Genomic DNA, 288358 nt, shown 5'->3' with positions numbered 1-288358 from the left:
CTTGACCCAAACTTGAATCGCATCCCTCGTTTTGGACAATCAACATCTTACTTGACACATTGCATGGGAGTTTAGCAAATTATCTTGAATACTGTACCTGTGTGGTATAAATTCTGGGGTATGATGGGGGCACCCATTAGAACCAAGGATGCTGCTTGGAAAAGTATCAAAATGTCTTCAACATTACAAAACAAGTCTAACTGAATGTGATCAATAGGGATGAGCCGAACACTGCCGATCCGGTTCGCATTCAGAACATGCGAACAGACCGAAAGTTTGCGCAAACTCTCAAACACTGTTAAAGTCTATGGGACGTGAACGTGAGAAATCAAAAAAGTGAGAATTTTAAAGGCTAATATGCAAGTTATTGTCCTAAAAAAGGTTTGAGGACCCGGGTCCTGCCCCAGGAGACATGTATCAATGCAAAAAAAAGTTTTAAAAACGGCAGTTTTTTCGGGAGCAGTGATTTTAATGATGCTTAAAGTGAACAAAATAAAAGTGAAATATTCCTTTAAATTTCATACCTGGGGGGTGTCTATAGTAAAGTGGCACGTGTTTCCCGTGTTTAGACATTTTGAGCAGGGATTGTTCTAAAGGAATAAAAGTAATTTAAAGTCATTTAAAACTGCTTGCGGCTGTAATGTAATGTCGGGTCCCAGCAATATGGAAGAAAATTGAGAAAAACTGCATGGGTAACCCCCCAGCCCATTACCAAGCCATTTGGGTCTTGTATGGATATTAAGGGGAACCCCACACCCAAATAAAAAAAAGAAAAGGCATGGGGCCCCCAGGCCCTATATACTCTGAACAGCAGGATACAGGTGGTGCAAACAAGACAGGGACTGTGTAGGTTTGTTGTTAAGTTGAAGCTGTTTGCAATTTGGAACAGGTAAATTTTGTAAGTGTAGCTCCAGACAAAAAATCTATTTTTAAGCTTTTTGGAAAACATAGGGAAGGGTTATCATCACCCTTGTAACATTTTTTTTGCTGTCTGTGCCCCATTCAGAAGATTTCACCTCACTTTCTGTCCCAATGACAATTGGATTTTGAAAATTTGGGTTTTTTAGGGAAACAAGGATTGGTGATAAAGCATCATTGGAGGAGACACGTTTTTTCCCATATCAACTCTTACAGGAGAGAATTTCCCTTCCTAGGGGTAGATTTCCTCTCACTTCCTATTGTCTCCCTCAATTTGTAAGTAGGAGTCATTTGTAAGTAAGATATTTGAAAGTAGGGGTCTGCCCTATATAATCAGAAGAAATTTGGGCCTTAGGTCTTGGTGGTACCAGAAAACTGTAACCACCTCACAGTTAATATTGGTGGGCGCTGAAATGGGCCTTGCTGTGAAATATTATATCAATAATTGTAATTATATGTCCCTGTTGAACAGGGTCAAAAAAATTGGGCCTTTGGTGGTGGTGTGGTGGTGTTGCCACAACAATGTAAGCCCTCACAATTACTCTTGGTGGGCACAGGAACGGGCTCTACTGTGAAATATTAGATCAAAAATTGTAATTACACACCCCTGTTGAACAGGGATAGAAAAATTGGGCTTTAGGCACTTTAGCCACTGGTGCTGGTGCCACAACACTGCAACCCCTTACAGATACTCTAGTTGAGCACAGGAATGGGCTCTGCTGTGAAATATTAGATCAAAAATTGTAATTACATGTCCCTGTTAAACAGGGGCAGAAAAATTGGGCCTTAGCCACTGGTGGTGGTGCCCAAAACCAAAAATGTTCTTACAAGCTATCAACATGAACATTGAGGAGGAATAGGATAGTCACTCAGCATAACAGGATAGTCACTTAGCATTAGCATAGGCAGTCTTGAAGGGATCTCACATTCATAAAAAAAAATTTCGGTTACATACAGGTGCTTGGTAGCTGGTGATCCAAGACTGATTCATTTTTATGAAGGTGAGCTGAGCAACCGAGTCTGTGGTCAGGCGCACTGAAAGAACGCTGGATGCAGGACAGGCCAGTAGCTCAATTGCATACTGTGCAAGCTCTGGCCATCCAGATCTATCCTCAAGACTGAGTAACCCAGAAGACTTTTGGTTGGAAAGATCTCCAAGTCTGATCTTGCCCCTAAAGTATTCCTGCACCATGTAAATCAGACACTGGTGATGGTTGCTGGAACCGATTAGAACTTGGGGCTGCGGATTAAAAAATTGTCTGAACGCATCTGTCAGACAGCCGCCTTCTTCACTGCTCCTTCTGGGACTGACCGAAGCCTCAGCAACACCTTGTCCACAACCAGGAATTTGTAACCTCCCAGGCTCTGGAAACGCATTGCACAAACCTTTCTGCAAGGCCTCCCGAAGATGTTTCATCCTCTGCTCCCTCTGCGACGGCTGGATACGTTCTGTTAAAACCTCCTTCCGAGCTTGACAATAGCTGGCAATGCCTCGGAGCGGTGACATCACCTATAGGCTTCTATGGCCCATCTGTTATCCATGCCCTCTCCTCTCCCTTGCAGCCACCACTGGCTGGCATAGGGGAGCCAGATCATGTGCCCAGACTAGCCAGAAAAATTGGAAGTATACAGATCTTTTTTACACAAATTGGTCAGCATAGGTATTAGGAGGGGGAGGGAGAATTTTTTAAGATTAGTTATAATATAATCCAGGTATAGTCTGGAATTCCAATTTAAGTCTATTTACTGTGAATACAATTCGCAAATCCAACACAAACTGACTTCTTGAAGGTTGGTGGGAAAGTTGACTTTTATTGGAAGGGGGCTGGCACATTTACAAACCCCAATTATTGGACATAAAAGGTCACCTGACCAGTAATTAGTGTTGGGTGCACAAGCAAATTAACTAAATAGTTTGCTGTTCTTCTGAACACAGGACATGCAAACGTTTAAAGGGATTGTAAAGTAAATTAAAAAAAATAACAAACATGTAATACTTACCTCCACTGTGCAGCTCGTTTTGCACAGAGTGGCCCCGAAACCTGCTCTTCTGGGGTCCCTCGGTGGCTGTCTCTGCTTCCTCCCGCAGGCACTTCTCACGTTCATGCGAGCTCCCTCGCATGGTGAGAAGCACCTGCGGGCGCGCTCCCGTGATACAGCCGATGGCTATAGCCACTCGCTGTATCACACGGCCCCGCCCGGCGTGCTGCGTCATTGGATGTGATTGACAGCAGTGCGAGCCAATGGCTGCGCTGCTTTCAATGCATTCACTCCAGCCAATCAGCGGCCAGGCTGAGAGGCGAAGAGGATGGCGGGGCAAGCGCGGCACTTTCGAGGGGTCAGGTAAGTAATATGGGGGGACTGGGGGTGCCGGCAGTGTGAGATGTTTTTTCACCTTAATGCATAGAATGCATTAAGGTGAAAAAACATTTACCTTTACAACCCCTTTAAATCTACTTTGACCCAAACTTGAATCGCATCCCTCGTTTTGGACAATCAACATCTTACTTGACACATTCCATGGGGGTTTAGCAAATTATGGTGAATAGGATACCTGTGTGGTATAAATTTTGGGGTATGATGAGAGCACCCATTAGAACCAAAGACGCTGCTTGGAAAAGTAGCCAAATGTCTTCAACATTTCAAAACAAGTCTAGCTGAATGTGATCAACTATTACAATCAATAATGGATAGCATCTGTACATGAATAGGTTTTGTGTCATCCTAGTTATATGAATGAAAAGAGGGAAGAAATGAAAAAAAATGTTCACTAATCCCTTTTGTACTGTAGCATCCTATTCCTCAGGTCATGTGGGGCCTATCTTGGCTGTATTGGCTACAATGCATTATGGTGACCATATTGAAACATACATTGCAAGCCAGAAGGGACTTAAGACTCATCTTGGCGTCCCATAATACTTTGTGCAGGCTTCTTGGCCACACGGTAGAATACAATTCTGTATCTAAGGGTCTGACCCTCTCTGCCCTCAAGACATCTGTTGACATCATGAAAGACAATGGCACTATCATCACCCACAGAAGCTGCAGATCCAAATCTGATCCAAATCCATCATCTTACCCTAAATGTACCTAAAGTCAGACTGGATTAGATTTACTTGTAAATTTGAATATTTTTTTTCTTTTACTTTATCATTTAATTCACAAATGCATCATTATTTCCAATAATTTTTATTTTGTACCGTAATCCCACTGAGGTGCCATCTATGTCCTCCCTTAGGCCTCAGATGCTCTTTATATATCTCATCACCACATAAGCAGACATTTGTGATCCTCTAAGTGAGTGTCATGCTGTCAGGTAACATTTGCTGCCCATAACAAAATAAAAGGTTTACAAGAAAACTTTCTAGCTATAACCCTTATGTGCACAGCGTTCTTTTTTTGTTTATTGAGACCTACTTAAAAATATGATTGAGATATCGGTTTAACTATGAACCTTTGATGGTTCATGAATGTACTGAAATAAAGCGGGTGGAAACGGATCTGCATCTAAAAACCCAAATTATTTCTGCTATTTGATAATTGAAATACTTAGGTGTATTTTTATATATTTCTAGTGTAGGTATATGAAATAATTTTTGTTTAATTTCCTGCATACATGAACCAAAACTGAGATAGAAAGGTCATCACTATGGTGTTGCATTGTACAGTATTGTCAGTCTGGAGCTTGGAGTTTGCTTCCAGGAGTGGAAAGCAGAGGGATGTCCTCACTAGTATCCAATCAACAGTCTAGTGGATGGGGAGATGATTAAGTTAGCAAAACCTCAGCAGTCATTTTATCCTATAGTCACTTGTCATGGGGTTGAGTAACATGATGATGATTTTGGGGAAGGGGATGTGCAAAATGTGGACATGCAGAATTCTTGCTGCCAATAAGTTTAATTAATGGAGCATAACATTTATATTCTTATATTATACATTTTCCAAATTTTTGCTTAAACATTCCTTTCTAATAGATCTTTGGCATTTCGTTTTCTATTTTTACCTTCTTTGAAAAATGGTAAGTGAAAGGATAGTATAAAAAAAAAAATCAAGCCATGGTATATTTTGCTTTTCTGTAGCTCATTTCTGCATTCTGCTTTATACAAACACCATCTGATCACCTACATTTCACCCTAAATGTGGACTTCAAGACAGCAGGGAAAGAGGATAGGCATATCGTTTACAAGGCTTGGGGGACCAAGAATGGAAAATGGTGAATAGATGTTTCAAAATGAACATTTATCACATGTGATTAAAAATGTCTAACAAGAACTTACAAGACATATTAATAATATAAAAAAATATATGTATTTTGTGCTCACCCAAAATACGTGAAAAGTAAAATAAGTCATTGAAAAACGGAAACAGTGCTGCTACTTATGTAAGTCTTACACGACTAATTCATATATGTAAAATATAAGTATGAAACCTTATAATCATATATTCATATAATATAATATAATCATATATTCACAAATTACATTAAATAGCAAAATATCAACTGGAAAAGCAAAAGATCAATTAAAATATATCCATTTCACAGTGAAAAAAAATATATAATTGAAAAAGTAGTCCAATAATCAGTGCTCAATCATTGAAAAGTGATTCACAATACAGAGTTAAATATAAGTGCACTGCACCTATGATGCAAAATATCAGATATTAGTGCTGCTATTTAAATCACAAAAAAATAACATAAGGTGAAAACATATATATATATATATATATATATATATATATATATATATATATATATATATATATATATATATATATATATATATGTATATATATATATATATATATGTATATATATATATATATGTATATATATATATATACATATATATATATATATATATATATATATATATATATATATATATATATATATATATATATTTATGTTTTCACCTTATGTTATTTTTTTGTGATTATGATATATATATATATATATATATATTCCACAGTAGCACTCATAAATTTAAACAATAAACATGTTAAAAAAGACAAATAAAATAAATGTCTTCAAATAAAGAGTAAAAGAAATCTTGTAAATGCACACACAAAAAACAGTAATTTTGAAGAGTGCAAAAAATATATATATGTGTATATATGATGACACCAATTCCTCCACCACAGTGATAAATGGGAGATCAACCCCCGTTAAGAAACAAGCTCACCAGATGATATTGCCATTCACTCTCATGTTTGGCAAAAAAGCTCAAGGATTAGATTGAACAGCTATTGTAAAACGCCACACTCCGTTTACATGCTGGGTTTGACTGGACATGTAATAGAGGGAGAAACAGAGCATCCAATAGAATAAAATCTTTTGAGATATTGATATACGTAAAATATATATTACACATACATCAATTATAGTTAAGAACAACCTTTTTGTCCAATTCTATTTTTATTTTCAATTATTGTAAAGCATTTCACATAATTAAACAATTTTCAAACATATATATTACATACATAATAATCACATTTATTATTTTATTTCCTCTTCCCTCCCTCCCAAAAAAAAAAAAAAAAACAGAGAGGAGGAAAGGGGGAAAATGTACATCTAACCTCTCCCCCTCCCCCACTTCTCTCTCCTCTCTCCTCCACAGATCCCTCCCTCTCCTTTTTTCCCTTCTAGTTCCTTAATTTTTTACCAATTTCCTATGTTGTCTCCAGGGAGTCCAGACCAGGAGGCACCTTTCATATGTATCTGATTCTTGTGCTAAGAGTATCTCCATTCTCTCTATATTATCCATTTCTAAAGCCCATTCATTTATCGTAGGAGACTGGGTTGATCGCCAGTGCCGTGGTATCACAGTTCTTGCCGCCGTCAACCAGTATCCTAAAAGATTCTTTTTAAATTTTTTATAAGTTCTTGGTAACATAGAGAGAAGGGTGATTTGTGGTGTATTTGGGATTACCTCCCCAGTGACTGTTGTGTATAATTGCATAAGCTTTTCCCAAAATCTAAAAATTAGGGGGCATTCCCACCAGATGTGGAGCAATGTGCCCTTATTTCTATGGCACCGCCAGCATATATCTGATTTTTCTGGGTATATGCGGTGGAGTGTCACTGGACTCCAGTACCATCTTGAGAGCAATTTGTAATTCGTCTCTTGTGCTTTGATCGACGGTGATAAACAGTGAGAGAAATTAAATGCCTTCTCCCATTCCCCAACCTCAATTTGAGCGTTGATTTCATTAGCCCATTTATTTATATATTCTGGGGGCTCCGGATGATTTTTAATAATAAACATCTTATACAGTACTGATATAACATGATTTGGTTTTTGATCTTGTGTCAGAATAGTTTCAAGTTGTGTTAAATCTCTACCCAGAGACTTACTTGAATGAATTGTACACCAAAATGACCGCAACTGCCAAAACTCCAACATTTGCATAAGTGATGGGCGCTGTGTAGGGAATATATTTAGTAAAGACGGAATTGTCCCCTGGCATAAAATATTACTCAGTCTATAATGGGATTCCCTATTCCATATAAGAAAACTTGTCCTATTTAGTGCCGGTGGAAATAAAGGGTTGCCAAATAAAGGTGTCATAGCTCCTTCATAGGAAGAAAGTTCCAATTTTATAGCTGTTTTGCCCCATATATTCAATACATGAGATGTGAGAGAAGGCATAGATTCTAACAACTCTCGATTTAAATTACTACCAGACAGATCTAACCATGGCAACACCTTTAAGTCCAATTGATTCAACCCTTGCTCTATTTTTACCCATTGTTTGGTTTCCGAACAATAGAACCAGTCCACCAGTCTAGTCAAAACAGCCGAGACGTATTAATAATATAGATCAGGTGCTCCTGCACCTCCTTTCGTTTTTGGTAATGATAATAATTTCTTTTGTAGTCTTGGTTTTTTATGTCCCCAAATAAATTTTGTAAAAGCCGATTGTAAAGTGGAAAAAAATTATCTAGGGACACCAATTGGGATAGTTTGAAAAAAATACAAAAACCGCGATATTATATCCATTTTTAATATATGAATCCTCCCAAACCATGAGTATTGCTTAATATCATATTTTTTTAGATCTTGTAGGGTACGTTGCAGAAGAGGTTCATTGAGTATAAATAATTTGAATCCGGGGTGATTTTAACACCTAAGTATTTTACAGCTGCAGAGCAAATCCTAAACTTAAAATTAGCTCTCAACATTGCAACCTGTTTGGGTATGAGCGTCACATTAAGGATTTCTGATTTTGATACATTTACTTTAAAATTACTTAGTTTCCCAAACCGCTGGAATTCAGATAACACAGAGGGAATTGCAATGTGTGGATTAGTGATATAAAGCTATAGATCATCAGCAAACAAAGCCATTTTTATTTCCCTCTGTTTTATCTGTATACCAGAAATAGAAGAATTCCGTCTAATAGCCGTCGCTAAATATTCCATTACTATAACATAGAGTAAAGGGGATAACGGGCATCCCTGACGGGTACCATTTTGTATATTAAAACTTGTTGTCAATGAACCATTAATTTTTATTCTAGCTACCGGTTTAGTATATAGTGCCATGATCTTATGGAATATGTTTGACCCCAGTCCTATTTGCCTTAAAGAATGTTTAAGGAAAGGCCATCCCACCCGATCAAATGCCTTTTCTGCATCGACTGAAAGAAGGCATACTGGAATTTTAGCCCTTTGTGCATAATTCATCAACAAGAAAGTTTTAATTGTGTTGTCGCGTGCTTCTCTACTTTGAATAAATCCTACCTGATCTGTATGTATTAAGCTTGGAAGAAGTGGTTGAAGACGAAGTGCAATCAGTTTAGCATATATCTTTAAATCTATCCCAATCAACGATATGGGTCGATAACTAGAGCAAAGTGTTAAATCCTTTTCAGGTTTGGGAATTAAAGTGATATGAGATTCCAAAGTCTGTGATGGAAATTGGTTCGTAGAAGAGATAGAATTAAACACTTGAAGCATAAACGGGGCTATATGTTCTTTGAACGTCTTATAAAATTTTGATGTAAACCGGTCGGGACCTGGACTCTTATTTGTTGGAGTATTGGCAATTACTTCTAGTAGTTCTTCAAGCGAAAATGGAGAATCCAAAGATTCCCCAGTAAAACTATCTATTGTCGGAATAGCATTTTCCCCTACATATTCCCCAATAATATTGTCTCCAACTCCCTCATCCTCCAATAATGATGATGGAGTCAAATTATAGAGAGCTGAGAAATATTCCCTAAAAGTTTGTTGAAGCTCACGTGGATCAGATGTCAATTCTCCTGATGATTTTTTTATACTTGGTATAAAAGTCTGTGATTGACGTGGGTGTAACATATCAGCCAACATTTTCCCACACTTATTCTCAAATCTATATCTCCCCACTGCTCGTCTTTGTCGATATGAGCTCTGAGATGATTTGAATAACTGTAATAAAGATATCCTTGTAGAGAAAATATTGGCTGATATATCTGGAGAACAGTGGGCTTTATGTCGAGTTTCCAAAGAATGAAGTTTTAATAACGTATTTTCGATAATTTTTGATTTTTCTTTTTTAAGACGAGAACCATGTTGAATAAACACCCCTCATATTACTGCCTTTAAGGCCTCCCATTTCAAGGGTAAAGCAGTTTCATCCTGTTCATGGTCGGAGATAAAATTATCAATCGCCTCCGCAATTGCTTTATGACAGATTTGATCTTGCATAAGTGTGTCATTCAAACGCCACGACCAATTGGTACCCTGAGTCTGGGGGGGTGCTATTGTTAAGAATACTGGTGAATGGTCGGACCAAATGAATGATCCGATTTCTATAGAAGGGTTCCATTCCAGTAACTTAGGACCAGTTAAGAAAAAGTCTATTCTGCTATATGTTTTATGTGCTAAAGAAAAGTATGTATAGTTACGATCTTTAGGGTTTAGGGTCCGCCAGAGATCCATCAACCTATGTTCAAAAAGTTTATTTTTGAGTGCCCTCAAACGAGAATATGAAATATTTGATCGTTGAGCTGACGTATCTAGTGAAGGGTCCAAAACTAGGTTAAAATCTCCTCCCACGATAACCGTACCTTCTGCAAAATCCGCTAGAAGGCCAAGATAACTCACGATTGTCTTAGTTTGATCATAATTTGGAATATAAAAGTTTGCAATTGTGAAAATTTTATCCCACAGTCGGATTTTAAGAAACAGATATCTTCCATTTAAATCGGCTCTATATTCCAAATTCTGAACTGGTAAGCGCTTGTGAAAAGCAATAGAAACCCCTCTTGATTTTGAGCTCGACATAGTACTATGGAACCATTGCAAATAGTGTTTACGAGAACACACAGGAATATTATCACTTCGAAAGTGGGTCTCTTGAAAGAGTATAATATCTACCTTAGCTTTATGTAGACTATATAAAATCTGACCTCTTTTTAATTTATTATTAAGACCTTTAATATTGTAGGTACATAATTTCAGTGACACTAGCAAGGAAAAAATCGCTGCCATATCAATTTATAAGTGAACTAAAGAAAACGGAAGAGAGAGGGAAAAAGAAACAGGAGAGGAAAAAAAAAAACCACACCCCGGCACAACAATTACAGAGTTGTGCTCTCTAAAATTGGAGAAGTTCCTTCTCCCCGATCCCCAAGTTACCCAGGGAAACGTTAACTAATTACCCAGGAAAAAAAAAAAAAAAAGGGGGAGAAAAAAAAAAAAAAGAAGGGAAACCCCCACCCAATATGGAATCTATCCCCAAAAAAACACCAAACCCTACCCGAGGGACAGTGATTCCTATAAGGGGAAAGAGTTGAGGAGCACTTAGGAAGGCTCTATGCAGTGACAATGGGCATCCATAAACAAACATAATAATAATAATCCGAGAAAAGGTCATTCTTAATTCATTATTAAATTAAATAACTACTACTCCAATTACTCTTGAAATCGCCAGCTGTTTTACTCTGCCTGATTAAATTTTGGATTTTCTGATTGATTGTTTCTATTGTCCTCCCGAGGTTCCGATCTTCTAAACTGTGTATAAGTCTTGGGCCAAGTTATTAATGGAAGATTGTGCAAACCTAGGGCAGATTGTATAGCGGGAATATCAGAGGGATCACGTCAATTTAGCCACCTGCCATCTTTCTTAATCTGCAGCTGGAAAGGGAAATTCCACCTATATACAATGTTACGATCTTGCAGCATTTTTAATAAAGGCCTTAACGCCTTCCTCTTCTCCAGAGTAAATTGACATAGATCTTGTAACAATTGTATATTTGCTCCATTAACCTTAAGTCGTCCCCTCTCTCTTGCCCTTCTCATAATCTCCTCCTTATCCTTATAGAAATGTACTCGACATATTATGTCTCTTGGTTTATCTGGATCTAATTTACGTGGTCCCACTGTCCGATGTACTCTATCAAGTTCCAAATTTAATTCCTCAGGTTTCCCCAACAGTGGGGTAAAAATTTGGTTAACTGTTATAACAAGCTCTTCATTTCTAACTGATTCTGACAGTCCCCTAATCCTAATATTATTTCTTCTATTACGGTTGTCTTGGTCCTCCCATAATTGAAATAATGTATGAATATGAGACTCTTGAGCGTCTATACGCTGTTCCTGAGATTGTACACGATCCCCTAATATGTCTACAGAACGTTCGACTTCTGATTTTCTTCCCAGTTGCCTGTAGTTCTTTATGTACAGATTGGATCTCCTTGTGGAAACCATGTTCTAGACGCTGAATAAAAGCTTCCATTTCGTGGCGAGTAGGCAATGCTCTTAAATAAGTCTGTACATCCCCCACTTCTGGTCCCAACTCTTCACCCGTTGTGTCACCTTTTGAGTTCCCATCTATATTCTCGCTATCCATTATATTCACTGGATTATATCCCCCTAACAACGGGGGAGATGGGGTTGAGTATTGAGGGCCATCCTCGAGTCCTCCCACATTCATATGCATATCTAGTGCGCCTATATCTGATGTATTAGACACTTCGTTTATAACTACGGACTCTACAAACTCAATCGGTTCTTGTAACTCCAAAGCCGATTCCCACATGTTTTTTATGGCATCTGCACTATCCATTTTTGCTATCTGTGCGTCTTTTACTGCCCCAATGCCTAAAGAGCCCAACGGCCTTGCAGATGGCACTGATGGTTTTATCATTGATCATTGATACTACTGGTGTTAATATAGTTTTTTCTGCTTGTAATGATTGTATATGTGTATCCTGCATAACAACAGAAGCTGACATTCCCCTGTTGCTATCTAATGTTGTCTTCGATGTACGTGATCGTGTCCGACCGCCTACCGGAAAAAACTCTGCTATCTCTTGTTGAGCGTTAGAGGAGACTATTAATGGACGATTAGATGTATTACCTAATGTCCCTTTGTTGCACAACACCGGACTCGCCGGTTTACATACTGTACTATACTCTCCTCTCCTCTTCCTCCGTCCCATGGGTATTCCCAGTGGTCACTGCTTTAAAGTCCTATTAAAAGATAGCTTATCCACGCAATCTACCTTCTAGTACAACCAGTTTTATCCAGTGTAATCCTCCCAGTGTTAATAACTTATAATCACTTCTATTGTCAAAACAGGAATATCAATAGTTTCGACATTACCCGCTAAATCTATGATATTCTTATTATCTGAAATGTCAACAATATCAACAGTTGTAGCGATATGAGCAGTTTGGCACCAACAAAAAATTAGTAATATCTAAATTTCAGTGATAACAGCACCTGTCAATATCAACAATATCGATAATTTAGCAGCATAAATTGTTTTCATCCATAGCACTTCAGCAGCATCACTAATTAAACAGCGTCAACAGTTAGCAACGTCAACAAGTTAGCATCATCAACGATTTAACGATAGCCACTAGTGCTATCAGTAATTTAGCGGTATCAGCAATTGAGCAAAGACAGCAGTTGAACTATATCGACAGTTTGAACAATGTCAGCAGTTGAGTGTTATCAACAGTAAAACGATGTCTGCCATTAAACGATTTCAACAGTTGAGCAACGTCAGCCGTTTGAGCAACGTCAGCAGTTAAACACTGTCAGCAGTTGAGCACCATCAGCAGTTGAGCACCATCAGCAGTTGAGCACCGTCAGCAGTTGAGCACTGTCAACAGTTGAGCACCGTCAGCAGTTGAGCACTGTCAGCAGTTGAGCACTGTCAGCAATTGGACACTGTCAGAAATTGAACACTGTCCGCAATTGGACACTGTCCGCAATTGGACACTGTCCGCAATTGGACACTGTCAGCAGTTGAGCACTGTCAGCAGTTGAGCACTGTCAGCAGTTGAACACTGTCAGCAGTTGAACACCGTCAGAAGTTGAACTCTGTCAGCAATTAAGCACCGTCAGCAGCTGAACACTGTCAGCAGTTGAGCACTGTTAGTAGTTGTGCACTGTCAGTAGTTGAGCACTGACAGCAATAAAATACTGTCAGCAGTTAAACGCTGTCAGCAGTTGAACACTGTCAGCAGTCAAACACCACCATCAGTTTACAAAGTTCAGTGGTTGAGCACTGTCAGCAGTTGAACACTGTCAACAGTTGGACACTGTCAGCAGTTGGACACTGTCAACAGTTGGACACTGTCAGCAGTTGGACACTGTCAGCGGTTGAACCCTGTCAGCGGTTGAACCCTGTCAACAGTTGGACACTGTCAGCAGTTGGACACTGTCAGCAGTTGGACACTGTCAACAGTTGGACACTGTCAGCAGTTGGACACTGTCAGCGGTTGAACCCTGTCAGCGGTTGAACCCTGTCAACAGTTGGACACCGTCAGCAGTTGGACACCGTCAGCAGTTGGACACCGTCAGCAGTTGGACACTGTCAGCAGTTGAGCACTGTCAGCAACTAAGCAAGTGATGTCAGCAATTAAGCTATTTCACTAATTGAACGATGTCTATAATTGAACAATTTCAGTAGTTTGAGCAATGTCTGTAGTTCACCGATTTCAAAAGTTAAACAATTTTTAACAATTAAGCTATTTCAACAATTAAACAATTTCAACGGTTAAGCGATTTCAGCAATTAAGCAATTTTAGCAGTCGACCAGTTTCAGCAATTGAGCGATTCCTACAGTCAAGTGATTTCAGCAATTGAGCAATTTCAGCAATTATGTGGTTTCAGCAATTAAGCGATTTCAGCAATTATGCTATTTCAGCAATTATGCGATTTCAGCAATAATGCGATTTCAGCAATTAAGCGATTTCAGCAGTTGAGTGATTTCAGCTGTTGAGCGATTTCAGCAGTTGAGCGATTTCAACAATTGAACAATTTCAACAATTAAATGATTTCAGCAACTGAGTGATTTCAGCAATTGAATGATTTCAGGAGTTGAGTGATTTCAACAATTAAGTGATTTCAGCAATTAAGTGATTTCAGCAATTGAGTGATTTCAGCAATTGAGTGATTTCAGCAATTGAGTAATTTCAGCAATTGAATGCTTTCAGCAATTGAATGATTTCAGCAATTAAGCAATTTCAACAATTTAGGCGATTTCAGCAATTAAGCGATTTCAGCAATTTAAACGGCTGTTGAGCGATTGCAGCAATTAAGCAATTTCAGCAGTTAAGCGATTTCAACAGTTAAGTGATTTCAGCAATAAAACGATTTCAGCAATAAAACGATTTCAGCAATAAAGCGATTTCAGCAATTAAGCGATTTCAGCAATTTAAGCGATTTCAGCAATTGGGTGATTTCAGCAATTGAGCAATTTCAACAATTAAGCAATGTCAGCGTTTGTGCCATATCAACAGTTGAACCATATCGGTGGATTGAACCTCATCCGCAGTTGAGCCAGGTCAGCAGTTGAGCCAGTTCAGCAGTTGAGCCAGGTCAGCAATTAGACAATGTCAGCAGCTGAATAATGACAGTAGTTGAGCCAATAACACTATCAGCCCAGCAACACTGTCAGTGTACTTTCTTGGAGTATCTAAATCATCAGCAGGGATCACTTCCAGTATCTACAGCAACTCCAGTCTCACCAGTTTAATAGCTCAAGTCCGAAAAAAAGAGAAAAAAAAAAAAAAATACCACAAGGCCATCCACACCAACAGAGCTTACAAGCCCGACAGACCAGGCAGCCTTCACTCACCACCCGCCGAACGTCCAGCGTTCTCAGACCATGCACTCCCTGCCGAATCTCCACAGGACCTCCAGAGGGTCCCTCAGCCACCTCAGCCACCGCATCTGGAAATCACGAAAGTCTTCAACTCCGATAGTGTCAAGGGCCAACAGGGGCCGACGAGGGCCGGCAGGGGGCCAGCGGTAGCCGGCCGGCAACGGTGAGGCAGCAGCAGTGAGGCAGCGGCAGTAGCGCCGTATCGGCAGTAGCGGTAATAATACCGGTAATAGCGGCAGCAGCGGCGGTAGTGGTGGTAGCAGTATCAATAGGCTACAACAGCGGCAGTGGTATCGGTATGGATATCGGTAGCACTAACAGCGGTGGCAGTGACGGGGATGGCCCCAGTAGCAGCAGCGATATCAATAAGTCCAGCCCAGGTCACTGCAAGAGCTCGGAGCACGTCTAGCACGCTAGCACGCTCCCTCCTCCTCCATGCTCAGCCAACTATCACCTATTATTTTCTTTACCTTTTTGTAACATGTTACAATACATGACAGGCAGCTCTGTGTTGCGATCTCACCACTGCTTGCTTCGCTAAACATCAGATCACAGTCCCAGCCTCAACATACAGTCACAGTGTAATCAATGCCCCGACTGGTTTCATCACTTTCGACTTTGTCACATGGGGTCTGTATAAATAAAAAGTGCTTCAGCAAGGTGCCTGCCCCACATAAACACACACCTCTTACCAGAAGGATTGGATCTCAAGTTATAGAGATCAAATGCATAGTCATAGGTTGCAGCCACCAGAGATATCCCACTTTTCAGCTCTATTAGAGACACTTCTTCTGTCTAAAGCTCCTTCCTGCTCCACCTGTGTGTCTCGTCTGTCTGCCAGATCCATATAACTGTGTCACTGCAGATTCTCTCACATATTGAGGGCAATAAAGTGAAGAGGCTTCATGGTGCAGTAAGTTAAAACAACAATTATAAAAAAAAAATTGCTGCACTTACATGTATAAAAAACAATAAGAAGCAATACTAACAAATAGCAAATATACTAGCTAATAGCAAAACTAGCAAATATTCCACACAGACCACAGACCTCGCCTGCAGGCTGACTTCACACAAATCAGCTCCACCCGATGCATTTCCCCGTAACAGGCCTTCGTTCCCAGTCAATGCCTCTTATGGGGAAACGCATCCGGTGGAGCCGATTTGTGTAACGTCACTACGCACCAGCCTGCAGACAAGGTCTGAGGCTGTGTGGAATATTTGCTAGTATTGCTGGTATCTATATAATATCCAGGTAGTGTACCACACTAAAGTAAAATAAAAAAAAGGAAAAAATAACAGCACCAACTAACTATGTGATATAATCATATCATAACATGTAATAACCCAAAAAAGGTTGTGCTATACAATATGAACCAGAAAAGTATGAAGTATAAAAGGACACAGTGTGAATCAATATCAATGATTATACACAACAGTGATTCTACACAACTATAAACTATGCTATATTCAAATGTCCATATAACATCCATAAGTGACCAATTCTAAAATGTGTAGAAATTTGTTCCACGTTGTATGTGAAAAAAATGAAAGGTACTTCAACTAAATTCCAACAGCAAAGATCAAAAAGAACCCCTTGTGACACCCATCACTTTGCTAATGTGGACGCTTACCAGAAACGATGGACCATCTATCTCTAGAATGATCAAAAATGCTTGCAGATGAACCTCTGCAGGGTATGGTAGGTGATGAGGCTCTCTATGGATCACTGGAGCTCTCTCATGGTGCTGCAGTCAAAGACAGACAAGAAGTTTAAGGAGAAACTTCTGGAGATATTGGTCTTTCCTTCTACATAGCTACTATATTTTTCTCCTATGGGAGTGTGATATTATTGGATGTATTCCCTTAACACCAGCATGCTCCAGTGATCCATAGAAGGCCTCATCACCTACCATACCATGCAGAGGTGCATCTGCAAGCATGTTTGACCATTCTAGAGATAGATGGATAGATGGTCCATCGTTTCTGCATCCCCATTAACAAGTTGATGGGCATCACATGAGGCCCTTTTTGATCTTTGGTGGTGAAATTCCGTTGAAGTACCTTTCCTTTTTTTCATATACCACATGGAAAAAAATTCTACACATTTTAGAACTGATCACTTATGGATGTGATATGGACATTTGAATATAAGATTATTGTTGTGTATAATCACTGTTGTGTATAATTATTGATATTGATTCACACTGTGTCACTTTATACTTCATACCGTTCTGGTACATATTGTATAGCACAACTTTTTTGGGTTATTACATGGTATCTATATGCCTTTTTACTCTATGTAACGCAAGATTAATCCTTTTAATAAAATACTATGCTATATAGTCCTTAGGTGGCTACGCATCGTGAGCTTTTTTTTCACCCAGCTCTGTTCAACTGTGGATGGCTTTCTGAAGAAGAGGTTCATTCTGCTCCTACACCTGTAACTGAGGAAGTCCTACAGAGCTTGTTGGCTTTATGCTTTACATGTGTTGTTTGCTGCTTACCTACATGCAGGGAGTCGGTAAGTGTGCATTGATGGTGGATGGTGGCTGGATAACACAGTGCTGTCATTATCCTTTATTTGGTGGAAAAAAATACACAGACATGGATTGTATTAGGAGACTTTATTATATTATAATATATGATATTTGCTCTTAAAGGGACACTTTCTTACACATTCACTTGAGTTTCATGGTGAATGACTTTTTTGGGGATTTCTCTTTTCTTCTCACTTGTTGATTGTTTTCATATTAAATTTTGGCACTGCAACCTATAAAAGTATAAAATCAGCACTTTGTCAGCTGCTGCTTTATAATTTTGCCTTTCATCCTCTTTGAGCCGGTTCAAACATCACTGCCCTAGGTTTCCTCTTCTTTGGTGGCTCAATTACCTTGCAGATTGGAGCCACCCTTTCGTGTATGCTCTGGTTGAGAACTACAACTCGATGTTAAGATGCTGCCTGCATGTGCATAGAAAGAGGATAATGTGTTAAAGTTCAAGGCATGGAGGGACCAAGAGTGGAAACTGGTGAGTGTCTGCTTTCAAATACACACCTCAGGGCAAGAAATTGATAACAGCTAAAAGGACGGAGCATGAATGTACTTTGCACGCTGCCAGTGATGATGCAATATAGTTTTGAGGGGGACAGTCAGGTAACTTGTAGTGAAGTACTTCCTGACAGGCAGTTCAGGGAAACCTTTACACATGATAATGCATTGGGCAAGGCCAAACAAGTGGAGAGCTGGACAGTAAACTTTTTAAACAATCACACACCTGCAACCATGGCTGTCATTCTATCAATCTGCCTTCTGATACCTTTCAAATATCTCTCCATCTTAGAAGCTTTTTCCCATTGAAATAGCATGCAGCAACAACCTTGAAGAAGGGGTCCTCTCCCCTGAAACACGTTGGATTTGATTTACTAAATGTACTTGTGGATTTTACCAACAAATACCTTTTTTGCCTATTTTCAAATCAACATTTTTTTGGACATTGGGCGCTCCTCCCTTCCTACTTTTCCAAGTCTACATGTGGAATCGACTATAAGGCCGCACCAAAAAGACAGCAGCCCATACCCCAAGAGGTTTTATTACCATGACTTAAGACATAACCTACAGGGGGGATTCCTTCTTACTTGCCTACACAACCACCCATCCACGACCAGTGACTGATTCAGTCAGTCCTGAGTGGTCTCCAGCACAAACGGGAAACAATGACACAGGAAGTCTCCTTATTGGAAAAATAGGGGAAAGAAGACCTGGGGTTTAAAAACAGAAAATACAGGTACCAGACCTCTTGTGGCACCAGTGTTTGCTCTTTACAAGCTACAGTGCCCAGAAAATCCTCTTTATCTGACACATTTCCAGGAGTGTCAGATTTCTGGTCTTCTGCCAAGCGCTCTAGCTCCTTCTGCCAGGCACCTACATCATTACTATGTTCGCTGGGGAATCCAGCCCCTGATACTACCAGACGTGTGTTAGATAAAGAGGATTTTTCTGCAGCAGTAGCTCTTGAAGATGATATTGAATTTAGTGTCAGTGTTTTAAAAGATAAAGCTATTGACTGATTTGGCTAAGGTAGTTATCCAGGTGAAATGACAGGATTAGACCAACCTGTTCAATCGTACTTTTGGTCGATCATGTACAGGATTCCTTCTTAGCTGTTCATATGTAAAATTCAAAGCATATTTTATTAACAAATACTTTTCATTTTAAATATATTCAAAAAGTAACAATTATATTTTCTTTTTATTTTATGAAAGGAAGATGGAGGAATGCACGAACAGCACACAAAACATGTTCTTCATTTCAGCATTTTCCATCTCTGAAACTGGAAAATGTCTTCTTTTCACTGCAGTTCTATTGATGTATCTGATGACTGTTCTTGGAAACACGACCATTGCTCTATTGGTGTGTCTGGTTCCCCAGCTCCATAATCCAATGTATTTCTTTTTGAGTAATCTTGCTATTAGTGATGTTATATATGTTTCAGTTACTCTTCCAAAACTTCTCTCCATACTGCTAACCCATGACAACCGGATGTCTTTCTCTGCCTGTATGGCTCAGGTGTACTTTTTCTCATTGTCAGGTGTTTGTGATTTGCTTCTACTGGCCTCCATGTCCTATGACCGATATGTAGCAATCTGTAAGCCATTACAATACTCTTTACTCATGAGTAAAGATGTATGCATTTTATTGGCTATGTCCCCTTGGCTCATATCTGTGACTTATGCAGCAATCAATGTGTTATCCACCTCTCTGTTATCCTTCTGCCTCACACAAAAAGTTGACCATTTCTTTTGTGATCAGAAAACACTGAATGCGATAACTTCTAGTGATGCTACAAGTAGAAACATGCTTATGTTATGTGAGGATGTACTGTTGGCATCTTTTCCTTTTCTGCTTATTATGACCTCCTACATATTCATCATCTCCGCCATACTGAAAATTCATTCCTCAGAGGGACGATTGAAAGCTTGTTCCAGTTGTACCTCCCACCTCACCACAGTAATATTATTCTATGGTCCAATCATTATATTGTATGGCAAACCAGAATCTGAAGGATCCAAGGAACTGGACAAGCTGCTGACCTTGCTTTATACGGCAGTGGTTCCATTGTTCAATCCATTTGTCTACACTTTGAGAAACAAAAATATTTTAAATGCTGTAAAAAATCTAAAAAGGAAATGGAACATGATTCATGAATAATAATTTGCCATATATTGTAAAAAATCTACTGTATTAGAGCCATGTGCATAAAGGAACAGACCATTTTAACACCGATTTGGCACAGTGTTAAAAATCCCTCATCAGCACTGCTGGATCACCAAATATTATTATTATTATAATTATTATACAGGATTTATATAGCTCCAACAGTTTACACAGCACTTTACAACTTGAGAGTAGACAGTGCAAATACAATACATTTTCAATACAGGAGGAATCAGAGGGTCCCGCTCATTAGAGCTTACAATCTAAGAGGGAAGGTCAAGAGGTACAAGAGTTAATTAATAACTGTGGGGGATGAGCTGATGGAGAAAATAAATGTACAGTTGTTAGGAGGGGTCCAGATAGGCTTCTCTTAAGAGAAGGATTTTCAGGGATCATCTGAAAGTAGACAAAGTAGGAGATAGTCAAACAGATTGGGTTAAAGCATTCCAGAGGATGGGAGAGGCTGGGGAGAAGTCCTGGAGGCAAGCATGGAATGAGATAACAAGAGAGCTAAAGAGCAGTAGGTCTTGGGAGGAGTGAAGAGGATGATTTAGTTGGTATTTTAAGACCAGGTTAGTGATGTAGCTGGGGGTCAGGTTGTGGATGGCTTTGTAAGTTACTGTTCATCTTTCTTTTCATTTTCTTTCAGCTGTCAATTTGTAAAAAAATTTGGTGCAACCTAAGTACGTGTAATGTACAATAGTGATTGTCATCTCCATCTAGCAGCTGATGTGCACACTACTACAGCACAATGTTATCCCACTAGAGCACACACAAGAAATCTCAAGAAACCTGTGAGGGGGCCTAAAGATCTAGACTGTTTAGGGCAGCCTTTCTCAACCTTTTCAACACAGAGGAACCCTTGAAATAGTTCTCCAGTCTCGGGGAACCCCTGCTAAAAATTTGAAATCTACAACTCATGATACATTAGTGTGATGGTCAGTGGAAAGAATGGTCCTTACACTTATGGTCATTGGGAAGAAATACCTCCTTACAGATAGCTAAAAAGATGAACGGTGTTGGTGGGAACTTATCCGAGAGGCAGAAATGGCCCAATGCTGAAGGAACCCCTAGCAACCTCTGGAGGAACCCTACAGTTTCACGGAACCCTGGTTGAGAATCACTGGTCTAGGGGCTTCCACAGAGTTGAATCCCGCACTGCTCTTCAGGGGTTGCTTTGTCCATGCTTTCTTGATAGCATTATGGGGAATCTGTAGCTCTGTTGGCCGTACTTTATTATGGATCTCCTAATCCACCTAAGTCTACAAGATTCTGAATCTGATACAGCTATCTGTATGAGTAATATTTCTCAGACTGGTTATCCAGGTTTAGTGACCTTGTGCCCGTATGGCATCAATTTCCTGTTCTTGGCTGGCACAAGTGGAGTCCAGGCTGTCCAGGCTGTCCTTCTGCTGTTACAACCTGATCATTTGAAGTTTTCTATTTTTACTACACTATCCTTACTTGCAAAGATGTCTCACACCGTTTCTAATGAAAGGCAAAACAAGATGGGAGAATGGAAAGGACAAAGGGATGACTATTAACTAAAGGAGATAGAAGGGGTCTCAACTGCATGATAGGTGTGTATATCATAAAAGATGCCATTGTGGATGCCTGATATGCAGGTAATAGGTTAAGTTAAAGATAATATTCAAATTAAAGTGGAGCCTGAGTTGTTCTGAGTTGTTAGAGAGTACATCTCTTGTCCAAGAGCCAACATTCCCAATTCAACTGGAACGTATGAGCTGAGCAGTGTATATAGGCAAACATATTTTTAAAAGATGCCTGAGTGTTAGGAGTACAAATGACTGAGTATAGCCTCAGGGCTTCTGTTTGTTTCCAGGCTCTCGCCAACTCAAGTCTGGCAGCTATGAGTGTGTGAGTCACAAAATGTCTTGTGCGAGGGAGAAAATTATCAATGGAGATCCCCAAAAGCACAAGAATCAAAGTTGGGTTCTGAGAAATATGGGTGACCAATGAAATAATGCCACCATTTGTATACTAAAGAGCCTCCTTGACTACATTTTCTCCAGCAAAGCAAAGAGGGGTGTGAGGGGAAACTAGTTGGTAAAATTGAAGGGGTAGAATACCATTTGTGAAATATATTCTAAACCAGGGGTAGGGAACCTATGGCTCTCGAGACAGATGTGGCCCTTTTGATGGCTGCATCTGACTCTCACCTCTCAATCCGCGGATTGCGTGGTGTGCCGATCCGTGGATTGAGCCCATAGGAAAGGCCGCAGCTTCGACCGAGCTCCGGAGCTGCGGCCATCTTGGTACACCCGGCGGCGGCCTAGGTGAGCGGCGCACTGACGTCATCATCACTAGCCTCAACTGATCATGGATCTGCCTGCCTGTGTAGTGGTAAGCAAGCAGACAATCGTAGGGGAGATGTGGATATTACAGTGGGGGAGATGACATGGATATTACAGTTATAATTGAAATTAGTTGATTTTGCTTGATCGATAAAAAAAAAAACTAGTTTTAAACATATTGTATTGCTCTCGCAGAATTACATTTTAAAATATGTGGCGTTCATGGCTCTCTCAGCCAAAAAGGTTCACTACCCCTGTTCTAAACTGTTTCCCAATCTGAGAGACATTAGGATACTTTTCTGGACCGTCATAGGGCATAGTACCTTCGTTATATAGATACCTGGAAGTTAAAATCTTATTCCCATCTCAAGCATCACCGGCAGATTGTCCGGCTGTGAATTTTTAGAGAGGAGGTCATATACAAGAGAAATTCCACCTTGAGATGTTTGATTAGGTAAAGAATGAATGAAAAAAAAATCCATGAATTGATCGACTGCCAGTAATTTCGAATTTGAAGGTGTTTACAGAAGTCCTTCTCAGAAATGGAATAAGTGGAGAAAGGTCCTCGAAGCACTGAAGTGTCCCTTGCGAGTAGAGTTTTATGACATGGTTAATGCCCACTATTTCCAAAGACTTCACATTGAGGTTTGGAATAGTTAGCTATAGGCATGAAATATGAACAAAGCTGTTTTTTGTAGAATGTCCCCGAGGTGACCCATATAGGAAGGCTAGCATTAATAGTGTCCAGACAGAATCGCTTTGTCCTTTGGGTTAATGTGGTGGCCGTTAGCAGGGTTTTTAGATTCATGGAGGAAGCAAGCTGTTTGATTTGTACCCATTGTTTTCCTGAGGAAGGGTGCCACCAATATTGTTGTTGGTTCAGAATTGTTGTTTTGTAATTTTAAGGCAAGTCAGGGTCTCCAATTCCAACCTGAGATTTAAGAGCATAAAGTAATGATTTATTTACTCTGATCTTTTTATTCCCCCAATAAAAATGTCTACACGTCTTTGTAGATTCTTGAGATAGGAGTTTATCATTAGAATAAATAGCATGCTAAATAAGTATACTATATGCGGTAATATACAAATTGTTTTCAAGAGAAATCCTACCTGCCCAAAGCAATCATAGTGGATACAGTTTTTATACAGATCTCTGAGATCCTGTGAAGAAGGGCAGGATAGTTAGCCTTAAAGATTTAAGTGTCCAGTGAAGCAAGCATAGTTACATACCGTGTTTTCCCGAAAACAAGCCAGGGTCTTATGTTCATTTTGTCAGTAAAAGACACAGTAGGGCTTATTTTCGGGGTAGGTCTTGCCATGTAATATGCTGTCTTCTCTCCCCCTCTCTCTCCCTACCCGATAGGAATCCCCAGTGTGAACCAAGTTACAATGCTTGTAAAATCCTATCATCCACTCTATTACAGTAGTATATAATGTACAATGTGTGCGTTTCTGTAAAATAATTGTGCCAAAAACCTTCATTATAGCACCACTCTGCGCTTCTGTGACCCCCCCGGAACTCTCTTCCCCACAATTATATTACAGAAACACACACATTGTACATTATATTCTACTGTAATAGAGTAGATTGTAGGATTTTACAAGTATTTTAAACTAGGGCTTATTTTTGAGGTAGGGCTTATAGTCCAGCCCTGCTGAAAAATAACATTAGGTCTTAGTTTCGGGGACATACGGTAGTTACATAGTAGGTGAGGCTGAAAAAGTCCAGCCTATGTGTGTGATTATATGTCAGTATTACATTGTAAATCCCTGTATGTTGCGGTCGTTCAGGTGCATATCTAATAGTTTCTTGAAACTATCGATGCTCCCCGCTGAGACCACCACTGTGGAAGGGAATTCCACATCCTTGCCGCTCTTACAGTAAAGAACCCTCTACGTAGTTTAAGGTTAAACCTCTTTTCTTCTAATTTTAATGAGTGGCCTCAAGTCTTGTTAAACTCCCTTTTGCAAAAAAAGTTTTATCCCTATTGTGGGGTCACCAGTACAGTATTTGTACATTAAAATCATATCCCCTCTCAAGCGTCTCTTCTCCAGAGAAAATAAGTTCAGTGCTCGCAACCTTTCCTCATAACTAATATCCTCCAGACCCTTTATTAGCTTTGTTGCCCTTCTTTGTACTCCATTTCCAGTACATCCTTCCTGAGGACTGGTGCCCAGAACTGGACAGCATACGCTAGGTGCATCCAGACCAGAGTCTTGTAGAGCGGGAGAATTTTCGTTTTATCTCTGGAGTTGACCACCTTTTTAATGTCAATATTCTATTTGCTTTACTAGCAGCAGCTTGGTATTGCATGCCATTGCTGAGCCTATCATCTACTAGGACCCCCGGGTCCTTTTCCATGCTATATTCACCCAGAGGTTCTCCCCCCAGTGTATAGATTGCATTCATATTTTTGCCACCCAAATGCATTAATTTACATTTTTCTACATTGAACCTAATTTGCCATGCAGTTGCCCACCCCATTAATTTCTTCAGATCTTTTTGCAAGGTTTACACATCATGCGGAGAAGTTATTGCCCTGCTTAGCTTAGTATTGTCCACAAATACAGAGATTTAACTGTTTACTTAATCCTCTAGGTCGTTTATGAACAAATTAAATGGAATTGGTCCCAGCACAGAACTCTGGGGGACCCCGCTACCCATCTCTGATCATTCAGAGTACTCCCCATTGATCACCAACCTCTGAATTTACCATTGTAGCCAGTTTTCAGTCCATGTACTCACCCTATGGTCTATGCCTATGGACCTTATTTAGTGCAGTAAACGTTTATGGGGAACCGTGTCAACGTCTATGGGCCTTCCTTTATCTAGATGGCAACTCACCTCCTCGTAGAAGGTTAGTAGATTGGTTTGGCAAGAACGATTCTTCATGAATCCATGCTGATTACTGCTAATGATACCGTTCTCATTACTAAAATCTTGTATCTAGTCCCTTATCATCCCCTCCAAGAGTTTACATACTATTGATGTTAGGCTAACTGGTCTGTAATTCCCAGGGATGTATTTTGGACCCTTTTTAAATATTGGTGCTACATTGACTTTTCTCCAATCAACTGGTACCATTCCAGTCAGTAGACTGTCAGTAAAAATTAGGAACAATGGTCTGGAAATTACTTGACTGAGTTCCCCAAGTACCCTCGAGTGCAAGCCATCTGGTCCCAGTGATTTATTAATGTTAATTTTCTCAAGTCTAATTTTAATTCTGTCCTCTGTTAACCATAAAGGTTCTACCTGTGATGTGTCATGAGGATAAACACTGCAGTTTTGTTTACTGAAGCCCTTGATTCCCTCGTGAAGACAGAGGAGAAGAATAAATTCAATACGTTTGCTATCTCCCCATCCTTTGTAACCAGATGTCCTTCCTCATTCTTTATGGTGCCAGTATGGTCTGTCCTCCTTTTTTACTGTTTATATACTTAAAGAATTTCTTGGGATTTTTTTTCATGTTCTATCTAAGCCATCCTGATTGTACCCTTACATTTCTTGTTGCATTCTTTATAAAGTCTGAATGCTGATGATGATCCCTCAACCTTGTATTTTTTGAAGGCCTTCTCCTTTGCTTTTATATGCATTTTTACATGGAAGTTAAGCCATCCAGGACTTTTGTTTGCTCTTTTAAATTTGTTATCCAAAGGGATGCATTGGCTAATGCCCTTATTTAATAAAGCAAACCCATCTTTCCTCCGTGTTCTTTGTTCCTAAGATTTTATCCCAATATATGTTTTCTAGCAATGTTTATAGTTTAGGGAAGTTTGCTCTTTTGAATTTCAGTGTCTTTGTATTCCCCTTATGTTTCCAATTTGTGTGATTTATACTGTAGCCAATTGACCTGTGATCGCTGTTACCTAAATTGCCCTGTATTTCCACATCCGTGATCAGGTCTGTATTGTTGGTAATCAGTAGATCCAGTAACGCTTTATTTTTACTTGGTGCGTCTATCATCTGACTCATAAAATTGTCCTGAAAGATATTAAGGAACTGGCGAGCTTTAGATGAATGCACGGTTCCCTCTACCCAGTCTATGTCTGGATAATTAAAATCCCCCATTATGATAACACTCCCCATCCTTGCTGCTAATCCAAATTGTGATAGAAGATCGGTCTCCCCTTCCTCCTTCAGGTTGGGGGGCCTATAGCATACTTCCAGTAATACTTTCCCCTTAGCTTCATCCCTTTGGAGCTCTACCCATAAGGATTCCACCTCCTCCCTAGTTCCCTTAATGATATCATCTCTCACATTCACTTGTACATTATTCTTGATATTTAGGCATACCCCTCCCCCTTTTTTACCCTCTCTATCCTTGCAATAAAGGGTATACCCTTGAATGTTTGCCAGCCAATCATGAGAGCTGTTGAACCAGATCCCCGAAATTCTCACAAAATCCAAATCCTCCTCGTATAACAGTATCTCTAGTTCACCCATCTTGTCTGCCAGGCTCCTGGCATTGGTGAACATGCCACGTAATTTAGACCGGTTGCATATTATCCTCTTATTGTGTTTTCCGAGATTGCAACTAGGACTTGCTACTATACTTATCTTGGGTTTATGTGCTTTGGTCAACCTACCACTAATGCCCCCCATACTACCCTTTGTAATATGTTGTGTGCCGACTATCTCTACCTCTGGACCCCCCCCCCCATCGCCTAGTTTAAAAACCCCTCTAAATTTTTGGCCATCTTCATTCCCAGCTGATCTGCACCCTCCTCATTTAGGTGCAGTCCATTCCTTCTATAGTACTGGTGATCGCATGAGAAGTTGGCCCAGTCCGCCAGAAATCCAAACCCCTTCTTACTACATCAGCTCTTCAGCCACTTGATTACTTCCCTAATCTCCCTCTGCCTTTCTGGTGTGGCTCGATGTACCAGTAGTATTTCAGAGAAAACTACCTTGGAGGTCCCTTTCCTCAATTTAGCTCTCAAGTCCCTAAAATCATTCTTTAGGACACTCTTCATGATTTCTTGATATCTGTCCTACAGGATGGGAAAACTGTTAGTAGAAAAAAAAGACGTTCTTTAGCAACTAACCTGATTAACCACTTGCCAACCAGCCGCCGTCATTATACGGCGGCAGGTCGGCGCGTTCCCACAAATCCCTGTAGGTGTACATCGGCTCCTTTAAGAAACCATAGCAGGTGCGCACATGCACCCGCTGTACGGCGGGGGAACCCGATGTTCGCGATATCCGCTGGGCCACCCACTATCACAGGAACGAGAGCCAGAACAGGGATCTGTCAATGTAACAGATCCCCTTTCTGAAAGGGGAGTTAGCGATCTGTTGTTCCTAGTGATTAGGAACAGAGATCTCTCTCCTCTTCAAGTCAGCCCAGCCCCCATACAGTTAGAAACACTCCCAGGGAACACATTTAACCCCTTGATCGCCCCCTAGTGTCAACCCCCTTCCCTGTCAGTGACATTTATACAGTAATCAGTGGCTATTTTTAGCTCTGATTGCTCTATAAATTTCACTGGTCCCAAAAAAGTGTCAAATGTGTCTCCGATCTGTCTGCCGCAATATCATAGTCCCTCTAAAAATCTCAGATCGCCATCATTACTAGTAAAAAAAAAAAAAAAATGCCATAAATCTATCGCCTATTTTGTACTATAACTTTTGCGCAAACTAATCAATATATTATTGCGATTTCTTTATCAAAAATATGTAGAAGAATACATATTGGCCTAAACTGATGAAAACATTTTTATTTTTCTATCTTTTTGGATATTTATTATAGCCAATTGTAAAAAATATAGTTTTTTTCAAAATGTATGCTTTTTTTTGTAAAAAACTGCAGAGGTGATCAAATACCACCAAAAGAAAGCTCTATTTGTGGGAGAAAAAGAACAATTCATCCAGACGATTGCACAATTGTCAGTTAAAGCGATGCAGTGCCGTATCCCAAAAAATGGCCTGGCCATTAAGGGGGCAAATCCTTCCGATCCTTAAGTGGTTAAGGTGCGTAACGTACTTGTGTGATATAAATGCTGGAGTTTGAGGCTGGTCTCCCATTAGACCTGAAAAAGCTGCTGGGATAAGTAGCCAAATGCCTTCAATATTACAAAACAAGTCAAGCTAAATGTGACTAACTATTACAATTAATAATGGATAACATCTGTACATGAGCAAAAAGGGTGTCATCATCTTATTTGTATGCATGAAAAGGGGGCGAAATGAAAAAATGTTCACTAATCCCTTTCATACTGTAGCATCATATTCTTTGGGTCAAACGGGGCCTAACATCTCTATCTTGGCTACACAATGCATTATGGTGACCCTACTAAAACATACTTTACAAGCCAGGAGGGACATAAGACCCATCATGGCATTATGGTGTACATTGTACTGGCTTCTTGGCCACAAGGTAAAATACTATTCTGTCTAAGGATCTGATGCTCTGTACCAGGGCAACTGTTGGTTAGTGTTGGCCTGAACACCCCCCCCCCCCCCCCGTTATGTTTGCAAGCACTCCCGAACAGGGGAAATGCTCTAACCTGTCACGTGACCTCAGAAGGGCAGAAGGGGAAGGTGCCACCAGGTGATGTAATCAAATGGCCCCACCCCTTGCATATATAAGGAATGTCAATGCACGGAGCGGGCATAAGGCGGGAGGGTAGAGCATTTTTCATTTTTCCTAGTCCTCGGGTTGGCGGCCAGCATGATTGACGATTGATTTACATTGAGTGACACTATTTTTTTTGTTTAATAAAGGATTTATCAAAAATTGTCTTGTGTGGTTATTATTTTTGTACACATTTTGGTGAATGGGTAGGGGTACTATTTACCCAATACACAATCACATGTGGGGGGCAGGATCTGGAGGCCCCCTTGTTAAAGGGAGCTTCCAGATTTCGATAAGCCCCCCTGCCTGCAGAAGAGATCCTTGTCCCCAGATTTGGTATGACCATCTGATTATGAGATTATACTTATTTTTTAGATGACAATGATTGACTCCTCCTGAGGAAGTGTCCAAAGCTGCGAAACATGTAGAGGACTGTGTCAAGATCTACATTTCAATGCTCCCCATGATCTCTGGGGTTCATCAAACTTCATCAAACTTTTGAAACCTTCTGTATGGACAATGTACGGTTGCAACTTTTGATTGTACATAGTGTCTTTTGTAAAATGATTTTAATCATGTCCCTCTTTGAATAAAATGTTATTTTAATTAAAATTTTTGACTAATCCTTGGGTATCGAGATAGTCCTAATTTCTCAGTTTCTCCAAGGGCATGTTTTGGGGCAGTCCCAGGTATTTTGTCCTATTAAATATGGGAACAATGTGCTTTGGGGTGGGATGGCAAAGCCCCCCCTGGCTCAAATCACCCACCCCCCCATGTTAAGGGCATGTGGCCTGGTATGGTTCAGGAAGGGGGGTGCTAGCTCATTCCCCCTTTCCTGACTTTGCAGGCTGCATGCCCAGATAAGGGTCTGGATGAATTATGGGGGGGAACCCTACACAGTTTTTTTCTTTATTTCTTTTACCGGAATTTTTTTTTTTTATTCAGCTGTCAGTAGTGAAACCCGAGTTCCCGGCCCCACTCCTTAACAACTAGCTCACACTGCAGCCTTCTTGGGAAAAGCTTTGCCTTATCAGGGCACAGAATGCACTGTGCAGTGCTCAGTGTATTGCAGGGTGTTCGTCAGGGTGAACACCCGGTGAACACCCTGCAAATTTGGTACTACTAAACACCCTGCAAAGAAAACAGTACTACGGGCACCCACAGCTACAGATGACCCAAATCCAGGTCATCTTACCATAAGTTCACCTTAAAGTATATCTAAAGGCAGCCCTTTTCTCTCGTTTTGGACGGAGTGGAGAGGGATTAGAACGCTTGTCGGTTCTTTTGCTGTCTGTGCCCCGTTAGGGAGATTCACCCTCTCTATTTGTCCTGTTTACCATTATCATTGAAATTAAAAGTAAAAGAAAGTCCCACATTTTGGGTTGTCCCCAGAAAAGTAAATCTTCCCATGGGGACACTAGTTCCAGTGACCTGGGGGTCCCCAAGGAATTTGCAGGGATTACCTCTCACTTCCTGTTTTGGCTATGTTACAGGAAGTGAAGGGAAATCTCTGCAAAGGGCCACAGCTAGCGGGAAATTTTTTTTGACAGGGGTTATAACCCTTACTTACTGTATCCAAAATGAAAAAAAAAAAGTTTTGCCTATAGTTCCACTTTAAAGTGGATGTAAACCCTTTCCTATACCCAGTGAAGTGAACAGCCTCAGATGATACACAGAGGTGAAACAAATCTCCCTACATAAGTTTTATATGTATAACGGCTGTCTTCAGCTTTATATATTCTTTAGAATTGGGTTAGAATTTTCACTTTCTCATTCAGCTGTAGCAGTGTAGTCTTGGCTTACACTGGGAGACAGCTGAGGAAAGGCACACCCTCCTACATTGGCAGAAGAATGAAGATCCTTTCAGAGCTGTGCCCTGACAAGTCAAGCTCTCTGCTAATCTATTTATAGAAACCTCCCTCAACATACATTTTCAGCTGCTTTTATCTCGCATCTAGGAGAACTTGTCAGAAGTTATCATGCTGATAACAGAGAAACGGAGCAGCAGAAAGACACGGGACTTTGGAGAGAGATAAGAAAACACTTCAGATATATGTGCCTGGGTCAAATTTCATGAATCGGCTTACATCCACTTTAAGGCCGGCTGGATTAGATTTGTTTCTAAGTTCGGATTTTTATTTTTTTTCACTGTATTGTTTAATTCTCAAATCATTATTTCAAATAAGGTTTACTTTGTATCTAAATCCCACTGAGGTGTCTTCTATGTCCTCCCTTAGGCCACAGTTGTTCTTTATATATCTCATCACCGCATAAGCAGATATGTGTGATCCTCTACCGTCAGGTAATATTTGCTGTGCATAACAAAATAAAATGTTTACAAGAAACGTTTCTAGTTATAATCCTGATAAGCAAAGCAATTTGTACTTTATTTTCTATTTTTTTATACTTAGACATACTTAAAATTATGATTGAGAGATAGGTTTAGCTATGAACCTTTGGGAGTTCATTAATGTACTGAAATTGTTCCGGTGGAAGCAGAAGTGCATAAAATAACTCAATTTATTTCTGTTGTTTAATAATTGAATAAATTAAGTGCATTTTTAAATATCTATCTAGTTCAGGTATATGCCTGTTTATGCTTGTTGTTTAATCCCCTGAATACCTGGACTGAAACTGACAGAGGACGGCCATCAAGATGGTGTTGCATTCTGTATTTAGAGTGGTACTAGGACATTTTTTTAACCTTAATGCAGGGAAAGCATTAAGGTAAAAAATTGCTAGATTTGAGAATCACTTCAAAATAACGAGGTAATACAAATTGTTTATTTAAGGACAAACAAGACTCTCGTTTTGCGATATTTCCTTGCAACAATGATTTATTAATTTTTTTTAATCCTAAGACAATAAAATGTAACACACCATTTTTTCTTTTGATCAGTGTTAGTTTAAAAATAAATAGTGCTACTATAAAAGAATTTTATTTTGTAATTTGAAATGTAAGTATCTGCCTCGCTTGTATCCACAAATTGAAATGTATAAATAAGTACACAGCAGCTAGCACAATATTGACAAAATTACAAAAATTGGCAGAGGCGGTGCAGCGCTCAAAAAATCAATAAGTCCATAAGAAATAAATCCAAAGACGGTGTTCAGCACACTTCATATCAAAGGTGGTTAACAGAAGATGAGAAAGAAGGAAACCACCACCGGTACCCGATAACACAGCCGCTTACCCTCCTTAATGGACCCTCATCACAAAGGTCATATAAGGATTGGTTAATAGGGAGAGCTCTCCAATCTCCATGTGTCTCCATTAGGACCAGCAAACAGGAACACAGATATACTAACCCCAGTCTCGGCTTTCCTTGTCCAGATACATATTTGCATGTCCTGAGCACATGTGCTGAGTAGGCCGTCAGGTGTGGAACCATAAGAACTCAGTGAGCTGCATGAGCACAAGACATTTGTTGGAGATGCTCCACTTCAGTGCCTAATATCCAACATTGATCAGACTAGGTGATGTGCTGGAGTTCAGTGCATCTATGTTAATATCTGGAAGCCTGAGCACAGCGCTTCCCGGGACTGTGCTCTCTGCTCCGCCCAATACTGGTCCCCACTCAGCTGATAGTCGGGATGAGAGAATCGGGAAAAACAAGGACACACTCGGTTGGCAAAACCGGTACCTGCGTCGAGCAGGGATCAGTATTGGACAGAGTGGATCGCACAGTCCGGGGACGTGCTGTGATCCGGGGGGATCAGGTGCGGCATGTTTGGGCAAGTCTGATCAATGTTGGGTATTAGGCACTGAAGTGGACCATCTCCAATGAATGTTTTGTGCTCATGCAGCTCACTGAGTTCTTATGGTCCCACGCCTGACAGCCTACTCAGCACATGTGCTCAGGCATCTAGATATTAAGACAGATGCACTGAACTCCAGCACTCACCTAGACCCGGCTCCTACCACTGGCCATTGCTGGAGTATCTGGAGAAGGAAAGCCGAGACCAGGGTTGGTACATTTGTGTTCCTGTTGGCTGGTCCTGATTGAGATGCATGGAGATTGGAGAGCTCTCCCTATTAACCAATGCTTATATGACCTTTGTGATGAGGGTTCATTAAGGAGGGTAAGCGGCTGTGTTATAGGGTGCTGGTGGGGGTTTCCTTCTTTCTCATCTTCTGTTAACCACCTTTGATATTTTGTAATTTGACCTGTTTAACCCCTTCCCGCCGAGCGTACGCAGATCTGCGTACTCGGCTTCCGGGGGGTATACCGGGATGATGCCCGCACCTGCAGGCATCATCCCAGTACCGTTTTGTTCAGCGGGCGATTGGCTATCCAGCCATAACAACCGATGCGGCTAAAAGCCGCTCGGCTGTTATGCCGGAGGAGCGGGAGGAGACGTCCCCCCCTCCCGCCGCTGTCACCGGTGCTCCCGTTCGATCGGGAGCACCGATTCAACTTGCGCTGCCTCCGGCCGCTGGGGAGGAACTGGAACGAAGCCGTAATAGGCTTCGTTCCAGTCTCCTCATAGTAAACACGGAAGCGACGTCATGACGTCACTTCCCGTTTACTCGGCTGCCAATGGCGCCGGTTTTAAAAAAATATCCCGTATTCAGAATCGCCGTTTTCGGCGATCTGAATACACTGAAGTGTAAAGGAGGGGTGGGGGGTCTTTTAGACCCCCGATCCCTCCATAAAGAGTACCTGTCACCGCCTATTACTGTCACAAGGGATGTTTACATTCCTTGTGACAGCAATAAAAGTGATCAAATTTTTTTTTTTTATTTTAAACAATTTAGTCATTTTAAAATAAGTAAAATAAATAAAAAAATAAAAAAAAATTTTTTAAAGCGCCCGCCGTCCCCGCGAGCTCGCAAAGCAAAGAAAACGCATACGGAAGTCGCGCCCGCGTATGTAAACGGTGTTCAAATCACACATGTGAGGTATCGCTGCGATCGTCAGAGCGAGAGCAATAATTCTAGCACTAGACCTCCTCTGTAACACTAACCTGGTAACCGTAAAAAATGTTTAAAGCGTCGCCTATTGAGATTTTTAGGTACCGTACTTTGTCGTCAATCCACAAGTGCGCGCAATTATAAAGTGTGACATGTTTGGTATCTATTTACTCGGCGTAACATTATCTTTCACATTATGCAAAAAAAATGGGATCATTTTACTGTTTTTTTTTTTTTTAATTCATAAAAGTGTCCCTTTTCCCAAAAAGTTGCATTTAAAACACCGCTGCGCAAATACCGTGTGACATAAAATATTGCAACAATCGCCGTTTTATTCTCTAGAGTCCCTGTTAAAAATATATATATAATGTTTGGGGGTTCCAAGTAATTTTCTAGTAGAAAATATGGATTTTAACTTGTAAACACCAAATTCCAAAAATAGGCTTAGTCATGAAAGGGTTAAAATTATACTAAACATATGATGCTTAACCACTTTCAGACCGGACCAATTTGCTGGTCAAAGACCAGACCACTTTTTGCGATACGGCACTGCGTCGCTTTAACTGACAATTGCGCAGTCGTGCGACGTGGCTCCCAAACAAAATTGACGTCCTTTTTTTCCCACAAATAGAGCTTTCTTTTGGTGGTATTTGATCACCTCTGCGGTTTTTATTTTTTGCGCTATAAAGAAAAATAGAGCGACAATTTTGAAAAAAACACATTATTTTTTACTTTTTGTTATAATAAATATCCCCCAAAAATATATAAAAAAACATTTTTTTCCCTCAGTTTAGGCCGATACGTATTCTTCTACATATTTTTGGTAAAAAAAAATCGCAATAAGCGATTATTGATTGGTTTGCGCAAAAGTTATAGCGTTTACAAAATAGGGATAGTTTTATAGCATTTTTATTAATAATTTTTTATTATTTTTTTTTACTAGTAACGGCGGCGATCAGCGATTTTTATTGTGACTGTGACATTATGGCGGACACATCGGACATTTTTGACACATTTTTGGGACCATTGTCATTTATACAGTATTGCTATATATATGTATATATGTATTATATATATATATATTGCTATATAAATGCAGTGATTTCTGTGTAGATGACACTGGCAGTGAAGGGGTTAACCAGTGGGTGGCAGTGTAGGGGTTAAGTGTTCCTAGGGGTGTGTTACTAACTGTGGGGGGGCTTTCATTTAGTGAACACTGATCTCTGCTCCAATCACATGGAGCAGAGATCAGCGTCACTAGTTGCTAGGCAGAATGGAGAAATGCTGTTTACTCTGCGGCAATCGAGTCCACGGGTCCCGCGACCGGACTCACGGGGGTCCCGACCAGCGCGGGAGCGCGCCGCCGGCGGCGCGCTCCCGATGACAGGGCGGCATTGAATATTGGACGTACCTGTACACCAATATGCCTGCCCGTGCCATTCTGTCGACGTACATCGTCGTGCGCTGGTCGGGAAGTGGTTAAGTTATTTACAAATAAAATAAAGTTTTTTTTTTCAATTTTGAGTTTTTAAAACATGAAATGTGTAAATATATGTTAAATGTGTAAAAATATTAATGAACAAAGCAAATGAAACAATAAAAAAGTTTAACTGTAATGGTTAAAGTAGAAGTCCAGCCTAAGATCATTTGGCTGGGCTTCTCCTATGGATCACAGGAGTGTAATTGGTTTTTCACTCCTGTGACCCGTTTTCAGCAGAGAGTGGACTGAAGTCTGCTCTCTGCTGACATCACAGGAATCAGTCCAGGCACGTGTCATCCCGACAATAAAGTCTGGATCCGCCAGGTGCCTGGACTGATACCCATCTCAGGCTCTCAGTAAGCCGCTGAGAGTCTGAGATGGCCACTCCCCGCCCCTCCACAGCTCAGCGCTCCAGTGAGCATGGAGGGGTAGAACAGAGAGCTGCTGATTGACAGTCACCACCTAAATAAAAATGATTCTGGAAAAAAACAAACAAAAAAACACATACTTCTCTTTTAATAATATAGAAATGAAATAAAAAATAAAAGGAAAAAAAAAAAATCAGCAGGAAAAAATAATTTTATGGAGATGGAGAATAAAAAGCTAATTAGAACTAAGGATGAGCCGAGCACCAGAACATCCAAACAGGCAAAAAATTTGGAAGAACACACAAACACAGTTAAAGTATATGGGACATGAACATGAAAAATCAAAAGTGCTCACTTTAAATGCTTATATGCAAGTTATTGTCATAAAAAGTTGTTGGGGACCCTGGTCCTGCCCCAGGGGACATATATCAATGCAAAAAAATGTTTATAAAAACTGACATTTTTTCAGGAGCAGTGATTTTTTTTAATGCTTAAAGTGAAACAATAAAAATGAAATATTCCTTTAAATATTGTGCCTGGAGGGTTTCTATAGCAATGACTGTAAAGTGGCGCAGTTTTCCCATGTTTAGAACAGTACCACAGCAAAATTACATTTTTAAAGGAAAAAAACGGAAAATTCTATACTCACCTTTCCGTAATTTTCCTTTCCTGACGCATCTTCATGGCACCACACACTGGGTTGTGACTCCGCCCCCACAACCTGACAGGATTGGTTAACTATAAATTTGAAGGGGAGACCTCCCGCTGCATTCTCTGTAAATATCATCATAAATTAAACAAACGGGAGGGATTTGTGTGGTGCCATGAAGATGCGTCAGGAAAGGAAAATTACGGAAAGGTGAGTATAGAATTTTCCGTTTTCCTGACGCCTTCATGGCAGCACACACTGGGAAATAACTCGCCAGACGGGTGGGTAAATGCAAAATATATTTAATTCCTATAATGCCGAAGAGTTGGCTCTAATAACAGATCTACCAAACTCTGCCAAGGACAAAAGGGCAGAGTTCACTCTATAGTGAGAAATGAAAGTATGTTCAGAAGACCATGTAGCTGCCCTACAAATCGTCTCCGGAGAAACTCTGCAATATGCCGCCCAGGAAGTAGCCACTGCCCTAGTAGAATGAGCCCTGACGTCTTCTGGAATCGTCAAATGTTGCGTAGAATATGCCTTTTTAATGGCCCTCACCAACCAGGTCGCAATAGTGCGTGAGGAAGCTGGCATTCCGCGTCTAGTTCCATGAGGAATAACAAAGAGAGAGTCCGTTTTCCTAACAGAGGTTGTAGCTGACAGGTAGTTGGTGATGGTGGATTTAATGTCCAGCGGGTGAGGATATCCCTGATCATCAGTGAAGGATGGAAGGACAATATCTTGGCTATAGTGAAAGGAAGAAGCCACTTTGGGTATAAAACGATCTGAGGGTCTAAGAACTACCCTGTCTGGAAAGAAAACCAGATAAGGCTCCGAAATAACCAAGGCTTGAATTTCCGACACTCTTTTGGCCGATGTTATGGCAATCAGAAAGGCAAGCTTCAAGGTCAGGTCCCATAGTGAAATAGATTCCACAGGAATAAATGGTGGACTAGAAAAAGCGTGGAGAACTACCGATAGATCCCATGCCGGAAACATAGGCTTCCTAGGAGGCTTTATCTTCAGACTAGCCTTAAGAAATTGGATGACCAGGGGATGAAAAGCCCATTTTGTGCCTGTTTTAGCCGAGAGAGCCGAAACCTGCACCTTGAGGGTGCTTGAACTGATGCCTTTGTTAATTCCTGACTGAAGAAACTCCAGGATTTGAGGTGGTCCCGGAGCAAGAGGGTTCCAACCTCTTTCTTGGGCCATAAGGCAGAACTTTTCCCAAATTCTAGTATAGATGGAATTCGTGGAAACTTTCCTAGCCTGCATTAAAGTAGAAATGACCTCCTGGGAGCAGCCTTGCGCCTTCAACCTAGACCTTTCAACTTCCAGGCCATCAAATGTAACCTCTCGGGAGCAGGATGAAGAAACTGCCCCTGTGAGAGGAGGTTTGGTTCTAGTGGCAGAGCAATTGGTGGCTGGACACTGAGTTGTAGAAGAGTCGTAAACCACGGCCTCCTCGGCCAGAACGGAATTATTGCGAATACTGTTACTGAAGACCTCCGAAGTCTGGACAGGAACCTCGCAATTAGAGGAGTAGGCGGGAATATATACCCCAACTTGAAACTCCATTGATGTGTCAGGCAGTCTATTCCCTCGGCTGACGGAAACGGATTCCTCGACAGGAACCTGCGACATTTGGTGTTCAAGGGAGTAGCTGCTAGATCTATCTCCGGTGTCCCCCAGGTTCCCGTCAGGAAAGAAAAAATTTGAGGACTCAAAGACCACTCGTTGTTGGACAACGGCTTCCGACTCAGATAGTCGGCCAATGTATTCTGTGTTGCTGGAACATATACTGCTCTCAAGTCTGCTAGGTGAACTTGGGCCCATTCCAAAATGGGACGAACTTCCTCCATCAAGGTGACACTTCTTGTACCTCCCTGTCTCTGCACATAAGATACTGCCACCTTGTTGTCCATCCTGATAAGCACGCTCTTCCCCGAGAGCAGAGATGTGAATGCCGTTAGGGCATGGAAGGCTGCTCTGAGTTCCAGAACATTGGAAACTACCCCTAGGGCTTGGAACTGCCACTGGCCCTGGACTGCTAGATCCTGGTAGTGTCCTCCCCAGCCGCTCTGGCAGGCGTCCGAAGTCACCACTTCTGGGTCTGGAGGGACTATTGGCTTGAATTTCTCTAAATTGTTCTGGTGTGTCCACCACCATACTGACCGTTTCACCGGCTTGGAAATGACAATGGTCTGATGCATGGACACTCCATTCCACTGCCTGAGAAAGGAGATTTGTAGGATCCTCATGTGCCATTGGGACCATTGCACCATGGGTATGGTGGCCGACATGGATCCCAGCACGCTCAGACAGACCCTGGCTGAAAGATGACTTGCTGACAGCAGTCTCCGCATCTTTTGAATTAGGAGCTGAATCTTTGCCTGTGGTAACTGAACTCTGTTCTGTTTGGTGTCCAGATGTGCCCCTAGAAACACCATCTTCTGTGTAGGTTGTAAACTGCTTTTTTCGAAGTTGACGATCCACCCGAAGTTGTGGAGAGTTGAAAGAAGAATTTCCCGATGCTGAAGTAATAACTCTCGACTTTTTGCTAACAGCAGGATGTCGTCTAAATAATGGTGAATTCGAAGACCTTTCCCCCTCAGGAACGCTACTAACGGTAGAAGAGTTTTGGTAAAAGTCCTGGGAGCCGACGAAATGCCGAATGGAAGGCATCGAAACTGGAAATGGGAATGATTGATGGAGAACCGAAGAAATTTCTGAAAGGCCGGATGAATTGGGATGTGAAGATAGGCGTCCGACAAATCTACGGACAGCATCCAATCGCCCAGATTTATTGCCAGGAGTATGGACTGGAGACTCTCCATTTTGAAGGCTTCTATTTTGATGTTCTTGTTGAGCTTCTTGAGATCCAGTACTGGACGAAAATCTCCTGTTTTCTTCCTTACCAAAAATAACGGGGAGTAGAAACCTCTCCCTCTTTGAGTTGATGGAACCTCCACAATAGCCCCCTTCTGTTTTAAATCCGCTACATATTCTATCAGGAGGCTTTTCCTGAATAGTGTGGAAGGCAGTCTGGTAGGCTGAAAGTGGTTGCCTGGAAACCCGTTGATGAATTCCCACTTGTGCCCATACCTGATTGTGGACAGTGCCCAATTGTCCTGTATATGTCTTGTCCAGATCTGAATAAACCCTCTTAGCCTGGCGCCCACCTGGGCTGGGTGAGCGGGCAAACTTTCAAAAGGATTTTGGATGCTCCCCTGCGGGTGTAGCCTTGGTCTTTTGCATTCTCAGAAAAGAAGGCTTGGTATTCTTCCAATCCCTCCTGAATTCTCTGCCGGGACGATAGGATCTGGACTCTCTATACTTGTCCGGAAGATTTCGCCTGAAAGAAGGCCCTTTGTGAGCTTTGGGTCTTTTGTCGGAGGGAATCAGACCAGATTTCCCTCCTGTGACTTTGGAAATAGCCGAATCCAGTTTGGCCCCAAAGAGATTAGAACCATCGTAAGGGATCTTGCACCAATTTATTTTAGAGGCTGTATCGGCCATCCATGGCTTCAGCCATAGGGCCCTTCTAGCTGTTACCGATGCCAACATTGTTCTGGCCGAGGATCTTATGATGTCCACTGAGGCCTCTGCTACAAAGTCGCCTGCCAATCTAATCTCTTGCAAGGAAGAGACTAATTTCTCCATCTCTGCACCTTCTAGCAGATCCTTCTCCAATTTAGTAGCCCATCCAGAAATAGCTCTTGCCACTGCCGCCGTAGTAATAGCCGGTCTGCAGGAGCCCCCTGCCATGGAATACGCTTTCTTTAACTCCAAGTCCATTTTACGGTCCAATACGTCTTTAAAAGAGACCGCATCTTCAATGGGTAAAGTGACATGACGGGCCAGGCGCATCAGGGAGGAATCCACTATGGGAGCAATCATCAGAGGTTTAACCTTTGATTCGTCCAGAGGATACATCTTCGCTAATCTGTTCGCTATGCTGGGTCGTTTGTCTGATTCCCACTCATCTTTAATAAGATCTCCGAGTTCCTCAATAAATGGGAAGGACTCTGGTCGTCTTTTTAAATTGGGAAAGTACTTGCGGGTCTTCTGAGGTTCAGGAATAATATCCTCCCAGCCGATAGCCTCCTTGACCGATTTTGCAAATGGTTCCACCAAAGAAAAATCAAATCCTGCAGACATTTCCTGGCCGTCATTATCTGAGGATGATTCTGAAGCTTGGGAATGATATGTGTGCGCAGTGGATGTGCTAGGGCCTGCCACCTCCATAGCAGGTGCTGTTGCCAAAATAGATTCACGCACTGATTCCCTTATGAGGTCAGTCGCAATTTTGGCATCTGCTTCCTTCTCTTTAGTTGCTTCATTGAAGCAAGAGCGACAGGCAAGCTTCTCCGGAAGGGCCGGTGCGCCACATATCCAGCAGGCGTTAGCTGCGGGTCTGGTGCGATGGCTGTGATGAGAGGAAGGAGACCTGTGGTCCGAGCGGCTATGCCGAGTGCGACCGTGGTGGGAGCGACCATGTCTCTGACGAGATGAGGACCTGGAGCGACTTCTGTGCGATCTCCTACTGGAAGTGCGACTTGAGCCTCTTCCATGCCTGGAACTTGCTCCCCTTGATCTGGTAGGGCTGCAAGAAAAGCAGCATCTTTAGCAGTCGGCACTCTTTTTCCAGACAAACGAACAGGATACATAAAAAGGGAGCCCACTGCATAATAAAGGCTTATTTAAAGCCTATAAAAAATCCATGAGAAGTCCCCTGAGACCACCAGAACGGGGATTCCCTCCATAGAGCTCATTTAGAGACTGTACAGGAGGGACTTCCAAACAGGAGAGGCTTGAACCTGCTGGGGTGAGGCGGTAAGAGGCTTATTCATCTGTAGGTATCTTTGAAACTCGAACGCTCCAACCTGTCAGGTGAGGATAAAAAAGAGAATGCAGCGGGAGGTCTCCCCTTCAAATTTATAGTTAACCAATCCTGTCAGGTTGTGGGGGCGGAGTCACAACCCAGTGTGTGCTGCCATGAAGGCGTCAGGAAAGTCATTTAAAACTGATCGCGGCTGTAATGAATTGTCGGGTCTCAGCAATATAGATAAAACTCATTGAAAAAAACAGTATTGGGGTCCCCCCCAGTCCATTACAAGGCTCTATGGGTCTGGTGTGAATATTAAGGGGAACCCCAAACCCAAAAAAATTGCGTGGGGTCCCCCCAAAAGAATGGCGTAGGGGTCCCCCCAAAATCTATACCAGACCCTTATCCGAGCATGCAAACCTGGCAGGCCGCAGTAAAATAGGGGGGATGAGAGTGCACCTACCTCCTGAACCATACCAGGCCACATGCCCTCAACATGGGGAGGGTGCTTTGGGGTCTGACCCCAAAGCCTCTTGTCCCCATGTTGATGGGGACAAGGGCCCTTAACAAGGGGACCCAAAGATCCCACCCCCCCATGTGAATTGGTAACGGGGTCCATTGTACCCCTACCATTTCACAAATAAAGTGGTAAAAAAAACAAGAGACAGCTTGGGACAAGTCCTTTATTAAAAGATAAAAAAATAAAAATGTCCAACGATGTCCATTCATCATCAATCATGCCCCAGACAAGTCGAAAAAAATAAAAATAAAACCACAACACCTTCGCCTCCATGGGAGGCTCCCACCAAGTGACGCTTCCAATTGGTGACAATCCTTGTATAGCTGAGGGCGGGGCCACCTGGTGACATAGACGGGTGACCCTGACGCCATGGAGAAGCCAAATTGTAATTACTGCAAATAGCAGATCTGTCTCCTTCTTCTTCTCCCCTGTCAGAATGAGAATTTGTGTTTACACACACAAATCCCCATTCTGGCTCTCGTGCCCATGATTGCGGGTGGCCAGCGGCGATCGCACCCGCCGGCCATGCGCATTAGGTCCCCTGTGCGTGCCTGCTGTGGCTTTTAAGGGAGCCGACGTACCCATACAGCAATTTGCGGGAAAGTGCCACTTCGCCGACTTATATCGGCGTGAGCCGGTCGGCAAGTGGCTAACATGGAACCTTTCTAATTTAGTCTGACTTTTTTGCTGCACTGCACAACTGTTAGTACAATTACTTTTTAAATGAATATTTCAGTGACTTTAGTTGGAACTTAAATAAATAAAAACAGAAGGTAGAAGGTTAGCAAAAACGCAAACAACCCAATCAACAAAAAATTGTTTGGTAATAGTTTGGTCTCATTGTCATAGAAAATAGACCCGGGAGGGGGGCGTGGCTTAGCAATGGCCGAGTGAGGACGTGTGTTGTGAGAGCTCCGGTCCTCCTTACCTCGCCCAGCTATCATAGACAGCTACTACAGCCGTTCCGAGAGGTATGTGCCCCGCCAAACGACACCGATCCAGACCCTCTACCGGCGGATCCCGCTCGAGAGCTCCGCAGCGGTCTATCCACCAATACCTGCAGGACCCGCACAGCAACCCGCCTGGCGCCATTGCTGGGTCGCCACGTGCGTCCCGCACCGACGAGACACCCTCACCTGCTGAGCCGGTCTCCCCTACCCTGCCCACGGACGGGGACCCTGATCTGGCACCACCGAACCCCCCGCACGCTGCAATGGCTGACCTGCCGCGTCCATTACCCGCTCTGCCCGACGAACTGCGGAAGATCTTGCAGGCTTGCCTACCAGGGCGGACTTCGAGGCCCTCCCCTCTAAAGCGGACATTGAATCCCTTATCTTGCGGGTGGAGGAGGCCCATGCCCGCGACATTCAGGAAGTAAGGGGGGACATCCAGGCTTTGTCGGGCAGAGTCGAGTCCGGAGAAGCGACACTGCAATCCCTTACGCAGCGGGTGGTAGAGTTGGAGCAGGCGCGGACCAGGCAACAGGCCGCGACCATAGACCTTCAACTCCACGTGGAAGATTTGGAAGACCGCAGCCGCCGCAACAATCTGCGGCTGCGGGGGTTACCAGAAGCCACGGGAGCGGAGGATCTGGAGGCGACGGTGGTGGCGATATTCCATAAGATCCTTGCTATTACCCCTGCCCCGCCGGTAGAACTGGATAGAGTACACCGCACCCTGGGACCCAAATCAACAGACCCGGAGAGACCAAGGGATGTGCTTTGCAGGCTCCATAGGTACTCCCAGAAGGAATTGATTCTCAGAAAGGCCTGGGAGCATGGAGAAGTGAGTTTCGACAGGGCGCGGTTAAAGTGCTGCCAGACCTCTCCAGAGCTACGCTGCAGAGGAGGGCATTGCTGCGACCTGCATTGGAATTGGCCAGAAGACGGGGGTGCACTTATCGCTGGGGCTACCCCCTGGCGGTTACGTTTCGGAGGGACAATGGCTCCTTTACTCTGCGCTCCACTGCGGACTTGCCAGCGTTCTTTGCCTTTGTGGGGGTCGATCCGGTACCTGTCCCTGACTGGCTGGAGGCCATCCCACACCGAATATCTTGCCAAGGCTCCGCTCCCCAACGTGTTCATCTACCCCAGCGCCAGTACCAGGCAAGGAGGCGATCTGCCATGTCTACACTGGATCTTGAGCCGGACTGTTCGGTGCTGATGTATCCCTGAACCCCACTCCCCCCCCCCCCCCATGATATGATGCTGTTTTTTTTTTACCATTTTTGCTCCCCCCTCCCGCCATCTTCCTCACGGAACTCGCCCCTACCTGCTAACTGTCTTGTACCCTTACCACCGGTGCACTTGGCCACATGGGGATCTCTCACTGTTGCAGTAACTTGGGGGGTGGAATTCATAGGGGGGTTTGCCCGGGCTGCCTGGTGCTCCCCCCTCCCCGTTGAAGGGATGCCCCCCACACAGAGGAAAGAAGACTCTTCTGCTTATTTGACTCAGAAGGGGGTTTGTTTGTCGCTGTATGGGTGAATGGGGAAGCTCTAGTCATGTCTCCTACTCCAAGGACATGGTTTGCACCTGAACTGGCCTTTCTGCATGGTTGGACTGGAGGATGGGGTCTGATACCTCCTGGGGCCCGGGAGGTCTCTCCCTTGGGGGAGGCCTTCTGGAAGAAAGGTAGGGGAGGCTGGGGAGGTGGTTGGTTACAGCTCCCATTTTTTGGAGGGCCTCCTAGGAAACACCCTGCATGGCTGAGTCCGGAGCTCAGAGGTCGGGGCATATTTGAACTGGACGGAGTGTCAGTTCTGAATGGGGGGTTGGCAAAAACATTTTTATTTTATTTTTCTTGTTTTATATTTTTACCTCTGGGGGGATGGGGATGGGGGGATGATTACCTGCTCCATTTTTTTTTTTTAAGTATGGGAGTGTTTTCAGGGTGATGGGGTCACTTTGGTTCTCTTAGCGGCATTTGGCCCAGTGTTTGTAAACAATGTTGTAATGCACTCTGTTGTCTGTTATCTGTTAGGAACTTGCATTGCCTTCATGTTGTATATTTATGTTATTATAGCTGTCGATACAGCCAATTTATCATTATTCATCACAGTTTGGGCAGGGGGAGGACGGGTTGCCTCCCCGCTGGTCATTGCTTTCCCCAACCCCACATAGGACTGCGCCCGATTATCGGTTTTATGCTGGTGGGCGCACTAGCACTATTGTGCTGTAAATTTAGTACCGCGCTGTTCTCCATCTGAGAATCAGCTAATTACCGTTCTCTCACTCCATCTTTTCTCAGTCTATCCCTTCGTTTCTCTTCTCTTCTTTCCTTCCCTACTTTCCCTGTAACCCCCCCCACCCCTTTCCCAGCCCCTCCCCCAGCCCTTCCCCTTGGACCCTTTCCCGGGGGCCATGGAAGCAGTGAAGATCCTCTCCCTGAATGCGAGGGGTTTAAATGTCCCGGAAAAGAGGCGCATGCTTCTGCAGGATCTACGCCGGCTTAAAGTAGATCTGGTTTTGATCCAAGAGACCCATTTTCGAAGTGGGAGCCTGCCCTTCTTGCAGAGCAATTTGTACCCGACTGTGTATCACTCCACCAATGGGACTTCTAAGTCCAGAGGTGTCTCTATTCTAATTGCTCGACATGTCCCCTGGAAATGCTCAGAAGTAAAAATGGATCAGGAAGGTAGATTCCTGTTCCTTAAGGGCACAATTGGGGGAGTAGCTGTTACGTTTGCGAACATATACGCACCTAATTCCAGCCAAGACCATTTTATTTCCAAGACGCTGACTACTCTACAGACGTTTGTTTCAGGCCAATTGATAGTAGGAGGGGATTTTAATATACCGTTGATACCTACGAAGGATACATCCTCCGGACACTCCTCCATTACCCCAAGTGTCAGACATCGCATTGCACGTTCCATACACAGAGCACAGCTGATCGATGCGTGGAGGTTACTCCACCCGTCAGAGAGAGATTATACATTCTATTCTACGCCCCATAGACATTATTCCAGAATTGATTACTTCTTCATCCCTCACGACCAATTGCATGCCCTTAGAGACGCCTCTATTGAACCAATAACGTGGTCAGACCATGCCCCCATTTTAATCTCCTATTCCCTGACGGACGGCGACACCGCCAAGACACGGACGTGGAAGTTGAATGAAAGCCTGTTGCAGGACAAGGAGGTGCTTCAGGATGTGGTCCGGGAATTAGAGCATTATTTTGTTGTTAATGACACCCCTGACAGCAGCCCAAGAATAGTGTGGGAGGCACATAAGGCGGTCATCCGTGGGGTACTGATCAAGCATGGGGCGCGCATCAAGAAGAGACGCGCGGCACAGGTGACAGCATTACTTAGTGACCTGCATCTAGCTGAGGCTAGGCATAAGCACATCCAGACTACAGCAGGCGAAACGGAAATCAGGCTTCTTCGGAATAAAATTACCGACTTAATGCAATTCCAAGCCAAGGCAGCCTTACAAAAGTGCAGACGAATCTCATACGAGTCTGGCAATAAGTGCGGTAGAATTCTAGCTCAAACGTTAAAAGACCAGGCGCTTGCGAGTTACGTCCCCCATATTAAGACCCCCCACAACCGGAAAGCTACCCTCCCGCGGGAGATAGCGGGGGAATTTAAAGAATTTTATGGGTCTCTGTATAACTTAGGGACTCCCTCCCTCTCCCACACCCATATTGATGATTATCTGTCCGCTTCCGATATGCCCAAGCTTCCAGAGGAGGTAGGTAGGGCACTAGATGAACCTATTACCCAGCAGGAGTTGCAGGCGGCGGTAGGGGCGGCGAAGACCGGAAAGGCCCCGGGACCAGATGGGTTCACGACCCAATACTATAAAATGTTGCTACCGTCATTGGGGAACTTTATGCTTAAATTCTTCAACTTGTTGGGGATCACACAGACATTTCCAAGGGAATTCCTGCTAGCCCACATCACGGTAATCCCTAAGGAGGGAAAGGACCCCTCACAATGTAGCAGTTATAGGCCAATCTCACTACTCAACACGGACCTTAAGATATTTACGAAATTACTGGCATCCAGAATACAAGGCCTTCTCCCGTCACTGATCCACCTGGACCAGGTGGGCTTCGTGCCCACCAGGGAAGCACGAGACAATACGGTCAGGATTCTTAACCTTTTACATATAGCCAATGACACCAAGACCCCCTGTGTCTTTCTGGGGAGGGACGCGGAGAAGGCCTTCGACAGGGTGAACTGGAGATTCATGACTTCTGTTTTGTGTCATGTGGGTTTTGGCGAGAGGCTACTGCATTGGATTGGCTCTATTTACTCTAACCCGACAGCCCGGGTCCGGGTTAATGGGGTTCTGTCCGATCCCTTTGAGATACACAATGGCACTCGCCAGGGGTGCCCGTTGTCTCCCTCCTTTTTGCCCTGTCGCTGGAACCTTTTCTGCGTAAGGTGCGAGCCAATCCGAACATTACGGGGATTCCAGTGGGAGACAAGCAATACAAAATTGCTGCATATGCAGATGATATGCTATTTTCCCTGACCAACCCAACGATTTCTCTCCCCAATTTGATGCAGGAATTCAGGGAGTATGGTGACATCTCCAATATGAAGATTAATTTTCATAAGTCTGAGGCAATGGGAATAGGTCTTCCCCAGGGTCTTATAGCAATGCTCCATCAGGATTTTAAATTCAAATGGACCCCTACGGCCCTGAAATATTTGGGAAAGTATATCCCACCAACTATATCCCAAGTCTATGTTTTAAACTTCCCCCCATTACTGTCGACAATTCGTGCCCTGCTTGCCAAATGGAACAAAGGTCTGCACTCTTGGCTGGGCAGATGCAACATCGTCAAGATGTGCATCCTACCTAAGTTTCTCTATCTTCTGCAAGCTTTGCCGGTCAATATCCCCTCTCACTATTTTTTACAGACCAGGGCGTTATTATCCGACTTTATTTGGGCTCACAAACGACCGAGACTTAACTACCGACAACTGACCTGACCGAAACAGCAGGGAGGATTAGCGATACCAGATCTCCGTAGCTACTATCAGGCCGCCCATCTGACCAGACTGATAGACTGGAACAGACATCACGATACCAAACTGTGGACCCAGCTGGAAGAAGCCCAAACAGGGGGTGGCACTGAACAGGGCCCCTTGGTGCCACAGCAGATTACCAAACAATGTGAAAAGCCATCCTCTCATAGGAATAACCTCACGCATTTGCGCGTCTCTTTTTGTGAGCGCCGGGCTTGTATCGCAGACTTCCCCACTCCGCCCGATTCTAGGGACCCCGGAGTTTTCCCCCGGGGTCACGGACCCAGCGTTCCGTTCCCTTAGGAAGTCTGGGATCTACCAGGCGTCCCACTTTTTTAAGGGGGGCAAATGGGCAACTACCACTGATCTAATGGACCCGGAGGGCCCGTATAAATTAGATTTTTGGAAAGCAACCCAGCTGAACCATTTTTTGAGGTCCCTGGCTCCCCCTGACAGTTTCAACCGAAGTTTGACCTCCTATGAAGCTTATTGCTCAGAGGGAGGTGCCATGCCCCATGCCCTATCTGCCACATATCAAATACTGATTGCGTCACCGGATGACAGTGGTCCGAGTTGTCTGGGGGCCTGGGAGAGAGATATGCGGTGCAGATTTTCGACACGCCAAAAACAAAATATCTTACATTTCACACACAAATCTTCCATCTGCTCAAGAACACAGGAGACTAACTTTAAAATTGTAACCAGATGGTATAATACCCCGGCGAAGCTGCACCGGGTTTTTCCGACGTCATCAGACAGATGTTGGAGATGTCGGAGGGAAGAGGGTACGATTCTTCACGTCTTCTGGTCCTGCCCTCTTTTGGAGCGGTTCTGGAAGACGGTTGGGGAAGCGATTTCAAAGTTTACTGATATTCCTGTTCCGGATGACCCTGCCTTTTTTCTCCTTCATGCCACGAATATTTCCCGCAAAAAATATAAGACTTCCTTGCTTCGGCATCTACTGGATGCCGCCAAAGCGTGCATCCCACTGAGATGGAAGAACACGCACCCACCAACAATTGGTATGTGGCTGAGAAGGGTAGAGGACATCAAGAAAATGGAAGATTTAATCCTGACGAACAGGGGACAGAACGAGAAATTCACTAAGACATGGTCAGGGTGGAACATATTTATATTCTCAAGGGAGGGCAGGGCCCTTCAGGATGGGGATGCCTCGAGTAGTTGAGGATATTCCCCAGGTATGAATCACTGACAGAACGCACATACCACCACAGAGAGCTAGGAGCCCGGCACTTGGTGATCGATACAGGGGGGCTGTCCTGCCTCCGTGGACCCCACCCCCCACCCTACCCCCCCTTTTCGCTACCCCCCTTTTCTTCCCACCCCCCCTCCCCCCTCTCTCAATTTCACACCCTTCATCCCCCATCTTCCTGTGTCTAATTTCCTCGCTAATTCTTGTCTCCCTTTCTAACATTTCTCTCTGTTATTTTTTAAGGGTTTGGGCTTGGAGAGAACGATAGAGTGTCCTCCACGCCCAAACTATCCTCTCTATATATAAGTTTGAAAATCGGGGTGGGATTTATGGTGCTGACTAGTGCTTCTGGAATAATCTTGGTAAGGGCCTTTGGTCTTTACGGTACGGAACTGGAGACGCCATGACGGGACAGGCTCTTTACTGTGGAGCTATGGAGGGAATTGCTTAGACGGGGCCGAGATGTTGGATGTTCCTATTTCTCTGCTCCGTAGGTTAAAGTACCACATGTGCATGTTGTATAGCTCACCCGTTACTGCGTTGATCTATTTGTATGCTTATTGGTTCACTGTACCATTTACATGTTTTGCTCCATGTTTCCCTGCCCTTTGAATAAAGTATAAATTTGAAAAAAAAAAAAAGAAAAATAGACCCGGGGCATGCAAAGTAGAAAATACACATTTACCAGCCCAATCAACGCCACTGGTCTACACTCTCTACAGAGCTACAGAGCTTGGAAAATCCTCTTTATCTGACACCCATCTGAAATTGGATTTCCGGTTCTCTGCAGAGTGCTTTAGTTCCTTCTACCAGGCCTCTGTGTTAATACCATGATCAGGGAAGGACCAGGCATTTGACACATCCACAAGTGTGCCGAATGAACCAGAGTTTTCTGCAGTGAGGTGGATTTTGAATTGCTAGTATGGCATTGTAAAGCATATTTTATGGAAAGAATATATTTCACATTAAATAAATTCCAAAAGTAATTATATTTTCATTTTTGTTCTCATGCAAGGAAAATGAAGGAATGCCCTAACACTACGAAAAACATGTTCTTCATTTCAGCAATTTCTGTCTCTGAAACTGGACAATATCTTCTTCTCAATGTAGTTCTATTGATGTATCTGATGACTGTACTTGGAAATATAATCATTGCTCTACTTGTGTGTCTGGTTTCCAACCTCCATACTCCAATGTATTTCTTCTTGAGTAATCTTGCTATTAGCGATATTATATTTGTTTCAGCCACTCTTCCAAAACTGCTCTCCATACTCCTAACACAGGACAACTGGATGTCTTTCTCTGCCTGTATGACTCAGGTGTACTTCTTCTCATTGTCAGGTTCTTGTGATATATTTCTACTGACCTCCATGTCCTATGATCGTTATGTAGCAATCTGTAAACCATTACAATATTCCTTACTCATGAGTAAAGATACATACATTTCATTGGCTCTGTCTTCTTGGCTTATATCTGTTTCTAATGCAACCATCAATGCGTTATCTGCATCTCTCTTATCCTACTGTCTCACACAAAATGTTGACCATTTCTTCTGTGATCAGAAAGCACTGTATGCAATAACCTCTAGTGATGTTAGAAGCAGATACATTCTTATGTTATGTCAGGATGTACTGTTGGCATCTTTTCCTTTTTTGCTCATTATGACCTCCTACGTTTTCATCATCTCCACCATACTGAAAATCCATTCCTCAGAGGGACGACTGAAAGCTTGTTCCAGTTGTACCTCCCACCTCACTACAGTAATATTATTCTATGGTCCAGTCATTATATTGTACGGCAAACCAGAATCTGAAGGTTCTAAGGAACTGGACAAGCAGCTGACCTTGCTTTACATGGCTGTGGTTCCAATGCTCAACCCATTTGTATACAGTTTGAGGAACAAAGATATTTTGAATGCTATAAGGAATATAAAACGAAAGTGGAACCTGATTTTAATTAAATCATTTTTCAGCAGATGATGTCCTTTTTTATTAGAGCCATATGTACTCAAGGCCAGAATATTTTAACATAAGTTGACACAGTGTTGGAAACCCTCTTTAGGTATTTTGTTCCACCATGTCTTGACAGCATCAAGTGGCTTCTGCAGCTCTGTCGGCCATACACTTTTTCCATTTCCACAATCCAAAATATTCAGATTATGACATAGCCACCTGTTTGTGAGAGCAGACACTGAATTTAAACAGACCAGAAATGTTTTTTTATTATTTTTATTTTTTTAACAGTTTAGTTGTCCAGATTTCCTGACCCTGTGTAATAATGGCCTCAATGTCCTGTTCTTGACAGGCACAAGTGGAGCCCAGTGTGTCCTTTTGCTGCTGTAGCTTGATCTTTTCACGTTTCCATGTGCTTTGGTAAAGAATGGTTATTTGGGGCAGCTGTCGGATTCCTGCGCACTTGAACAAGTGTAGTTATACTTTTCAGACCTTTCTCATAAATAAGGTATGTCCTTCCAAAGAACTGCACCTTTCCGGATGCCCTTTCCTCATTCTCTGTAAACTCTCGAGACTGCAGTGCGTAAAGACCAAATCGTACCTACCTAGGTAAAGTTGCCAATATTAGGGATATTCCTAATGCCCCCTTATGAATCTTTATATTCAGCCAACTACCTTGTGCTTTATAAAAAGGTGACGTAGTTGTCATGATATGTAAAGTATATAACCTGTCATGGTTGGGTATAGCAGCTATTAAGATGATGCTGCTATGTCCCTTTTCCCCACAAATAGAGCTTTCTTTTGGTGGTATTTGATCACCTCTGCGTTTTTTATTTTTTGCGCTATAAACAACAAAAAAAGAGCGACAATTTAGAAAAAAACTAGACAATATTTCGTACTTTTTACTATAATAAAATTACCAAAAAAAATTTAAAAACAAAAATAAATGTCTTCATCAGTTTAGGCTGATATGTATTCTTCTACATATTGTTGGTAAAAAAAAAACTACAATAAGTGTATATTGATTGGTTTGCGCAAAAGTTATAGCGTCTACAAAATTGGAGATAGATTTATGGCATTTTTATTATTATTTTTTTTTTTTTACTAGTAATGGAGGCGATCTACAATTTTTATTGGGGCCAGTGACATTTATACAGCAATACAGAGCTAAAAATAGCCACTGATTACTGTATAAATGTCACTGGCATGGAAGGGGTTAATACTAGGGGGATATCAAGGGGTTAACTGTGTTCCCTATGTGTGTTTCTAACTGTGGGGGGGGGGGTGGCTGATTGAGGAGGAGAGAGATTGTTGTTCCTACTTAGTAGGAACACACAACCACTCTCCTCTCCCCTGACAGAACCGGGATCCCGGTTCTCGCTCTGTCACGAGTGATCAAGGGTGCCTGGCAGTCGCGCCCGCTGGGCACTCGCATCGGGTCCAGGTGCGCGCCACGGGCATGCAAATGTGCCTGCTACAGCATCTTAAAGTGCTGAAGTACAGCTACGATGGCTTGCCCAGGGGAGCAAAATCCTGCCTCAGTATAACTGTGGCGGCTGGTCAGGAAGCGGTTTATCACCACTGGGTTTTTTATCTTTTGCTAAAGAAACAAAAAAAGATTGAAAATTTTGAAAAAATAAATGATTTTTTTCAAAGTCTGTTATAAAATTTTGCAAATCTTGATGTGCACTGATGAGGTGCACTGATGGGCAATGATGGGCACTGATAGGTGGCACTGATAAGGCGGTACTGGTGGGAACTGATGAGGCAGCACTGGTGGGCACTGATGGGGCAGCACTGATAGGTGGAACTGATGGGCACTGATAGGTGGCAATGATGGGCACTGGTGGGTGGCACTGATAAGCAGCACTGATAGATGACACTGATAATTGGCACTAAAGGGCACTGATTAACAGCACTGGTGGGCTCTGATGGGTGGCACTGGTGGGCAATGATTAGCAGCACAGATTGGGACTGATGTCCCTGTAACAGGAGCCGGTTACTGGCTTTCTTCTTCTCTCCTCACGCTGATCCTGAGGAGAAAAAAAATCTGATGACCAGCTTCTGTTTACTTCCGTTTATTTCTGTGATCAGCTGTCATTGGCTGACAGCTTATTACGTGGTAAGGGCTGCTGGGATTGGCCCTTTACCCTCTTGACCTGCTCTGTGATCAGCCGAGTCCAAAGAACACAAATGATCACAGAGTGAACTGCCCGCGTGTTGAAAAGGGCATGCAAGCAGCGCAATCATATGAGGATGTCTGTAGATGCCCTCCTGGCACTGGAAGCCAGTGCTGTATCCATCTTTCAGCTATAGCATTGGTGGAAAGTGGTTAACGGTTGGTAAGTAAATGGTGGGTGCCAGCACCTGTAATTTTCTGAGTGTATATTCTTAAAAATGCAGATTTTAATCTGAACCACATTGAAGTCGATTTGATATCGGGGAACTGGAGAAAGTTCAGAGAAGGGCAACCAAACCGAGGCATGGATGAGCTTAGCTATGAGGAAAGATTAGAGGAACTGAATTTATTCTCTTTTGAGAAGAGGAAATTATATAATCCATATAGTAATCTTGGTGTTGATTTATTCACTTTGGAATCATTACAGAGGATCTTAACATCCTTTACATCTGGAGGAAAAGAGATTTACATATATATATATATATATAGATAGATAGATAGATAGATAGATAGATAGATAGATAGATAGATAGATAGATAGATAGATAGATAGATAGATAGATATAGTTACATAGTAGGTGAGGTAGAAAAAAAGAAAAAAGTCAATCAAGTCCAACCTAGGTGTGTGATTATATGTCAGTATTACATTGTTTATCCCTATATATTGTGGTCGTTCAGGTGCTTATCTAATAGTTTTTTTAAACTATCGATGCCCCCCGCTGAAGCCATCACTTGTGAAAGGGAGTTGCACATCCTTGCCACTCTTACAGTAAAGAACCCTCTACGTAGTTTAAGGTTTTTTCTTCTAATTTTAATAAGTGGCCAGGTGTCTTGTTAAACTCCCCTTCGCAGAAAAGTTGTATACCTATTGTGGGGTCACCAGTACGGTATTTGTAAATTGATATCATATCCCCTCTCAAGCGTCCAGAGATAATAAGTTCAGTGCTCGTAACCTTTCTTCATAACTAATGTCCTCCAGACCCTTTATTAGCTTTGTTGCCCTTCTTTGTACTCGCTCCATTTCCAATACATCCTTCCTGAGGACTGGTGCCCAGAACTGGACAGCATACTCTAGGTGCGGCCGGACCAGAGTCTTGTAGAGCGGGAGAATTATAATTTTATCTCTGGACTTAATCTCCTTTTTAATGCATGCCAATATTCTGTTTGCTTTGTTAGCAGCAGCATGCCATTGCTGAGCCTATCATCTTTTAGGACCCCCAGGTCCTTTTCCATCCTAGATTCCTCCAGAGTAAGGATGAGCCAAACACCCCCTGGTTTGGTTTGTGGCAGAACATGCAAACTGACAAAAAGTTTGTGCGAACACACAAACATCGTTAAAGTCTATGGGACACGATCATGAAAAATCAAAAGTGCTAATTTTAAAGGCTTATAAGCAAATTTTTATTATCATAAAAAGGGTTTGGGGACCTGGGTCCTGCCCCAGAGGACATGTATCAATGCAAAAAAGTTTTAAAAACGTCAGTTTTAGTAGTGATTTTAATAATGCTTAAAGTGAAACAATAAAATTTTTATATTTCTTTAAATATCGTGCCTGCGGGTGTCTATAGTATGCCTGTGAAGTGGCACAGTTTTCCAGTTTTCAGAACAATACCACAGCAAAATTACATTTCTAAAGGAAAAAAAGTCATTTAAAACTGATCACGGCTGTAATGAATGGTCGGGTCTTGGCAATATAGATAAAACTCATTGAAAAAAAATGGCAGGGGTCCCCCCCCCAAGTCCATTACCAGGCCCTTCAGGTCTGGTATGGATTTTAAGGGGAACCCTGCGCCAAAATAGAAATAAAAATGGCGTAGGGCCCCCCAAACTCCATACCAGACCCTTATCCGAGCATGCAACCTGGCAAGCCGCAGGAAAATAGGGGGGAATGAGAGAGCGCCCCCTGAACAGTACCAGGCCACATGCCCTCAACATTGGGAGGATGTTTGGGGTTCCCAAAGCACCTTGTCCCCATGTTGATGGGGACAAGGGCCTCATCCCAAAACCCTTCCCATTGGTTGTGGGGGTCTGCAGGCAGGGGGCTTATGGGAATCTGGAAGCCCCCTTTAACAAGAGGACCCCCAGATCCTGCCCCATCCCCGTTGCAGCATTCAATGGGCACAGTGGCTGCATTCGATGGGCACAGCGGTAGCATTTGATGGGCACAGTGGCAGCATTTGATGGGCACAGTGCCTGCATTTGGAATTCCCTTCCACAGATGGTGGTCTCAACGGGGAGCATGGATGGTTTCAAGAAACTATTAGAAAAGTACCTGAACGACCGCAATATACAGGGATATACAATGTAATACTGACATATAATCACACACATGGGTTGGACTTGATGGACTTGTGTCTTTTTTTAACCTCACCATGTATGTAACTATGTAACTATGATGGGAACAGTGGCGGCAATTGATGGGCACAGTGACGGCAATTGATGGGCACTAGGGATGAGCCGAACACCCCCCTTTTCGGTTCGCACCAGAACCTGCGAACAGACCTAAACTTCGTGTGTACTTTAGAACCCTATTAAAGTCTATGGAACTCGAACGTTCACAATCTAAAGTGCTCATTTTAAAGGGTAATATGCAAGTTACTGTCCTAAAAAGTGTTTGGGGACCCGGGTCCTACCCCAGGGGACATGGATCAATGCAAAAAAAAGTTTTAAAAACGGCTGTTTTTTCAGGAGCAGTGATTTTAATAATGATTAAAGTGAAACAATAAAAGTGTAATATTCCTTTAAATTTTGTAGGGGGGGGGGGGGTGTCTATAGTATGCCTGTGAAGGGGCTCATGTTTCTGGTGCTTAGAACTGTCCCTGCACAAAGTGTCATTTGTGCAGGAAAAAAAGTCTTTTAAAATCACTTGCGGCTAAATTGTCGGCTCCCGTAATACAGAGAACACTCAATGAGTGTTCTCTGTATTAGCCGACAATTCATTAATTCATTGATAAAAAAAAAAAAGCGTGGGGGTTCCCCTAAATTCAATTACCAGGCCCTTCAGGTCTGACATGGATATTAAGGGGAACCCCGTGTCAAATAAAAAAAAAAAATTGACGTGGGGGGGTCCCCCTAAATATCCATAACCAGACCCTTCAGGTCTGATATGGATATTAAGGGGAACCCCGCATCAAATTAAAAAAAAAAATTGACGTGGGGGTCCCCCTAAAAATCCATACCAGACCCTTTATCCGAGCACGCAACCTGGCAGGCCGCAGGAAAAGAGGGGGGGACAAGAGAGCGACCCCCCTCCCTCCTGAACCGTACCAGGCCACATACCCTCAACATTGGGAGGATGCTTTGGGGGTCTGTGACCCCTCAAAGCACCTTGTCCCCATGTTGATGAGGACAAGGGCCTCATCCTCACAACCCTGGCCGGTGGTTGTGAGGGTCTGCGAGCGGGGGGGCTTATCAGAATCTGGAAGCCCCCTTTAACAAGGGGACCCCCAGATCCCGGCCCCCCCCTGTTTGAAATGGTAAGGAGGTACAAAAGTACCCCTACTATTTCACAAAGAAAGTGTCAAAATGGTTAAATAAGACAAACACACTTTTGAAAAATTCCTTTATTAAAAATAAAAAAATAAAAAAAAGATTCCAGCGGTGCTAATCCACTCTTGCTATCCAGCGACGAATCTCTGGGGTCCAGCGATGGATGATCATATCCAGCGACGAGGGATCTCTCAGTCCAGCGCTGTCCATACATCCGTCTTCTGTCTCCATTGCGGAGACACTGCGGAGATCCCAGCGCTGACGTTTCTTATATTAGGAGGGCGGGGCCACTCGTCACTTGACCCCGCCCCCTCTGACGCTGGTGAAGGGAGCCAGGGGTTCCCCAGTGACGTATGGGTGACCCCGCCCCCTCTGATGTAACGGAAACCTGCGTTACATCAGAGGGGGCGGGGTCACCCACACGTCACTGGGGAACCCCTGGCTTCCCTCTCCAGTGTCAGAGGGGCGGGGTCAGGTGACGGGTGGCCATGCCCTCCTAATATAAGAAATGTCAGCGCTGGGATCTCCGCAGTGTCTCCACAGTGGAGACAGAAGAAGGATGTATGGACAGCGCTGGACTGAGAGATCCCCCGTCGTTGGATATGATCATCCATCGCTGGACTCCGGAGATCCGTCGCTGGATAGCAAGAGTGGATTAGCACCGCTGGAATCTTTTTTTTATTTTTTTTATTTTTAATAAAGGAATTTTTCAAAAGTGTGTTTGTCTTATTTAACCATTTTGACACTTTCTTTGTGAAATGGTAGGGGTACCCCTTACCATTTCAAACAGGGGGGCGGGATCTGGGGGTCCCCTTGTTAAAGGGGGCTTCCAGATACTGATAAGCCCCCCGCCCGCAGACCCTCACAACCACCGGCCAGCGTTGTGAGGATGAGGCCCTTGTCTTTATCAACATGGGGACAAGGTGCTTTGAGGGGTCACAGACCCCCAAAGCATCCTCCCAATGTTGAGGGTATGTGGCCTGGTACGGTTCAGGAGGGAGCTCTCTCGTCCCCCCTCTTTTCCTGCGGCCTGCCAGGTTGCATGCTCGGATAAAGGGTCTGGTATGGATTTTTAGGGGGACCCCCACGTCACTTTTTTTTTAAATTTGATGCGGGGTTCCCCTTAATATCCATATCAGACCTGAAGGGTCTGGTATGGATATTTAGGGGGACCCCCACGTCAATTTTTTTTTTTAATTTGACACGGGGTTCCCCTTAATATCCATGTCAGACCTGACCTGAAGGGCCAGGTAATTGAATTTAGGGGAACCCCCACGCTTTTTTTTTTTTTTTTTTTTTTTTTTATCAATGAATGAATGAATTGTCGGCTAATACAGAGAACACTCATTGAGTGTTCTCTGTATTACGGGGAGCCGACAATTTAGGCCGCGTACACACGGGCGGACTGTTCGCCCAACCTTGTCCGCTGAACAGTGTTTGGGCGGACAGTCCGCTCGTGTGTGGGCTTTCAGCGGACAGTTTCAGCGGACAGTTGGACGGACAAAGTCTTTCGGAAATTCCGAAAAACTGTCCGCTGAAACTGTGTTTGAGCGAACAGTCCGCCCGTGTGTGGGCCTGTCCGCTGTACTTTCGAAATGAGCGGACTGTTCCCGCTCGGAAAGTCCGCCCATTTCGAGCGCGTGTACAGGTAGGCGGGGCCCGCGAAGGAGACGTCGCGGGCTCCGCCGCCTGGAATGGGCTTAAAGGGGAACCCCAACGCCGAAAAAAAATCGGCGTGGGGGTTCCCCCCAAGTCCACACCAGACCCTTGTCCGAGCACGCTACCTGGCCGGCCAGGAAAGGGGGGCGAGCGAGCGCGCCCCCCCTCCTGAGCCGTACCAGGCCGCGTGCCCTCAACATGGGGGGTGCCTTGGGGAAGGGGGGGCCGCGCGGCCCCCCCACCCCAAAGCACCTTGTCCCCATGTTGATGAGGACAAGGGCCTCTTCCCGACAACCCTGGCCATTGGTTGTCGGGGTCTGCGGGCGGGGGGCTTATCGGAATCCGGGAGCCCCCTTTAAGAAGGGGGCCCCCGGATACCGGCCCCCCACCCTATGTGAATGAGTATGGGGTACAATGTACCCCTACCCATTCACCTGTGAAATAAAGTACAAAAAAAAACACAACACATGGAAAAAGTATTTTATTGCACAGCTCCGGGGGTCTTCCGTCTTCGGGGGTCTTCTCGCCGGACTCCTCCGCTATGTGTGTGTAGCTCTTTTACTAGCGGAGGAGTCCGGCTTTCTTCCTCCCCGCCGCCGGCCTCTTCTCCCGACTTCGGGGGTCTTGTCCCCCTCTTCGGTTCTTCTGCCGGGCCACCGCGCCTGGTCCGGTGGCCCGGTCTTCTGTCGCCGTCTTCCGTTCTTCTGTCGCCGCCTTCGGTTCTTCTGCCGGGCCACCGCGCCTTCTTGTAGCTCTTTTACAGGCGGTGGCCCGGTCTTCTGTCGCCGCTGTCGTCGTCGCCGCCGCCGCCGCCGCCTTCCGTTCTTGTTCTTCTTCTTGTTCTTGTTCTTCTTCTCCTGGAGATGTTGACTCGACGAGCTCTCCGGCCGGAATGCCAGGGACACGCTCCGCTGCCACTTATATAGTGACAATGGGGCGGTGTCACATGGTATATGTCACATGGGTTGGTCACATGGGTTGATGTCACATGGGGACTATGACATCGTAAGGGGGCGGGGTCACCATGTGACCAACCCATGTGACATATACCATGTGACACCGCCCCATTGTCACTATATAAGTGACCGCACAGCGCGGCTCTGGCATTCCGGCCGGAGAGCTCGTCGAGTCAACATCTCCAGGAGAAGAAGAAGAAGAACAAGAAGAAGAACAAGAACGGAAGGCGGCGGCGGCGGCGGCGGCGACGACGACAGCGGCGACAGAAGACCGGGCCACCGCCTGTAAAAGAGCTACAAGAAGGCGCGGTGGCCCGGCAGAAGAACCGAAGGCGGCGACAGAAGAACGGAAGACGGCGACAGAAGACCGGGCCACCGGACCAGGCGCGGTGGCCCGGCAGAAGAACTGAAGGCGGCGACAGAAGAACGGAAGACGGCGACAGAAGACCGGGCCACCGGACCAGGCGCGGTGGCCCAGCAGAAGAACCGAAGAGGGGGACAAGACCCCCGAAGTCGGGAGAAGAGGCCGGCGGCGGGGAGGAAGAAAGCCGGACTCCTCCGCTAGTAAAAGAGCTACACACACATAGCGGAGGAGTCCGGCGAGAAGACCCCCGAAGACGGAAGACCCCCGGAGCTGTGCAATAAAATACTTTTTCCATGTGTTGTGTTTTTTTTTGTACTTTATTTCACAGGTGAATGGGTAGGGGTACATTGTACCCCATACTTATTCACATAGGGTGGGGGGCCGGTATCCGGGGGCCCCCTTCTTAAAGGGGGCTCCCGGATTCCGATAAGCCCCCCGCCCGCAGACCCCGACAACCAACGGCCAGGGTTGTCGGGAAGAGGCCCTTGTCCTCATCAACATGGGGACAAGGTGCTTTGGGGTGGGGGGGGCCGCGCGGCCCCCCCTTCCCCAAGGCACCCCCCATGTTGAGGGCACGCGGCCTGGTACGGCTCAGGAGGGGGGGCGCGCTCGCTCGCCCCCCTTTCCTGGCCGGCCGGATAGCGTGCTCGGACAAGGGTCTGGTGTGGACTTGGGGGGAACCCCCACGCCGATTTTTTTCGGCGTTGGGGTTCCCCTTTAAGCCCATTCCAGGCGGCGGAGCCCGCGACGTCTCCTTCGCGGGCCCCGCCTACCTGTACACGCGCTCGAAATGGGCTGATTTGCCTCCTCCTTACGTGGGCAAGTCCGTTCATTTCAAAAGTTGAGCGAACTGTTTGCCCAACCTTGTTCGTCAAACAGTCCGCTCGTGTGTGGGCAAGTCCGCTCATGCAAATTTTGAGCGGACTGTTTGCCGAAACTGTTTGACGAACAAGGTTGGGCAAACAGTCCGCGCGTGTGTACGCGGCCTTAGACTTTTTTTCCTGCACAAATGACACTTTGTGCAGGGACAGTTCTAAGCACCAGAAACATGCGCCCCTTCACAGGCATACTATAGATACCCCCCAGCTACGAAATTTAAAGGAATATTACACTTTTATTGTTTCACTTTAATCATTATTAAAATCACTGCTCCTGAAAAAACGGCCGTTTTTAAAACTTTTTTTTGCATTGATCCATGTCCCCTGGGGCAGGATCCGGGTCCCCAAACACTTTTTAGGACAGTAACCTGCATATTACCCTTTAAAATGAGCACTTTAGATTTCTCCCATAGACTTGTATAGGGTGTTCCGGCTTTTCGAATTTGCTGCGAACAGCCCAAATTGTTCACTGTTCGCTGAACAGGCGAACAGGCAATGTTCGAGTCGAACATGAGTTCGACTCGAACTCGAAGCTCATCCCTAATGGGCACAGTAGCGGCAATTGATGGGCACAGTAGCAGCAATTGATGGGCACAGTGGCTGTGTTTGATGGGCATAGTGGCTGTGTATTATGGGCACAGTGCCGGCAATTGATGGGCACAATGGTGGCATTTGATGGGCACAGTGGCTGCGTTTAATGGCACAGTGGCTGCGTTTGATGGGCACAGTGAGACTGCAATAAAAAAAAAATTCAGAATTTTTCAGTTTGTTTGCGCCCCCAAAATTTTGAGCCACAGGCTCTGCTCCTTCATGCTGACATTCAGCCTCTCCAGCCAATGCAACGACATCCTCTGCCCTACAGACAGAAGGAGAACACTCGGGCCACCCGCCAGACTATGTCCCGCAAGAGATTCCAGGCTAAGGAATCTCGTTGACTGCTGTGCTTCTTCATGCAGCCCCTGCAGCACACTGACCAAGATGCCCGACCAGCCAGCAGCATCGTAATAGAGGAACCAGAAACCCCTCTCCAAGAGCGATAGGTAAGCGCTCTGCTGACTCTCCAGACCTGTCTCCTACTAAACAGCCCCCAGTGAAGAAGCACACTGGAGCTGGGACCTGTAGTCCCACAGCATGCTCACAAATACAGTGTCACTGGCTGCATTTCCCACTACGAAAAAAAACAGTGAGCACTCCCTCAAAGCTATGTTGCTCACCCTGCAGGCTGTTCTCCAACGTGGGCTTAACATATCTATTACCAAAGTCACTTCCCTGGAAGAATGCACTGATTACATCCGAAGACACCTCTGTGACGCTACCAAAGCCCACAACGCCATAGCGGACACACAGGATGATCAAGCTGTGACCATAAACATGCTCTGCCTAAAGTTGCAGATTTGGAGGACCGCTCCAGGCAGACTAACGTTAAAGTACGGAGGGTTCCCAAATCTCTTCACACCTGTGAGATAGTAGCCGACCTACACCATTTGTTCTACAAACTAATCCCATTGCTAACCACAAATGATATGCTCATTGATCGAGCACACAGGATCCACAAACCACAACAACTACCAGCATCTCTCCCCAGAGATATCTGGGCACAGGTCCACTTTTTCCGCACTAAAGATAACATCATGCGAGTGGCAAGATCTCTACCTATCAGCACCTTTCGCCAAGATTTCACTGTATAATGACATCTCGGCAGCCACATCCCAAGCCCGCAAGTCTTTTGCTCCATTCACTCTCTCCTAAACGAGCATAAAATCATCTATAGATGGGGCTACCAAACCAAGCTACTGGTGACTCACCAGAATCAATAAATTCCCATTATGACCCCGAAAGATGGACTCAAGAAGCTACATAATACGGGCATTATCTCACACATGCCTCCACCCACTATGAAACCCAACCCTTCCTCCAAAATCTCCAACCCCTGGGAATCTTGAACCCCACTGTGTTGTCAGCAGGCCCTACTACTCATTACCCCTCCTGTAGGAGGCACACGCCTCAGGCTGGTACTGACTTTTGCATATTCTCATAGCAGTGGAGGAGTAGTTGCTTTGTTATTTCTCTTTCTGTGCTCCTTTGTTATCAACATCAACAGTTATCATTGACCTTTTTTGCATTAAATTGTTATCGCTATTCCCCCATATTTATGGTACCGTGCATTTCATTCCTCATCTAGGTTCTCCAGAAACATTAGCCATTGGGAAACTTCAATGAACATTTCTATCGTCAGTACTATACCCCTATAAAACTGGCCCACATATTCCCAAACCAATCCAGAAAATGCTGGAGACAATGCTCTAAGGACAGTCACATTTTCCACATATGGTGGGAATGCCCTCTTATTCTGGAGGGTTATCTCCAACCATATTCAGGATCGTACTAATGTGTCTAATGTGTTGTCCAGATAGATGGCTCTATTCGGACTAGGACTTTCAATCTGGCCTTCAAAGGACCACCCTGTGGTCACCCATATCCTAATTGCTGCTCATCTCTCCAGCACCAGCCTCTGGAAATAATCATCTGCACCCACTCTAGGTATGACTATAGACATACTTAATGACCACATGTGTATGGAATACCTCTTTGCTAAAACTTCTTAAACTAAGCAAATTTCAGGACCAATGGCAATATTGGCAATCAAACCCCAGAGCAGCATCTTGCTCTTAACTCTCATATAGTCAATGGCACATGTCAGGTCCTTCCATTCAACATTGACTCTCTCTTAAAATATACATCTTATCCTCTCCTCCCCTGGACCGAGTCCAGCCATCTGGGAATGATTCATCCAATATAACATCATATTAATACACGCTCCTCCATTTGAACATGCTTGCCACCTGCTCTCCTCCTCCCCCCCATGCCCCCCCATGACAATCCCTTCCCCCCTCCTTCAAAACGTGTAATTCTGCATTGTATACTCATTCATCCGGAATTCACATTGCTCTGTTTACTACTCGGTTGTTTTCATTTCTGTAACGATATTGGAATGGGCCTTCCCCACTCTAGATGACAATATGTCTTCTCTTTGTGAATTCGATAGAATAGCTCAATTCTGGCCACACATTCATCTGGGACCTGTCACGTGTCCCAGATGACTGACAGGAGGGAGGAGGCAGAGCTGAGCCCTTCCTACGCCAAGGGGAAGTGACGTCAGGAGCCCAGGCACTGAAGGCGGCAGACTACGAGGGACCCCATACCAATAGGCATTTAGAGGTGAGTTAATTATTTATTTTTTTCCAATTTTTTTTTATTTTTTTTTTAGGAATTTTATTCATTTTTTTGTGTGGAACATCACTTTAAGTTGAATCTGTTTGTAAGTCGGAACAGGTACATTTTTTAAGTGTAGTTCCAGCCAAAAAAAGCTTTTTAAGCTTTTTTGGATAGCATAGGGAAGGGTTAACACCCCTGTAATGCTTGTTTTGCAGTCTGTGCCCCTGTTCAGAAGCTATCAACCCACTTTCTGTCACAATGACAATTTAATTTAGAAAATTTAGGGTTGTTTTGGAAACAAGCCTTAGTGATAAAGCATCAGTGGAGGTACCTTTTACCCATAATAACTCTTAAGGGAGATAATTTCCCTTCCTAGGAGTAGATTTCCTCTCACTTCCTGTTGTCTCCCTCCGTTTGTAAGTAGGAGTCGTTTGTACGGCGGCTGTTTGTAACTAGGGGACCGCCTGTATATTTTCAATTTTCTACTGACGCAGAAACCTAGGTCTTTTACTTTCATTATTTTTGGTCCTGTTGGCACAGTTCCAGTTGCCCATTTATGGACCACTCTTAAGCCCCATACACACGATAGGACATTGTGCAAACTGTAAGTTTGTATTGCATACACACGATCAGACTTTTTAGGCAACAAACACAAACGTAGTGACGTTTCAACGTACTGACGACACTTCAAAAGAGGACGTTCAATTACTCCAGCTCCACCTTTGGTCAACTTCTGTATTGTTGTCTGATCTTTTGCATTGGTTCTGAGTATGCGTGTTTGTACTTTGTACAAAAGTCCGATGGTTTTGTGTACACACAATCGGACTTTGCTCCATCGGATTTATATTGTCAAAAAGTTTGTCCATTTGCACAGCCAACAAAAGTCCGATGAAAACCGAAAAAGTTTGTCTGATGGAGCGTACACACTGTCAGATGTTGCTCCAAAACAGCTAGTTTGCATGTTTGTTGTCAAAAAGTCCAATCGTGTGTACGCTCCGGCCTTTATATTTATTTCTTGGGGACATTCAACAGGGTTTCAATAAGATGTCTGTGGTCTGTATTGTACTGTAGGGATGAGCCCAATGTTCGAGTCGAATGTAAGTTCGACTCGAACATCGGGTGTTTGCCTGTTCGCTGAATAGCAAACAATTTGGGGTGTTCGTGGGAAATTCGAAAGCCGCGGAACACCCTTTAAAAGTCTAAGTCTAAAAGTCTAAGTCTGGGAGAAATCAAAAGTGCTCATTTTAAAGTCTTATATGTATGGTATTGTCATAAAAAGTATTTGGGGACCTGGGTATCATTGCAAAAAAAAGTTTTAAAATTGTCAGTTTTTTCGGGAGCAGTGATTTTAATAATGCTTGAAGTGAAACAATAAAAGTGAAATATTCCTTTAAATTTCATACCTGGGGGGTGTCTATAGTATGCCTATAAAGTGACATGTTTGCCATGTTTAGAACAGTACCACAGCAAAATGACATTTCTAAAGGAAAAAAAGTCATTTAAAAGTACTTGCAGCTATAATGAATTGTCAGTCTGCACCAAAATGTAAAAAAAAAAAACGTGGTGGTCCCCCCAAAAATCCATAACAGACCCTTATCCGATCACGCAACCTGGCATGCCACAGGAAAAGAGGGGGGACGAGAGAGCACCCCCCTCCTGAATCATACCAGGCCACATGCCCTCTACATGGGGAGGGTGCTTTGGGGTAGCCCCCCAAAGCACCTTGTCCTCATGTTGATGGGCCTCATCCCCACAACCCTTGCCTGGTGGTTGTGGGGGTCTGCGGGTGGGGGCTCATCTCCTTTAACAAGGGGAACCCCCAGATCTGGTGGGGAATTGGGGAAATCACCCCCATCAATAATAAAGCATAAAGATAGCAAAACAAGAACCCTCTGGTAGGACTTTAAAAGGCGATGACTCAAAACATTGCGTATGCAAACAATAGATGTATAAAATTTATATACGTTTAATAATACAAATTTCTAAAAAGATAGATACAAAGGAGAGTTTGTATTACAGGTTTACAGGTTTGATATTGTGTAACCACATGAGATCATAAAAAACACTTTGTTTACATCACTCTTGTGCAAATTTACAGAGTGAAACTCTACGCGTTTCAAGATTATGCATCATTCCTCTTCATCAGAAGCAAGTGGTATAAGGGTTTATGATATCTCACTTTAGAATAATTGATGTGCTGGACTTGAAGTATTCAGATTGGAGGAAGGGAGGGAAAGAGGAGAGAGGGGAACCCAAAGGGGGGCTCTAGGCCAATTAAAGGTGGTATGATGATTGATTTGAGCATTTATAACTTAATGTTGCAAAAGTGCAACATCCAGTGGGATAAACACTAAAGAAAAGGGGGGGGAGTCACCCAAATGGATAAATGTAGCGACTTTAAGATGAATGCATAAACCAAGTGTCTTGCTTGGGTGAATAAAAGTCATCAATATAAAGCCTGATGAAGAGAAATTACGCATAATCTTGAAACGCGTGGAGTTTCACTCTGTACATTTGCACAAGAGTGATGTAAACCAAGTGTTTTTTTTACGCTCTCATGTGGTTACAATATATCAAACCTGTAAGCATTTGATACAAAGTCTCCTATCTATCTATCTTTTTGAGATATTTGTATTAGTAAACTTATATAAATTTTATGCATCTATTGTTTGCATATGCAATTTTTGGAGTCATCACCTTTTAAATTCCCACCAGAGGGTTCTTGTTTTGCTATATCTTTGTGAATTGTTCACCATTTTCTCATATAATTCAATAAAAATATTGGAAAAAAAAACTTGTAAGAGGAGTTTTCATTCGCTGCCAGTCCTATGAAGCTGCATGACCGTCGGTCTGGACATTGCTGATTGGCCCTGTGCCGATCACAGGCACTCTTCCAAGAAAAATCCCCAAAAACTCTCTAGCAATACACACCAAACTGAGCATGTCCTCAGGCTCTGGGCTATCAGGAGATAGATTGGGGACTGTGGAAGAAGGGGAGGATCAGAGACGACAGGATCAAACAGCCTTTTTACACAATGCACAGGATTAATGCCTTAGATTCGACAGTGAGTATAACAAGCATGCTTTATTGGATATACAGACTGATTTTACTGTTGTGGGTTTAGTAACACTTTAAAATGCCGGTCTTCAATTGGTTAATATGAAAAATATTCCATAAAACATGCTTTCCATTAACATACTAACAATTAAGAATAAATCTTGCACACGACTGGCCAATAGTACATGTTTAAAGGGCGGTTTTAACAGGTTGGTCCAATCCTGGCAGCTCATCTAAATGACTTCCAAAACCAAAACAGTCAAAACTTCTGTCTTTTAAAACATTGATGTTAAATACAAAATCCTCTTAAAAAGCTAAAAATCTTCTAGGTAAGTAATGCAACGCTGTACCCAAACAAAATTTTTAAAAATTTTTAGAGAAAGAGCTTTAATTTTGGTCATATTTAATCACCACAGTTTTTTTTGGCTAAAAACAATTAAAAAAAGGCTGACATTTTTTTTTCTTCGTTTCTGTTATAAAATGTTGTAAACAAGTAATTTTTCACCTTCACCGGTGTACACTGATGAGGCTGCACTGATAGGCACTGATGACACAGCACTGAAGGGAACTGATGAGGAGGCACTAATATGCAGCACTGATGGGCACTGATATGCAGCACTAATAGGTGGCGCTGGTGGGCACTGACTGGCATCACTGTTGGGCACTGTTGGGGCTGCACGGATAATCAGGGCACTGAAAATCAGTGCCCTGTTAGCAGTATCTGTGCAGATCTCCCCTGTGAGGAAATGCCACTGATTGGCTCTCTTCTTCTCACACGCTGTCAGTGTGAAGAAAGGAATGCCGATAACTGGCATTTCCTTGTTCACATGTGGACAGCTGTGATTGGACACAGATGATCACATGGGTAAAGAGACTCATCGTCTGCTCTTTACCGAGATCAGTGATGCACTGTGTACCAGGGACAGAGCACGAGAGTGGGATGATGTTATATAACATCATCCCAGAATGAGAGGGAGATGCCCATCTGTCAATTTACAATATGGCAGGCGGGAGGTGGTTAAGCATTTCCAGGTGAAAATCAGTTGTGCAAGATTATAAATAAGCAAATAATGATACTTAAAGTGGTTGTAAACCCTTCCAACACACTTTCACCTACAGGTAAGCCTCGATTAAGGCTTACTTGTAGGTGCTGTAAATATCTCCTAAACCTACACAGTTTAGGAGATATTTACAGTTCCCCGTACAAGGATTCCTTCGGCGCATGCACACTTTAGAAGGGTCACCGCGGGCCGTTTTCATTAAAGGACATGCCGTGACTGGCGACTCCCATGCACACGCGACTCCGGCTAGTCACAGAGCTGGAGTCCTTGACCCCGGAAGGAAGATGGACGCTTCCATCCGGTGAGGAAATCGGGGACATCGCTGGCTCCTGTGTCAGGTAAGTGACACATAATGGGCTACTATCTGATGCATAGTAGCCCATTATGCTTTACCTTTGCAGGGAAACAAAGAGGAAGTAAAAACCCATCAGGGTTTACTTTCTCTTTAATGTGGTGTTTAAATTGCTGTTATTTAACAAAATATACAAATTGAATAAGTGGATTACATATTATATCTTATTGGCGTACCCCCCAAAAAAGTTAAACTAAAAATATATCAATATTTAGTCAAGCAGCAAGAGTTGGAATATATTCATATGTACTGTATATTAATATTTTATATTAATAAAGCACCCATTAGCATATATTCAAGCATAATTATGATTATTCATTTAAAAGTCAATTTTAATCCATATGTAAATTGCAGAGTCGTGGAAAGCAATATTTAAAATATATAAATTTAAGAAATACAATGCTATTTTTATGTTCCTAAAAATGCGCAAAACTATAGCAAACATGCAAAGCAGATAAAACCCTAGGGATTGTACGATCAAGTAAGATAAATGTTCACAAACAATTATTATTCTTATAATTACATGGGATTTACATATAGCGCCAACAGTTTACGCAGTACTTTACAACATGAAGCTAGACAGTGCAGTTACAATACAATTCAATACAGGAGGAATCCGAGGGCCCTGTTCTTTAGAATGTACAGGGACTGGAGGCTTTTTGCCAAGAGGAATGGGCAGCTTTACCATTTGAGAAGATAAAGAGCCTCATCCACAAATACCACAAAAGACTTCAAGCTGTCATTGATGTCAAAGGGGGCAACGCACGGTATTAAGAACTGGGGTATGTAAACTTTTGATCAGAGTCATTTGGGTAGTTTCTGTTCTGATAATGATTTAAAAAGAGTAAACACAGTTGATTGATAATAAATGGCTTTAGCCAAACACTGACCATGAGTGAAAGAAAAGTTTGTGTGTTACCATTCATATTCACTGAAAAATGGCCAAGAAATCAACATTTTTGGATATTTTATAGATAGGCAACTCCTATCCTCATATTGATTACTGGTTCCAAATTAATAACTACTGCAGTAGGGAACAGACACAAAAGATACGCTCAGCATCTTTCCAAATAACTGTTCTCCTTTATTATGACGCATGTGAAGGTTTTTATACACATGATTACGTAGGTATCACATTAATATTACAATTGTACGTTTATGGTAACAAGGGGCGTTACATAGGCAGGCTAATTCTAATCAGGACTCGAAAGAATGCAAAACATGTACTGAAAACATTATTAGTGCCGTGTGCACAGTGAAGGCATTGTACAATACATATAAAATAGAATACAATTATATACAGAACCTACAAATTTCCTTTACAGTATGTAAACTTATGAGCACAACTGTAATTATGACCATTCATTTAGAAGTCATGTTTTATGTGAGTTTTCATATGTAAATTGTTATCACCCCTGTATAATTTGTTTTGTCGTCCATCTTTTTTCATCTCACTTGCTGCTGTCTCCTTGCATTTGCAAGTAGGAGATGTTTGTAAGTTGGATGTTTGAAAGTAGGGGCCTGCCCTATATTATAGCGGTATGTACTGGGTATCTCCTAACACTACTGACTGCAAGCTCTATTATTAACCACTTGTTAGCCCAATGTTTGCATAAAGTGAAAGATGAAGTTATGCTGAGTAAATAGATATCAAACATGTCACTCTTCAAAATTGCACATGCCCGTGGAATGGCGCCAAACGTCGCTACTTAAAAAATCCCCATAGGCGACGCTTTAATTTTTTTTTTACTGGTTACATGTTTTGAGTTGCAGAGGAGGTCTAGGACTAGAATTATTGCTCTCGCTCTAACATTCTCGGCGATACCTCACATGTGTGGCACATGCGAGCACATGGGGACATGGGCACTTTAATTTTTATTTTATTTTTTTATTGTTCATTTTACTTTATTTATTTTAGTTTGACATTTTTTTCCCCAAAAATATATTTTTGATCACTTTTATTCCTATTACAAGAAATGTAAACATCCCTTGTAATAGGAATATGGGGTGACAGGTCCTCTTTACAGTGAAATCTGGGGGGTCAATATGACCCCACATCTCACCTCTAGGCTGGGAAGCCTGAAATAAAAAAAAAAAAAAAAAGATTCTGGCTTTGATCGTACTGGCGAGTTGGTAGAAGCACCGGAGGGCGGTGAGGGGTGGGGGGCGTCTATGGCTGGGTATTTCAGGGTATCACCGAGTATGGCTGGGTATCTCTGAGTATGGCTGGGTATGGCAATTTATGGCAGGGTATTACAGAGTATTGGCGGGGTATTGGCGGGGTACTACAGAGTAATAGCAGGGTACTGCAGAGTATTGGGGGGTACTACAGAGTAATGGCAGGGTACTGCAGAGTATTGGGGGTACTGCAGAGTAATGGCGGGTACTGCAGAGTATTGGGGGTACTGCAGAGTATTGGGGGGTACTGCAGAGTAATGGGGGTTACTGCAGAGTAATGGGGGGTACTGCAGAGTAATGGCAGGGTACTGCACTGCAGAGTAATGGCAGGGTACTGCACTGCAGAGTAATGGTGGGGTACTGCAGAGCAATAGCAGGGTACTGCAGAGTATTGGGGGGTACTACAGAGTAATGGCAGGGTACTGCAGAGTATTGGGGGTACTGCAGAGTAATGGCGGGTACTGCAGAGTATTGGGGGGTACTGCAGAGTAATGGGGGTTACTGCAGAGTAATGGGGGGTACTGCAGAGTAATGGCAGGGTACTGCACTGCAGAGTAATGGCAGGGTACTGCACTGCAGAGTAATGGCGGGGTACTGCAGAGTAATGGCAGGGTACTGCAGAGTATGCACTGGTATTGCAGAGTATTGGCAGGGAATTGAGGGGTTAAATTCGGTGAGCAGCGATGTGGGCACTGCAGATGCAGCCCACATCGCTGCTGACACCGATCTCTTTCCCCTCCGCTGTACCGATCGGTACAGAGAGGGGAGGGAGGAACAGGCGTCATAACATGACGCCGGTTTGTTTCCAAGTGATCACTCCGTCATTTGACGGAGCAATCACGTGGTAAACGGCCGCTATGAGCGCCCGTTTACCGTGATCCGTGATGCGACCCGGCGGTCACGGATGCTCTCGAGTACGCACACCTCGGGGCACGCGAGAGCAGAATTCTGGGAGGCCGTTAATTAACGGCCTCTCAGAGTTAAACAACCCCCCTGAAGCCGTTAATCGGCAATGGGCAGTTGTTAAGTGGTTAAAGCTAGATCACTAGCTATATAGGTGAGGTGAATATAGTGGTGTATACTGCAGTCAGGGCACAGACAACAACCACTACACAGCAGCAAGATAGGAAATCAGCCCAAAACGATTGGTGTGTACTGTGTTGAAGGTACACAGAACACCCACTGCTTCAGATGCTAAGTAACACACTACACGAGGCCGCCTCAAAGGCGGCCTTATATAGTGTGGGGCGTGCACTACACAGCCTGAGCTATGATTGGCCACAGGCAGGATGCCTGTGGCCAATCATGGCTCTCCTCGCTGCCGGCGCTGCGATTGGCCAAGCATGCGGGGTCACAGTGCATGCTTGGCCAATCATGGGGCAGCAATGCACTGCGCCACCGCAGTGCATTGTGGTCCGCGCGCGCGTCACTCGAATTTTGACGCGAACGGCCCAAACGTTCGGAATTCGCCGAACGGCCGAACAGCCAATGTTCGAGTCGAACGTACGTTCGACTCGAACACGAAGCTCATCTCTACTTGGGGACATTCCACAAGGTTTCAATAAGATGTCTGTGGTCTGTACTGTACTGTAGGGATGAGCCCAATGTTCGAGTCGAATGTAAGTTCGACTCGAACATTGGGTGTTTGCCTGTTCGCTGAATAGCAAACAATTTGGGGTGTTTGTGGGAAATTCGAAAGCCGCGGAACACCCTTTAAAAGTCTAAGTCTAAAAGTCTAAGTCTGGGAGAAATCAAAAGTGCTCATTTTAAAGTCTTATATGTATGGTATTGTCATAAAAAGTATTTGGGGACCTGGGTATCATTGCAAAAAAAAGTTTTAAAATTGTCAGTTTTTTCGGGAGCAGTGATATTAATAATGCTTGAAGTGAAACAATAAAAGTGAAATATTCCTTTAAATTTCATACCTGGGGGGTGTCTATAGTATGCCTGTAAAGTGGCATGTTTGCCATGTTTAGAACAGTACCACAGCAAAATGAAATTTCTAAAGGAAAAAAAGTCATTTAAAAGTACTTGCAGCTATAATGAATTGTCGGTCTGCACCAAAATGTAAAAAAAAAAAACGTGGTGGTCCCCCCAAAAATCCATAACAGACCCTTATCCGATCACGCAACCTGGCATGCCACAGGAAAAGAGGGGGGACGAGAGAGCACCCCCCTCCTGAATCATACCAGGCCACATGCCCTCTACATGGGGAGGGTGCTTTGGGGTAGCCCCCCAAAGCACCTTGTCCTCATGTTGATGGGCCTCATCCCCACAACCCTTGCCTGGTGGTTGTGGTGGTCTGCGGGTGGGGGCTCATCTCCTTTAACAAGGGGAACCTCCAGATCCCGCCCCCTGTGTGAAATGGTAACGGGGTACATTTTTTATTTCAGTCCATCTGCGGAGCAAGAGAAGAAGAAGAAGAAGACTTCATGGGACAGTTTTATTTTTATTTTTTTTAATAAAGGACTTGTCCCCAAGCTCCTCAGTAGAGCAGGGGATGATTGTTTAGGGCTGATCTGTCTCACACAAGCTGCTGCTCTAATTGCTTTCCCCTTTATTCTAAAGAATTCTAGAATAATAGTGGGAGGAAGAACAGAGTAGGCAGCCTGAAGATTTATGGGACAATCCATGGAAAGGTGTGCCCAGTGGGTGGTTGGATAGCCCATAAATAATCATCAGGGGCCTCAGACAGAGAGTTACGTTGTCCAGTCCTGCTAGAGGAGATCCCTGTGCAGGAGCTCTGCCCCAGGGTCAGAAGTGCTAAAAGTGTCACTAGGAAGATATCGAGATCCCAGCTAAGCTTTATCTGGGAGGCCTATTGGAATCAGTTTGGATCTGGAGAATGTCACAGAGGAGAACCAGGAGGAAGTTGGGAGAAAGGGCCCACCTGTCCTATGGTAGTGTGAGCCTGCATCTCCTTCACTGAGAAGAGCCTCGTGGATATATAGCTTTGTGACAAGGCAGACATAGGCCTACTCTTTCCCTACTCCTCCGGAACCACTCCCTACTACTAGTGCTGTCCCGGACAGATGGTTATGCTGTCCCAGCACTAGCCCCTCGCAAAATGAGCTCCAAAACATGAGGGTAGGGGCTTAAAAAGACTCTGTATAACTCAGTATGGCTGCCAGGGTCACCTGGATCCAGTGCATCCAACTGGATCACTGATACAGGGAACCAAGGAAGCCATAGAGAAACACGGTTCAGTTGTAATGCTGCTATGGACAAGTGGTGCCTGCAGTGGAGAGCGTGATCTGCACCTTCCTACAGATCCATGGCAAAAAGGTATGGCCAACAGAGCTGCTGAAGCCACATAATGTAATGAAGAAAGCATGGATCAAATCCTGAAGAGGATTTACTCTTTGTTGAATTCATGTTAGCCCTTTAATGTTCTGCTCCACCGTTCGGTAGAGCACATTTTGAGTCGTGCTAACTCATTGAAAAATGTGGACTTTAAAGGGTTAAAATATATTGACCATGATACAATAGATTAGCTAAACTAACTACTGGAAAATGATTTAACTTTTTGTGGTTAAATATATTTTTATTGTGTTGACAGCGGGTGTTGATAGTTGGTAGCTACCAATAGGCGCATAAACATGAAGACGTACAGGATTAACAAACCATTAGTAGAAATGGTAATTAGTGATATTCGAAAACAATATTGCAAATATTTACAGGCTGATCAGGAACATACAGAAGTGTGTTGACTTTCCTTTTATACTTCTTAAAGCATTCAAAATATCTTTGTTCCTCAAAGTGTAGACAAATGGGTTGAGCATTGGAACCACTGCTGTATAAAGCAAGGTCAGCAAATTGTCCATTTGCTTAAACCCTTCAGATTCTGGTTTGCCATAAATTATGATGACTGGAGCATAGAATAATATTACTGTGGTGAGGTGGGAGGTGCAACTGGAATAAGCTTTCAGTCGTCCCTCCGAGGAACGTATTTTTAGTATGGTGGAGATGATAAATACGTAGGAGGTTATAATGAGCAAAAAAGGAAAAGATACCAACAGTACATCCTCACATAACATAAGAATGTTTCTGCTTGTAACATCACTAGAGGTTATTGCATACAGTTCTTTCAGATCACAAAAGAAATGGTCAATCTTTTGTGTGAGACAGAAGGATAACAGAGATGTGGTTAACAAATTGATTATTGCATTAGTCACAGATATAAGCCAAGTGGACAGAGCCAATGAAAGGCATACATCTTTATTCATGAGTAAGGAATATTGTAACGGCTTACAGATTGCCACATATCGGTCATATGACATAAAAGTCAGTAGAAATACATCAGAAGCAGCTGACAATGAGAAGAAGTACACCTGAGTCATACATGCATAGAAAGACATCCAATGGTCATGTGTTAGAAGTATGGAGAGCAATTTTGGAAGAGTAGCTGAAACATATATAACATCACTAATAGCAAGATTACTCAAGAAGAAATACATTGGAGTATGGAGCTGAGGAACCAAACACACCAGTAGAACAATGGTCATATTTCCAAGAATAGTCATCAAATACATCAATAGAACTGCAGTGAGAAGGAGACATTGTCCAATTTTAGAGATGTGAAAAGCTGAAATATAGAACATATTTTTGGTATTGTTCGAGCATTCCTCCATCTTCCATGCATGGAAAAAAAAAAAATGATAGTTTATACTTTTTCCATTTTTTTAACCACTTACCATCTGGTTGTTGTACATAAATGTCCGGACCACTTCTTCCTAAGGGCAGGAGGTAATTTCATAATGGCCTCCTGTTGTGGTGCTTGTGCATGCCCTTTAGCATGTGCATAAGCACTCTGTAATCACTATATCCAATAGACACAGCAGATCACAAAACGTAGGTACAGAGTCAATGACATAGGCCCTGCACCATGTAAATACTATGATCAATTACAGCAATCACACATGTAAACCTAGTCTGCATTTTGCAGCCAGCTCTCTGTTTCTCCTCACACATGAACGGGCTATAAGTCCCCTTTCACACTGAGGCATTTTACAGGCATTTTTGCGCTAAAAAATGCCTGTAAACTGCCTCTTCTGCATCCCCAGTGTGAAAGCCCAGGACAAGAAGAAAAGGTCCTGCAATCAGCATCTTTGGGGCGGTACACACCACTCCTCCACCGCCCCTGCCCATTGAAATGAATAGGCACTGCTGCCAAAGCGTCTGCAAAGCGCTTCGGCATCGGCGCTTTTCAGGCATTATTAACCCTTTTCTCAGCCACTAGCGGGGGTAAAAGAACCCCACTGGTGGCCGAATAGCTCCTCTAAGACAACGGCAAAGTGCCGCTAAACCTACCCCCCCCCCCCCACCCCAGTGCGAAAGGGGTCTAAAAGAAACAGAGTGTTACCAACATTGATTAGCAGCAAAATTTTATGCAGTGCACCCAAGCCAGCTAGAGTGTCCCTGATTGTTAGATAAACCTTATACATTTTGACTAGATCAGTGCAGCCAGCCAAAGTGTCTCTGAATATTAGCCACAACAGCCCCAGTATTATCCAGCAATACAGTCCCTGAAAAATACCAGGTCAGTTTCTGTGTCACCAGACCAGTGCAGCCAGCAACAGTGTTGCTTATTTGAATGAAGACAACCCAATGCTCCAGGTGAGGCAAAGAAGCCTAATGGAAACTGCATGTGGGTGCACAGTGTTGCTTATTACTGTCACATCATTGCCAGTTTCACCAGACCAATGTAAGCTTGCAACAGTTTTTTCTGATCGCTGTCAAACCAGCTACCACTGGTCATATTCAGCATCCCTGATTGCCGCCACACTAGTGGCTAGTTTTGCCAGGCTAGTGAAGCCAGCAACTGTGTTCCTGATTGCTGGCCAAACCAGTTACACTGTTATCAGAGCCAGTATAGGTCAGCAACAGTGTTCCTGAATGCTGTCCATACAAGTCCCAGCATCGGTGGACCAGTGCAGCCAACAACAATGTTCTTGAGTCCCAATGCCGCCAGACCAGTGTAAGCCATTAACAGCATTACTGATTGCAGCCACACCAGTGCCAGTGTAAGTCATCAGCAGTGTTCTGATTATTGCAACATAAGTACCCACAGTCAAATTCATATTTAGAGTATGAACCTAAGAAAGGCATTGGCTCAATTACTGCTACCTCTGGTCCAGGAATGAAGAGGTCCCTGCTAAATGCATATTATGTAACCAAGAACTGAGCATCCTACTGAATTGCAGCAGGCAAACACCAGTAGTGTGGTACACCCTGGTGAAAAATGTGATGGGTAGTCAGGAAACTAGATGCATAATTTATGCCCCTTGAAAGCCTGAAGGTTTTGGATTTTGGCCCCTTAATGCGGCTAAGCTGCAAAAATGTCTCACACATATGAGATCCCCATAATTAGGAGGAGTAGCAAAATGTGTTTTGGGGTGTAATTCTAAATATTCCCACACTGTGTGTTCGAAATATTCAAATAATTTACATCTTTGCATTAAAAAACGCATTTTGTCCCTGATGTGGGGCTAGCAGGTGACCCTTCTCCGTCGATTCTGGACATGCAATGTTATTCAGGACTATTGGGATCAAATTACACACTACATCATTGGAATCACCAACCTGAGATTACCCAAGGATCCCCTACTCTGCCTATTCAGCTACACATCACCTCCTGATACTGCCTCTCTGACTAGGGTAAAACTGTTCTCCTTGACCCCATGAATGCATTTCTGTCTTCTAACGGCCAGGAGGGTCATACTCCTGGTCTGGAAATCTCCTCATGGCTCATCACTTTCTACTGTTAAGAAGGAATTAAAAATGCTTCTATACCTGGAAAAAATGGACGCTATACTACAGAACTTTGGACCCACCAAACACTTCTTTACTTGTGGGAAAACCTTTATTGAAAATACCTTCTCCTTGACTGAAATTCAACAACTCATGACCACCTTTCAGTTTTCAACCTGGTACGCCAAGGCGAATCTCACCAATGCCCTGGGCAAACTCAAACTACCAGATCCTGCTCTCACCTTGGGCAATGAACCCTTTCACCTTGGTGGGGTGTTGACCACACCTAGCCTTTGACAGATATCATTACACCATGTGATCAATTCTGAGCCATCTACTCTCCTATCCACTCAATTGCCTATGAGAAACCTCCGTAGGACAACTGTTATTTTTCTTTTAGTTTCGTTTTGTTAATTATTCCTGTTTTGGACCTGCTATCTTACTTTGCTTGCTCTCTCTTACCGTGGAGTGGTAGGAGACAGAGACACCCATACCATCCATGCTTCTCAGTTCTTACTCTAGGTATGTGTCTATTTCTGCTTTTGTGGGATACATGTGATCCTATTGGTTAACCGCCATGTAATTTAATTGGTTATGTTTTTCATTCTGACATACGACTCCTGCTTACTAGATCAGTACTTGTATATCTGTGGTTATCTGCTATGTATATACTACCTTTCTGTGTTTTCTGTTGATAATGTTGATGTACCAAGTAAACTCTGATTAAAAATATTTCCAAAAAAACAAAACAAAAAATAAAGCACATTTTCATTTTCTTTCCTCATTTACCAAAAACCTGTGGCATTAAAATGAAGCCTTCAAAGACCCACGTGCCTCTTAAAAATACTTTGCAGTGTTTACTGTCAAATATGAAGTTATTTTGTGGGTGCTTCTACTGTCCTGGTGCTTCAGGGCCTCCAAACATATGATAGTTAGAACATTAGATGTAATTTATGACCCTTAAAATCCTGAAGTTGTTCCTTTGGGTTTCCTTGGGTGGCTTGGCTGCAACAGTCTCTCACATGTGGTATCCCTATATTCGGGGGGCTTAGCAGAATGTGTTTTTGGGTGTCATTCTATGTATGCCCATTTGTGTTAGAAATATCTTAATTGACAACTTTTGTGTAAAAAAGTGTAAAATAATATAATACATTTCATACTAGGGAGGAAGTGGAAGAAGTGGAAGAATGGGTTTTTGGGTGTAATTGGAAATATGCTCATGCGGTTTATGAGAAAACACTTGCTAATATTAAAACTTAAAAAAATAAATAAAAAATTGTGTAAAATATTACAACTTCACAAAATTCTTACTAAAAACCTTGGAGTGTTTCCAAAAAGTGGATCATTATAGGAGTGTTTATATTGTCCCTTTTAGGTTAGATAATTTTCAGATATAAAATATCATTGTTTGTAGATTGTATAACTTTCACACAGAGAAAATATATATATTTTTTTTACCAAGTAATATATTTTATTTAACATTTTATACCAGAAACTAAAGGAAACATTTTTTTAAATGTATTTAAAATTTTTTTTCCTTTATAAACAATTTGTAAACAAATAAAAACCCCATTGGTGATTATATACCACCAAAAGTAAGTTTTATCTGCCCCCCAAAAAATTATATAGCAATTAATTTGAGTACAATGTAGTATGACCAAATACTTGCCAAAGTATCACAGTGCCGTCGGGTTAGAGAACAGAACATTTCAAATAGAACAGCCAACACCATCACAATGGCCACTTCTCATTAAATGTACTGATTTTTTTTAAAAAACTATACTTTAGGCATTTCCGAGTGAAATAAACAAATCGTAACATACAGCAGTGCAGGATTATAAATAAGCAAAACAATCGTGAGACTTCATTTGGCCTTTAAATTGTTATTTTTTAATAAAATATACAAATGAACAAATTAAGTTAATTGAGCAATATATATTATAATTTGACCCCCCTTAAAAAAACAGTAAAACTAAAATATACAGTATATTAATAATATAAATTAATAAAGCACCAGTTAGAATATATTCAGGCATAATTATGATTATTCATTTAGAATTACATTTTAATCCATATGTAAATTGCAGAGTCGGGGAAAGCAATATTTAAAATATAAAAAATACAACTTTATTTTTATGTTCCTAAAAATGCGCAAAACTATTGCAAACATGGAAAGCAGATAAAATCCTAGGGATTGTACCATCAAAATAAGATAAATGTTCACAAACAATTATTAAAATTATAATTACACAGGATTTACATATAGAGCCAACAGTTTGTGCAGCACTTTACAAGAAGAAGACAATACAGTTACAATACAATTCAGTACAGGAGGAATCAGAGGGCCCTGTTCTTTAGAGTTTACAATCTAAAAAGGAAGGTCAAGTGATACAAAAAGGTAATGACTGTGGGGGTCAGATACCAAAATCAATACCACATAAATATGAAGAAAGAAGATCTGTCTGTATTTTAACAATATAGCTCCATGTTATTTTTGTAAAGCTTGACTAAACTATGAATACAGTTAAAACAAAGTCTATACATTATTTCACATATCAGTTTATTCTCTAAAGTCTCATGTTGGCTGGGACTGACTCTTTGACTCGCAATTTTTTTAAATGATACTGCATTCCTATATATGTCAGAAAAAATCCCAACGATGACAATCTGGAATGAATTCAAATCAAATTAATATGTCTTGCACGTTCTTCTTAGAAATCCTTTAATAATAGGTGATGAACGCAAAACAGCTATTAATGAACTTCCACTCTTGGTCCCCCCAACAAACTTTTAGCATGGCTTTATGTATTTTAATAACATCATGTCACTAATCATTTTTTCGATAAGGTAATAGGATGAAAAAGGATAGCCAGACACACATTAATAAGAAATGTTACCTTTTATTTCGGTATGGACAGCAAATGTTACCTGACAGCATGTAATATATACAGTAGATCACAAATATCTGGTGACAATATATAAAGAGCATATGTGGCCTAAGGGAGGACATAAATGGCACCTCATTGGGATTAAGATACAAAATAAAAATGAATACAAATAATGAATGCATTTGAGAATTTAACGATGAAGTTAAAAAACAAAAAAAACAAACACACAACAGGTTTAGAACCAAGTACTCCGTCTAAGTAGATGTCTCTTGTGTAAGATGACCTGGATTTAGATTTGCAGTCAGGGCCGTCTTTAATATAGATTGGACCCTGGGCAATTTTTTTCTTGGCCCCCCCCCAAGCAATTTCCCTCTCCACCTACTTTATTTATTTTTTATTATTAAAATGTATTCTGTGAACAGTGGCCAGGTAGAGACCAAAATGCATTATGTAGCTAAACTGAGATAGGCCTTATGACCCACATGACCTGAAGAATACGATACTACTACGACCCATAGAGCAGATGCAGCCATTTTTCTCTGCCCATTTGGTCATCATTACTCCCATGGACATCAATGATGTGGCACAATTCCTCCTACTGACCCCAACAATGAGGAACTATTCCTTCTACCGACACCAACAATAGTGCACCATTCTTTCCATGGAACCAACAATGAGGAACCATTCCTACCACTGACACCAACAATGGTGCACTATTCTTTTAATGGAGAACAACAATGGGGCACTATTCATTCCATCAACACCAACAATGGTGGCACCAAGGATCAGGCCCTATTCTTCCCACTGACAACAGTGTGGCACTATTCCTCCCACTGATACCAACAATTGGTACTATTTCTTCCACCAATACTAGTGATGGGTCACTATTCTCTTACTGACCACAGGCACTATGTATTTTCTTACTCCCACTGACGTGTAATCCTGGATTCATTGGTTACTTCTATTGATGACAGGGAACTTTCTATACCCACTCTGTTCCCCTTAATGTCTGAAGGACAGAAATCTGGCCCTTTGTTCAGAAAGTTTGAAAACCTCTGTATTACAGCATGAAAGGGATTGCAAACATTTTAATTTCCACTTCCTGATGCATCTTATGAAGATTAAGCATTTCACTCACAGAGCCAATTGAGGAACAGCCCCAGTTTTGAGATAATACCACCTCTACCGTTACAGTACATGATTACTACATCCTTACTATGATTATATCATTTGTTTGGTACAAGCTTTCTGGCATTTTGATTTATACTCTAAGATGTATTTATTTATTCCTTCAAGATCATTTTGAGAGCTCTGTGGGTTTTGAAAGGTATACCATTGTTTTTAACCTGTATTTTGTGTCTTTAGAATCTTCTAACTTTGAAACAAAATGTTTGTTAAATGTTAACTGCATGAGAGTCAGATACATTTTTCTTTTCTCTTCTTTAAATACATTTTTTAACCTATGTGGAAGCAGTATGACAGCAGATATTCATACACTAGTGTTGTATTGAAGTTTTCTACCTTGGGCTCTGGATTTGTTACCACTTTTTGGTAAATTTTGTAAGGTATAGGGTTTTGAAGTCTATTCACAAGTTTGTCTGCTAAATTCAAAATCCTCTTCAAGAACTACTGCTGATGCAAAAAATTAAAAAAAATCCTCCGATACACTTGTGAGCGCAGTAGGGGCCTGGCAGAAGGTAGAGGACCAGAAGTCCAACACTCCCAGTGTGTTAGATAAAAAGATAACAAAAGACGATCAGTGCTAGTGGAGTTTCTAGCAACTGTCTGGGGGGTGGGAGTGTTTTTTTTCCACCCCCCCAAAAAAAAGCCACTGCCCCTCAGGCTGCGGGAGTCTCTCCCTTTTTAACCTTGGGCAGGAGCTGGGCTGTTTGCCTTAGCCATAGAGCCACTTGCAGCTCATATTAGGGTGTCTGGTGCTATAGTGGGTTTCAAATATGGTGGTCTGGATGAAAAAGTCATGCTGTATGCTGATGATATGTTGCTATTACTGGGGAACACTGATTATGCTTTGAGAGCTACTATATTGGTTATAACAGATTTTGGCATCTATTCTGCATTAACCATTAACTGGGCTAAATCTATAATATTGCCACTAGATGGTGGAGTCAATCCTCAGTTATCCTCCTTTTGTCCAGTTCCTGTGGTTACATTTTATAGTATATAGTTTTTTTTTTTTTTCTAATAAATGTTTATTAGAGACAAACAACAATCAAACATTAACAATAAAGTCTGCACGTAGGCAGCGCCCAGTCCCCTCAGCAAGGTAACATGCATACCCAAAACCGTCTAGGCTTCCAAAAATTATTGTATGTTGGCATTTAATACAAAGAAGGGAACACATAAGAGCCTGCAAAACAAACAATCTGGAGAGTGTGGGTATATTGCTCAGCACTATTTTAAGGACTGGGCTTCCAGTCATCTGTCTCAGAAACAGAGGATAGAACAGAAAAAGAGGAGAGTTTGTAAAGGGAGGAGCTAAGGAGATGGAGGAAAGACAATAAGGGAGGTAGGGGAGGGGGGCGGGGGGGTTTGCTTGCGTGGTCACATGTAGAGAATCAGTATACCAGATCTTACACTATACTACTACAAGGTCTAAAATAAGGGAAAACCCCAGTCCTCCTGAGGAAAGGAGGGGGGTGATTCCGCTGATAAGCGTGGCTGACTCGAACGGGTTGTGAGGTTGAGCCTCAGTCATTGGGACTGTGTGTAAGGAGATCCTTGTAGAATGAGGTGGTGGTGAATTCCCTCCAACTAGACCACGTCTGAAGAACTCTTTGGGAAGTCTGCTTATTAGTGTGGGTCATGTCCTCCATGAGGTGAACCGCTGCAAATAGTATATAGTTTTATAGTGTACTTATTTCTTTGGGGATAATGCAATATTCTCCGTTGAATTTATCTCCACTGCTCGCTAGGTTTCGAGACAAAATTACAATTTGGCAAAGATTATGGCTAAATCTAAAAGCTTGGGTGAGCCAACTTGGTAAAAATTATACTGATGTCTCAGCTTCTTTATTTTCTACACAATGAAATACCACTTAAATTGTTTTGTACATTAAATTACCTATTTCATAAGCTACTATGGAGGCACTGCCCACCCAGCATCTGTGTAGAACAATCACAACAACCAAAAAGTGATGGGGCATAGGCTTCCCGAAACCCCTAGATATATTATCTGGCTGCCCAATTACAATATTTGGAGGGTGGTATGGCACAAAATGAAGGGAATCACTCTACCTTGTCATGAGTACTACATTTTATCCACTCACCTTTCCTCCTGGAGTGTTTGGAATCTCAGAATTTTGCTAAACCTAGTCAGCATTTTTCTACTTACAGATTAATTCATGAAATTTGGAAGAAGACTAAACAGATGCAATTGATTCCTGGTTTTACACATTATATCCCTATTTGGAATAATTTAACATATCCGGCATTGACTAAAATCCCATATGTGAGGAAATGGTGGGTAGTGATGGACGAACTTCCGACGGGACGTTTCGCGAACGCGAAACGCGAACGGACACAAACGTTCGCGAAAACGACCGTTCGCCGCGGGCTCCATTGACTTCAATGGGAGGCGAATTTCGCAAACCTTTAGGTCGAATTTGCGGCCACGGGGTAATTATTAGGGGGTAGCACGTAGTCCCACCACCTGGACAATAGCATAATACATGTATGAGGTGAATTTGGGATCGATAACTACAAGCATTTTTTTTTTATTTGGGAAATTGTTCTGACAATTCAGGACTATGGAGCTAATGAAGGCAATGGAGGAGAGGGAAGGTCAGGGACCAGGGTAGGCAAACAAGAGGGTGCAGGAGATACAGAGCACTGACAGCAGCACCGTAATACAGAGCACTGACATCAGCACCGTGACATACAGCGCTGACAGCAGCTCCGTGACATACAGCGCTGACAGCAGCTCCGTGACATACAGCGCTGACAGCAGCTCCGTGACATACAGCGCTGACAGCAGCTCCGTGACATACAGCGCTGACAGCAGCTCCGTGACATACAGCGCTGACAGCAGCACCGTGACATACAGCGCTGACAGCAGCTCCGTGACATACAGCGCTGACAGCAGCTCCGTGACATACAGCGCTGACAGCAGCTCCGTGACATACAGCACTGACAGCAGCTCCGTGACATACAGCGCTGACAGCAGCTCCGTGACATACAGCGCTGACAGCAGCACCGTGACATACAGCGCTGACAGCAGCTCCGTGACATACAGCGCTGACAGCAGCTCCGTGACATACAGCGCTGACAGCAGCTCCGTGACATACAGCGCTGACAGCAGCTCCGTGACATACAGCGCTGACAGCAGCTCCGTGACATACAGCGCTGACAGCAGCTCCGTGACATACAGCGCTGACAGCAGCTCCGTGACATACAGCGCTGACAGCAGCTCCGTGACATACAGCGCTGACAGCAGCTCCGTGACATACAGCGCTGACAGCAGCTCCGTGACATACAGCGCTGACAGCAGCACCGTAAGCAGCCCCAGGAGGAAGTCAGCACAGCACAGGGATGGTGTGATCCCCTCATAATAAGAACCCCCAGGAGGAAGTCAGCACAGCACAGGGATGGTGGGAGCCCCTCATAATAAGAACACCCAGGAGGAAGTCAGCACAGCACAGGGATGGTGGGAACCCCTCATAATAAGCAGCCCCAGTAGAAATATGACACCGCTCAACCTCTTCAAAGAGGAGGGTAGGGGCATATAGTACGGTGTGCTTTTTTGGGTCAGGGAAGTGAGCCAAATGAATTAAGAAGGTCTGTGTGCTTGATTCCAAAAATTGTTTATAGACATATACATGGTCTACTGATCACATGTGTTGAATTCCTCCGAGATCCATGCCTCATTCATTTTTAGAAATGTGAGGTAGTTAACACTGTGGTGAGCTAGGCGAGTACGCTTATCGGTCACAATCCCCCCTGCTGCGCTGAACGTCCTTTCGGACAGGACACTGGATGAGGGGCAAGCCAACAGTTCGATTGCAAATTGGGCAAGCTCTGGCCAGAGGTCAAGCCTGCCCACCCAGTAGTCTAGGGGTTCATCACTCCTCAGAGCGTCCACATCGGCCGTTAACCCAATGTAGTCGGACACCTGACGGTCTAGGCGTTCCCTGATGCTGGATCCGGATGACACCTGTCGATGGGTCGGCTGAAAGAATGACCTCATATCCGAAGTCACCAACACATCTTCAAACCGGCCTCTTCTTGCAGGCGCTGTTGGATTGGTACCCGCAAATCCTTCTCTGGGAGTGGGAATTGCTCCTCTGCCAGCGCACGCAAAAGCAGAATGCAGCATTTCTCGAAGCAAGGCCTGGAAGTGCTGCATTCTGACAGCCCTCTGCGACGGCGGTAACATTTCCGCCATTTTGTGTTTGTACCGGGGGTCTAAGTACGTTGCCACCCAGTACTGGTCCTTGACCCTCATGCTTTTTATACGGGGGTCCCTATTAAAACACTGGAGCATGAAGGCCCCCATTTGCACTAAAGTGGAAGCGGTGTGGTGGCCTGGCTCCTGCTCATCATCCAGGATAATGTCGTCCTCTTCATTCTCCTCTCCCCATCCTCGCACAACAGGGATCCCAGAAAGGTTTAAAGCATGCTCTTCTTGCTCCTGCTCATCCGCCCCGGCACCATCCTCCTCTGACTCCTCATCAGACTCCTGTTGTTGACTTGTCTCAGATAGAGTAGCCCCCCCTGGGAATTCATCCAGCATTGCGACTTCCTCATCTTCCCGCTCCTGCTCCTCCACAGCCTGATCAATGACACGACGCAATGCACGCTCCAGAAAGAAGGCATAAGGTACCATGTCACTGATGGCGCCATGGCTGCGACTGACCAGTTTGGTGATCTCCTCAAATGGCCGCAGAAGTCTGCATGTGTCGCGCATGAGCAGCCACTGGCGCGGTGAAAAAAAACCCAGCTCCCCAGAACCGTTTCTTTCGCAGAGTTCATACAGGTAGACGTTAACTGCACGTTTCTGCTGGAGCAGCCTATCAAGCATATAGAAGGTTGAGTTCCATCGCGTCGGGCAATCGCAAATAAGACGTCTGACCGGCAGATGGTGTCGCCGCTGAATGTCAGCAAGGCGAGCCATGGCCGTGTAAGATCTTCTGAAATGGGCCGAGATTTTCCTTGCCTGCCGCAAGATGTCCTGGACCCCAGGGTATTTGACAAGGAATCGCTGCACGACCAAGTTTAAGACGTGTGCCATGCACGGCACGTGCGTGATTTTGCCCTGTTTCAATGCGCTAAGCAGATTGGCACCGTTGTCACACACCACTTTACCAACTGTCAAATTGAGCGGTGTTAGCCACTCATCTGCCTGTGAACGCAAAGCTGAAAGGAGTGCCGGGCCAGTGTGGCTCTTTGCTTCCAGGCACAACAGACGCAGCACGGCATGGCAACGTCTCACCTGGCATGTGGAATAGGTTCTGGGGAGCTTGGGCGGTGCAGTGGAAGAGACGCTAGCAGCGGAAAAGGAGGAGGCAGCTGAGGAGGAGAGGGAGGAGGATGGAGTAGGAGGAGGAGAAGAAGAGTCAGGCCTGCATGCAATCCGTGGCGGTAAAACCAAATCTACACGGGTGCCACGGGTTACATGCTTGACGGCCGTCAGAAGGTTCACCCAGTGGGCAGTAAAACTGATATACCTTCCCTGCCCGTGTTTGCTAGACCACGTGTCTGTGGTCAGATGTATCTTGGCACCGACACTGTGTGCCAGAGATACATTCACTTGCCGCTGAACATGGCCATATAGCTCTGGGATGCCCTTCTCTGAGAAATACTTCCTTCCTGGGACCTTCCATTGTGGTGTTCCAATGGCCACAAATTTGCGAAAGGCCTCCGAGTCCACCAGTTTATATGGCAGTAGTTGGCGGGCTATGAGTTCTGACAAGCCAGCCGCCAACCGTTGGGCAAGAGGGTTATCCGGCGTCATCATTTTTTTACGCTCAAACATTAGGCCCACGGAAGCCTGCCTTTTTGCAGAAAAATGTGAGCTTGGCGTGATGGAAGGTGGAGTGGAGGACAATTGTGAGGAGAGAGGAGAAGGAGAAGTAGAAGACGAGGCTGGACGGTGAGAGCCTGCAGTGTGGCTTTGTGTGTTCCGTTGCTCCCACTGGGCTCGGTGATGGCTGCTCATGTGCCTTCTTAAGGCGGTCGTCCCTAGGTGAGTATTGGGCTTACCGCGACTAACGCGTTGACTGCAAAGATTGCAGATGGCAACGCTATTGTCAGCAGCGGACACGTTAAAAAAAGCCCACACTGCGGAGCCATGTGCCGGTGTCCTGGGAGCGCCAGATGTGACCGTACATGGTCGATGACTCGCTCCTGATACATTTGCAGTCTGCTTTGTCCCTGCTGTGCAATGTAAGTCATTGCTGCTTCTCCTCCCTATCTGCTGGTCCATATCTCCCTCTGAACTCCCCTCCTCTTCCTCTCTTGTGGGCACCCACGTGACATCACTAGACACGTCATCATCAACGTCACCTTCCCCACCGCTATAAGTAGAGTAGGCAGCAACACCGGGGACCAACCTCCTCCTTGGGCTGATCTGGGTACTGGCGTCAGACTGCTGAGTAGCGCTTGTTGCTACCTCCTCTTCCTGATCCAATACCAAGAGTGGCTGCGCATCAGAAATGTCCTCTTGATATGGATCGGAAAATAATTCCAGTGACTCAAGCGGAAGGTATGTGGTGGTGGTGGTGGTGGTCGTGTTGTTGGTGGTAGTGTCTTTGGGGGTGCACATAGCAGAGAGTGAAGAAGAGGGTGCAGATCGAGAGGATGAGGAGGGTGCAGAAGAGTAAGGCTGAGCGAGCCACTCAACCAAGTCTGGTGCATCCTTTAAAGTAATTGAACGCACCTTCTGCAACTTCCCACTTTGGCTCAAGCCTGTTGCTCCTGCCCTACCCCTACCACCCCTGCGGAAGGGCCTGCCTCTTCCTCTGCATGTCATTTTTTAAATGACCCTGTGACAAAACTCTTAGTCCCTATACCGCTGAAGGACTGCTGCAGTATAGGTGAGCGGTCAGCAGTGGTGCACGTCAACCCTATCTATTGTGGACCGATAGCGGTCCTTACAGAACAGCAGACTGTACCGCACTCAAGCCTATGTACCGTAGCACCCTATACCAAGTTACCAGTCCTTATAAGAACTTTTGTGGACCAAGCAGGTTGTGTATTAGTGTTTAGCAGACTGTACGTCAGTCCCTATACCGCTGAAGGACTGCTGCAGTATAGGGCAGCGGTCAGCAGTGGTGCACGTCAACCCTATCTATTGTGGACCGATAGCGGTCCTTACAGAACAGCAGACTGTACCGCACTCAAGCCTATGTACCGTAGCACCCTATACCAAGTTACCAGTCCTTATAAGAACTTTTGTGGAACAAGCAGGTTGTGTGTTAGTGATTAGCAGACTGTACGTCAGTCCCTATACCGCTGAAGGACTGCTGCAGTATAGGTGAGCGGTCAGCAGTGGTGCACGTCAACCCTATCTATTGTGGACCGATAGCGGTCCTTACAGAACAGCAGACTGTACCGCACTCAAGCCTATGTACCGTAGCACCCTATACCAAGTTACCAGTCCTTATAAGAACTTTTGTGGACCAAGCAGGTTGTGTATTAGTGTTTAGCAGACTGTACGTCAGTCCCTATACCGCTGAAGGACTGCTGCAGTATAGGGCAGCGGTCAGCAGTGGTGCACGTCAACCCTATCTATTGTGGACCGATAGCGGTCCTTACAGAACAGCAGACTGTACCGCACTCAAGCCTATGTACCGTAGCACCCTATACCAAGTTACCAGTCCTTATAAGAACTTTTGTGGACCAAGCAGGTTGTGTATTAGTGTTTAGCAGACTGTACGTCAGTCCCTATACCGCTGAAGGACTGCTGCAGTATAGGGCAGCGGTCAGCAGTGGTGCACGTCAACCCTATCTATTGTGGACCGATAGCGGTCCTTACAGAACAGCAGACTGTACCGCACTCAAGCCTATGTACCGTAGCACCCTATACCAAGTTACCAGTCCTTATAAGAACTTTTGTGGAACAAGCAGGTTGTGTGTTAGTGATTAGCAGACTGTACGTCAGTCCCTATAACGCTGAAGGACTGCTGCAGTATAGGTGAGCGGTCAGCAGTGGTGCACGTCAACCCTATCTATTGTGGACCGATAGCGGTCCTTACAGAACAGCAGACTGTACCGCACTCAAGCCTATGTACCGTAGCACCCTATACCAAGTTACCAGTCCTTATAAGAACTTTTGTGGACCAAGCAGGTTGTGTATTAGTGTTTAGCAGACTGTACGTCAGTCCCTATACCGCTGAAGGACTGCTGCAGTATAGGGCAGCGGTCAGCAGTGGTGCACGTCAACCCTATCTATTGTGGACCGATAGCGGTCCTTACAGAACAGCAGACTGTACCGCACTCAAGCCTATGTACCGTAGCACCCTATACCAAGTTACCAGTCCTTATAAGAACTTTTGTGGACCAAGCAGGTTGTGTGTTAGTGTTTAGCAGACTGTACGTCAGTCCCTATACCGCTGAAGGACTGCTGCAGTATAGGGCAGCGGTCAGCAGTGGTGCACGTCAACCCTATCTATTGTGGACCGATAGCGGTCCTTACAGAACAGCAGACTGTACCGCACTCAAGCCTATGTACCGTAGCACCCTATACCAAGTTACCAGTCCTTATAAGAACTTTTGTGGAACAAGCAGGTTGTGTGTTAGTGATTAGCAGACTGTACGTCAGTCCCTATACCGCTGAAGGACTGCTGCAGTATAGGTGAGCGGTCAGCAGTGGTGCACGTCAACCCTATCTATTGTGGACCGATAGCGGTCCTTACAGAACAGCAGACTGTACCGCACTCAAGCCTATGTACCGTAGCACCCTATACCAAGTTACCAGTCCTTATAAGAACTTTTGTGGACCAAGCAGGTTGTGTATTAGTGTTTAGCAGACTGTACGTCAGTCCCTATACCGCTGAAGGACTGCTGCAGTATAGGGCAGCGGTCAGCAGTGGTGCACGTCAACCCTATCTATTGTGGACCGATAGCGGTCCTTACAGAACAGCAGACTGTACCGCACTCAAGCCTATGTACCGTAGCACCCTATACCAAGTTACCAGTCCTTATAAGAACTTTTGTGGAACAAGCAGGTTGTGTGTTAGTGATTAGCAGACTGTACGTCAGTCCCTATACCGCTGAAGGACTGCTGCAGTATAGGTGAGCGGTCAGCAGTGGTGCACGTCAACCCTATCTATTGTGGACCGATAGCGGTCCTTACAGAACAGCAGACTGTACCGCACTCAAGCCTATGTACCGTAGCACCCTATACCAAGTTACCAGTCCTTATAAGAACTTTTGTGGACCAAGCAGGTTGTGTATTAGTGTTTAGCAGACTGTACGTCAGTCCCTATACCGCTGAAGGACTGCTGCAGTATAGGGCAGCGGTCAGCAGTGGTGCACGTCAACCCTATCTATTGTGGACCGATAGCGGTCCTTACAGAACAGCAGACTGTACCGCACTCAAGCCTATGTACCGTAGCACCCTATACCAAGTTACCAGTCCTTATAAGAACTTTTGTGGACCAAGCAGGTTGTGTATTAGTGTTTAGCAGACTGTACGTCAGTCCCTATACCGCTGAAGGACTGCTGCAGTATAGGGCAGCGGTCAGCAGTGGTGCACGTCAACCCTATCTATTGTGGACCGATAGCGGTCCTTACAGAACAGCAGACTGTACCGCACTCAAGCCTATGTACCGTAGCACCCTATACCAAGTTACCAGTCCTTATAAGAACTTTTGTGGAACAAGCAGGTTGTGTGTTAGTGATTAGCAGACTGTACGTCAGTCCCTATACCGCTGAAGGACTGCTGCAGTATAGGTGAGCGGTCAGCAGTGGTGCACGTCAACCCTATCTATTGTGGACCGATAGCGGTCCTTACAGAACAGCAGACTGTACCGCACTCAAGCCTATGTACCGTAGCACCCTATACCAAGTTACCAGTCCTTATAAGAACTTTTGTGGACCAAGCAGGTTGTGTATTAGTGTTTAGCAGACTGTACGTCAGTCCCTATACCGCTGAAGGACTGCTGCAGTATAGGGCAGCGGTCAGCAGTGGTGCACGTCAACCCTATCTATTGTGGACCGATAGCGGTCCTTACAGAACAGCAGACTGTACCGCACTCAAGCCTATGTACCGTAGCACCCTATACCAAGTTACCAGTCCTTATAAGAACTTTTGTGGACCAAGCAGGTTGTGTGTTAGTGTTTAGCAGACTGTACGTCAGTCCCTATACCGCTGAAGGACTGCTGCAGTATAGGGCAGCGGTCAGCAGTGGTGCACGTCAACCCTATCTATTGTGGACCGATAGCGGTCCTTACAGAACAGCAGACTGTACCGCACTCAAGCCTATGTACCGTAGCACCCTATACCAAGTTACCAGTCCTTATAAGAACTTTTGTGGAACAAGCAGGTTGTGTGTTAGTGATTAGCAGACTGTACGTCAGTCCCTATACCGCTGAAGGACTGCTGCAGTATAGGTGAGCGGTCAGCAGTGGTGCACGTCAACCCTATCTATTGTGGACCGATAGCGGTCCTTACAGAACAGCAGACTGTACCGCACTCAAGCCTATGTACCGTAGCACCCTATACCAAGTTACCAGTCCTTATAAGAACTTTTGTGGACCAAGCAGGTTGTGTATTAGTGTTTAGCAGACTGTACGTCAGTCCCTATACCGCTGAAGGACTGCTGCAGTATAGGGCAGCGGTCAGCAGTGGTGCACGTCAACCCTATCTATTGTGGACCGATAGCGGTCCTTACAGAACAGCAGACTGTACCGCACTCAAGCCTATGTACCGTAGCACCCTATACCAAGTTACCAGTCCTTATAAGAACTTTTGTGGACCAAGCAGGTTGTGTATTAGTGTTTAGCAGACTGTACGTCAGTCCCTATACCGCTGAAGGACTGCTGCAGTATAGGGCAGCGGTCAGCAGTGGTGCACGTCAACCCTATCTATTGTGGACCGATAGCGGTCCTTACAGAACAGCAGACTGTACCGCACTCAAGCCTATGTACCGTAGCACCCTATACCAAGTTACCAGTCCTTATAAGAACTTTTGTGGAACAAGCAGGTTGTGTGTTAGTGATTAGCAGACTGTACGTCAGTCCCTATACCGCTGAAGGACTGCTGCAGTATAGGGCAGCGGTCAGCAGTGGTGCACGTCAACCCTATCTATTGTGGACCGATAGCGGTCCTTACAGAACAGCAGACTGTACCGCACTCAAGCCTATGTACCGTAGCACCCTATACCAAGTTACCAGTCCTTATAAGAACTTTTGTGGAACAAGCAGGTTGTGTGTTAGTGATTAGCAGACTGTACGTCAGTCCCTATACCGCTGAAGGACTGCTGCAGTATAGGTGAGCGGTCAGCAGTGGTGCACGTCAACCCTATCTATTGTGGACCGATAGCGGTCCTTACAGAACAGCAGACTGTACCGCACTCAAGCCTATGTACCGTAGCACCCTATACCAAGTTACCAGTCCTTATAAGAACTTTTGTGGACCAAGCAGGTTGTGTATTAGTGTTTAGCAGACTGTACGTCAGTCCCTATACCGCTGAAGGACTGCTGCAGTATAGGGCAGCGGTCAGCAGTGGTGCACGTCAACCCTATCTATTGTGGACCGATAGCGGTCCTTACAGAACAGCAGACTGTACCGCACTCAAGCCTATGTACCGTAGCACCCTATACCAAGTTACCAGTCCTTATAAGAACTTTTGTGGACCAAGCAGGTTGTGTATTAGTGTTTAGCAGACTGTACGTCAGTCCCTATACCGCTGAAGGACTGCTGCAGTATAGGGCAGCGGTCAGCAGTGGTGCACGTCAACCCTATCTATTGTGGACCGATAGCGGTCCTTACAGAACAGCAGACTGTACCGCACTCAAGCCTATGTACCGTAGCACCCTATACCAAGTTACCAGTCCTTATAAGAACTTTTGTGGAACAAGCAGGTTGTGTGTTAGTGATTAGCAGACTGTACGTCAGTCCCTATACCGCTGAAGGACTGCTGCAGTATAGGTGAGCGGTCAGCAGTGGTGCACGTCAACCCTATCTATTGTGGACCGATAGCGGTCCTTACAGAACAGCAGACTGTACCGCACTCAAGCCTATGTACCGTAGCACCCTATACCAAGTTACCAGTCCTTATAAGAACTTTTGTGGACCAAGCAGGTTGTGTATTAGTGTTTAGCAGACTGTACGTCAGTCCCTATACCGCTGAAGGACTGCTGCAGTATAGGGCAGCGGTCAGCAGTGGTGCACGTCAACCCTATCTATTGTGGACCGATAGCGGTCCTTACAGAACAGCAGACTGTACCGCACTCAAGCCTATGTACCGTAGCACCCTATACCAAGTTACCAGTCCTTATAAGAACTTTTGTGGACCAAGCAGGTTGTGTGTTAGTGTTTAGCAGACTGTACGTCAGTCCCTATACCGCTGAAGGACTGCTGCAGTATAGGGCAGCGGTCAGCAGTGGTGCACGTCAACCCTATCTATTGTGGACCGATAGCGGTCCTTACAGAACAGCAGACTGTACCGCACTCAAGCCTATGTACCGTAGCACCCTATACCAAGTTACCAGTCCTTATAAGAACTTTTGTGGAACAAGCAGGTTGTGTGTTAGTGATTAGCAGACTGTACGTCAGTCCCTATACCGCTGAAGGACTGCTGCAGTATAGGTGAGCGGTCAGCAGTGGTGCACGTCAACCCTATCTATTGTGGACCGATAGCGGTCCTTACAGAACAGCAGACTGTACCGCACTCAAGCCTATGTACCGTAGCACCCTATACCAAGTTACCAGTCCTTATAAGAACTTTTGTGGACCAAGCAGGTTGTGTATTAGTGTTTAGCAGACTGTACGTCAGTCCCTATACCGCTGAAGGACTGCTGCAGTATAGGGCAGCGGTCAGCAGTGGTGCACGTCAACCCTATCTATTGTGGACCGATAGCGGTCCTTACAGAACAGCAGACTGTACCGCACTCAAGCCTATGTACCGTAGCACCCTATACCAAGTTACCAGTCCTTATAAGAACTTTTGTGGACCAAGCAGGTTGTGTATTAGTGTTTAGCAGACTGTACGTCAGTCCCTATACCGCTGAAGGACTGCTGCAGTATAGGGCAGCGGTCAGCAGTGGTGCACGTCAACCCTATCTATTGTGGACCGATAGCGGTCCTTACAGAACAGCAGACTGTACCGCACTCAAGCCTATGTACCGTAGCACCCTATACCAAGTTACCAGTCCTTATAAGAACTTTTGTGGAACAAGCAGGTTGTGTGTTAGTGATTAGCAGACTGTACGTCAGTCCCTATACCGCTGAAGGACTGCTGCAGTATAGGGCAGCGGTCAGCAGTGGTGCACGTCAACCCTATCTATTGTGGACCGATAGCGGTCCTTACAGAACAGCAGACTGTACCGCACTCAAGCCTATGTACCGTAGCACCCTATACCAAGTTACCAGTCCTTATAAGAACTTTTGTGGAACAAGTGAGTTGTGAATGTTTAGCAGACTGCAGCAGAAGGGCAGCAGTCAAGTATAATATCCTTTCTATATTTGGAAGAAAGAATATTATACATGTACAAGCCTATTACTGTACCACTGATACCAGTCCTGAAAAGAACCTTTGTGGAACTAATAATAACAGCAAGTCTTTAAAATTACCCTCACTGCCTGACAACACTGCTTCCTTCCTGTCCCTATACAAATTGGCAAAAAAAGAGAACGATTAGTGGTTACTGGAACAGCTCTTTTGTGGACCTTGATAGTAACAGCTAATGATGATGATGATGATGATGATGATGAAAGACTAATCTGGCTGTCCCTGTAGCATACACCGTCCTTTCCCTTTCTCTAAACTAACAAAAGACACTCAGGCTGCTGCAAGAATCAGCAGCACAGCAAACCTATCAACACCTAACACCTATACCAGTCCTGAAAAGAACTTTTGTGTACCAAATAGCTAGTGGTTTATCTCTCCCTACTCCACACAGGAACCTGTCCCTATCTTAACAGAAGAAAGAATGTAAAATGGCCACCGGATCGGGTGTATTTATAGGTTAGGGGGAATGTACAAGTGTCCATGTGCTGTCATGTCTCAATTGGCTGTCCTGTATCACATGATAAACGTGTCACCAAAGGTTAAAGTTCTTGTATACATTAAACACGTAAGTCCGCCGCGGCGAACGACGGAAAAAGGCGTTCGAACGTGCGGACCGCGAATGTCGGAAATTCGCCGCGAAACGACCGCCGGGCGAACCGTTCGGCCATCACTAATGGTGGGCACATGCCAACTCGCACATATGACATATGTCATGGGGGGGGGGGGATTGTTACAGTTTTCTTCACTGCAATTCCAATATGGTTTAGCACAGATCATGCAGTTTTATTATTTACAGATACAACACGCGGTTATGGCTCAAAACCTACCCCTTGACTTCTTTCTCTCCCTGACCCTTAGTTTTAGTATGACGCAACAAAAGCCCGTACAGAAAGGTTTCATATCAGATGGTTGTACAATGCTACTATCAACCTATCTGACAGTGTATCCCAGCAGGGTTTCAGAGCAATGGATAGCGGATGTGGGGGATGTCTCTGGTAAACAATGGGAGATGGCCATTGAAGCTATGCATGCCAGCTCTTTGAACACAGCAACTTTCTCAATTGTATATACTACTGAGAATGCATTACACCCCTCTCAAATCTTTTAAAATGGGTCTACCTCCGGGACCGATATGTCTGAAATGCAGTAGGGTTCATGGAGATCTGCTACATATGTTGAGGCGATGCCCGAAACTTCAGATACTGGGAATCTTTTCCTATTACTTTAAACCGGGCATTTCAAACTACTCTTACTCTTGATTCAAAGTGCTGCATATTGGACATTATTGACGATTCCTGACCTATTGACCTGATCATGGATCAATTGACCTTTTTTCTTATTTTTATTAGTATATATTCTTTGTACGGCTCTGCTGATGGGGGTCATGATATGTATACATGTATGTAATCGTGGACAGCGGTTGGATGGTGGGACTTATGTGGCCCTGCGAGCTGGTATAGGCTTGGGATGGCATTCAACTATACTGTTTTATTGCACTATTTGTATCTTTCTAACTTAAATATTGCAGCCTACATTTTTGTCATACTATATCTTTGGAATCTATATGTCTGTAAGTTTGGCATTGCTTAATAAATCGTTCTTTTGACAAAATAAAAAAAAATTTAAAAAAATAAAAAGGCTGACCTGCTTTAACAACCCTCTTTGATGTGAAGATTAAATGAAATTCAAAACAGGAACTCCTGAACAGGAGTATAGTGCTGAATAAACTGTAATAAGCTATCCCGAACGTGGCAAGGAAAGTCTCTAGAGTCATAAAGGCTATAACTCACTGTGCCCTCGATACTGTAAAAGACTCCTACTAGTGCCAGCCAGTCTCTGTACTCAATGCCTGCAGCCTGCATCCACTGTAGAGCTTTAGGCACTACCTCGTGATGATCTGGGTGGTGGCTCCCATGCCCTAACTGGGTCTGGGACCCCAAAAAGGATTTCTTCAGTGCTGTAGCTGGCCTCCCATGGGTGCCTTAGCATTCAGCCTGGGGACTTACTTCCCCTTGAACAAGAGAAAGCTGTTATAGGTCCCAGATTTTTGGACCCCTATCAGTCCACTGCTGGTTACTTACTTTCCTGACCAGGGATTGGCTGAAAGGGCATGAATATGCAGGCCAGGGTCAAACTCTCCTGGCCGCTATATCCCAACATTCAGTGGGATGCAGGGGAAAGTAGCTGAGCCTGCACCAGCAGAACCCAAAAAAGACACAAGCAACCACTGCACTCCCTGGCTACAAGGAGGCAAAAATTAAATTCACTGTACTTAAACACTAGCAGCCTAGGACAATTATTATGTGACTGTTCTATTTGTACCTGCTTTATTTCAATGAATTAATCAACCTTTAAATGTTTATTGTGACACTTATACCTTAAAGAGTATCTGCGGCCTAAGGGAGGACATAGCTGACACCCCAGTGAGATTATGGTACAAAATAAAAAATTACTGGAAATAATTAATGCATTTGAAATAAAAAAAAAAAAAACTAAAACATTTTAGAAGGAAGTCTAATCCAGTTGGTTTTATGTGCATTCAAGATAAGATGACCTTGATTTTTAGGTCTACAGTAGCTGCATTGTATTTCATGATGCAAAAAGATTCCTTGCATCCTTAGATATGGAAAATTGTTCTGCTTTGAGGATAAGAAGCCAGAACTTTGCATTCTGGGATGTCATGATGGGCGTTATGTCCCTTCTGAATGGTAAATATGTTACAATATCCAATATTATGAAAAACAAAACAAACTTTCAGAAACTGGTTTTAAAATGACTTATAAGCTGTGGCCAGGTGGTCACCATAATGCATTGCGTAGCCGAAATAGGCCTTATTCTTCCCTAGACCGGGATTAGGGAATTCAAGAAAAACCTGGTGCCATAGGCACGGTTGGGACCCCTATGGGTCTATTATAGACAGACCAAATGAGTAAATTTTATTATGAGTTTAACAACGTCTGTAAACAAAGGTTATAGGGTTAAAAACAAGGTATGTGGTACCCAATTATACAAATGTATGAAGAAACCACTGTCCTGAAACTAGACGGACTAGTGATTATCCATACAGGCATAGACACCTTACATGTTGCTGCCAAAACAGTCCTTCTTCAGAGGTTATTTAAGTCAGATGGGTACAGAATTTCTACAATGCAAAGAAATGCAGATAGTACACTATTAGTATTAAATCAATAATGTAAACATAATTGCAAATAAAGTAAAGATTACAATACATGTGTTACATACAGAACTACTCAAGTGAGTCCCGGAGCTAGCAGCTGCAAGCAGTGGGCACAGGGATGGCATGACATGTGCTGGACTGCACAGTCGCCATCTTAAGGGTCATTTGGGAGGTGCCACTTTAAGGGAGGAGTAGGCGGAGCTAGGGGGCAGGGGCACGGCGTAAGTCCGGGAAGCCGGGGGGGGGGGGGCTGTGACACATTCCTAGAGCGGAGGAGGAAGCGATCCCCACCCACCCTCCCTGGTTGTATTAGGGATTAGGGTTAAGGTCATTGGGGCTTGGTTGAGACAGTTTTTGGATCGATAGAAGAGGTGAAGAGAAGTACAGGTAGTACAGGTAGGAAACATGTAGTACCCATCCATGAGATGGGGGTGGTTTGATGGTACTTCCAGGTTATGAGGGGTTAACTTGGAAGGGTTAAAAGGGGTAGGTCACTGCGAAGGTTTGGGTACAGCCTCGGACACAGGGGATTCCGTCTTGAGGTCAAAAAGGTCAGAGTTGTTCGCAGTGACCAGTATGTTTGTTATGCTATTTATCCATGACCCATTACAAATGTTTGGAAGTATACAGTTATTAAAGTTATTTATGGTAATTTAATTAGTTATATTTTGTTAATAAAATAAGGCCGGTTGGCCATTTACTCCAAATCTAGTCAAGTAGTTTGTTAATGTTGTGGGGTTTAGAAAGAGCGTTTGAGTATGGGGGGAGGTTATGGGACAGATGTCATGTATAGTATGCAAGATCTAAGACTACGTACAAGGTCACACATCCACAATGGGTGTGTCTGAGGCAGGAGTTAAGAATTGGTAGCCAGTCCCATACATGGAAAGCATGCACAATCTAATCAGGGGCCCGAGAGGATCCAGAGTTGCGGGCACCCCGCTGCTTCACTGCAAGGCCTCTAAGCTGTGGAGCGTTTAGCTCCTGCTTGGAATGGGCCAGTGTCACTATATCAATAAATATGAAACATACAAAGGGGTCACTACAGGTGATCTATGTATCTAAGTTAGGTGAACAAAAAACTATGCTGCGCCAATGGGGCTGCGTATACCTTCAACATTTACATTCGCCCACTCCTTCAAATCATCAGATGCTCAGATCTCTGCTTCCACTCTTACGCTGACGACACGCAACTTTATTTCCGGATCAATGGAAAAAAAGATCACCAACAACAACTTGAAAACTGCCTCAAATCAATAGAGGACTGGATGACCACCAACTCCCTCCAGCTGAACCAATCAAAGACAGAGCTTCTTATCTTACACCCAAATCATAAGCCCGCAACCAAAACCTCCTGGTCTCCACCAACCGTCTTTGGGCAGACTATCTCCCCAAAGATCAAAGCGAAGAGTCTCGGGGTTATTTTAGACGCACAAATGTCAATGGATGCGCAAATAGGATCTGTAGTCAGTCGATCTCACCATCTGCTGCGTATGCTTCGCAGACTCATCCCTTTTATCCCAAAGAATGACAAAGCAGTGGTAGTTGGAACAATCATTAATTCACGACTGGACTACGCAAACTCGCTTTACATAGGATTACCACAATATCAACTTGCGCGATTACAACTGATCCAAAACACGGCGGCAAGGCTGATAACAGGAAAAAAACCCTGGGAATCCATTTCTCCTTCACTGAGGAGCTTACATTGGCTAACCGTAAAAAATCGGATCATGTTCAAGACCCTTTGCCTCACCCACAAATGCGTGCATAGAGAAGCTCCGCAATACCTAATGGAGAAAATAAATCATTACACACCAAACCGCAGTCTTCGATCAGCCAACAAAAACCTCCTCCTCGTGCCCAAAGCCCGGTATAAATCCAAGGGTGTTCGGAGATTCGCTGTCCAAGGGCCTCGGCTATGGAATGCTCTACCAATCAACATCCGCCTGGAAGAAAATCACCTGGCTTTTAGGAAAAAACTCAAGACCTTCCTCTTTTAGCAGATGATCAAAGCTCGCCACAGCACCTAGAGGCAATTCAGTTCGCATTGTGCGCTATATAAGTATTTCATTCATTCATACCAGTTTATGTCCCAAAACAGAATAAGTTAGTCAGCATACCTTTAATACTGTAGGTCTGGAGCTGTGACGCCTATTCACCATGTACTTCCTCAGCATATCACTTGGATGCAGGTATAAAAGGGCATGTCTGAAAGTATCTGGCCAATACCAACCTTGATTGTGATGGCCATCAACTGGTCCGTGTGTGTGTGGGGGCAGTGGTGTATGGCTGAGAGGCTGCCAAGGTCCGCCCCAGAGTCCGTCATTGAGATGACGCGCGGCACAAGCTCGTCCAAAGGAGCAGAGTCATGTCCCACATCGTTATGCCGCCAATGCGTGAGCGGCTGCCATCTGCGTTCCAGAATGGAATGCAGAATGGAGGAACGGATGCTCATGGAATCCAAAGCCAGAAGGTGACCAAAGCCACCACCCACATTGGGGGGGTAAAACAGAGGACCCCCGCGTGCTGGGAGTGAAGCAGGAAGTGCCTGCAAAGGATCATCAAGCCCGATAAGGAAGGGCCAATGCAATTTCCAGTGTTGGGAAAATTAATACAGTGGCATCATGCAGATGATAAAAAGCAAACAGTGAATGAACAAAAAATGGCAGCATGACATCTAGTGGAGACATAAAGGAATAAGTACAGATCAGTTTTGAATCTCATAACATATACAGTTTGGTTTCACATGTAATAAAAGAATGCAAAGCTCACTGTTAGAAAGCTCAATCTGGTACCTGGCGGTCATAACTAGTGTAAACCGTTCGGCCCGAGCATAATTTCGGGCCAAACTTTGGTTGTTCGGATAACAACGAACAATGTGCTGTGTTCGCTGCAAATTTCTAAAGCTATGGAACCCCCGCTATAGTCTATGAAACACTAACATGAAAAACCAAAAGTGCTAATTTTAAAGACTTATATGCAAGATATTGTCATAAAAAGTGTTTGGGGACCCAGGTCCCGCCCCAGGTATCAATGCAAAAAAGTTTTAAAAAATAGCCTTTTTTTTTCGGGAGCAGTGATTTTATTAATGCTTAAAGTGAAACAATAAAAATGAAATATTCCTTTAAATATCGTGCCTGAGGGGTGTCTATAGTATGCATGTAAAGTGGTGCATTTTTCCCGTGTTTAGAACAGTACCACAGCAAAATGACACTTATAAAGGAAAAAAAGTCATTTAAAACTGATTACGGCTGTAATGAATTGTCGGGTCTCGGCAATATAGATAAAACTCATTTTAAAAAAAAAAGGCATGGGTTCCCCCCAGTCCATTACTAGGCCCTTTGGGTCTGGTATTTATATTAAGGGGAACCCCCGAACCAAAATGAAAAAAAAATTGCTTCGGGCCCCCCCAAAATCCATACCAGGCTCCTCAGATCTGGTAGGGATTTTAAGGGGAGTCCTGCACCAAAATAATAAAAAAAAAGGCATAGGGGTCCCCCAAAAGCATACCAGACCCTTATCCGAGCACACAACCTGGCAGGCCGCAGGAAAAGAGGGGGGGGATGAGAGAGCACCAAAAAATTGATTATATGAAAGCATAACTCCAATTTTGTTGAGGAAAAAAAAACACAACTCCCTACCCCCTCCACCCCCCCCCCAACTTTGTTGCAGATTCTTATCTGTTGCTATCCTGAAGCAATCCCTGTGTGTTTTTCTGTATCCATGTGTGGGAAACTGAGCCTAATGGGAGTGGTTTTATAATTATCAATCAGCTGTGCACCTGCAGGACTCTAATGAGCAAAGCTGCAGGGTCTTCATCCCTTTTAGACGTGATTTTCTATTGGGAGTATTTCACCAAAAATGACATTCTTGTTGCAGGAGATGTCAGAAATCTGACTTGTGTCTTGGTGCAGACTTCTGGGGAAAAAAAAAAATCAGTGAGCCAATCAAGCACAAGGAAATGATGTTCATGGGGGGCGTTCTGTACACATTCCAGGTGGCCATATTGCATTTTCAGAAAATTATTGCGGCTGCAGATTAAAAAGGAAAGGTCATTTTTAATAACATTCAATTCAATATGACTTGTCTCGCAATTGTATACGCTATATCATTTTTTCTTTATTTGCCATTTATTTCCCCCCCAGGTAAGTGGAGTTACCCTTTAAATATTAACCGCTTAACCCCTTCCCGACCAGCAGCCGTCATTATACTGCGGCAGGTTAGCACATTCCCATGTGCCGTCATAGCTATACGTGGAGGGATAGCAGGCGTGCACGCACATGCATGTTGCACTGCGGGGGTGCCGTTGTTCGTGGCCAACGGTCGTGATGACCACCAGCCACGAGAGGCAGAACAGAGACATGTGTGTGTGTAAACACACAAATCCCTGTTCTGTGAGGAGAGGCGAATTGTGAGTTCCTAATAGCTAAGAATCCCGATCTATCATCGCCTCTAGTCAGTTCCCTCCCCCCTACAGTAAGAACACACGGTCAGGGAACACAGTTAAACCCGTGATCATCCCTAGAGTCAACCCCTTCCCTGCCAGTGACATTTATACAGTAATCAGTGCATTTTTATAGCACTGATCACTGTATAATTGTCAATCGTCCCAAAAATGTGTCGAAAGTGTCCGCCATAATGTTGCACTCACAAAAAAAAAAACGCAGATCGCCGCCATTAATAGTAAAAACATTTTTTTAACAATAATAATAATAATAATGGCATAAATCTATCCCCTATTTTGTAGATGCTATAAAATCAATATATGCTTATTGCGTTTTCTATTCCCAAAAATATGTAGAAGAATACATATCGGCCTAAACTGTGCTTTTTAAAAAAAAAAAAAAGGGGGGGAATATTTATAATAGCAAAAAGTACAAAATATTAGTTTTTTTCAAAATTGTTGCTCTTTTTTTTGTTTATAGTGCAAAAAATAAAAACCACAGAGATGATCCAATACCACCAAAAGAAAGCTCTATTTGTGGGGGAAAAAAAGGACGTCAATTTTGTTTGGGTACAGCGTCGCACATCTGCACAATTGTCAGTTAAAATAACGGAAAAAAATGGCCTGTCAGGGAGGGGGGTAAAAAAACCTTCTGGGGCTGAAGTGGTTGGAAGTAGAAAACGTCTTTTTTTTATTTTTTTATTTCTACGTTTTTGGTTTATTTGAAATAAAAATAAAAAAAACGCAGAGGTGATCAAATTGGGGGGGGGGGGGGTAGAACCTTCCAGAGGGCAAGTGGTTAAACACTTTTCATATATTTTTTATCAAGTCCGGTCCTCAAATCCAAATGACCTTCTTACCTAATGATCTGTAAAGCAGGAGCGCTGAATGGAGCCTATTACTGACATACGAGGAAAATACATTCCAGTATATTTGCATATCTTCATCTTAGCCGGTCTTGGCTGAAGAGGATGAGGAAGTCCCCGCCCACTTCTCAGGTGTATATAGACAGGTGAGTGATGAGGATCTGGGACAGGGGTGAGGTGTACCTGGTGATATGGAGAGGAGAAGTCTGCTGGCCCTGTGCCTCCTGTGTGTCATCCCTGCAGGCAATGCTGAGCCGTAAGTTACTTTTCTTTGTAGTTCCCGTGTACCTGTTGGCTCCGTCATATCTATTCATCTGTGTTTATATAAATGTGGTATATGTCTATTTAAAAAAAAAGTATTATTTTTTATTAACCAGATTTTATATAAAATATCTGAGACCAATTCATGCCACATGCAGTCCAGTGCGTTTTTTTTTCTCTGCATAAAAATGCATGAAAAGTAGGTTCTATGGTTTCCAATGACATAGTTCACACCAGTGCTTGCAGTTCCAGTGAGGTCTATTCCAGAAAAAAAGTAAAACATGCTGAATTTTTCCTGCCCTGGACTGAACTGGAACACTGAAAAAAAGCATCAAAAACACCCTGGAACGCACATGTCCTTATTTAAGGTTAAGGAACATGAGGGGGAAAAAATGCACTGGAACACATCAAAAAGTGCTTGCAGAAAAGCATCTGGAACGCATCTGAACTGCGTTTCTATGGTGTGATCTAGCCCTGAATAAAATTCTAATAGTTATTTTATAAATTATTATTATTATTATTATTATTATTATTTTAATAAAAAATAAAAAATACTAAGGCTTGGTTCACATAGGCTCACAGCAGGGGTCTGGTGTGTCCTGGTTCACCGTTTTCAGGCCTGAATTTTGGGCTCAAATGGACCAAAAGACGCACGGTGTCCATAGAGAGCCAGTCAAAATCTCCTACTATTGCAACTTGGATGCAGGGATCCTCCATTCAATTCAAAATGGTGTGAACCCAGCCTAAAAGAATATTTTTAATAAATGGGGACTAACCCCGCTCTTTTTTTTTTTTTTTTTTCTCCACCCAACCCTCATACTTCCTCAGGAGTGAGGTTCCATGCTATGGGGCATTAGGGTTACTTCCTGACAATGATGAACCCCTACCTCCTCCATGTACTTGGATATGAGTGCTCTACAATTTATTTATTTATTTTTTGAACTGTCTCTTCACGATTTTATAATGTGCGTTGTGGTGTGTTTTGGGCTTTTTTTTTGTTTTTGCCTGTTTTTTTCATATCGAAAGTGAAGAGGTTACTCGCCATACAAAAACTCTCGTACAAATTAGACATGTGCACACTGAAATATTTCCTTTTCGGAATTTCCTTTTCGTCTGGAAAAATACATTTATTTAGTTACTCCCGAAATTCGTTTTTATTTATTTTGTTTTTCGTTAAAAATTGCATTTGTCCGCAAATCCAAATGAATTAAGTTTGAATCTGTCATTGAAGGCTTATGGTGTCTGTCGAATGTTCAAAGAAGATTTGACAGAGCAGCTAAACTGTATGACTCCGTATAGTTTAGCTGCTCCGTCAAATCTTCTTAGAACTTTCGACACACACCATAAGACAGCGACGATTGTATGTTTTTCGCTGCTTTGTCAAATTTTTATCGTTCATGTAGAACAGGGGTGCCCAACCTTTTTAAGAGCAAGGGCCACTTAAGCAACTTGGTAACCAGTCGCAGGCCACAATGAGCGGAGCGGGCGGATGACAAGTCACGGCTACTCTATAGGCCCTCCGATCCGATCCACCCAGATGGAAGGGGGCGAAATCCCTTCTATTTTTTTTATCAGATTTTTAGAACCGGATTGGAGGTAGGTGAGAGTAATCGGACAAAAATCTGTTTACATCTGCTGCTCTGTAGAGGTGAATTGAGGTTCCGATTGGGTAAGGCCAATCATGTGAAAAGGGCCTAAACTGCTTTCACACTGATGATTACCCATACCATGGGTGCAGCTTAGTGCATCTGTGTCTATCCTGTGGGTTAACTGAACTTTGTCATAGACTCTGCCTGGGGCAAAATCCGGCACTGTACAGGAAGCATCGGCTTATGGGCTCTGCACTGCAGCCGTTTTCTTCCTCTACCACCAGCTTCATTCACAACACCAATGCTGTGGTATGACGGGTCGGCAACCTGCAATCTGGGCTTGATAACCTGCCATTCCAGAGCAGGAGGTAGCGGGCCACATCAAAGGGCTTTGTGGGCCACATGTGGCCCCCGGGCCACTGGTTGGCCACCCCTGATGTAGAATGTATATAGTTCAAACATTAACTGGACTAGTGATAGTGATCACTGATCAGACAGGTAACAAGATGGGGTTCCAAACCTATTAGCTGCGCTGAAAAAAACTTTTACACAAATTACCACCAAAAACAAATGAACTTAGTGGGACATTAAAGTGATGAATCAAAACAATCAATGAAATTATATAATCCAAAAACGAAGCAAATGATTGATTAAAGCAATGAATAAATAGTATAGTCCCGGAAAAACTGGTCCAAAAATAAAATATGCTTGAATCCTTAGTAATCTGTTAATCGTGACATCACACAAAGAAAACACCTGGGAAGCAGTGACAAGTTCCAAAGGAAAGATCCTCCACCACTGTTCACGCTGTCGCTTACCAGATTCTGGGATCTCTTTTTTTAGGGAGATCTACAAGAGCTTGTGATTCCTTTCACAGACAAGGGTTCACTTTAAGAGTCAGGAGGATGGTCCCCACAACTGTGTCCCAGGTGGAAACAGGGTATTCTAGGCAGTATTCCTCCCCCATATAGAAAACAGAAAAGCCTCCATAGTGTAACTCTTCACACAAAATATTTCTTAAATAAAAAATTATCGCACTTACAAACGTTCTTTCATAAACGTTCTTTCATAAAGCGCTTCAATTAAAATCATCAAGCCGGCCGGCTCATAGACGCTGCCCGTGTCTTCCGGGTACAGTGCGGTATGCGGTGATGTCAGCACGTCGCTCCTCCCTACGCCGTTTCGTCACAGATGACGTCTTCCAGGGGCACTGAGATGGGGTATATAGAATCTATAATAACCCCCCCACAACACGGGCAGCCTCTGAGGCTATCACAACACTAACACAATAGCAGAAGATTATTATGAAAAAGTTAAGTTGAACTGTAGCTTGCTTCACTATTGTTCTGCTGCTGTGCTTATGTTTGATTGCTAAATAATTCAGGTTCTCTGACAAACGGACCAGCTGAAGCCGCGTACACACGGGCAGACTGTCTGGCCAACTTAGTCCGTCAGACAATCCGACGGACAGTCCGTCACACTTTCGAATGAACGGACTTGACCACACACACCACTTTTTGAGCGGACTAATACGGCGTACTAAGTCCGCCATACTATCCACCCTACTTTTGAAATGAACGGACTCGCCCACACACACGGAGGAAAGTCCGCTCATTTCGAGCGCGTCTCCAGGTAGGCGGGGCCCGCGAAGGAGACGTCGCTGACCCCGCCACCTGGTATGGACTTAAAGGGGAACCCCAACGCCGAAAAAAATCGGCGTGGGGGTCCCCCCCAAGTCCACAACAGACCCTTGTCCGAGCACGCTACCCGGCCGGCCAGGAAAGGGGGGCGAGCGAGCGCCCCCCCCCCCTCCTAAACCGTACCAGGCCGCGTGCCCTCAACATGGGGGGGTGCCTTGGGGAAGGGGGGGCCGCGCGCCCCCCCCACCCCAAAGCACCTTGTCCCTATGTTGATGAGGACAAGGGCCTCTTCCCGACAACCCTGGCCGTTGGTTCCGAAGAACGGAAGGCGGCGGCGACGGCGACAGAAGACCGGGCCACCGCCTGTAAAAGAGCTATAAGAAGGCGCGGTGGCCCGGCAGAAGAACCGAAGAGGGGGACAAGACCCCGAAGTCTGGAGAAGAGGCCGGCGGCGAGGAAGAAAGCCGAACTCCTTCGCTAGCAAAAGAGCTACAAGAAGATAGCGGAGGAGTCCGGCGAGAAGACCCCCGAAGACGGAAGACCCCCGGAGCTGTGCAATAAAGTATTTTATCTCGTGTGTTGTGGTTTTTTTTTGTACTTTTATTTTACAGGTGAATGGGTAGGGGTACATTGTACCTCATACTCATTCACATAGGGTGGGGGGCCGGTATCCGGGGGCCCCCTTATTAAAGGGGGCTCCCGGATTCCGATAAGCCCCCCGCCCGCAGACCCCGACAACCAACGGCCAGGGTTGTCGGGAAGAGGCCCTTGTCCTCATCAACATGGGGACAAGGTGCTTTGGGGTGGGGGGGCCCCCCACGCCGATTTTTTTCGACGTTGGGGTTCCCCTTTAAGTCCATACCAGGCGGCGGGGCCAGCGACATCTCCTTCGTGGGCCCCGCCTACCTGGATACCCGCTCGAAATGAGCAGACTTTTCTCCGGGCGGGAAAAGTCCGCTCATTTCAAAAGTACGGCAGACTGGCATACACACGGGCGTATTGTCCGCCGAAATGCGAGTACGGCGGACAGTATTTCGAACATTCCGAAATACTTAGTCCGCCGTACTGCACGCTGAAAAAGTCAGCTGAAGCCCACACACGAGCGGACTGTCCGCTGAAATGTGTTTCGGCGGACTAAGTAGGCCATACAGTCCGCCCGTGTGTACGTGGCATAAGATTGACTGTCTTCTGAAATGATTCAGTGTCTGTGTCTCTCTCTGCTAGCAATCATAAGTGAAAGCAAGTTGGCTGTACATGTGTACTTAGTTCTAGCTATTTTACTGCTCCTCCTCTTTGGTTACAATCAGCCAATAACATTCATCATCATCATCCCCCACCCAATTCCAGCAGCAATCTTTTCTCTCTGTGTCGAATCTTTTCTCTCTGTGTCGAATCTTTTCTCTCTGTGTCAAATCTTTTCTCTCTGTGTCGAATCTTTTCTCTCTGTGTCGAATCTTTTCGCTTTCTCTGTATGTCGAATAGACATGTGCAGACTGAAATATTTCATTTTCGTCCGAAAAATAAATGTATTTAGTTACTCCCGAAATTCGTTTTTATTTATTTAGTTTTTCGTAAAAAAAAAATCCAAATGAATTACGGTCGAATCTGTCATTGAAGGCTTATGGTGTCTGTCGGAATGTTTAAAGAATATTCGACAGAGTAGCGAAACTCGCTTATGATGCTGCAATCCTACATTCCTGGGTCGAATATTTCGACTACAAGCTATAGTAGGTTTCTAATGTTGTACGTCTTCTATGGGTTTTTTTTAAGGCTATTTGCATTGCACACAGGTCATTAGCATTCCATACCAGGCCCTTCGGGTCTGGTATGGATATTAAGGGGAACCCTGTGCCAAAAATAAAAAATGGTGTGGGGGTCCCCCTCAAAATTCATACCAGACCTTTATGCGAGCACGCAACCTGGCAGGCTGCAGGAAAAGAGGGGGGAAGAGAGAGTGCCCCCCTGAACCGTACCAGACCACATGCCCTCAACATTGGGAGGGTGCTTTGAGGTAGCCCCTTGTCCCCATGTTGATGAGGACAAGGGCCTCATCCCCACAACCCTGGCCGGGGTTGGGGCGGGGGGGCTTATCGGAATCTGGAAGCCCCCTTTAACAAGGGGGCCCCCAGATCCCCGCCTCCCTCCCTGTGTGCAATGGTAAGGGGGTACAAAAGTACCCCTACCATTTCACCAAAAAAGTGACAAAAAGTGTTAAAAATGACAGGAAACGGTCTTTGACAATTCCTTTATTAAAGTCTTCTTTCATCTTCTTTCTTCTGGTTTCTTCCTCCCACCTTCTTCTTCCTCCGAACCGCTTCTTCTTGGTCCGGTGTTCTCGGCATCTTCCTCCACGGCGTCTCTTCTTGGTTCTCGGGCCGCTCCGCGCAATGGGAGGCTCCCGCTGTGTGACACTTCTCTTCTTCTGACAGTTCTTTTATAACGGAGGGCGGGGCCACCCAGTGACTCTGCACAAGCGCAAGCACCATAGTAACGATCTGAAAATCGTCAGATCGTCCATCCGACGAAATTTTACTTCTGACTTTCTTAACGTGTGTGCGTACGGGGCTTAAGATCTATGATTGCTGTATTAGGTGGAGCCTGAACGTTCGGCCACATTCTTCTTGATTTAGCCGTTCAGTTACCACGTTATGGCATGTGATTGTACTGGAGGAAGCTTTGGCTCGTTGACAATAATATTTTTTATTTTCTCATTAAAAATACTCAGACTATTTATGTTCTATATAACATATGAATATTTAGTATTTTATATATAAATACAATTTGTAATAGAATATTTTAAATATAATATTAATGTTAATATTAATTTTTTCTTAGAAAAAATATTACATTTTTAAAAACTATTATACTGTAATAAAAATAAAAAATTGTATTATTCAGGCTGTTACTATATAAAATTTTGCCCACTGAATTGATTGGGACCTTAAAAGTGTTTTGAAAGCAGTGCTAAGCGGGTGCTTTTAAACCCTTCTGAGGGGGTTAAAAACATTGCTAAAACTAGCGCTTTACCGCTAACGCCCCCCAATCTAAACAAAAAGAACAACAATTTTGAAGAAAATTTTATTTTTTTACTTTGCTATAATATCCAAATATCCAAATAAAAAAAAAAACATTTGTTCATCAGTTTAGTTGATGTAATCTACATATTTTTGGTAAAAAATCACAATAAGCCTATATTAATTGGTTTGTGCAAAAGTTATAGTGCCTACAAAATAGGGGATAAAGGTTTTTTTTTTTTCTTAACATCGGCTAATACTGTTCGAGACGTATTCAACTTTACGTTCATTAACTGTCTCCTTTTTGGTTTTGCATCATTGTGGTATTTTTGCCAAAATGTATTTTTAATTCCTTCTATACTATGCTTTTCCAAAATTTTAAATATTAAAATCGTGTTCACTAACATTACTTTTTTATCGATCTTCCTAAAAAATGTCCTTTCACTACCCAATACTCAATCTTCTATCCCATCCGCCCATGTTTTTCCATATTGTTTATTTGAAGTTTTTGATTCATAAAATAGACACGTCTGCAAGGTATTGATCTTTTCTCCAGTTTATCTGTAATTATATATTCCAAGATTTCCTGCCAATATTGCTTGATTTTTGGGCATTCCCACCACATATGTGACATCATGGCCCTCTGTCCACATTCTCTCCAGCACTGTGGAGATTTGTCCAATTAATAATTGTGGATTTTTTTAAATCCGGGGTCAAGTACCATCTTGCCAGCAATTTATAGGTCATTTCTATTGTGTTTGTTGCATACCTCTATACTGATCCTATCATTCTCTCCACTTGTTGGTCCTCTAAATTCATTCCTTTTTCTTCTTCCCATTTCCCTGTGTTGGAAGTTGTCCCAAATTCTTCCAGTTCTGTCAATATTCCATATACTTTGGATATTCCATGTTTCAATGGGGCTTGTACTCCAGAGTTTTTCCAGTGGCTCTAAGTTCTTTCCATCTCTAACTGGTTGTGGTAGTGTGTTTACCAAGTGTTTTTTAATTGAAGGTATTCGCAATCGTTTATCTTCCATCTATTTATTTTCTTTAATTCCAATAGTGTTCTCATCTTCCCATGTGTAGTGATATCTCTTAATTGTGTGTCCCCCGTTCTTACACCTAAACGTGTTCCATTCCCTGGGCAAAAAAAAATTGTTCCGGTGTGTGCAATTAATGGTGAATTGTATGTGGTGTGTGTGTTTTTTTTTTTTTAAGGGAGAATCCCAATTTTAAACATATATTTATCCTTCCTATCCATGGGATTGTAGTGAGCCAGTCTTAAGGTTCCTCTTTAATCTCATTCAGTAATGGGATATTATTTGCCAGGTATAGCTTCTCGACAGATGTTAATTTAATTCCTAGGTATGGTATCTTTATTTTTATTTTTTTCCCATGTAAATGGAAATTCCCTTTGTAGTGAAAGTACTTAATTTTTCCCTACTCCTATGTCTAATATTTGTTTTAATTGGGTTTATTTTAAAATTCAAAAGTTCACCATATTTTTTTATCTCTTAAATTATATTTGGGAGCGTCACTCTTGGGTTGGTCGCATACATCAGGACATCATCTGCATTTGCCGCAATTTTATATTACTCTCACCCCTCCTATATTCTGACTATTTCATAAGGTAACTAAGGAATGGTTCCATTGACAATTCATATAGGAGTGGCGAGAGCGGGTACCCCTGTCTCGTTCCATTATACATTTTGAACAATGGTGACAACTTCCCATTCATTTTAACCATTGCCGTTGGGCGATTGTACAGATTTTTAATCCATCGCATTTATTTTAGGTCCAAGTCCCATATGTTGGAGGGTATCCATCATGTATCCTCAAGTCTACCCTGTCAAATGCTTTTTTCCACATCTATGGAAAGGAGTAGAACTGGAGATTCATGATGGATACCCTCCAACATATGGGACTTGGACCTAAAATAATACAATACTGTTTTTATGCTATTGTCTCTGCCAGGTTCACCCACATTGGTATAAATTTTTCAATCTTGCCAGGATTTTTGCATATATCTTTGTGTCGGCATTCAATAAGGCTATAGGCCTATAACTGGAGCAGATATTTTTATCTTTTCCCTCTTTAGGTATTATTATGATATGCGCTAGTAGTGACTCTCATCTGTTTCTTCATCTTCCCCTAACTTATTCTGCCAGTCGCACAGCTTTGGGATCAATTGATTTTGACTTTTTAAATTTTTTTTATAGTATTTGATCGTAAAACCCGCCTAGGGGTTTCTTTCAATGCCATTTTGATTTAGTCTTGCAATAGGTTTTTCCAACTCTGACAATTCTTCTGCATGTATTTTTGGCAATTTGGACTTCATTAAATAATCTTGTGTATTTATTTTCCTTATTTCTCTTTCTCCCTGTGTCTCTTGATTTCTTATTGCATAGAGTGCACTATAATATGATTGGAAGGCCAATGCGATATCTGTTGTCTTATTTACCATTTCTCCTTTCGTTTTTAATCATTTCAACATGATTTAAGGTGTTTTTCATTAAGCTTTTTGCAAGGTGCTTCCCTGGCTTATTACCCCATTTGTATCTCTCTTGTGCCACTCTGTTGCACTACTTCTTGGTTTCCTGTTCCATCAGGTTTTGGTTTTCTACTTCCGCTTGTATTTTTTTTTTTATGCCTTTGTTCCAGGTGGTATATCTCTTTTATAGTTTTCTTCATGGTGTTTTCTCTCCTTTATTATTGAAGCAAAAAAAAAACAAAACATATCAATTGCCCCCTTATGACCTAGAGTTGCTGTTATTCTTGGCATCTAATTTTTCAGAACATATTGGTCGATTTCTTCTTATATTCCGTTTCCTTATCTATTAGGTCCTCATTTAAGCTTTCCCATAGATTTCTCCCTGTAATTTCATCTTCATGGCAACTGGGGCGTGATCCGACACTGTTTTTTTTCCTATTCCATTACATCCTCCAGTGCTCTGTGCTCAACCAAGATGTAGTCCAGCCTAGAATATGTGCTGTGTAAAGCCAAATGAAATGTATAGTCTTTCATACTTGGATGTTGGATTTTCCAGATGTCTACTAATTGGTGGGTGTATGTATTCTGGCAGAGCATTGCCCTGCCAGGGTCTAGGAGGATGTGACCCAGAATTCTCAACCAAACTGGCTGAGGGGCTCCAGAGCTTGTAACATGAAGAGGAAACTGGCTTTTCAGTTTCCTCCTTTCTAAGCCCTTGTACACACGGTTGGAGATTCTGACGGAATGTGTCCTATCGGACCGTTTTGTCGGATATTCCGACTGTGTGTGGTCTCCTGTGCAACTGATGTACTATCTAGTTTTTGCTCCATGGAGGAATTAAAGTCGCCAGCTAATATTAATTTGCCTTGTTTGAATTCCATCAGGTCATTTAATATTTCTGCCAATTTTTTTGGGGGGGGAGGGGGGGTTCCTATTGTGGCAGTCTACATTTGCAAGCATGTATTTCATATCATGTAGGGTCCCGCTCAGAAAAGGGAAGCAAACATTTTCCCCAAAGCCAATTGCTACTCCTTTTGCCTGATTGGGGAGTCTCTATAATACCATATTGGAATATTCCTTGAGTATAACTTGACATTTGTATCTTGTGCAATATTTGTCTCTTGCAGAAACATTTCTGTGGCATTTCTTTTTATTTCTCTTAATACCATGTGTCTTTTCTCTGGGGAATGTAATCCTCGAACATTATATGTTAATTTTTATTTTACTCATGTTTCCCCCACGCGGGGGAGGGGGGGGTGGGGTGGGCCGCAGGTTCCTTTATTAAAAAAAATGTTCCACGAAGTAAGTTCATGCAGCCCGAAAAAAAGAAGAAAAAAACCCACGACCTACCCTTCTTGGGAGGCTCCCGCCGCCTAACGCGTCTTCGCTTTGACAGCTCTTGTATAACTGAGGTCAGGGCCACCTGGTGATGTGGCCAGGTGGCCCCCACCCAAGTTATATAAGCAAAGACGTATCAGGCAGAGGCAGGTTGGTCATGGCTTTTTTCTTTTTCGGTCTGTCGGGTGGTGGGAACCTACTTTGTGGGACTGCAGACCCCCACAACCGGGGCAAGGGTTGTAGGGATGAGACCTTTGTCCCATCAAGGTGCTTTGGGGTGCTACCCCAAAACACCCTCCCCATGTTGAGGCCATGTGGCCTGGTACAGTCCGGGGGGGGGGGGGTGCTCTCTTGTCCTCCACTTTTTTCCTGCAGCCTGCCAGATTGCGTGTTTGGCTAAGGGTTCGGTATAGATTTTGGGGGAACCCTCATGCAATTTAAAAAAAATTTACTTTTTTTTTTATTCAGGAGTTCCCCTTAATTTTCATACCAGACCCAAAGGGCCTGGTAATGGATTGGGGGATCCCATGCTCTTCTCTTTTTTTTTTCTCTTTCTTCAATTATCTGTATCTATATTGCTGAGACCCGACAATTTATTATAGCCGCGATCGTTTTTAAATGACAATTTTTCCTTTAGAAAAGTAATTTTGCTGTGGTACTGTTCTTCTAAACACAGGGAAAAAATTTGCCACTTTACAGGCATGCTATAGACACCCCCCCCCCCCCCCCCCGGCACAATATTTAAAGGAATATTTCATTTCTATTTCACTTTAAGCATTAAAAAAACACTGCTCCCGAAAAAATGACCGTTTTTGAAAAAAAAAAATGTTTGTACTGATGCATGTTCCCTGGGGCAGGACCCGGGTAAGCTCTTCCATCCTCCTTCACGATGACCCCGCAATGAGGTCCCGATTCTAGCCAGCTCTCGTAAGGCCAGGGCAGGGGGTCAGGGGGGACAGGAGCAAGCTAACAGCACTCCATTAGAGGGGATTTGGAGAATGGGAGCTCCTACGGCGTGTGCCTAATCGGTGCCATTACTAGACTCCTCCCTCCACGTCCCATCAAGATACTAACCAGGCTCAACCCTGCTTAGGCTCTGAGATCGGGTGCTTTCAGGGTGATGTGGCCATAGCTAGGGGATAGATTTATGGCATTTTTATTTTTACTAGTAATGGCAGTGATCTGTTTGTGGGATGTTTTATTTTTTATAAATTTTTTTGGGGGGGGTTATGGGAAGTCCCTCAAGCAGCATCATTGGAGCGATGTATACATCGCTGGCAGTGTGAAAGGGATCTTATACAGTGATCAGTGCTATAAAAATGCACTGATTGCTGTATAAATGACACTGGCATGGAAGGGGTTAACACTAGGGGGTGATCAAGGGGTTAAATGTGTTCCCTGTTGGGTGTTTCAAGCTCTGGAGGAGGAGAGATATCAATGTTCCTAATCACTAGGAACAGACGATCTCTCTGTACTCCCCTGACAGAATAGGGATCTGTTTTGTTTACATTGTCAAATCCCCCGTTCTGGCTCTCTGTGGAGCGATTAGCTCCCCCACCATGCAGCGGGCGCACGCTCCTGCTATAGCTGTAAAATGTACTGACTTGCAGCTACGGTGATTCACGGGAACGAGCCAACCCGCCCTGGTATGATGGCGGCTGGTCAGCAAGTGGTTAAATTCTGCCCTTGTTGACTTTTGAAACCAATAGTTGTCGTCTGCCCTTTCTGGCTTCACTGCTTTCAGTCACGAAGGCCCCCGTACACACCTGAGCGAGCTCATTGTTCATTGTTCATTGTTCATTTGTTCATTGTTCCTGTTTCGGTCACTTTTTTTTGTTATAGCTTTTTGCAGTTTATACTTCAGAAAGCTGTGCGTTCATTCTGTTTAGTGATAGATTGCTATGCTTAAAACAGTAAATCACCCAAAAGCAAACATTTTATTATATTGCAGATTATTAACTCTTAGATGTGATGACTGCATTAGTTTTCAGAGCACAATAGCACTGCAGGAGTCACCCCCGCCCTATCAGCACTGACTGTTGATGAAGGCAGAGCTGTCCTTTGCTGAAGGTTGCAGCACATCTCCCCACTGCCTGCCCATCATGGACTGGGTAAGGTGAGGTGACCCACCAATAGACAGAAAACTCCTAGAACTTGCTATTGGCAATGAGTAGAGTACACACCACTATAAAGGTTAATTGAGTACAGGTAGGTACAGAGTCCAATGTGAGCAGTATCACCGAGGACAGACTCCCAGCAACAAATGACTAGTCATGCGGCCGTCAGAGTAGGGTTGAGAGGTGAGCTACGTACAGAGTGCAGGGTTGAGGGGTGTGTTGTATACATCCAAGTCGTCCCCCCCCCCCCAAATACAAAGCTTCTCTCCCCCCAGATTCCAGTTTAACCCACCCTCCAATATATGGTAGTCCTCCTGCACCATTCCGCCTCCTCCTTCAATACACAGCATTCCTCGGCACCAATACCACCCACCCCTGCCTCCAGACTCCATTACCTAAAAACAATCGGAGCAAGGCTGCAGAAGAGAAGCTGCAACATGCGTGCCGGTGAAGGGGCTTCTTATCCTTCCTCCTCCTGCTCTCATATACAGCTCAATGTGTAGAGCAGAGAGGGATGTGAATGGCAGCCAGGAGAGGAGCACTGTCACTTGTAAATAGGAAAGGGACGCTTCTGTATTACCAAGTGACAGTAGCGAGAAGCTAGCAAGTGACAAGCACCGGAGGGGAACTCCGGCTGAAAAAAAAAATGTCAGGCAGCGCGGGCTCTAGGGGCAGCTCAGCTACAATGGTTGGGCCCTGGGAAGATGACCCTGCTGTGTATAGCTGCAAATGGTGGGCCAACTCAATACTGAACCCTACGGACTAAGACTGTGATGCCATTAAAGTTCAGGTGCATGTAAAGACAGGTGTCTCAATACTTTTGACAATATAGTGTATCTTGTGTGGCGTGGGGTGCGGGTGTATGGTTGTGTGTGTGTTTTAGTTTTTTCCTGTGCACATTCTATGGTTTGGGTGTACTTTCACCTGAGTTCCTTGACCCTACAATATTGTATGATCAAATAAAGCTTTGGTTAAAAATCCAACTATCCAAGTACATGTAATGAAAAACCATATAGTGTCTTGTGCTCCTCCAAGCCCCATAATCCCATTAATGCAAATTCTACTCGCATAGTGCTGAAATCAATCACACTTTATTATATTATTCTGTGAAGAACCTTTAGTGACCGTGCCACCTTCACTGGATGTGCCCTCACCTGTGCAATAAGGCTCCATTCACACCATGGCGTTCCGGATCGCAGAGGAAATCGGTGCTATTCTGCCCATGATTCATGGGACTCCCATGCGATCCGTATGCCGCGTACACACGAGCGGACTGTATGGCGTACTTAGTCCGTCATACAATCCGACGGACAGTCCGTCATACTTTCGACTGAACGGACTTGACCACACACGGATGCACAAACAGTCCGTCGAAAGCTTGCGCGATGACGTGTACAGCACGTACGACGGGACTAGAAATAGGAAGTCCAATACACAGCAAAGCACCCTTCCGCCGTGTAAATCCTTTCTGGGCATGTGCCATTCTTAGTCCGTCGAACTAGCCTACTGACGAGCGGATTGTCTGCTGAAACCAAAGTACGACGGACAGAATTTTGAAAAATCCGAAATACTTAGTACGCCAGACTGCACGCTGAAAAAGTCTGCTGAAGCCCACACACGAGCGGACTGTCCGCTGAAATGTGTTTCGATGGACTAAGTACGCCATACAGTCCGCCCGTGTGTACGCGGCATTACTTTCAATGGCACCCAAATCGAGATTTTGCAGAGTTTGTCGCCCGACTAATCGTAGTGAAATCGTGCAAACAGAATCGGACGGCTGTCACCCAAAAATACTACTTTTGGGTGATAGCCATCTTGCGGTTTTGTTTGTGCAATTTTACCGTGATTCATCAGGCGATCATTGCAGCAAAATCTCACCACGGTTTGGGTGCCATTAAAAATAACGGGCATCGCAAGGGCGCCCTGCAATTTGGAATTGTGGTGATTTCGCACACGATCCAGAATGCAATGGTGTCAATGGACCCTACTATAAATGAACTTGACGGATTCATAATGATGATCCTCCCGATTATATCGTTAGAAAGCATTTGCAGACTAGGATTATGGTGCCTAAAGCATAATGCACTATGGGGTTTATTAAGGGGAAATAGATTGTGCTGTTGCTCCAGAGCTTAGTAAATGAAGGGAAGCTCTGCTGACTTCCATCATCCAACCGTGTGCAAGCAAAAATGCTGTGGGTCTTGTTTTTGTTTATGCATTATTGCATAAACATTCAGTGCTGCGCCATATATTAGATATTTGGTAATTAGAACACTAAGTGTCTACAGGTGGTACATGGCAGCTCCCAAGGCACTTACCTTTTTTACAGCAGTGTGAATGACCTCAAATTTATCAACTGTTGTTGTGTAGCCTATTATGTCCCTCCGCAGTATAGTACATTCCTACAGACTACCAAAATGTCTCCTTACAAAGAGCTCCATTTTCCTTCCCGGACACGCTTTCACTCTGATGGTCCGCTCTTAGAGCTCATCAACTTTCTGTGACCACGTAGTACTCCAAAAACGTGATTCTAGAGGACAGATTGGGGTTTTGCGATGATGGAAATCTCTTGTAATGTTCAGTGAACACAGATGGAATATGTGATAAAATAAATGAGACATCTTCTCAGGGAGCCCTCAAAAGGTCTATTCTTCTGGAGCACTTGACACGGCTTGCTCTCTCAAGCTTGCCAAAGCCTATATTTTTCAAGCCAGCCAGAACCTCTTGGGGAATTTAGATGTTTTTTGTATTGTCCAAATGCTATTTGTCATCCTTTTGACAGATAATACATTTTAATTTGGCACACTGCACATGAAGAACAAGTAGTCAGAATTCCCTTCAACACTTGGTAACATCAAAGGACACAAATCTTGGAAATAATTTCCCATTATTGACCAGGCCTCTTCATATGTTCTTCCTTGATTGGCCAGGAGTCCTTCATACACTATATTACCAAAAGTAATGGGTCGTCTGCCTTTGCACCAGGGGTCTCAAACTGGTGGCCCTCCAGCTGTTGCAAAACTACAAGTCCCATGAGGCATTGCAAGGCTGACAGTTACAAGCATGACTCCCAACAGCTGGAGGGCCATTTGTTTGAGACCCCTGCTGCACATGCACTTTAATGGCATCCCAGTCTTAGTCTGTAGGGTTCAATATTCAATTGGCCCACCCTTTGCAGCTATAATAGCTTCTGCTCTTCTGGGAAGGCCATGCACAAGGTTTAGGAGTGTTTGTGGGAATGTTTGACCATTCATCCAGAAGTGCATTTGTGAGGTCAGGCACTGATGTTGGATGAGAAGACCTGGCTTGCAGTCTCCACTCGATATTGACTCCTACGGACTAAGACTGGGATGCCGTTAAAGTTTGTGTGTAAAGGCAGACGTCCCAATACTTTTGGTAATATAGTGTATATTATATTGTATAAGCAGGCAGGTTATTCAGTTAGTCACAGTGTATTTGTGTGTGTGTGTGTGTGTGTGTGTATGTGTGTGTGTATATATATATATATATATATATATATATATATATATATATATATATATATATATATTATATATAAATTATTCTGTTTGCCCTGGTGCCGCACATTAGGCCAAGCTGTGGCTGCAGCGCCCGCTTCCCCCACCCCCTCCACTTGGTAATACAGTCTGCGGGCATCTCCCTCTGTGTGTCTCCAAGCTGAGTGTGAAAACTTTGGTGGCAATGTGAGAAAAGTCCCGCCCTCTTCCTAGATCAGCTTGTGTGATAGATGCAGTGTTCTGGCACAGGCACTGACTACAGTGAGGCTGAGTTTATGACATGTGACGTCCTAGCCGTGCCCGGCTATGGCCGTTGTCATTAACAACCGTGCTAAATCAGCTAATAGTTGGATCTGTGCATTTATAAATAATTGAAATTAGTGGATTTAAAAAAAAAAAATCGATTAATCGAACACGAAAATTTTAATCATTAACATTCCTAATATATACATAATGTATATATTATATATAATATATACATATAAATAAATATATATTATGCACAGCAGCTTCCAGTGTAGCCTGTATCTACAGTGCATTCCGTGGTGTACTGTTTCTACTACTTTTCTGTTGGTGTACAGAATACACAATACAGTTTGGTGTTGCAAAGAAAAATATACATCATGTCCGGAAGGGCACCAAGGAGAGATAGACGCTCACAGGCCACTAAAAAGAGGTCAACAGTGCTGATCATGAACATGGTGCATCCTCTGCAGGTGGCCATGGGGCACGCATAGTTGCCAAAAGTCCTGAATTTCTTGGGATTTTTTCCAGATTTTGATGTTTCCCGGGAAATCCCTTTTTATTTTTTCAGAAGACCAGAACATCCATGCACTCTGTGTTTGAGCAGAGCTCAGCAATGGGCAGTGGTGGGTGTCCTGTGACGAGTAGGTCATATGCGGGACGAACGGAGGACATGATTCGCCTGGAGGAGCGGTTCGTGAGCAGGTACCCAGGCTTTCAAGATCTCCTGAGGCAGGCCAGAAAAGTCTGGTCATCTCCAACGGTGAAACAATACCAGTGCGTGGCTGGCTGACATTCAAAGGGAATGTAACCTGCCCACCAACCGCCTCATTTGTGACATGTCCACCAGGTGGAATTCAACATTGGCAATGCTGCAGTGGCTGTACATGCAGCAGAGGGCCATCAATGAGTACCTGTGTGAGTTTGGCACCAGGACAGGGTCAGGGGAGCTTGGCTTCTTTTCGCCACACCAGTGACTACTGATCAAGGATGCATGCACTGTCCTGTCTCCATTTGAGGCCATGAGGATGGTGAGCAGTGACAATGCATGCATCAGTGATACTGTCCCTCTTGCCTTCCTGTTGGAGCACACGCTTCATGGAATAATGGACAGGGCACTTGAGGCAGAACAGTGTGAAGAAGAGGAGGACTTCCTTGCCTCCCAAGGCCCCCTTTATCCAGATACTCTTCCTGCAGGCCCGCCAAACACACAGTAAGAGGTTGAGGATTGTGTCAGCATGTACATGGAGGGTAAGACTTTGCAGCAGCCTTCAAGGGATGGTTTTCAGTTCCCAGAAACCCAAGGAGTTGTACGTGGCTGGAAGGAGGTTGTTACGGATCATGTGATCCTTGGTGACCCAGAGGCTTTGCAGAATAAGGGAGGCCATGCAGCGTAAGGACCCTAGGATTTGTGGTATCAAAGAGAAGGAACCATTACTGGCTGACAACCCTTTTAGATCCACGTTACAAGGGTAAGGTTGCATAACTCATCCTGCCTTCGCAGAGGGAGCAGAGGATGAAACATCTTCAGGAGGCCTTGAAGAAGCGTTTGTGCAATGCATTTACAAATGATTGCAATTTCCTGGTGCTGGACAATGTGTTTCTGAGGCTTCTGTCAGGTCACCTGAGACCAGGTGACATATGCACACTGTTGGGGTCAGGAGTCCCCCGCAAAGGCAGTGTACCCTACTGCTGAGGATGGGAGTCTAGGTGGTTAAGGAAGGCAGGTCTGCTGGAACACCAACACGGATCCCACAGGGGCTAGAGCATAAGATTCTCCAGGGTGTGGAGTCTAAGAGCCATCAGGTGTTCACCAGTGCCTCCAGTGGTGAGGATGGACTGGGATGCAACTGGCTCCAGGTTGCGACCCCCAGGGTCTCCCAGCTCATGCCCAGAGTAGGCTACAGGAGGACAGAGAAGGTAAGGGAATAAGCCAAAGGTCGGGGCAACTAGCAGACAAAAATTAAACATAGAACACGCCAAAGGTCAGGGTCATAAGCAGGCTGGGATAGTCAAGAACGAGCCAACATCGGTAACTGGAATCGGACGTAGAAGACACAGCAAGATGCACGAAGAAGCTAAACAAAGGTTGATCAGCAAGGCAGGCTTGCAGTACACAGGTTAAAATTGAGTTCCCTGATAGGGGCTGGGGTGGAGCCATGCTTTGAGGTGAGATTAGTTAAGTAGCCAGGTGAGAGTGGCTGGCCTCTAAAGGTGAACACATGGAGGAGAGGTTAGCTGACAGACAAAGATTACTGCATAACCATGACAGCTTTGTTCCTTCAAAGGAAGAGCAGTGAAGAAGGTGACCAATGCCTTTAGAAAAATGTTCAGTCCTCAGGACCAAGGTCTAATCAGTTCAAGTAACCATCGCAAGCGTCTGCATTACATGGTGCAGGAATATCTAGGGGCAAAAGCAGACTTGGAGAGTTTCCAACAGACCATCCACTGGGTTACTGGGTCTTGAGGATGGACCACTGGCCAGAACTTGCTCACTGTGTTATTTCTGAATGCACAGTCAGTGCTGCTGGAGGGTTTGTAACGGATCATAGTGTGTCCACAGACTCCATTGATGGGCTCACATTCATGAAAATGAATTGGTCTTGGATCAGCAGCTATCAAACACCTGATGCTGATGTAACTGATTGATTTTTCTATGGATGTGGGATCCTTTGAAGACTGCCTGTGCTGAGTGACTATCCTATTCCTCCTCAATCTTGATGATGCTAGCTTCCAACAATATTTTTGGTTTAGGACACCACCACCACTGCCTAAGGCCCCACTTTTCTGCCCCTGTTTAACAGGGGCATGTAATTACAATTTTTGATATAGTATTTCACAGCAGGGCACAGCACATAACACCAAAACATCATTGAACCTCCACCATATTTCAGTGTAGGTACTGTGTTCTTTTCTTTGCAGGCCTCATTCTGTTTTTTCGGTGGGGTCCTCCCGGGTCTCCTGCCATAGCATTTCATTTAAATGTTGATGGATAGTTCGTGCTGACACTGATGCTCCCTGAGCCTGCAGGACAATTTGAATTTCTTTGGAACTTGTTTGGGGCTGCTTATCCCCCATCCAGACCATCCTGCATTGCAACTTTTCATACATTTTTCTCTTCCGTCCACACCCAGAGAGATTAGTTACAGTGCCAGTGGTTGCAAACTTCTTGATAATGTTGCGCACTGTGGAAAAAGGCAAATCTAGATCTCTGGAGATGGACTTGTAACCTTGAGATTGTTGATATTTTTCCACAATTTTGGTTCTCAAGTCCTCAAACAGTTATCTTCTCTTTCTATTGTCCATGCTTAGTGTGGCACACAGACACACAATGCAAAGACTAAGTGAACTTCTCTCCTTTTTTATGTGCTTTCAGGTGTGATATATATATATATATATATATATATATATATATATATATATATATATATATATATATATATATATATATATATATATATATATATATATATATATATATATATATATTATATACTTTTTTTTATATTGCTCACACCTGTTGATTGCCACAGGTGAGTTTGAAGGAACATCACATGCTTGAAACAATCTTATTTATCCACAATTTTGAAAGGGTGCCAAGAATTTTGACCACCCCATTTTTGGAGTTTTGTTTGACATTATGTCCAATTTGCGTTTTTTTTTTTTTGTTTTGATCCAATACACACAAAGGGAATAAGCATGTATAGCAAAACATGTGTTGCTGCAATAATTTTCTGTGAGAAATACTCGATTTTCTTGAAAAATTTCTGGGGTGCCAACAATTTCGGCCATGACTGTAATACTTTCTGTTCAGAGTATATAGTGCCTAGGGGCCCCCCCAAATTTGGATGCGGGGTTCCCCTTAATATCCATAACAGACCCAAAGGGTGTGGTAATGGGCGGGGAACCCATGCCATTTTTCTCAATGATTTTCATCTATATTGCCAGGACCCGGCAATACATTACAGGTAGTATTTAAATTACTTTTTTCCTTTAGAAATGTAATTTTTCTGTGGTATTCTAAACACGGGAAGACTGCGCCACTTTACAGGCATACTATAGATACCCCACAGGCATGATATTAAAAGGAATATTTCACTTTTTTATTGTTTCACTTTAAGCATTCTTAAAATCACTACTCCCAAAAACAGACTTTTTTTTTTTGCATTGATACATGTCCCCTGGGGCAGGACCCGGGTCCCCAAATACTTTTTATGAAAATAACTTGCATATAAGCGTTTAAAAATAGCACTTTCATTTTTTCACGTTCGTGTCCCATGGACTTTAATGGTGTTCGAACAAATTTTTTGCATGTCCTGCTGCAAACCGAACCAGGGGGTGTTTGGCTCATCCCTATTCATAATGCATATCTCCCAACTGTCTTTCTCAGTTCAAGGGGCAACCCCTGATTTGGATAGTGCATAGTCCCTCTGTCCCTATTTCCTCCTCATTTTGGTCTGATCTATATAATTGTACATAATAATGTATCTGATCAGATTGATCATCCTGTAGTTTGAAGGCCAATCTAAACAGAGATCAGACAGGATGATGACGGTTCACACTTTATTTCTGCTCTACAACAGGAGGCACTAGTGATGCCAAATGTCGCTGTCTTAACCTTTTTCTCTGCTTCCCTTAGTTATTGCCCATCATCCTGAGACCTGAGACATAGAATGTTCACGCCATTGAGTCCATTTCAAATTTTTATATTGAAACTCATGCTCTCTGGGACAAATTTTAAATCTAAACTTTTATATCTGAAAATGTTCATGGCGCCCCTATATCCTGTGTAAAGATTTGTGGTTATGGCTCTCCAATCTAAACCGTCAGTGAAGGACATGTGAACGGCATCCAATTTTATTATGTTCTGCTTTCTTTTAGCACATTCCAAGATTTTATTACAGAGTAATTACATGTTCCCTGCTATTCCACCATTCCATTCCATTGTATAATTTTATTAGCTTTGTAGGATCCATGTCTTTGTGGTTTCATAGGTTTGTTTGTGGTTTCTGAAAGTCGGCCAAGAATTTTTTATTTTTTTTGAGTCTTATAAATTTATCTGTTAGTCACGTGATGGCCTGTAGGCTAATGGTTACATCAGACTGCAGTTTGGATTTTAGTGCCAAGCTACAACTCAAAGCTGCTCTTTGTCATGTCTTCACCATTTTTCGTAGATCCCAGGAAGTCTATTATAAAAATACCCAAAAAAGCAGATGATGCATGGTAACTTTTATATATTTTTTTTATAGTAAATTCTTCCAATCTGGTGTGTGACCTGACATGCTGAACCGATAAAAATAAATCAGGTTCTGGTGGATCTACTGTAAAGCAAATCCATGATTTAAAGTCTAGTATGGCTGGTCCTAGGCTGTTTCTTCTCTGATAGCGACACAAGGAAACATTTGCCAGATGGTAGGTTCATGAATATGAACAGGGGAGAACTTGGTACAAATGTTCATCTTCATGAAGACTAGTCTCCTGACAGCACTGTAGGCAGCCATCTGTTTAGAGTGCCTTCAGGAGCTGATGGTCTTCATCAAGCCTTAACGCAGGTTCCCTATGTGCATTCTGTGTGTGTGTGGTTTTTGGAGATTACTCAAGCCCTGAAGGATGAGACTTCTGTTGGCTGTATCTGATGCCCTTAACTATTAAAGACTTCAAAAAGTCATCAGTCAAAGTCAGATGAACCTTTGTACCAGGTGCTTGTCCAAAAGCATTCAAGAACCAGATATCTGATCTAGTGGACAGACTGGATTGGTCTGGTGGTTTGATCCCAGGTTCCATTCTCTGATTGGCACTTGGCAACCAGACACACAATGTTTTCCACAGTCAGTAAATGGGCTATGCAGCTCTTTTTATTTTTGGGTAGAGTGATGGTGAGCCTAGGGATACTCCAGTATCTGTAAACCTGAAAATGAGGACACTAAAGGAGGTGTCTTCAACCTGAAGTGTTAAAGTATATAGATGAACAGTACAAAACAGAAGCTCTTTAACAGGCATACAGTCCAGAGTGTACAAATAGTAACTGCTGATCTCCCAGAAAGTCTTTAGATCCAGAAGGCTGGCACTTGCTATTTCCTGATCACTTGGCAGCCACATGCAATGTCAGTCAACTTCTACACTCCATTTGCTTGTGTCCTGCGTCCTTAGGAGGCTTTCTGTAAATGCTCCAGGAGGATGGAACAGAGGTCCCCCAGCCAACCCAAAGCTGGGTTCCCACAAAAGATGTTTGCATTCCAGGCAGATGTCCCAGGGATGCGGGTGTAGTTCATAGCCCCCAGGCTTGGCCTTAATCCCTCAGGAACAAGAGGTCTTTATACCTCCCTCAGCCCTCCGCTGGTCATCTGCTATATTGACCAGGGATTGGCTGGAGAACTATTAACATGTAGGCTGAGGTCCAGGGTCTCTTGGGGAAATGTGGAGCGTTATTGAACTCATAACTACAGAGCCAAGAACAGTCCTAACAAAGCAATGCTCTCCATGACTACAGGGAGGCCAAAATGCTATAATAGCATAGCATTATAATAGCACTATGGGGTTCTACATGATAGCGCTAGACCGAAATAAATGAGAATTGGTTCTGATATACAGTGAAATGTTGTTCTTCAAAGAAGCAGACCTATGATGAAAGTATAGTGTGGGTAGACTTTGTTCTGGTTCTAGGCAAGTCTCATCATGACAAAGGGATCCTTCAACAGATAATAAAATTCTGGGACAGGTACTGAGTACCTATTTATAATTTCTCTTTTATTTTTTTTATTTTATTTTTATTATTTTTTTTATTTTTTTTCTCTTAACAAAACCCCAAAAAAAGAAATCCCCCCCCATCTCCTCTCTAAATTAAGTTAATTAATTAATTTTTTCCTTCCTCTGAAGAAATGTAGAGATTCCGTGGTGACCAGATTTCTAAGTAGTTTCTTCTTCTTCTTTTTTTTTTTTCCTAGCTGTCCATACTAGGTCTTCCATCCTGTTTACATTCTCTACTTTCTTGAGCCACATGCTCATGGTAAGCGGTTGTGTCTGCTTCCATTTAAGTGTTATGCATGCCTTAGCTGCATTCACTAAATTACATGGGATAGAATTCCTAAATGTTTTTCTCGGGATCCTTGACAGATGTAATCTCTCGTACCTCCTTCCAGTATTTCTCAACTCCTGGGCATGACCAAAATATATGTAAAAAAAGTTCCCTGCGCCCTCTGACATCTCCAACATTCACTTGATGTATCTGGGAAATATTTTTGAAGTTTTTCTGGAGTGCTTTACCATTGTGAAATAATTTTATAATTAGTTTCCTGTAATTTTGTACATGTCACTGTTTTAAATATGGATTGTATCATATTCTTTTTCTGATCCTCCTAAAAGGTCCTCCCCAGATCTATTTCCCATTTTCGAAAGAAAGGCAACTGAAAGTTCTCCGGTGGTTTAACCCCCTGACATCTGTGCTATGGCCGAATGACGGCCACAGCGTGGATGCGAATTCCCAGGAGGCCGTCATGACAGCCTCCCCTGTGCATGCTTACCGATCTGAGTAAGGGGCCGGTCCCGGGCCCCTTACCATGTGATCAGCTGTCAGCCAATGACAGCTGATCACATGATGTAAACAAAAGCTCAGTGATTGGGGTTTTTTTTTCTTCTCACGCTGACAGCGGAGGAGAAAAAAAGCCAATCACCGGCTTATCTTAAAGGGACATCATCCCGAAGAAGAAGAGGTAATTATGCCTCATTTATACCAACCAACAGTGCCCACAAGTGCAACCTATTGATGCCCACCAGTGGTGCCAATCAGTGCTGCCTATCAGTGTAATTCATCACTGCATACCATCAGTGCCACCTATCGGTGCCCATCAGTGCAGCCTCATCAGCGTACATCAATGACATACAAAAACCCATTATAAAATTTTAAAACAAATAAAAGTAAAAAAAAATCAATCGCACTGGTGATCAAATACCACCAAAAGAGAGCTTTATTTGGGAGAAAAAAAATGATAAAAATTTAATTTGAGTACAATATTGTATGACCACAATTGTCATTCAAAGTGAGACAGCGCTGAAAGCTGAAAATTGGTCTGGATAGTGCCCAGTAAGCAAGTGGTTAATCAGTAACGCGTACATCTTAGAAACTACGCGTGTAATTGGCTCCCTTTCCATACAGAATTTCTCAAATGGCATAAAACCTCAATCTAAAAGACTACCAAAAATCTAGTTGAAAAGGGCCTTTTCTATCCATCAACTCCTGCATTGTTGGCCATTTACCTGATCTTATAAAATGCGAGGCTTGGTATATTCCTCGTTTAATCAAAAAGGTCCTTTCTGTGTGCCCAGTATAAATTGCGGGTTTCCTAGTATAGGGACTAAGGGTGAGTTCTGTGTGTATAACCTATTCTTGACCAAAACATTGTAACATACCTGTAGTGTAGGTCCTATTATGGGATGCAACTTGGTGTCAGATGTCAAATTTCTATAGCCCCAAGGTGTTCTGTGTAATAGCTCCCTACACTGCGCTTGCTCTAAATTGGGCCAAATTTTCAAATCTCCATGTCGACACCAGTCCAACAGTTGGCCCAGATGTACAGCCTGATGATAATACTTGTACATGTCCGGTATTGCCAGCCCCCCATATTGTTTAGGTAATGTCCTCCTTATCTTTGGCTGTTTATGCGCCCAAATTTTGTAAATGTTTGGATGTTTCTGAAAAATGTCCTCAGTATTGAAATTGGGACTGCCTGGAGGAGGTACAGGAGTTTTGGTAAGATCATCTTAACTATATTACTACTTCCAAACCAGGAATATATTCCCTTGTGCCATCCCTCCAGTAGTCCACGTACCCATACTTATGCCGCATACACACGACCAGACTTTTCAACATCAAAAGTCAGACGGAACAATTCCGGCAGACCATTCGATCGTGTGTGGGCTGCAGCGGACTTTTGATTTGCAAAAGGCTGACAGACTTTAGAAATGGAACATGTTTCAAATTTTGTCCGCCAGAACTCCGCCGGACCCAGTTCCTACCGAGAAATCCGCTCGTGTGTATGCTAGTCCGACGGACAAAAACCGACGCGAGGGCAGCTATTGGCTACTGGCTATGAACTTCCTTATTCTTGTCCATTCGTACGTCATCACGTTCAAATCCGTCGGACTTTGGTGTGATTGTGTGTGGCCAAGTCCGTTCATTCGGAAAGTCTGTCAGAACTCTGTCAGAACTCCATCAGAACTCAGTCGAAAGTCTGTCAGACCTAAGTCCGGTCGTGAGTATGCGGCATCACAGGCAAACAGGCAAATTATATGTAGAAGGACAGCGAACATTAACCCCGAACCCACCCGACCAAAAGCCTTCTCTGCATCTGTTCCTATGAACTGAACACACAGGGGGTCTCAGTTGAGTTGGCTATAAATTAAATTCAAGGCGTTAATGGTATTGCCTCTTGATTCTCTTGTTGGTACGAATCCCACTTGGTCTTGATGGATCAAGGAGGGTAATTGCTGTTGTATCCTCAATGCAATTATCTTACTGAATATTTTCAAATCAGCATTCAGCAAAGATATTGGCCTATAACTTCCACATTGCTTTGGGTCTTTACCCTCTTTTTGTATCACTGAAATCGTAGCTTTCACTGTCTCTGAATGAAAAAGAGGTTGTGTCTCCTAATTCATACCTATTTATCTTATATATTTTTTTGGCAGACGAATTTCAGTTTTCATCCCTAGCCTCCTGAAGAGTGGAGAGACAGGAAAGGCATGTCTGACAGTCAAACGACACACCGTTCCCATGTATGTTCAGGCCATCCTTGAAGTTGATAAAACAAACTACACTGTTATCGCTGAGCAAGTCCCACCTGGTGACATCTTTAAAACCTATGAATTTCAGGTTAGTGTTGAGATATTTTACTTCTAGCTGTGGTGTAACGGGGGTAAGAAGTAGTGCCCTTGGCAGTCAACATTAGCTGAAGGACTCTTCCAGTGGATTGAACTTGTGGCTGATGAGAAGATATGCTTGTATTTATTCCACCTGTTTCCAGGGCATAAATGTTTATGCACACAATAACAAGTTTATGAAGTAACTAGTATGGCAGCCAGCCAAGGGAATATACCAAGCTGGGTAAGGAGAATGCACACCTCTCCTCCATAACGGGGACTGGTTGGTGTTAGTGTCATTATAGTACATCTCAAGGCTAAACTTGCTGATCTATAGGGATGGAGAAGCTGCACCATGCTGGTCTTCCCAGTGAATGGTTGCACGGGGTTGGGTCATTGGAAGAGCAGGATGCGTTCTCGGCACAGCTAGATAACTGACCAAGCTGTGCTCTCATGCCTGGTCTGGTCAGTTTTTATTAGGAAAGCAGAGTGACTGGAAAGAACTCCATGGTCTTCACATAAAGAAAGCAATACAAAGGATAACAGGATACATTTTCATACAAGTACATAGTACAGCAGGCATTTATCAAGAATGTGAAATGTTAGGTTTGCATTCTTTAACTTACAGTGCCTTGCGAAAGTATTTGGCCCCCTTGAATATGCCATTCAATGCATTAACCATTTTTTCTCTAATCGCCCTCCATATGTACAGGTGCAAAAGGTGACAGAACCAACTCCAGTGTTCCTCCTTGTCAGAGCTGTCAGTGGGAGCTACAACTACACAGCTCGCAGGTCTGTGGTCCTCGCTCCAACTGGCAATATTGCCTTCATCCGGACAGACAAGGAACTGTACAAGGGTGGCCAGAAAGGTACTATTTTATTTATTTTTTTCTCACATTTTTATAAATATTTTATTATATCTTTATGTGACAACACTGAAGAAATGACACTTTGCTACAATGTAAAGTAGTGAGTGTACAGCTTGTTCCCAGCTTTATCCAAAACTACCACTTGTGCCTAGATGTAAATCTTACTTTTGTAGCCATCCCTGACTTTAGAAAGGTCTTCCCCGTATTGTATTATGTGTACAATGCCAATCAGAAAGACTGGTTCATTCCTGGAGGGTACAAGTGGCTTTCCTAGTCACATATAGGGATGAGCCGAACACCCCCCGGTTCGGTTTGCACCAGAACTTTTGAACGGACCGAAAATTCGTGCGAAATTTAGAACCCCATTGAAGTCTATGGGACTTGAACGTTCGAAATAAAAAGTGCTAATTTTAACGGCTAATATTTAAGATATAGTCCTAAAAGGGTTATGGGGGACCTGGCTCCTTCCCCAGGGGACATGGATCAATGCCAATTTTTTTTTTTTAAATGGCTGTTTTTTCGGGGGCACTGATTTTAATGACGATTAAAGTGAATAAAAAGTGAAATATTCCTTTAAATATAATGCCGGGGGGGGGGGGGGGTGTCTATAGTATGCCTGTGAAGTGGCATGTGTTTCCCGTGTATAGAACAGTCCCTGCACAAAATGACATTTAACGGAAAAAAAGTCATTTAAAACTGCTTGCGGTTTTAATGTAATATCTGGTTCCGGCAATACAGGTGAAAATTATTGAGAAAAAAAATGGCATGGGTAGCCCCCCCCCTGCCCATTACCAGCCCCTTTGGGTCTTGTATGGATATTAAGGGGAACCCCGTAACCAAATTAAAAAAGGAAAAGCGTTGGGCCCCCAGGCCCTATATACTCAGAACAGCAGTATACAGGCGGTGCAAACAAGACAGGGACTGTGTAGGTTTGTTGTGTTAAGTAGAATCTGTTTGTAATTTTGAACTGGTACATTTTTAAAGTGTAGCTCCAGTCAAAAAAACTATTTTTAAGCTTTTTGGAAAACATAGGGAAGGGTTATCACCCCTGTATAATTTGTTTTGTCGTCCATCTTTTTCATCTCACTTGCTGTTGTCTCCTTCCGTTTGCAAGTAGGAGATGTTTGTAAGTTGGATGTTTGAAAGTAGGGGCCTGCCCTATATGCTCTGCAGAAATGTGGGCCTAAGATGTTGGCGTTGCCACAACACTGTAAGCCCTAAAAGTGACTCTTGGTGGGCGCTGGAGCTCCCTCCTGTGATGATATGAATGAATGAATGAATGAATGAATGACTTATATAGCGCTACCTATACGAACTGAATCGCCTCTGGGCGCTTTTTCTTGCCACCGGTGTCCATCTGCAGCTATTTATGCGGTCCTTAACCTGTAGAGTCCCGACACACTTACAACATTGACATACACATACACATACACATACACATATTATGGCCAATTCTTTTTTTTTGGACAGGGTCTAATTAACCTACCAGCATGTCTTTGGAGTGTGGGAGGAAACCGGAGTACCCGGAGGAAACCCACGCAGGCACAGGGAGAACATGCAAACTCCAGGCAGATAGTGTTGTGGTCGGGATTTGAACCAGCAACCCTATTGCTGCTCGGTGAAAGTGCTAACCACTACACCACTGTGCTGCCCCTCAATATCAAGAATTGTAGAATGAAGAAAAGAGTAGATAGTGGCGCTATACCTAAATGTTACCCACAGTGTGGTGAAACACCCAAAATAACCCAATCAGGGTGAAATCCTTTCCGTGTGCAGTGCTATGCGAAAGGGGTATTCTAAACCCCCAGAATGACCCAACTGGGGTGAATTCCTTTACATGTGCAATACTATGGGAAGAGAATTTTTAAACGTAGTAGCATTAATGAATTCATGTTAAAATTATACATAAAGTGCCAAGTGCCAACTTAATAGTGATTAGATGCCTTCTCATAAAAGTGTAAAGTGTAATAAATAATAAATAATAAATAATTCTTAATGTGGCATGTAATTAGCATTGCAGAAAAAAAAACTAAATGGAACTGCGCAATTACCTAGATAAACAGATATAATATATAATATAATTAATCTTTATGAAATATATACCTGTGCAAAAACCTAAATAGACACCTAGATGTCTATATAAAATGAATGAGTGCAAAATAGTAAGCAAACTGTGACAATCCGTGAAAAATGACAATATAAGAAAAGTCCCACATAAAGATGAAGCAAAGTGACTGGTGCAGGAATGCTTGGTTTTCACTGTGAAACAAAACTTCTCCTGGTGCGCTTCTCAGTGCTTAATAATGTAGTTGCCCTCATCAGAAATCTTACCCCAGTTGGGGTGGATAAACCTCCACAGTATGAGCCACTGTGCTGCTCTCTGGCGTTGGTTGGTGTTATCCCAGGAGATGTTCACTTCCCAATGTTGTTGTATCAGAAGCCAGGCCAAGGGATTGCAACTCATCTTCAACATCCCCAGGGTGAGGCTCAGGCTCTTTTTTTTTGGCTTTTTTTTGGCTTAGTCCATAGCGCAATCTCTCCTTTTTTCTTTTCCTATCAAGAATTGTAATTACATGACATTGTTGAACAGTGGTAGAAAGATTGGGCCTTTGGTGGTTGTGGTGGTGGTGCTGGTGCCACAACACTATAAGTCCTCACAATTACTCTTGGTGGGCACAGGAACAGGCCCTGCTGTGAAATATTATATCAATAATTGTAATTACATGCCCCTGTTAAACAGGGACTGAAAAATTGGGCCTTAGGCACTGGTGCTAGTGCCACGACACTGCAACCTATCCCAGATCCTCCAGTTGGAGTGCAGGAATGAGCCCTGCTGCAAAGCATTGCATCAAAAATTGTAGTTGTATGCCCCTGTTAACAGGGGCTGAAAAATTGGGCCTTAGCCCCTGGGGGCGTCACCCAGAACTAAAAATGTTCTTCCAAGCTATCAGCAGGATCATTGAGGAGGAAGAGGATAGTCAGTCAACATAACAGGATAGTCACTCAGCATCAGCATAGGCAGTCTTGAAGGGATGTGACATTTCAAAAAAAATTATTCGGTTACAGCAGCTTCAGGTGCTTGGTAGCTGGTGGTGATCCAAGACTGATTCATCTTTATGAAGGTCAGTCGATCAACCAAGTCGGTGGACATGCGCACCCTGTGATCGGTTACAAAGCCTCCAGCAGCACTGAAGGTGCCTTCCGAAAAAAACGCTGGATGCAGGACAGGCCAGTAGCTCAATTGCATACTGTGCAAGCTCTGGCCAGTGATCCATCCTCAAGACCCAGTAAGCCAGAGGATTTTCGGTGGGAAAGGTGTCCAAGTCTGACCTTGCCCCTAGGTATTCCTGCACCATGTAAATCAGACGCTGGCGATGGTTGCTGGAACCGATCATACCTTGGGACTGCGGACTAAAAAAATTGTCTGAACGCATCGGTCAGATGGCCACCTTCTCCACCGCTCCTTCTGTGACTGACCGATGCCTCAGCAACACGTTGTCCAGGACCAGGAGTTTGTAACCTCCCATTGCACAGACCTTTCTGTAAGGCCTCCCGGAGATGTCTCATCCTCTGCTCCCTCTGCGACGGCAAGATAAGGTCTGCAACCTTACCCTTGTACCGTGGATCAAGGAGAGTGGCCATCCAGTAATGGTCCCTCTCCTTGCTCCAAAGAATACGAGCATCTTTCCGCAGGCTTTGCAGGATCAGGCAGGCCATGCAGCATAGGTAGCTGAGGCATTCGGTCCGGAGTCCTCTGGGTCACTAAGAACAACATGATCCGCAGCCACCTCCTCCCAGCTATGTACAAGTCTACGGGTTTCTTGGGACTGTAAATCATCCCTAAGAGACTGCTGCTGCTGATGCCGAGTGCCAGGCTCCACCTCCATGCTGAAACAAGCCTCCTCCTCATGTGGGACAGCATGAACACTGTCTGGATAAAGGGGGCCTTCAGAGGCAAGGAAGTCCTCCTCTTCCTGCCTCTGTTCTGCCTCAAGTGCCCTGTCCATTATTCCATGCAGCATACAAGAGGTACAGTGTCACTCATGCATGCACTGTCACTGCTGACCATCCTCGTGGCCTACTCAAATGGTGACAGGACAGTGCATGCATCCCTGATCATGCCCCACTGGCGTGGTGAACAAAAAACGAGCTCCCCTGACCCTGTCCTGGTGCTGTAGTCGCACAGGTACTCATTGATGGCCCTCTGCTGCGTGTGCAGCCGCTGCAGCATGGCCAACGTTGAGTTCCACCTCGTGAGCATGTCACATATAAGGCGGTTCTTGGGCAGGTTCAACTCCTTTTTGGAGCTCAGCCAGCCGAGCACTGGCATTAAATGATCAGCAGAAATGCACACCGACTCTCCTGGCCTGCCTCAGGACATCCTGTAGGCCTGGGTACCTGCTCAAGAACTGCTGCACCACCAGGCTAAGGATGTGAGCCACACAGGGCACATGGATCAGTTGTCCCTGTCGGAGGGCGGAGAGGAGGTTGGTGCCATTGTCGCAAACCGCCATTCCTGGCTTAAGCTGGCGTGGCGTCAACCACCTCTCGGCCTTCCCCTGCAGAGCTGACAAAATATCTGTCCCAGTGTGGCTCCTGTCCCCCAAACAAACCAGTGCAAGCATGGCATCTTTTTGCCTGCGTACTTGCATAGCCCCTTGAACGCCTATGGAGCACCGCTGGTTCCGAGGACAAAGCACTGGAAGAGGCCATGGAGGAAGAAGAGGGGGTGGAGGAGAGAGGTGTGTCACAACCAGTAGTAGCATTTTGGAGGTGTGGTGGCGGAACAACCTACAACACTACTGCACCTTGTCTTGCATCCTTCCCAGCTGCCAGAAGAGTGATCCAATGGGCCGTGAAAGATAGGTTACGTCCCTGTCCATGCCTGCTGGACCATGCAGATTAGCGCTGACCGCCCTGTCCAGCAAGGCATGGACATTGCCTTCCACATGCCAGTAGCATGGAATCGCCTTCCGTGAGAAAAAGTGGTATTTGGGGACATGCCACTGAGGAACCACACATTGCACAAACACTCTTTAATGTGGGTCATACCTTTGCCAATGAGCTGCATGGCAGGTCAACATATGTCTGGTCAAGCATGTGGTGCCCAAGTGGCTGAGATACGCTTGAGACATATGTTGCAGATGGCAGTAGTGCGATCTGATGCACTTGTCTCAAACAAGGCCAACACCAAAGAACTTTCGGAATAACGCACAGAGGCAGCGCCCTGCAGAGGCAGCGCCCTGCACAGGCGGAGCTCTGCGTTGTGATTCAGTCGGTGTGCTGCCCCTAAGCTGGCCCCCGGAGGGCATCCTGCCTTGTTGGAGATCCCACTCTCCCCTCTCTACTCTCTCCTATCAGGCATCCATGTGAAGTCAGTGACCTCGTCATCCCCTCCCTCTTCATCACTGGAGCAAACATGGCAGTATGCTGCAGCTGGTGGAACATGACTGCCAGATTGCTGTCCTTCTTGAGCATCTCCTCTCTCTGCGCTCACGCTACTGCCTTCCTCTAGCTGGGTATCATCATCAGAACTTTCAAAATGCTGGCTATCCTCCTGGAGCATATACCTAACACTGTGCTCAAACAGTTCGGGGGACTCCTCAGGAGGACATGGTGGGTCTAGGGAAGGAGTGACTGATGACATTGAGACGAGGGAAGAGGATGTGTTGGCAACTGCTTTGCTAGTACCCTGAGTCTGGGTGAGGGAGGATGAGGAGGGCTTGGTCATCCACTCTACCAAGTCGTCTTCATTATGCGGCTTAATAGCTGCTGAAAATAAGGACAAGCGTGTCCCATGGCCACGTGCTGATGACGATGCACCGCGTCCATGACCAGCAGTGTTGTCTCTAGACACAGAGCCTGCTTGCCCTCTTTTATTGGATTATGACTGTCTGCCTCTCCTTGTTGGCCTTCCAGACATAGTAATGGCCTGCAGAGAGATGGGAAAACCAGCAATTGGGTAGCTTTAGGTGCACACTGAGCAGATGACACAGTACACTGACTGTAATTACTGCAGCTGCCTGCCTGTGTTACAGAAACAGAACAACACCAGCAATAAGGGGTATCTTCAGGTGTATACTGTGCTGGAGGCACACAACACCCACTTTAACAGCGCTAGGTTCACAAGAAAAGAACACCCTGTCCCTGCCTATCCTGCTCTCTCCCTGAATGCCGCAACACACTACACAAGGCCGCCGCGCTGGCGGCCTTAAATAGTGTGGGGCGTGTACTAAACCCCCTGAGCTATAATCCTGTCTGTGGCCAATTATGGCTCTTCTCGCTGCCGGCACTGTGATTGGCCAAGCATGCGGGGGTCACAGTGCATGCTTGGCCAATCATGAGCCAACAATGCACTGCGATGGCATAGTGCATTGTGGGCCGTTCGCGCCACACGAATATGGTGCGAACGGTCCACAAAGTTCTGATTTTGACGAACGGCCAATGTTTGAGTCGAGCATGCGTTCGACTTGAACACCAAGCTCATCCCTAGTCACATACTTGGTGCATGTGCCTGAGAACTATGATACACTCTGGCAGGTAAATTGGGAACCCTTTATGCCGCGCACACACAATTGGTCATTCCAAAAAATCCTGGATTTATTTCCGGATGTGGATGTTGGCTCAAACTTGTCTTGCATACACACGGTCACACAAATGTCGGAAATTCCAAACATCAAGAACGTGGTGACATACAACAGGTTCGACAAGCCGAGAAAAATGAAGTTCAATAGCCAGTGCGGCTCTTCTTGATTCCGAGCATGAGTGGAATTTTGTGCATCGGAATTGTCTACACGTGCTCGGAATTTACAACAATGGATTTTGTTGTCGGAAAATTTGAGAACCAGCTCTCAAACTTTGTTTGTCGGAAATTCCGTCAAAAAAATGTCTGATGGAGCATACACACAGTCGGAATTTCCGACAGAAAGCTCACATCGAACATTTGTGGTCAGAAATTCCGACCGCGTGTATGCGGCATTAGAGTTATGAGGTGCAGCAACCAAGCCTCTAGTTTATGGAGATTCATCTCATATAGCTGACCACAACCAAAAAACGATGGCTTTTATGTTAAACTTTATTTCTGTCTGGATACTTGATTGTGTTTGGCAATAACTTGGTGCACATCTTGTCTTTGTCTACAGTACAGATGTACGTGATGTCAATGGACAATAAGTTACGCCCGGTGGAGGAAACAGTGAGTAGGGTTTAGATCTCGGATTTAGATAAAAATCCAATCCCTAAAATTGAATAAGCTAAAAGATGGTATAGTGGGCGGATATACTGCTTGTTTAGCCTTGGAAAGAAGAGGGTGCTCCCCCTTGTCTTGTAGGATTCCTCTTCTCCAGAGAACTGATTCCTTTTTGCCAGTTGTGTGGTTGTCCACATAGCCACACAACTGGCCATGGGTAGAAGTACTACATATTTTTGCCAAAGTTTGCAAAGTTTGCTTTTTAAATCTGCAGCTTTCATTAAAATGTCTATTCGCCCATGGTGGTTCTTTTTGGGCACAACTGCAGTGCTTTAGAAAACCAATTGTCATTCAGTTATCTGATGGCACTGATGCCATTTATTGTGTAAGACAGCTGAATTGTTTGCTTAGTGCTTAACTGTGCCATTAAAGGGGGGTATGCTCAATATCCTTTCGTTTTGTGATTGCCATCCATTCTGGGTAGCTGGCAAAGCGAATTCTAACTTACTGGAAAACCTATACATTTCTTTGAATACAGAATGGACAGGCTGTATGTTCATTATTAAACCATTTTATCACAAGCCTAAAGAGGGACCCTTAAAATGTAATGTATATCCAATTTACTCCGTATGTTGATGTACCCAGTTTGTGGCTTTCACTTTACTGTAGCTAACTATATATATATATATATATATATATATATATATATATATATATATATATATATATATATATATATATATATATATATATATATATTTATATATGTTGACCAAATTGCTTTATACTATCAGACTGCCTGGAATGTTTGGGGTCAGCAGCAATAAGGGGGTTGCTATTTAGGTAGTTATCTCCACTATACAGCTCACTTTACAGGGCAGCACTTTGTACACACTTGGCATTTTTTTTTTTTAAAGTGTGTCAAAATATTCAAATATGTAAAATGAATTTCATCTGCACTTCTGCTTTGAGACTTAAAGTCTCTTTGGCAAAAACATCTGTATCTCACACTGCATCTGTTAACAACATCACGGAAGTAAATTGAGCATATTTGAAGATGCGTTGCCAACCCTGGGGTGGGGGGGAACCTGCTTCTCCACTGAGGATGCTTGGGATCTGTTGTGTACTGAGGCCCCAAATGCTGAGGGCTTGACTTTAAGTCTCCACTTGCACCATTGAGTCATTACTGCACCTCTGAAAAGGGATTTGTGGTGGATTGCTCTTTTGAGGCCAGTAAAGTAGCAATTTCCAGGCGCACGGGAGGTGATACTGCTGCCTCCTGAACATCTGTGGAGTTTCTTGGGTTTTGGTGATGACCGCAAGCCAAACACTTGGCTCATGGTTGGAGTGCAGTCCTGTTGACTTCGATGGGCGATGTAGACTGCCAAACGCAACATGGCGCTTTAAATTTTCCATGGCTGATAAGCAAAAAGTTCTTAAATTATCCATTATCTGTTTGTGTCCAAATCTCTGCAACAGTATATTAAAAATCTATGTGACTAACTTCATTAGTCTAACTTTTTTATTTTATCTTTTTCCTTTTTTAGTTCCCTGAAATCTTTGTAATGGTAAGAAGAAAAAAAAAATGGAATTCAGTTTTGTGAGCACAATCCAATGCAATCTTTATACACACACTTTGTAGTTAACTTAAGGTTAATCAGAGAATGCTGCTCTTCCTAGCATTGAAACAGAAGATGATCAACTTCTGCCGGGGAGGCAAAGGAAGACTGCAATATAAAGACGAAAGTGATTTACCAGGTCCCTATATGGTAGCGAACCTGTTGTCAAAGAAAGACATGGACCTATTCGCTAATAAGTAAATGGGGGTTAAAGGCTAGAAGCATATAGTGGTTTACTCATGGAGGCCAGATAATGGTAAATGTGTTCAGTTTATCCTTCTGAAGGACAGTCAACCAAATATTTATTTCAACCACATTTGGAAACACAGAAAAGGCTTGTCCCATGACACGATCACAAAATGTGTTTCTGGGCGCCTTGAATGTATCTGCTGTTGATGCTCCCAACATCCTTTTAATCTTGCCTATTAACTGATAATGTTATCTATGGTCTTTGGTAGAGTAAATCAGTTGCTGTGTCTCTCGTTCAGTCCTTACAGAATTTGTATAACTGCCTGAATTTGGCATTTTAGGATCCAGCTGGGAATCGGATACATCAATGGCTGGATCAGAGTACGATGGGATCCTTCCTCTACCAAAGTTTCACCATGCTTGATGATCCAGATCTTGGATATTATCAGATCACAGCTAAAAGACAGTCTGGTGCCGTAGTTACTAAATTTATCAAAGCTGAGCAGTATGGTATGTATGACTGGTGATTTCTTCTTTGAGCAGTGCTGTTGGAAATCCCGTGGCAGCTTTTTCCATTGCACATCATGGCAGACTTGCCTCGGGGTTTGCCTCCTCCTCCCCCAGCACTGACAGCTCTGTGCTCTCCTTCAGCCTTTCGTTACTTTCTGCAATCTTTTTTACTTGTTCAACTCTAGCTTCTTATTTTCATCTAGCCTTTGGGTTGCCACGGATGCGTGAATTCCCCCTGAAATTATCAGACCCCAAAGTTTAAAGATAAATAACTATTTGTGGTGTGTTTTTTTTTGTTCCAGCTTTGCCCAAGTTTAGCCTAATGCTGAAAGCTCCCAATAGTGTAACCATCCTGGATAAGAATGTTTCTATAGAGGTGAATGCCAGGTAGGTAAAAAATTGTAGTTTAAAAGGATTTTTTATTTTCCCTTTCTTTGAATGTGCATTTGTTTAGCTCTTGACACTTGTTGGTGTAGCGGTGTCCCATGGGGTCACTGCGTGTTCTAGTTTCACACGTCACCCTGCCAGGCCAGACATTCATTTCAGACACATTTTGCCAGTCGAACAGTCTTTAGCTTGGGGTTTTTTTTATTTTTTGTTTGTTATTTAAGGGATTAAACTTGGATGGGGAAAGGGACATGGCCAGACGATGAATCTTACTTGGTTGAATCTAACTTTACAGTCTCCCACACTTCACCCCCCCCCCCCCCACACAGCATACTACTTACATATATATATATTCATTTTATATGAATGAGGCCTGCCAATCCTAGTTTGGGGGGGGGGATTGGTCAGGGCTCCTCTGCCCTGCCTCTTTTCCAGAACCCTCTGGAAACAAAGGAGGCACCAGAGAGATAAAGTACGTCAGTCACCTACTGCTACACTAAACCACTCCCCAGCCCCAGATCAAAATCAGGCCTAGCTCACAGCTAGTCCTGCCTAAATTTACCTGCACTGGCTCTACAAATACTACTCTAGCTACTTGCCTACCTAAGGATGAGGGTGCTACACTGGCCATTGCATCCTAATCCATGCTTAATTGCCTATCAATGTCATCATGGATAAAAGAGGCAATCAGAGGGCAGCAGTAAACTGTTGAGGATCAAATTGCATGAATTCTGTTCATTTTCAGTTTATCTCATATTAGACACTTGGATAGATGTTCCTTTTGAGGTCCCCATTGTCTTAAAGCGGGAGTCCGCCGGGAGTCCGCCGGGACTCCGCGTTTTTTTTTTTTTTAAAAGCCAGCAGCTACAAATACTGCAGCTAGAACAATTTAACAACCGGGGTAATTGGCGCTACCTCTTTGGCACGAACAGAAGTAAGTACTCAATACTGGGAAAGATGTATGTTTAAAAGAAACAATCAGAAAGATGCCAGCAGATCCAGTAAGACTGGCCTATTTCACACCTAATAGTCTTCAATTACAATCAAAAAAATAGAGATAATTACTCCTTTCGGAAGACAATAAATCCTTTAGAACCCACTCATTTCAGTCCAAACTAAAAAAAGAGAAAAAACACAGAAACAGCTTCTGCCAAAATCATATGCAGTCGCACAGATTACCTAATGCGACTCAGACATAGCCATGGTAAGTGTAATTATTAATGACCTTAATTTAAAAACTCAATATAATCCCAAAAAAAACTTTACATATATCCTGTAGAATAAAAATTAAATAACAAAAATTTTTTTAGTATTGCTTAGTGCGACTATACCTTAAAGTCGCATCGGTGCTGACCGTGTACTAATACCAACATGCTATAGGATAATATTTGTGAAAATACAGCTCAATTAATATATGTGAAAATGAATCTAAAAATACAAATTCTATTAAAGGAATCTATATATATAAAAGTGCATCAAAAAAGTGCAAGTGAGAAAACAAAAAATCACAAGGCCTAAACACTGTATATATACTAAAAAATCACCTGTGAAAAAAAACACATATACATGTATATATAAATAAAAATATATAATATATAATATTGACCCTAGAAAAAGGAATTAATAAAAAATACAAAAATAAAAATAATAATAAAAGTGAAAGTATAGTGTCCAATTATCCAAAAAAATCTTCAGTGGTGCACATCCAATATAAAATGTTCATAAAGTGACTTTAGTGCTTCTTGTGCAATCTCCAAGGTGACTTCTGTGCTCCCCCACAAGGTACCCCACTCACCAGAAGAATACACCCCTGCAGGGGTAATTCGCCTTTGAAACAAATCTGACGGTATCCAGCTCCTTAGACCGTGTATGTTGTGATCATCTGTATCCAGAAGGAAATTCCACTTATATCCTCATAGGAAAGAAATTATAGTCTCCATAGTGTAATCCGTATCAAAACCATTTATTTCCACAAAATTACAAAAACAAAAAACAAATAATAAAAAACAAATAATAAAAAAATATAAATAATAAAAAGTGTGGAAACACAGTCCACCACAAGATCTACTACATAGATTGTTAATCCAATTCTCCAGTCGCAGTCCAGAAAAAACAAGATAAAAAATAAGATAAAAAATGATTGAAATAAAATCAGACACTAGAAAACACGTTAGTGACTCTCTGTCCCAGGTAAAACCAAAAAAACAGTCTCAAATATCACACTCACTCCAGGGAGATGTCCCGGGATTGATCCTGTTTAGTAAAAAACGAATATTTGTAAGTCCCCCAGGGATAGAGCCCTTATAGCGCGAGTTCCAAGTTAACCACGGGTACCGTTCGGTGGATCCGCAGCGTGCGCTCCAACTGCGTTATTCTAACAACAAATACTGCAGCTGCTGACTTTTAAAATAGTGACACTTACCTGATAAGCGCGCCCGCGATGTCGGCACCCGAAGCCGATCTCTCGATCGTCTCTCGGGTGCTGCCGCCACCATCTTGGGTATGGGAATCATTAAGTGGAGCCTTTCGGTTTCATTTCCCGGTTCCCTACTGCGCATGCGCGAGTCACGCTGCGCAATGAGGTTGGACCCGCTGCCTCTGGGATCTGTGTGTTTCCTAGCAGGCAGCGGGGGACTTTCGGAAAGGGGTGTAATCTACGCCCCTTTCCGCAGAGAGCTATCCCGGAAGTGGGTGCAGATACCTGTACTGTACACGTACCTGCACCCCCCTCCCCCCTGAAAGGGTTCCGATGAGTGGAAGGTCCACTTTAGGGTGGACCTCCGCTTTAATTTCTTCTTTTCCCAACTTTATTTATCTTGGGTGCAGTAGATGTTAAAACCATAGTAAATCTAAAAACAAACGTTTAAAATTGCAGCCCAGCAATTCTTAGATGTGTGGCTGCCATAAGGTGTGCGCACCCCAAACACGCATGCCTTTCTCTGCAGCCTCAGCCCCCCGATCACCATTCTCTCCCCAGCCATCGCCCTTTTCACTGAAATTGCAAAGATCTGTGGCTGAACTCCACATTGCCAATCTCCAGACCATCTGCACCAGACGGACCTAGAGAGTGGGATGGGAAGCTTATTAGTTCCCCCTAAGTTTGTGTTTAGAAATATTTGAACACAGGTTGGTTTTAAACTGTCAACAGACAACCTTTCAAAATCGGTGTGCAGAACTAAGTCTAATATGTGTGTGTGTTTTTTTTTTCCCCTAGGTACACATATGATCAGGGGGTCCCAGGGAAAATATCGGGCAGACTGTGCAGACCGCCATCTAATTATTACCTGGGAAACACCTGCAATAGGAGTCCTGATGGTATCTGTGTGCCATTCACTGGAACGGTGAGACCCGACTGCAATCACCATCATCATCATCATCATCATCATCATACTCGCAAATGTTAAACCTTTTTCCATTCGCCTACATTTCTCTCCTTTACTTTCCAAAATAGTTACACTTTTTTATGGTTCTGATCCATTAGGATCATGTGCCACATCAACATTTAACAATTGTTCACACTGTACCTTGTAATGACACAAATTGGGGTAGATGTACAACGTCATTCAAAGTTGCACATCTTCAGTATGCTGCAATGGTCCTGTGTTGTAGCCCACCACAGAGAATACATGTGCAATGTGTGTGTGTGTGTGTGTGGGGGGGGGGGGGGGGGGAAATCATGCAACAACTGTTTGTGTAAGAAAACGCATTAAAAATGAATGGCTGCCTAACACAACTTCTTTATGCAGAACATGTGTGCTGCATTATGGTCTGAATGGTAAACTGTGATTCTTGCGACTGTGTGTTTTTATATAAGCAGTGATGTACAGCAAGCTGTTGTAAAACCTCCCATCTGCTTCAATGCATTAAGTTAAAAAGAAAAAAAAACTTCTGTGCTGCAGCTTCCCCCTCCCCCCCCCTTTTTTTTTTTTTGAGCATGATTCAATCCAGCGATATGCATGAGCCCAGCAGCGCCAGCCGCTGTCTCTCTCCTCATTGGACAGATTGATAACAGCAGGAGCCGACTCCTGCTGTCTGTGTCAATGAACGCAGGAATGAGTCTGCACAGGTGCCCCCATGGAAAGCGGCACACCAGAAGAGGCGGATCGGGGCTGCTCTGTGCAAAGCCCTAAGTATAACCTGTTCGTAAAGGTTTGATTGTTATTTTTATTTAGAAAAATAAAAAAAAATGTATTACATTTTTTTTTTTTTTTTTTACATTTTATTTTGAATATCATATTTAACATTTTAAACAATCAGGATCGGTTTCCATGGGACCAATCTCTGTTGGATGTTTACTTGTTTTAAAGTGGCTGTAAACCCATTCTGTAGGCTTGTACCTACAGGTACTGTAAGCCTAGAATAAGGCTTACCTCTAGGTACTATGAATATCTCCTAAACATTCACACATGCTCTCTGAAGGGACAGTAGTATACCCATGCCATCCCTTCAGAGCTCCGTGCGGTGGTCCGTGACTCCCATGCGCATGCACAGAAGTGATGTCACTGTGTCGTGGCCAATCAGACGACCGGAGGACACAAACCTGGAAGGAAGACCGGGTAAAGGCGTCTGTCGGAGCTCGCAGTGCAAGGGTTTTATTCTAAGGAAAGTGTTTCATAATGTCCTAGTATGTGATGTATACTAGCACATTATGCCTTTATTTTGCAGTTTTTTTTTGAATTGTCACGGTTTATTATGATAATTTGATCACATTTTATTAACCAGATCACCGTTAGTCCCACTCTTGCTCAGCTGTGACCAGCCAAAAAAGCTCTGAACCAATGTTGCAGCCTTTACTATACAGTATCGAGGTCTTTGGAGCCATCTCTAGAATTGTGAAACAAGAACTGTGGAAAATTCTAAACGAACCTACCATGGAAGCGACTAGTAGTGCAATAAACATTTTTATTAAGCAAAGATAAAATTACACATAACACCCGCACATGCTTCTGGAATTACACCAAGCTAATCAGAATCGACCTTCGGAACCCTTGTATGGATGGCACTAGATGTAATCCACTCTGCTAAAGGATCCTCTCCCCATGTCTGTGCAAAGAAAGCAGGGATCCGGCCGCAACAGCCACTGGGATTATGGAGTAGACCGGTGTGCACACGTAGGAGGCTTTGTGGCTTGTAATGGGTTTCAGGTTTTGGGGCCAAATCAGATGGGCTATGGGTGGAGCATGCCTACTTTTTAAAGAACCCTCAGTTTGGGACTGTCGCGTAACTGGTCGGAGGCCAAAGTGCTGAGAGGGCTTCTCTTGCGGAAGAGTGCAGATCGCCCTGAAGGTGACAACGGGGAGTGCTATGCTCAAAGAAGCAGGGGTTGCCAACTGCGACAGGCTGGAGTGATGAGATGTCCGCTGGATGATGGCTGACTGGCACGATGCGAGAATTGGCAGAAGGGAGAGCCGGGCCAGTAGTCATGCATGGAATATCAGCTAGGAGTAAAGCAGCAAGCAGAGTCAGGAGTCAGCAAGGGTCATGCACCTGGAATCTGGCAACAGCGGAGTAAGAAGAGCAAGCAAGAGGTCAAACACGGATCAGCAGGCAGAAGCAAAGTCAATGTAGCAAGTTGAGGGTCAAAGCCAGGAATGGAGAAAAGACAGGTCAAAGGAAAGCCAAGTCGATAATGGGGAATCCAATAATGGCAGAAACAGGAACACACAGGGGGCACTAAAGATCATCCAGCAACTAGGGGATCATGCTGCTGGCTTTAAATAGGCCACTGGGCATCAGAATCAGTTGCTCATGCTTTGCGCAATTGCACATTAGCCCTTGCAACCGTACGCATTCATATTTGCGTTGGTGAATGCCTATATGCCAATCAGCGCTTCCGTTGCATCCGCAGATCAGCCAGTTCTTTTGCAACCATTCTTGGACATGGACATTGGTCCTGGCCATGTAAGGTGATGTCAGACTTCAGGTGGTGGTTCAGCTAGTCTGACCTTCTCCCCTTTTTTTTTTTTTAATGCTTATCAGACAATGTGCCTACCGTTTTTTCTTTTCATTCAATGCCCATTCATTGCCTCTGCTAGGTGTCCCTCTGATCCTAGTTTCCATTTTATTTATGGCACAACTTTGGTGCTGACTTTTTTTTACTTCTTTTTTTCTTCTCTTCCCAATAGACTGATTCTGAAGGTACATTTAATAGAAGCATTGATCTCTCCATATTCCAGCTTGACCGCACAGGATACCAGATGTCATTTAATATTCAGGCCACTCTTACAGAACAGGGGACAAGTAAGTGAATGGTTTGCCAGAAGTGTTAATGTTTTAGCTGCATAATTGGGTTAAAGCCTTTTTACAAATTAAAAAAGTCTCATGGCAGAATACACAAGCAGTGGTGGTCACTCTGCAAATGGCACAGACAACCTTTGCTACAAAGGACGTACTTGGGTACTGTTCTGATAAAACCTTGCATTAAAGATATGTATATGGTATTGGCGTGTAGCTCAACATGGGTAAGCCTTTACAGCAGGGGTCTCAAACTGGTGGCCCTCCAGCTGTTGCAAAACTACAAGTCCCATCGTGCCTGCCTGCAGGAGTCATGGTTGTAACTATCAGCCTTGCAATGCCTCATGGGACTTGTAGTTTTGCAACAGCTGGAGGGCCACCATTTTGAGACCCCTGCTTTACAGCCAATGCATATTCATTCACTTCTATGGGCTGGCTGCCTGCAACTCGAAGTTGTTACAGAAAGATAAACAAATGGCTCTTCACATCGTACAGAGCGGCGTGCCCATGTGAATGAGCCCTAAAAATAAAAAGCTCATAATGGTAAGCACACTTATTAATTTCCATTGTAACTGGCCATATGACCTTTGCTTTGGGACAGAACTTCAAGTGGAGCCAGCGAATACTTTGACACTGATTTTTCACTTAGCCAAAATCCGTTCTCTAAATGCCTAGGCATATAGTGAATTTATTGGCATCACATGCAACTTTCTTCCTTCTTTTTATTTTTCTTTCTTCTCTTTTTTTTTTTTTCCTTTTCTTTCTTCATTTTTCTTTTATTTCTTCTTTTTTTCTTTTCTTCTTCGTAAGGTGACCAACATACCAACCTACAATATATTGCAAAAATTATTGGGATGCCTGCCTTTACACACAAATGAACTTTAATGACATCCCAGCCTTAGTTCATAGGGTTAATTGAGTTGGCCCACCCTTTGCAGCTATAAGAGCTTCAACTCTTCTGGGAAGGCCGTCCACAAGGTTTAGGAGTGTGTCTATGGGAATGTTTGATCATTCTTCCAGAAGCACATTTGTGAGGTCAGGCACTGCTGTTGGACAAGAGTCTGGTTTGCAGCCGCCGCATTAATTCATCCCAAAGATGTTTTATTGGGTTGCGATCAGGATTGCAGGCCAGTCAAGTTCCATCACCTCAAATCCGCTCATCCATATCTTTATGGACCTTGCTTTGTGCACTGGTGAGAAATCATGTTGGGACAGGAAATTGGCCAAAATGTCAAAACGCCTTAAGAGTTCCCTTCACTGGAACTAAGGGCCCAAGCCCAACCCCTGAAAATAACCCCACCATAATCACCCCACATCCCCCCCCCCATGAGCGGAGACTGTAAGCCAGGTCTTCTCGTCCAAATCGGTGCCTGACCTCACAATAGTGCTTCTAGAAAAATGGTCAACCATTCCTATAGACACACTCCTAAACCTTGTGGACAGCCTTCCCAGAAAAGTTTAAGCTGTTATAGCTACAAAGGGTGGGCCATCTCAATATTGAACCCTACGCACTAAGGCTGGGATGCCACTAAAGTTCATGTGCGTGTAAAGGCAGGTGTCCCAATACTTTTGGTAATTTCATGTATATTTTATATCGTCTTCCTTTTCCAACTCAAAAGTAAAAAAAAAGAATCTTCGATCTATCAAACGATGTAAACGAATACGTTAAAAGTTTATGGGGGACATTGAAAATTGTGCAATTATTCACTCATAGTTTATCATTTTAAACTTGGACTTTTTCACAATTACAAGGGTGTCTGGAATTGGGGCCAGATGTGTGGCTACAGGAAACTGAGACCAGACCATATTATAATAAAGAACTTCTTAATCATAAAATAAGACATCCAAACACCAGCAAACATAAATGAATATATTAATCAGGGTTTCTCAACCAAGGTTCCGTGGAACCCTTGGGTTCCTCTAGAAGTTGCTAGGGGTTCCCTGAGCAATGGTCAATTTCTGCCTCTCAGGTAAGTTCTCAAGGACACCATTGGGTTTTTTTTTTTTTTATATGTAAGGTGGTAATTCTTCCCAATAACCACAAGTGTAAGAAGCATTCTTCTCATTGACCATCACACTAATGTATGATGAGTTGTAGATTTTTCATTTTTAGCAGGGAGCTCCCCAAGACCGAAGAATTATTTCCAGGGTTCCTCTGTGTTGAAAAGGTTGAGAAAGGCTGGTGTATAAGTGAACCAAATACCCAGTGACCAGATACTTAACTAAATAACCAAAATCCTAAATATTGAAAAACGAGATAGATAGTTTTTTGCGTGTATGCAAATGGAGAACACAGGGAACACAGGGAACATGTTGAAAGGAGAAACCAAAACCGGGATCAGGAACAAGGGGGAGAAGGAACAAGGCAGCAGGGTTCAGGGTAAAGGTACAAAACAGAGAGCATGATTAACCGGTTCCCGACCAGCGCACGCCGATGTACGTCGACAGAATGGCACGGGCAGGCATATTAGCGTACAGGTATGTCCAATCTTCAATGCCGCCCTGCCATCGCGAGCGTGCCGCCGGCAGTGCGCTCTCGTGCCGCCGGCGGTGCGCTCTCGTGCCAGTCGGGACCCCCGTGAGTCCGGCAGACTCGAACGCCGCGGGCATACCCACGATCATCTCACGGGACGGCTGAATGGAGGAAATGCCGTGTAAACAGCATTTCTCCATTCTGCCTAGCAACTAGTGACGCTGATCTCTGCTCCATGTGATTGGAGCAGAGATCAGTGTTCACTAAATGAAAGCCCAACCCCCCCACAGTTAGCAACACACCCCTAGGAACACTTAAACCCTACACTGCCACCCACTGGTTAACCCCTTCACTGCCAGTGTCATTTACACAGGAATCACTGTATTTATATAGCAGTGATTACTGTAGAAATGACAATGGTCCCAAAAATGTGTCAAAAATGTCCGATGTGTCCGCCATAATGTCACAGTCACAATAATCACCGCCATTACTAGTAAATAAATAAATAATAAAAAAATATTAATAAAAATGCCATAAAACTATCCCTATTTTGTAAACGCTATAACTTTTGCGCAAAGCAATCAATAATCGCTTATTGCAATTTTTTTTACCAAAAATATGTAGAAGAATACGTATCGGCCTAAACTGAGGGAAAAAAAATGTTTTTTTATATATTTTTGGGGGATATTTATTATAACAAAAAGTATAAAATAATGCGTTTTTTTCAAAATTGTCGCTCTATTTTTGTTTATAGCGCAAAAAATAAAAACCGCAGAGGTGATCAAATACCACCAAAAGAAATCTCTATTTGTGGGAAAAAAAGGACGTCAATTTTGTTTGGGAGCCACGTCGCACGACCGTGCAATTGTCAGTTAAAGCGACGCAGTGCCGAATCGCTAAAAGGGGTCTGGTCTTTGACCAGCAAAATGGTCCGGTCTGTAAGTGGTTAAAGAGCAGGAACAAGATAACGGCTAGCAGTATCTGACAGCAAGCAAAGCAAAACACTGGAGCAAGCTGTGTCAGCGGAAGAGGGACTAAATACCCTCCCAGCATCCAGCATTAGGTGGAGACTGATTACTGGAATCTGCTGGCTGCTGGGAGACACCTGCCGATGGACACTGGAACGACAACCTTCTGAACCGGGAAGCACAGTGCCACCAGCAGGCAGGTGATCCAGGTCCTGACGACATAGGGCAAGCAAGGGAAAAATTGGTGCAAAATCACCCAAAAATAGTTTCATTTAGTTTGTTTAGAATTGATATTTCAGGGGGTTGGTGCTGAAGATGCCATCCATGTGTAGATTTACTTTTATGGCTTCAATTTCTGTTCAGGAAGGGTTGCTTCCAATCCTTATGAACGCAAGTACTGATGTCAGGGGAGGAATTAAGGAAATAAACATCTCATCCACAACCCTGTCGATTAAACAGTGCAGTAAGTGGCACTCCCCACTCTTATCTTCTAGGGGCTTCTGCCCTTTGTGGCTGGTCAGTAGGGAAAACCAGTCAATTTCACTATAACTTAATTGGGCTGCATCAGATGTATGACTGTACTCCTAATCCTTCCTGGTGTGTATATACATGAACATGAGTATTTGTATTGTGTTCTGTGACAGATATCCAAGCAACTGAAACCAAATACATCTGGATCACCAGCCAGCTAGGCCGCGCCCGTTTTGACTATGAAGTTATGCTTCCATATTTCAAAAAAGGAATTCCTTATACTGTGGGGGTGAGTTGACTTGGAACCTTTTTAAAAATTTTACATTTTATTGTGCATTGTCATGGCTGATTTGGGCTACTAGTGGCCAATGGTCTGTTTGTGTGTTTTTTTTTTTTTGTTTTTTATTAAACTCCTAGAACGTCTCAATTGTATGACTGTAAAACTCTAGCCGAAACGTTCTGCTCATCACCATGACCAGGGCCGTCTTTAATATAGATTGGACCCTGGGCAAAATTTTTCTTGGGCCCCCCCATGCAATTTCCCTCTCCACTGCCAGCAGCAGTTACAGCATATCATTACTGCTTACTGACTAATTGCTAGAAGTTACAGCACACATTACGGCTCACTGATTAGTTGCTACAGGTTACAGTACATCCCCTCCTCACAGCAGGGGAGCATGATATACATAGGAATGCCACCTTTATTTACATATCAATGCCGCCGGCCGCAGCTATTTACTTAGTATTGTCGCTGCTATTTACATACGAATTCCAGTTATTTACTTGTAAACACAGGGTCTGCAGGTGAGTCATCTGCACACAACAATAAGGCAGAGCTGGGCAGCATTAGTATCAGTACTTCACACTGAGATATTGGGACACAGCACAGGAATAAAACTTCAAGGGACAAGGGAATTTAAACCTGGATAGTTGGCAAGTATGAGGCAGCTGTTTTGGGGCCCCCCCAACAATGACAGGGTCCAGGGCAGCTGCCCCTTTTGCCCTGCCTTAAAGACGGCCCTGACCATGACTCAGATCTGCATACTCTGACATGACCCTCAGACAGTCTGACCCACAGTCTACCCATCAGTCCTAGCTGCTCCTCTTGAAAGGAGGGATGAATATAGGAGATTGGGTTTCTAGGTTATACATGATGTGAGAACGCACGGCAAAGCAGAGAAGCTTGAAAAAAAGATGCTAGACCATTTTTTAATCTCATTGTTTGCTGGAACATGTAGAGGAAGCATTAAATAGGTATCGCAGGTATTGTGATAAATGCATGTGAAACTGAAACATATGCTGAAAATTTTCCTCTACATGCAACAGATTGTTGTTGAGAATGCACAGGAGCAGCCTGAGGGTGGCCAGGTGGTGGAACTCCAAATGGACGGAAGGGTTCTTCAGAACCTGACATCTGATGAGCATGGCAAAGCACAATATGAAGTTGATACCTCAACACTTACCACTTCATATGTCAACTTTCAGGTGAGTGGATATTGCACTGTACAGCCACTTTAGGATGGATATCTTTCTCTAAGTTGCTTAGTTCATGTATTTATAGCCACATATTTCTGCAGCAGTTCAGGGTTATTCTATGTAACTCTGTTCAGTTCTAACATTCTATTGTAAGTATACAGACGAGCATTGCACCTAGTTGGTCAGAAGCCAATTAACCACCCAGCGTGTCTTCAGCTCTATAGGAAACCTTGGCATCTAAAGGACCCTACATTAATGCAGACAGCACATACAAGCTCCATTCAGTTAGGGCCGGTTCACACAGCGAGGCGAGGCGAGGCGACACGGCTCGCCTCGCCTCGCTCCCGCAAGTCGCCCCCATTCAGTACTATGGAACCGTTCTGAGAGGAGCGACTCGAGTCGCTCCGACTCAGAAAAAAGGTTCCTGTACTACTTCGGGGCGACTTCGGGGGCGACTTGCATTGACTTCTATACAGAAGTCCTCTGCAAGTCGCCGCTGAGCTCCCCGCAGGTCGCGGCAAGGTAAGTCGGAGACGCCTCGCCGCGCCTCGCTGTGTGAACCGGCCCTTAGGGTCCCTAATAGGAACTCAATAACCCCAGCAATGTGAGGGAAAATCTAAGCCTCTCCCTATAAGCATATAATTTCTTTGCACTTAAAAGCACAAAAAGCTCTTGTATAATGCCGGAAAAGAGCGCTCTTCTTTCTCTCCAAGTAACACAAACAGTTGTTGGTATCACCTGGAGCTCAGTAACAATCCTGAACCAGGTAGCCAAGTGGCTTTTATTTATACTAAACACATCAATGACAAAAGAGGCTGTTGACTTCAGAATCAGCCAATCAGACACTTGTATTCATTCAAAAGAACCAATGACACAAATGCATATATTCAAATAGAAATACAGTAGTGACGTGTGCAGACGGTGGTATGCATAAACAACCTTAAAAGAGCAAACAGATCCGCTGTGTCCAAGGGAAGTTTTCCGCATCCAATGTTCTTCCACCAATGTCTGTATGGGCAAATACTCACACTTGAGCATATTGCAGAAAAACTTTGGGGGAGCATCTGACAACATACATAACATGATAACATTTTCCACAACTGTAAGACCATAGTGACACTAGTATGCAGTAAGCCCTTGTACACACGGTCGGAGATTCCGACGGAATGTGTCCTATCGGACCATTTTGTCGGATATTCCGACTGTGTGTGGTCTGCATCGGACTGTTTCCGTCGGAATATCCGACGAACCAACTTGTCCAACTTGCCGGTAAAATTTTCCGACAAAATGCTCCTATCGGACATACTCCGATCATGTGTAGCCTACTCCGATGGACAAAGTGCCACGCATGCTCAGATCAAATTCCTAGACCAAAGCTATTGGCTACTAGCCTGAACGTAGTCCCGTTTAACGAAATAACGTCATCACGTTATGTACAATCGGATTTTCCGACAACTTAGTCCGACCGTGTGTATGCAACATCACTTCCAGACCTCTTCCGTAATTAATCCGTTAGAATTACTCCGATGGATTTGGTTGTCGGAATCTCTGACCGTGTGTACAAGGGCTAAGACTTGCTTGCAGAGTGACACTAGTGTTTTTGATTTCTCTCCCCCTCCAAAACAAAAAAAAAAACACTTTGAATGCAAAAAGTGAGCTCATGATGTGAAATCATCAAAGCTATCTTGGGAGAACACATGGTTAGGGTCTGAAGCTAGGCAGTTATATAATTTTTTGTAGAAAGCACCAAATACTTTAGACATCGTCAAGGGGCAGTAAGTCGGAGTGCCGTCTGACTGCAGCAGGAGGTCAGGATAGGAGTGAAATGATCGGGGCTTTAGCTTGTTCACCAACATCCTATGAGGCTTGTTGGCAAATTCATAGAACCTCTGTTTAGCCCAAAGCAGAGCTTTAGAGCACTTATGCATATCTAAAGATTTTAACCGTTCACGGAGAGAGGTCACTGTGCGAAGACGTGGCACCGATGGGGAGGACAAAAGCAGAGCTTCAGCTTTTTGCAGTTGCGAAAGGAGGTCCAGTCTCTGCGCAGCCGAGTCTCGTTTAAGGCGGGAGCCAGCCGAAATACACAATCCTCTAAAAACGGCCTTGTGGGCCTCCCAAAGAGTGGACACGTCCCGCACCGACCCTTCGTTAAGTTGAAAAAATTCGGCTAAACCGGGGGATAAATGTGTTTCGGTAACTGGATCACGGAGGAGAAACTCGTTGAATCTCCAGTGGCAGGTCTTAGGTGTAGAGAGGGTGAGGGCGAGGTCAAGCTGGACCGATGCATGATCAGACCACGTTATGGGATTTAACTCCGAGGCCACTGCCGACGTTAGAAGAGGCGCCGTAACAAAGATGTAGTCCAATCTGGAATGCATCTTGTGTGGGGGAGAGTAGAAGGAGAATTGCCGATGCGTAGGGTGTTTAATCCTCCAGATGTCTAAGAAGTTATGGGATCTAATGAGCTTGCGAAACGCAGTAGATTGACATTCCGTTTTTAAGGAGGGATTGTCTGAAAACAGGGTCTGCCTATCTTTCCTAGCAGACATGGCCATATTGAAGTCCCCGCCAAGGATCATGAATGGCTGAGCATAGATGCCCAGGTTATCCAAGACCTCAGTAAGGAAGTGAATCTGGCCCGAGTTGGGGGCATAGACATTAATAACAGTAAGAGAACAAGATAAGTAATCACAGTCCAGGAGGATGTATCTACCCTGTGGATCAATAAATGAGGACTTAACCCGTAGCGGGCAGGTCTTTTTAATCAGTATTGCCACCCCTGCTTTACCAGAGGGGTCAGAGGCCATAAAAGAGACCGGAAAATGTTTGGCTGCAAATTTAAGAGATCCCCATGGGCGAAAGTGGGTCTCCTAGACTAGGACCACATCTGCGTTTGAGGACTTGAACTCCTTCAAAGCTAACCAGCGCTTATGGATTGAGTTCAGGCCCTTAACATTGTAAGTAAGTACCCTCAAAGCCATCGTGTAGAAAACAGTGAAAGCTTAAGATACCCATAGTATACATACAAAAAACGGATATAACCATACCAACCAGGAAGATACTGGGACCCGTGGTGTGTCCTAGAAGTGAAAGGCAGATGAAGGCATATAATAACAACATTGTGATTATAAAGCGTAGAAAAGTGCATCCAAATTGAACAAAAAATGAAAAAAAGGCAGAAAAAAAGGCCTAAAAAAAAAAAAACATTACTATTAGAAAAAAGGCCTGGGGGGTGAAAACCACCCAGGAGTCCACAGCCGTAGCCGTGGAACAAAAGGAGGCACATCAGGGGTTCCAGCTCATCTGGAGAGACCCCGCCACCTTCCAGCAATAGTTACAGGGAATAAGAGCAGAACACTGTAGTCCCAACAACCAGAAAAAAAACAGGGGCAGTAAGAAATATAACCTGTAACTAAAGTTGCAAACACCCCTTGTTAAAGAGGAAACATGGTGAGATAGGGGCCGAGGCCGAGGCCAGCCAAACACTACACAAGGAAGCTTCCATCAGGGAGGGAGTCTAGGATGCAAGTTACGCTGAGGGGTAGAAAAGGGTTTCTGCGACTTCTGGCGAGCAAGGGTCCAGATCCGAGCCAGGAATGGAGGAGGGTCTGGGCGTCGTCGGAAGCGGCATGGGATCATCATCTGGAAGCGGTGGTAGGCCCAGGTTATGTATGAAAGCTTCACTCTCCTGAAGATCTCTCATAGAGTATTGAATCCCATCTTTAGTAGCAGAGAGGCGGAAGGGGAACCCCCAATGATACGGGAACTGATGGCTTTGCAGATGGGCAGTCACAGGGCGGAAGCTACGACGCTTGGCAAGAGTGATAGGGGATAAGTCACTAAAAATTTGTATCTTGGCCCCTTTAAATTCCAAACGGGATTTGTTCTGGGTGGCCATGGTCAAAGCTTCCTTGCTATCGTAGTAGTGAAAACGTACGATAATGTCTCTAGGGTTGGCTCCGGCAGGAGGCTTTGGGGCCAGGGATTCTCCAGTCCATGTCCGGGATTTTAGGGGCAACAACATTAAAGAGACTAAGTAGGTATGGTTTGATCTCCCCCTCACTAACGGCCTCAGGGACGCCTCTAATCCGAAGGTTTTGGCGGCGTTCCCTATTCTCCAGGTCTTCCTGTTGGGATTGGAGCTGAGAGACAGATTGTTTCAGACCAGCGTTGTCTTCTTCCAAAACGTGGACATACTGTATCAGGTCATCAAATTTGGTTTCCAGGACATCAGTCCGTTCTCCAATCTGGGCGAGCTCCCCCCGTAATTCATGGGACAGTTTACCCATTTCCTTAGAAACATTACTTGTCAAGTCTTGCAGGAGAGCTCGTAGTTTATCATCAAGTACATCGACTGTGACCGGGGCGGACATCGCGTCTGAGAGGCTATGTGACAAGGAATGTGGACTGTCTTGAGCCGGTACTTGGGAGGCTACTTGTGCGTACGTGAAAGAACCTGGAGAAGGAGCTGGGGAGGCCGGTCTGCTTAAAAATCGATCCAGAGTCTGTGAGGGCCGCAAATCTGGGGACAAAGACTGAGGAAGGTGTTTCGGCCCGTATTTCACCATGAGGCGTTGGGACTAGGCGTATATTCAGTTACATGTGGTATTTCCCATAGAGGTGTAGCGACTGTGAGCAGCACGGGAGCATTGGAAGGCGGCTAAGGCCTATGTAGGATGATCACATGGCTGTCAAACAGGGAGGGACCCAAGATGAGACCCCAAGAAAGTACACTGTCGGTTAGAGAACACAAGCCAACTGTGAGGGGAGGGGAGGTGGAGCAGGAGAGCAGGCCGCAGCAGTCCCAAACAGTCAGGGGGGGGAGATCCAGATACCACTGCCCCAGTGGGTTGTATAAGGGGAGAGGGCATCGGCTCGGACAGAAATCAGGGAAAATAGCAAGCAGGTGCAGGCCACAGGGAGCAGGAGAAGGAGATGGGTGAACCAAGATGGCCGCTGAGCAGGCCAAGGGTAGATGCAGGGTAGGAGGGTGTGACTGGTGTATGCAGGTAGTCACTCAGGAGGGTTGGTAGGCTCAGTTGAGGCAGGGATTAATGCCAGTGATGGATGGGGCAGCAATCCGGCCACAGAAGAGGGAGAGCAAATATGCTGCTAGAGGCCTTGGGTGGAGCAAGATGGCCGCCGGAGCTCACCTTTCCAGCTGAAGTCTGGGCTTCCCTGCAGGCATCCGAGCGGCGACCAGCAGGGGTCCGGTGCAGGAGAGGCTGTCCTGGGGGGTCCGCGCTGTGAGTCTCCCGCAGTCCCGGCCGGGACTGGATCCAGGATGCGCCGTCCGGAGGCTTCGTGGAGCGGCGTAGGCCGCAAGATGGCGGCGTCCGGCCTGTCTCGCCGCCCGCCGCCACGGAGTAAAAACGGCGGCGGATCCGGCACAAATATCAGCTCCGTCCAGAGCTCTGATGGCCCACCGGCGGGATGAAGAGGCCGGCGGGCAGAAAAAGGCTGCGGTGGACGAGGATGGGGTTAGATGGAGCTAGGCCTCGGCGGAGCTCTCCCCAGACACGTCCGTCGTCTTCCGGCCACGCCCCCACAATGTCACTTTTAAAGGACATGGTGTAGAATATTTTTCCTCTACTAGTTCTTAAAATGCCGTGTACACACGACCGGACTTTTTGACAGCAAAGGTCCGACGGAACGAGTCCGTCGGACAATTCGATCGTGTGTGGGCTCCATCGGACCTTTGCTTGCCAAAAATCCAGCGGACTTTAGAAATAGAACATGTTTTAAATTTTTCCACCGGAACTCCGCCGGACCGAGAAGTCCGTTCGTGTGTATGCTAGTCTGACGGACAAAAAACGAAGCTAGGGAAGCTATTGGCTACTGGCTATGAACTTCCTTATTCTTCGAATTTTCCATCGGACTTTGGTGTGATTGTGTGTGACCAAGTCCGTTCATTTGGAGAAGTCAGTCGGAAATCCGCCGAAAGTCTGTCGGAAAGACCGTCGGACCTAGTCCCACGAAAAGTCAGTTTTCGTCCGAATTTCAGGTATTTTCGTTTTGACAAATGATAACGAAAGTACAGAATCCGAAAAACGAAACATCCAACATAAATAAATGCTTTATTTTCATTTTCATTGTTACAACAGTTCGATATAGAATAGGAGATTCAACGTGACTCTGACAATAACAATCTGTGTCTATAGAACCTGTGGTTAGTCCAAGGTGATATAGAGAAAAGATTAGACAGAGAGAAAATATTCTGTAATTGGGAGGGGGAAGTAAAATAAAAATAATGATGATGATGAATGTTATTGGCTGATTGTAACCAAAGAGGAGGAGCAGTAAAATAGCTAGAACTAAGTACACACGTACAGCCAACTTTTACTTACGATTGATAGCAGAGAGAGACACACACACTGAATCCTTTCAGAAGACAGTCAATCTTAGCTGGTCCATTTGAATTGTCACTTGTCAGAGAACTCAAATTATTATTAATCAGTTCCCGACTGGTGCACGCCGATGTACGTCGGCAGAATGGCACGGGCAGTCATATTGGCGTACAGGTACGTCCATTTTTAAATGCCGCCCTGCCATCGCATGCGTGACGCTGGTGGCACGCTCGAGTGCCGGTCAGGATACCCGCGATCGTCTCACGAGGCGGCTGAAGGGGGAGATGCCATTGTAAACATCATCTCCCCATTCTGCCTAGCAACAAGTGACTCTGATCTCTGCTCCATGTGATTGGATGCTGGGACTGTGACATCATAATAGGCGGGGACATCATCCGGCGATGTCCTATATAAGTCGCTGTGCGCCCGGTCCCCATCATTGTGAGCGGAGGGAGCAACGAGTCAACATCTGAAGAGAAGAACAGAAGAACAGAAGGCGGTGACGACGACAGCAGCGACAGAAGAACCGAAGAGGGGGACAAGACCCCCGAAGCCGGAAGAAGAGGGTGGCGGCGAGGAAGAAAGCCGGGCTCCTCCGCTAGTAAAAGAGCTAGAAGAAGATAGCGGAGGAGTCCGGCGAGAAGACCCCCGAAGACGGAAGACCCCCGGAGCTGTGCAATAAACTATTTTTACCCTGTGTTGTGTTTTTTTTGTACTTTTTTCGCAGGTGAATGGGTAGGGGTACATTGTACCACATACTCATTCACATAGGGTGGGGGGCCGGTATCCGGTGGCCCCCTTATTAAAGGGGGCTCTTGGATTCCGATAAGCCCCCCGCCCCCCGCAGACCCCGACAACCAACGGCCAGGGTTGTCGGGAAGAGGCGCTTGTCCTCATCAACATGGGGACAAGGAGCTTTGGGGTGAGGGGGCCGCGCGGCCCCCCTTCCCCAAGGCACCCCTCATGTTGAGGGCACACGGCCTGGTATGGCTCAGGAGGGGGGGGGGCGCTCGCTCGTCCCCCCCCTTTCCTGGCCGGCCGGGTAGCGTGCTCGGACAAGGGTCTGATGTGGACCTGAGGGGACCCCCACGCCGATTTTTTTCGGCGTTGGGGTTCTCCTTTAAGTCCATACCAGGTGGCGGGGTCAGCGACGTCTCCTTCGCAGGCCCCGCCTACCTGGAGACCCGCTCAAAATGAGCGGACTTTTCTCCGGGTGGGAAAAGTCCGCTCATTTCAAAAGTACGGCGGACTGGCATACACACGGCTGGATTGTCCGCCGAAATGCAAGTCCGGTGGGAAGATTGCAGTGCAAAACTACTTTCTAAGTTCGCCGTACTTTCGGGTCAAAAAGTACGCTGGAGGCTGCACACGGGGGGATTGTCCGGCGGACTTGAGTTTGCTGCACTTTTCCACCCGATTGTTTGATCGTGTGTACGTGGCATTAGACCATTCATTCAACATGAACGACGGAGATTCACAAAGCAGCGAAAAAACACACACGTTTATTATAATATTCGACAGAGCATCGAAACTGTACAATGCTGCAATTGTTCATTTCCGGAGTCAAATGCTCCGCCTATAGGCTATATAGAGTTTAGCAGCTCTGTCTAATCTTCTTTATACATTCAACAGACACCATAAACCTTTAAAGACAGATTCAACTGTAATTCATGTGGATTTTCGGACGAATGCAATTTTTGAACGAAAAACAAAATAAATAAAAACGAATTTCTGGAGTAACTAAATTAATTAATTTTTCGGACGAAAATGAAATTCCGAAACAAAATATTTCACTCTGCACATGTCTAGTTCTTATACACATTTATTTAATCACAGATGCATGAGTTTACATTTTTAGGGTTGTATGCAACATGTGCACATTTGTCTGCTTGGAACCCTAACCAAGGCTTGGGGGCATGAAATATGGTGAGACAACTCTATGTAAGGAAATATGCAATGTCTATCAACTTTACACTTTTTACTCTCTTCAGCCCAATGTCCCTAGGGCCTGATGCTTTGCAGAACCCTCCTATCATGGGGTCCCTGCTGCTTGCAAAGGTAGACCACACAGCCACCAATTTCTCTCTCCACCCCCCCCTGGAATAGCCTACATCACCGTCCTTCACTCCCTAACTGGCTGGCCCTTCTTTCTTTTACCTCCCTACGTTTCCATCACACAAGTTAACATGAATGTTTACACTTTTGTTCCCATTCATTGTAGGATCTTGCTTTCCCTCTCTGTTCACAGTAAACCAGACCAGAGAATTCACTTAACCAGCAACTTAATAAAATGGCATCCATGTTCAGTTCTTGATCATCCCTATATCACAGTTCTTCATGAATCACACTGCAGTTCAACAAGTTACAGACATGGTGGTAGTCCTCTTTAAATGTTTGGCTGAGCTTTGGGCTATGCAGTGGCACCTCATACCTTAGATCAGGGATATGCAATTAGCGGACCTCCAGCTGTTGCAAAACTACAAGTCACATCATGCCTCTGCCTCTGGGTGTCATGCTTGTGTCTGTCAGTCTTGCTATGCCTCATGGGAATTGTAGTTCTGCAACAGCTGGAGGTCCGCTAGTTGCATATCCCTGCCTTAGATTGTGGTGATTACCAAGTGATGGTAACTTGGTCCGTCTTCCTGATTCAGGGTCCCGCCAAAGGGTAACCCCACTAGCTGTAACTCTACATCTTCTTGTGTCTTGTCATTCCCATGACCAACCAATGCCCGCCTACTGGCCCAACCCTACATGCTTAAATACCCCTGTTACAGGAAGCACCACAGTCCAAACAGCAGTGTCACATACCTGGTTGAGGCAGAGTTGACAAGAGGGCTGCCCTTACACCTCTTGTCCTGTTTCACTTGGGGAAGATGACAGGGTATAACAGGGCACAAGGTGGCGTGGGTGCCTGTAGGACCACCATTTTGGAATATCTTGGTTGTTGATGCGGAGCTGAAGTGAGCAAGTAGACAGCAGGCATATGCAGGATCCCAGAAGTGTAGTCAGATGGACAGAGCAGCAGCAGAAGAACAGTAAAGAACAGAGTCAAAAGATGGCCAGGGTTGGTTTCAAGTGAACAAAGGAGGTACCCAGGGGCGGACTGAGAACTCATGGGGCCCCCGGGCAATAGAAGATTATGAGGCCCACGGGCAATAGTAGATTATGGGGCCACACAGTATACACACCCACACACACATACAGTATACACACACAGACACATACTGTCCCTGGTTTTATTGAGGGCATGGGGCATTGGGCAATGCCCAAGTGCCCGAGTGCCCCAATGGTCAGTCCGCCCCTGAAGGTACCAGAGCAGCAGACAGGAAAAAAGGTTGGGTCACAACCAGAATTGGCAACAGAGGTTCAGGAACAAGCAGGGCCAACCAGCCAAGTCGGGATATGGATGTACACACGATCAGGTCACAAGCCATAGGAGCTGATGGTGCTGAAGCATGTAGGGCTTTAAATAGGTCATTGGAAGCCAAGGTCCATCAAACAACCACGCTCAGGAGCACTTGCGGTATGCTAATGCTCACGTGCGTGTGCAAGTGCTCGTCTAGATGTGTGCAGGGTCCTAACTCTGTGCATGGTACTATGGAATATTTTGCATGCAATGCGCATTCCTTTGTGCATAGGCTTGGGCAATGTTTTCCTGATGGGCAAACTCATCACTGAATGATAACTTCTAAGTGCAACATGCAAATGACCTTTTTAGGTACCTGCCTACGCACTTTCTATTCATAAAAAAAACAAACCATTAAATAACATTGGACTATAAAGATCCAGAATAGTAGGTTGGTGCTGAATAAATATTGCCAATTTTGAAAATGACAAAGCTGAATAGGTTGCCCTAATACTTCAGTGTCAGCTAAGATGTATTGGAATTCATTTTTTCTTGGGTTTGTTACTCAACAGCTGATTTACAAGAACCAAGAACAATGCTATGATGGCAACTGGATTGTGCCCACTTACACCAATGATTATCGATCTGTCAGACGATTTTTCTCTCGCACTGCTAGCTTTGTGCAGCTTCAGGGCCCCAAAGAAGAGCTGCAGTGTGGTAAAAAATACAACATCCGGGTTCAGTACACATTTGGCGAAGATGCTCTGGCTGCAGGAGAAACCACCATCAAATTTGTCTACATGGTAAGCATATGGAGGACTCTAGATGACTCTAGATGTATTGGTTGGTTGAATTTGTTTTTGGTGCCCATATTGTAATCTACCATGTGCCATACATTTTGTATTTTAATAATCTGTAGTCCACTAATTCTTACATTTTACTGTCACAGGTCATTGCAAGAGCAAAGATTATGAAATCTGGTGAACATTCTGTAGACGTGTCACAATGTAAGTTCAGAATGCCGGGCGTCTCCACTCTTGTCAAATGTGCCAAGCTGTTTATTGTGTACTACCATGCTGTCTAATTCCCTATAGGCGTGGCCATTTTGAAGGTGATTAATCATCTAAAGAGCTGTTAAAAGCAGCTAACATTTATAAGGCAAAAACCCTTGTCGCCCTTCTACAAGTGAGAAATGCACCATTACCAAAAGTATTGAGACACCTGCCTTTACACACATGAACTTCAATGGCATCCCAGTCTTAGTCCGTAGGGTTCAACATTGAGTTGGCCCACCCTTTGTAGCTATAACAGCTTCAACTCTTCTGGGAAGCCTGTCCACAAGGTTTAGGAGTGTGTCTATGGGAATGTTTGACCACTCTTCCAGAAGCGCATTTGTCAGGTCAGGCACTGATGTTGGATGAGAAGGCCTGGCTCGCAGACTCCGCTCTAATTCATCCCAAAGGTGTTCTATCGGGTTGAGGTCAGGAGTCTGTGCAGGCCAGTCAAGTTCCTCCACCCCAAACTCGCTCAACCATGTCTTTATGGACCCTTTTTGTGCTCTGGTGCACAGTCATGTTCATGTCCCCAAACTGTTCCCACAAAGTTAGGAGAATGAAGTTGTTCAAAATGTCTTGGTATGCTGATGCCTTAAGAGTTCCCTTCACTGGAACTAAGGGGCTGAGTCCCCCCCCCCCCACACTCCACCAGATGATTTGGATCATTGCACAAAGCAAGGTCCATAGACACAAGCGGTCCTCCTAGAGGTGATCAGACTATCTGGTCACTTCTATGGCCAGCCATGTGAGCCGTAGGATCGTGTCTCAGGAGTAGGGATGAGCTTCGAGTTCGAGTCGAACTCATGTTCTACTCGAACATTGCCTGTTCGCCTGTTCAGCGAACAGAGAACAATTTGGGCTGTTCGCAGCAAATTCGAAAAGCCGGAACACCCTATACACAGGGCCGCTGATAGAAATCATGGGGCCCCGTACAGCCTACCTGACGGGGCCCCCTTCAGTTCCACCCTGGTCCCTCCTCCAGCCCCACCCCTCGCCCCTCCCCAGATGGTCAGAGACTGCAGATATAGTACAGGAGATGGTCAGGGACTGCAGACATTCCACAGGAGATGGTCAGAGACTGCAGACATACTACGGGAGATGATCAGAGACTGCAGACATACCACAGGAGATGGTCAGAGACTGCAGACATAACACAGGAGATGATCAGAGACTGCAGACATACTACAGGAGATGGTCAGAGACTGCAGACATACCACAGGAGATGGTCAGAGACTGCAGACATACTACAGGAGATGGTCAGAGACTGCAGACATACCACAGGAGATGGTCAGAGACTGCAGACATAACACAGGAGATGATCAGAGACTGCAGACATACTACAGGAGATGGTCAGAGACTGCATACATACCACAGGAGATGGTCAGAGACTGCAGACATACCACAGGAGATGGTCAGAGACTGCATACATAGTACAGGAGATGGTCAGAGACTGCAGACATACTACAGGAGATGGTCAGAGACTGCAGACATACTACAGGAGATGATCAGAGACTGCATACATAGTACAGGAGATGATCAGAGACTGCATACATAGTACAGGAGATGATCAGAGACTGTATACATAGTACAGGAGATGATCAGAGACTGCAGACATAATACAGGAGACGATCAGAGACTGCATACATAGTACAGGAGATGATCAGATACTGTATACATAGTACAGGAGATGATCAGAGACTGCATACATAGTACAGGAGATGATCAGAGACTGCATACATAGTACAGGAGATGATCAGAGACTGTATACATAGTACAGGAGATGATCAGAGACTGCATACATAGTACAGGAGATGGTTAGGGATCGCAGACATGATTGATTCAGGAGATGGTCAGAGACTCCGTTTATGGCTGAACCCAGTGTACAAGTATATAGTATCACAGGGCTGATCCACTCTATTTAAACCACCTCTGCAAAATAAAGTCAGTGATTTTTCTTTGAAAGTACAACCAAGTGACAGAAGACAGCTTCACATCCAATTTCCAAAATACAAATTTTCTTCCAAACAGTGAACTGGTCAGGATTACTGAGGACAGTAACCAGTTAATGGGTCTGTGAAGCTTCTAGCCTGATTCAGAAGTAAATCCTTCTCTAAAAAATAATTAAAATATCAAACAATCTGTGCAGCACACACAGAGCTCTGGCTAAATAGTTGATTATAAGCTGAAATGGTTAAAAGCTGCTGCAGAGTCTTCCAGGAATCTTATCAGTGTGATCAGGCAATGTGCAGGTCAGGTTAGGCAGATAAAAAAAAAAGTAACCAGCAAGACAAGAGGGAGGGGAGGCTGATCGATAACCTGTACACTGGCTGATCACATAGATATCTGGAAGACACTGCAGCCGGCCAGTTACATGTAACTGTGCTCCAGATCCTGTTACCTGCAGAACTTGTATAGCTCTAGTCATATGTCCTTGTGTCTCCCTCCTGGCTCTCCCCCATTCAGCCCCACTCCAGCATTGTTTACAGTTAAAGGTGAGGCTGAAGAAGGGGAGGGCTACACTTTTTTTTTTTTTCGTTTTTTTTTTTTTAATTAGTTACTATGCATTCTTTCATCCCTGTTTATATTGCCTGGGCCCCCCCTGGTGGCTGGGCCCGGTACAACAGGGCCAGTCTTACTGGCTTATCAGCGGCCCTGCCTATACAAGTCTATGGGAGAAATCTAAAGTGCTAATTTTAAAGGGTAATATGCAGGTTACTGTCCTAAAAAGTGTTTGGGGACCCGGGTCCTGCCCCAGGGGACATGGATCAATGCAAAAAAAAGTTTTAAAAACGGCCGTTTTTTCAGGAGCAGTGATTTTAATAATGATTAAAGTGAAACAATAAAAGTGTAATATTCCTTTAAATTTCGTAGCTGGGGGGTATCTATAGTATGCCTGTGAAGGGGCGCATGTTTCTGGTGCTTAGAACTGTCCCTGCACAAAGTGTCATTTGTGCAGGAAAAAAAGTCTTTTAAAATCACTTGCGGCTATTGTCGGGTCCCGTAATACAAAGAACACTCAATGAGTGTTCTCTGCATTAGCCGACAATTCATTCATTCATTGATAAAAAAAAAAAAAAAAAAAAAAAAAAGCGTGGGGGTTCCCCTAAATTCAATTACCAGGCCCTTCAGGTCTGACATGGATATTAAGGGGAACCCCGTGTCAAATTAAAAAAAAAAATTGACGTGGGGGTCCCCCTAAATATCCATAACCAGACCCTTAGGGTCTGATATGGATATTAAGGGGAACCCCACATCAAATTTTTAAAGAAATTGACGTGGGGGTCCCCCTAAAAATCCATATCAGACCCTTTATCCGAGCACGCAACCTGGCAGGCCGCAGGAAAAGAGGGGGGGGCGAGAGAGCGGCCCCCCTCCCTCCTGAACCGAACCAGGCCACATACCCTCAACATTGGGAGGATGCTTTGGGGGTCTGTGACCCCTCAAAGCACCTTTTCCCCATGTTGATGAGGACAAGGGCCTCATCCTCACAACCCTGGCCGTTGGTTGTGAGGGTCTGCGGGTGGGGGGCTTATCAGAATCTGGAAGCCCCCTTTAACAAGGGGACCCCCAGATCCTGCCCCCCCCCTGTTTGAAATGGTAAGGGGGTACAAAAGTACCCCTACCATTTCACAAAGAAAGTGTCAAAATGGTTAAATAAGACAAACACACTTTTGAAAAATTCCTTTATTAAAAATAAAAAAAATAAAAAAAAGATTCCAGCGGTGCTAATCCACTCTTGCTATTCAGCGACGGGTCTCCGGGGTCCAGCGATGGATGATCATATCCAGCGACGGGGGATCTCTCAGTCCAGCGCTGTCCATACATCCTTCTTCTGTCTCCACTCCGGAGACACTGCAGAGATCCCAGCGCTGACATTTCTTATATTAGGAGGGTGGGGCCACCCGTCACCTGACCCCGCCCCTCTGACGCTGGAAAGGGAAGCCAGGGGTTCCCCAGTGACGTGTGGGTGACCCCGCCCTCTCTGATGTAGCACAGGTTTCCGTTACATCAGAGGGGGCGGGGTCACCCATACGTCACTGGGGAACCCCTGGCTCCCTTCACCAGCGTCAGAGGGGGCGGGGTCAGGTGACGGGTGGCCCCGCCCTCCTAATATAAGAAACGTCAGCGCTCGGCTCTCTGCAGTGTCTCCGGAGTGGAGACAGAAGAAGGATGTATGGACAGCGCTGGACTGAGAGATCCCCCGTCGCTGGATATGATCATCCATCGCTGGACCCCGGAGATCCGTCGCTGGATAGCAAGAGTGGATTAGCACCGCTGGAATCTTTTTTTTATTTTTTTTATTTTTAATAAAGGAATTTTTCAAAAGTGTGTTTGTCTTATTTAACCATTTTGACACTTTCTTTGTGAAATGGTAGGAAAGTACCCCCTTACCATTTCAAACAGGGGGGGGGGGCGGGATCTGGGGGTCCCCTTGTTAAAGGGGGCTTCCAGATTCTGATAAGCCCCCCGCCCGCAGACCCTCACAACCAACGGCCAGGGTTGTGAGGATGAGGCCCTTGTCCTCATCAACATGGGGACAAGGTGCTTTGAGGGGTCACAGACCCCCAAAGCATCCTCCCAATGTTGAGGGTATGTGGCCTGGTACGGTTCAGGAGGGAGGGGGGGCGCTCTCTCGTCCCCCCTCTTTTCCAGCGGCCTGCCAGGTTGCGTGCTCGGATAAAGGGTCTGATATGGATTTTTAAGGGGACCTCCACGTCAATTTTTTTTAAAATTTGATGCGGGGTTCCCCTTAATATCCATATCAGACCTGAAGGGTCTGGTTATGGATATTTAGGGGGACCCCCACGTCAATTTTTTTTTTAATTTGACACGGGGTTCCCCTTAATATCCATGTCAGACCTGAAGGGCCTGGTAATTGAATTTAGGGGAACCCCCACGCTTTTTTTTATTTATTTATTTTTTTATCAATGAATGAATGAATTGTCGGCTAATGCAGAGAACACTCATTGAGTGTTCTCTGTATTACGGGACCCAACAATAGCCACAAGTGATTTTAAAAGACTTTTTTTCCTGCACAAATGACACTTTGTGCAGGGACAGTTCTAAGCACCAGAAACATGCGCCCCTTCACAGGCATACTATAGATACCCCCCAGCTACGAAATTTAAAGGAATATTACACTTTTATTGTTTCACTTTAATCATTATTAAAATCACTGCTCCTAAAAAAACGGCCGTTTTTAAAACTTTTTTTTGCATTGATCCATGTCCCCTGGGGCAGGACCCGGGTCCCCAAACACTTTTTAGGACAGTAACTTGCATATTACCCTTTAAAATGAGCACTTTAGATTGGGAACGTTCGAGTCCCATAGACTTTAATAGGGTTCTAAAGTTCACACGAAGTTTAGGTCTGTTCGCAGGTTCTGGTGCGAACCGAACAGGGGGGTGTTCTGCTCATCCCTAACCAGGAGTGGTGGTAAAACCAGTAAGCATGAGAAACGCTGGCAAGCATTAGGAGTGGACCCCTCCTGCTTTTGAAAGCAATCCATTGGCTAATTAGCTTCTCTGACCACTTTCATGAGAGCCACATAATTCAGCTGTCAGATATCCAAAACAGCTCACCTACCAAATAACACCATCCTACAGTAAAGCGTGGAGGTGGTGGTGGTCCTCTGTTAGCAAGTTGTTGATGGGAAGAAGGTTTAACTTCCAATATGTCAATGACCCAAAGCACACAGCAACAATGACCAGTGGTTGACAGAAAAAGGTGACTGTCCTGAATGGCCTAGTTAGAGCCCAGACTTAAACCCCATTGAAAATCTGTGGAATGACTTGAAGTCTGCAGTCCGCAAACGGTCACCATCAAATTTAACTGAACTTGAGCAATTCTGCAAAGAGTGGGCAAATATTGTAAAGTCTAGACGTGCAAAGTTAGTAGAGACCTAACCCAACAGACTAAAGGCTGGCATTAAAGCAAAAGGTGGTCCAACAAAATACTGACACAAGGGGGTGATCCTTTTTCCAACTCGGTGATCCTGTAGGGTATGTTTTTTTTTTTTTTTTGACACGTTGGTGTTCTAAAAATTATATATAAAGGATATTATATTATGTTATATCTCCAAACTACACACACGTATCCTCTGCCCAGAAAGGTTCCGGGCGAGGGATACGTATGCGCAGTGTGGAGAAATGACGTGATGCAAGTTGATGAAAAAGTTGTATAAGGTTGAAGATGCCTTTTTGGCTATTACCTGCATATTGGATTGGGATGCAGTTTCTTCCACCTATGATTCCTCTATACATGACTGTCTGATTGAAATAAGATATTGGTAGGAGATGTACCATTGAAATTAGGATTTCCTCATAGATATTACACGCTTTATGGTCACCTTGTGGCGGAGTTGTTCTGGTGAGCGCATTTTATTTTTTACTTCCGGTGAAGCACTTTTACACTCAAGATTCTGAAGCACAAGTGCTTCACCCAAAGTGGAAAATAAAATGTGCTCACCAGAACACCTCGGCCACAAGGTGACCATGAAGAGTGTTATATCTATGGGGAAATCCTCATTTCAATGGTACATCTCCTTCCAATATCTTATTTCAATCACAGTCATGTGTAGAGGAATCATAGGCAGAAGAAACTGCATCCCAATCCATGACATATGAAGGATATACAGTACCTACAGTCTTTTCCCAACCTGTTATACATAATCTCTAAACCCCTCCACTTCCTCCACAAATGACGTGACAAGTTTTTTTTTTGAGAAAAATGGCCTTCCGGTAATTTTAAATAACATTTTAAATGACCATAAACCAACTTCTCTATATACTTTGGGGATCTTCAAGGGCAACTACACACCACTTGGTCACTGCGACCAACTTCAGTCACAAGCCATTGACTCCGAAACGGTACTCAACCTTCTCAGTGACCTATATTTTTACCCCTTCCTGGTTAACCCCTCATTAACCAGAAGGTACCTGAGGAGAACCCCATACCACAGATGGGTACCAACCATGAGATAGAGAATATATTCATCAGCCATCTTCTCTCCCTCCAAAGACCCCCACCACTGCCAAGCCACGTAAGGAATAACACCTTACCCTTGCGTGCACCTCCTCACCCTCAATGCTCTCTGGATACCTTCCCATAACCCCAGTGCCCAAAGATCAGTTCCTATGGCATTAAGGTAAACTCCATCGCTCTGCAGATACCTCCAAGTATCAACTTCCAGCTCCCTTTGACGTATGGCCTCTCCCCCATTCCTATCACAAATATGCCGACTTCTTTGTTTACAGAGGTACAGTCAGTTAAAAAGGTGGCTATTGCCAGAGTGAAGGTAAACACCCTGTTATACCTGCACAGCATACCTGGTACCCCAATCCATCGGACCTGGGCTTCCTGTCTGGAGATACCCAACTGCCTACTGTTTGGCCGAACATCAGCTCGTCTGGCCACCCAGTATACGTAGGAGTGACCCAGAATCCACAGTTGGCCAGTCCCACCGCCCAATGCGTTGACTGCTTCAAAACCAACCCCGGGAAGCCTCTGTGGCCACCCCTATGTGTAAAGAGTGGGAAGCGTAACTTTTTGGGTCCTAACCATCCGCTGTCAAACATTTTCAAAATACCGCAAAGAACTGGAAACTAGACAAGGTTGACCCATCCCTATTCATAAGAAAGGAGCCTTTGAGCACAGGACGTATTTCCTGGAAGGATTCCACTGCCCTTACCAGACCTATGTTTGACTCTGGAATTTGGAACACTTCAATTCACCTGCCCTTTCCACCCTGATCAGTTTTTTGACCTTTTTACCCACAGTCTGACCAAGTCCTCCAAGCAATCTACCTCCCACCTCAACAGTCCCCCTTGTTCCAGTTTTGAGGGGCTCAGTAGCTTGCAGATCCACAATGCCCCAAGGAAGGCCAGTACAAAGGCTGCTAGGAATAAAGCACCTTCGTAACCTAAGCTGCAAATGCTGCCCAAATGTGAAGATAAAACTTGTAACATGTCAAACAAAACTGGGAGCCCCCACCTCTCTTATGAGCTCTCTTGTACCCTTTTACTGCCTGCTTAACACAGAAATCCTTTGTATGGTCCCTTTAACCTTGTAACTTAAAAATGAAGTCCAAGCCTGCCAATTTACTATCAATGGCTGCACACGAAAATTCCTTTTTCCAATCCAATATTAATGAAATAAAGGACTGCATAGTTCACCTCTCGACCATCAGGGGTGATCTCTAGCATGTGCAAGCCTGTTAACCATTCCTGCCATACCTTAGAGTAGGCATTGCAAGTAGCCGTACTCAGGGAACGTTGAATCCACTGTGCTGCGGTTGCAAAGCAATGTCCCACATCCAGACGGGACAGGTGACCCCGTGCTGCTCTTCATCTGTGCCAACTCCCGGGACCTGTCCCCACTGTAAACACAAAGCGTCAGCTAAGGTGTTGTCAACCCCTGGAAGGTGTACAGCATAAATTAAAGGATTCAATTGCGAACGGTGCAGGACCAGATGAAGCTGCAACCAAATCATATGTCCATTGCCACTACGATCGGGAAAAATTCAAGGCGTAACAGGTTCTTTAACCAGTTGAGACCTGCGCTATAGCCGAATGACGGCTACAGCGCGGATCTCCTTTGCCGGGACTACGTCTATTGACATAGTCCCGTGCACGAGCGGCCTGCGCTCCCCCTGAGGGGCGCGCGCGGCACGCTCTGTGATCGGCGAGTCTATGAGACTCGCCTGATCACCGATCCGAGCAAGGGGTCAATCCCGACCCCTTATCACGTGATCAGCTGTCAGCCAATGACAGCTGATCATGTGATATAACGGAGCCGGTAATCGGCTATTATTCCTCCTCGCGCTGACAGCGCGAGGAGAAAAAAAAGAGCCTATCACCGGCGGCTGTGATCGGGACATCAGTCCCGATCACGGCCAGCCCTGCCAGTGCCCACCTGCCAGTGCCCACCTGCCCCCTGCTTTGCCACATAAATAAAAAATGTGTCCCCCCTGTCAGTGCCACCCAGCAGTGCCCACAGTGCCACCCAGCAGTGCCCACAGTGCCACCCAGCAGTGCCCACAATCTGCCTCAACAAAGGTGCTGCACCCCAGTGCCACATATCCGTGCCCAGCAGTGCCGCCCATCAGTGCCCATCAGTGCCGCCCATCAGTGCCCAGCAGTGCCACCTATCAGAGCCACCTATCAGTGCCACCTATCAGTGCCCATCAGTCCCATCTATCAGTGGTACCTATCAGTGCCCCTTAGTGCCACCCATCCGTGCCACTCATCTGTGCCACCCATCCGTGCCATCTTATCTGTGCCCATCTTTGCCCATCAGTGCCGCCTTATCTGTGCCTATCAGTGCCCACCAGTGCAGCCTATCAGTGCCCACCAATGCAGCCTATCAATGCCCACCAATGCAGCCTATCAGTGCCCACCAATGCAGCCTATCAGTGCCCACCAGTGCAGCCTATCAGTGCTGCCTCATCAGCGCACTTCAATGAAGGAGAAAAATGACCTGTTTGCAAAATTTTATAACAAACTATTAAACATGATTTTTGTTTTTTTGTTTTTATTTTGTAACTTTTTTTGTTCGTTTAGCAAAAAATAAAACTCCCAGCTGTAATTAAATACCACCAAAAGAAAGCTCTATTTGTGGGAAAAAATAAGTGCCCAGTAAGCAAGTGGTTAAGAAACCAGCCTCACACAACCCTGGAGGCCAAAGTGCTACAGTCCATATTCCCTGAAAGAAAGCCCCATAGCTCGTCGAGCCCGTAGCGTCTGAACAACTCCAAATCGCAATTTGCTTATGGGTCCAGACTTCCATAAAGCGCGTCCATTGAACAACTCCAGGAAATAATGCCACACCTGCAAATCCTCCCTGTATTCCCTGTTGAGACTCACAAAATGAGTCAGCACCTTAACAGCAGCCATCTCTGCAGACAGCCAGTGGTAAAAAACCCTACCCATGGGTATTATGCAAATTATGCGGCAAGCAAAATGTAGCTTTCCTCACAAAGACTGCAATTGTTGCAACTGGATTTTTGTGGGTTTTTTTTTTTTTTTCCCAATGGTCCCACTCACTTCTGACTTAAGGGCTTCAAGCTTTTCTGTCAGTAAACGGCATTCCATCCCAACCAAATCCACTACAATTCCCAGGAAAACAATGGGGCCCTCTGTTTTTCGGGAGCTAACTGGACCCTGAAACACTCTGCTATATATTCCAATGTTCCCAAAAGGATGGTGTAAATGTTCAAAGCCAACACATAGGAAGTCATCCAGGCAGTGAATGACTGAGTTAATCCCGTACCATGCATTCCAGCAAAAAGAGCTAAACGTTTCAAAGAGGGCACAGGAGATTGAGCATCCCATCAGGAGGCAACCAGCCACATAGTATGCTCCATTCCACGTACAGCCCAGCAGCCAAAAACGATCTGGATTAACCAGTGACAGCCAAAAGGCTGATTCTATATCCATCTTCGCCATAAGCACCCCCACGTCCATACCCTCGAACCCATGATACCACTGCATCAAAAGAAGTGTAAGCCACGCACACTCCTCGGGAGCCTCATGGATCGACGCTCCCCTTGGAAAGGAAAGGTGGTGAATCAATCTAAACTTTATTTTTTTTTTTTTTTTTGGAACTACTCCCAACGTAGAGAATACCAGGTCTGGAAGAGGAACCATACCAAAAGGGGCCAGACGTGCGCCCCAGGTTGACCTCCTTCAATAGTTTTTGAGACTACTGCAAGATGCAGCAGGGCATGCTGCTATGGGTGGAACAGCTGACAGTGAACATGGGATTTTGAAACCATTAGCGAAACCTGATTCTAACATTCTTTGCCGATTGCCAGACAGGGTACCTACTGAGGAACGGAAGCATCCTTTCCACCAGCACCAGCGTCGTCCCTCTTGCTTGTAGACTCTCTGGCATGCCCCTTCCCTCTTCTGAAGCACTTTGACAGCGCATGGGATCCCCCGTAGCCAGAACACGTGTGTTTGACTGACAGTTTGCCTTAAACTTACACGTACCCTCATTGAATTGCCAGCAGAAGCTCCATCGTTTTTTTTTGGTCGGTTGTCCTGAGACCAAGGTACCTCCGACCCCCTCCCTGAAAAAACTGATTAGGTGCCTGTGCTGCTTTCATAAGCTTCATCCACAGACTGATATCCTTGTGGTCCCAGCGCAGCGAAGGTCAGGGGGCCATCCGTTGTCTAAACTGTTTGTTGTACCGCAGCCATGCCATGCCGCCATGCATCCTGTGTGCCTCATTAATTGCCTCCAGATAAACGAACAATGCCGAGCAGTGTTTGGGAGTCTTTTCCCCAATACATTTGCCAGGATAGCAAACGCCTGTAACCAGTTCAAAAAAGGACAAGGAATTAACCGATATCTGCTTTCCTCCGGCTTCAATCTATACAGATTGAATTTCTCGAGAGGAAATAATGTGAATATTTCCACATACTCCCCTTTCCAATTTATTTTATTTTATTTTTTATTTTTTTTATGTCTGTTTTTAAGAGGGGGCCCTCCAAACAGACATAGAAACTTCACTTTTTGCGGAGTCCACCAACCTAACTAACTGCTCTCTTTTTTTTCTCCCCTGCTTTTCCCTGGTTGTCTGATGTCATGACACTGGTTGGTACCTCTGGACCGCCGACGTTGCAGGGAAATCGCCTGCAACACTGGTTGCCACTGCTGGTGGTGGTGGGGCTGTTGCAGCACATTCTTTACCTTGTTGAGAAGCTCACACCTGCGCCGACGACTAACTGGTGCTGACACCCAGGTCAATACTCTTTACCAAGTCCCGCAAGCCCGTCGGTAGTTCCTGAAGGCCCGCCCCGCCTGTTTTGTGTACTGTCCCTCGTCCGTTTCACGGGGATCCTATCACCTCCCACCCCTACTGATCTACCCGACGCTGGGTCCCCCCTCTCGCCACCCTGACTCAACAAATCTTAAACTATGGAACATACAGATAAGGAAGAAACACTCTCGCCGGGCTGCCTAGGACTGGGCCCATCAGCCACCACACCGGAATCCCCTGCTGAAGGATGTCCCTGGTCCTCGTCCACTTCCGATCCGAACAGTTCTTCTTCCAATCTGTTGCTGCTCTCATCCAGTTGAACGACCACTGACTGCACCCCAGAGGGCCCTGTCCTGGTTGCCGAGGGTCCATATTGCTGTTCCCGTCTGCCTCTCCATCCTGTCTTGCTAGACCGACTCGCTGCTCTCCCCGATGGACTTCTGATCCATCCAACGCTTGACCTCTGCCCCCGCTCACCACTTCCACGGTACTCCTCACGTGTCTTCCTCTGGTCATCGCGGGACTGCTGGCTGCCCCGGCAGCCTGGCCAGCATCTCGAGGCACTGCTCTACCTCACTGGGCCGACTGGCTGCTCTGACCTTCCCCAGCAGCCCTGACTGCATGCTCTGGACACCTGCGACAAGCTGGGTGGAGGTGCCATGTGGTGTGCTCGGCTCCGCCACTGCTGCGATGATTCCTCCTGTTCTCCCCTCTCCCAGACCTAAGTGTCTTTTGGCTGACGGGGGGTTGGAGGGTTCCTGTCGGGCCTCTGATGCTGCCTCTGAGCTTCGGGGGAGGTGTCAGAGTTAAAGCACTCCGGCGGCCGTGACCGCCAAGCACAAGGAGTCACCTGCCCCCCTCCAATCGGGGCTGCTCCTATCTCATTTACTATTGCTGCCACCTGAGCCTGCCACCATTCTGCTCCCTGTGTGGCCATCGCAGCTCTCAGCTGAGTGATCAAATGTGCTGTATCAGCCATGCCAGTGTGAGTAACCCAGAGAGCGGTGTAATCACTTTCTCCTCCACTCTTAGACTGATGACACTTCACCCTTCTCCTCCACATACTTTATCCTGGCTCCAGACACCCCCACTTAAAGGGGACAACCTCTACCTTATACCCTTAACTGTGTGCTGTCCAGCCCTGTCATACCATGCCTCCGCCCATCCTCTTTTGTTCTTTACTGTGGGACTCCCTATATGTAGGTAATGGCCAAAGGTAGCTTCACCTTTTTATATAACTTTTTCACCAACTTGCATCATGTCATCTCTCCACACTGCGCACGCTTATCCCTCACCCAGAACCTTTCTGGGCGAATGGATACTTGTGCACAGTGTGGAGAGATAACTTGATGCAAGTTGAAATAAGACTGAAAGATATTGGAAGGAGATGTACCATTGAAATGGGGATTTCCCCATAGACATTACACGCTTTATGGTCACCTTGTGGCCGAGGTGTTCTGGTGAGCGCATTTTATTTTTCACTTCGGGTGAAGCACTTTTACACTCAAGATTCTGAAGCACTATTGCACTTTACTCATGGTGTTGGATATACACAAGATTTGATTATATACATTTATTATGGACATTTTTTGATGGTTATAATGTTGTGCACTTCATTTATCATGTTCACATTGGGGGTTATTTACAAAAGGCAAATCCACTTTGCACTGCAAGTGCACTTGGAAGTGCAGTTGCTCTCCATCTAAAGCCCCATACACACTATGAGATTTTCTGCTGATTTTTGTCTTCAGCTTTACCAAAACCATATAATATGAGGTCAAACCTTAAGAGTTTCAATGTGTATACAATCAGACAGGCCCTTACACTACATGGTTTTGGTAAATCTGAATACAAAAATCTGCAGAAAAGCTGATGGTGTTTATGGGGCTTAAGGGGTAGATCTGAAATGAGGGGAAGCTCTGCTGAGTTTATCATCCAATTATGTGCAAGCTAAAATTCTGTTTTTAATTTCCCTTGCATGTCCCCCTCGGATCTACAGAGACTTTACTTCCAAGTGCACTTTTTGGCAGCACAGTGGTGTAGTGGGTAGCACTCTCACCTAGCAGTAAAAAGGGTTGCTGGTTCGAAACCCAAATATGACACTACCTGCCTGGAGTTTGCATGTTCTCCCTGTGCCTGCGTAGGTTTCCTCCGGGTACTCTGGTTTCCTCCCACAATCCAAAGACATGCAGGTAGGTTAATTGGCTTCTGTCCAAAATTGGCCCTAGTATATGAATGGGGACATTGGATAGTGGGCTCCTTGAGGGTAGGGACTGATGTGAGTGTGCAATGTACAGGGTTAGGGACAATTGTAGATACTCACTCAGGATGAACTGGTGTCTTTATTCAACCTTAGTAACTATGTAACTTGCAGTGCAAAGTGGATTTTCCTTTAGTAAATAACCCCTAATGTGTTTTCATTTATTCCCTTAACCCCCCTGACGGTATTCCCGAGTCTGGCCTTGGGGTGGAATTTTTATACCAAGAGCGATATCCCCGAGCCAGACTCGGGACTGCATCGCTGGATCCAGGAGGAGGTTTACTTACCATCTCCCTCAGATCCAGTGTTGTCTCCCCGCTGTACGAGCGAGCCGTGTCTCGCTCGATCTATCACGGAGCCAATCTCCATGCCCTGCGAGCGTTGCAACGCACGGGGACGGAGATCGACGCCAAATTCAAAAAGTGAAACAGACAGTATACATACAGTATAATGTAATCTTACAGATTACATTGCTGTATGTAATTATTTCACATCCACTTTGTCCCCAGTGGTCTGTCCAGTGTCCTGCATGCAGTTTTATATAATAAAAACTGTTCTTTATGCCTGGAAACTGGAGATTGTCCATAGCAACCAAACTGTCATTTTACATCAAAAATGGTTTTAGACCAGCTAAAAAACAGCGATAATAAATTAGAATCACTCGCAGAATTGAGCGATAGCGATTTGTGGGGAGATCCGTCATCAAATATTGAAAAGTAATGACCGTGACAATTCTGCAACTGAGCAAATTTCAGTGTTTTTGATTTGATTACATTATTGAATAATTTTTATTATTGTTATATTATTATTTGGTACAATTATTTATAGTTATTTATTATATTATAATTTATGATTTCATTTTTCAAACTTTATCATACCCGGGATGTCTGCTAGACTCTGGTTTGGACAGATTTAAGAGAGTTATTCCTAAGAATTACAGGACTACAATATAAAACGCCAAATTTCCATGCAAAATAATTGTACCGCTTTTAGCACCTAAAATCCGAAATAATCGTACCGCCAGGGAGGTTAATGTCATTTTGTCCCCCTTTTTATATATCAGTTTTATCACTTATTGGTATGCAATAATTTTAGGTGTGGCATTTGGTGGTTTTTTATATATATATATAAAATATACAGTGCTGGGACAAGGTCATCCAGCGCCCAGGGCAAAGATGCCAAATTGCGCCCCCCTTTCCCTTAGGTCAGGGTGCCCTCTACACCTGCAATAAACCATTGAGCCAGGGGCAGCCGCCCCTCCTGCTCACCCCTTTTCCCGGCCCTGTATGTATGTATATATATATATATATATATATATATAAATATATATATATATATATATATATATATATATATATATACACAACATATAGCTTTTTGATTCAATTTGTAGTGCCATCAAACCCACACTCGCTCCCCATTCTATATGTTGGTGTTCTAAGCTGAATTTATTCAGCTGGATAAAACAAAGGGGGTGATTCTTTACTATACCCACTGTATAAAGTTTTGGGGTTCTAAACTATTTTCTAGCAAATAATTTTTACATGTAGGAGAGGAGTGTCAGAATAGGCTTGGGAAGCAAGTGGTTAAATGTTGTGATGAACACTATAATGAACATCAAACTATTAATGAAAACTGTAATTGCGGAAACTCAAAAGATGGTGGCATAAACTAAAGTGCACCTGCCTTTAAATTCCCACACTATTTCAAACAGTGCAGAAAAAAGTCCCAACACTCAATTGCAAAAGTCCAATGTAATAGTAAACAAGTTACAGTGCAAATCTTCCACCATTCCTCCGTGCCTAAATAAATGCAGGTAAAGGCTTACTAAAATGCCATAGAGCTTTAAAAATGCTTAAGCCGGCATCCAGCAGAGATCAGCACAATCCACCATACCTGATGACGTCACCGCACCAAGGAGTTTTGGTAAGCTTTTACTTATAATTGGGCATGGATGAATGGTGGAAGATTTCACAATGGAGGAGTGCGCACTGTAGGGTTCACACTATTATTAAACTGGATTTTTACATTGGAGTGTTGGGACTTTTTTCTGGACTGATTGAAATGGTGTAGGAATTTAAAGGCATGTGCACTTTGGTTTATGTATGTCACTATCTTTTGGGCTCAAGTGTTTACAGTTTGAATTTATATATTCATTGTGTTTTTGTCACCATTTTTTTTTAACAGATAGGGATTCAGGCCCCTTTTTAGCTTTTCAGACGGACCGCACCCTCCATTCAGCCCTATGGATCAGCAGGCATCAATTGACACCTGCCTAATTTCAATCCAATCTGGTCCACTATAAAAACGGGATCCATCCCCTTCATCAAGGCCAATTGGATCAAAGGGCAGTCAGGTGTAAATGGAGGAGACAGAAATTCCTTTACACCCGCCAGTTCATATAGCAGAGGGGGCTCAGTCCATATCCGCTCTGCGTAAACTGACTGTACACAGACCTGTCATCCCCATGGTCTGCTCTGATCACCGGACAGATCCCCTACTGAGCAAATTGGATTCCTCCCCGTGTAAAAGAGCGGCCTTCAGCAGAGTGTTTACATTTACGTTGGTTTTACCAAAACTTTAGGCTAGCTGCTCTGTCCCTTACAAGCTAGAGGTGGTGAAAGTGTGGTCTTATTTATAAACCCAACTGATTATATTGTGCTTTCCTCTCAGCTCGTCAAGGAGAATTCAACCTAACCTACACAGCATCTCCTGATCACGTCCCTACTGTTCAATATGCCATACAGTACATGCTGAAGGATGAGATGGTGGGAGATGCCATTAATCTCAATTTGGAGAAATGCTTCAAAAACCAGGTACGTGGAAACATTGTCTCTTTTTTTATTGTGAGGTGGCTGCACCCGCATTTCCCTTAGAAGTGGATCAAATGTACTGTAAATGAGTGTTTAGAAACAGCCTTTCTCAACCTTTTTACCCCAGAGGAACCCCTATAATTTCATGTCTTGAAGAATCCTTGCTAAAACAAATTCATTGGGGGTCAAGGAGAACAAATTCACTTACATTAGTAGTCAGTAGAAGAAGGCAACCCTTTTTTCAGTGGTGGTCAGAAGGACACCATTACAGACCTCTAAAAATTTAAAGTGGTATCCTGCTCTTAGCTTTGTTAAATGGTATTGGCCCAGGAATTATGCAGGCACCAAGAAATGGAAGATCGCTCAACCCTCAAGGATCGAGCTCAAGGAACCTCTAACAACCTCTGGAGGAATCTTGGGGTTCTACTGCACCCTGGTTGAGACTGGCTGGTTTAGAGTTTTCTTTATCACTGTTTAGGTCAAAAATTTAAAGACTTGAAACCAAAGCAGTTGGCAGCCTTCATACTTTCCATAATAATCTCTTTAAGAGGTATTTAAAAAATGTTGAATCATATCTGCTGGGAACCATTGTTTGCGCCTAACCACTGCTGTGAAAAACACAGCATTACCTGCTATTTATACAATTGAATTGCTCTCCTCCAGGTTTCTGCTAACTTCACATCAGCAACAGAAACCCCTGGCTCTCGTGTTGGCTTGGAAGTGAAAACAACCTCGGCCTCTTCCTGCCTCATCCGTGTCTTTGATTCAAGCCTCCTGCTTCTTGATGGAGGGCAAGGCCTTTCTGCTGCTATGGTAAGATATTGATCTGGTTGAGGTGTTGACCTTAGACGTTGTGTCTGATTAAAAGCCGTTCTCTGCTGAAGAGTCATGCTCTAAATACTTGCATGTGTAATGCAGTTTAATTTTATACCCTACTGCTTATTTAGTGGAGGCAGCTAAGGCTCGTATAACTTCAGAAGCCTATGTAGACTGGTTGCTGGTGCCATATATGCAATAGCTCAATGAATGTGTGTCCTTAACACCATTTCCTTGAGTTGAGTAAACAATCTATACTTTATTGGCCTCTAAAGAATCCTTACAGCAGATTTCTCCAAAGCAAACCTACAGACAGTCTGTGGGTTTTTCTTTTCCTTGTAATGGATATAGATCCTAATTGTCTAAGCCCTTGTACACACGGTCGGAAATTCCGACGGAATGTTTCCTATCGGACCGTTTTGTCGGATATTCCGACTGTGTGTGGTCTGCATCGGACTGTTTCCATCGGAATATCCGACGGACCAAGTTTTCCGACTTGCCGGTAAAATTTTCCGACAAAATACTCCGATCAGACATACTCCGATCATGTGTAGCCTACTCCGAAGGACAAAGTACCACGCATGTTCAGATCAAATTCCTAGACCAAAGCTATTGGCTACTAGCCTGAACGCAGTCCCGTCGTAACGAAATAACGTCATCACGTTGTGTACAATCAGATTTTCCGACAACTTAGTCCGTCCGTGTGTATGCAACATCACTTCCGGACCTCTTCCGGAATTAATCCGTTGGAATTACTCAGACGGATTTGGTTGTCGGAATCTCCGACCGTGTGTACAAGGGCTAAGGCCTAGCAACGTGTTTCTCTGTGTGTGTGTTTTTGTATCTGTATTTCTTATGAGTTTATGAGATTTATTATATAAAAATTGTGTATATATATATATATATATATATATATATATATATATATATATATATATATATATATATATATATATATATATATATATATATATATATATATATATATATATATATATATATATATATATATATATATATATATATATATATATATATATATATATATATATATATATATATATATATATATATATATATATATATATGCTTGGCTGATCACACAAGCCCCAATCGGCACCATTAAGAATTTTAAATTTAGCCAAACAGACACAAAGACCAACTTTTTTTTTTCTTTTTCTGGTACAATTCTTTAATTCAATTTAAAGGAAGAACCATACAGCATTTGTTCTGCTCATGCTGGCTTGGGATAACCTCGTAAATCAGTGTCAAGTTTCATACAGTGTCAAACACAAGAAATCCATAGCAATAGTTAAATCTAAAGATTTTGAACAAATGAAAAACAAAGTCCAGGTAAGATCCACATGTATATCCACATCATAACTGGACAGACTACGTCCCTGATAATTGTGCAGAATAATTTATACACCCAAGGAGCATAGAGTAACCAAGCAGAAAGAGGAAGAAAAAGACAAAAACATGGGGGGTGGACAATGGAGGAAGAGAGAGAAAAAGGATATGAACTCGGAATCATCAGACGGGTCGGTCACAGGCACCCAACACTAGCTGTTTTACATTGATTTTAATTAAGGACTTGTGCTTCTCACAGCCCTCTCTTCCATCTCTAGGGTCTAGCTAGGACTAAACTAACTAGCGCTAAATTGAAGAGGAAGATGCCAAAAAGACATTGTAAACAAGTTGCAGTGGCCAGAAACTGCTACTGGATGTCAACATTCTAATGAAAAATAATAATCTGATGCATTTTAATATAAGACATAAAAATGCATGAAGGTGGGGCATAGCAAAAGCTATAGAGTTTTTGTTAACTTTTTATCCGCAGTCCTCTTTACATGAGTTATGTGTGCAGAGAGCATTTCCCAACAAATCATTTCCTAGGACTGCTGTGAGCATGACGTCGAACATTCTGGGTGAGCCCACAAATGGTTGTGTTTATACTCTGTGTATAAAACATACAGGTCCCGCTTAATCAATATTAGCAATTTGTTGCTGGAAAGTGTATGCATGGACAAAACTTGGTTTATTTTTTGGATAGTAAAGGAATCAACTTTTTTATTGCAGTCTGGATCCCCACTAGATGGATTCACTCTCTGTTTGGCCTGGTGACACCTATCACCAAGACAAAGCAAGAAATGCAAAATAAAATTTGTTGCAAGAGGTAAAAGTACATTTTCAGTGACCACTGTCTGAAGAGCACTCTCTTGACTTTGGCCTTTTTTATCTTGTGCCTATGATCTCTCCATGATAGGAAGTAAGAGGAAATCTCTCCAACGGGACAAAGCCAGCAAATCAACTGATGGCCTATATATATTTATTTTTTAATTTTTTTGACCTTTCCCTACTTCTATTCGAAACTAAAGGGAATTTTTGCTATGCATATGTAGCGCCCTCCTACATGGGTGTTAGGTTGTCAGGAAAATTTAGTTTTTCTTTGCGCTCCTCTGTAATCAGTGATGCTGTTGCTGATAGCTTTGGACTGATCAGGGTTCTGCAGACTTGATTTCTTCCCCACTGTCCGTAAAAGTATTACGGACAGTACTCAATTTTCTCTGTCACAATTGCTCTAATACGGCTACAATCATATTAAGCACCCTGCTTTCTGGAAAGCTCCAGACCATAGGAGTGGAACAGTCTAAGGCCGCGTACACACGAGAGGATTGTCCGCCCAACTTGGTCCGCTGAACCGTGTTTCAGCGGACAATCCGCTCGTGTGTGGGCTTCAGCTGACTTTTTCAGCGGACTGTCTGACGAACAAAGTCTTACGGAATTTCCGTAATTTTGTCCGTCCAAACTTGGTTTCAGCGGACAGTCCGCTCGTGAGTAGGCAAGTTGGACGGACTAAGTATGGCGCATGCTCAGAAAGGATTTCGACGGCGAAGGTTGCATTGCAGTGTATTGGACGTCGAATTTCTAGTCCCGTCGTACGTGCTGTACACGTCATCGCGCAAGTTTTCAGCGGACTGTTCGTTCATCGTGTGTGGTCAAGTCCGTTCATTCGAAAGTTGGACGGACTGTCTGTCGGATTGTCTGACGAACTTAGTTGGGCAGACAATCCGCCCGTGTGTACGTGGCCTAACCCCTTTTCAACACGGTCGGAGATTCCGACGGAATGTGTCCGATCGGAGCGTTTTGTCGGATAATCCGACTGTGTGTGGTATGCATCGGACTGTTTCCGACGGAATATCCGTCGGACCAAATTTTCCAACTTGCTGGAAATATTTTCCGACAAACTGGTCCGATCGGACATACTCCGATCATGTGTAGAGAATTCCGATCGGACAAAGTGCCATGCATGCTCAGATCAAATTCCTACACCAAAGCTATTGGCTACTAGATTGAACGTAGTCCAGTCGTAACTAAATAACGTCATCACGTTCTGAACGATCGGATTTTCCGACAACTTCGTCCGACCGTGTGTATACAACAGTTTCGGACAAAATCCGTCAGACAAAATCCGACGGACAAAATCAGATGGATTTGGTTGTCGGAATCTCCGACCGTGTGTACAAGGGCTTAGTAAACAGTCTGAATATTTGAGGTCCCAGACAAACCTTGGGGAGGCGTGATTAGAAGGTGACTGGAGAGAAAATAGTCTGGGTCAGTCAGTGTTTCTGTTCAGTAGAAGGAGCACTCAGTCTGGAGGGATACTACCTCAGACATCCCAGCACCTCTATTAATAACTCGGAAAGGCCCCAGTTAAGTTACGGTTGGGGACCCTACTTATGAGACTTCAGACTAAAGAAGGGGGACTACGCTTGTGCAATCCGTTTCGTAACGAATCTAAATTCGGCCGAATTTTGCATCCGAATGTCCGAATAAAAAAATAACAAATTACAACGAATACGAAAGAAATATAACAAATGAATTCGAATGAATTCGAAATTATTTCAACTGCATTCGAAATGATTTCAACATGATTCGACATTATTTCAACCGCATTCGAAAATATTTTGTGACCTGACTTTAGGGCCATGTATCGTGGGGTCACTTGGTGCTAGACACTTCAAATTTGGATATGTTGTATTGCTAGTACAATTGTGTTTGCATACCAAGGGGTTTCTAGCTATAAGTGACCCCGAGATATGTGGCCCCAAAATCGGGATGTTATTAGTTATTAGAGCAGAGAATGACATTTTGTGACCCGATTTTGGGGCCACATATCTCGGGGTCACTTATAGCTAGAAACCCCAAATTTGGTATGCAAACACAAAATATTTTCGAATGCGGTTGAAATAATGTTGAATCATGTTGAAATAATTTCGAATGCATTCAAAATTATTTCAACATGATTCGACATTATTTCAACTGCATTCAAAAATATTTTGTGACCCCGAGATATGTGGCCCCAAAATCGGGTCGCAAAATGTCATTCTCTGCTCTATTAACTAATAACATTTTGCGACCCGATTTTGGGGCCACATATCTCGGGGTCACTTATAGCTAGAAACCCCATTTGGTATGCAAACACAATAGTACTAGCAATACAACATATCCAAATTTGAAGTGTCTAGCACCAAGTGACCCCGAGATACATGGCCCTAAAATCGGGTCACAAAATATTTTCGAATGCGGTTGAAATAATGTTGAATCATGTTGAAATAATTTCGAATCCGGTAGAAATATTTTCGAATGTGGCCGATTTTTCGAATTCGGTAGAAAACTAAACGAAATCCGAAAACGAATTTAAGGAAGTTAACGAATATAACTAAACGAAATTAATGAATTAACGAATTAAAACGAAACGAAACTAAACAAATTTTTTCCTTTTGCACATGTCTAAGGGGGACTTCATCTAGAATTCAGTCTGGGGAATCCAATCCAAGTAACTGTCTGCCTGGATTTGAGGGAGGCATTCAAGTACCCAAGGACTATAGACCTGAGGGAAGGATCTGGGTGATTGCAGCTGTTACACCCCCCTCCGTTGCAAAGAGACTTACCTGCTTTGGAACATTAATTATGGTATATCTCAGTGCTGTCCATTCCCAAAGCTATTGCTAAGGGACTTTTTTTTTTCCTAAGGAGTAGATGCAGAAGAAAGGGAGTCCTCTTATTATTCAACATTCTGGAGTACCCCCCCAACTCCCTCTGTCCTATACAAGTTATCATGCATAAACTAAAAAAAGAATCCCCTAGACCAGTGATGGCGAACCTTGGCACTCCAGATGTTTTGGAACTACATTTCCCATGATGCTCATGCACTCTGCAGTGTAGTTGAGCATCATGGGAAATGTAGTTCCAAAACATCTGGGGTGCCAAGGTTCGCCATCACTGCCCTAGACTATTCACTTAGTAAGAAGTGTGCTTGACTGCCATTACACTAGTGGGAAAGAACCTGTGACGATAGCGGGGCCGCCCAAAGGGTTAACACTACACATACAATTTAAAGGAGTTGTAAAGGCAGAACGTTTTTTTTTAATCTTCATGCATTTTATGCATGAAGATAAAAAGCCTGAGTGTAGCAGCCAGCCTCAGCCCCCCTAACACTCACCTGGGGTCCCGCTCTGTGCAGTGATGTCCACTAGTGTCTCAGCTGTTTGAGATTCTCCCTCCTTCCTGATTGGCCAAGTGCAATTAGCTCCCGCTGCTGTCAAAGTCAGCTAGCCATTCGGGGGGTTGGGGCTCCATGTCTGAATGGACACAATGTGACTTGGCTCAAGTGCCCCCATAGCAAGCTGCTTGCTGTGGGGGCACTCAAAAGGAGGGAGGGGCCAAAAGGACCTGAGAAGAGAATCGAGGCTGCTCTGTGCAAATCCATTACACAGGGCAGGTAAGTATAACATGCTTGTTTTAATGGGGGGGGGGGGGGGGAGACTTTACAATGACTTTAATGTTGGCCTGAATGTAATTCTACCCTATTGTTACAGGTGTATAACACTCTTCAGTACACCAGCCTGAATGGATACTATGCAGCAGGATTCAATGTAGAGCCTCCTCAACCGCCCTGTATTGATAATAATAAACAGATCCTGGTCAATGGCACTTATTGGCAACCTGTTAGCTTCCCTGAGGAGGAAGATGTCAGTAAGGTTTTTAGTGTAAGTATTCACTGCTCGTGGTCCACAAGCCTACGTCCTCAAACAGTAGCACAGGGGTGTCAAACTGTCAGAAACCATTAATCAGACCGAGATAGAAGTACAATTAAATCACACTTGTTTGTTAAATAAAAAGGTAAATAGAAAAGCATAGTCAAGCATAGCCAGAGTCCAGTAACCGGATCGAGTAGTCAGCCAGGCCAGAGTTCAATAACCAGATCGGGTAATCAGCCAGGCCAGAAGTCAGGGATCCAAGTAGAGCAACAGCAAGCCAGTCTTTAAACAGAACTGCAGGAGATGGTTTCTTGTGATGTGACCAAGGCAAAGGCAGAGGTGAAGTGAGCTGGACAGCTTTAAGTAGGCAGGTCAGATGAGCATCATCAGGAACAGCTGGTAACTGTGGAGAGAGAAGAGAGCTGGCAATTAGCCGACAGCTGAGCAGCCAGCCCAGAGAAGGAAGGGCTAAGCCAGCCCTGACACAAACTCCATTTCACCCTGGGCCGCATCAGCATTATTATTGACCTCAAAGGACCTGGTTGTATCTATAGGGCTATATATAACATTTGTCGAGGGCTATCTTTTTTAGAGAATGGGTGCAGGAACTCAACCACACCCCCTGCCCCCCAATTGAACCACACCAAACAGGGTGTGGTCAAATGCATTAACAGTGGGAGGATCTTAAAGGAGAAATGCCAGGAGTGTGATTTTTATCTGGAGTTCAGGTATGGGTTATGTACAGAGTTCAGTGCAGTTTCAGAGAACCAGAGGTGGCAGAATGTCTGAAAAAAAGCCATGAGTGCAAGGGCCAGATGAAATGGCTGTGAGCCTTGTGTTTTCTACATGTGCAGTAGAACATATGTAAAGTAGTGAGTGTACAGCTTGTATAACAGTGTCAATTTTCTCTCCCCTAAAAATAACACACAGCCAATGTCTAAATCGCTGGCAACAAAAGTAAGTACACCCCTAAATGAAAATGTCCAAATTAGGCACAATTGGCCATTTTCCTTCCCTAGTGTCATGTGACTTGTGAGTGTTGCAAGGTCTCAGGTGTAAATGGGGAGCAGGGTGTGTTATATTTGGTGTTATTGTTCTCACTCTCTCATACTGGTCACTGGAAGTTCAACATGGCACCTCATGGCAAAGAACTCTCTAAGGATCTGAAAAAAAAAGAATTGTTCTACATAAAGATGGCCTAGGCTATAAAAAGATTGCCAAGACCCTGAAGCTGAGCTGTAGCAGGTGACCAAGACCACACAGTGGTTTAACAGGACAGATTCCACTCAGAACAGGCTTCATCGCGGTTGACCAAAAGGGTAGAGTGCACGTGCTCAGCGTCATATGCAGAGGTTGTCTTTGGGAAATGGACGTATGAGTGCTGCTAGCATTGCTGCAGAGATTAAAGGGGTGGGGGGTCAGCTTGTCAGTGCTCAGACAATATGCCGCACACTGCATGAAATTGATCTGCATGGCTGTCAGCCCAGAAGAAAGCCTCTTCTAAAGATGATGCACAAGAAAGCCCGCAAACAGTTTTCTGAAGACAAGCAGACCACAGGACATGGATTACTGGAACCATGTCCTGTGGTCTGAGGAGACCAAGATACACTTATTTTGGTTCAGATGGTGTCAAGCGTTTGTGGCGGCAACCAGGTGAGGAGTACAAAGACAAGTGTCTTGCCTACAGTCAAGCATGGGGGTGTCTTGGTCTGGGGCTGCATGAGTGCTTCCGGCACTGGGGAGCTACAGATCATTGAGAGAACCATGAATGCCAACCTGTACTGTGACATGCCGAAGTAGAGCATGATTTCCCCCCTCATCCCTGGGCCACAGGGCAGTATTCCAACATAATGACCCCAAACACCTCCAAGACGACCACTGCCTTGCTAAAGAAGCTGAGGGTAAAGTTGATAGTCTGGCCAAGCATGTCTGCACACCTAAACCCTATTGGGCATCTGTGGGGCATCCTCAAATGGAAGGTGGAGGAGCGCAAGGTCTCTAACAACCACCAGCTCTGTGATGTCATCATGGAGGAGTGGAAGAGGACTTCAGTGGCAACCTGTGAAGCTCTGGTGACCTCCATACCCAAGAGGGTTAAGGCAGTGCTGAAATATAATGGTGGCCACACAAAATATTGACACTTTGGGCCCAATTTGGACATTTGTACTTGGGGGTGTACTCACTTCTGTTGCCAACAGTTTAGACATTAATGACTGTATGTTTATTTTGAGGGGACGGCAAATTTACACTGTTATACAAGCTGTACACTCACTACTTTACATTGTAGACAAGTGTCATTTCTTCAGTGTTGTCACATGAAAAGATAGAAGAAAATATTTACAAAATGTGAGGGGTGTACTCACTTTTGTGAGATACCCACTGTGTGTGTGTATATACATACATTTATTTTTATTTTTTTTGCAATAAGCTCCTTGCCTTTTCTCACCACATTTCTGTTCCTTTCAGGGTATCGGTATGCATGTGATCACTGATACACCTTTTCAGCAGCCACAGTTGTGCTCGCGGTCAAATTTTTTTGAACCAGTGATGTTTGGACAGCCGGCTATGGAATTTTCTGGTCGGCCTATGATATTAGCTGACATTCCGCCTGCTGCAACCACAACTCATGTACCAGGTAAAAGTTCATTGTGATACATTGGTCTCTTAAAACCATATAAAAAGAGTAATATATATTATGTAATACATTTTGTAAAAATGTGCAAAGATTTTAGGAAGTTGATATTGCCAAACATTTCCAAGTTCTCTTTTTCTTGCTAGTTTAGTATTTTGTAAAGAGGCCACACTGATGGGCGGCACTGGTGGGCATTGCTTAGCAGTGCTGGTATGCACTGGTTGGCACTGCATGGTCTGGAGTGTGCAGGATCGATGTCCTGTTTTTCTCCAGATGGTGGTCGGCTTTTGACTGGCTCTGTTTACATCATGTGATCAGCTGTCCCCTTACTCCGATCTTTGATCGGCCAAGTCCCATTGACTATGATCAGAGTGGGCCACATGGGGGGGCGTGCAGGCAGCTCATGCATGGCATGACGTACATGAATTACATGCTGGCAATTTAGCTATCTTTTGGCTATAGCACGGGTGGAAAGAGGTTAAAAAAAAAAAAAATATATATATATATATATATATACACATATAATTATAGAAAATCTACACGTACACGCCTCACGCCTATTACTATGCAAAATATATATTTTTTTTAAAGGAAGGTGTGAAAAAATGCTTTCAGACTGTTAATAGGAACGGTTAATAGTTTTATTTTTTATCAATTACCAGAATAGCACTCCAATCCAAATCAATATTTGAGGTGACCACCCTTTGCCTTCAAAACAACCTTAAGTCTTCAAGGTATACTTGCACACAGTTTTTAAAGGAACTCGGCAGGTACTGTAGGTTGTTCCAAACATCTCAGAGATCTAAGCACAGATCTTCTGTGGATGTCGGCTGCCTCAAATCCTTCTGTCCACGTAATCCCAGACAGACTCCATGATGTTGCGATCAGGGCTCTGTGGGGGCAGAACCATCACTTTAATGACTCCTTTTTCTTTATACTGAAGATATTTCTTAGTGACATTGGCTGTATGTTTGGGGTTGTTGTCCTGCTGCAGAATAAATTTGGGGCCAATCCAACGCCTCCCTGATGGTATGGCATGATTGAGAAATATCTGCCTGTATTTCTCAGCATTAGCCTAGGTCAGTGATGGCGAACCTTGGCACTCCAGATGTTTTGGAACTACATTTCCCATGATGCTCAACAACACTGCAGAGTGCATGAGTATCATGGGAAATGTAGTTCCAAAACATCTGGGGTGCCAAGGTTCGCCATCACTGGCCTAGGTTCACACTGAGAGTGGGTTAGAAATTGCGTGAGTTCAGCTGAACTCACACTATTTCATACCCGCATGTCAGTCCGACTTCGGGAGCGATTTCAGAGACATCTGTGGGCATTACTGCACATATGTCAACTGCAATTGCCTCTGAGGTCACCAAAAGTAGTGCAGGAAGTACTTTTGGGAATCGGTGTGGGGCCGCAAAGTCAGAATACAGAATGAGGCAGTGTGGAATAAGGAACGTATAGCAGCATATAGAATGAGGTGGTGTGGAATTGAACTTATAGTGCAGAGTATAGAATGAGGCGGTTATGAAATGGGCAGCACAGAGTACAGAATGAATTACTGTATATTTTTTATTGGCAACATGCATGTGGAAGTGCCACACACCATGTCCTGGAGAAGTGACACTCCACTTACTGGACCTGGAAGGGGGTCCTCAATCTACATGTTTTTTTTTTTGTCAAAAAGTTGCCTATACTGCAGGAAAAAATGCAGCCATTATTGCCCATCTTGCTGATTCTCACTACCCCCCCCCCCCCCCTGCATTTTTGCATAGACATCCTCAGCCATGCAACAAGTTGAGGTGCTGTTAAGTTGCTCTACTCACCTCTACCATCATGGAAACCTCTGAGTAATGCGGTGGTCCAGAGTGTACAATCTTAACCACCGCTGCCCACAAGATCCCTTCACAGATTAGCATTTTGGGACACATCCTGAATCTGCAGGACTCTGGTACTTTGTTAAAATGCCAGGAGACAATCCCACATATTTTGGGATGGTTGGGAGGTATATATTTATTTTGGGCACATTAAAATTTTCACTTGGTCTGGACACCAAAAGCTCCAAGCTGAGAAGTATCTCCATCCTTTAATCCATTTTCAGTCGCTAATAAAATCAACAGTTCTCTGCTTTTCATACAGCAAATATGGATGTAGCACTACCCCCGTAGGAGCTGCTGATGTATGTATGATCCTGTACCCTGCCTATCAACCCCAAAGACATTTTTTTTAGAATTCGTGCGATATCCATTGTGCTGCTCTCAAGGCCCTGATGAAGCGGAACTGTCCGCGGAATGCGTAGGCTATATCTTCTCTATTTTTGTCTGGGACTGGCACACCCTGACTTCAAAATTCAAAGACTGTAACTCATTTTAACTTGTTCATTCACAAAAGGCACTGCTGTGTGGCAGATGAATAAAGTTTGTATATTTTTTCTATAATTCAAGTATATGTATATTATTTTTATCATCCCCTGAGGCACAATCAAAGTCCCACTGTGTTCTAAACTTTTTTTTTTTAATCATAGTCGCAAACTTTTTCTTAAACAACTTGGCATTAACATGATAGCTTTGCACTACATGGAATATTTTTATTTCTAGCAGATGGTGCCACTTCGGAGACAACCATGACAACCATGACAACCATGAGGACATATTTTCCAGAAGTTTGGTTTTTTGGGATCACTTATGTGGGGTGAGTTTTTGTACTACTTACCTTTTTTTTTTTTTGTGTCCTTATGAGTAGGTTAAAAAAAACTGTTGCAAGAACGTGTGTACAATACAATCCCAGAGATGGAAGCCCCCTGGAGGTTAAGAATCTTTTAGGGTAGAGGTATACATAGTTGGTTTATTATCTAATGATCTAAATCAATCTTTATCAACCAGGGATTCGTGGAACCTTAGAATTTCTCTAGAAGTTCCTTGATATTGATGGGATTGACCTTGTGCCTGATTCAGTTTAGTCAGTGGTGTGGCACAAATGACATCAATGTATGGGTGCACTAGACTGGCAATGACTGTAAAGGACGTTTTTCCATCTGACCAAAAACGTATCTGCCATTCTTCTATTTGTTTGCTCGTCAGATTCAAATGTACAAAAAATTTTGAAAAATTTTGCTCTGCATTAGATTTAATGAGCCGCATTGATTAATATCATGTTACCTGACCACGGTGTACATCAGTGTCATGGGGACACCTTTCCTGCAGACCACTGGGGTTTGCAAGGTCCTCATTACATTATAAATACTTGGGAAATGTACAACTTCATCTTCATGAGCTGTAAATATATTACACTGGGGTTGCTGAAATTTTTATTTCAAGGGTTTGTAATAAAAAGGCAGAGAAATGCTGCTTCTACACATTATATATATACATATTTTTCCATTCATTTAACATGCCTGTTCCACAGAACACGCTTCGGTGTTTACAGCACCTGGGCACATGACCAAAAGCCACATGCATTAGCTGACTGTGGGATCTTGGCTGAATCATTGGAGCTGCAGATGGGTCAGCTTTGTTAATTTACTATATTTTGGGTGGGGGGGGGGGGGGGGGGTTGTAGGAGATCTGTTACTAAACTGCAGTAGAGAAATTTCTCTTCCCATGCATACTGGGTTGCTTGATGTGGCAAAGCTGTCTATTGACGGGCAGGACTGGATAGATCAATTTAAATCCTTTAGCAGGTTGCCCTGCCCATTTTTCTCCTGATAAAAAAAATGGCTGCTACATACAGTAAAACTTGTATGTTTAATTTTCTAATCCGATTTTCAGGGAAAGTGGTACCATTTCAAACCTTGAGGTCCCAGGCACCATCACCAAGTGGAAAAGTGATGTGGTGTGTCTGTCCAACGGGACTGGTTTCGGCATGACCAAATACCCAGCCAACTTCACTTCCTTCCAGAAGATGTTTGTAGACCTCTCCCTTCCAGATTCCATCGTCCGTGGAGAAATCATGCTTCTAGTGGGTTCTGTTGCTAATTACATGAACAAATGTGCCAAGGTGACTACTCTCTCTATTTTTGGTTATTTGGTAGGCAAGTGATATGAGCATAGAGGTTTGTTCTATCACAAGATGCACAATTAAAGCTTAGAACAGAAACTGCAGATTTTTTACTACATGTACAGTAAACTTATTTAGTCAGACATTTGATCAAGTTTTTTTTTTTATTCTAGTTTCATTAGGTTGTAGGCAGGTGCAGTTGGCTTTCTCCACTGCAGGTAAAGAACCACAGCGACACTTCAGGGTAGAGGAAACCAAGAGGAACTTGGTTCTTCTATGGTTTCCTGGATCACTGGGGGGAGCTATCTGGTTGGATGCTGCCATCCCATGTAACTCTGGTGGCCCTCTTGGGTCAGGCCGAGTCTGTTTGAGACCCTGACTCCCAGGCATGTCGCATGTGGATAGTGTAGGGACAGGTCACCCGTATGACAGCTCCAGTGATTAGTGTCAGAGAGAGGTTCCAGACGAGTAGGGACACGCTATCCTTCCTGGAAATTTTGAGTATGGACCAGCCAAGGTGCATTTCACCCCTCAAAATAGACGCTGTTGGCACATCTGAGACCTGCTCAGCTACACACTATTATATACCGTGGGTATTCCTTGTCAGATGCCTTACCACCAGTCTGGTTGGGGTTTGCTGGATTCTACATTAATACAAGTTCTGTTCTCTGCAACTGGCTCCTTAGTGCTTAATACCGGTGCACCGCCCAACAAAGCCAGACCCAGTGTAAAAAGAAAAAGTTTACTAATCCAGTCAAGAGAAGGATTTTCATGCTCTCATTAGCACACAGCGCCAGACACAAGGGCTTCTGCAATCAGAATGTTCTGTTGACTTCTCTTTACTGTGCTTTCCCAGGTATGTGTCACTTTACAGTCTTCAGCTAAATATACAGCGGAACCTGTTCACACGGATTCGGTGAAATGCGTATGCTCACAGGAAAGAGTCTCCTATTCCTGGAAGATAAATGCTACATCCATAGGTATTAGAAGAATTTATGATTTTACAAAAAGAAGTACAACAAAGTATAGTATGAAGTTTATCTAGATTTACTGAAACATTTGATGCTGTACAACATAAAGCTTTAATCTATAAAATGAGGTCTGTTGGAGTTGATGGATCTGTATGTACGTGGATAGGAAACTGGTTACATGAAGAAAGTTATATGGCTCATTCTCTAAAAAGTGTAATGTTGCAAGCAGTGTGCCCCAGGGTTTTATATTGGGCCAATGCTGTTCAATTTGTTCATATAGAGCAAAGGTCTCCAAACATCAGCCCATAGGTTAGATGAGGCCTTTGTTAGCTTTTATCTGGCCTTTGGGGCACTTTTCCTCCCACTGATGAAAAGCACTATTTCTCCAACTGACACAACAATGGGGCATAATTCCTGCCATAGACACCAATGATAGGGCACAATTGCTCCCCCTGACACTAACGATTCAGCACTGTTCTTCAAGTGTTGATTACTTCAAAACACATTCAGATGCTTTACTTGGGAAGCAGAATATACAGGGCTATGAGAATTAAGGTATTAAAGGTATTGAAAATATATGTTAAGCCTATACTAACATATGTGAATTGCAAGTAATAAGGAAGCTTTCAAACACACCCTTCAGCCTAAAAATCGGAAGGAATAGAGGTAGTAAGCAGGTCTTGCAAAAGCAGTTGACCTTTGGGTACGATCATCATGAGAATTTTTTGGGCCGTCAATAATTATGAGATGTTCTAACCACGTGTACTGTGCAGTCTAGTAGTGATTTTTCCATAGGAATTCCACAAAAGTTTTAGGATGTGAGAAGTTCAGTGTCCCAATTGCTGGAGAGGAAAAGGAGTAGGCCAGGTATATTTTGGACTCCTCAAACAAATAAGCCTATGATGGAGCTGAATAGCATAGTCCAAACCGGTTTTAATAAATGGGCCTAAATATGTAAACCTTGCTGTAGACTGTGGCACCAGTTCCTTACTCGCATCTACCTTCTGGTCACTGCAGCCCATGACTGATATCCACACCAAGGTATACTGTGAAGATGGTGATAACATGTACTTCACTTGTACAGGTGTTGCTAATGTCTCTGTGACGGCTGAAACCATTCACATTGGCGCATCATGTGAGGGACCTGCTGATCCTAACGAACCAAACCGCAAGGACACCATAGTGCGGAGTTTCACTGTGGAGGTGAGTGGACAAAGGTTGTTGGACAAGAACAAAAAATAAAAGGTTAAAATTTACAACCTGGAAAAGTCTTATATATTATAGCGTATATACAGTATGTGCATTCTGTATATTTATTTGGCATTTTTTTTGGTCTCTTGGTTGGTGTCTCTTCACATATGTGCTCTGGCTTATTATTTCTTGGGCTCTCCTCTATTTTTGTGAACAACTTTTATGAACTGCCAACATGTTATACTTACCTGGATACCTATGCTACAATCATGATGGCTATGCATTAAACTGGTTATATGTATATATGTATATGTGTATGTGTATATGTATATATATATGTGTATATGTATGTGTGTGTGTATATATATATATATATATATATATATATATATATATATATATATATATATATATATATATATATATATATATATATATATATATATATATATATATATATATATATATATATATATATATATATATGGTGTATATATATATATATATATATATGTTTATATATGTGTGTGTCCTAATTAATATATATATTTTTTCTATTTAAGCCTGAAGGCATCAGGCAAGAAGTGACCAAAACCGACTTTGTCTGTGTCAAAGGTAAGAATATCTGATTGTTTCCTAGGACTGTTATTGGTCCATACAATAGCATATTCCACCATTTACAAAAAATATAAAAATGAACTTGTGTTGATTTAAAAAAAGTGCACTTCACAATGTTTTGCATTTGAAGCTGCCAAGCATTGCCACTATGATTGGTAGATTGTGCTTGCAATGCTTGGGCTTCTGCAATCTCTCAAGCTGCAGCTCCTGTACCAAGCCCTTCAGTTACAAAGCCTGAGGAAGTATCATAGGAAGTATCATAGGAAGTATCATAGGAAGTATCAGTGGATGATGAGACTGCACTTCTGTTCCATTGATAACTATGGGTCCCTCTGCTGTGGTGGCAGATGGGGGGGGGATCTCTAAAGTCAAAGTAAAAAGACAGGTGCTAGTTGGTATAAAATCACAACGGTTCGGTAAAGAAGCTGTTTGGAGGTGGGGACTGCAGACTGACCATTATTTATTGCAGAACCCTAAATATAGATGAGGAAAAAAATAAATATATATTTTTACTATACTTGCTCTGTGCAATGGTTTTGCACAGATCGGCTCCGACTTTTACCTTAATGCAAGGATTGCATTGATGTAAAAAAGTTAAGGTTTTAGCACCACTATAAATAATTATAATGGGGTGTGTATCACTTGGCGCTAATAGAATCCAAAGAGACATGGAACCTTTTAAGTAGCTGAATGTTCACGTCGTATAACATTCATACACACCAACACTGCCTAACTTTTTTGACTTATTTTTGCTCACAATTTTCATATGAAACACCTAAAACTATGGGTATAGAATAAACTGTTGTATATCCAATTTCTGCTCAGCTGCTGTCAAGTTGTTACTTGGAGAGCTCAGTGCTAGTTCTAATATAGTCATGATGGAGTGGTGTTGCCCACAAATTATTTTTACCAAAAAAAAAAATGGACTGGTTTTGGTCTGGTGCTCCTTTCCATATTTCTATGGTTTGAGATGCTCCTTGCATTCCCATTGAGGGAAGTCTTGCTGTGTGGGAACTGCCTTATGAGTGTTGAGCTTGTATGAAGTTTTCTTTCATCTACACATGCAAGTCTCAATGTTACCAGCACCTCTGAACATGTTGACATGGAAAGAATTCAACTTTAACCATTCACAGCAGTCTTGAAAGAAATATCTACTGTAAATATTGTATGAAGTGTTTAAAATGAACCTGCGCTTTTATCATTGCAAGGTTCAGATCTCCCACCCCCAACCACCCTCATTTAAAGACGTGGTGTATCATATTTTTAATTAAAATTGAGCACATGGGGTGAAAAAGTATTAATCGCCAACCTTTTCAGACTTCAAGGTCCACTAAACTCAAAATTTTGAATCTTGTGGACCACTAACATACATTTTACATGCCTTATAAACAGAATGCTCTGGCTTCCCTCCTCCACTCCCTGTTATCACACTGCTGCCTTATACTCATCATTGGATCTCATTCTCACCTCCTTATCCAGCCATGTGCTCAAGCTCTGTGCTCCCTCCCACATATGATCAACGCTGCCATTGGAAGTCCCCTCGTTCTTCACCTTCCGTTCTCTGCACTACTTCCGGTGTCTCCCTCTGAGTCCTTGGCAGCCAGAATTACAGAGGAGGCATTGGCTATCAATGCACGCTGACCCTATTGACTATCAGTGCACATTGAGAACAACACTGAAAGCAAGATTGGGCATTAAACATCCGCCACAATGTTGATTTTGTGGCAGAACCCTTGGGGGCCAACAATTTTCTCGTGGTCCACGGACCACTGGTTGGCGACCACTGGACCAGAGGGCTGACTAGCAAAGGTTGGTCAGAAGTTCAAGTTAAAGTAATTGTAAAGTCTCTCATTTTTATTATTATTTTTTAATAAGAAATGTTAAACTTTCCTCCTCTGTGCAGTTGGTTTTGCACAGAGGAGCCCGATTCCTCCTCTTATCAGGTCCCTCTTCACTGCTGCTGGCCCCTCCATCCTATCGAGTGCCCCCACAGCCAGCAACTTGCTATGAGGGCGCTGGAGCTGAGTCACAACTGCCTGTGTCCATTCAGACATGGAGCCCCCCGGCCCCGTCCACTATCTCCCCTGATTGGCTCCCACAGCTGTCAAAGTCAGTTGGTCAATCAGGAGGAGAGTCCCAGATGGCTAAGACACTCGTGGACATTGCTGGAAAGAGATGGTAAGTAATGAGAGGGGCTGCTACACACAGATGTTTTTTATCTTAATGCATAGAATGCACCGTCTGCCTTTACAACTCCTTTTTAAGTTATGGACTCTCAAGAACTGACTGTCTGTCCTGAACTGTGGAGATTTTATCGTTTTCTTCTTTATCACAGGTTCAAACTCATTCGTAGAAGTTACCATCAACCCCTCCGGACGCATTGTTCCTGGGTCTATGTTTGCGAAGGTTCAAGTAATAGGTAAGCTGAAATATAAAGAAATTTGCGCTAGGGCCCAAATATGCTCTCCAGGATATATAATAAGCAGCTAACAAAATACTCTGATACAAAATGTAAACCATGGGGAAAATTATTATTTAATCCCCTGCAGATTTTTTAAGTTTATCCACTTACAAAGAAATTAAGGGTCTATCATTTTTATCATAGGTGTATCTTAAATCATAGAGACAGAATATCAACCGAAAATCCAGAATAAACACATGATACAAATGTTCTAAATTAAATTGCAGTTCAGCGAGTAAAATAAGTATTTGATCCCCAAGCAAAACATGACTTAGTACTTGGGGGAGAAACCCTTGTTGGCAAGCACAGAGGTAAGACATTTCTTGTAATTGGTGAACAGTTTTGCAGACATCTCAGGGGAGATTTTTGGTCCACTCTTCTTTACAGATCTTCTCTAAACCCTTAAGTTTTCTTGGCTGTTACTTGGCAACTTGAAGTTTCAGATCCCTCCATACATGCATCTATAGGATTAAGGTTTGGTGACAGACTAGGTCACTCCATGACCTTTATGTGCTTCTTCCTGAGCCACTCCTTTGTTGCCTTGGCGGTATGTTTTTGGTCGTTGTCATGCTGGAAGATCCATCCATGACCCATCTTCAGTGTTCTGGCTGAGGGAAGAAGGTTCTCATCTAAAATTTTACAACATTTGGCCCCATCTATTTGCCCCCCAAAGTTGGCCTGTAGATTTAGCAGAGAAACAGCCCCAAAACATCTTGTTTTCATCACTGTGCTTGACTGTAGGGATGGTGTTCTTCGGGTCATAGTCAGTATTTTTCTTCCTCCAAACACTATTTGTATTGTTTGTGTTTTTGTTTTTCCTGGATTTTTGGTTGATAGTTTGTCTATCATTTTAAATCACACCTATGATGCAAATAAATGAAGGGTTGATCATTTTTTAAGTGGGAAAACTTACAAATTCTACAGGGGATCAAATTTCCCCACTGCAAAATTTACAATTTGTTTTCTAAAGTATAACAAATGTTTGTCTGAGCTGCTACAGCAGGCAGTTAATGTAATTCAATTTTCCTACAGTGAATGCACTGCTGAAAAATGTCTTGAGTAAATCTTCTTTCTAAAGACAAAACTCTTGTTTTTGGATGCTGTAGAATCTCGTACAGTGGTGTCTCTGCTGGGGGAAATGTATCCATTGTCCTGGTCACCACTAACACTAGGACAGAAGGTGAGGGGAAAACCAAAAAGTGTTCTCCCCAGAACAAAATTCAAGGGAAAGCATATGTGGTGACACCTGTTCTGGTGACCTCTAATGCCGCGTACACGCGACCTGACTTTCCGGCAGACTAAGGCCGCGTACACACGGGCGGATTGTCTGTCCAACTTAGTCCGCTGAACCGTGTTTCAGCGGACAATCCGCTCGTGTGTGGGCTTCAGCGGACTTTTTCAACGGACAGTCTGACGGACTAAGTCTTTCGGAATTTCCGTAATTTTGTCCGTCCAAACTTGGTTTCAGCGGACAGTCCGCTCGTGTGTAGACAAGTTGGACGGACTAAGTATGACGCATGCTCAGAAAGGATTTACACGCCGAAGGTTGCATTGCAGTGTATTGGACGTCGAATTTCTAGTCCCGTCGTACGTGCCGTACACGTCATCGTGCAAGCTTTCGACGGACTGTCTGCTCATCGTGTGTGGTCAAGTCCGTTCATTCAAAAGTTGAACGGACTGTCTGTCGGATTGTCTGACGAACTTAGTTGGGCAGACAATCCGCCCGTGTGTACGCGGCCTCAGTCCGACAGAATCAGTCCGTCGGACAATCTGATCCTGTGTGGGCTAATCCGCTCGTTTTTCGTTTAAAAAATCCGACGGACCTAGAAAATGTTTCAAATCTGTCCGATGGACTCCATTCCTATCGGGAAAACTGTTCACCTGTATGCTGGTCTGGCAGACCAAATATGACGCAAGGGAAGCTACTGGCTATTGGACTTCCTTTTTTAATCCCGTCTTACGTCGTCATGTATCAAAACGAACAGACTTTCGAATGGACTTGGTCCATTCATGTGTGGCCAAGTCCGTTCGTTCGGAAAGTCCGTCAGAACTCCGCCGAAAGTCAGTCGGGAAAACTGTCGGACCTAGTCTGCCAGAAAGTCCGGTCGTGTGTATGCGGCATAAGAGAAACTCTTGTAACTTTGGATAGATTTCCTTTCATGTCCTGTTGTCTCTTGGACAGGAAAAAAAGTGAAGTCTTCCCAATGAGACATGGACAATAACTTAAAACTTGATGGGTTTTCAACTCTTAAATACCATTTGGGATCTGATTTTTTATTTTTTTTTTATTTTGTAGGAAAAGTCAAGAATACATATGCAATGCAGTGTGGGTTTTTGCCCTGCAATGGGTTGGGTGTGATACTAGCCATCCTTAAGATGGCCATACACTCTTTGAATTTGGCTGAAATTCAAGCTGTGGGCGGCCCTGTAAGTAAACACCCAAACTAAACTTGATTTTTCAATCAACTTTTGTCAAAGGAGCTGATCTTAAGGCCGGGTTCACACTGTAACTTGCTGCGGATAGCACAGGAGTGCTGTGCGTCCCTGTTCCCCATTTCAGGGATGAATCGGGGCCAATTCTATGCCTGAATTTGGCCCTGAAATGGAGCCAAACATGCACAGTGTATCTGTGCAGTGCGCTCCACAGCCGCAATGGAGATATGTGTACTGGCTCCATAGGGAGCCAGTCTCATTAACTCTCAACCAACGGACACCTGCATCCAATCACAATGAAATATCTTAATGCCAATAGCGGATTCTCCTCTATCTACACTGCTTAGCGTATATGGGGAAATCGATGAGATAAATGGGAGATATTTGAAGTGTATATGGCCAAATTAAGCAGGGAACGCAATCCAAAGATGAGGCTCTGATTGGGTAGGGTATCAAAACCCTTAATACAGACTCTCAAGCACATTCTGCTGAAGCAAGCTCAAACATGAGAACACTCTGGGATTGGAGGGACACTGCTGTTGAGGTGTAGTTACACTGAGTACAGCCTGATGCTGACTATGGACTTCACACATGAAATACAAAAGGAGTGTATTAAAAATACTACATACCTGCATATACAATGGTAGCAACATGTTGTTTTTTTTTTTTTTTGGTGGAAAGCAAATCTTCAAGGCTTGAGTGTCTTAAATGGCCCCTGTCAGGAGAATTGGTGTTAGTCCAGGGTGTGACGTGTACTAACCAGTATTGAAATCTTATACTGAAAAGAAGTGAACTCAACCAATTCATTAATCTTTTTGGCACTGAACTTCTTTCTAGACATGTGCAGACTGAAATATTTTGTTTCGGAATTTCGTTTTCGTCTGAAAAATAACTTTATTTAGTTACTCCTGAAATACATTTTTATTTATTTTTTTGTTTAAAAATTGCATTCGTCTGAAAATCCAAATTAATTACGGTCAAATCTCTCATTGAAGGCTTATGATGTCTGTCAGAATGTTTAAAGAAGATTCGACGGAGCAGCGAAACTCACTTATGATGCTGCAATCATACATTCCCGGTCGAATATTTTGACTACAAGCTATAGTAGGATTCTAATGTTGTACATCTTCTATGGGTTTTTTCGAAGGCTATTTGCATTGCACACAGGTCATTAGCATTAGCAAAAAAAAAACATTAAGAAAAAAAAATGCGTGGGGGTCCCCCGAAATTCCATACCAGGCCCTTCGGGTCTGGTATGGATATTAAGGGAAACCCAGTGCCAAAAAAAAAAAATGGCGTGGGGGTCCCCCTCAAAATCCATACCAAACGGAGCGGCCCGTGAACCAAGAAGAGACGCCATGGAGGAAGATGCCAGACGAGAACACCGGACCAAGAAGAAGCAGATCGGAGGAAGAAGATGATGGAGGAAGAAACCGAAGGATGAAGAAAAGAAGGAAGAAGACCAGAAGGAAGAAGACCAGAAGAAAGAAGATGAAAGAAGACTTTAATAAAGGAATTGTCATTGTCCTTCATTTTTAACACTTTTTTGTCACTTTTTTGGTGAGATGGTAGGGGTACAAAAGTACCCCTACTTTTGTACCTCCTTACCATTTCACACAGGGGGAGGCCAGGATCTGGTGGTCCCCTTGTTAAAGGGGGCTTCCAGATTCCGATGACCCCCACAACCACCGGCCAGGGTTGTGGGGATGAGGCCCTTGTCCTCATCAACATGGACAAAGCACCCTCCCAATGTTAAGGACATGTGGCCTGGTACGGTTCGGGAGGGGGGGTGCTCTCTCTCGCCCCCCTCTTTTCCTGCGGCCTACCAGTTTGCATGCTCGGATAAGGGTCTGGTATGGGTTTTTGTGGGGGACTCCCGCACCCTTTTTTTTTTTGGCGTTCCCCTTAATATCCATACCAGACCCGAAGGGCCTGGTATGCTCTTGAAGGGGAACCCATGCTGTGTTTTTTTTTTTACATTAAAGTTGTGTTGTAAGTCGCGCTGTGATTCACACTCAAGTCGTGTCCAAGTTGCCTCCCAAAGTCATGCTGAAAGTCCTGTTGCCTCTGTGTGAATGAATGGACTGTTATGATACAAGTTCAATAGACACAGATTGTTATTGTTAGAGTCACGTCAAATCTCTTATCTGTATCGAACTGTGTCAAAATGAAAATAAAGCATTTATTTATGTCGGATCTTTCATTTTTCATTTTTTTTGGTCAAAACAATAAAGAAAATACCTAAAATTCTGACAAAAATGCATTTGGACGAAAATTAATGCACATGTCTACTACTTTCTGGAGTTCCCTCCAACAAATAGACACCAACTGTTTTCTAAAAGTCTATTGGCCTTTTGTTGTCTAATGCACTCCTGGCCGGACCTTACTGTCATACCTATATGGTCAGAAATCTACTTGTTTGTACAAAGTAGTATAATAAACACAAACTGAATTTCTTGTGTATTTATGTCATGTATGCATCTGTGACAGGACAGAAAAACTGAAACTCTGGACAAGTTTTGTTCCCTTTGTGAATTTCCTGCTTTTTCATTTTTTTGCCTTGAGTGCATTTGGTAAGGTACCTTGAATTTGGCCATTTTGTTTGCAGGAGACATGTTGGGCCGAGCATTGACAAATCCTGCGGACTTAATCGTTGAGCCCACCGGATGTGGAGAGCAAAATCTTGCTACACTAATGCCAATAGTGCGTGCAATGGAGTTTTTGAATTTAACCGGTCGTCTTACTGAGGAAATTAGACAACGCGCAGTGCAATATATGGCTAACGGTAATTTTGATTCCTTTTTATTCCCACAAGCATTATATATAAAAACAGCTATAACTATTTGAGTATGTGTGTGTGTATGTATATATATATATATAATTTACTGTAAATTATAATTGAAAATCCTATTATTTATTTTTTTGTATTCATTTTTTATTTTTTTTTAGTTTTCTGTATTCAACTGTTCTGCTAAAAATTTTGCAGGACAAATTGGCCAAATAAGGGGCTTTCAACTCATTTCATAAAAGTCATGGTTTCCATATCATTTGGGAGCCAAATTTATCATCTGCAAATTGAATTTGCTCTATTTTAGTTGGGGTCCGTTCATTTCTGCCTTTCACAGCTAACCATTGGGGCATAAAGCAAGGCTCTACATGGCTTCACCTGCTAAACCTGGCTTTTGGATATATATTTAATTACATTTCTTCAGACTAGCAATGGAAACCATTAACAAATGGGGGTAACTCCTGTTTTTTTTTAAGGGGGGGGGGGGGGGAATAACAAAGCAAAATGACTAGATCTGAAAAACCTTTTAAAGCCTAATTCACTTTTTTATTGATTTTTGGGGCCCTGTTGGACATATTTTCCATCACTTACTCTCACTTTCTGTGTAAGCAGAAATCTCCACAGCAGGGATTATAAAACCCGATGGGATGGGAAGGGTTGAAAGCTTTGGGCGGAGTTGGGCTTTATCTACTTTTAGGCAACACTGCCTTAGCAGCTGATTGAATTTACCATGATTACCAACTTGGAGCAGATACTGTATATTTGGGGGAACTGCCTCATTGGCTGTAAGCAACAGCTTAGTCAGAGAAGGTATTTATTCCATATATACACTTCAGTGTATGCACTTATATTTAATGTGTATGGATTCATGTCAATGTGATAAGCCATTTTCAGTTTTATTTTGAATGTACATTTGGCACCTTCCCACTACCATGATTTACTTTGGATGGGATAATTGTACTTCAAGAGTGTGTGTGTGTGTGTGTGTGTGTGGTGTGTGGGTTTTTTTTTTTTCCTGGATGCTTGAGATATTGTAATATTGGCAGTTAGCCTAAATTCTAACCTCCATAATGGTTATTCCTAGGATACGTAAGACAAATGCGTTACAGAAATTATGATGGAAGCTTCAGCGCCTTTGGTCAAGGGAGGTCTGAGCCAAGTGGATGGTAAGCTATTAAAAATTTGTGCTGGCACTGTTACAAGCCAAGAATTTTGCTTTTTGTACTTTCAGCTTTAGGATTTTTATTTTTTTGTGAATTCAGTTGCACAAGCAGAAGTGACCTGTGGCTGACCAATTTAATTTATTTTGGGTCTGCCAATGTCTAGTGTCCATATTCCTCTACAATGGATGTTCTTGTAGCATTTTACGGACACGCTCAGACTTGGTGATAATAATTGATGGCATGTGGGTTGGAGCAGCTATTAGGAACGGTGACCAGTTGCAGATAATGTTAGCCTAAACTTTCAAAATTAAAAAAAAAATAGCTTTACATCTGAAGCAAAATAAGCTGCTGAACTTTTAAGGGTAAAACTTTACCAAAAAAAAAAAAAAGTACATAAAAAAACCTGCTTACTGTTATCGGTAACTGGCTGAGGGTCTCGTGTTCCTCTGTTATGGAAGGGGAAAGTTTCTATACTCCTGCCCTGTTTCCATTGACAGTAGAACAAGTGTGTTGTCACCCTGAAACAGGAAGTGGTACTGTCAGGATTACCAGGAAAAATTTAAGCAAAGTGAAGCCCGTATTTTTCTGATTGCTAATTCAGGTAGGCTTGACTAGCCTAGGAAATAAACAAACATATTAAAGTGGAGTTTAAAGAAGGTTATTTAATGCAGAAGAGACAAATGCCATGGGGTTGACTTACCAAAACTGGAGAGTGCCAAATCCCGAACAGCTGTGCTTGGTAGCCAATCTAACTTGACAATAAATCCTGGAAGCTGATTAGTTTCTATGCAGAGCCACACCAGGTTTTGCACTCTCCAGTTTTAGTAAATCAACCTCTGTGTCTTTTCTCTATATTACATTTCTTATCTGCCTGTCTGAACTGTACATTGAAACTGAATGTGCAACTTGGTGTCATCTAAAATGAATGAACGACCACACATGCGCAGGATTGAGGTCATTCCAGCCCGGCCAATCAAAATGGCCCAAAATTGAAACCAGGAAAAAGACTAACTGAAGATGCTTTAAGCAAAGTATGATTAGAATTCATCTAGACTGGGCAGCTGCTTCTGACTTTTTCAAGCAAATTTTAAAAACTGATCCCATATGTATTAAAAGCAGAGGCGTTGGTTTCATACATTTTGAAATCCTATGTGGAAGTCAGACTGCCTAGTCAAGGTCCCTCTGTGTAGTGTGATCCCAATGCTAATCTAATAAAGCTCTCACCTTGGGACATATGCAGCAATACATCAATTAAAAGCAGGTATGCCTAGAGGTAACCAATTCCTATGACATTCATCCAGCAATTTATTTTTATTTTTTTCATAGACTTCAAAGTGTTTTAAGGAGTGCTGGCTATTTCTTTAATCTGAATTTTTATACAGTGCAATGGTTGGCAGGGCACCCTTCTATACTGATTTTGGGTGACGGTGTGGGATTGGATGTGGAATGTTGGCAATAAAAACCTGGCTGACACTTTTTTTTTCCCTACTTCTATCCAACACTAGAAACCATGTTTTTGGTGGAGTTTGGTTTAATCTGCCACATTATTTGAGCTTTCGTTTAAATAAAAACTATAAAAAAAAATATTTTTGCTATTAGTTAATTGACATATAAATGAATGGAAGCACCCATGGCAATCTGAGGTAGTCATGGCCAAGGATTGTGTAGAGGGCCTTACATGGGATTGAACCACTACTATTAGGCTGCTTTCACACTGAGGTGCTTTGCAGGCACTAAAGTGCTAAAAATAGCACCTGCAAAATGCCCTGAAACAGCCGCTGCTGTGTCTCCAGTGTGAAAGCCCTGAGGGCTTTCAAACTGGAGCGGTGCCGCGGGCAAACAAGTCCTGAAAGCTGCATCTTTGGGCCGCTGCAGGAGCAGTGTATTTACCGCTCCTAAAGTGCCCCTTCCCATTGAAAACAATGGGACAGTGCTGCAAACCTGCGGGCAGTTTTAACCCTTTTTCAGCCACTAGCTGGGGTTTAAAGTGCCCCGCTAGTGGCCGCATAGTGTCGCTAAAATGACGTTAAAGCACCGCTATATTTACTGCCAGCGCCCGCAATGCCCCAGTGTGAAAGTAGCCTTAGTTGCATTTAAAGACTTCAAAATAGGTTGCAATGCATGGAATAGGCTCCCTCTCATTTATGCATTTCAGGAAGAGGCGCAAAGTTCAAACTCTCCTACCAGCTCTCTTCACAAACACAACCACATATCACCTTTAGACCATGAGGCAAGGCAGGGGCACACTTGCTAGGGCTAGCAATATTCTGTTTCCAGACGGGTCCCTAGGCCAGTCTCTGTGACACAGCTGAGGGCTAATTGGTTGCCTAGCTGCTGGGAGAGATGGGCCTCGACTATATGGACTATTTCCTCAGAACATTCCATCTCCTGACCACCACCTCTACTGCCCCAAGCTGGCTAATTATGATATAGACTGTATTTGGCCTATTGAGGCCCACTTCCACAATTCTGTGTGACACAAACAAGGTGGTATAATGCAAGAAGTGTCTTTACTTGACTTCCAAATTATGGTACACACAGTTCCAAATCATGGCAGCTAGAACAGTTCAATAGAAGATAAGCTATTCCCAAGCTACTACAGCATACGTTCTAAAATTAAAAACAAGAAAGGGTGCTGTGCTACTCAAGTGTGGAGTGGTAAACACCAGCTCTTCCATGAAGTACAAGCCTGCGGCTGAACAGTGTCACTAGAAGTGCCCACACTCACAAGCCTTCTCACATCAGGTACTTGTTCTGACAGGGAACCTCAACCTCAGCTCCTTCCACTAAAGGTCCTCAGCATGCCCACTGAAGGTATGCAGCAGGGCAATAACCCTCTCCTCGCAAAGGGAGCCCATTCAGGGACTACTTTAAATAGCAGGTTGCACATGCAATTGCCCCTCATCACTCCCATGCAGGACTCCACTCGCATTGCATTTATACTTACAGCCCCAACAAAATGGCTGCTCAAATCTTGTGGGATTTCATTACAATAGTAGGCACTGGCTTTCCTGAGATGGCCACCAAAGACCTGTGCAGAGGACAAATTGGTGCTCAGATGGGTTCCCTTACAGAAACACTCATTTCTAAATGTGAAAGGGAGATCCCCAGATGCCAAACAGGGACCCCACAGTCTTCTAACATAAAGTAATGGAGATAAGTAATAGAATGAAAAACCCTGTTTCCTACTTGATACCTCCTTACATGTTTCAGCCTCCATGCACCCTTCTATAACCTACCCTCTGTACAGCAGCTATACATATGGAGACTGATTGGTACAGGAGGGAGGGTCTAATATCACTCTAAGCTATGATCAAAACCAGGGTCTACTTATGGCCTTCACAAAATGGGAGCAACATATACAAAATATATTTATATGAACAGGGCCGGATTAACATAGGGGCTATTGGAGCTGCAGCTCCAGGCCCCTTTCTCAAGATAGGCCCATTTGCCCAAAAAAAAAAAAAAAAAAAAATCAAAAAAAAAAAAAAAAAAATCAAAAAAAAAAAAAAGATCGACTTCGAGGATTGTAGCTCGGCGATCAGGAGTCACAGAGACCCCATATTTGGTGGGTAGGTAGCTAAAGACCCACCCCAGCACTGGTTAAAATATGGGGCTGCTATCATATATGGTTCCGGAGATACGAGGCTCCTTGTACAGCCTGTCAGAAGCTACATACAGAGCGGCAGTATAAATACAAGCTGGAACACTCTGCTGCAGACGGAGAGGATGAACTCACAGAGCTTATAATAATTATTTGTATATTACTTATGATAATTAACCCCTTGCCACCCAGGCCCATTCTGAGACTTCTCTCCTAGATGTAAAAATCATCATTTTTTTATGCTAGAAAATTACTCAGAACCCTCAAGCATTATATATTGTTTTAGCCGACATAAAATCAATGGAATAAAATGGTGGTTTTTGCAACTTTTTATGTTGGAAAGAAACTGTTTCATTCATAAAAAAAAACACTAAAGTTATCACGATTTTTTGTTGTGTACTAAGCGATGCTTTACATTTTTTTACAGGTTACATGTTTAGAGTTACAGAGGAGGTCTAGTGCTAGAATTATTGCTCTCGCTCTAATGATCTTGGCGTATGTAACCTGTGTGTATCTGGCTCTGATACTAACCAGTGCCTACCCAGGGACTGACTAGTATCTCTCCCCAGCCTGTCCCCACACACCCTCTCACCTGCTGACCTGTGAATGGGGCGATCACTCCCGCAGTGTTATTGTGTTCTGCCAGTCAATACAATGATTAGTGTTGCTAACTATAGCTGGCAGCACTGATTGTTTTGGGGAAAACCTGACAGGCTGGTTGCACTCAAGTTGCTTAATAGGTTGACTTGTGTAAAACCAGCTAGCCCATACATAGATCGACTATGACCAGTCTCTGCTTAATTGGTGTAATTTCAATCCATGTCTGGCCCGCTTAACCACTACGCAGTCCCTAAACATCCTTCCACACACCTCTACATTTTTCCTTCCCAGATTACTTCATCCTCCTCTCCTATATATAGTGCACACTGTCATACTCTCCACACTTCTCTCCTATACATAGTGCCCACTGTCATACTCTCCACACTTCTCGCCTATACATAGTGCCCACTGTCATACTCTCCACACTTCTCTCCTGTATATACTGCTCACTGTCATACCCTCCACACTTCTCTCCTATACATAACGCCCGCTGTCATATCCTACACTCTCCTCACCTGTACATAGTGCCCGCTGTCATACACTTCTCTCCTGTACATAGTGTCCACTGTCGTATCCTTCACACTCCTCTCCTATACAGTGCCCACCGACATACCCTCCATACTCCTCTCCTATAGATAGTGCCCACCGCCATACCCTCCATACTCCTCTCCTATACATAGTGCCCACCGCTATACCCTCCATACTCCTCTCCTGTACATACTACTCACTGTCATACCCTCCACACTCCTCTCCTATACATAGTGCCCACTGTCATACCTCCAACACTTCTCTCCTATACATAGTGCCCACTGCCATACCTCCAACACTTCTCTCCTATACATAGTGCCCACTGTCATACCCTCCACTCCTGTACATACTACTAACTTTCATACCCTCCATACTCCTCTCCTATACATAGTGCCCACTGTCTTACCCTCCCTCCACACTCCTCTCCTGTAATTACTGCTTACTGTCCTACTCTCCTGTACATAGTGCCCACTGTCATACCCTCCACACTCTTCTCTTATACATAGTGCCCAATTTCATACCCTCTACACTCCTCTGCTGTGCATACTGCCCACTGTCTTACCCTTCACACTCCTCTCCTGTACATAGTGCCTTCTGCCATACCCTCTGCACTCCTCTCATGTACATAGGGCCCACTGTTAGACCCTCCACATTCCTCTCCCTCACCTGCACATACTTCACACTTTTATACCATCCACACTTCTCCCCTATGCCTCTTACCCACAAAAAACTGTTCTTTAAAATTATATGTTAAAATTATATGTTAAAATGATATGTTCCTCAATGTTACCAGCTCTAGAATGGGCACTTTTGTCAGTTCAACTAAAGGAAATCTCACAGTCCTCATATTTGTTCTGCCCCATTATTAGTACTTATTTTATTTTGTAATTACTATTGTCATGTATAGAGGAACACGGGGGATGTCAGCTACTCTAAGTATAGCACTTGTAAAAAAAGCGTCCCTAAAATATATTTGAAATGTTGACAACCATGTACTTAGGCACTGCCCAAGGGCCACAGGGTCAGTAGGGGGCCCCATGAGAGGCTCCGGTGATAGTAAAGCGGTAGTAAACTTTTCTAATATTACTACTTTTTAGAGGCCCTTGGGTAGGTTATGCCATAATGTACAAGTGTGCCCAGCATATTAGCACATTAGGGTACACTTACCTGTCAGACCTCCAGTGCTGTGCTGTGATCAGTCAGGCGGGGCCCAGGCACTTCCATCTTTACCCGGTCTTCCTTCTGGGTTCTGTGCCTTCCGTCATTTGCCTTGGCCAGGCTGCGTTGATGTCATTCCCTCTTTCTCCCATCCCCCCCTTTCTCTCTCATCCTCCCTCCCTTACCCCTCACACCTCTTTCATCCCCTTTCTCTCTCTCTCTTCCTCCCTCTCTCTCTTTAATTTAATTTGTTATAACAAAAAATAGTTAGCATTTTTATTTATTTATTGTTTATAAAAGGCCCCATCAAAATCCTCAGCACCAGGCCCACGATGTTCTTAATCTGGCCCTGTATATGAACATGGGTAATGCTCTCATTGGGTGCATCTGATGCTGCATCACGTACTCCGGATGCCTGGAGCTCACAAAGCACCAATGTGGTTCTGGGCTGCTATCCTATTTTAAAATTAGTTTTCAAGTTCAACTGGGCCCTAAGTTAATTAGGGAGAAGGGCTAAACCATGTTTAAAATAAAAACACGCCTTGCTTAAAGTTTAATTTATTGCTGATTTAATATTTAAAGACACTGTCACTCTGGCTGTTTTAGGCAAAGTGACCATGTCTCTAAAGCAGCCTCTCCTCCTATCTGCCTACCACTGCAGTAGAAGGATCCTATAGGTTGCCCTAAACCTGAAGCACACAGCGCACTTTTTTTTTTTATCCATGAAGCATAAAGACCTCAGTGACCTTTATTCTTTTCTTAAAGGTAGTTTAAAAAATATATATATATTTAAAAAGTGGTGGTGTGAGTAAAAAATGAAGGGAGGGGGAGATGCAGTAAAATAGGAAATAAAATAAAAAATTGGCGTGTGGGGGGCTGTCATTAAAAGGGATTGGAAATGGCCAGAACATGACTTTCTTTGATTTGTAGGTTGACTGTGTTGGCTTTGAAAACCTTGTGGAATATAAGACCATACACCTTTGTTGATGAGAACATCTTAAAGCAAGGCATTATCTTTTTGGAACGTTTGCAGAACTTGAATACTGGAGGGTTCAGGCCAGTGGGGACGTTATTTAACAGTGGACTGAAGGTAATGGCTCTGAATTTTATCTTTTTCAGCCAGAGGCAAATGGGAAATCTTGTGCTGAATACTTAAACCTAGTACCAAAGGGCTGTATGTCGGGCGATCATCGGTTGTTCAATAAAAAACATTCAATCGGCCTGTGTGTATGGCAGCTGGTTTGACAGAAGCTGTTTGTTTGGAAAACCAGCAGCCGACCAGCGCTCTTAGCCAATTGCTGTTTGGCATGGGTTCCATCAATGTAGTCCAAAGTGGTTTCAAGAATCCAATTCACATGTAGGATTTAATTGCATATATATATATATATATATATATATATATATATATATATATATATATATATATATATATATATATATATATATATATATATATATATATATATTAATAAATATATATATATTAATATTAATAAATATATATAATTTTTTTTTTTTGCAGGGAGGTGCTGATGATGATGTTGGATTTACATGTGCTGTGGTAATTTTCATGGCTCAGATGGCTTATGCATCCTCTGTAAGTATTTCTACCCCAATCAGCTGTACTTAATCGTTCTAATGATGGCCACCATATGCTTCTTCCACAAGCTCAGATACAGTCGTATCAGTATTGCGTTTTAATGTATGACTGTAGGTTGGTAAAATATGGGATTATAGCATGTAATACAATGACATAATTATGTTGACTTTTTTAAGCAATGCAAAAAAAAAAATTCATATGAAATTTTATTGAAATAACAAATTTCCATGCTTTGCTTCTACATTGGGTTGTAAGAAAGCAAACACATCTGGCATCCTGTGCAATAAAAAAACCCCGGTGTATGGCCAGTTTAACAGGGGGAATAAGGCAATGATCATGAGCATTCATGGCTACTAATTGGCTAAGTGAAAGATGTACTCTCATTGGCTACTGTGATTGTTTGCCTTTGTTCTTGTACCTCCCACGGACATGCCAATAGATGTTACAGCTAAAAGGATATAATGACTTCAGTCTTTAAAATATAGCAAATGCAATGTACAGCGGAACCTTGGATTGTGAGTAACACGGTATACGAGCGTTTCGCAATACAAGCTCTTTTTAAACAAAAAATCCTGACTCTCTTTGCGAGTGTGGTCTCAAAACGAGCAGAATTCAAGCTGCTGGGGGTGCGGTGATGCTCGGAAACGCTCCATTCCCCAGTGTCTCCAGCGCCCACCCGCACCTCTGGCCACATGCGGTACTGCGTAGACAAGCAGTGGGTATGGAACAAATCTGAGTTTCCATAATTTTATATGGAAGAAACTCGCTTTGCTATGAGTGCTTGGGATTACAAGCATTCTTATGGTACAAATTATGCTCGTAATCCAAGGTATTACTGTGTGTGTTTTGTACAATAATGAACACTCAATCCTGACCTCTTTCCAGCCTTCACTGTTACGTCCAGCTCTTTCCTACCTGGATGCTGCTTCTCAAAAGGATCAATCAGTGTATAACTACGCCATGCTCTACAATGCCTTCCGTGTGTCTGGGAATGTGGAGCGCGCCAATGCTATGCGTGCAAAGTTGAAAACTTTGGCCATTAATGAAGGTACGAAAGCCAACAAATCATTTGTCAAACATCCACACTGTACATGTATTTGAAAATTAAAGTGATCAAACCAAGAAGGTGGAGAGGAATGACTTGTGCAAATTGGGTAAATTACTATTTTTGTTCTGCTCTGCCCTTCTAGGTGACACTCTTCACTGGCAACGTAACCAGCGACCAGAGCAGCAGACTTCCTACCTGTTCTCTCCTCGTGTCCCCTCAGCAGAGTTGGAGCTAACAGCCATTGTCCTTAAGGGTATGGCTTATGGGGAGAGTAGCTCTACAGTTTCTGCAAAAGACCTGAACGAAATGACAAAGATTAGCAACTTTCTTGTTCGACAGCAGAATATACATGGCTCTTACAGCACCACATCGGTAAGGTTTCTGATTTTGGGAATGCTCCAGAATTTTTCACAATCCATTGAGCTATGGGCCGGACTGTTTTATGGAGCTTTAAAGTGTTGGCAAATCTTCATGGCCAGTATGCTTACAGAAGTGAACAGAGAACTGCTTAGAATCTAGAGGTTCAGTTTGCAAATGTGAATTTCACATGTCATTCTACTCCAATACACAAGACAGAGTACCAATGCTTTGTTATCAAATAAAAGCCATGATTATCTCAGCTTTATGGAAGTCCTCTTGAAACCCAAGCTAAAGGGGCAAATTCCAGCATCGGAATGAAATACTGTCTGCTATATATTATGGATCGCTGCAATCTGTTGCTAAACAAATTGCATCCATTCACTTCTTCTCTTGATGGCCATTTTAATGTTGCGTTTGTTAGTTTGCAGCCATTTGTAGACAATGGCAGCCAATAAATGTTTTGGCTTTTTTACCAGCTGACAGCAATTTACAGTCACAATCACATCTGGTCATACAGGATTTAAATTGATTTGATAGTCCCTATGTAGTTTTAGTGCAAAGATACAGCAACACCTGAGTGCAGCTGGAGACCTTCTATGTGTATTCTAAACATCGCAAGTAGATTGGTCCTTTTTTATTACTAAAAACAAAAGTATATATGAGATGGAAAATTTGCCACAAAACTCTGACAACACTTCATGGTTTCCATTTGTTTGCCAAATTATGTAATTAAAACCTCCATCTGTAGTAGAAGCAAAATGCTAAATTTCAGTTAAAAAATACACATTTTATGGTCCTTCTTGTATGTCTTTAACAGAACCTCATTTGGCTGTATTTCTGATGCTTGGTATACCCCATGTCTACATTTCACACTGTGTACTCCATGTAATCTTCACTGGCTACGTATGTCTGTACAGTATGATTACAGTCCAAACCTTTTAGTCAAAAAAATACACAAAGAAAAAACTTTAGGGCACATTAAAGTACCCAATTTTTTATTTTTTTTGGTAAAGTATAAAAGCTGAATCTGCGCTAAGTAAATAGATACCCAACATGTCAAACCTTAAAATTGTATGCGCACATATAATTGTGACCACATTCTGTACCCTCTATTTTGCATAGGTGAAGCTTTAAAAGTCGGGTCCTCAGGTTTTTAGGTACACAGGAGCTCTGGTGCTAGAATTATTGCTCTATTGGAGACAACACCAATAATCGGATACAACCAAACGGAATAATAGCCGGCCCCAAAATGGGTCCTTATCCATGGAAATTTTAGTCCATAATAAAACGCATATCTAACATCAATAGTTTGTAATTTATTAGAGAGGATGATAAGGGACTTTATCCAAGAATTTGCTGATGAAAACCATATCATTCGTATTAATCACCATGGATTCATGAAGGATTATTTTTGTCAGACCAATCTATTAACATTCTATGTGGAAATGAGCCGCCATCTAGATAAAGAAAGGCCTGTGAATGTAGTATACCTGGATTTTGCAAAGGCATTCAATACAGTTTCCAATAAACATTTTCTTTACAAACTGAGGTCTGTCGGCATGGACCATAGGTTATGTTCCTGGATAGGAAGCTGGTGGCAAGCACCCAGAATGGGCTGGGTTTGTTAGTGGGGTCCCACATGGATCTGTCCTGGAACCAATCCTATTCAATTTATTTATACATTATATAGAGGATGGGATAAATGGCTCAACCTCAGTGTTTGCTGATGATGCAAAGCTAAGCAGAGCAATAACTTCACAACCGGATGTGGAAACCTTACAGGAAGACCTCAATAAATTAATAGGTTGGGCAACTACATGGCAAATTAGGTTTTATGTTGAAAAAATATAAGTAATGTAACCTGTTATTACATTTTTGTACTGCAAAACTTTTGACTGTATTTTCTATAAGGCTTGTGTAACAACCTTTTTGTCTTTGCTGGCTTCCTTCTTTAGTTTTCCACAAGTGTTTATTGTTTCTACAAATCAGAACTAAAATAACTGTTTTGGATATACTAAATTTCTCCCCCCCCCCCCCCCCCTCAGGACACCATGGCAGTGCTGGACGCCCAGTGTAGTTATGGAGCCCTGGTGTACCAGAAAAATGCCACAAACACTGTTCAGCTGAAATATAGAGATAAAGTCATCAGACAATTCAGTGTTGACAAATCCAGCAGAATCCTCCTCCAGTCTGAGGTTCTTCAACAGGTTCCCGGGAACTACAGCATGGTGGTGTCTGGGAACGGCTGTGTACTGCTGCAGGTAACGTTCTATTGCTGCTCATTTTTTTAATTGCCTGATCACCTGGTGAATGATCAACATGTTGCTAAACTTTGGATGGAAAATACTTCATGATTTATTACACCATAACTACACGTAAGGCTAAATTTACTAAAACAGGAGTGCAAAATCTGGTGCAGCTGTGATAACCAATTGGCTTCTAAAGTCAACTTGTTCAATTAAGCTTTGACAAAAAACAAACTGGACAAAAAACAAACTAGAAGCTGATTGGTTCCTATGCACCAGATTGGTACCTATGCACCAGATTTTGTACTCTCCAGTTTTAGTAAATCAATTCCATAGTATCCATGTTTTGCTTCAATGTGTGGAATCATATCATCAATGATGAGTTGATTGATGGTTGCATTATATATGTGTTGGATATCCTTTAACTTTTGTAATACAATTTGGGGTTATATTTTTAGGATTTCTATTCTCTCTAGAAGGTACATTAAAGTCCAATTTTTATTTTATTTATTTTTTTAAACCTCTCCTCACCCTCCCACTTTGGTTTGGTGGTTGGCGTGGAAATTGGATACAATATGGGTTAAGGATGGTACCTATGGAGAATGATGTGCACAGGACATAAATCTGCCCTTTAATTTTGTTTGATCCCATATATATTTACTGCATGATGCAACCTCCACACTTCTTAAATGAACAAAAAATACCTGGTACATTTCAGCTTCTTCCAGGATCCCATTTAATGCCTTCCTCAGTTATGTAGGCAGCTGGTGAGTGAATGCTGGCTATAATGAAATCTTAAATTGACTGATGTTCAGTGTTCATCAGTGACTATACTTAAGAACAGACCTGCTTCGCCCCCAACAAACCACCTCAACAAACTCCAACATTCCCAAATAAAATTGAGGGACAGATGTGTGTGAACATCACTCTAGGTCAGACTCCCATCTCCACCACCACCATCGCACAGACCAGGTCATAGCCCTGTCTATCATGGATTTCAATGAACAAAAATTCTGGTTGGCTGCATGTCCAGTATAAACACCTTTTTATTTCAGCAAGTCCATAAAACATATCCAAAAATACAAATAGAAGGGAACTGCATCGGCAGATAATGTGTTTCATGCTCACTTATGGCTTAGTCATCTGGTGAGGTTGCTCCCCTATATTTGTGTTTGGATATTTTTTTTGACTTGCTGAAATTTAAGGTGATTTTACTGGACTTGAGGCCAACCATAATTCTTTTGCTCCTTAAAATAGAGAGATAGCTGGAAGACCTACTTCAGGTGGCAGAGACCACAAATTTCCACACAACTCACCATTTAGAATATATCTCTCAGCTGATGTGCTCCTGTACGCCCCTACAATTAGACATACTGGTATATGTCCTTGGGGCATCCAAAAGTTTTCCGCTGTACTTCCAAAAGGCACATCGAGATCTTAAACCTGAGACTCTACTGCCATGTTGCTCATCCAGTCAAGAGTTTGGCTCCACAATTAAGTTTTCTTTTAATCAGTAGCTGTTGCTTATTATGACAGAGAAGGGTTGAAATACAGATCAAACAGTAAATCTTGGACTTTCTCCATAAACTCAGCACATTTGTCTCCCACACCAGAACTGTACATCTATAACCTGTTTCTATTGCTTTTGATGCCACTCAAAGCAGAGGTGGAAAGCATATCCCTGTGTTACACAGCATGGGGTGCAGGCTTCTTCTGATACCAATCCAGAGGGCTAGTAAATGTAAAGAGTAAAGGATCACTGCTACTCTCGGCCAGCCCAGGTGAATAAAAGATGAGGAGTGGACTCGGCCTACTTTACTCCACCAAACCACATCAGGCCGCTACTTTATTCACTTGGGCTGGTCAGAAGTAGCGGTGATCCTACAGATGCTTAGCCATCTGCTTTATGTTCCTCTTTCCCTTTGTTCATTAGTAAATGAATCCCAGACTAACTTTTTGTATTTGTTAAATGCATTCAAGGGAGCAATTATCGGAAAAGCTAACATTTGCTGTTTGTGTCTATTCCCTACAGACTGGAGTTGAGTTCAACGTTCCTTTGAAACAGAAAAATTCTGCCTTTTCACTGTCAGTGACCACATTCCCAGACAATTGTCAGAATGGAGTGGCGTATTTGGTTGACTGTCAAGTGAATGCCAGGTAGGGTAAAGAATTATCTTTAGTTCTTGAGCTGCTTTTGTTTTAAAGTAATAGAAGTTCAATGACTGAAGGATGCCATAATCTGTAGAGGTAAAAAAAAAGAATGTGACATGCTAGTTGTAGATCTCCCCGTAACCCTTCACAGTGGGGCATAAATTATTAAAACAAATTCTCCAGCACTTAGACCAACCAGCAAGGGGGCTCTAATCCTACATTAAAGTTTAAAATAAATTCTTTGCTGTATAACTCCTACCTATAACTCCTATACAAACATGAATGGAAACACAAAGAGCCACTAGTGGAACAATTAATGGAAACCACAGAAGATCACAATTCACTCAAATATCTGTCTTCCAGGGGCGTACCTAGAGCATTTGGCACCCGGGGCGGATCCTATATTTGGCACCCCCCCTCCATTAAAATGTAAAAAATACCCCACTGTGCCCCCTGCATCCTTCAATTTCTCTTTGTCACTACTGCCTACCCTGTCTCCACAACTGCACCTCTGGACCCCTTTACATTACACAGCACCCTGCATCTCTGGGCCCCTTTAGATTACATAGCACCCTGCCCTTCTGGACCTCTTTACATTACATAGCACCCTGCACCTCTGGACCCCTTTACATTATACAGCACCCTGCACCTCGGGACCCATTTACATTACACAGCACCCTGAACCTCTAGACCCCTTTACATTACACAGCACCCTGCATCTCTGGACCCCTTTACATTACACAGCACCCTGCACCTCTGGACTCCTTTATATTACACAGCATCCTGCACCTGGGGACCCCTTTACATTATATAGCACCCTGCCCTCCTGGACCCCTTTACATTGCATAGCACCCTGCATCTCTGGACCCCTTTACATTACACATCATCCTGCAGCTCTGGATCCCTTTACATTACACAACACCCTGCACCTCTGGACCCCTTTACATTACACAACACCCTGCACCTCTGGACCCCTGTACATTACACAAGACCCTGTACCTCTGGACCCCTTTACATTACACAACACCCTGCATCTCTGGGCCCCTTTACATTACACAGCTCCCTGCACCTCTGGGCCCCTTTACATTACACAGCCCCCTTCGCCTCTTGGCCCCTTTACATTACACAGCCCCCTGCACCTCTGGGCCCCTTTACATTACACAACACCCTGATCCTCTGGACCCCTTTACATTACACAACACCCTGCAGCTCTGGACCCCCTGCAATTTACACAGACCCCCCCTTCAGTGCAAACCCCCCTTTAGTGTAGCCCCCATTCAGTGCAGACTCCCTCTTCAGTGTAGCCCCCCCATTCAGTGCAGCCCCCCTCTTTAGTGTAGCCCCCCGTTCAGTGCAGCCCCCCTCTTCAGTGTAGCCCCCGTTCAGTGTAGCCCTCCTCTTCACTGTAGCCCCCATTCAGTGCAGCCCCCCTCTTCACTGTAGCCCCCCATTCAGTGCAGCCCCCTTCTTCAGTGTAGCCCCCTTCTTCAGTGTAGCCCCCTGTTCAGTGCAGCCCTCCTCTTCACCGTAGCCCCCCATTCAGTGCAGCCCCCTTCTTCAGTGCAGCCCCCTTCTTCAGTGTAGCCCCCTGTTCACTGTAGCCCCCCATTCAGTGCAGCCCTCTTCTTCAGTGTAGCCCCCCGTTCATTGCAGCTCCCCTCTTCAGTGCAGCCCCCCTCTTCAGTGAAGCCCCCCATTCAGTGCAGCCCCCCATTCAGTGCAGCCCCCCTTTAGTGTAGCCCCCCTCTTCAGTGCAGCCCCCCTTTAGTGCAGCCCCCTTTAGTGCAGCCCCCCTTTAGTGTAGCCCCCCTCTTCAGTGCAGCCCCCCTTCCTCAGTATAGCCCCCATTCAATGCAGACCCCGCCATTCAGTACCTCAGATCAGCGTGGCGCAGTGGCACATGCTCAGCAGATCCCCTCCTCCTGTTTACACATAAACAGAGAGGAGGGGGAGGTGGCTGCTCGGCTGTGCCTGCCTGTGTGACATCAGTGATCACACAGACAAACAGCCCGCGGCCGCGAGAGGAGGGGATGGAAGGTGCACCTGTGTCACCCTGCACCCCCCGCACACCCCCTCCCCCTTGTTGCATCACAGCGATAGCTCGCCTCTCCTCTCCCTGCCTGTGCCTATCACTGTGTGCTGCCGCCTAATCCCGCAACGCTGCCACCGCTATAATCGCGGAGGGGGGTGCCGGCCTGACACCCCCCCCAGTGTGTAGTACCCAGTGCGGCCCGCACCCCCGCCCCCTACTTAGTACACCTCTGCTGTCTTCCCATTGATCTAGGAGTAAGTCATGGTCTGGTATAACTTTTTGGCTTCAGCTTGTATATAAGAAACGTTTACCACAAGCTTTTGCAAAGTATTTTGAGACTTCCAGAAAGTTTGTCCACATGTCCATCAAAGCCATTTTTTTTTTTGCACACGTTAAAATACACATTTTGTTAATCAAAGCAGCCAGTAAATAGGAATAGACCTTAGAGATCAAGCCCTTAGGGCCCTGTGATCTTATCAATCCTATCATTGGGTAATCAGTAAATGTTGTGCCAGTAACAGCAAACTGAGTTTACAGTAGACATGTGCGATTAGTTTTGTACGAATCGTAAATTCGTACAAATTTCCGTAAATTCGTACATTCGGAGGATCTGAAATACGAATTTCTACGCTTCCGAATTTTGTACGAAATTTAGTTTATGAGTTTTGGATCCAAATTCTGTTACAATGGAAACGTGACTGGTGTTTTGTTGACTAATCAGAGGTTTTCTTCTGCTGCTGAGGGTTGGGAAAATGACCTTTTTTTAATATGGGAGTGGGAGACTGGTACTGGTAGTCGATGGGAGATTCAGAAGTGGACAAAATGAGAATGTTTGTTAATTATGATTATTCCTTAAGATAAAGTTAAAAAACCCAGGAAGTCAGCACAGCACATAGATGGTGGGAGTCCCTCATAAATGATAAATTCATCATAACGAACATTCGTAATTGTTACCAAAAGTTAATGAACCTAACAAATTCATATTTTGCATGAATCCAAATTTAATTTCGGACACGAATTACGAAATACGAATTAATCCTAATACAGAACGGAATGAAACGAAACAAATTTATTGACAGCGCACATGTCTAGTTTACAGAGCATGGCACAGCTAGAGGTATCTATAAAAGGCTATACGAGGGAGTACATATTTACTCTGCAAATCCGTGAATGAGGCCAAAACGTTTCCACTATATGTCCTTTAAATGTAACAATACTTCTACATTCCTAGAAGAAATAATCAAACTTGGGGAACATGGAGTTGTGCCACAAATGTAGCTCCAGAGTGATATCCGTAAACTCGTCTATTTTTTTTAGCTTCTCTTCATACCATATGTGCCAAGGTTAGAATTGGTATGCACAGTCTCTTCCCAGAGAGGAAAAGGGAGCCTCGAATGCGATCAGAAGGTGCTTTAAATTTAACACATGAGCCAAATGTGACTCCACCACTGCTGGGGTGATGGGGTATAGCCAATCCACCAAGTGGCACAAGTGTCCTGCTAAATAGTAGATGCATATTGGGAAGTGCCATCCCAGCTTCAGCCTTGGGCCGCTGCAGAACAGAGTTTGTTTCCTTCTATTGCTCGCCCATATAAATGACATAAACAATGTATTTAGGGTTTTAAAAATCGATTTAGGTACTACCATTGGTATGTAAGTTACGTTTAAGCATTTAGGTAGAAGTACTGTCTTTATTAAATGAATTCTGCCTGCCACTGACAGGAAGTTTGACTGAGATAGTAAGTTTAAGCTTAATCATATGAAGCAGAGGGTCTAGGTTTAGTTTCAGAGCTTCCATTTGTGATGGTGTAATTATTGTAATAATTTAAATGAGGACACCACCTTAAAGAGGAAGTAAACCCTGATGAGTTTACTTCCTCTTTCATTCCCTGCAAAGGCAAAGCATAATGCACTACTATGCATCACATAGTAGCCCATTATGTGTCACTTACCTGACACAGGAGCCAGCGAAGTCACCGCTGTCCCCTGTAGTCCGCCGCATCCATCTTCTCGGTGGGGTCTCGCAGCTCCGCCGCTGTCATTCGGCAAAGCTGTGATGACGTCACTCCCGCGCATGTGCACGGGAGCCGACACGCACGGCAGCTCCATTGTTGGAAATGCCGCGCTCAGTGCGCCTGCGCGCCGCTGTCTACGGCGCATGTGCCGTAGACAGCGGTGCCTGTCTTCGGGCAAATATCTCCTAAACCGTATAGGTTTAGGAGATATTTCTTGGACCTACAGGTAAGCCTTAATCTAGGCTTGCCTGTAGGTCAAAGTGGTTTGTAAGGGTTTACAACCACTTTAAGCTGACAGTCTGCTGCATTTTGAGACTAGGCCTGAGGATAAAGAGGCATCAACTGCCAGTTTAAGACCAGAATATTCAGCATATCTGTCTATAATTTGCATGGCCACAGTCAAGGATGTTGATTCATCTTGTAGATGTAAAATAAGATCATCGGCATATAGGCTTATGATATCAGATCTGTCACCCAAGGTGATGCCCATAATAAGTAGACTGTCGGAATCGTAGTGCCAGCATCTCAATGGCCACTGCAAACAGTAGTGGAGACAGAGGACATCCTTGTCGGGTGCCCCTGTACAATGGTATAGATGCTGGCGACGGACCATTAACCAATAGCTGAGATTGTAGGGCTTGCATAAAGAATGTTTACCCACTTTTGAAATTTCTCCCCAAATCCAAAGGATCATAGTGCAGCTTGCTATCAAGTCGAGGGCTTTGGCTGTGTCCAATGACGCCAACGCATTAGACTCTGGGAGAAATTGTTGAAACTGTAAAATACACATTTTAGGCCTGGAAAATAGGCCTCCCCCCCAAACAGTATAGTTTCTGAAAGCAAGGACCTTGAAGAATTAAATTGGGGGCTGTTGTGCAATTGTTTGTCACATTTATATTTAAAGCACATGTTTGCTAAACACATTTTTAGTAAATCTATAAAAAAAGCTCTCCGTTCTGTACAATGGAAACGTTCAAATAGTAGAGGCGACTCAAGTCGCTCCGACTTAGAAAAAAGGTTCCTGTACTACTTCAGGCGACTTGCATTGACTTCTATACAGTAGTCGTTTTGCAAGTCGCCGCTGATCATGTACAGGTCGCGGTGCTGCAAGTCGTGCCGCCCCTGTGTGAACCGAGCCTTAGGTAAAACCTCCAAACTTTGATTCTTTCTGAAAGCAGAGACCCTGGTTGCAGTTTGATTTATTTATTTTTTTTACTTTTTTTTTAACCACTTCAGCCTCGGACCATTTTGCTGGCCAAAGACCAGACCACTTTTTGCAATTTGGCACTGCGTTGCTTTAACTGACAATTGCACGGTCATGCGACGTGGCTCCCAAACAAAATCGACGTCCTTTTTTCCCCACAAATAGAGCTTTCTTTTGGTGGTGTTTGATCACACCTGCGGTTTTTATTTTTTGCGCTATAAACAAAAATAGAGCGACAATTTTGAAAAAAAAGGCATAATTTTTTACTGTTTGTTATAATAAATATCCCCCAAAAATATATTAAAAAAAACATTTTTTTCCCTCAGTTTAGGCCGATACGTATTCTTCTACATATTTTTGGTAAAAAAATCGCAATAAGCGATTATTGATTGCTTTGCGCAAAAGTTATAGCGTTTACAAAATAGGGGATAGTTTTATGGCATTTTTATTAATATTTTTTTTGTAGGGTGTGTTACTAACTGTTGGGGGCTGGGCTTTCATTTAGTGAACATTGATCTCTGCTCCAATCACATGGAGCAGAGTTCAGCGTCACTAGTTGCTAGGCAGAATAGGGAGATGCTGTTTACAACGGCATCTCTCTGTTCAGCCACCCCGTGAGACGATCGCGGGTATGCCCGCAGCGATCGGGTCCGCGGGACCTGCGACTGGACTCACGGGGGTTCTGACCAGCACGTGAGTGCGCCGCCGGCGGCACTTTTGCAATGGCAGGGCGCCAAATTTAAAGGGACATACAGGTACGCCCATTTGCCTGCCCGTGCCATTCTGCCGACGTACATCAGCGTGCGCTGGTCGGGAACCGGTTAATATTGCAGAATATTTGCACAATGTTTTGTGACAGTCAGCACTAGGGATGAGCTCGGTGTTCTAGATATTTTGTCAGCTCTGCAGGGGCAGGCCGAGAGGTGCTTGACGCCACGCCAGCTTAAGCCAGGAATGATGGTTTGTGACAATGACACCAACCTCCTCTCCACCCTCCGACAGGGACAACTGACCCATGTGCCGTGTGTGGCTCACGTACTTAACCTGGTGGTGCAGCAGTTCTTGGGCAGGTACCCGGGCTTACAGGATGTCCTGAGGCAGGCCAGGAAAGTCTGTGTGCATTTCTGCCGATCATTTAATGCCAGTGCTCGGCTGGCTAAGCTCCAAAAGGAGTTGAACCTGCTCAAGAACCGCCTTATATGTGACATGCCCACCAGGTGGAACTCAACATTGGCCATGCTACAGAGATTGCACACTCAGCAGAGGGCCATCAATGAGTACCTGTGTGACTACGGCACCAGGACAGGGTCAGGGGAGCTCATTTTTTTTTCATCACGCCAGTGGGGCATGATCAGGGATGCATGTACTGTCCTGTCACCATTTGAGGCCACGAGGATGGTGTGCAGTGACAGTGCATGCATCACTGACACAAGGCCCCCTTTATCCAGACAGTGCTCCTGCTGTCCCATCTATCACACAGGAAGAGGATGAGGAGGAGGAGAACTGTGTCAGCATGGAGGAGGAGCCTGGCACCCAGCATCAGCAGTCTTTTAGGGATGATTTCCAGTCCCAAGAAACCCGTGGAGTTGTATGTGGTTGGGAGGAGGTGGCTGCGGATCATGTTGTCCTTAGTGATCCAGAGGACTCCGGACCGGATGCCTCAGCTAACTTACGCTTCATGGCCTGCCTGATCCTGCAAAGCCTGTGGAAGGATCCTCATATTCTTCGGATCAAGGAGAGGGACCATTACTGGCTGGCCACTCTCCTTGATCCACGGTACAAGGGTAAAGTTGCAGACCTTATCTTGCTGTCGCAGAGGGAGCAGAGAATGAGAAATCTCCGGGAGGCCTTGCAGAAAGGTCTGTCTAACGCATTCCCAGAGACTGGGAGGTTACAAACTCCTGGTCCTGGCAACTTGCTGAGGTTTCGGTCAGTCACAGAAGGAGCGGTGGAGAAGGTGGCCATCTGACCAATGCGTTCAGAATTTTTTTTAGTCTGCAGCCCCAAGGTATGATCGAACCGATCATACCTTGGGGCTGCAGACTAAAAAAAATTCTGAACGCATCGGTCAGATGGCCACCTGCTGGAACCTAGCAACCATCGCCAGCGTCTGATTTACATGGTGCAGGAATACCTAGGGGCAAGGTCAGACTTGGACACCTTTCCCACCGAAAATCCTCTGGCTTACTGGGTCTTACAGTGTTGTGGCAACACCAACTCCTTAGGCCCACATTTCTGCAGAGCATACAGGGCAGGCCCCTACTTTCAAACATCCAACTTACAAACATCTCCTACTTGCAAATTGAAGGAGACAACAGGAAGGGAGATGAAAAAAGACGGATGGCCAAAAAAATTATACAGGGTTGATAACCCTTCCCTATGTTTTCCAAAAAGCTGAAAAATGTATTTTATGACTGGAGTTACACTTTAAAAATGTTCCAGTTCAAAATTACAAACAGATTCTACTTAACACAACAAACCTACACAGTCCCTGTCTTGTTTGCACCGCCTGTATACTGCTGTTCTGAGTATATAGGGCCTGGGGACCCCATGCCTTTCCTTTTTTTAATTTGGGTACGGGGTTCCCCTTAATATCCATACAAGACCCAAAGGGGCTGGTAATGGGCAGGGGGGCTACCCATGCCATTTTTCTCAATGATTTTCATCCGTATTGTCGGATCCAGACATTACATTAAAACAGCAAGCAGTTTTAAATGACTTTTTTACGTTAAATGTAATTTTGTGCAGGGGCTGTTCTAAACACAGAAAACGCATGCCACTTCACAGGCATACTATAGACACCCCCCAGGCACAATATTTAAAGGAATATTTCACTTTTTTTTCAGTTTAATCGCCATTAAAATCACTGCTCCCGAAAAAAACGTCTGTTTAAAAAAAAAAATTGGCATTGACCCATGTCCCCTGGGGCAGGAGCCGGGTCCCCAAACCATTTTTAGGACAATATCTTGCAAATTGGCCATTAAAATTTGCACTTTTTATTTTGAACGTTCGAGTCCCATAGACTTCAATGGGGTTCTAAAGTTCTTACGAATTTTCAGGCCGTTCGAAAGTTCTGGTGCGAACCGAACCTGGGGGGGGGGGGGTGTTCGGCTCATTCCTAGTCAGCACTTTCATTAAGATCTAACATCCCCAAACCAGAGCTAAAGGGTATTTTAAAGCCTTCAACAAAACTTGCTGAAAGCTCTGCAACTGCTTTGTAAAAGTTGGCTCTACGCAAGGCTCCAATACAAAGTTAAGACATGGGAACAAGTCCTTGTAGAGGGTTTCTTTTATTTATTTATTTATTTATTTATTTTTTGTTACTTGTACTTATTGCTTTTTCTTTTCTCAGCTATCATGGTATTCAGAACAAGTCCAACATGGCTGTGATAGACATCCCTCTCTTATCAGGCTATATAACAGAAGGCCGTTCTCTTTCTGAGGTATCGTTCCTAAAAACATGTGGCAGAATTATGCCTGGCAAAGCGTCATAAGGGATTTGTTGTGGGAACAATAGGGGGGAGGGGCAGGTTACGGGGTGCAGCATAAAAGATAGTTGAAGTACTTGAATTCTAACACTGAGATTGTGGCAAATGCACAGGAGTGTCTTGAAGGAGAACACTAGTTGGGAAAAACTTGCCAATAAACATATCCTATAGCCAGAAGTAAGACACTCGTGTTTACTGAGCGAAGGGTATTGTGACTGCTACAGCTTAAAGACCATCGAGACCAGAGTACTGTTTCAGATTTGTTGCAACGTTTTGAGAACAACCCTTTTCTGTTCCAGCATGACCGTGCCACTTTGTACAAAGCCAGCTCCATAAAGACATGGTTGACCACTTTTGGTGTTGAGCAACTTAAATATCCTCCTAAAAGAAAAACAATCACTCCCAGTGCTCAGAGGTCCTCCACAGAAAAATGGCTATACAAGCGACATGTCCATACATGGCCCAATGCTTGGCAAATGCAGCCCACTTCAGATGGGGGAATCCAATGTGAAACTACAGACGAAAAACTGGGAAGGCACAAACATCTAGTGCATTACCCAAAAAATGTATATGCATTACCCAATAGAATGCATACTCACAAAAGTGCAGTGATAAACATGTAAGCCCGAAGATGCCACATGGTGCAAGGTTCAAATGTTCCAACAACCTCCCGTATACTAGAAAACTGTGTTTTTGGGGCGCACCCCCCCTTCCTCAGAGCTGAAATGCATCAGCTTGCTAGTATACGGGAGGTTGTTGGAGTATTTAAACCGTGCTCCACATGGCATCTTCCAGCATACATGTTAGACACTGCACTTTTGATCGTGTGCATTCTGGTTGGTTATAAAACATTTTTTGGATAATGCACTAGGTGTTTGCATCTTACCTGTTTTGTTGTTTTTGTAACTTAAGTGTCCTGCACAGAGCCCTGACTGGAATACTAGACACCTTTGGGATAAATTGGAATGCAGATCGTGAGGCAGGTCTTTTCATCCAACATCAGTATTTGACTGAATAATCACAAATTCCCCTAGACATACTCCACAATCTTGTGGAAAGCCTCCTTCGAAGATTGGTGGCCATTATAGCCACAAAGATTGAAGGAGTGGGGACCCCAAGTTAATGGCTTTGGTTTTAAAATGTGAATAGGTAAACTTAAGCCAATATAGTCAGGTGCCCCACAACATTTGGCATAATTATCTGGATTCTTTTTTTTTTTGCCTATGTGATTGGGTTGTTGAGGTAAGCATCCCTATCAAGCAGGATCTTAAACAATGAAGTTGTGGGTAGATGTTGTACGCCATAGTTGTATGTAGAGTGAACTTTAGGGGTTTCATCTGATAGATATACTCAGTACAAGACTTTTACCATATGTCTGTGTCTCACCTGGTTTTTTATACTTGTTTTATTTTTCATTTGCAGCTGCAATCTATGTTTCCCAAAGTTGAACAGATGAAAAACCATCTCATTGTGTATTTAAATGATGTAAGTCGTCCCCTGAAGTGAAATCTGAATGTAACGCACACCCACAGAGGAGCCGTTGAGAATATTCCCAGGTCTCCCTTGCTAGTACAGAGGCTGCCAGACTGAGTCACGCACACACCGGCAGTAATGGCTCCATCTAAGGGATAGACCAAACCCGATTTTTGCAGCTAAAGATCTTTGAAGGGCACGTAAGGTGCTGCTGGTACCACACAAATACATATATTTAAATTCATATTTTAGTATGCAAATAAAAATATACATGCAGCACCATATCCATTCACTGCAGCAAAAGGTTCACATACTGTATGTTCTACACATAAGTTGATATCAACTAGAACGTTCCACATGCAGGCTCAATGCATATTGAACATGTCTTCAGAGGCACATTTGAGTAGGATATGGTAGAACATAGTCTTTAGATCAAAGTACAGAAACAGGGACAGAAAGGAGCATTATAAGACCAACACCACCAAATCCTAACACAAGGGATGCCAAAAAACCCACCAGGCCAGTTTTCCTAAATATTGATCCAATTTAGGGACAAAAAAATGAGGCCTCAGGGGGTAGTCCATATATGATGGTTCCATCCATCTCCAGCTTCATGCTTATCCCTAAGCAGGTGGTCAGGCTGCTCTGTGTTCTTCACCTATAGCAACCCCCTTTACCATAAGGCAAGCGAGCCTACTGGTACTCGGCTGCCCCAGGACTTGCACACAATGTTATAGTGCCTGGCTACCACGCCAGGACAGGTGCAAAGTGAGCACAGCAAACAGGTACTTGTGGTTAGCAGACAGCCAGAATGGTTCAATGATTGTCCAGGTACAAGGCAGGCAAGGTTCAGAATAGTCAGGGTCAAATCCATAGTCAAAAGGCAGGCAGAGTTCAGAGAGTAGCCACTACAATCTGAGCTCGTCAACAAGGGAATCCTGACAGCAGAGCGGGAAAAGCAAAAGGGCAGACAAACATAGCATGTGTATTAGGTGCTCAAGCTCTGTAACAAGCATGAGACTGCAGGTGTTGCTGGCTTAGATCTGGTTTGGTCTCCACCCAGAGACTGACCACATCAATCACCTTGCAGATGGACAAACAGAGAATGTATTACAGCCAAAGCCAGGATGCTGGAATGAGACCAGCAGCTATCAAGGATCAGGAGGGCTAAACAGTCTTGACATCCAGCCTTAACATTGCCAGACTGAACCTCTGTCTTTGGAATTTTCTGCCTAGGAGATGTTTTTTTTTTTTTTACTATTCATTTCTGAAGAACATTAACAGGAGAGGAGTTTTGTCAGGGAACCTCCGCACCAAGCAGGTGAATCCCGGATCCAATATGCACATTTGCGCACCTTTTCTGAACATATGTGCGCATTATACGTAATAGATATGTGCATCGGCGCAGGGATGTGCGCATCGGCGCCTTTTTGTGGAACGGACATGCGCAATGTGCACGTTCTTGCGCGCATGCTGGCGAGTCACGGCATATGGCACCCTTTAAACGAACAGCCACTTGGCATCAGTGCTGGATTGTCTCAGCTCCTTCTTGTATACCTGCTATTACTTTGTCTGACTTCCCTTGGATCTTGAATACCCGGCTCTTCCTGACCACCCTCTTGGAATACCCTTGCAACCTTGTCTGCCTTGTTTACCTGCACCGACCCCGGTTTGAACCTCTGACTTCGGCTTTGTCTCCTGATTCTGTACTCCGCTGCCTGTCCCTGACCACGAGCCTGCCTGCCATCTGTGTACCTCTCTGCCAGCCCGTTACCGACTCCTGCTTGACCTTTGACCTGCTACCTGCTTGCCTTCAGGCACCTGCACCCTTCCACTGCCCTAGCAGTTCCTGTCTCCAGCTCCAGGGGTGCTAGGACCGGGACTGCGCAAGAGGCCACCCTCGTCATTTCGCACCCCGCTGTAAGGTATGTGACAAGTTTACAGTCACAGGATACTCCAAAATGATAAAAATCAATGGGAGGACAATCTTCTTAACAGAATATCCTTAAAGAAGCAGGCACATGCTACACTCCCAAATAAGGTCTTATTCATTATGTCCCAGGTGCTGCTTGCCACCCAGCATCCATAGGTACATCTTCACTGATGGAGATAATGGATCCTTCTCTAGACATGGACTTCCGAACAGTGCCCTGAGGCCCAGACTGCAATTGTCTTAGTGGTTATCTCCCAGGAGCAGCAGCCCCAGGGGAACTGGACTTCTCTCTGGAGAGAGTAGAATGTTCTAGCAAGGCCTCCCAAAACGTTATTGCCTCCCCAGCCACCTTTTAGATGCCATCCTCAGGGATCGGCTGGAACATAATAATTATGCTGGGCATTTGACGCTTCCTGTCCTACATTCTAAAAAGTTCTTCCAGAAGCAGGTGAGAGAAATAAAGCACCCTACTAGGAAACCCTGACCAGAAAATCAACCACTGCTCCAATGACTGCAACAAAACCAAAAGCGAAATTTTAGCCTAGCAACCTAACTAGAGGAGAACCCGTCTCCATAATCCCCTGTAATCAATCTTACAAATTGGTGAAGGACAAAACATTTTCTTTTTTGATGTTTAAACTGATTACTTTTGCTTCCCTTTTGCAGATGACCAGTAAAGGCGTCTCCTTTAATGTAACACAAGAAATGAGACCCAGAGTGGAGAACTTCCAGCCAAGAACAGTTCGGGTCTACGACTACTACGAGAAAGGTGACCTACACATTCTGTTTTTAAATTTGCATTTTTATCCCAATTCCAGATCTATGAAAGTTTGAAGCCCATAAATATAAAAAGTTTACAGTTTTTTAAAGTGTATTTTATGGCAGAAGTGAAATCAATCTCTGCAATACATGCACTTATGTGTTTATTTTTTTTAACCCCTTCGCTTGCAGATCTGCTTTTGTAGTTTATTTTTCCTATTTTGCACACATTTTCAAAAAAATCATTTTAGGCCAGATTAGCTAACCCTTCAAACATGATATTTTCTGAAAGCAGAGATCCTGGAGAATAAAATGGTTTAGTTCCAGTTCTTTGTCATCCAAGTATTCCCGTAACGGTTTATTAAGCGCAACTTTTCAGCAAATAACTAAAGTTCAGTTTAACGCACACAGACGCAATATATTTCCTGAATTTTTGGTAAGCTAAATGAGGTTGCACTGAATAAACCAGGGATCCTCAAACTACGGCCCTCCAGCTGTTGTGAAACTACACATCCCATGAGGCATTGTAAAACTCTGACATTCACAGACATGACTAGGCATGATGGGAATTGTAGTTCCTGAACAACTGGAGGGCCATAGTTTGAAGACCCATGGAATAAACCCATCACCAATATGTCAAGCTTTAAAATTGAGCCTCTTCGGACAATGACAAGACTTCAGTACCCTATATTTTCCATAGGCAATGCTTTAAAAGTTCCTACAGGTCCCCAGTTTAAACTTTACAGAACAATGACCCTAGAATTATTGCTCTAGGGAAAGCACAACAATGGAACATGTTGTCATACGTAGGCAGCATGTTTACCTTCTGTGGGTGGGGCAGGCTCAATCTTATTTTTTTTTTTTTTTTACTTTTATTTTCAAAAGATTTTATTGTAGAATAATGCAATAACAGATATTGATAACAACCATTGTATATGAGATACAGAGAGTTGACGGGCCAAAGAAAAATAAGACAAGCAGGAAGTGCCCGGATAAATTGAAAAACATTTGTTACTAACAGAGGAAAGAGAAAGAAAAAGGAGAAGGCCTACGGGCCTGGGGCCCAGATGCTGTATACTATACATTCCTTATCGCTAGGTCCGGTAGGTCCGGGGGCATCCCGTCCCCCCTCGACACCTCAATGAGCTGTGTCGAGTGGGGACGCCACGCCAGATAAAACAGTGTAAGGTAAGGTAGAGTGAGAGTGGAATTTAGTCCCAATGCGGTTGTAAAAAGGATCAGGAAGAAGAGAAGAGAAGCAGGTAAGATAGAGGAGGAAATTGATGGAAATGCTTGAATCGAAAAATCTGAGCTGCAGGATAATCAGAGCTAACTTACAAATACTGTATGAGAAATAGTACATTGAACCAGTGACTTTCGCTGCCGGCTCTACTTGGTCTGGGGATGATGAATTACTAGTTAGACAAGCTTAATACATTTTGGGTGTGATAACCAGGAAGACCATTGTTTGTTGAATCTAGATTCTGTCATGTGTACTCTGGAGAAAAGAAATTCCATGTGACAATGAACATTAAGTGTGTTAATAAGCTCAGTTAGGGTTGGAGGGAGGGGGTTTTTCCACGCACGAGCTATGAGCAGGCGCGCTGAGATTAAGACGTGGTGTACCACGGGTAGAGAGGAGGAGGGCCAATATTGGGAATCCAGACCAAAGAGAGCCATTCGCGAGGTCAGCTGTTGGGGAGAGTTGGTTAAGGTCTGAACCAGAGAGGAAACTTGTAGCCAAAAGGGTCCAATAGCCGGACAGCTCCACCAGATGTGAAATAAGTCCCCGGTGGAGTTGCAATTTCTCCAACACTGTGGGGAGTGGGTGGGGAAGATGGTCGCTAACTTTTGCGGTGTATAGTACCACCTATGAAACAGTTTCATGACCGCTTCCCAATGTGTAATGTTTTTGGAGATGACTAGTGGGGTGCGAAGTACTCGATGCCAATCTTCCATGGTGAAAGAGCAATGTAGCAGGGATTCCCAGTAGAGTATGCTCGAAGATTTTGAGGATGAGGTGGGTCTGGAGAGGAGTTTGTATATGAAGGATATGCCCTTTAAAACTGTAAGAGGGCGGTTATAGAAATGGAGAAGCTCCTTTGATGTGGGGTCTGGAGTCGTCGAGCTTTGAGAGATGATATGTCGAAGCCTCAAGTAGATATAAAAGTCCTTATGTGAGAGACTAAAGTCCGAAATCAGCTGTTGGAAGCTTTTTAGATCCGAACCAAGAAACAGGGCTCCGATGGTGGTGATTCCGGCTTCATGCCAGTGCTTAATTGATAGGTCCGGAGAGAGAAGTTGTAGCGCTAGTAAGGGGAGATTGTTCAATGCGGCTCTGTGTATGCCCAGATGATCTGTGCGTATTGCACTCCATTGAGATAGGCAGGCCCTTACTGTGGGAAGGATGGATCGTGTGATCGGAAGAGATAACCAGATTGCTGCTAGGGTCAGTTGTGGGTCAGCTGGGAGAGTTGCTGCTTCAATTTGGTGCCATCTCGTGTTGGGGTCTTGCGACCAAAGTTGTCTCCCCTGGTCTAGTATGATTGCTTTGTAGTACTTTTTAACGTCCGGTGAGCCCATCCCTCCAGAGGTAGAGGGAGTGCTTAGAATAGACGATTTCAAGCGGGGTTTACGTCCTGCCCAAATGAATGAATCTAAGGTACGCTGTAGTTTAGCTAAGTCTGCTGAGAGAATCGGAAGCGGGAGGGTCCGAAAGAAATAAAGAACATGTGGAAGGAGAAACATTTTGGTTAGGGCTATCCTACCAGCCCATGAAGCTTTCAAGGAGGTCATATTTGAGGATAAATTGTTCAGTTTCGTGAATAAAGAGACAAGATTACTACGTAATAAACCAGAGGAGGGAGAGACCAGTTGAATGCCTAGATATTGCAGGGATGAGCCGGGGGCCCAGGAGAAGGGTGCTATTTTAGTAATTTCTGCTTTGAGCGCTGGTGAGATCTCTATGCCAAGCATGGCTGATTTTGAGTGGTTTAATTTGTAAAGGGAAGCTTCACTAAATTTATGGAGGACGTCAGTCAGGGTAGGAAGGGATTTCACTGGATCAGAGACAGCAATGATGACATCGTCTGCATAGAGACCTATCTTATGACAGGTATCTTTCACATTAATACCATGTATATGGGGGTGTGCGCGAATGGACTGCGCCAGAGGCTCCATGACTAACGCGAAAATCAAGGGTGAGAGTGGGCAGCCCTGGCGTGTACCATTAGTGATTCTAAAGGGATTTGAGAGAATGCCGGAAGTGCGGACCCTCGCAGTAGGTGAGGTATATAGACCTAGAATAGCTTTTAAGAACTCGCCCTCTATGCCAAATTTCCGGAGAACTGCCTCAAGATAACCCCAATGGACTCTGTCGAACGCCTTCTCTGCATCCAGTGATATCAGCAGAGAAGGCGTTCGACTGTGCTCTGCCCAGTGGATAAGGTCTACAAACCTGCGAGTGCCATCTGAGGCTTGGCGGCGGGGAATAAAGCCCACCTGGTCCGGGTGTATGAGGGAAGTCATGTGTTGTGAGAGTCTGGTGGCAAGAAGCTTGGCATACATTTTTAGATCGGTGTTAAGTAGTGAGATAGGGCGATAGTTAGCCGGGTCATACGGGGCCTTTCCTGGTTTATGTATGGTGGAGATGGTAGCTTCTAGGGATTCTGAGGGGATCTCCCCTGTGGCCAGCATGTGATTAAAGGAGTTGCATAAATGCGGGGTCAGTTCATCTATAAACGTCTTATAATATTCGTTTCCAAAACCGTCTGGACCCGGGGCTTTAAGTAGGGGGAGACTTTTAATTGCGTTTTTAATTTCCAGCTGTGAGAAAGGTAATGCTAGGTCAGCAGCTTGAGAAGGGGAGAGGGAGGGGAGGGTAACGTTGGAGAGAAATGTCTGGATATTCTCTGTCATGGGTTGCGTTTCCGTCGTGGAGTCTTTTAAGTTATACAATTGTTGATAAAATGCGCAAAAGCAGTTGGCTATGTCTCTAGGATTAGTCAGTCTGTTGCCTGTAGAATCTATTAAGTGGGAGATTGTGGATTGGGCAGTCCTGTGTTTGTATTGTTGGGCTAGAGCTTTCCCTGATTTGTTACCCTGAGAGTACCAAGTTAGTTTAAGTTTTCGGAGATAGAATTCGTGTTTATTCTGAAGATAAGTACTCAATTCTGATCTCAGTTTGCTGAGTTCTGCGTGCGTGGAGGCAGAGGGGGATTTCATATTAACCTTCTCTAGAGATTTTATCTTATCTAGATAAGAGTTAAGGGTCGCTGTGCGCTTTTTCTTCTCCTGAGCCCCTAGTCGTAGCAAAATTCCCCGTAGAACTTCTTTGTGTGCGTTCCAGCATGTGGTGGGCTTGGGGACAGAGTGCTGGTTTACATCGAAATAATCAGTTGTGGCAGCCTTGACCTGTTCCCTAATGTCCTTGGTGCTTATCAAGTTGGGATTTAGTCGCCAAATTGTGAATGGGGAGGTAGGAGGGGAGAGATTGAGAACCATAGAGATGGGGGCATGATCAGACCACGATATTACACCAATTTTAGTGGATGCAACTGCTTGCAGTAGCACTTTGGATGTCAGGAACAGGTCAATCCTGGAATATGACCTCTGAGCAGTGGAATAAAATGTATAGTCTCTTTCAGTACCATGTTGACACCTCCAGGGGTCATAAAATTCTTCCAGATGTAAAAAGGAGGAGAGGGTAGAGGACCTTCTCCTTTGGGGGGATTAGGAGTCCAATGCGTGATCTGGTACCGCATTGAAGTCTCCACAAAAAATGATTTGATCTTTCGGGTAGTGTTGTATTTTGGCGAGAATGGACTTAAGAAAGGGCTTTAGGTGAGTGTTGGGAGCATATATGTTCACAATCACCATGGGTTTGTTATTGAAGGAAGCGGAAAGGATCAAGAACCTCCCTTCGGGATCTTGCTCTACATTTGAAACCGTAAGTGCCACCGTAGAGCGCACTGCAATCATAACACCTCTAACTTTTTGTTCCGTGCGGGAATGAAAGATATGTGGGTAGCGTTTATTGGTACATTGTGGTGGGTTCCGGGAAGAGAGATGGGTCTCCTGTATGCATAAAATATCAGAATGGGAAGTCGCAGCTTCCCTCCATAAGAGGGAGCGCTTGAAAGGACTATTCAGTCCCTTAACATTAAGGGACGTGATTGTAAGGGACATTAGTAGATAGGGTCAGTTGTCACGATGGTACTGGAATTGACGGACCTTTACAACAGAACTAAGTACAAATACTAACTCTGCGAGCAGCGAATGAACACAACAATCAATGATTGTAAGTCAAGGTGTACAAGTAACTAAACAGTAACTTTAAAAAAAGAAAAAAAAAATACAAAAACGAAGTTGCAATAAATCAAACAGACAGTAGTAAGGTGCCTATATCTATGACCGGGAGATATAGAGACGTGAGCCAAGGATCTAATTGGTTCCTGAAGGAACAGAAGGTGGCTTTGGATAAGGTACGCAGGTAGGTATGGGAAAAGAATAATGCCGTGTGCTTAGCACACAGTGGCAGTTCGGCGTGTGGGGGTTCAAAAGAGGAGAAAGAAACTGTCATCCACTTTAACCTGAGAAGTCAAGCGCCTTGCCAGAAGGGGGGGTTGCCCAGGGGGGCGGCCCCCTATGTTCGGAGGTTCAGGATTTAGGTTTCGTATCCCATCTATAGGGGATCTTTGCAGGTCTAGTGTTCAGAGGCGGAGCCGGGGGAGCATGAGGGGCAATGCCCCAGTTGTGTAGTTGTTTGAAACCGTCCTTGGGGGTCAGGAATGCGACTTGTTGCTGCTGGTAGTTTACAAGAAGCTTGGTGGGGAAACCCCATTTGTATGCGATTTTATGTTCAATAAGTATCGCAGTGATTTGAGAGAAGGCCTTGCGTGCCTGTGAGGTGGCGGCTGAGATATCATTGTATAGCTGAATCTTAGCGAAGGGATCAGGGAGGTTGCGTATGGTTCTTGCGGCCCTCATAATCTGCTCCTTAGTATTAAAGAAGTGTATCCTAGCCAGGATATCTCTGGGTATTGTGTCTGGGAGTAGGGATGAGCCGAACACCCCCCGGTTCGGTTCGCACCAGAACTTGCGAACGACCCCCGCGTTCGGCACGAACGTTAGAACCCCATTGAAGTCTATGGGACTCGAACGTTCGAATTGGAAAGTGCTAATTTTAACGGCTAATATGCAAGATAGTGTGCTAAAAAGGGTTTGGCGACCTGCCTCCTGCCTCAGGGGACATGGGTCACTGCAAGAAAAAGTTTTAAAAACTACCGTTTTGGCGGGAGCACTGATTTTAATGACGATTAAAGTGAAAAAAAAAAAGTGAAATATTCCTTTAAATATGGTGCCTGGGGGGTGTCTATAGTATGCCTGTGAAGTGCCACGTGTTTCCCGTGTTTAGAACAGTCCCTGCACAAAATGACATTAAACGGAAATAACACCATTTAAAACTGCTTGCGGTTTTAATGTTATATCTGGTTCCTGCAATATGGTTGAAAATCATTCAGAAAAATGGCATGGGTAGCCCTCCCTGCCCATTACCAGCCTATTTGGGTCTTGTACGCATATTAAGGGGAACCCCGTACCCATATTAAAAAAAGGAAATGCGTGTGGCCCCCAGGCCCTATATACTCAGAACAGCAGTATACAGGCGGTGCAAACAAGACAGGGACTGTGTAGGTTTGTTGTGTTAAGTTGAATCTGTTTGTCATTTTCAACCGGTACATTTTTAAAGTGTAGCTCCAGTCAAAAAAAATATCTTTAAGCTTTTTGGAAAACATAGGGAAGGGTTATCACCCCTGTATAATTTGTTTTGTCGTCCATCTTTTTTCATCTCACTTGCTGTTGTCTCCTTCCGTTTGCAAGTAGGAGATGTTTGTAAATTGGATGTTTGAAAGTAGGGGCCTGCCCTATATGCTCTGCAGAAATGGCGGAACAAGGTGTTGGTTTTGCAACAACATTGTAAGCCCTCAAAGTGACTCTTGGTGGCCGCTGGAGCGCCCTGCTGTGAACGATTATATCAAGAATTGTAATTACATGCCATTGTTGAACAGTGGTAGAAAAATTGACCTTTGGTGGTTGTGGTGCTGGTGCCACAACACTATAAGTCCTCACAGTTACTCTGGGTGGGCACAGGAAGGGGCCCTCCTGTGAAATATTATATCAAGAATTGTAATTACATGTCCCTGTTAAACAGGGGCAGAAAAATTGGGCCTTAGGCACTGGTGCCATCACACTGCAACCTCTGCCATATACTCTAGTTTTTTTGCAGGAATTTGCCCTGCTGCAAAGCATTGCATCAAAAATTGTACTTAAATGCCCCTGTTAAACAGGGGCAGAAAAATTGGGCCTTAGGCACTGGTGCCATCACACTGCAACCTCTGCCATACACTCTAGTTTTTTTGCAGGAATTAGCCCTGCTGCAAAGCATTGCATCAAAAATTGTACTTAAACGCCCCTGTTAAACAGGGGCAGAAAAATTGGGCCTTAGGCACTGGTGCCATCACACTGCAACCTCTGCCATACACTCTAGTTTTTTTGCAGGAATTAGCCCTGCTGCAAAGCATTGCATCAAAAATTGTACTTAAACGCCCCTGTTAAACAGGGGCAGAAAAATTGGGCCTTAGGCACTGGTGCCATCACACTGCAACCTCTGCCATATACTCTAGTTTTTTTGCAGGAATTTGCCCTGCTGCAAAGCATTGCATCAAAAATTGTACTTAAATGCCCCTGTTAAACAGGGGCAGAAAAATTGGGCTTTAGGCACTGGTGCCATCACACTGCAACCTCTGCCATACACTCTAGTTTTTTTGCAGGAATTAGCCCTGCTGCAAAGCATTGCATCAAAAATTGTACTTAAACGCCCCTGTTAAACAGGGGCAGAAAAATTGGGCCTTAGGCACTGGTGCCATCACACTGCAACCTCTGCCATATACTCTAGTTTTTTTGCAGGAATTAGCCCTGCTGCAAAGCATTGCATCAAAAATTGTACTTAAACGCCCCTGTTAAACAGGGGCAGAAAAATTGGGCTGCTGGCATCACCCAGAACCAAAAATGTTCTTCCAACATATCAGCGGAGGAGGAAGAGGATAGACAATCAACATAACAGGACAGTCACTCAGCATCAGCATAGGCAGTCTTGAAGGGATGTGGTATTTCAAAAAAAATTATTCGGTTACATCAGCTTCAGGTGCTTGGTAGCTGTGGGTGATCCAAGACTGATTCATCTTGATGAAGGTCAGTCGATCAACTGATTCGGTGGACAGGCGCACCCTGTGATCGGTAACGAAGCCACCAGCAGCACTGAAGGTGCGTTCCGAAAGAACGCTGGATGCAGGACAGGCCAGTAGCTCAATTGCATACTGTGCAAGCTCTGGCCAGTGATCCATCCTCAAGACCCAGTAAGCCAGAGGATTTTCAGTGGGAAAGGTGTCCAAGTCTGACCTTGCCCCTAGGTATTCCTGCACCATGTAAATTAGACGCTGGCGATGGGTGCTGGAACCAATCATACCTTGGGGCTGCGGACTAAAAAATTGTCTGAACGCATCAGTCAGACGGCCACCTTCTCCACCGCTCCTTCTGACTGATGCCTCAGCAACACGTTGTCCAGGACCAGGAGTTTGTGACCTCCCAGTCTCTGGGAACGCGTTGCACAGAGCTTTCTGCAAGGCCTCCCGGAGATGTCTCATCCTCTGCTCCCTCTGCGATGGCAAGATAAGGTCGGCAACCTTACCCTTGTACCGTGGATCAAGGAGAGTGGCCAGCCAGTAATGGTCCCTCTCCTTGATCCGAAGAATACGAGGATCCTTCCGCAGGCTTTGCAGGATCAGGGAGGCCATGCAGCGTAGGTTAGCTGAGGCATTCGGTCCGGAGTCCTCTGGGTCACTAAGGACAACATGATCCGCAGCTACCTCCTCCCAGCCACGTACAAGTCCACGTGTTTCTTGGGACTGTAAATCATCCCTATAAGACTGCTGCTGCTGATGCTGAGTGCCAGCCTCCACCTCCATGCTGACACAATCATCCTCCTCCTCCTCTTCCTCACCCTCTTCCTGTGTGATGGGTGGCACAGCAGGAACACTGTCTGGATAAAGGGGGCCTTGAGAGGCAAGGAAGTCCTCCTCTTCCTGCCTCTGTTCTGCCTCAAGTGCCCTGTCCATTATTCCACGCAGCGTATGCTCCAAGAGGTGGACAAGAGGTATAGTGTCACTGATGCATGCACTGTCACTGCTCACCATCCTTGTGGCCTCCTCAAACGGTGACAGGACAGTGCATGCATCCCTGATCATGCCCCACTGGCGTGGTGAGAAAAAACCAAGCTCTCCTGACCCTGTCCTGGTGCCGTAGTCGCACAGGTACTCATTGATGGCCCTCTGCTGCGTGTGCAGCCGCTGCAGCATGGCCAATGTTGAGTTCCATCTGGTGGGCATGTCACATATAAGGCGGTTCTTGGGCAGGTTCAACTCCTTTTGGAGCTCAGCCAGCCGAGCACAGGCATTAAATGATCGGCGGAAATGCACACAGACTCTCCTGGCCTGTTTCAGGACATCCTGTAAGCCGGGGTACCTGCCCAAGAACCGCTGCACCACCAGGTTAAGGACGTGAGCTACACAGGGCACATGGGTCAGTTGTCCCTGTCGGAGGGCGGAGAGGAGGTTGGTGCCATTGTCGCAAACCACCATTCCTGGCTTAAGCTGGCGTGGCGTCAACCACCTCTCGGCCTGCCCCTGCAGAGCTGACAAAACATCCGCCCCAGTGTGGCTCCTGTCCCCCAAACAAACCAGCGCAAGTACGGCATGGCATCGTTTTGCCTGCGTACTTGCGTAGCCCCTGCAACGCCTACGGAGCACCGCTGGTTCTGAGGACAGAGCACTGGAAGAGGCCGTGGAGGAAGAAGAAGAGGAGGGGGTGGAGGAGAGAGGTGTGTCACAACCAATAGTAGCATTTTGGAGGCGTGGTGGCGGAACAACCTCCAATACTACTGCACCTTGTCCTGCATCCTTCCCAGCAGCCAGAAGAGTGACCCAATGGGCCGTGAAAGACAGGTAACGTCCCTGTCCATGCCTGCTGGACCATGAGTCAGCGGTAATATGCACCTTACCGCTGACCGCCCTGTCCAGCGAGGCAAGGACATTGCCTTCCACATGCCGGTAGAGAGCCGGAATTGCCTTCCGTGAGAAAAAGTGGCGTTTGGGGACCTGCCACTGAGGAACCGCACATTGTACAAACTCACGGAAGGGGGCCGAATCTACCAACTGAAAAGGCAGCAGTTGAAGTGCTAGCAATTTAGCCAAGCTAGCATTCAACCGCTGGGCATGTGGATGGCTGGGAGTAAATTTCTTCCGCCGGTCCAGCAGCTGGGGCAGGGACATTTGTCTGCTATAATCGGACGTGGATGTACCACTAGCAGAGTTCCCGGAAGCACTTGGCTGTGACACACCTAATTCTACACCTTCATTCCTCTCAGAGCAGGTTTCAGAGAGGACTGAAGGTCTAGTGGGGTTGGAGATGCCAGCTGATGAGGAGCAAGGAGAGGTCCGCTTTGTTCTTTGGTGTGGGTCTTTGAGGTATGCTTGCCAACGAGCTGCATGGCAGGTCAACATATGTCTGGTCAAGCATGTGGTGCCCAAGCGGCTGATGTTTTGGCCACGTGAGATACGCTTGAGACATATGTTGCAAATAGCAGCGGTGCGATCTGATGCACTCGTCTCAAAAAAGGCCCACACCAAAGAACTTTTAGAATAACGCGCAGAGGAAGCGCTCTGCGCAGGCGGAGCTCTGCGGTGTGATTCAGTCGGTGTGCTGCCCCTAAGCTGGCCCCCGGAGGGCATCCTGCCTCGTTGGACATGTGCCTCCTCCTCCTCCTCCTCCTCCTCCTCCTCCTCCCTCCTTCCAGGCACCCACGTGGAGTCAGTGCCCTCATCATCCCCTCCCTCTTCATCGCTGTAGCAAACCTGGCAGTATGCTGCAGCTTGTGGAACATTACTGCCAGATTGCTGTCCTTCTTGAGCATCCCCTCTCTCTGTGCTCACGCTACTGCCTTCCTCTAGCTGAGTGTCATCATCAGAGCCCACCAAACACTGGGCATCCTCCTGGAGCATGTACCCAACACTGTGCTCAAAGAGTTCAGGAGACTCCTCAGGAGGACGTGGTGGGTCTAGGGAAGGAGTCACTGATGATGACATTGAGAGGAGGGACGACGATGTGTTGGCAGCTGCTTTTCTACTACCCTGAGACTGGGTGAGAGAGGATGAGGAGGATGAAGAGGGCTTGGTCATCCACTCTACCAAGTCGTTGGCATGTTGCGGTTCAACATGTCCAGCTGCAGAAAAGAAGGACAAGCATGTCCCATGGCCACGTGCTGATGACAATGCACCGCGTCCCCGACCAGCACTGTTGTCTCTAGACACAGAGCCTGCTTGCCCTCTTTTATCGGCTCGCGCCTGTCTGCCTCTCCTTGCTGGCCTTCCAGACATGGTAATGGCCTGAAGGGAGTTGGGTAAAACAGTAGTTGGGTAGTTTATATTGTGCTGGAGGCACACAACACCCACTAACTCCTGCAGATGCCTTTTTTATAGAACAGCAGAGTTAAAGGGGTATATACAGATGTATACTGTGCTGTGCTGGAAGCACACACAACTTCCAATAACTCCAGCAGATGTCAATCGGGCCCAAATAGAGAACAGCTATGTAGGTGGATAATAGCGGTATGTACTGGGTACAGAGCAGGCACACAGCACGCACTATCTCCTGAGTGACACTGCTGACTGCAAGCTCTATTATTAAAGCTAGATCACTAGCTATATAGGTGAGGTGAATATCACGGTGTATACTGCGGTCAGGGCACGCAGACAATAACCAGAAAACAGCAGAGTTAAAGGGGTATATACAGATGTATACTGTGCTGTGCTGGAAGCACACACAACTTCCAATAACTCCAGCAGATGTCAATCGGGCCCAAATAGAGAACAGCTATGTAGGTGGATAATAGCGGTATGTACTGGGTACAGAGCAGGCACACAGCACGCACTATCTCCTGAGTGACACTGCTGACTGCAAGCTCTATTGTTAAAGATGGACCACTAGCTATATAGGTGAGGTGAATATCACGGTGTATACTGCGGTCAGGGCACGCAGACAATAACAAGAAAACAGCAGAGTTAAAGGGGTATATACAGCTGTATACTGTGCTGTGCTGGAGGCACACACAACTTCCAATAACTCCAGCAAATGACAATCGGGCTCAAATAGAGAACAGCTATGTAGGTGTATATAGTGGTATGTACTGGGTACAGAGCACGCAGACAGCACGCACTAACACTACTGACTGCAAGCTCTATTATTAAAGCTAGATCACTAGCTATATAGGTGAGGTGAATATAGTGGTGTATACTGCGGTCAGGGCACAGACAGTAACCACTACACAAGAGCAAAATAGTAAATCAGCCAAAAACGATTGGTGTGTAACTGTGTTGAAGGTACACAGAACACCCACTGCTTCAGATGCTAACAAACACTACACGAGGCCGCCTGAAAGGCAGCTTTATATAGTGTGGGGCGTGCACTACACTGTCTGAGCTATGATTGGCCACAGGCAGGATGCCTGTGGCCAACCATTGCTCTTCCCGCTACTGGCGCTGCGATTGGCCAAGCATGCGGGGTCACAGTGCATGCTTGGCCAATCGTGAGACAGCAATGCATTGCGCCATCGCAATGCATTGTGGGCCACACGAATTTTGCCGCGAACGGCCCAAACGTTCGGAATTCGGCGAACGCACGAACGACCGATGTTCGAGTCGAACATGTGTTCGACTCGAACACGAAGCTCATCCCTATCTGGGAGGTGCTGCGGCTTATGGATTCTGTGTGCTCTGTCAATAAGGAGTTCCTGCGGTGTAAGAGCCGGAATAAGCTTGTGAAACAGCTGGTGCAAGTAGGGGACAATATCGGGGGGTGACACAGTCTCTGGGACTCCCCTGATCTTGATATTATTCCGCCTTGAGCGGTCTTCGAGGTCTGCGACTTTAAGACGCAGTTGGTGAATCGCAGAAGTATGTTCATCCTGAATGTCAACTACAGTGTTGTGAGAGCTAGTAGCAGCAGAGAGATGGTGCTCTATATGATCTATGCGCTCTTCCATGTCTTCCATTCTGTCCATCAAATGGTTAATGGAGGATCTGAGCTCCTTCTGCATGTCAGCTTGTAGTGAAAGAAGCATGGCTTTCAGTGTATGTTCAGATGCAGGGCTATCTGATGTACTGTAAGCGGCCAGTGAGGAGCTAGTGTCAGTCAGCGCTGCTGTGGGACTACAGGTGCCAGCGCCATATTGCTTCTTCATTAATGGAGGCTTAGAGGGAGAGTGTGCTGGGGAGATTGCTGCTCTCTTACCTCTGTCAGCCGGTGATATGGAGGGCGAACGCTGCCGCTCTCCAGAGTCCTCCATGTCAGATAGATGATCCTCTGTGGGTGCAGGTGCTGCCGAGGCCGCTGGTTTCTGCTGAGGAGTGAGGCCTTCGTCCCGAACGGCGCCATCTTGGGCCTGCGCGCCGGCCGGCTTCATGTAGAAGTCTGTGAGCTTCTTCGCCCCGTGAACGGTGGATCTGCCTCGGGTCATGTCCCCGGAGGTGCGGGGTGATCCCTGGAGCTCCGTGGAAGGAATCGCGGTGACGGATGGCGCTGGATGCTGTGGGTAGCTGAGTGGATGAGAGGAGCTCAGCACTTATGCGGCCATTCCGGTCAGCGGCCAAGCCACGCCCCCCGCTCAATCTTATTTTTATTGATTATTTTTTTATTGGGGGGGTCCCAATTGATTTGGAGTGGAAACATTATTTTTTTTTATTTTTTTTTCATTTAAACTTTTATTTCAGCACAGTGGTGTAGTGGGTAGCACGCCCAACCTAGCAGCAATAGGGTTGTTGGTTCAAATCCCGACCACGACACCATCTGCCTGGAGTTTGCATGTTCTCCCTGTGCCTGCATGGGTTTCCTCCCACACTCCAAAGACATGCTGGTAGGTTAATCAGATCCTGTCTACAAAATTGGCCCTAGTATGTGTATTTGTGTATGTGTTTGTAAAGTGCGTCGGGGACCCTGTAGGGTAAAGGACCACACTTTTTTAAGATTCAACTCTCTCAACTCATATCATGAATCGGATATAAACTTTCACAGGTTCTCTTTAATAGGGAAGTTGTATCCATCAGTCTTTACAGCTTTGTTTATGTGTAGTTTGTGTAGGGTGTTGCAGTGACTTGGTGGATGGCACCACCATACAATCATTGTAAAATAGGGATCTTCATGACCACACCTTGGTATAGTGATAATCTTGTCCTTTATTCACATAAGGTAACAGGCATTACAGGCTGACGTTTATGGGCCTTGCAGTATCCCTCCTTCCCTTATTACTGCCTTGAAAAATGGATCCCGCAAGGTCCCAAAACGTTGGCCTGTGATGTCTGTAGGAGGGGCTGAATCATTGGATACCCAGTGGGAAGGGAAGGCTTTGATATGTATGAACGTGGAAGTTCCATCTAAACTGTAACCTAGTCTGTGGCGGCCTGTCCATAAGGGGCACCACCCCCCTAATCCATGCATCCAGCCCCTAATCTACATACAGGGCTACGGATGCATGGATTTCAATGTGTTTGTTTTTGTTTTTTTGTTTTTTATTTAGCACATGATTAGAGCCTGAGACTCTAATTGGCTTAAAAAAAGCGTGGTCTCGGGGCGCAGAGCACTGCGCTTTGAGAGGACAGGGGGAACTCAAGTTCCTCCATAGGTGTCATTGGGTGGGCAGTCCAATTGGGCACCGCTGGCCTGGATGATCATTGGCTATTTTGCAAATAAAAATCCCTCTAAGTGGATTTGGTGTCAGTCTCTACAGTTCTTGGGCCATCTACCTGAGGAAACCCTTAGACACACATGAGGTCAAGAAGGCCAATTAAATCAGCCGCTCCTTTGGGGGTCAGTGCTACATATGTGATACCCCCTATTGGCTAACATGGTAAAAGACTCCATGTAGGATAAAGGTACAAAATTCCCATAGAGAATGTTTAGCAGAGAGGGAAAAACCTGGAAGTCTGCATCACCCTGGATGTCTCTGGGGCAGGAAGAGACACAGACAATAATAACTTGGCATAGGATCCAAGCCTGCCCTAACCTATGACAATGGCTTCTCATTTTAATAAAGTCAATGGACATAGGTGTCAGCACAGGGTGTGTTGGGTGTGCCTGGGCCCACCCTAATCAATGGTGCATTCGATTCCCCCCTTCTTCCTGGTATCCCCTATCTCCCCCCCCCTGCAATGCTGCCAGCTTCACTCCTCTTCTCTCCCACCGGCTGGTGCGGGGGATGTTTTAGGATGGAGAGCAGGGGAAGGGGCCAGTAAATATTTAATTTACTGGCCCGTTCCTTTTCTGAATTAACACAGTAAGTGATGTGTACTGATCGCTCCTGTGTTCATTCTTAACTGAAGCATAGAAAATGATTGCACTCCGCACAGAGCATTTCCCATGGAGGAGAAAGGGAGAAAGGGACTGGGGAATCTGTCCTCAGTCCCTCTCCCTGTCTCAAGTGATTAGATCCTTGATATTTCACCAAAGCACTCCCCCCCCCCACCCCAACAGGACTCCAATAATTTTAAAAAATTGCAAAAAGAATGAATAAAATATTTTCTTGATGTCCCTATTCTGATTTACACATAGATTTGGCACTGTTTATTGGTGAGGGTGTTTTTTTTTTCTGATTGTATTACATCTTATTTGTCTTTTTATTTTTTAAACAGATGAAAATGGCTCTGCTGAATTGAACCACCCATGCACTTTCAGGCTAAGCAAAGTAAGGCTGCTTTGCATAATTCTATGTATATGCAATGTTTTCTAACATGTTTGCAATGCAATGTTTCTAAGATGTTTCTATCATCTAAAAAAAAAAAAAAAAAAAAAGAACCAGGAGGCCAATTAACACTGCGGGGCGGTGCACTAATTTTTCATTTGATGTAGTATAACGAAAAATATAATGCATACAGTTTTATCTGTTTCCCAGGCATATAGAGACCAATGTCTTTCAAGTGACAATGAGTCCTGACTGTCCACCCTCCACCCCCTTCCTGATGTCCTCTTGCTTCCTTTTGTTTTTCCCTCTAGAAGTCTATCAATCAACATTACAGGCCTTTCCTCTTTTCCTCTCTCCTTATGCCGCGTACACACTATCGGACTATCCGGTGGACTTAGTACGGCGGACCAGAGTCTGCTGGACAATTCGACCGTGTGTGGGCTCCAGCGGACTTTCTTCCCAAAAGTCCAGCTGACTTGGCTTTCTAGTGGACGATCCGCTCGTCTGTGTGTTAGTCAGCCAGACTTTCCAAATGAACAGACTTGCCCACACCCGGAGTAAAGTCCGTTCATTTTGAACGTGACTTCAGGTACGACGGGACTAGAGAAGAAAGTCAATGTCGCCGCTTTCATCAGTGAGATTGACACCTTGCGAGCCCTGTCGGCTGGTATGGGTTTTAAGGGTAACCCCCCAAAGTCCATACCAGACCCTTATCCGAGCACGCAGCCCGGCCTCTCAGAGGAAAGGGGGTGGAGGCGAGCGAGCACCCCCCCGAACCGTACCAGGTCGCATGCCCTCAACATGGGGGGTGGGTGCTTTGGGGAAGGAGGCACCCCCACCCAAAGCACCTTGTTCCCATATTGATGAGGACAAGGGCCTCTTCCTGACAACTCTGGCCATAGGCTGTCGGGGGGTCTGCGGGCGGGGGGCTTCTTCCGACTTCTCCTCGCTTTCTGGTTCTTCTCGCCGGGCTCTTCCGCTATCTTCTGCTCTTTTCCCACTCTTTTGCTAGCGGAGGTTCTTCTTCTTCCTCCTTCTTCTTCTCCTTCCTTCTTCCTTTCTTCCTTCCTTTCTTCCTTCTTTAGTCTTTCATCTTTAGTCTTTCTTTCGTCGTCTTTCTTCGTCTTTCATCTCCTTCTTTCTTCAAACCTAAACACTTTTTAATTTGGATGCAATTAGGCAGGACCTTGCACTACATAGATTAATGTAAATCTAAAGGAAATTGAACAAGAAAATTGTATTATGTATGGTCAGCTTGTTCAATTTGAAAAAAAAAAAAAAGATTTTGCACTCTACCATTTTAGTAAATCTCCCCCACTCTGTCTGGTGTCAGCTGTGAAAAGAGTTGTAATAAAAAAGCAGCATTATCACTGTGTTGGGGGAGAGGAGGGGGGGAAAGAGTGGTCAGGGCCATCTTGGGAGCATCATGGGCCCCTGGGCAAAGTAATGCTGTAGGGCCCCTACAAGCCTGCCCCAATTTACGCACCTACTCTCAAGATTTAAAGTACAATATTGTCTACTTGCATAGTTACATAGTAGGTGGGCTTGAAAAAAGACACAAGTCCAACCTATGTGTGTATATACCTATATGTAGGTATTACATTGTATATCCCTGTATGTTGTGGTCATTCAGGGATAGTTTCCTGAAACGATCAATGCTCCCTGATGAGACCACCACCTGTGGAAGGGAATTCCACATCCTTGCCGTTCTTACAGTAAAGAACCCTCTACGTAGTTTAAGGTTAAACCTATTTTCTTCTTACGAGTCACGAGTGGCCAGGAGTCTTGTTAGACTCCCTTCCGCGAAAAAGTTGTATCCCTATTGGGATCACCAGTACAGTATTTGTTTATTGAAATCATATACCCTCTCAAGCATCTCTTCTCCAGAGAGAATAAGTTCAGTGCTCGCAACCTTTCCTAATATCCTCCAGTCCAGTCCAATATTAGCTTTGTTGCCCTTCTTTGTACTCGCTCCATTTCCAATACATCCTTTTTGAGGACTTTGCAGCGTGTCACTTTCTACTGTCCTCTGCCACAAGATTCAGCATGTTACTCGCCACCTGTCTCCTGTGGCTAGATGCAACATGTCACTTGCTACCCATCTCCTGCCACCAGATGCAGCGTGTGACTTTCTACCGGTCCGCTGCCACCGGATTTAGCATGTCACTTGCCACCCATGGCCTCTCTCTCTCTCTCTCTCTCTCCCTTCCCTTCAGCTGGGCATGCTAGGGGCTGCAGTTTCTCTCTTAGGATTTTTGGGGCTTGCCAGCCCTCAGGACTACATGTCCCATGATCCTCCTTTGTGCTATTTTTTTTTTACCTGGCAATGAGAGGACCTGCTGGCAGGAAGAGCAAACTGGAGGGGGCTCCACAGCACTTGAGCTTCGGCGCCCCCCCCTCCTGCCTTAGCTTGCGGCACTGGGCAGCAGGTGGAGGCGGAGCCGCCAACATTCGGCAATGACAGTCGCTCAGGAAACAAAGATGCCACCTGCCGCTGGACTGTCTGTGCCTGCTCAGCACTAGCAGTGGGGCACTGGGGTTGGGCTATTTGTCTGGCTCTGATGGGGCCCAGGGGTGCCCTCTCAGTAAGACTGCCCTGAGAGTGGTCCCTTACCAGGGGAAAAGGAATTCCATCAGGGAAGGTGTTGGGGATATCATCCTATCCCCGTAAAGGGGGGGGTCCTTTTGCATCCCATACCTCCCAAATTTTTGAGATGGGAACACGCAACACCTATTAGTAAATGTATGTAGGCATAGGACACGTAACCTTAAAATGGTTGTAAACCCTTACATATACCCAGTGAAGTGACTGGCCTCAGGTGATAAACAGAGATGAAACAAATCCTCCTATATAAGTTATACCTGTTTATCTGCTGCTATCTCTTCTCTGTGTTCAAAGTGCTAAATTTATAAAGCTTGACTGGGGGTTCAGGAAAAAGGGGGTGGAGAGCTGAAGTTACACTCTGCAGAGTTCAGTGAGGAGAGCTCTGAGAGCTGATTGGAGGGAAGAGACATGCCCGCCTCCACACAGCTCACAGGAACAGAGCTGAGACTGTCAATCTACTGGAGGTCCCTCCCCTGTTACTTTTTTTTTTTTTGTATCAGGAATTTTTGGCAGAAGTGACTCATGCAGATGACAGAGGAAGGAGGCAGCAGATAGAAATGGCACTCAGTTTTCTGTAATGGAAACAATTACACACTACAGAGGGATGTGTTTTGTTAAGATTTCATGTCTGAAGTATACAGCATCTTTAATGGAGAATTGTACAACAAAAAATGATTAGTTAAACCCTAGACATGTGCGTTTAGTTTCGTTCCGATTCGAAATTCAGAGGAATTTTCATTATTCAGACATTTGGATGCATCCAAATTACCGAATTACAATGCTAACAAATTCAACCGAATTCGGCCGAAATTCGAATCAATACCGGATTCGAAATGATTTCAACATGATTCGACATTATTTCAACCGCATTCGAAATGATTTCAACATGATTCGACATTATTTCAACCGCATTCGAAAATATTTTGTGACCCGAATTTGGGCCACGTATCTCGGGGTCACTTGGTGCTAGAAACTCCATTTGTATATGTTGTAGTGCTAGTTCTATTGTGTTTGCATACCAAATTTGGAGTTTCTAGCACCAAGTGTTTCCGAGATACGTGGCCCCAAATTCGGGTCACAAAATGTCAAGCAGCAGAGAATGACATTTTGCGACCCGATTTTGGGGTCACATATCTCTGGGTCACTTATAGCTAGAAACCCCAAATTTGGTATGCAAACACAATACTACTAGCACTACAACATATCCAAAATGGAGTTTCTAGCACCAAGTGACCCCGAGATACATGGCCCTAAATTTGGGTCACAAAATATTTTCGAATGCGGTTGAAATAATGTCGAATCATGTTGAAACCATTTGGAATGCGGTTGAAATCATTTCGAATTATGTTGAAATCATTTCGAATCCGGTAGAAATATTTTCGAATTTGGTTGAAATATTTTTGAATGTGGCCGATTTTTCGAATTCGGTAGAAAACTAAACGAAATCCGAAAATGAATTTAAGGAAGTTAACAAATATAACTAAACGAAATTAATGAATTAACGAATTAAAACTAAACTAAACAATTTTTTTCCTTTTTGCACATGTCTATTAAACCCACCAAGGCAACCACTGTTTTCTTTTATACTGGCTTTTGAAATTTACAAATGCAGCAATTTAGAATTTGGACGAAAGTTTCAGCACCGTGAGGACTCGTTCACACCATACATGCATGAATACTGAAGGGAGAACCACGCAGATTACACTCACAGAGGCCTCCAGTTTCTATGCACATTGACATGAGTTTTCATCCACGTCACTTATGTGCCCTAGTCACATCAATTTTGATGTCGTGTCAGGTTTTTGTCCCCCCCCCCCCCCCCCCCCCATGGAGAAAACTGCATACACATTGCAGATTCTTGTGCAGAAAATCCATGGTGTGGTCAGAACAGGGCACATAGAGAATCATTGTTTTGCTCTTTGAGCCCTTGTGGAACCTGTGTAGAAAAACTGCGGTCTCTGCACAACGGCGTGGACCAGTGGCAGCCACTCATAAGGGGCACCCCCCCCAATCCATGCACCCAGCCCCTAATCTCCATAGATTGCACCAAATGCATAGATTTCTTTTTTTTTTTTCCTTGAAGCGCATGATTGGAGCCCGAGGCCCTAATTGGCTTAAAAAAGGGTGGGCTCGGGGCGCAGTGCCCATCCTCTTGTGTGACATTGGCAAATTAATATTCGCTAAGGTCTTCCTGCTTCTCCTCCCGGCCAATCAAGAAGAGGGTCCTGAGTAGGGATGAGCCGAACACCCCCCGGTTCGGTTCGCACCAGAACTTGCGAACGACCCCTGCGTTCGAAACGAACGTTAGAACCCCATTGAAGTCTATGGGACTCGAACGTTCGAAATGGAAAGTGCTAATTTTAACGGCTAATATGCAAGATAGTGTCCTAAAAAGGGTTTGGCGACCTGCCTCCTGCCTCAGGGGACATGGGTCACTGCAAAAAAAAGTTTTAAAAACTGCCGTTTTGGCGGGAGCACTGATTTTAATGACGATTAAAGTGAAAAAAAAGGTGAAATATTCCTTTAAATATGGTGCCTGGGGGGTGTCTGTAGTATGCCTGTGAAGTGCCACGTGTTTCCCGTGTTTAGAACAGTCCCTGCACAAAATGACATTAAACGGAAATAACACAATTTAAAACTGCTTGCGGTTTTAATGTTATATCTGGTTCCTGCAATATGGTTGAAAATCATTGAGAAAAATGGCATGGGTAGCCCTCCCTGCCCATTACCAGCCTATTTGGGTCTTGTACGCATATTAAGGGGAACCCCGTACCCATATTAAAAAAAGGAAATGCGTGTGGCCCCCAGGCCCTATATACTCAGAACAGCAGTATACAGGCGGTGCAAACAAGACAGGGACTGTGTAGGTTTGTTGTGTTAAGTTGAATCTGTTTGTAATTTTCAACTGGTACATTTTTAAAGTGTAGCTCCAGTCAAACAAACTATCTTTAAGCTTTTTGGAAAACATAGGGAAGGGTTATCACCCCTGTATAATTTGTTTTGTCGTCCATCTTTTTTCATCTCACTTGCTGCTGTCTCCTTGCGTTTGCAAGTAGGAGATGTTTGTAAGTTGGATGTTTGAAAGTAGGGGCCTGCCCTATATTATAGAGGTATGTACTGGGTACAGAGCACGCAGACAGCACGCACTATCTCCTAACACTACTGACTGCAAGCTCTATTATTAACCACTTGACCACTGGGCACTTAAACACCCTTAATAACCAGACCAATTTTCAGCTTTCGGTGCCCTCACATTTTGAATGACAATTACTCAGTCATGCAACACTTGACCTATAGGAAATGTTTGTCCTTTTTTTCACACAAATAGAGCTTTCTTTTGGTGGTATTTAATCACCTCTCAGTTTTTTATTTTTTGTGCTATAAAAGAAAAAAGACCGAAAATTCTGCGAAAAAATGAATTTTTCTTCGTTTCTGTTATAAAATTTAGCAGATTAGTAATTTTTTCTTCATAAATTTTGGCCAAAATTCATACTACTACATATCTTTGGTAAAAATAAGTACAAATTGGTGGATATTATTTGGTCTTTGTGAAAGTTATAGAGTCCACAAGCTATGGTGCCAATATCTGAAAATTGATCACACCTGAAGTACTGACGGCCTATTTCCTTTTTTTTTTTTTTCACAAAATTGTCATATTATCAGGTTATTTCACACACACAGCATATGCATACCAAAAGACCCTGGAGAATACAATGGTGGTCGTTGCAAATTTTTATCTCACACGGTATTTGCACAGCAATTTTTCAAACGCGTTTTTTGGGGGGAAAAAACAGTTTTGTGCTTAAAAAACAAACAAAAAAAAACAGTAAAGTTAGCCAAATGTTTGCATAAAGTGAAAGATGAAATTATGCTGAGTAAATAGATATCAAACATGTCACTCTTCAAAATTGCACATGCCCGTGGAATGGCGCCAAACGTCGCTACTTAAAAAATCCCCATAGGTGACGCTTAAATTTTTTTTTACTGGTTACATGTTTTGAGTTGCAGAGGAGGTCTAGGACTAGAATTATTGCTCTCGCTCTAACGTTCTCTGCGATACCTCACATGTGTGGTTTGAACACCGTTTTCATATGTGGGCGGGGCTTACACATGCGTTCGCTTCTGCATGCGAGCACATGGGGACATGGGCGCTTTAAAACATTTTTTTTTTTATTGTTCATTTTACTTTATTTATTTTAGTTTGACATTTTTTTCCCCAAAAAATATATTTTTGATCACTTTTATTCCTATTACAAGGAATGTAAACATCCCTTGTAATAGGAATATGGGGTGACAGGTCCTCTTTACAGTGAAATCTGGGGGTCAATATGACCCCACATCTCACCTCTAGGCTGGGAAGCCTGAAATAAAAAATAAAAAAAAGATTCTGGCTTTGATCGTACTGGCGAGTTGGCAGAAGCACCGGAGGGCGGTGAGGGGTGGGGGGCGTCTATGGCTGGGTATTTTAGGGTATCACCGAGTATGGCTGGGTATCTCCGAGTATGGCTGGGTATGGCAATTTATGGCAGGGTATTGCAGAGTATTGGCGGGGTACTACAGAGTAATAGCAGGGTACTGCAGAGTATTGGGGGGGTACTCCAGAGTAATGGCAGGGTACTGCAGAGTAATGGGGGTTACTGCAGAGTAATGGGGGGTACTGCAGAGTAATGGCAGGGTACTCCAGAGTAATGGCAGGGTACTGCACTGCAGAGTAATGGCGGAGTACTGCAGAGTAATGGCGGGGTACTGCAGAGTAATGGCAGGGTACTGCAGAGTATTGGGGGATACTGCAGAGTATTGGGGGGTACTGCAGAGTATTGGCAGGGTACTGCACTGCAGAGTAATGGCGGGGTACTGCAGAGTAATGGCGGGTACTGCAGAGTATTGGGGGATACTGCAGAGTATTGGGGGATACTGCAGAGTATTGGGGGGTACTGCAGAGTATTGGGGGGTACTGCAGAGTAATGGGGGGTACTGCAGAGTAATGGCAGGGTACTGCAGAGTAATGGCAGGGTACTGCACTGCAGAGTAATGGCGGGGTACTGCAGAGTAATGGCGGGGTACTGCAGAGTAATGGCAGGGTACTGCAGAGTAATGGCAGGGTACTGCAGAGTATGCACTGGTATTGCAGAGTATTGGCAGGGAATTGAGGGGTTAAATTCGGTGAGCAGCGATGTGGGCACTGCAGATGCAGCCCACATCGCTGCTGACACCGATCTCTTTCCCCTCCGCTGTACCGATCGGTACAGAGAGGGGAGGGAGGAACCGGCGTCATAACATGACGCCGGTTTGTTTACAAGTGATCACTCCGTCATTTGACGGAGCAATCACGTGGTAAACGGCCGCGACGAGCGGTCACGGATGCTCTCGAGTGCGCGCCCCAGGGGGCGCGCGAGAGCAGAATTCTGGGAGGCCGTTAATTAACGGCCTCTCAGAGTTAAACAACCGCCCTGAAGCCGTTAAGCGGCAATGGGCAGTTGTTAAGTGGTTAAAGCTAGATCACTAGCTATATAGGTGAGGTGAATATAGTGGTGTATACTGCGGTCAGGGCATAGACAACAACCACTACACAGCAGCAAGATAGGAAATCAGCCAAAAACGATCGGTGTGTACTGTGTTGAAGGTACACAGAACACCCACTGCTTCAGATGCTAACACACTACACGAGGCCGCCTCAAAGGCGGCCTTATATAGTGTGGGGCGTGCACTACACAGCCTGAGCTATGATTGGCCACAGGCAGGATGCCTGTGGCCAATCATGGCTCTCCTCGCTGCTGGCGCTACGATTGGCCAAGCATGCGGGGTCACAGTGCATGCTTGGCCAATCATGAGCCAGCAATGCACTGCGCCACCGCAGTGCATTGTGGTCCGCACGCGCCACTCGAATTTTGACGCGAACGGCCCAAACGTTCGGAATTCGCCGAACAGGCAATGTTCGATTTGAACGTACGTTCGACTCGAACACGAAGCTTATCCCTAGTCCTGAGACCCAATTGGCCCGGGAGTCCTAAGACCTGATTGGCCTAGAACAGTGATGGCGAACCTTGGCACCCCAGATGTTTTGGAACTACATTTCCCATGATGCTCATCCCCTCTTCAGTGTAGTTGAGCATCATGGGAAATGTAGTTCCAAAACATCTGGGGTGCCAAGGTTCGCCATCACTGGCCTATAAGAAGTGATTGTTGGGACTCGGGAGGAGGTGCAGGGGGGAAGCTGCCAAAGCCGCGATCTGGATGGGAGAAGTGTGGGGCTGACGAGCAACAAAGAGGCAATTGAGTGGGGGTGGGTGGGTTGTTTGGGGTTATTGAGAGGGTCAGGTTTGTTTGCCCCCCCCCCACAAAAATAATTGAGCACCAGTCGCCACTGGTGTGAACGAGGCCTAAACTTTTTAAGGATAAATGGTGCATTTTATATACAACTCTATAGATTAGACCAAAATGAGGAGCAAAGAGGGAATTTGTTACAAACCGGGGATGGTCCCTCAAAATTAGGGACAGTTGGATGCTATGCATTGCGTTCCCTCGCTGCTGACTCAAAAATGAGGGGTTCAAGTTGGTTGGAGGTGGGTTCTGGGCCGAGCAATAGCATTATACATATTGGCAAACAATATTGTTTGACTCTGGGATAACAATGCATCTAGGATGTATAACTGATTGCCTTTTCTCTTATTTGCCTGCAGGACAAGAAGCTCTGAAGATTTGGTCATCTGCTCATTCATCAAAATGCTGTATTGCTGTCCAGGTTCCACTAATTACGTAACCTGTATAGAAAATAAAATAATACTGGAAAGTTCAATAAAATTTTTAAAGGTTGTGAATTGTCTTAATTGCACCTGTCAATATCAAAGTAAGGCAATGGTATTTACCTTGTACAGGAACTACATTATAGTTTGGGGAGAAAACGTTTATTATTTTTTGTAATCTCAGCTGTGGTTGGAGGGTTCTCCTGGACTGTACATGTTGCCCCCAATCCTCAACAGGTAAGGGATGCACTCTTCCACTAATGTTCAGCCTATCTGTGCATTTTCAGATACTGTATATACAATGGATTGTGGACTACAGAATAAATATACACTGATTTGGGTTATATTCACAAAGGAAATGTAGCAGAATACATTTTGGCCTAAATTTATGAAGAAAGATTATTTGCAAAATTTTATAATCACAGCCAAAAAAAAAAAATGTTTCAGTCCTTTTTTTTTTTCATTCAGCAAAAAATAAAACCCTGCGGTGATTAAATATGACTAAAACGTTCTTTGTGTGATAACATTTTTATCTTGGTACAGTGTTACATGACTGTGCAATTGCCATTCAAAGTGGGAATTTGGTACATATTCCCATTAACGTAGCGTAACTTAAAGAGGAAGTAAACCCATGAGTGCTCAAATCTGGACCGAAAAAGTTTGTGCGTAAAAAGGACCCAGCAACTGTTAAATACTGTACTAAGGGAGTTGCAGGGACGCAGCAGCAGCAGCAGAGGCAGGCACATCCTCCTTTACAGATGTTTCCCATGTCTGTTTTTTTTTTTTTTGCTTCAGTTTTGAGTTTAAAATACAAGACTGGTAAGTCTAAACTCCCCAAACAATAAATATTAAAAAAAAACATGTACAGTGGTGTGAAAAAGTGTTTGCCCCCTTCCTCATTTCCTGTTCCTTTGTATGTTTGTCACAATTAAGTGTTTCGGAACATCAAACCAATTTAAACAATAGTCAAGGACAACACAAGTAAACACAAAATGCAATTTGTAAATGAAGGTGTTTATTATTAAAGGTGAAAAAAAATCCAAACCATCATGGCCCTGTGTGAAAAAGTGATTGCCCCCTAAACCTAATAACTGGTTGGGCCACCCTTAGCAGCAACAACTGCAACCAAGTGTTTGCGATAACGTGCAATGAGGCTTTTACAGCGTCCTGGAGTAATTTTGGCCCACTCATCTTTGCAGAATTGTCCTAATTCAGTTACATTAGAGGGTTTTCGAGCATGAACGGCCTTTTTAAGGTCATACCACAACATCTCAATAGGATTCAGGTCAGGACTTTGACTAGGCCACTCCAAAGTCTTCATTTTGTTTTTCTTCAGCCATTCGGTGGTGGACTTGCTGGTGTGTTTAGGATCATTGTCCTGCTGCAGAACCCAAGTTCGTTTCAGCTTGAATACACGAACAGATGGTCGGACATTCTCCTTCAGGATCTCTTGGTAGACAGCAGAATTCATAGTTCCTTTTATCACGGCAAGTCTTCCAGGTCCTGAAGCAGCAAAACAGCCCCAGACCATCACACTACCACCACCATATTTTACTGTTGGTATAATGTTCTTTTTATGAAATGCAGTGTTCCTTCTACGCCAGATATACTTGGACACACACCTTCCAAAGAGTTCCACTTTTGTCTCATCGGTCCACAGAATGTTGTCCCAAAAGTCTTGGGGATCATCAAGATGTGTTGTGGAGAAATTGAGACGAGCTTTGATGTTCTTTTTGCTCAGCAGTGGTTTTCTCCTTGGAACTCTGCCATGCAGGCCATTTTTGCCCAGTCTTTTCCTGATGGTGGAGGCATGAACGCTGACCTTAACTGAGGCAAGTGAGGCCTGCAGTTCCTTGGACGTTGTTGTGGGGTCTTTTGTGACCTCTTGGATGAGTCGTCGCCGCGCTCTTGGGGTAATTTTGGGCGGCCGGCCACTCCTGGGAAGGTTCACCACTGTTCCATGTCTTCGCCATTTGTGGATAATGGCTCTCACTGTGGTTCGCTGGATTCCCAAAGCTTTGGAAATGGCTTTATAACCCTTTCCAGACTGATAGATCTCAATTACTTTCTTTCTCAATTGCTCGGCATGATGTGTAGCTTTTAAGGATCTTCTGGTGGACCTTATTGTGTCAAGCAGCTCCTATTTAAGTGATGCCTTGATTGTGAACAGGTGTGGCAATAATCAGGCCTGGGTGTGGCTAGAGAAATTGAACTCAGGTGTGGACAACCACAGTTATAGTATGTTTTAACAAGGGGGGCAATCACTTTTTCACACAGGGCCATGATGGTTTGGATTTTTTTTCACCTTTAACCACTTTCAGACCGGACCATTTTGCTGGTAAATGACCAGAGGTCTTTTTACACTTTGGCACTGCGCTGCTTTAACTGGTAATTGCGCGGTCATGCAATGTTGTACCCAAACAAAATTTGCGTCCTTTTCTTCCCACAAATAGAGCTTTCTTTTGATGGTATTTGATTGCCTCTGCGATTTTTATTTTTTGCGATATAAACGTAAAAAGACCGCAAATTTTGAAAAAAAAAGATATTTTCTAATTTTTGTTATTAGAAAAATCCAATAAACTCAATTTTAGTCATACATTTAGGCCAAAATGTATTCAGCCACATGTCTTTGGTAAAAAAAAAGTCAATAATTGTATATTTATTGGTTTGCGCAAAAGTTGTCACATCTACAAACTAAGGTACGTTTTCTGGAATTTACGCAGCTTTTAGTTTACGATTGCCTATCTCATTTCTTGAGGTGCTAAAATGGCAGGGCAGTACAAAACCCCCCCAAATGACCCCATTTTGGAAAGTAGACCCCCTAAGGAAATTGATAAGAGGCATGTTGAGCCCATTGAATATTTTATTTTTTTGCCTCAAGCGATTGAATAATGACAAAAAAAAAGTTTTTTTTTTTTACACAAAGTTGTCACTAAATGATATATTGCTCACACATGCTATGGGCGTATGTGAAATGACACCCCAAAATAAATTCTGCTGCTTCTCCTGAGTACGGGGATACCACATATGTGGGACTTTTTGGGAGCCTAGCCGCGTACGGGGCCCCGAAAACCAAGCACCGCCTTCAGGCTTTCTAAGGGCGTTACAGTTTTGAAGGCCATAAAATGCCAAGATGGCACAAACCCCCCCCCAAATGACCCCATTTTGGAAAGTAGACACCCCTAAATTTAGGGGTACACTAGTGAGACTAGGTAATAAATGGCGGGTGCCCTGAAACTATAAAAAAATAACTAACCAACCAGCGTCACCTGTAACAGTTATATGGTGATCACTGGTGAAAGGGTTAACTAGGGGGCAATCGAGGGGCTTTATGCGGTAGTATATGGGGGTCCCTGGTGCTATAAAAAGCTGCAGCGAACCTAAATACCTACCTGCCTAACTAGCGTCACCTGTGACACTAATACAGCGATCAGAAAAACGATCGCTTATTAGGCTGGGTTCACACTGGAGCGATGCGGGAACGCCACGAATGCGCAGCGGGTTCCCGCATCGCATGCCTCCCGGCGGCAGTTCACACTGCCCTATGCGAACTGCTGGGAGTGTCAGTGAAATGTTACTGACACCCCCAGATCAGTTCGCATATCGCAGTGCGATCTGCAAACTCGGATCGCATGGTGTGAACACCCATGCGATCCGATTCTGCTGCGGGCCAAAAAAAGGGTCCCGTGCGAATTTGCGGCGGGTGTGGCGGGTGTGGCGGGTGCGGCGAATGGCTGAACTCGAATCGCACAGAGATCGGATGTGATTTGCACTGCAGTGCGGTGCGAATCACATCCGTTCTCATAAACCGCTGCAATGTGAACCCAGCCTTAGTGACACTGGCGACGGGGGTGATCACGGGGTTAAACCTTTATTGGGGGGGTTAGGGGGGTACCTTAGAACTAAAGGGGGCTAACCCTAACTGCCCTAACAGTTATTAGTCACAAATGACACCCGCCGGGTGATCAGGGGGTTAAACCTTTATTAGGTAATAAATGGCGGGTGCCCTGAAACTATAAAAAAATAACTAACCAACCAGCGTCACCTGTAACAGTTATATGGTGATCACTGGTGAAAGGGTTAACTAGGGGGCAATCAGGGGGCTTTATGCGGTAGTATATGGGGGCCCCTGGCGCTATAAAAAGCTGCGGCGAACCTAAATACCTACCTGCCTAACTAGCGTCACTTGTGACACTAATACGGCGATCAGAAAAATGATCGCTTATTAGGCTGGGTTCACACTGGAGCGATGCGGAAACGCCGCGAATCCGCGGCGGGTTCCCGCATCGCATGCCTCCCGGCGGCAGTTCACACTGCCCTATGCGAACTGCTGGGAGTGTCAGTGAAATGTTACTGACACCCCCAGATCAGTTCGCATATCGCAGTGCGATCTGCAAACTCGGATCGCATGGTGTGAACACCCATGCGATCCGATTCTGCTGCGGGCCAAAAAAAGGGTCCCGTGCGAATTTGCGGCGGGTGCGGCGGGTGTGGCGGGTGCGGCGGGTGCGGCGAATGGCTGAACTCGAATCGCACAGAGATCGGATGTGATTTGCACTGCAGTGCGGTGCGAATCACATTCGTTCTCATAAACCGCTGCAATGTGAACCCAGCCTTAGTGACACTGGCGACGGGGGGTGATCACGGGGTTAAACCTTTATTGGGGGGGTTAGGGGGGTACATTAGAACTAAAGGGGGCTAACTCTAACTGCCCTAACAGTTATTACAGTCACAAATGACACCAATGCAAAAAAAAAAAAAAAAAAAAAATGACATTGGTGTCACTGTGACTGGGGGGCAGGGGTAATTGGGGGGGTGATCGGGGGGTAAAGGGGGGGTGCGAGTGTGCCTGGCATGTTCTACTGTGTGTGTAGAGTGTTGGTGCAACTCACCGATCCGCTCTCCTCCGTGTCGGAACGGAAAATACCGACACGGAGGAGAGAATACATCACTTCCTCTCCTGTGTTTACATTACAGGAGAGGAAGTGATGTCACGGGGGATTTCTATTCGTCGGGAGCGATCGCGAGGGGGTGGCCATGAATGAATGGCCGCCCCCTCGTCCCGGATCGCTCCCGGACGAAAACCGACCGCCGCAGGCACCGGGCGGGGGCCCGATAGGGCCCCCGACCCGCGGGAGGCAAGGGACGTACATGTAAGCCCTTATGCCTGCCCGTGCCATTCTGCCGACGTACATCGGCGTGCGGCGGTCGGCAACTGGTTAATAATAAACACCTTCATTTACAAATTGCATTTTGTGTTTACTTGTGTTGTCCTTGACTATTGTTTAAATTGGTTTGATGTTCCGAAACACTTAAATGTGACAAACATGCAAAGGAACAGGAAATGAGGAAGGGGGCAAACACTTTTTCACACCACTGTATACCTTCACCTCTTTCACCCTAAAGTACAGTTAGTTAAAGCATAAAAAAGTAAAATTAGTCATCTTAGATGTCCGGACAATTCTAACAATACAGTGCTGACTCACAATATCTCTTCCCTTGTGACAAAACTTGTCATTCATTTTTTTTTCTACCTCAGCAGAGGACCCATTTCTAGTTACCTTGGCCCAGGTCCAGATGGCCCTGTCTTCAGCACCCCAGAGATTCCCTCTACAGAATCCCACTGGGGCCACTGGTACTCTTACTCTCTCAATGCTAAAGAAAAACAACTTGCGCTATCATACATAGGAAAAAAATCACCACAATATAGAGACCACACGATAACACTATTTTCCCTACAATCGTAAGCCAAAAGAAAGATTACCTTACTCTGAGCAGGAGGACAAGAGCTACGGGTTATGGATCTGGACATCAGACCAAATATCCAGTCTCCGACTGGCCCCTGTTTAAGGTCAATCTGACCGGAGGTCTTTTTATTGGTGAATATTTTCAAATTAATCACCGATCACCTGGAGGTCCATGGACAATGGCATCCAATGGTCAGATCCCGGACGAGCCCCCACAATGTCAGGCAAATCTCCTGTTCACCTTAGATCAATCAAGACTCCCGCTCTGCAGAAAAGAAGAAGCTTTATTCATAGGTATTGATACTTATGGGTGAGGCCCTTAAATGTATAGATTCAAGTCAGGAGTCATACCCAATGATGAGAAACTTAGCTTTTTATATTAGTAGAAGTCACAAGTCTTTGGGCGCATGCTGGCAGCTCATTGGACTTAACTTTATTGTCTGAACCAGAAAACCTTACAATCTTGTAATATTACCATATATAGTTATATAAAAGAGAAACAACGCTTATGTTTGTGAAAGATATAACAATCTTTTTGCAATACTTATAAGCGTGCTTAATTAAGCCCATAAGATATGGAGAACAGGCACAAACCGTTCTTTGATAATTCCAACATTTCGTAACACTTGAAATCAATAATTATTAAAAATCATAGAAACTGGTATGAGGGTAAGCTAATAAGTGTCCCTGATCACTGTCCTGTCACACAAGCACCAGTGTGTCCATACCAGTGCAGCCAGACACATTGTAGGGCAAAAGCAGTGTACCTGATCATCGCCACACAAGATGTAGTGTCGCCAGAGCCAGTGCAGCCGGCAAAATATTTATGATTACTATCCACACCAGTGCCAGTGTCACCAGACCAGTGCAGCCATTAATTGTATCCTGATCCCTAGCCAGATCAGTGCAGTGTCGCCAGAGCCACGGTAAACCAGCAACAGTGTCCTGACTGCTAGTTGCACCAGTGCTAGTGTCAGCCAACAGCAGTGCCTTAATAGCTGCAATCTGGCACCCAGGTACAGTCACCTTATTATCCTCACCCAGCTCATTGCTCAAGCCCACTTGGAAGTCAGCTGAAGCTGCATAAATCAAGGGCAATTGCTTCTACCTCTGTCTTCCCCTCCTTCTATGCTTAGGGTGCTCTCTTTCTCAACGTCTGATACATTCCTATGCATCATCTTTAAAGCAAGTAACTTATGGTGTGCTTCAATAATTCAGTTGACTTCTCAATGCCAGTTTTTGAGGCAACAGCAAGATAAGTTGTAAAAGAGAAGAAAGAAGAGGGCACATTTGAAGTTTACAGCTGCCAAAGACACTGAACTACTGTGTGCCTGGGGGAAGAAGATGATAATGAAGGCTTGGTTATCTACTCCACCACCTCAGACTTCAACTACCATTCTGCCATGAAAATGCAAAACCTGCTGGTGCCCTACTAGTTTCATGTGAAGAAACTTTGCTTCTCCCTTTGAGCATTTGGGAAATTTTTTTCTTAGCAGAAATTTGAACAAAAATAGGATGTGAAAAAAAATAAAGTTAAAAATAAACACCTCAGCAAAAAAAAAAAATAAGTTATTGCTGAAACACAAAGCCCCAAAAAATGAGTGACAAGTCTATTTACTGTGAAAACAATTGGTGAATCCAACTCCAACACACACTGACATTTAGAAGGCTGATGGGAGAGTTGACTTTATAGAGAGGGGGCTGGCACATTTACAGCCCCTACATTTTAGCCATATTATGCCAACTGACCACAATTTACACTTTATGTAATGTATTACAATAATTAGGTTTGAGTGCAAAGACAAATAGAATCAATAGTTTGCCATTTTCCCAAACACAGAACATGCAAAGTTTGGGTTGAACGCTACATGACCTGAACATAAATCTCATCCCTGGCCTTGAAAATCAACAATTGCATTGACACCTCCCATGGTGTTTGAGGTTAATGAGATTCCTGTGTGGTTTAAATGCTGTGGTATGACCCTGGCCCCCCATTAGCACTGAAGAAGCTTCTTGGATAAGTTGAGAAATGTCCAGATAAATGTGACTATCTACTACAATCAATAATGGATGACATCTGCACGTGAGCAAGTAGGGTGTCTTGATCATCTTGAGTATTTGCATGAGAAGGAGGAAGAAATTATAAGACATGAAAATGGTCAATTGTCCCTAAACCAAGTCTAGGGGGAATAAGGCCCATCTTGGCTATACAACTCTAAAATATGGGGACCACCTGGACAGTTCACCAATAATTTTAGAACAAGTTTCTGAAAGTTTACTGTATTTTGTTCTTCATAATATTGGATAATGTAAATATTTTGCAGGTCAAAAGGGACATAAGACCTATCATGCCATCCCAAAATGCATTGTGTTGCCTTCCTGGCCACAAGGCATAATGCTTTTTGACTTACTTCTGAATCTAAATTGTTTTTTAGTTTGTTTAATTCACAAATGCATTAATTATTTTCAGTAATTTTATTTTGCATCTGAATCCCGTTGAGGTACCATCTACGTCCTCCCTTAGGCTATAGATGCTCTTTATATATCTCATCATCACATAGCAAGATATTTGTGATCTGCTGATTCTGTGAGGTAATATTTGAGATACCGTATATATATATATATATATATATATATATATATATAAATGTTTTATTTAGATATATTTACAAGTACGACTGAGATGTTTATAGTGCTATGAACATTTAAGAATTGATTCATTTACTGGGGATTTTATTTAGATATAACTAAAAGTACGATTGAGATACAGGTTTAGGAACCTTTGAGAGTTGAATAATTTACTGAAATAAGGCAGGCAAAAAAGGCACCCTAAAAGGGGTCGGATGTCTGCAGCAGCCATGGGTAGATAAATGCTATGCTATGCATGAATCTATCCATTATTCACATAGGAGGGATGGCAAGGATAGAGGGGGTGGCGTCCGGGCGCCCCTACTGGATGGGCCACCACTGCTCAGGAGTCAGGATTCAGCAAAACAAGATTAAAGTAAAACCTTTCTAAATGCATTTGCCTTTCCCTTATTATCAAAAAAGTGAATATAAGTATATCTACAATTATACAATCCCCATAATTGTATCGGATTTCTATGTTTGTAATTTTCTATATTTTTAGGGAAAAAATGGTTGCATATACAGTTGTGCTCATAAGTTTACATACCCTGGCAGAATTTGATTTCTCTGCAATTTTTCAGAGAATAAGAATAACACAAAAACTTTTCTTTCACTCATTGTTAGTGTTTGGCTGAAGCCATTTATTATCACTCAACTGTGTTTACTCTTTATAAATCATAATGGCAACAGAAACTACCCAAATGACCCTGATCAAAAGTTTACATAGTTCTTAGTACCGTGTATTGCCCCTTTTAACATCGATAACAGCTTCAAGTCTTTTGTGGTATTTGTGGATGAGGCTCTTTATCTTATCAGATGGTAAATCTGCCCATGCCTCTTGTGTTGCCAACAGTTCCTGTAAATTCTTGGGCTGTCTTGCATGAACTGCAAATTTGAGATCTCCCCACAGTGGCTCAATGATAGTAAGGTCAGGAGACTGAGATGGCCACTCCAGAACCTTCACTTTTTTCTGCTTTAGCCAATGACAGGTCGACTTGGCCTTGTGTTTTGGATCATTGTCATGTTGGAATGTCTAAGTACGTCCCGTGCGCAGCTTCCTGGCTGATGAATGCAAATGTTCCTCCAGTAGTTTTTGATAACACACTGCATTCATCTTGCCATCAATTTTGATCAAATTTCTTGTAGCTCACACATCCCCAAAACATCAGCACTCCACCTCAGTACCTTTCATCATAGGCCTTGTTGACTCCTCTCCAAATGTAGCGTTTATGGTTGTGGCCAAAAGGCTACATTTTGGTCTCATCACTCCAAATGACTTTGTGCCAGAAGGTTTGAGGCTTGTCTCGAGTTTGGTAGTTTAGAGTTTGTGCTGTTTGGTATATTGTACGTGGGATACTTTGTGGCATTTGCGTAGTAATGACTTTCTTCTGGTGACTCGACCATGCAGCCCATCTTTCTTCAAATGCCTCCTTATTGTGCTTCTTGAAACAGCCACACCACATGTTTTCATAGACTCCTGTATTTCACCTGAAATTATTTGTGTGTTTTTCTTTGCATCCTGAACAATTTTCCTGGCAGTTGTGGCTGAAATTTTAGTTGGTCTACCTGACCGTGGTTTAGTTTCAACAGAACTCCTCATTTTCCACTTCTTGATTAGAGTTTGAACACTGCTGATTGGCATTCTCAGCTCCTTGAATATCTTTTTATATCCCTTTCCCATTTTATACAGTTCAACTACTTTTTCCCCGCAGATCCTTTGACATAACTTTTGCTTTCCCCGTGACTCAGAATCCAGAAACGTCATTGCAGCACTGGGTGAAAGATGCAAGGGTCTGTCAGAAGTCCAGAAACTCATTGACCTTTTATACACACACACTAATTACAAGCAAACAGATCGCAGGTGAGGATGGTTATCTTTAATAGCCATTCAAACCTCTTTGTGTCAACTTGTGTGCATGTTATCAGGCCAAAATCACCGGGTATGTAAACTTTTGATCAGGGTCATTTGGGTAGTTTCTGTTGTGATTATGATTTAAAAAGAGTAAACACAGATGATTGATAATAAATGGCTTCAGCCAAACACTAACCACGAGTGAAAGAAAAGTTTTTATCATGTTATTGTGTTATCATTCATATTCTCAGAAAAATGGGCAATAAATCATAAATTCTGCCAGGGTATGTAAACTTGTGAGCACAACTGTGTGTGTGTATGTATATTATATATAATATATATACTGTAAATATATATATATATATATATATATATATATATATATATATTTTTTTTTTTTTTTAATTGCTTTCTAACCACTATGCAATTTACATACTGATTACAAATATCCTCTAACCAATGTGTCATAATTACATGAAATTGTATTCTAATTGATGCTGTTTGAATAAATGTTATTAACCACTTCACCCCCGGAAGATTCGGCTGCTTAATGACCATGCCATTTTTTGCAAAATGGCACTGCATTGCTTTAACTGACAATTGCGTGATCATGCAAAATTAACGTCCTTTTTTTTTCCCCACAAATAGTTTTTTTTGTGGTATTTAATCACCTCTGTGGTTTTTATTTTTCATACTATAAACAAAAAAAAACGTAAATTGTGAAAAAAAACACTATTTTGTACTTTTTGCTTTGAAAAAAGTAATTTTTTTCCTCAGTTTAGGCCGATATGTGTTCTTCTACATAATTTTGGTAATAAAAATCACAATAAGCATATATTGATTGGTTTGCGCAAAAGTTGTAGCGTTTACAAAATAAGGGAAAGATGGCATTTTTATTGTGTGTTTTTTTTTTTACTAGTAATGGTGGTGATCTGTGATTTTTATCAGGACTGCAACATTATGGCGCACACTTTTAACACATTTTTGGAACCATTGACAATTATACAGCGATCAGTGCTATAAAAATTTACTGATTACTGTACAAATATCACTGGCAGGGAAGGGGTTAACACTAGGGGGCGATCAAGGGGTTAACTGTGTTCCCTCACTGTGTTCTAACTGCAGGGGTGGATGGGCTCACTAGAACATGACAGAGACTGACTAGAGGAGATGACAGATTGCTTGCTGTTCCTAGCTAGTAGGCACTTATGATCTGCCTCTCCTCACAGAACAGGGATTTGTGTGTTCACCCTGTTCTGGCACTCGTGCCCATGATCGTGCATGGCTAGCGATCATCACGACCATCAGCCATGAGCATCGGCACCCCGCAGTGCAGCGCACGCATGCTGTCCTGCTTAAAGGAGCCAACGTACAGTTACGGCGGTTCACGGGATCGTGCCGACCTGCTGCCGTATAATGACGGCAGCTGGGCAGCAAGCGGTTAAAGGCAAAGTTCACCTTTGTTCACCTTATTTAAATTTTTTCGTTTTTCAAATTCCAGCTCTCCTTTGTACCAATGTAGCACAGGAAGGATTTGACCAGCTGATTTCATTAGCACAAAACCTGCATCAACTACCCTCAGCTGGTCAACTCCTTCCTGTGTCATGACCTAAAGTCTGACCAGAAAGTAAGGTAGAAGTAATCGAACAGTGTTTTGAAATGGCTATAAATACAGTGAGGTAAGCGTGTGTAGAATAAATGGAAAGCTCTTTTATTTTTGCAAAAGAAGTACATTAATGTTATATTGGTACATAGGGGAGCTGGAATATATAAAAAAAAGGTGAACTTCACCCTTAATATTTTTTGTGTTTTTTTTTGGGAGCTGTATGATTATAAATATTGCTAAGTCCACTTATTTAGTTTAAAATAGAAGAAGTGCAGTGCTAAAAAGTGCATAGGAACCCTGGATAGGTTTGAGTGGCATATATATATATATATATATATATATATATATATATATAGTGTAAAAATGGACTCTCAACTCACTTTTGAAGCACATATGAAACATTTATGTAAGACTTCTTTTTATCATTTCCGTAATAGTTCTAAACTTCGTCCTATTCTTTCCCTTTCAGATGCTGAAAGATTGGTTCATGCCTTTGTCTCCTCCAGACTGGATTATTGTAACGCACTTCTCATTGGGATATATATGTATGTACAGTGGTGTGAAAAAGTGTTTGCCCCCTTCCTTATTTCCTGTTCCTTTGCATGTTTGTCACACTTAAGTGTTTCGGAACATCAAACCAATTTAAACAATAGTCAAGGACAACACAAGTAAACACAAAATGCAATTTGTAAATGAAGGTGTTTATTATTAAAGGTGAAAAAAAATCCAAACCATCATGGCCCTGTGTGAAAAAGTGATTGCCCCCTAAACCTAATAACTGGTTGGGCCACCCTTAGCAGCAACAACTGCAACCAAGCGTTTGCGATAACGTGCAATGAGGCTTTTACAGCGTCCTGGAGGAATTTTGGCCCACTCATCTTTGCAGAATTGTCCTAATTCAGTTAGATTAGAGGGTTTTCGAGCATGAACGGCCTTTTTAAGGTCATACCACAACATCTCAATAGGATTCAGGTCAGGACTTTGCCTAGGCCACTCCAAAGTCTTCATTTTGTTTTTCTTCAGCCATTCGGTGGTGGACTTGCTGGTGTGTTTAGGATCATTGTCCTGCTGCAGAACCCAAGTTCGTTTCAGCTTGAGTACACGAACAGATGGTCGGACATTCTCCTTCAGGATCTCTTGGTAGACAGCAGAATTCATAGTTCCTTTTATCACGGCAAGTCTTCCAGGTCCTGAAGCAGCAAAACAGCCCCAGACCATCACACTACCACCACCATATTTTACTGTTGGTATAATGTTCTTTTTATGAAATGCAGTGTTCCTTCTACGCCAGATATACTTGGACACACACCTTCCAAAGAGTACCACTTTTGTCTCATCGGTCCACAGAATGTTGTCCCAAAAGTCTTGGGGATCATCAAGATGTGTTGTGGAGAAATTGAGAAGAGCTTTGATGTTCTTTTTGCTCAGCAGTGGTTTTCTCCTTGGAACTCTGCCATGCAGGCCATTTTTGCCCAGTCTTTTCCTGATGGTGGAGGCATGAACGCTGACCTTAACTGAGGCAAGTGAGTCATGCAGTTCCTTGGACGTTGTTGTGGGGTCTTTTGTGACCTCTTGGATGAGTCGTCGCCGCGCTCTTGGGGTAATTTTGGGCGGCCGGCCACTCCTGGGAAGGTTCACCACTGTTCCATGTCTTCGCCATTTGTGGATAATGGCTCTCACTGTGGTTCGCTGGATTCCCAAAGCTTTGGAAATGGCTTTATAACCCTTTCCAGACTGATAGATCTCAATTACTTTCTTTCTCAATTGTTCCTAAATTTCTTTGGGTCTCGGCATGATGTGCAGCTTTTAAGGATCTTCTGGTGGACCTTACTGTGTCAAGCAGCTCCTATTTAAGTGATGCCTTGATTGTGAACAGGTGTGGCAATAATCAGGCCTGGGTGTGGCTAGAGAAATTGAACTCAGGTGTGGACAACCACAGTTATAGTATGTTTTAACAAGGGGGGCAATCACTTTCTCACACAGGGCCATGATGGTTTGGATTTTTTTTCACCTTTTAATAATAAACACCTTCATTTACAAATTGCATTTTGTGTTTACTTGTGTTGTCCTTGACTATTGTTTAAATTGGTTTGATGTTCCGAAACACTTAAGTGTGACAAACATGCAAAGGAACAGGAAATGAGGAAGGGGGCAAACACTTTTTCACACCACTGTATGTATGTATGTATGTATGTATGTATGTGTGTGTGTGTGTGTATATATATATATATATATATAGATATAGATATATAAATAATCCTGTGCAGAAATACAAAATCATACACTATTGTGGACGCACGTGAAAAGTCCCAACATAGAAGGTGTATGGAATGGTTTGCACATCCAACCTACTGTGCCCCTTAGGATCGTTTCTGCCCATTTGACCCCTCGCTGCTGGCATTTGCGTCCATAATTTGGGGTAAGAGTATTCACCCCCTTCCCTGGTGTTGGATGCACATCCCCGGATGCTGTGTATAAATAATTCCCTGCACATTCCAGCTCCAATATTGCATTTTAGGATTTCCAATACCCTGTTATTACATCTATGGGATTGAATATGTTACATTGAACTATTTCAGGGACTCATGAATGATTACTTTGGTTATCATGCTCCACAGTAGGTTGAATGGGGAATGTGCAAACCATTCCATATACCTTCTATGGTGGGACTTCTCATGTGCGTCCATAATATTGTATGATTTTGTGGTTTCTTACATGAGCTATATATATATATATATATATATATATATATATATATATATATATATATATATACACATAGTATAAATAATTAGTATATAATTTATGCACATAGCATTTTCAGTATGCACATTGGTATAAAATGTGCATTCATTTATTTCACTAATTAAAATGTTATATTGAGCACTCACTTCTGGATACCTATTCAGGGTTCCTATGCACTTTTTAGCGCTGCATTTCTTCTATTTTTTACTTTTTATACAATTTTGCCGCGTACACACGAGCGGACTTTTCAACATCCAAAGTCCGACGGACTGATTCCGTCAGACTATTCGATCGTGTGTGGGCTGCAACGGACTTTTGATTTACCAAAGTCTGACGGACTTTAGAATATGGAACATGCTTCAAATTTTCCCGACGGAAGTCCGCCGGACCCTTCGAAAAATTCGCTCGTGTGTATGCTATTCCGACGGACTAAAACCGACGCTAGGGCAGCTATTGGCTACTGGCTATGAACTTCCTTATTCGAGTCCAGTCGTACGTCATCACGTTCGAATCCGTCGGAGTTTAGTGTGATTGTGTGTGGCCAAGTCCGCTCAGTCGAAAAGTCCGTCAGAACTCTGTCAGAACTCTGGCAGAACTCCGGCAGAACTCCTTCGGAAGTCTGTCGGACATAAGTCCTCTCGTGTGTACGGGGCTTTAGTGTTATTGATGATGCCACCAGCTTTTCCAGATATAAGTAACGCAACTTTATTTCCACTTTTTTTATTCACCTATTTAGTTTGTATATTTTATCAGTGCTAGCAGTATTTTATAAGCAGCTTTGGATCCACCAATGGATAAAATGTGCAAAAAAGAATGATTTACATGTCTTCATCCACTTACGCAAAAGCAAAGACTAAGTCCCTTCTTTTGGGTTTTGTGGTGGAAGTGAGGACACGAATAAGACTTTTTATTACACTATATCCCACAGTATGTTATAGGAGGGCTTTTTGGTTCCATTACTGCCACCCTACTGCGACTGTAATGGATGTTCTGTTATCCTGAAATCAAAAATCTGCACCATAGAGACTTTAACCACTTTAGCCCCGAAACGACTTACCCCCTTCCTGACTGGAGAACTTTCTGCAATTTGGCACTGCATCACTTTAACTGCATCCAAACAAAATTGACATCCTTTTTTTTTACCCACAAATAGAGCTTTCTTTTGGTGGTATTTGATAACCGGTTTTTATTTTTTGCACTAGAAACAAAAAAAGAGCGACAATTTTGGGAAAAAATTCAATATTTTTTACTTTTTGCTACAATAAATATCCCCAAAAAAAGAATGTAGCAGCCATAACCCTTTGCAGGGTGGCCTTAACTTTTGGGCTTACCGATTACCTCCACTTGGCTTGTTCTTCCACATCTAGGGGTTCCCAGGGTTGGTACCCAACAACTTTGGACGCTGACACCAATAAAGTCCTTTTGAACGTTTTTTATTTGCAGGGGTAACATCCAACAACACAGTCTCGTATGGGAACAGAGGGCATGGGTGAAAAATTCAGGCATCTTGAACTGCAAATATCACAAAGTCTCTAATACCATCCAGAGAGTAGCCATTCGCAGCTGGGCACTTCAAGGCTGAAAAAATCTCTAGCCAGAGATTATGGCAATCAGCGCTTTGACTCAGAACTTGTGAAATCTCTGACCTTGAACAAGTTGTAACTGAAAGTGAACAGGAACCTTCTTCCTCAGTACCTGGAACGTTCTCTGTCTCCTTGACAGTACTGGAAGGAGCTTGGATTCGCCAATGTCCTTCACAACTCAGTAACCAGGCACTTCTCAGGATGCCAGCTTGTTGGCCCTCCTCCGAAGAGTCCTCCCCCGATCACTTGCACGAGCTGTGGTGTCCCTCCAAGCCGAGAGCACACCCGGACACCTTGAATCCCCCCTCAGTTACTGCGCCTCGGACCAGCCGGTTCCGAGACTTGGGAACAGACGGATCCCTACCCCAGACCGGGTGGGTCTATTGGGGGTAACCAACCAAAGCATGTTGCGGAGCGACGAACGCTCCCGGGGACCCCTCACCGGGCTACCCCAGTCCACAATCAGGAACAGACCGCTAGGGCCTCACGAACGAACCACATGTAACACGTGACCTCAACATCTTAAGTACCCCTCCCCAGACTCCTCAGCACGGCCTGGCAGCCCCACTGATTGGCTCTGACGAAGCTGATACCCAAAAGGTCCAACCAGGCCTGGTTCTGGCCTGTCGTGTGCCCCTCACTGTACACATGACCAGGCAGAACTCTAACACAGCCCAGCCAAACTGATGTCAAAGTTCAACCTACATAATTAACCCTCAGAACCCCAATACTGTTCTGATACAAAAACTAAATTTACACATGAATGACACTTTGTCCAAAGTGTCACCACTACAATAAAAAAAAAAAAAATTCTCAGTTCAGGCCGATATGTATTCATCTACACATTTTTGGTAAAAAAAAACAAAAAACGCAATAAGCGTATATTGACTGGTTTGCTCAAAAGTTATAGCGTCTACAAATAAGGGGATAGATTTATGGCATTTTTATTATTTTGGCGGACTCATCAGACACTTTGACACTATTTTGTGACCAGTGACATTTATACAACAAGCACTGATTACTGTGTAAATGACACTGGCAGAGAAGAAGTTAAGCACTAGGGGGCGATCAAGGGGTTAACTGTGTTCCTTCAGTATGTTCTAACTGTAGGGGGGTGGGCTCACTAGAACATGACAGAGGTCACTGCTCCCAATGACAATGCCTTGTTTATATAGGCATCTCCCTGTTCTGCCTCTCTGCGTCATGATCGTGGGCCACCAGTGGACATCAAGTCCACGGGACCTGCGAGCGCGCAGCACACGGTGGCCACGTGCGTTTCCCTGCGATTTAAAGGGGATGAACAGGTACGCCCATTTGCGCAGCCATGCCATTGTGCCGATGTATATCGTTGTGCACTGGTCGGCAAGTGTTAGCCATATCTTGCTAGAATGAGGGCTAAGAAGTCTCAAACAGCTGTATGCATGTTGGCAATAGCGGCTCTGTATCTGTTCTTTACACTAGTGGTCCTGGATGCCCAGATAATTAAAAAAGGCAAAAGGAATGATTGGCATGAATCCAATCATTTACCCACTAAGATTGAGGTCTTTGTTTTTAGTTTTTTTTTTTGTGAGGATGGCTGTATTATATGATTTTTTTTTAAACTGATTTTAACTGATTTTCACTTGAAAAACCTTAAAAATATATTTTTCTTTTTGTGGAAATGTCCTTCCTGCCCTCTCACTCCAGTGCTTTATGTTGCCATAGATGTGTACCAGCCACACCCCTCAGTAGGGGGTGTTTTTCAACCAATTCTGGGTGTACTGTGCAGTACAATCAAGCTGGTGTCCCTTGGACTGCATAGTCATATAATCGCACTGTAGCAATATGGAGGGAGGACCATAATGGGGGCTGTTAGTACAATGCCTTTGTAACTGAATATCTATTTCACTGACTTCAGTTTGGCCTTAAAGGGATAAAGGCAGAAAACATCAAAAACTCTACCCAAAGAACAAAATAGATTGATAATAATTTTACAGAAATCAGTGAATTGTATTTAAAGTGGAACTTCAGTCATTTTTCAACTTTTCATCTATAAAATCATCTTTACCTTGTTGTTTTAACTTTGGATAGTAAACCATTTTTTTTATCTGCCAGTAAATACCTTATACAGCCCACTTCCTGTTTCTTGTCTGGTCATTAGCCTAGGCTTATGACATCATGCACAGCTCCTTCTCTCACTCTCCTGAGAATTTACCAGGAAGGTAAACTGCCCACAGTTAAAATGGATGCAGCCAGACTTAGTGGAGGGAAATTTCTAAATCATAGTAGGTATAAAATAATATGCAAAGTGGTTGGAGGGAAGCTTCAGAATGGCAAAGATGTTTTTATTACAAATTATGTGAGCAGACTGCGGTTCCTCTTTAATTAAGAATTATCAAACAATGGCATAGAAAAATTGCCCCAGGGTATGAAAATGCATAATTGCAGGCTTGCTCATGCTACCAGTCTTTAGACTGTTCAAAAGCTACAGTGCCCCAAAAGTCTTCTTAAACTGACGCACTGGGGGCTATTTCCGAAAAGCAAATCCACTTTGAACTACAAGTGCACTTGGAAGTGCAGTCGCTGTAGATCTGAGGGGTAGATCTGAAGTGAGTGGAAGGTAAAATGCTGTTTTTTTAATTTTCCTTGTATGTCTCCCTCCAGATTTACAGCTACTGAACTTTCAAGTGCACTTCCAGTGCAAAGTGGATTTGCCTTTAGTAAATCACCCCTGTGTCCTCTACCTTCTGCCAGGCCCCTAGTGCGCTCAGCAGAGGACTAGGCTCCTGACACTTCCACATGTGTGTAGATGAAGAGGGTTTTTCTGCAGCAGTAGCTCATGAAGGGAATTTCAAATTTAGAATAATGTCAGAAACTATGAAATCAGGCCAAGACAGAAGTACAGTTAAATCACACTTGTTTAATAATAAAAGTAAAATGAACAGACGTAGTCAAAACATAGCCAGAGTTCAGTAACCGGAATGGATAGTCAGCCAAGCCATATATCAGGGATCAATGTAGAGGAACAGCAAGCAGCATCTGGAGCCAAGAAGGGATGTCAGCAAAGCAAGTCTTGAACAGGATCGCAGGAGATTTCTGTGATGTTGGCCAAGGCAAAGACAGAGCTCCTCTGGACTGGGCGGCTTAAGTAGGCAGGACTGGTGAGCAGGATATCATCAACAGCTGTGTAACCACATGAGATCCGCGCTATAGCCAAATGACGGCTACAAGGTGGATCTCCTTTTCCGGGACAACGTCAATAGACGTAGTCCTGTGCACGAGCGTCCTGCGCGCCCCCTGTGATCGGCGAGTCTACGAGACTCGCCTGATCACCGATCCGTGCAAGGGATCGATCCCGACCCCTTATCACGTGATCAGCTGTCAGCCAATGACAGCTGATCGTGTGATATAACGGAGCCGGCAATCGGCTATTATTCCTCCTCGCGCTGACAGCGCGAGGAGAAAAAAAAAAGCCGATCACCGGCCACCCATAGTGCCAGCCCTGCAAGTGCCCACCTGCCCCCTGCCAGTGCCCACCTGCCCCCTGCTTTGCCTGCCTAAATAAACAATGTGTCCCCCCTGTCAGTGCCACCCAGCAGTGCCCATAGTGCCACCCAGCAGTGCCCATAGTGCCACCCAGCAGTGCCCACAGTGCCACCCAGCAGTGCCACCCAGCAGTGCCCACAGTGCCACCCAGCAGTGCCCACAGTCTGCCTAAACAAAGGTGCTGCACCCCAGTGCCACATATCCGTGCCCAACAGTGCCGCCCATCAGTGCCCAGCAGTGCCGCCCATCAGTGCCCAGCAGTGCCACCCATCAGAGCCACCTATCAGTGCCACCTATCAGTGCCCAGCAGTCCCATCTATCAGTGGTACCTATCAGTGCCCCTTAGTGCCACCCATCCGTGCCATCTTATCTGTGCCCGTCTTTGCCCATCAGTGCCGCCTTATCTGTGCCCATCGGTGCCGCCTTATCTGTGCCTATTAGTGCCGCCTTAACTATGCCTATTAGTGCCCACCAGTGCAGCCTATCAGTGCCCACCAATGCAGCCTATCAGTGCCCACCAGTGCAGCCTATCAGTGCCCACCAGTGCAGCCTATCAGTGCCGCCTCATCAGCGCACTTCAATGAAGGAGAAAAATGACCTGTTTGCAAAATTTTATAACAAACTATTAAACATGATTTATTTTTATTTATTTTTTTGCATCTTTTTTTGTTTGTTTAGCAAAAAATAAAACTCCCAGCTGTGATTAAATACCACCAAAAGAAAGCTCTATTTGTGGGGAAAAAAAATGATAAAAATTTAATTTGGGTACAGTGTTGTATGCCCGCGCAATTGTCATTCAAAGTGCATCAGCGCTGAAAGCTGAAAATTGGTCTGAGACTGAGGGGGGTTTAAGTGCCCAGTAAGCAAGTGGTTAACTGTGAAGAGAGATGAGAGCTGGAAATTAGCAGACAGCTGAGCGGCCAGCTCAGAGAAGGAAGGGCTGAGCCCAGCCCTGACAAGTCAGGGTTTTACAGGATAAAGGTCTTGATTAATTTGAGATTTGAGATTTGATATGTGCTGCTAGGGTTAGAACGTTCTGATTAAACTTTCATTATAAACACCCTTTTAACGATCAAGAACGGGTTTATTTTCTAATTGTTAGTATTTCGACGAAAGCATATTTTATGGAAATAATATTTTATGGGAATTAATATTTTATGGAAATAATATTTTTCATATTAAATAATTTCAAGAAGTAAAAATATTTTTTTTTCCATGCAAGGAAGATGGAGGAATGCTTGAACAGTACAGAAAATGGGTTCTACATTTCAGCGTTTTCCATCTCTAAAACTGGACAATGTCTCCTTCTCACTGCAGTTCTATTGATGTATCTGATGACCATTGTTGGAAACACGACCATTGCTGTATTGGTGTGTTTGGTTCCCCAGCTCCATACTCCAATGTATTTCTTCTTGAGTAATCTTGCTATTACTGATGTTATATATGTTTCAGTTACTCTTCCAAAACTGCTCTTCATACTCCTAACACATGACCACTGGGTGTCCTTCTCCGCCTGTATGACTCAGTTGTACTTCTTCTCATTGTCAGCTGCTTCTGATGTGTTTGTACTGACCTCCATGTCCTATGACCGATACGTAGCAGTCTGTAAGCCGTTACAATATTCCTCAATCATGAATAAAGATGTATGCCTTTCATTGGCTCTGTCCACTTGGATTATATCTGCAACCAATGCAATAATCAATTTGTTATCCACATCTCTCTTATCCTTCTGTTTTACTCAAAAGGTTGACCATTTCTTTTGTGATCATAAAGCACTGTATGCAATAACCTCTAGTGATGTTACAAGCAGAAATATCGTTTTATTATGTCAGGATGTACTGTTGGCATCTTTTCCTTTTTTGCTTATTATGACCTCCTATGTATTCATCATCTCCACCATACTAAAAATCCATTCCTCAGAGGGACGACTGAAAGCTTATTCCAGTTGCACCTCCCACCTCACCACAGTAATATTATTCTATGGTCCAATCATTATAATTTATGGTAAACCAGAATCTGAAGGTTCTAAAGAAGTGGAAAGGTTGCTGACCTTGCTTTATACGGCTGTGGTCCCAATGCTCAACCCATTTGTCTACACTTTGAGGAACAAAGAGATCTTAAATGCTATAAGTAGCATTAAAAGAAAGAGGAACATGATTTAAACTAAATAATTTTTCAGAAGATACTTTAGCTTACCTAATCAGAGCCAAAATATTATACCATAGATTCTAGACATATGCACTACCGTAAAAATTTGTTTTTGTTTCATTTGGGTTTTTCTTTTTCTTTTTTTAGAACATTCGTAAATTCAAAAATTTGAAAACTTGTAAATTTGAGACTTCGTAAATTTTCAAATCTGAAAATCCCGAAATTCTTAAATTTGCAAATTCTAAAATCCAAATATTCTAAAATCCAGAATTTCACTGATTTGGAAATTCAAAAATTCGTAAATTCGATAATTCAGAAATTGGAAAATACAAAAATATAAAAATAGGAAAATAAATGAAATCCAAACATTCTAAATAACTATTAAATTATAGGTATTGGAATTTCCTTTCAAATTTGGCTGTTAGTTAATGTAACGAATATGAATTTTCTCCGAAGTTACGAATTATGCGGAATAACAAATGCTGCTTCTAAACAAATGAAACGGAACAAATTAATAATAATAATAAAAATAAAATGTTTTTATTATTATTATTATTGTTATATAGTATTAATAATTTTTTTACGTTCCTTTTGTTTAGATACATCATTCGTTATTTCGGATAATTCGTAACTTCGGATAAATTCGTATTCGTTATGTTCACTAACAGTCAAATTTGAAAGGAAATTCCAAACCTATAATTTAATAGTTAGTAATAGTTAAGTTATTATTAGTTAGTTTTTATTTCCGATTTTTGAATTTCAGGTTTTCGAATTTTCGTATTTTCATTCTTATTTTTGGATTTTTGTTCTTTTGAATCTTCATTCTTATTTTTGGATTTTCACATTTTTGGATTTTCGAATTTGCAAGTTTTCGAATTTGTGGATTTTTGAAATTTACTAATTTACGAATCTTCGCATTTATAAATATTCAGAAAAATTTGTTTAATGGGTTTTCGTTAACTTGGATATTTCTGAATTTGGAGATATTCATTAAAAAACTAAGAAAACTAATTGCACATGTCTAATAGATTCGGCACAGTGTTGAAAATCCCATTCAGGGATTTTTGTTCCATGCCTTCTTGATAGCATTATATGGCTTCTGCAATATGAATTTTCTCCGAAGTTACGAATTATGCGGAATAACAAATGCTGCTTCTAAACAAATGAAACGGAACAAATTAATAATAATAATAAAAATAAAATGTTTTTATTATTATTATTATTGTTATATAGTATTAATAATTTTTTTACGTTCCTTTTGTTTAGATACATCATTCGTTATTTCGGATAATTCGTAACTTCGGATAAATTCGTATTCGTTATGTTCACTAACAGTCAAATTTGAAAGGAAATTCCAAACCTATAATTTAATAGTTAGTAATAGTTAAGTTATTATTAGTTAGTTTTTATTTCCGATTTTTGAATTTCAGGTTTTCGAATTTTCGTATTTTCATTCTTATTTTTGGATTTTTGTTCTTTTGAATCTTCATTCTTATTTTTGGATTTTCACATTTTTGGATTTTCGAATTTGCAAGTTTTCGAATTTGTGGATTTTTGAAATTTACTAATTTACGAATCTTCGCATTTATAAATATTCAGAAAAATTTGTTTAATGGGTTTTCGTTAACTTGGATATTTCTGAATTTGGAGATATTCATTAAAAAACTAAGAAAACTAATTGCACATGTCTAATAGATTCGGCACAGTGTTGAAAATCCCATTCAGGGATTTTTGTTCCATGCCTTCTTGATAGCATTATATGGCTTCTGCAATATGAATTTTCTCCGAAGTTACGAATTATGCGGAATAACAAATGCTGCTTCTAAACAAATGAAACGGAACAAATTAATAATAATAATAAAAATAAAATGTTTTTATTATTATTATTATTGTTATATAGTATTAATAATTTTTTTACGTTCCTTTTGTTTAGATACATCATTCGTTATTTCGGATAATTCGTAACTTCGGATAAATTCGTATTCGTTATGTTCACTAACAGTCAAATTTGAAAGGAAATTCCAAACCTATAATTTAATAGTTAGTAATAGTTAAGTTATTATTAGTTAGTTTTTATTTCCGATTTTTGAATTTCAGGTTTTCGAATTTTCGTATTTTCATTCTTATTTTTGGATTTTTGTTCTTTTGAATCTTCATTCTTATTTTTGGATTTTCACATTTTTGGATTTTCGAATTTGCAAGTTTTCGAATTTGTGGATTTTTGAAATTTACTAATTTACGAATCTTCGCATTTATAAATATTCAGAAAAATTTGTTTAATGGGTTTTCGTTAACTTGGATATTTCTGAATTTGGAGATATTCATTAAAAAACTAAGAAAACTAATTGCACATGTCTAATAGATTCGGCACAGTGTTGAAAATCCCATTCAGGGATTTTGTTCCATGCCTTCTTGATAGCATTATATGGCTTCTGCAGCTTTGTTGGCCATACATTTTTGCCAAGGACTGTCTATTCCAAAGACTTAGATTCTGACACAGCCATCTGTATGTGAAATTGGGAATTGAAATTTGTCAGAGCCTTTCTGAATTAAAATTCTGACATACGGTTTTGGTTTTAATCCTCTTGACTACTTGCCTGACACGTACTGTGGATGGGTAGACCTGTACAGGCACAGCAACATGCTACCTGTATGTCACTGACCTGCCCCCCCCCCCCCCCCCAGCTCAGAGCATTAAATCTGGACTACAAACAGTTTATAACTTTCCAGGCTAGGGTTGAGGGGGAAGTGCCAGGGAGGCCAATCCAGGGCTGGAGCATCCCAATAAGTATGCTTCATTGAGTGATATTGGTAAAACCCGTCAGGGACCAGCACTGAGGGACTCTCCTAGCTGCCGGGGGAAGAACTCCTCCAGTGAGAGTGGGGGAGAAGCAAAGGGAAAGGAAAGACAGATTCTGGTGGTAGGGGACTTAATTCTTAGAAGGACAGAGAGGCCAATCTGTAACAAAGACCTGAAGCACCAAACTGCATGTTGTCTACTGGGCCCTCAGGTTCGGCACATCATGGATCTGGTGGTCAGATTACTGGCAAGGGCTGGGGAACACCCAGCTGTCATGGTGCACGTTGGCAGACTTGACTTTGACTTTGTTAGAGGCAGATGGAGTGTCCTAAAGAACGATTTTAGGGACTTGGGAACTAAATCGAAGAAAAAAGACCTCCAAGGTAGTATTCTCAGGAATACTACCGGTACATCGAGCCACAACAGAAAGGCAGAGGGAGATTAGGGAAGTAAACAAGTGGCTGAAGAGCTGGTGTAGTAAGGAGGGGTTTGGGTTCCTGGAGGACTGGGCGGACTTTTCAGTTGATCACCAGTACTATAGAAGAGACGGGCTGCACCTAAATAAGGAGGTGGCAGATCAGCTGGGAGTAAAGGTGGCCAAAAAGTTAGAGGGGTTTTTAAACTAGGTAATGTGGGAAGGGCCAAGAGGTAGAGAATGTCAGCACGGAACATATTCCAGAGGGTAGTATTGGGGGCATTAGTGGTAGCTTGACCAAAGCACATAAACCCAAGGTAAGTGTAGTAACAAGTCCTAGTTGCAATCTCGGAACACCCAATAAGAGGATAATATGCGACCTGTCTAAAGTACATGGCATGTTCACCAATGCCAGGAGCCTGGCGGACAAGACGGGTGAACTATAGATACTGTTGTACCAGGAATATTTAGATTTTGTGGGAAATTCAGAGACTTGGTTCAACGGCTCTCATTATTGGCTGTCAACCATTCAAGGGTATTCCCTTTATGGGAATCAGCATCAGAGGGTGGCCCCGCCCCCTCTGACCTTACGGGGAAGCGATAGGGATGTTTCCGTGTGTCAGAGGGGGGTGGGGTCACCCGGAGACATCACCATGTGGCCCCGCCCTCAGTTATAAAAGAACTGTCACCTGAGAGGACAGTCATTATGGCGGGTGCCTCCCATGGAGGCGGATCGGTGGCAGCATGTGGCTTTTTTTTCAGTCTGTCAGAGCGAGAGAAGAAGATGAATGTACTTCGTGGGACATTTTTAATTTATAATTTTTTAATAAAGGACTTGTCCCAAGCCTTGTCATGTCATTTTTACCATTTTCACACTTTTTGTGAAAAGGTAGGGGTACATATGTACCCCGTTACCATTTTACACGGGGGGAGACTGTCACCCGTGTTAGGTGTGTAAAGGTTAAACTAAAAACTGTGAAAAAAGGAGAGAAATTAAAACTATAAGTAAAGGAAGCAAATGACATATTGAATCAGGTGTGTATGAGTGCATAAGTGAAGGTGAGGTGTATGTCAGGGGGTCGGTCAAGGATTTGTTTTTTCTTTTTTGGTCCGGGCGGCATGATAGAAAAAGATAAATGGACATTGTGGGACATTTTTATTTTAAATTTTTTAATAAAGGACTTGTCCCAAGCTGTGTTTTGTCGTTTTTAACATTTTGACACTTTTTTTGTGAAATGGTAGGGGTACGGATCCCATACTCTTTTTTTTCAGTGAGTTTTATCTATATTGCAGAGACCCAACAATTCATTACAGCCGCGATCAGTTTTAAATTACAATTTTTCCTTTAGAAATGTAATTTTTCTGTGGTACTGTTCTAAACACAGGGAAAATGTGCCACTTTAAAGGTATAGTATAGACAACCCCCAGGCACGATATTTAAAGGAATATTTCGTTTTTTATTGTTTCACTATAAGCATTTTAAAAAATCACTGCTCCCAAAAAATGGCCGTTTAAAAAAAAAATTGCATTGATACATGTCCCCTGGGGCAGGACCTAGGTCTCCAAACCCTTTTTATAACAATAACTTGCATATAAGCCTTTAAAATTAGCACTTTTGATTATTCCTGTTCGTTCCCCATAGACTTTAATGGTGTTTGTGTGTTCTGCCGAATTTTTTGCCTGTTCGCATGTTCTGCTGCAAACCGAACAGGAGGGTTTTCGGCTCATCCCTAGTGGGCAACTACATGGCAAATGATGTTTAATGTAGAAAAATGCAAAATAATGCATTTGGGTGGCAAAAATATGAATGCAATTTATACACTGAATCTAGGATGGAAAAGGACCTGGGGGTCCTAGTAGATGACAGGCTCAGCAAGCTGCTGCTAACAAAGCAAACAGAATATTGGCATGCATTAAAAAGGGGATCAACTCCAGAGATAAAACCACTTCCACTCTACTCTACAATACTCTGGTCCGGCCGCACCTAGAGTATGCTGTCCAGTTCTGGGCACCAGTCCTCAGGAAGGATGTACTGGATATGGGGCGAGTACAAAGAAGGGCAACAAAGCTAATAAAGGGTCTGGAGGATATTTGTTACGAGGAAAGGTTGCTAGCACTGAACTTATTCTCTCTGCAGAAGAGACGCTGAAGAGGGGATATGATTTAAATTTATAAATACCATACTGGTGACCCCACAATAGGGATAAAACTTTTTTGTAGAAGGGAGTTTAACAAGACACGTGGCCACTGTTGAAGGGCAGAGAGAAGGTGGTGCCATTGTTGCGTACAACCATTCCTGGCTGAAGCCGGCATGGTGCCAACCACCTCTGAGCCTGCCCCTGGAGAGCTGACAGAATCTCTTCCCCAGTGTGGATCCTGTCCCCTACCTTTGTTGTGTACAAAAATATTGTATTGGTTCTATATTTTTGCAACTTTGAACAAGGTAATTTTGCCTCATTTTAAAACTACTATTGTTGTGGAAATTGTATTATATAAAGCTTTATTCTAGCATGTGTGTTTTATAGATTGTCATCTGTCTCCCTGTGTCTGTTTTAACCAAGGAGCGCTCTAGCAGAGCGGACTTGGGTTGAACCGGGACCAGCAGTAAAACCGTCAGTATGAAAACCTTCTCATGGGCTTGGAGACATGTTCTCTCTGTGTGTGGGGCCTTTGCCAGTTTGTAAGTTTTAAGCGCAATGCGCTGGACTTCTTGCTTTCAAATGTTTATGCACATTAGAGAAGCGAAGTCTGGCATAACGGGAGAAACATATTATTTTATCTCTGTGTGGCTACGCTATCCCTTTTGGATACATATCTGCTTTAATAAGAGGACATTGATCTCTGCCTTGTTAATATACTCATACCGTATATTGACAACACCAGTAGCAATTAAGGATGAGCTCCAGCATGTTTACACAGCCCATGTGCAGAGCCCACTAGGAAGTCTGCACTGCGCTGCGCTAATCACAGGCAGTGAGACGTTGTCCTGATGCGCAGCTGCAGAGACCAGGAAATGTCTCACTACCTGTGATTAGCGTAGTGCCGACTTCCTGGCGAGCTCTGCACGTGGGCTGTGTGAACACGCCGGAGCTCATCCTTAGTAGCAATGTCCCCGCAGATCTTCTCAAGCCTGTAAGAACAAGTAGATTGATCTTACTGGATACTGGTTACTGAGCAGTACTGAGTGGGATCTGTGCTGAGTGCTGACACAGAAGGTGGATGTACATGCATTAGGCTGGGCGGAGGGGGCAGCATACAAGCCTCGAGTGGATGAGACGTGCACTTCTCCCTCACACTCCTGTGGATGCCCTCCCCTTTAGTGTAATTTCCTGTGATGTAATTTTGCATGGAGGAAGTGATTGCCTGTTGGGTCCCTGATTTTCTGTGTTGCCATATCCTGTGAGGTCACATCAGGTTTTTGGCTTACTGTTTGTGTGTGAATAAAAAGCCGAGAGTCTCTGCCCTGCTGGGCAGATGAAGGAACGATAGAGCCGAGATGGTGATTATGCCTGTTTACTGGGAGAAAAGGGGAGACATGGGTTATTTAGAGATGCATTATACCATTATGGTAAAGGGGCACCTGTTAGCACAGATGAGATGGTTATGTATGGCCAATCTCTCCACCACACTATTAACCATTTCTATGATCTTAGTTTGATCAATTAGGGCCATAGAGCACAACATTTACATGTGGATTTTATGCATTTCAGAATTTTATCCTCCCCCTATGGTTGCACATTTGCCCCTATAACTCAGGCTTCAGTCTAGGAATCAGAATTGTCCGATTAATTCACGTGTTATTGCAAACAAAAGCATCTGGTAGGCAGGCATTCCCAGCTTATTATTATTTTCATGTAATCATGATTTATGATTTGTTATGTAATTTTTTGACACTATTGTCACAATAATCTTTCAAGTATAATTATTTATAATTGTTTGTTTCTTTTGTAGTAGTTAACTTCATGCAGCACTTTCAAAAGTTCCTGAGGAAGCTCCTATGAGTGAAACATGTAGAGTGGGAAGTAGCTGCACCTGATATATGAATTCTATGCTTTTTGAATATTGTCATTTTAAAGAAACTTATGTTCAATAAAATTTATATTTTTTATATATCTATTTGCATATTATTTTGGTACCTTTAAAGTCCCGCTTGTTCTTTACCAGTTATTTCTTTAGTAGAGTTGGAGAACCCAGATGATTAGCAAGGAGAAGTCCGCCCTTTTCTCTGATATGGGTCTTTCAAGTGCTCTTGCCAACGGACTGCATGGCAGGTCGTCATATGTCTGGTCAAGCATGTGCCCAAGTGGCTGCTGTTCTGGTGACGCATGATACGCTTCAAACATAGATTGAAAGTGGCAACGGTGTGATCTGCTGCACACGTGTAGAAAAGGCCCACACCAAGGAACTTTTAAAAGTCAGCGAGGAGTCAGCAGCGCCCTACACCTGTGGAGCTCTGCGGTGTGATGCAATAGGGTGGCTGCCCTCTAGAGGACATCCTGCCTCATTGAAGTTGTCTCCTCCTCCTCCTCTCTTCTCTCAGGCACCCAAGTACAGTCAGTAACCTCATCATCCCCTCCCTCCTCATCCCTAGAGCAAACTTTAGAGTATGCTGCAGCTGGGGAACATGACTGCCAATTTCTTGTCCTTCAGTGGCACCCTCTCTCTCTAGACTCACGTTACTCCCTTTCTCAACCTGGGAACCAACATCGGAGCCTTCAAATTGCTGCGAATCCTCCAGCAGTATATACCTGACACTGTGGTCGAATAATTCTGGGGACTCCTCCTTCCATGATGGTGGGGCTAGGGAAGGAGTGACTGTGGACAAGGAGCCAGTGGAATAAGCCGCTTTGGCAGCTGTGTTGGAAGGGAAACTACTCTGAGCCTGGGTGACAGAGGATGAGGAGCATGAGGACAGCTTTGTTATCCACTCCACCAACTCTTCTGCATGTTCTGGCTCAATAACACCTTATTAGATACTGTGTACACCGCTTGCACTGTATTAGCAACTATACTATGGCTGCACTGTATTATGTACTGTGTACACCACTAGAAGTGTAATAGAAACTGTGCACACTGTGTTAGATACTGTGTACACCACCAGAAAAGTAGTAGAAACGATATTAGGGCTGCACTGTGTTGTGTACTGTGTACACCCCCAGAAGTGTAGTAGAAGCTGTACACACTGTATTAGATACTGTGTACACCACCAGAAAAGTAGTAGAAACTGTACTATGGCTGCACTCTATTGTGTATGTGTACACCACTAGAAGTGTAGTAGAAACTTTACACACTATTAGATACTGTGTACTAGTGATGGCCGAACGGTTCACCCGGCGGTCGTTTCGTGGCGAATTTCGACTGTTCGCAGTCCGCCCGTTCGGCAGACTATTGGCGCCGTTCGCCCAGCGGACTTCCGTGTTTACTGTGTAAAAGAACTTTGACCTATGATGGCACATCCATCATGGGGTACAGGACAGCCAATTGAGACATTACAGCACATGGACACTTGGACATTCCCCCTAACTTATAAATAAACCCGATCCGGCGGACATTTTACATTCTTTCTTCTGTCACTATAGGGAGAGGTTGCTGTGTGGAGCAGGGAGAGATTGCAGTGACCCAAATTGCTAGCTATTTGGTACACAAAAGTTATTTTCAGGACTGGTATAGGTGTTAGGTGTATACAGTGGTGTGAAAAAGTGTTTGCCCCCTTCCTCATTTCCTGTTCCTTTGCATGTTTGTCACACTTAAGTGTTTCGGAACATCAAACCAATTTAAACAATAGTCAAGGACAACACAAGTAAACACAAAATGCAATTTGTAAATGAAGGTGTTTATTATTAAAGGTGAAAAAAAATCCAAACCATCATGGCCCTGTGTGAAAAAGTGATTGCCCCCCTTGTTAAAACATACTATAACTGTGGTTGTCCACACCTGAGTTCAATTTCTCTAGCCACACCCAGGCCTGATTATTGCCACACCTGTTCACAATCAAGGCATCACTTAAATAGGAGCTGCTTGACACAGTAAGGTCCACCAGAAGATCCTTAAAAGCTACACATCATGCCGAGACCCAAAGAAATTCAGGAACAATTGAGAAAGAAAGTAATTGAGATCTATCAGTCTGGAAAGGGTTATAAAGCCATTTCCAAAGCTTTGGGAATCCAGCGAACCACAGTGAGAGCCATTATCCACAAATGGCGAAGACATGGAACAGTGGTGAACCTTCCCAGGAGTGGCCGGCCGCCCAAAATTACCCCAAGAGCGCAGCGACGACTCATCCAAGAGGTCACAAAAGACCCCACAACAACGTCCAAGGAACTGCAGGCCTCACTTGCCTCAGTTAAGGTCAGCGTTCATGCCTCCACCATCAGGAAAAGACTGGGCAAAAATGGCCTGCATGGCAGAGTTCAAAGGAGAAAACCACTGCTGAGCAAAAAGAACATCAAAGCTCGTCTCAATTTCTCCACAACACATCTTGATGATCCCCAAGACTTTTGGGACAACATTCTGTGGACCGATGAGACAAAAGTGGAACTCTTTGGAAGGTGTGTGTCCAAGTATATCTGGCTTAGAAGGAACACTGCATTTCATAAAAAGAACATTATACCCACAGTAAAATATGGTGGTGGTAGTGTGATGGTCTGGGGCTGTTTTGCTGCTTCAGGACCTGGAAGACTTGCCGTGATAAAAGGAACTATGAATTCTGCTGTCTACCAAGAGATCCTGAAGGAGAATGTCCGACCATCTGTTCGTGTACTCAAGCTGAAACGAACTTGGGTTCTGCAGCAGGACAATGATCCTAAACACACCAGCAAGTCCACCACCGAATGGCTAAAGAAAAACAAAATGAAGACTTTGGAGTGGCCTAGCCAAAGTCCTGACCTGAATCCTATTGAGATGTTGTGGTATGACCTTAAAAAGGCCGTTCATGCTCGAAAACCCTCTAATGTAACTGAATTAGGACAATTCTGCAAAGATGAGTGGGCCAAAATTCCTCCAGGACGCTGTAAAAGCCTCATTGCACGTTATCGCAAATGCTTGGTTGCCGTTGTTGCTGCTAAGGGTGGCCCAACCAGTTATTAGGTTTAGGGGGCAATCACTTTTTCACACAGGGCCATGATGGTTTGGATTTTTTTTCACCTTTAATAATAAACACCTTCATTTACAAATTGCATTTTGTGTTTACTTGTGTTGTCCTTGACTATTGTTTAAATTGGTTTGATGTTCCGAAACACCTAAGTGTGACAAACATGCAAAGGAACAGGAAATGAGGAAGGGGGCAAACACTTTTTCACACCACTGTATAGGTTTGCTGCGCTACTGATTGTTGCAGCAGCCTGAGTGTCTTTTGTCAGTTTAGAGAAAGGGACAGGACGGTGTGTCGGCTGTAGGGACAGTCAGTTTAGTCATTAGCTGTTACTATCAGGTCCACAAAAGTGCTATTCCAGTTATTGTTCCAGTAGCCTCTGTTTTGTCAGTTTATATAGGGACAGGCAGGAAGCAGTGTGTGA

The 288358-nt window shown here is 43.8% G+C and overlaps 5 protein-coding genes and 1 long non-coding RNA gene across 7 annotated transcripts; 5 read left to right on the top strand and 1 right to left on the bottom strand.

Annotated features, from left to right (window-relative positions):
• The first annotated feature begins 19289 nt into the window (after positions 1-19289).
• On the top strand, positions 19290-21994 carry LOC143930001 (olfactory receptor 1J21-like). Its single transcript, XM_077453909.1, has one exon. It carries the CDS (start codon positions 19290-19292, stop codon positions 20229-20231), a length of 942 nt encoding a protein of 313 aa, XP_077310035.1. The 3' UTR covers positions 20232-21994.
• A 28114-nt stretch (positions 21995-50108) lies between these two features.
• LOC143929999 (olfactory receptor 1E16-like) lies at positions 50109-51169 on the top strand. The gene has a single exon (XM_077453908.1). It carries the CDS (start codon positions 50109-50111, stop codon positions 51066-51068), a length of 960 nt encoding a protein of 319 aa, XP_077310034.1. The 3' UTR covers positions 51069-51169.
• A 22932-nt stretch (positions 51170-74101) lies between these two features.
• LOC143929998 (olfactory receptor 10AG1-like) lies at positions 74102-75062 on the bottom strand. The gene has a single exon (XM_077453907.1). The coding sequence runs from the start codon at positions 75060-75062 to the stop codon at positions 74106-74108; it is 957 nt and encodes a 318-aa protein (XP_077310033.1). The 3' UTR covers positions 74102-74105.
• Positions 75063-138319: 63257 nt separating this feature from the next.
• LOC143929831 (ovostatin-like) lies at positions 138320-226444 on the top strand. Its single transcript, XM_077453806.1, has 29 exons — positions 138320-138412; positions 138924-138944; positions 139526-139694; positions 139997-140081; positions 143296-143422; positions 146207-146321; positions 150401-150516; positions 151554-151712; positions 161972-162202; positions 162349-162406; positions 179152-179294; positions 179955-180104; positions 185990-186160; positions 188618-188786; positions 191384-191474; positions 192551-192779; positions 193636-193759; positions 194835-194953; positions 195505-195556; positions 197895-197978; positions 203062-203238; positions 204326-204407; positions 211225-211384; positions 211817-211891; positions 212780-212942; positions 213085-213314; positions 215348-215563; positions 217581-217705; positions 226303-226444. Exons 1-29 carry the CDS (start codon positions 138320-138322, stop codon positions 226442-226444), a joined length of 3876 nt encoding a protein of 1291 aa, XP_077309932.1.
• Positions 226445-227846: 1402 nt separating this feature from the next.
• On the top strand, positions 227847-255865 carry LOC143930930 (uncharacterized). Its single transcript, XR_013262851.1, has 4 exons — positions 227847-227923; positions 230511-230613; positions 246398-246450; positions 255733-255865. It is a non-coding gene; the product is annotated as an uncharacterized LOC143930930 (long non-coding RNA).
• Positions 255866-268090: 12225 nt separating this feature from the next.
• On the top strand, positions 268091-278249 carry LOC143929997 (olfactory receptor 1J21-like). Of its 2 annotated transcripts, none has more exons than XM_077453906.1 (2): positions 268091-268173; positions 276708-278249. In XM_077453906.1, the coding sequence occupies exon 2, from the start codon at positions 276708-276710 to the stop codon at positions 277641-277643; it is 936 nt and encodes a 311-aa protein (XP_077310032.1). In that variant the 5' UTR covers positions 268091-268173; the 3' UTR covers positions 277644-278249. The 2 variants fall into 2 exon arrangements, with proteins under 2 accessions (XP_077310032.1, XP_077310031.1); XM_077453905.1 differs by having other exon boundaries at positions 268097-268173; positions 276704-278249.
• Positions 278250-288358: the final 10109 nt, after the last annotated feature.

The sequence above is a fragment of the Lithobates pipiens genome, unplaced genomic scaffold (assembly GCF_037356315.1).
Source record: "Lithobates pipiens isolate NorthernLeopardFrog02 unplaced genomic scaffold, aLitPip1_a1.2 Scaffold_25, whole genome shotgun sequence".
In the NCBI taxonomy this organism is placed as follows: domain Eukaryota; kingdom Metazoa; phylum Chordata; class Amphibia; order Anura; family Ranidae; genus Lithobates; species Lithobates pipiens.
The sequence above is the reverse complement of the archived record's forward strand: the minus strand, read 5'-3'. Positions and strand labels throughout refer to the sequence as shown.

What these genes read in the sequence shown, in the direction of transcription:
- LOC143930001 (XM_077453909.1), top strand. Translation starts at nt 19,290, where the DNA reads ATGGAGGAATGCACGAACAGCACACAAAACATGTTCTTCATTTCAGCA.
- LOC143929999 (XM_077453908.1), top strand. Translation starts at nt 50,109, where the DNA reads ATGAAGGAATGCCCTAACACTACGAAAAACATGTTCTTCATTTCAGCA.
- LOC143929998 (XM_077453907.1), bottom strand. Translation starts at nt 75,062, where the DNA reads ATGGAGGAATGCTCGAACAATACCAAAAATATGTTCTATATTTCAGCT.
- LOC143929831 (XM_077453806.1), top strand. Translation starts at nt 138,320, where the DNA reads ATGAATTTCATCTGCACTTCTGCTTTGAGACTTAAAGTCTCTTTGGCA. An exon ending in TCTATAGAGGTGAATGCCAG is followed by an intron (nt 140,082 to 143,295) that starts GTAGGTAAAAAA and finishes TTTTTCCCCTAG; the next exon opens with GTACACATATGATCAGGGGG. An exon ending in CGACTTTGTCTGTGTCAAAG is followed by an intron (nt 195,557 to 197,894) that starts GTAAGAATATCT and finishes TCTTTATCACAG; the next exon opens with GTTCAAACTCATTCGTAGAA.